Raw genomic sequence first — 288,358 nt, 5'->3', positions numbered from 1 at the left:
GCAACTTGCAGCAATTTCTTCTTGTCCTAACGCTAATTATCTGCAAGAAGAGGCTGATCCCCAGCTCAACACAACTTCTTTTCCAGTAGTTGTAGAGTTGTTTGTTGTATTCAACCATGCTTATATCATGTTCAGTACTTTGGCTAAACCTCAGACCAAGACTTTGTCATCCCAACATTAGCTAGTATGTTTCTCATGTGTTCATACACTTTTGTGGGATAGAAACTACAGTTCAAGAATTAGGCCTGGATTCTTCAAGTCCAATGTGTCTGTGTTAAATGACTAGCTAGTTTGTCTTGCCTTTCAGTAAAAGGAGAAGTTCAGGCACCATCAGATGGTATTTTAATTCTGATCTAAATCATTTAGATCTGAAATGTGATGGCACTCTGTCTAGTCCATAGGTACTGTCTGGAAAGAGAAAGAACCATCTTTGTCTTTGGGTATGGGTATCAGAGCACAGTAACATGGCCAGTGGGGCAGGGCCATGTCCCTGCAGTACTGAGCAAATCAAGCCTGCAAATGTTAGCCAGGTTTGACAAACAGTCTGTGTGTGAGGGTCCTAGGGGACACTGGTTAGGGCCATTAAGGCCTACTAGTGCCCTGAGAGGTGCCTTGAGAGGCATTTATATAAAACTATGTTCTCTCTTAATGCTTCTTTGAAGTGGCTCAAGTTGTGTCTTGAATCTTTCCTAAGCCTGTCCTTGAATAGTATTTATTACTTCATTTCTAATGGGTGAATTCTGTTGCACCACAGTTAATGTGTAAATTCTGATGAGATAAAAAGAACCTCAGCAAACACAATACTTAATGTGGCATATTCAACAGCAAACTTGTTTTCCCCGTCTCTCTAAAGCCAACATTGCAAACTCGGAGATCAAGATACAGATGATCCTTCAATAATCAGTGGAAAATCCATGTCCAAAAAAGCTGGAGCAGCTCTGGAATTTCACAAATGGAAGTCCATCATCTGTAATTAAAACTATAAAAATGCATATGATGTTAAAGCAAACTTGACTAATCTCAGAGTAAGGTCGCTTGAAGTGAATAAATGACTGCCTCTTGAATAATGATGTAAGAATATTCTTTATTCTTTAGAGGTGTAACTTGTCCACTAGTTTCTTTGTGAACAAGATATTTAATTAACATTTTTTAGTATTCACATTCATGTAGGATAGAAAAATCTTGTCACACAATATGCCTGACTGCTGGACATGTCTTTGTCTTGAGGGGTTGCTTTCCTCCTCGCCAGTGCAGGTTATCATCTGAAGGGAAAATAATTGTTCCCAGCTTATATGAAGACCATAAAAGGTGTTAAAGGAGTGGAAATGTTACTGTGATTTTGTTTTTTTTTTTTTTTTTTTAAGAAGACCAGTATATTTTGTGGAGAGGAGCCAGTAGTTACCATAGACCTTTCAGATGTAGAATTATTTAGACATAAATTGAGCAGAGAAATTATTTTTTTAGTGTCTGTTACACTACGTGAGTGGTTGAGGCTTCTGAGTAGAAGCATGCTGCTTCAATTTGTTAGCCTGTCTGCCTCAGTTTCAGGTAAGTATCCTATCTATGAGATCACTGAGTACTTAGAAAGGCATCACCTTCCTACTGGTGCTTTGTAAGATAGTCTGCTTTGGAACTACTTCAAATTTGCCTAGAAGTTTACCATGGAGTAGAGGGTTGGACTTACACCACCCAGAGTTCAGAAAAATGCCTAAATACATGATACAAAATTGTCTTACTCTTTCTTTCAACCTAAGAGTAATTAATAAGAATTAGAAGACAACCTGATGCAGAAAAGTAACAGAATCGGAAGATACTGTGGGCTAAGAAAATAGTTCAATTTACACAGGTAAAGACCCAAAACAAAACAAAACAAAAAAAATCATCAAAGCTAGACCTTTCTTATAGTATTTAGTTCAGATGGAAAGTAAAATCAGATTATATTAAAGTATTTCAAAATGGGAATAATAAAAGTAACAATCTGGTCCTAGAGTTTCTAATTTATAAAACTGAACACCTGCTCTTCTAAAGTTAGAGGTAGAATAAAGGGGTTGTTATTATAAATGTCTGTGTAAATAAACAGGTGATATGACTCCGTACTTGAGAACAGCATTGACCTCCAAATATTGTGATACTTTATTCTTGACTCTACCTTTGAGTGTGCAGAATTTTGAGGGAAAAGAGCACAAAGAAATTGTGCTGACTTAATCCCAGCATTCATACATGTGCAGAATGCATGTAGCTGATGATGTCTGTTTTATTTTGACAATAACTGACTCTTTTCAGAAAGGATGATGTGTCTATTTGCTCTTAGTGGGAAGAAGGTGTCAATGTTCTCAGAGTCACTGTAAAGCTTGGTGAAAGAAAACTTGTAAAGCATATGCAGATGAGCCTCTCTAAGAATTGCTATGAATTTCTATGATTCTATGAAATGATCAGGTTTGAACTTGTTCTTGCTTCGCATTTTTTTCCTTACCTATGGTAATTTGCAATGTGGAAATGCAAGAGAGTTATGATAGCCAGAGCTAAGAAATATCTGCAAAAGGTTTATACTGTCAGACACCATCAATTATTGCGATTAAAACCTGATGCAAAAATAATGCCTAGAATCCCCTGGCCGTTATATTTGTTATGTATACATCGCATTGCAAAATATCACTCATCCGCAGGCACTTAAGTGAATTTGCCCTTTGCCTAAATCTACAATATATAGTACACATATAAAGACAATGCTTCATAAAAATCCTCTTTGAAATATGGTGCATAAAATTGACACAAAACAAGAAAAAAGTCAATGCAACTGAAATATTTATGGTCATTTAGGACTATAACACAATTTTCATAATACTTTTTTCCTTGTACTTTTGTGTTAAATGCCAAAACTAGCCTAGAGTGAATGAATGAGAGAATTATGATATGGTATATAGCATTCATGTCACTTTTATTCTGTGTAATAAATTATGAAATACTCATTATCTGAATTGGTATCTGCTATCTGACCTGAAAACAAACATGTTCTTCTATAATCTTTATGCTACATGACCACAATTGTTCTCCATACTTGTCATATTTTCCTCCCTGGTGATTAAAAGCATCTAAAAATGGTATCTTGCACTGCCTCTTCTGCAACCACATTGATCAGCCTGAATTCCTAATTCCTTACTGTACAGAAATTGCTCCAAACCCATAAAAACTTCGTGGAAGATAATTTCCTCTAAAACAGCCATGTAGCTATTGGACTGTGAGTGGGGAGGTTAACTTCTGCCTATTACAAGCAGCCTATTACAACATCTAATCTGGCATCTTGCCTGGTTGGGGAGATATTGAGCTACCTGGATTACTTTCCTGAATATGCTGAGATGTTCAGACCACCTAGTTAGCTAGTTTAATAAAGTGGGTGTTTAGGGGAAAAAAGAGCTATGGGTTTTGAGAGCAAACACTTTTAGCAGTATAAACATAGAAATGCTATTGATGAAGAGGATGTACTTCCTATTAGAAGGAATTTTTCTTTAAGAAAATTATCATACATTATAATCACTTACATATGTATCAGATGACTACATGACTTCACCAATAAGAACTAGAAAGTATAAACCAGGTTGTTATGAGGATGATGATTAAGCATCTTCTCCGATAAATGAGACTGTGCACTACTACAAGTAACAGAGAAGATTTCCATGTGGCAGTGGAGGTCCTGTAATTGACAGTTGATACCTTCTGTAGTGTTTTGGATGTGATCTGTACTCAGATATTTGCTGAACAGCTCTGAGTAAGGCTAGAGAATGGAATTTTTATACACCATTCTTTTGATGGGTGTGTTCCCCAGGGGCAACAGCGATTTCTTGATTTATTTGTGTCTTTGGACTCAAGCTTGTTTTGCTATTGTTAAGAAACTGAACTGTTCTCTTAAGGACAAACTTGCATAAAGTATTCCACAAATTTTTTGGAGGTTACTGAACATAGACTTTTGATAATCATAGAATCATAGAATATCCTGAGTTGGAAGGGACCCATAAGGATCATTGAGTTGAACTCCTGGAATTATTTGAAACTCAGTGGTTTCACAAAGAGATGTTACGATGTTCCTGTGTTCAGCCTTGCAACACAGTGATGAAGTAGGACTCAAAGCCTCAGGGCATTCAAGACAGGAGTTAACATGAAATTCCTGCACAATTTTCCTCCATAAAGTAGAGCAGAGGAGTAATACACATACATTTCTAACACTATATCATGAGGCAGATGAATAGAACTATACCAGCTAGATATGTGGAAGCATAACCCAAATCTTTTCTAGTGGTGCTTTTAGACTGTTAGCCATGTTCTACATTGTAGAGTTCAAAATGAAGGACTACTGCTTGTTTTCTCAGGTATTGCACTTTAATAATGCAGTGTATGCCATCAACACATTGCCAGAAAGAAACATTACTTACATGAGGTTATACTGTTACTTCTGATAAAACACCGGATTCTCAAAATGCTGCATCAATGTTTTTGATTTTGATAGAATATACAAGACTTTCTACAAGGAGAAAAAAGCAGAGGTTCTTGATTGCCTGCGTTATTGATTTGATAACATGAGATGAATAAAAGAAAGGAAGTGCACTTCAGACCAAAATTATCATCATAAGCAATAGTATCTCTTGGCCTTTCTCTCTAACAATTTAAAACTTTATTAGCCTTTGTGTGTTAAAAGACAGCATTGCTGAAGTTTACTGCAAATACATGTACACTTTTCTACCTTAATATCATCAGAACAGACCCTTAGAAAGAACAGTGCACAGAAAATGGTGTCTGAAAGTTATTGGAAATTAGAGAAAAAGAGTGTAGGAAATCTCCCGTTTTTATGAACTTTAAAAAGGGAAGCTTTTATGATCCTAATACACTTACTCTGTAGCTTATTATCACTTAAACACAAGTACAATATTAAAATTAACTTACAAACCTCTCAACTTCCTCTGCTCACTTTTTATCTGAATTTATAGAAGTCTGTACATTTGAAGTGTTTTCAGTAATCACAGGGGACTAAGCCAATGCCAATTTGGAAAAGAAGTTCTCTTTTTAAGCTCATTTATTCTTTACCCCCTGCTTAGGGAAGGAACTCAGCTATAGCCCAGTCATCAACATCAGAGAGAATAGTAAAGGTAGTTGTCTAGATAATGCATTGGAAAGTAAGACAAAATATTTTTGCTTTTGCATCTTGGATGTATCTTCTTTCTCATTTGCTAGACAGGGAACAGATACACTGAGTGTCACTGAGTATGAGAAATAACACTTGATATTTTAGTCACATAGAAACCCGCATTTTCTTGGCTTTACAAAACATCTATTTGTAATTTTTAATAGAATGTTACATTTCTTCCCCAGGATTATGTATTTGAAAAGAAATTAAAAACAGCATTAAAAAACACACTTCAAAAAGCAGTAAAAGAATGATACTGCAAGTTATCATTGCTTTTAAGAACCGCACAAAGTTTTTCACCCTGTAAATTAAAAACAGAAAAAATAGCTCAATTTAGTTTGAGATTCTTGCTGAAGAGATCACTGAAAATATATTAAAAACCCACTTGAAATTATTGTCATCATGGCTATGTAAATCCATCACAAGGATGACCGAACCACGTAACTGTTAATTCAGTGAAAAAAAATGGAACCATAGCATGGAAAAGAGATAATAGGTACGTTACAGAAATATTATAGAGTGATTAAAGAATAACAGAGTTTGAATCTTAAAATGAATATAGTGGATTAAATGTTTCATTGCAACAGTGTTTTCAGATGGAAACCTATTTTGATCAAAGCTTTTGCAGAATAATATTAAAAACCCACTAGAGAGGTATTTCGAATCCTTTTAATGACCATTTGGTCTGGATCCTCTTTAGGGATCCCCTTTATCTAGATTCTCTTTTACTAGAAGAGACATATAGGTTTACAAGGTCATGCATAAACAGCTTCCTTATAAGGGAGGAAGTGACGTTACAGTCATGTCTGAAGTAGAGGCTAATTTTCTTGGGCTTTATCTTTCAGTAGTATTGTGGAACAAATTAGTACTAGAAAATAAAAATATCAAAGATAATGTAATAAAGTAAACTTTTATTGGAATGATACTAACAACTCTTTTGAGAACATGTATCTCATAGTTTTTATCTCACCTTAGTTTTAAGACACAGCTTTTTCAAGTCAGATATGTCCCAAAGTTGTGCCATTGCTTGGATGAACTGAAACATTAAAAAGCTACTTGTTCTGACCTCTTGTTGTACCCACAAGGAAACAGGATACTGCAACAAGGACAGTTGAGAAGTATGGAGCTGTCTAGCTTTTATTAATTAAAAAGCAAGCTAGCATAGAACAGGCTGCACTGTCCTTAGGATAAGTAGATCCTCTTTCTGTGACTATAATTGCGATCACAAAGGACAAGATCTAATTCAAATCTTCCTCTGAAACTAGTATCATATTTCCACTGGACAGACCAGTTCTCTACCCCTACCCTCGTGTGGCTCTTCTGCCATGTTGTCTGTTAGGTGAAATAACAGTGAAAACTTTGGCATATATTGAAGGTTTCCAAGCTTATAAGGAGGGCTGCTTTGAAAATAATAAACAAGAAATGTTTTCTAAAGTGTTCTCCTAGTGTTTGACAGTCAATTAGGATTCAGATAGAAACAATAAATTATGTAAATGTGTTAACCTAGTATAAAATTATGTTAGACTTTCCTGTTACGAACAGTCATTGAACTTTCAGTTTGCACTCTGTATTTAGTTGTAAAAGACAAAATAAAAGACAACAGGCTGACGAAGAAGGAGAAGCTGTATTCAGTATGGGATACCTTTGATGGGAAGTGACACTCATTGACTCCAAAAGGGCCTTCCAAACCTTAGTTCCAGAGATCAAAGGAAATTGAATTAAACTATAACTCGGGTGGAGAAATTATACAGAGAAAAATTGTTAGTGTTGAAATTTCTGTGACTTTACTAATACATTGGTACTAAAAAGATATATGACTAATGAAACCATTAAATGGTAATTTGCTGAGCTTCTATAAATTCGTTAAAAACAATAGCTTTGTAGTGACTCTATTGTAGCAGTATTTTGATGTAAATAAGAAAAGATGATAGCCAAGATGAATATCCATAACTAAATCAGGATTCTAAGTCTTGAGTTTACTTATGATCCTAATTTACTTCCACCTGCCCCTCCCAAAGCAAAGGTCATCTCTTTACTTTTAATTATAAGACTGAGAAAAAGACATGATGGTAAATGGAAAAAAGATTCCATGGTCTCTAGAGAGAAACAAAATTGTTACTAAGATGATCTTTAGAGAGAAATCCTAAAGGTTTTATAATCTGCTTGTCAGATTTTACTGCATGATAAGAGACCCATATTTATGTGCTCAGGCAGGTCTTCATGTAATGATCTGATTTATTCATCCATGCCAATACTGAGTATTATTTGTAAAAAAGAAAAAAATGTCTGTGTACAAAAGGAAAAGCCTGAATTTTTCAAATACTCATCTAACTGGCAGAGAAAAAAAAAAACACTTCCATAACTATAGATCAGACCTAAAGTTTTAGTGATTCTAATAGTTTCCCATTAGATGACATTCCAAGTTTATTAAGTCCCACCATCCATTCTGGATTTCTAACTGAAACATACATAGTAATTTTGCACCTCAAGGACTAAGGTGAATCTCAAAGTTTTAAAGGGTATAAAGAGAAGTATTTTCTCTCTTAATTAACTCTATTAACATTTTTGGATTTAATGTTCATGGAGCTGTAATGTTTCTCTGCATAACAGCCAAGCAAATCATTGGAATGGTAAAGAGCAGCTATGTTTGTGTTAAATTCAAATTGAACAAAACTGTAAAATGGCTTAAATAGTGCCTGGCATTAAACTAACACATTATGGATAATGTGCTTGGCCTAATGCCATCCTCTCTACTTGGATAGATGAACAAACACAAAAAGTTTCAGTAAATGATTTTTTTAAATGGTTTTAATGTTTATAAATAAATAAATAAATAAATAAACCCAGACTATGAAAGCTACGGTCCTACATGACTGATTGGGGAAAAAGAATAAAAATATGGGTCCCTTGTAGTTAGATAGACACTGTGCTGTTAGCATATGAGTTTTCAACCATCTACTGTAACTTTCTGAATAAGTAAACAGCCACAAATCCTATGGCTGAAATGTTCTCTCTTTGTTGCTTTTCTCAGCTAGGCTTCTTGCAGACCCAACAAAGACGGTAGAAAAGTCCTATAGTTCTCAATGCACTGTCTCAGATACTGGTTAAGTAAGGCACTATTATTTCCTGATTAAGTACATAGTCATTAAAGTCTTTGAGGTGTTAGATTGTGAGTTTAATTGCACAGTATAAATATAACTTTGTAAAAAACAGTGAATCAGAGATGTTTCATCAGTTTCCTAGACAAATCCTTGTCTTCCCTAAAGAATTGATCAATATTCCAAATTCATTCAATTTAATCAAACAATCTTCCACAAGAAAGAAAGTACATCTGATTATTTCTCAGTGTCTTTCTACCCCCTTTAACTCATCCTTTCTCTAAGTGCAGTCTGATTTTTCCTCCCTACCCTTTTTTTTACTTTTTTTTATTTTGAGACAACAAAAGAAGGCTGAGGATTCATTGTGAAGCTCTCTTTAGGGGAATCCCTCTGCAGCATTGCCTACCTCACTGCAATAATAATTTCTGTTTACCATTGTCATGGTTTATCCCCAGCTGGCAACTAATCACCGTGCATCTGCTCACTTACTCACTGCTGGCAGGGCGGGAGAGAGAATCAGAAGAGTGATGGTGAAAAAAACTCATGGGTTGAGATAAAAGTTTAATAGAAAATATAAAACCTTTTGTGCAAACAAAGCAAACCACTTCCCCTTGACAGGCAGGTGTTCCACCACCTTCAGAAAGCAGGAATCCATCATGAATAATGGTGACTTGGGAAGAAAACCACTAGATCTCCAAATGTCCTTCCCCTTCTTTCATCTTTTTCCAGCCTCTTTTATGCTGAGCATAATGTGATATAGTATGGATTATCCATTTGGTTAGCTGGGATCATCTGTTCTGGCTGTGTCCTCTCCCAGTTTCTTGTACACCCCCAGGCTGCTTACTAGTAGGGTGATTTGAGAAGCAGAATAGGCCTTTACTCTGTGTAAGTACTGCCTAACAATAACATCAATAACATCCCTGTGTTAACAACACTGGAGCTTCAGGTGTGGCTTCTGCTAGAAGCTGCTAGAAACTTCCACTAGGTTCAACAGACCAAATTCAGCCAGCTCCAAAACAGACACACTGCTGACCAAGGATGAGACAATCAGTGACAGTGGTAGTTCTTCTGTGATAACACATATAGGAAGGAAAGAAAAAAAAACAAAACCAAGTCACACCTGAGCAGCAGGTTGGGTGTGGTTTTGGTTGTGGGGTTTTTTTTTTGTGTGGATTTGATTTGGTTTGGTTTGGGTTGGGTTGGTTTTTTTTGTAGATGTGAAAAACTCTGCAAAACCAAAGTCAGTGAAGAAGTAAGGAGAGGTGGTGCTCCAGGTCTCAGAAAGGGGATTCTCCTGTAGTCTGTAGAGAAGACCATGGTGAAGCAGGCAGCCCATGAAGGCTGATGGGGAGTAGAAATGATGGGGACCATGCAGGAGCAGTCAGTTCCTGAAGGTCTACACTGTGTGGGAGAGATCCATGTTGGGTCAGTCCGTAAAGAAGTGCAGACTGTGCAGACTGTGGGAAGGATACACATTGAAAAAGTTGGTGAAGGATTGTCTGCCATGGGGTTGAGCCCACTCTGGAGCAGGGGCAGAGTGTGAGGAGTACTTCCTGGAGGAAGAAGGAGCAGCAGAGACAACGTGTGATGGACTGACCCCAATCCCTATTCTCCATCCCCCTGTGATGCTTATTGATGACCCCCGGAATGAGCTGTTATGTTACCTTTCTGAGGATGGAGGTGAGACTGACTGGCCAGTACAGTTTTCTGGATCCTTCTTCTTTGTTAAGACCAGATTGACACTGGGTCCAGTCTTCATACACCTGTCCTGTTCTCCATGACTTTTCAAAGACAGAGAACGTAAATGCAGTAACATGCAGATTGTGGGATGCTCCTCAAAGTCTGTTTAGAGTTCATGTATTCCAAGGGACTAAATTCTCATGTAATCTGCTGAGAGTGGTTAGTTAAGCTTGTAGAGCTAGAGGGCTTCTTGGATGTAACAGTTGCTTCAGAATGATCTGAAATAGCTTTGGAGGACTCTGGAGATGATAGTACTGGATAGTCTGGGCCTAAGCTAGGTTACAGTGCTGGGTCTTATGATATTTCACATGTAATTTTTCAATTTAATTTACCTTGGGTTTTCTTGCTATTGCATTGATCTTCATACTTTGATTTCATCTGTCAACACACCTAACACTCAGAAAGGTCTGATGCAGTCATCTAGTTGAAATTATCCAGCCAATCTTCCTTCTTAAGCTATGGAGAAACGTGGCATTTGTCTTAGAAATGTACTTTGAGATAGCTGAAGACCCCATTTGACATCTTTCTTACTTTTAACTCTAAAGGAAGTAAAACCCACTACCATACATTTAGCAGAGAGGTTCAAGTGAGATAAATCCCAGACGGTGGTTTTGTTGTTTTTGTGTTTGTTTATTGTAGTTTTTTCATCAGAGAAATAATTATTTAGATAGATATGTGGGAAAAAGATTTGGTTTCCCAGACAGGTCTTCGGGATAGTCTTTGTGACTTTTGTGGGGATGGGATCCAACACCCAGCCTTCCATATTTTCTGAATAAAAAATAATTCAGTAGTATCCTGTTATAAAATTAATTTGCTACTAACATTGTTACATAAATGTGTAAGTTGCAAATATACTACCGGTAATTACATAGCTTTTTTATAACTCAAGTCTATTATCACCTTCAATTGGATTCTGAAGCTGTTATTCTCTGTGAATTTCTAAATCTTTTAGATTCCAATGTCTTCATAGTATCTGTGGTAACATAAAAAGGCAGATTTACCAGTCATATTGTTTCACACAAGCATTTATGCTGGTTTTGGCTGGGATAGAGTTAATTTTTCATAGTAGCTAGTATGTTTTGAATTTATACTCAAAACAGTGTTGACAATGTACAGACATTTTACTTCTGAGCAGCTTCCCCCACCATACCACCAGCGAGTGGGCTGGGGATGCAGAAGGAGCTGGGAGGGCACACAGCTAGGACAGTGGATCCCAAAGGTCAAATAGATATTCCAGATAATGTGATGTCATTCTCAGCATATAAAGCTGGCAGAAAGACAAAGAGGGAGATGTTTGGAGTGATGGTGTTTGTCTTCCCTAGTCACTGTTACATGTGATGGAGCCCTGCTTTCCTAAAGATGGCTGAACACCTGCCTGCCCATCATGGGAAGTGGTGAACGAATTCCTGCTATTGCTCTGCTTGCATGTGCAGCTTTTGTTTGATGTGTTAAACTGTCTTTATATCAACCTATTAATTTTCTCACCTTTACAAGGCCTTCTCTCCTCCATCCCACAACTGGAGTAACTGAGTGACTGTATGGTACTTAGTCACCGGTTGTGGTTAAACCATGATAGCATTGAAGCTAGAGACTTAGAAAGATCTAAGACATTCTGCAGACATTCCCATCGCACCTTGTCTACTCAGTTGTTTACAACTTTCTGAAACTTTACAATTTTAGAGTCTTGACATGAGACTGATTTTTATTTTTTGCCTTTAAAGCTAAAAATAGAAGGACATTTCCCACTTTCAGTACTTCAACATTAAGCAGAACCCCAGAATTGTGAACACGTTCATCTTTAGGAGAGTTACAACAATGGATCACCTAAGTGATCTGAATCCCAGGTTGTCCACCACCAACAGGGATCCACTGTTGCACTTGTACACAGATATTCCATGTCAGATACATCCACAGAGAGTAGCTTGAAGCACCAGGATTAGATTCTTTTGTTCTACAAACAAAGGATCTTGATTGATTAAAGAAGCAAACATAGAGATTTCTTGTGCATTATTTTGTCTGTTGTTACCATCCACATAGTGTCAATAGTAAAGCAGGATGTTCCCTGGGTATTCATCCTCATGGGTTGTCTGACAGGGGGGGAAAGCAGAACAAAGCTCCCATGATTCAGGAGGAAATGATTAGTGACGTACTTGGACAATTAGATGCCCACAAGTCAATGGGGACAGATGGGATTTACCTGACAGTATTGAGAGAGCTGGCAGATGTGCTAGCCAAACCCCTTTTCATCATCTATCAGCAATCCTGGCAGACTGGGAAAGTTCCCTCAACTGGAGGCTGGAAGATGTTACATCATTATACAAGAAAGGTAAGAGGGAGAATCCAGGGAATACAGGCCTGTCATTGTGACCTCAGTCTCAGGGAAGATCATGGAGAGGGTCATCTTGGGAGCTATCATGCAGCACATGTGTGATGGCCAGGGGATCAGGCCTAGTCAACATGGGTTTACAAAAGGTAGATCCTGTCAAACTAACCTGATCACCTTCTATGACAAGGTGACCCGCTTAATGGACAAGAGGAAGGCTGTGGATGTGTCTACCTGGACTTCAGTAAAGCCTTGGACACGGTTTCTCACAGCATTCTGACTGAGAAACTGGCTGCCACTGGCCTGGACAGGTGGACCCTCAGCTGGGTTACAAACTGGCTGGATGGCCGGGTCCAAAGGGTGGTGGTGAATGGATCAAATCCAGCTGGAGGCCGGTCACGAGTGGCGTCCCCCAGGGCTCAGTCCTGGGTCCAGTTCTGTTCAACATCTTTATCAGTGACCTGGATGAAGGGATTGAATGTTCCCTCAGTAAATTTGCAGATGACACTAAACTAGGAGGAAGTGTTGATCTGCCTGAGGGTAGGGAGGCTCTTCAGAGGGATCTGAACAGACTGGACCGATGGACTGAGACCAACAGGATGAAGTTTGACAACGCAAAGTGCAGAGTGCTGCACATGGGACATAACAACCCCATAGACGGCTACAGGCCTGGGGCAGACTGGCTGGGGAGCTGTCAGGAAGAGAAGGACCTGGGGGTGTTGGTTGACACCAGGCTGAACATGAGCCAGCAGTGTGCCCAGGTGTCCAGGAAAGCCAATGGCATCCTGGCTTGTATCACAAATAGTGTGGCCAGTAGGTCTAGGCAGGGGATTGTGCCCCTGTGCTCGGCATTGGTGAGGCCACACCTTGAGTACTGTGTCCAGTTCTGGGCTCCTCACCATAAGAAGGACATTGATGTCCTTGAGTGAGTCCAGAGAAGGGCAACTAGGCTGGTGAAGGTGCTGGAGGGCAAATTCTATGAGGAAGGGCTTAGGGAGCTGGGGATGTTTAGCCTGGAGAAGAGGAGGCTGAGAGGAGACCTTATCACCACCTACAACTACCTGAAGGGAGGTTGTAGAGAAGTGGGTGATGGTCTTTTTAGCCAGGTGACAGGAGATGGGAGAAGGGAAAATGACATCAAGCTGCAACAGTGCAGTTTCAGATGTTAGGAAAAAAATTTTACTGAAAGAGGAAAAACAGGCTGCCCAGGAGGGGGTTGAGTCACCATCCCTGGATGTATATAAAAAAAAAGGGTAGATGAGGTACTTAGGGATATGGTTTAGCATAGGATGGGCACAGTTTGACTTGGTGATCTTAAATCTCTTCTCCAGCCTTGTAATTCTGTGATCCTCTGAATATTTCTGTGCAGGATCTGAGGCACTGACCATATAAACTTCATTGTCCCTGACAAAATAAATTGACCCCATGTCTTTTTTAAAATATATATATATTTCTTTCCTTGCTCATTTGAGGCTTGGAGATAATTTTCTCTCTGAAAAGTTTTTATTGTCATAAATTTTGAACATGTAACCACAAATGAAAAATTATATTAGCTTATACATTTAGCCCACCAAACTTTTGGCTCAGAAGTAACTTAGTATCCAGTGAGTAACTTGTCAGACTTTCTCCATAGTGAGTGTATGCCTATTTATCATTGTTGAAATGGGCTACGGGAGGTTGTTATCACTTCAAAGAGGTATATTGACAGTTTCCTACAGAACTGAAAAAGAATAATTTCACAGATGCACTTTTTTTCCCACCTACATGAGGATTTGTAAGGTGTATACTTATACTGAATCAGAAACTGTAACAAACTAGAATCTACTGCCACACCTTGTAGCCTGTTAAGATAGTTATAGGATATTCATGAACAGTGGTTAGAAATAATTTTATTACTAGATCATTATCAATGGTAATTTTAATACCAGAGTATTTACAAGCTAATTAAATACAGGAAGGGTAATCCAAGCAAAGAAATTGTAAGTACAGACTGCAAGACCTACAAAACATCCAAGTAAATTATCTGAATGGAATGACACTGGGCTTTCATTTAAACAATGACAATAGCTCTATCCCTCTCTTTTTAAGTCTCTGATCCCACAAGGAAGTGTTAATTGCACCATCCCTACAATGTTAGGAAGTATTGCCTTCCCATATTCACTTAATACTGTTTGAACTTGATTTTTATTTTTTATTATTTGTTAAGCTGAGCTCCACTTTCCTTCTGCAGAAAATTAGCTCAGCAGGCTCAGAGCAACCAAAATTCCATGATCCACAATCAGAAATGGATTTGTGATTCCTCTCTAATGATAGAGCTTAAGAATGTAGAATACCTAGTGACAGCTGCTATACGAAAATAATCAGCCTTCAGTCAGTGCGAATGATCTCACAGCAGGCTTCTATTATTCAATAGCAAATGTTTAGAATAAAAATTTTATTGCTGAAGAAAGGAAAAAGAATTAAGCAATAAATAGCTTGTCAGAAACCCCATAGCAAGTTTGATTAGGGTTACACTATTACAAACATACTCCAGAGACAGAGAATAGCATCTGGGACTTTTTCATCCAAGACTGGAGCACATTTCCATCCCTGTTGATTTCATTTTATTTTCTCTTTTCATAAATGCTCAATAATAGGAAATAAATTATTTATGAACATACAGACCTTAAATGCTGACCTGAAACTTGAATGTAACATTACAAATCAGCAATTTTACTACCCACAACTAACAAGCTCTTGTGGTTTTACTGAAAGTCATAGTTTTGCTATTATATCAACTGTTAGTTACTGCAATGGGTTCAACAGAGGCCATAATAATAAGCACATGGATACAACTGATGATGTAGAACTGGACATTTGCAAAACATAATTTTGCAGTAGGAATACAGGATAGTCACCTTAAACTAAAATAATAATCATAATAATAATAATAATTAATTTTAAGTGCCTGAAAAAGAGGTATTAAAATTAGCATTTTTTGTGGGATGCAGAGTATCTTTTATTATCCATTTGCTCAAGTAGCTAGCACAGCAAGAATGTGGAGAAGCTTTATACCTTTAGCAGGAATAAACTGATTGCCTTCTTTACTACTATTTCATACCATGATTGGGTTAACAGCAGTGGAAAATAATCAATTATTAAAAATAAGATTTTTCCCACTGTCTTTCAGCTCCCCTTAAATAAGCATTTAGGAGTATTAATTTAGACCCCGGTCCCTAATTATTATAGTTCCAGAACACATAGAGACCTCTTTTCTGTGCACTGAAGAGACTTACCACTCCTAAACAATAATATACATTTTGTAATAAAGCTATTGGTTGAAATGTTTTGCCCGGGAACTTCACTGAACTCTTTGGGAGAACTGAGAGTAGATGTGATCCAGCAGATTTCTCTGAAACATATTATATATTCATATAATCGTAGGAAAAAGCCTCTAAGATCATCTACTTCCAACTGTGCTGCCATGGGCAGGGACAGTCTGCTAGACCAGGTTGCCCATAGCCAATCAGCAGTTTTAAAAGTTAACCATGGCTCTGTGTTACAATGGCTCCATAATTAGGAATGATTGTAGATAGTCACTAGGTGGTTGCTAAGAAAAAGATCAAAGGGAATTGTTTAAAGGAACACCTGTAAACTAACTGTCCTGGAACACTAAGAATGTCTTACCAAGATGTCTCCACATGCAGAATTAACTTGGCATTGAAAATCAAAGATTGGACATCCCTTACATAGCTGTCTTCATTACAAAAATTAAAAAAAAACCACATCCACAGGTCAAGGAGGCCTTTGCCCAGGTGAAGACATTTCTCCCATGCAAGCACAGTCATTGAAGAAGATGATGCAGCTAGTATTATAATTACATGTAAATTACTAGCAGTATCTCTCCTGTGTGTCTGGGGGTTGGCTTACTGTGCACCCGGTAACAAATCCACTTTTCAGACAACAGTATGACACACATATGAGTATGTATTCAAATATTCTTCCACTAAACATACGGTGCTTTGGTTGGTTTTGGTTTGTTTGGGTTGGGTTTTTTTTTTCAGGAAAAAAAAGAAAATTCTTCACAATGGAGCATTTATTACAGCACATGCTATTTAGGAGTTTGTTCGCTGTATCACTAGCATTGTCATATGTCAGTAAAGTAACTTTGTTATGAAAACTTGCATAGGAATATTTTGTCATGATATTGTCTGTTCACTTAATTCCAGAGGAAGAACTGTAGTTGTGGTTAAACTCAGGGACCGCTTTTCAAGTAAGATGATGTTTACTGAATAACTATGTTGTCACTAGAAAATAATAATAATTAAATAAAGATAGTGGAAAAAGAGAGCTGGGTGCCTCACAACCTCTACACAATCCATTCCATAAACAATATCCAAACATGGATTTATTTCGGATGAGAACACAATTACTGTTACTGAGTCCTCAGGGCTGTTCAAATGACTTCACTGCTTATTTGTTTTGGTTTTGGTTTGGTTTTAGTTTGTTTGGGTTTTTTTTTTAGTTTTTAAAGAAAAAAATAACAGCTACTTTTTTGTCTGTAGCAGTTTTGTTCAAGTGGAGGGTATTTGGATGCCGCTCAGGAAAGACATGTCCCAGAGCATTTGGTTACAAAACACATTAGTACATCATTCTGTTCCTTATTTCACATGATGAGTTGCCTGAAGGAGGATAAATGGCTCATAAAGTTCTCAATGGTCTAAAAGCAGGACCATCTGTTGAAGTCATCAGTGACTTTGTGCCTGAGCTTCTTTGCTGGGAAACCTGCAACTCATCAGCTCTTCTTTAATCAGGTAGGCATCTCTGAAGTCAGAAGGAATGAGTAACAGATTCTCAAAGAACAGAGATCATGACAAGAACTTTCCCCAGTTTGAGATGATATCTGTATTTCAAGTCATTTCCATATGCAGATTTTCAGTTGTTCAGGTACCTGGCACTCTGACTGCTCCATGTCCATTCCTAGTGCTCAGAGAGATTTGTCTGAGTACTAAAAAGTGATAAAGATCCACTGGACCCTTATTTAGTTCTGATACTGCTAGTAAATTTGAATACTAGGAATCAGGTATGTGCTTCTAATGAGTTGTGTTCTGAATTGCGTTACCCTTGGGAAGAGAAAATGTGAAATGCTGGGGCAAAGGAACAGGTTAGGGTCTTGCTGGAAGCAAAGAACTCTGTTTACTTGGCCTTAGAAACAGCAGAAAGTGATGTTTTCTGATTGCATTTTAGCCATAGATACGTTTTCGTGTACAAGTAGATTAATATTTTTTAAGTTGAATTACAGACCTAAACTAATATTTAAACCCTTTAGGGTTTAGGGGAAAGTTCTGTGAATTGGATTTGAACAGACAATACTAGATGCTGTCTGTTTTCACTATTTACTGAGAAAACTATGGGGAAAGGAGTGTGAATTAAATATGCCTTCTCTGAGAGGTGGTTGAATTTGAATTGCAATATTGTATGGAACTCTGATTGGAATTGTCCTCAAAATGTAGGAAACTGATCCATTACCTTTGAAAGTTATGTCAGGAAACTGAAAGGAAAGAAGGACATTCTTGCAAAAGATCTCAGATGTTTCCCTAGTGGACAGATTGAATTATTGGGTTTTGATTTATTTTAAAATAATTAAAAATAATTTGCCTGACAGGATTTGAACATAGAAATCTTATTTTCTAAACCTCGGTGCTGGATACAAATGTAAGTGAAAACTGTTGCTGAATAATACATTTTGTCTCTTCATGTATTTGTCACATTTTTTTATGGCTTGCTAAAACACATGGCAAATCAGTTTGACTTTACACTTCACCTCTACATTACCTGTATTTCCTTTGCCTTGCAGCTATATTACATGAACCCCCATCAAATTGTTGTCACTGAAGTTTCAAAGGAGTCCTTAAAATGCAAAATTATAACACCCTTATGCACTGATGACATAATTCTTTTCACCTAAGTAAAAGATTTTGATATAAACGTAACACAAGTTGATACTGAAATTTAAAATTAGTTTGATTTTCACAAAATTCTAATTCAAAGCATTAATGGCAAATGTTAAATCTGATATGCTAAAGAAGAGTAAATCTTTTGCAAAAATAAGAGCAAATGAAAAAAAGACTAGACCCCAAATTTACCTGCATGTCCAGAATAAGAGCTCTTATTTTCTTGATACATGCTCATCTCAGTGTTTTATTAGATTATTATAGTCTTAGGCCCAAATCAAAGTCTATTAAAATCAGAGAGGAGAATCCATTAGCCATGAAGGACTGAAGTTTGTGTTTGGGGTTTTCTTTGGGTCTTTGTTTAATGTTTCTCTGGTTACTATGTACAAGTTCTGCCTGTAAAGAGTCAAAAAAGTGTCAAGAAATAGGTATATCTGTTTTCTGGTGTAACATGTGCTTCACTGTCTCTAATGAATAAATCTTAGGAAATTATTACAAAAAACTAAAATAACCTTGTGCTGCTTAGTATATTTTTCCTTCAATTTCCACTGCTTGAGAATAAGTTTTCTTGTGTTTCACAACAGCAGTGGTTTCTGTAATATTATTTCAAGGAAAATGCGTATTCTCTAAGCCTCTAAAGAAAAACTTGAAAGGCATCATAAATTCACTGTTTCATGATTAACACCCAGTGAGGGGAAAAAAGGATATTTGAATATCATTTAAAATTATCTCAAGATTTTATGTAGACTGTAATTACAGTTTCAACATGCTTCATTTATCAATACTGGATAAATATCTTAAAGACCCAAATGTATTGGTGAATGTCTTCTGGAATGTAAGGGAGATTTGATTTTTGAGTGTCCTGTTGTGTTTTGTGTATTAAAATGTGTTATCACAGTGAGAAGATTTGAGTATTTTTCTTTGAAGAAGAACAGATAACCTTTTTTAGCTTCTCCATGAAACTAAATAAGTAAACAGCTGTTGGTGAGCAAAATGTATGTGATCTGCTCAGCAACGGCAATTGTATTAGAAACCGCTGCATGCTGCCAGCTCACCTTGCGGGATTTCTTGGTTTGAATTAGCCATCCCTTACTGAGTGAGACTAAAAAAGTCAGAGGACAACTTACAGATGGTTAACAGATCTTACTGCCCAACTGGTAGGACTATCTTGGGAAAGAAAATGAGTTACAGAGAACCTGAAAGGTCAGTTGTTTGGGTTGGTGTGTTTTTTGGTTTTGGGTTTTTTTTTAAATCTGTTTCTTTCTTTCTTTTCTGTTGTGAAACAGAGAAATTATTGGTGAGTTTTTTGTCAGCTACTGTTTTTGTGATCGATTGGTTGTGATTGATTGGAAGCTTATTCCCTTTCAGATATTATCACGCATAAGCTTTATTGGAAGAGTTAATTGATTGCTGTATGCTGTATCTATCAAGTGTTCCTTTCACATAAAGGGAAAAGTCACTGACAATTTCAACTTTCGTTCTCTTCTCACTCAGTAACATCAAAGAATACTGAAGCATTAATACAGAATATTGCTCTGTATCTCTGTATCTTTGCTCCATGCGGAAGCATTTTCCTTCCATGTGGAGCAGCTTCTGTTAAAGACTTGATCAGCATTTCTTTTAGCATTTCAGTGCAAAGTGCAGAGATCTCCCTTGGGCAAGATTCTGGCACCCTAATCATCCAGGCAATCTCCTGTTAAGGACATGACAAGCTGCGGGGGTCGGGAGTGGGGGAAAGGATAGGCATAGTCATAGGTCACAGAGATACAGAGATGTGTACCCAGTCCTTGGAACACAGAAGCACTCCATAGTGTACTCTTGAAATGGCCACTATCTTATACAAAAATCACAGCCTGTTGAACATTTGCAGTGTACTAGCTCCTGACTGTCACTGAGGTTTGAGATGCCCATGAAGTTGCATGAGGCAGAGACACCCCTTAGAGGTACCTCAATCTCCTGTAACTAATATAGCAATAACAAACTGATGGGAAGTGACTTGTTTGGCATGCATCAATACCTCACCCATCTGTTATTTCAGGGCTCTTGTACGATAACTTCAGTGGGAAAATGGTGAGAAATAGTCAGAAGACTCCTCTTTAATAACCTCCTCTCAAATTTTAATTCACATCAGTATTATTCCGACTTCTTCCTATTCAGTACTATCCATGCAATATGGCAAACTTTCAAATCATCTCTTCTCTTTCATTATATATTATTCATTCCTCCCCAAGACATATTTTCTCTCCTCACTGCAGTGAACTAGCTTTCTCTTTCACACTTTCAACTTTCACTCTATACAGCTTGCCAGTTAAGTGGAGAGTCAAAAAGTCAGCATCTCTTGTTAGTCAGTGTTGTGTGGCGCTATTCCCTGCTGAATGACTCTGCAACTACCAGTCTTGATAGCTGTGATCCTTGGCTGATAAATATTTGACTGAGATGGAAAAGAAAGGGTGCAGTTAAGAGCTGCCTAGTGTGGTCCTGCTCTATGCTGAATGCTTGTAGACGTGCTAGTCTTGACAGCTGTGACCCTTGGCTGTTAAATGTTGAACCAAGATGTATCAACAGGGATACAATTGAGAGCTGCCCACTTGTTCTTAGTTCTGTTAGGACAGAGTTCATTTTCTTCTAGTAGCTGTGTAGTCTAGTGCTGTGCTTGGGAGTCAGGATGGGAGCAGTGCTGATAACAAACTGATGTTTTAGCTGTTGCCAAGCAGTCAAGGGCTTTTTAGTTGTTCATGTTGCCCTGCTAACAAGAAAGCAGGATGGCACCCAGGAAGTTGGGAGGGGACACAGACAGGACAAGTGACCCAAACTAGCCAAAGAGGGTATTTCATAACAATGACATCACACTCAGCATAATGAGAGGCTAGTGGGGGAGCAGCCCAAAATTCCAGTGAGTGTAGTTTAGGGATGATTCAGCTTTGGGGTGGCTCTGAGCTGTATGGTCTGAGTTGTGCAGTTCGGTGAGAAACTGCTTCATGTATAACCAGGTTGCGGTTTTTTGCCATCAGTCCTGTCATTGTTATTTCTCCCTCCCTTTGCTGTCCCAGTAATCTGTTCTTACATAAACCCATGAAGTCTTTCCATTTTTTTTTCTTCATTCCCCCATTCTCTGCCCCCACCCCCACCCCTGACCCTCACTCTGTGTGTGTCTGTGTGTGAATGAGCAAGTGGTGTGGTGCTCAGCTGCCAGCTGGGGTGAAACCACAAGAGCAGTACAACCAAGGTAGATGATACATTTTTTGGTTGAATTTTGACTATAGCATTGAACGCTCCTGTTAAGATCATGCTTCATATAGATGGCAGTGATCCTTGCAGTGATGTGCTGGAAGACCAGCAAGCATGTCAGGAACCAACAGAATAGAATGACGTTAGGAAAGAAAATTTTGGTCCTGGCTAGTATTTTACAAAATCCTAATTAAGAATTACTTTTGACAGTCTTGCAATTAAAAGATTATTCTGCAGCTGAGGAAATGTTGCAAATCTGAGCCCGTCAGTGAACCTGTAGGAAAGCCTAGCAGAGCCATTCTGGTAGAACAAATGCTTTCCAGAAACTGAACATTTTGTTCCATTTGAAGATTCATGTGAAGATTTTTGAAGTCACATGTCTGTGTGTAGGAAATTTGTTTCAAGAAAGAAAAAAGTGACTGTAAGTATCAGGACATTGAGAAGTGCCTGGGTGTGAGCTGGGGACACAGAACTTTTGAGTAGCTCTCCTAAAGATACAATATGAAGAAAAATGTTACAGTTCCATTGGCACAGTTCAAAGGATAGGCTAGAAGCTATACAGATTTTAGAACAGGGATAATTGTTCAAGGATTTATTTAGTGTGACTGTATCCTTTCCCCCCCACCCCTTAAGATGTTTCAGAATTGCTTGTTGGTTTAGGTGAATAAACTGGATTTGTTTCATATGAATTGGGTCTATTCCAAATGATTAAGCTTTGTAGCTGGTTGAGATGAGTGATATTCTGTGTTGCTACATTTTTGAAGAGCCAGTCCCCTGTAAAAAAGGAAAAAAAAAATCAATATTATTACAAGGATTGGAAAAGACATTGTTTTTTTCTTTATTGCAGAAGAGGATGTCGATGTAATTTCATAAAGTGAGATGATATCTTGAGGTACCGAGCTGGATGGTTGCTTGTTTATGATAGCTTTTTTTTCTCCCTCTTCCTAGCAACCAGGGAACAGAGTATTATCAGGCAAAGTGAAGTAGTCTCTACTCAATAAGAATTAATCGCCCTTTGCAATACAGAAACATGTTTTCTGAAATCTCTTTGCCTCTTATGTCCACTTATACCCTCACAGACACCTACAAGCCTCAGGGCACAAAGAGATGTGGATAAGGCTGTTTTAAGATTCCACTTTAAAATCAAGCTCTTGGGTATGATTCCCATTAATATTACTGTAAAACTGGAGTAAATCCAGAATAAAGCTGGTGCAAAATGAGTGCAGAATCTCATCCCTCTCTAGAATTTTATGCCTTTTTTTTCCCCAAGTTGTACGCCTTTCTTTTTACCTAATATTTTTTCTCTCTTTGCTTTCTTCAATTCAGCATTGTTTTCTTTTGAAGTTTAGACACTTATGGAAACAGTAGCTTGCTGCATTATATTCCAGGAAGCTGTGACAGCAAATGTTATTCCTATTTATTTTTTATAATTCCCATTTAAAATACATCTGAAAATAATAATAGTCAAGTTTTCAGATACTGCACTAGGATGGAGTTTTCTTAGATGTATTATGAAATCATGGATTTTTCTTTCCTAGATAAATTGGACCTTCTTTATTGTAATGAAGATACAAATTCACAGATGGAAATTGTATTCACTTTGTTTTAGCATCAAAGGGTACTTTTGCTCTTCCATCTTCACATAAATGGTACTACACCAGGAACAGTTTGCTAGTTTTGATAACTTTTGTATGTGCTATTCTTAGCAGTAAATTATTAGCCATTCTTTGGAGTACAGGACAGAGTCCTGTCATGTCCTTGGCTGAGGTAAAATGTCACATTGTACATAATATTCCTATCTGTCTGAAAAAAATCCCCAAAACAAGCCCACAACATTCTTCAGGCAAATAATCATTGTCTAGATACTTCTGATTCTGGATACTTAATGTGTTTTAGAACTAAGATTTTTGGACAGAATTTTACCTTTCTATACTGACTGGATTATGAAGGTCAGTTGCCCTTCTAAAAATATATACAAAAAAACAAGCCACAGACTTTCACTAGAGGATCAGTCATTGCTCAGCAGATACAACAAAATCTCTTTTCTTCTTGCGTCTGTCATTGCAGGAAGTATAACAACCATGAGGATAAATCCTAACTTCATCCATGCAAGATCTAAGGGTTGAAAATATAATTTTTAGCCCATTCTATTCGTTGGGGAAAGCAATTAAAACTACAAAATCTGGAAGTTCCTTTAAGACTGAAGAGGGAGGAAGTGTTCATACTGAGATCATCCAAAAACTAAAAAAGTACAGCTGCAACATGAAGTAAGAAAACAACCCACACTTTCTGTCTCACAAAATTATCTTCCCTGTTGTCACTGATGCAGTGAATATTTTCATCCTACCTTGCTCAATTACAGGTAATCTGGGAAATTTATGGAGAACTGTATTTCATTTAAGGAGTGTCAGAGAGGAAAACATCCAGAAAAATAGATCTTTTAAATCACAAGGAAAAAGTTGTGCTTCTGAGATCAGAAAACATCTATAAGTCTTATTTACAGATGATATATTACTTTGGACATGTCACATTGTCTTGAACATGCTTCTCCATGTGAGAAATGATGATGTGACTAATGCCAAAAGATGTGTAATGTCATAACTTGATGTGTCTGTCAGAAGAAATATTTCCAAGATATAGTCCCCAAAACCTTCAATCTAGCCCTTGCCTTGCAATAGTTTAAAGGACAACCTTCATTTTCAGAATTTTTAAATTTTGCATTAGTTAGTATTAGTAAATCCCAAGAGATTTTTTTTGTATGTTACCACAGGTCCTCCTGTCAAGAATCTATGGGGTAGTTATGTTTTGACATCTGGATTCTACTGCAGCAATGCTACTGACAAGATTCATATCTATGTCTTCTGCCAACAAGTAGCAGCCTCAGGTTGGAAAACATGAGAATTTGCTGTACAAAGTAAAGCATTCAGGTTGCCAGCTTCCATAAAACTTACCAGTCAGGTTAGAATTTTCAAAATGCTTCTTTGGACAGAGAACTTAAACATAACACAGAACAAAACAATCTAAGAGGGATTAAATTTATTGAGTTTCTGTGCTGAAAGTTCACTGGTGCATTTTAAATGATGGAAAAGGGCATGACAGTGAAACAGGTAAAAAATAATCATTATGGAAACTTCTATACTTGAACAGAACCATGTGTGATTCCAGTCCAGAAAGCCAACTGTATCCTGGGCTCCATCAAAAAAAGCATGGCCAACATGTTGAGGAAGAACTGTCTACCCCTTTACTCTGTACTGATAACACCCCATCTGTGGTACTGTATCCAGCTCTGGAGTCTTCAGTGAAGCAATAAAATGGACCTGTTGGATGAGTCCAGAGGAGGAACACAGAAATTATCAGAGGACTAAAGTACCTCCCCTGTAAGGAAAAGCTGAGAGACTTGGTAGTGTTTAGCCTGGAGAAGTTTCTGGGGAGATATTATTGCAGTACTTAAGGAGGGTTTGTAAGAAAGGTGGAGACAGACTTTTTAGTTGGCAGTGTTGCAGTAGGCTAGATAATGTCTTTTAACTAAAAGAGGATAAATTTAAACTAGATATAAAGAGAGATTTTTTTCAATGACAATAGTAGAACGCAGGAATAGGTGGTCCTGAGATGTGATAGATGCTTCACAGAATTGCAGAATCACAAGCTTGGAAAAAGATCTTTAAGACCATCAAGTCCAACCATTTCTGTCCTATGCTAAGCCATATCCCTAAGTGCCTGATCTACCCTTTTTGTTAAACACATTCATTCCTGGAAAAATTCAAGGTTAAGCTGTATGAGGCTCTGAGTAACCTGATATAGTTGAAGATGTACTTACTCATCGCAGGGAGTTTGGACGAGGTGACCTTAAAGGTCTCTTCCAATCCAAACTATTCTGTGATTCTATGATTGTGAGACCACATTTTCTAATAGGTTTCTTAACATAGTGAGGAAGGTTTGAAAACCGGTTCATTGGAGGATGGAGACCAAAACACACAGTAAAGTAGAATAAAGGATAAGGCAGAAACATGTATTGGCCAAGTAACAGGAGGCCTATCACATTCTTTTTTAGAAGCCTGTCTCATGCCTGTGTCACCCAGACATGTTGGGATGGAATTAAGGAAGATAAAGCTATGTGGGATTTAACATGGAAGAAGGGTATGGAAGACAAAAATAAAAGGAATTTGACATGTAAATTACATGGTAGAGACAATCATTAACTTTTTTGCCCAAGTCTTCATTAGACTAGGGCTGCTGCTGGGCTGCACTGGTGTCTGTATAGATTTGAAAATCTGGGGGAAAGACATATCACCCACAGTAGAGGAGACTCAAAGTTCAACTTAGTTAACCTGGATATAGAAAAGTACTTGAGACCAGATAGAATGGGTTGATGGAGCTGCCGTCAGTCAGACAGGGTTGAAGGAGCTACATTGTGCGCCTCTTCTGTGTAATTTGAAGAGGTTAGCTAACCCTGGTGATAGAAAAAAGGCAAACAATTTGCCCATATCCCAAATAGGCAAAGAATGGTTCAGGGAGCTATCGGTCGGTCAGTCTCATATCTGTCCCTGGGAAAAAATTTCCAGGTACATGAAGCATGGATTTACCAAGTTTAAATTATGCTGGAACAACCTGATTGCCTTTTCATTTTGAAGTGGCTAGCTCTATGGACAAGAGGAAGGCAGAGAAAGTGACTTACCTTGACATGAACAAGGCTTCTTATGCTCTGACAGACTATCTTCCCAGTTGGAGGGAGGAGATATGGACTACACTGATGAATTAGGATGTGGGTGAAAAATTGGCAGGGTTGTTGGTCTTAATGGGCAGGTGTCACTGATGAAAAGCTTTACTGACTGCTAGGTGTGAGTAACATTCCTCAGGGCTGCTGGTCAGAGAGTTCAACAGACTGGAGGACTGATAGGAAGCTTAGGAATTTCAATGTCAAATGTGAAGCCCTGTGCCAGGAACAGAAATAGCACCCTGCCTTAAGACATACTAGGCACTGACTTGTTAGACAGTAACTTAGATATTCATGCAGGTTTTGACAAGAGGTTCTCATTAAGAGAGGTGAGGAGGAGGAAAGAAGAGACAGTTCATCCTTCTGTAATATTTAAAAAAAAAAGCAAAAAGCAAAAAAAAAAAAAAAGCAATCAAAGCAAAGGATCAATATTCAAGACTTTTTTTTTTTTTGAGAAATAACCTGATTTGTGTCCACTGATGTTCGTAAGGTTGAAGACCATTTTACAGCAGGGACTTCTGAAATTCTTGACTCTTAGCTACTGCTATTCTAAGCAAAAAATATGGTGTGTTTCCAAATTGTTATTTGTCATCCACAAGCATATAGGTGACAAAGCAATTCCTGAAGACGTTTGCATGTCTAGAGGGTTTGGCAAATTTGAGGTTATTTGCTGCTCCAGTGGTTGATGTCAGGAGTGCTTTAGTACTACAGTCAGAATTTTGTGATCCTTAGCAGGATTGTTACCCATGCGAGCAAACAATTGTCCATTCATAAGCTTTGGCAATAAAGCCTAGAAAAGGATTGTTTCTTGGGTTTAAATTACTGACAAGAACCTTTAGCTGTTAGAACTCTAATTGTGCTATCAGTGTGAAGCATATTTTACTTCACATTATAAATAAAACAGAAAGTCATTCTAACCTATTGTAAGAAAGCTTTACAAGACTCTGTGGAAGTGAAACCCTAGTCTGTTAAATCTGCTCTTGTATTAACAGTTACAGTAAGAATCTTGCCTCTATCACTAAGGCAGTAAAGTTACATAAATATTTTAACAGGTATTTCTATTGTGGTGCTTGCAGAAATTACTCATTGAAATGCTTAAACTGAACATACAGGGACTCCATCAAACTAAAGGTAATGCATAGTGGTTTGAATCACAAGAACGGGAAACAATAAATATTTGGTATAGCTTTTCTGTGAGGTGGCAATACAGCTTTAAACAGTTTTTCACACTGGCTTGCTGAGATTTACTCATCAAAGAAATGCTTATCAGAATTTTATGCATAAGACTATAAATGTGAAAGGTGTTATAAGGCTCTGTCTTGTGGGAACAGTATGGAAAACTCATAGCATCACAGAATTAAATTCACTGTAATATAATTTGACGTGAGATTATTTTAATGCAGACTGGTTTTGACACATTTTCCTTTTTTAATTAAATATTTTTTAATCTTACTTTTATTTAGCAATTGTAAATTAACAGTTTCACCCCTTCTTATGTTATTTTCTTATGTTATTTTCTTATGGTTTAGTATTTGCTAGGTAAAAATCCCTACAAACTGACATCTTCAGGCTTTAAACATAAAGCAAAGCAGAAAGCATTAAAGCTTATTAACCTTTGTAGTTTTCTACCATGTGATTTCAAATTTACAAATAGTTCATTGTACAATTAATGGGCTAGGTAATCATTATAATTAGATAGAACAGGTAATCATTATCACTTGGTTTTCTGATTCCACCCTTTTCCCTGCTTCTCCCCGAAGGTCTTCAAAAAGCCTCTGCTACACTTCTGTTTCTTTTGTCCAAATTAACTTTACTGTACAAACAGAATTCCATATAAGTGCTTTTAAGGACCTCATTTGGGTAATTCAATAGCATTAAGTGATTGAAATAAGCTTAGTTATACTATCATGTCAATATATAACATGAAACTGTGACTTAACACCTCGTGTAGTCATATAACAAATATCAAATTATTCTGGGCTTGTTTAAATAAACATTTTTTTAAAAAGGGCATAATTTAAATTTTGTGAATGTGACATCTAATAGTGCAACATTCACTATTGCAGAGAAGAGATGGTGATACTAGATGCTATGCAGGAAGTCAGACAGAACAACAGATTCTGAGTGTCAGATCAGTATTTTCAATGTTCTTTACTGAGTGCCATAAATATTGTTCAGTTTTGTTTATATTGAAATTTCACAGGTTTCCCAACTTTACCTGGACATTTCTGATTGTAAATACTCATAAGAACTATTAAAGTATGAAATATTTTCTTTCCATTTAGTGTAATTCGATTCTGTTTTATACTTGACGTAAATGTTATCATAGTTTTATCTTAGGATGATATAAAATGGAAGAGTAAAAATTATTTAAAAAAATGTTGAAGTGTCAGGCTATACAGAGAAGATGATCTTTCTCAGAAATTCCTAAAGCAGGCAAAGTCAGAAAAAAAAGAACAATGACATGATTATCCAATACCCATATTACCACAGAAACTACTTTTGAAAGTAATGGGCAAAATAGGAAAAGTAGGAAACCTTTCAGTATGTTTACTACCTGGCAAGCCAGTATAAAAAAAATTATTTCTGCAATGTTTTAATAATATACCTCCGAATTTTTTGGATGGATGCAGAGTGTTCTGCATGGACTGCAGCACACTTGAAGTCTAGTGGACATGAACCAGGGTGTCCCGAGTTACTTGGAGCCAACACGAAAACATTGGTGAAGTATCAGTCAGTCTCATTGGCAAAGGCAGGGACTGAGAGAATGAAGAACCACCCACTGAAGGATAAGATTAGGTTAGAGACCATTTAAAGAAATCTGAAGTTGCACAAGTCCATGGGACCTGATGAGTTACGCCCTCAGATCCTGAGAGAAGTGGCAGATTTTCATCATATTCAAGAAGGTATGTCAGTCTGGTGGAGAAAAAAGGAAACAAACTGACTTGAAAAGGGGAAACATAACACCCATTTTGAAAAAGGGGAAAAAGCAAGACACATGGAACTACAGGCCATTGAGACTCACCTCTGTGCCCAGACAGATTATGGTGCAGGTACTTCTGGATAAGCAGTTCCTCCTGTCAACAATGGTAGGCATGCTGAAGGGAATGGATGCCATAAGAAGAACCTGGACAGTCTTGATAGGTGAGCCCATGCAAACTGCATGAAGTTCAGTGAGGCCAAGGTCTTACACATAGGTCAGGGCAGTCCCAAGCACAACTACAGTCTGGGCACAGAATGGATGGAGAACAGCCCTGAGAAGGACTTGGAGGTGGAAAAGCTCAACATGAACTGGCAGTGCATACAGCATTAAAACCAACAGGTCAAGGGAGGCAATTGTGCTCCTCTACTCAGGGGAGACCCCATCTACATTACTGTGTCCAGCTTTGGGGTCCTCAGGACAAGAAAGACATAGAGCTGTTGGAGCGAGTACAGAGTAGGTATACAGATGATCAGAAGGCTGGAGCACCTCTGGTATGGAGACAGGCTGAGAAAGTTGGGCTTGTTCACCTGGAGAAAAGATAGTTCCAGGGAAATTTATAGCACCCTTCAAGTAACTAACAAGAGTCCGTTTACAAGGGCATGTGGTAACTGGACAAGGGAGAATGACTTAAAACTAAAAGAAGGTAGATTTAGATGAGATACAAGGAAGAAATTTTTTACTGTGAGGGTGGTGAAGCTCTGGCACAAGTTGTCGAAGTTGTGGATGTCCTTGGATCTCTGGCAGTGTTCAAGGCTAGGTTGGGTGGGGCTTTCGGTAACCCGGGATAGTGGAGGAGTCACTGAAGAAGGATTGAAACTAGATGAACTTTAAGGTTCTTTCTGTTTTAGATTCGGCTAGGACAGGTTTACTTTTGCCCAGATGTTGAGTGGGGCACAGCCAGTACAGGTTTCCCAAAATAACTAAAGAGAGTATTCCATACTATATGACTTAATGCTCAGTATAAAAGGGGGCTAGTCTGGGAGCAGTGACTCAGCATCACGATGCACGGATAGAGGACTGTCCAGATTCAGGACAGGTATGAGCTGTTTGGTCTGATTCATGCTGTTCAGTGAGAAACTGCATAGTGTTTCATCGGTTTTGTAAATTCTGTTTTAAGCCCTGTTGTTGTTCTGTCCCTCTCCCTTTGTCATCCAAATAAATTGTCGTTATCTGAACCTATGAGGTCTGTCTTTGTCTTCCTGTTCTCCTCTCCATTTCATTGTTTAGAGAGGTGAATAAGCTTAGCAGTTGCTAAGCTGGTGATTAGCTGTTGCTGGGGCTGAACCATGACACTTCCAAGCCAAACCCTTCTATGATTCTATGATTTGTCACCTCTGAGTTAGGACTGTTTCTGAACTACTTTCTTTAAATACTAAAATCTATTTTGGAGAGACATGTCTTTCCCCTTCAAAAAAACCAAACTGAACCAAACCAAAACAAAAAAACCCAGCAAAATCCAACCAATGAAATAAGTTCTGAAGGAAAGTTAATCATCAGTTTGGCCCATGTGTTTTCATATCCAGATTGTAAGTTTTAATAAGAGTAATTGATAAGGCATTGGACTTTTTTAATGTACGAAAATATACAATGATTGTATAATAAAGCAGAAATAATTTTAGGATGCTTACTGATCAATTGCATTAAATAGATATGTGAAATTTGTTTAAGGTATATATGGAAAATTCTCAGCATTAAGTTTGCTGTAATAAAGGAACCCTGAAAAAAAATAAAATAGCTGGGTGTCAATAGACAACAAAAGCTGTTGCAATAAAATATGAGTTCCATCTAATCTTGCACCTTGGGAAGGGCAGTTCATTAGTGTTTGCACAGTTTTATGTAAAGGCTATTCATAATATTTGTATGCATGCATTCAAATTAGAATGGCTAGTAAAAGTGGATGGCTAGGAGGGTAAAAATAAACTTAAGACTAAAATAAGCCAAATCAAAAATGAGTAATTGAAACTTAATTTTCAGAAAAGGTAGATGATATTGAAACAATATGGAAGCATCTAAGGGTTCCAGACTTAGCTTGCCAGTGAAAAAACAATCAGTGCTCTGGTGAAATTCAAATTCATATTCAATTCCAAATTGGCTGTATTGCACAGAACTCAAGATAAATCTGTTAATAGGCAGTTTGAAAGCTCCAGTTAATCTTCCAGGAATTAAATGTAAGGTATAAGTTATTTTGTGGTTTCTTTTAAAACTTGAGTTCAGGATCTGATTGACATGATACATTGAAGATTTAAGTTGAATTACGAAACAAACAGAAGAATTTATTTTAAAAGCTGTATAATAATTAGTCCAAAAATACACCTGTCATTGCTTCTTATCAAAATACAGTAATACATCTACTTTCTTAAATAACTATTTAAAATAAATTGCAGAAAAAATCCACCAACATCTTATTTGGTGTCATTTTTTAGTACAAAATACAATAGAATAAAATTAGGAGGTAGTTATTAGAGTTCCGCAAAGATAGACTGAGTTTACCACCACAGGAAGGAAGGAATTAATCTGTGTTTAAGTGAAAAACCTGACAAGTAAAGGGAGTAGCATTTCCAGTGTAAAGAAAGGTAGACCTTCCATGATTTGCTATGAACCACTGAACAGCAGATTAATCTATGTCCATCTATCAGGAAGACTGATGATACTCTGCTGCTCATTAATACCTGATTCTTTTTCATCCAGAGAGTTGTCTTTGTGATGTGCATTTTATGGCTCTACAACCTTCCAAGGTTACTCTATGATAGATAATAATTTGCCAATTCTACTTCTATTACTTGAAGTAACAGTCATTCTACCCTAAAATTACAAATTGATATCTACCGGGATCTACTGGGGATACTTCTAGTTCATAGAAATGGACTGGGAGCAGGGGGTTCTTCCAAAGTCAACCTTAATTTGTTAATTTGGTAGCAGTGGACTCACCTATCTGGCAAACAGAAATGTGAAAAAAATGTCCATCAGAAAAACAATTTCTAAACAGTTGCAGAGGTTAAATAGAAAAAAATAAAAGAAAAAACACCCATTAAAAGTGAAGCCTTATTTATTATTATTGTGTTCAGTCTGTTGTAACAATATATTGTCTCTTTTTGACGTTATCTGGCTACATTATATAGCTAAACCAGCTTTTGACATAAGCATAATCATGAGCCACTGAAGTCATTAAAAAAAAAAAAAAAAAAAAGTAGTTCATTAGCCTCATTGGTGTTTCCAGGGAGAAGAATTATAAGATCATTGGAACAAAATATCTTGATAGCAGTATTGGTCAAAGTTTATGGTTGCCTTTCTCTGGGGTCAACTTTACATAGTGTACAGAAGATCAAGGGCTTTTAAGACTGGAAGGCAGCTGTTGTTATGACTTGTCAAACTCAAACATTATGCGCTATAGCTAGACTTGTTTTCCACAGAATTCTTTTATCTTTTGATTATTTTCCAGCGTTGCTATGCTAAAACCCTTCACACAGTTCTCCGACTGCAGTGTGAAATACTGTAAATTAATTCAGCATGCAAGTTACTTAATCAATTTTATTTTTAGCCAAATTATAACAATTTATTTTGGGTTCAAGTAGTAACCATGTTTTTTCTACGTGTCAGTATGAGTGGATTTTGAGACTAGGACAAGATTATTTTAGGGCTAGGGCTCTTATTTGCAACGTTTAGATCTAATGATTGCTTGCTTTCTACAATTTATCTAGTGTAGTTATTAAAAAGCTCTTAAAGTACTAATTTCATAATAGATATTAAGAGATTATGTCTTTAAATGTTCCACTTGACAAAATAATATCTTTCTATAGAAGTCTTAAGAACAGATTGTGAATAGTAGCTGGATTTTGAACCAGGTGTTTTGGGGTTATTTTAAGGGGAAAGGAGTTTGATTAATTGTGTTCAATCAATATAATGTGTTTTCTAATTGTGAAGTATTGCACAAAAATGCTAAATCCTTGTGACTAATGCTATAATAGAGTTACCGTTTTCATCAGTCATCCCCTAAAGTAAAATAGGACAATTTTTATCCACTTTACATCAGTTGCATTGTTCAGGTTTCGTTAACCAGTTCATTCTGAATTTATGCTTTAAGGCCTTTTTTTTTTTTCAACTCTCACTGAATCTTTATAAATCCCACAAAATTTTGCAATAAACATATATTCCTTAGAGTATACTGACTTTATATAAAATGAATAATGCAAAAAAATATAAGTCAATAAAAGCCTAAAATCACTGCTTGTGGCACTTATTCATTAATAATCTTCCTCTTCTTTTTTAATTTTTTTATTTTAGTATCCTTTTTTAAGAAACTGGAAACAATGACCTGTGATTTTTTGAGGTGATTTATCATACTATGTTTAGGATATCTTTTTATATAGATGTGTTTGTCAGAGTTATCAGTTTGCACTTAAGCATTTTGTAAGAATTTTGCTTCCATCTCCAGGAGATGCTAAAAGCAAATCATGTTTTAGTTTTACCAAAAGTGTGTTTTAAAGCAAAGCTAGACAACGGGCTTTGTAAGAAATTTTTTTTAAAAAAGAAAAAAAAAGCCATGGGATAAAGTCATATATGGCTATCATAAAGGTATTAACTAATAGTTAACTACCATTCTTACTTGAGTAGCATTTTTTACAAGATACATTTCATGTGATTTGTAGATTTGGCCACCAGAACAAGAAATCAATTACTCATGCAAACCTATTTTTTGGCATAGTTGAGAAATAGATGTGTTAACCTAGTAAAGCACTGAAATCCTGTGTAGTAGTTACAAAATTTTTCAGTTGCCCGCAGCTTTGTATTTGACATAAATTTATCTGTGATTAAACACAACTTTCCCTTGGTGTCACAGTGTTGTAATGTTCGGGATGAGTGGATTATGTTTCCTTTGTAGCATTCACTGCTGCTAGACCTAGCTACTTCTTTGTTAATTGTGTATGGGATTACTCTCCTGGCAGCCTGCATCATTATCAGCGTCTCTGTGAAAAAGCTATTGGTGCAATAAGGATTCTTCCCTAGAATATCAAACTCAAATATGCCAATCATTCTTAATTCAAAATCTCCCAGATTTGGGAGTTTTAATGAAATGAACATAGGTGAAGTTTGGTCTTTTTGTCTCACCATAGATTATCTAAAATATGATTTAAAAAAATGAAATAAAAATAAGGCTGATGTTCATTTCTAATTATTCTTACTGAGTTGAGAGGAATTTGAATGTTTTGTGTTTACTGTCCAGAGAAAACCAAAAACACTTGGAGCTTCATAAGTGAAGTTTATAGATGATTCTGGACTGAGGTTCAGCAAATACAGGTGCTTTGTCTCTGCAAAGGTTATCTTGACGAAGCTCATCTCTTCAGAGCAAAGGAGGATGTCGACTCTTTAAAGAAAATCTATGGCAACCTAAAGTCCACGAGGGAATCATAGCTTTAATTTGAAGCAGCTGGGTAGCCTAAAAAATCTATTTGATTTAACAAAGGACAGGAAAAATATGCTAATACTAAGGCATACGGCTTGACACCGGGTGTTGAAACCCTACAGCAGTTTATAAACCAAGCCTGCAAAAAAAAAAAATAAAATCAATGACTTAGCCCTAAGTGTTCAAATCAGTATATATGGGTCTTAGTCATATGATTCCTAACAGTCAATAGGATTTCCATATATCCCCAAACCATGCTTTGAAAATGCACTTCTTATCCAGAGCTGTCTGAAGCTGGTGAAAGAAAAAAAAAAAAAAGGAAAAGAAAAAAAATCCCTCCTGATTTCACTGTGCAGTGAATAGGCCACTTATGAGGGGCATATCTTTTCCAGACAACAACCCTAAACAATCCGTTACAGGACAGCCATACAGATATTTTACCAGGGAAAGAAAGATTAGAGGGTTTAAAAGTGAAAGTGGCAGGCGCTTTTCCTTGACATGAAGGGAAGTGTTTAGTTAGTTAAAAGGGTGTTTGCTACTTCAATGCAAAAGTTGTAATGAGGATATAAGAGTAACAAATGCAGCACATAAAGCAACTAAATCAAAAAGATTAATTGCAAAATTATAAGACACTTTTTTGTTTTCCATTAGACAAGAATGGGCACTAAGGATACCCATTTTTAAGGACACAGATTTCCTTTATGAAAGGAAGAAATTCAGTTGTCTGTTCTGACCATTTGTATTCTGGCAGTGTTTATTTATTACTGCTGTTATTCTGGGGGGTAGGGGAGGAAGTTTGTTTGTTTGTTTTGTTCATTTGCTTGATTGTTTTGTTTTAAACTTGAATTCTCTGTAAAAATATACCTTAAAAATTTGGATGGAGATACTCTATTTTTTTAGAAATTGAGTGGGTTTCAAGTCTAATTGCAGTATAACAGTTCTTTCACAGTTTAAGGGAAGATTCATTGGAAAAATTTATAAGAAGGTAGTGGGAAGGATGCCTGTAAACATTGTTCAGATATGCTCACATACCAAAAAGACTTTCTACACTTCTGTGTTATCCTATGTACATCATGACTGTGCTCAACTAAGATTCTGTAGCTTCTTAATTTGTAAATCAGGGTTAAAAAGAGGGGAAAAAGAAATAAAAAGCCTGCCCCATCACTAAACACCTAAACACATAATTTAGCACATCTGTCTGATTTATTTTTCATTCATGAATTGTTGCCCTACTAAATGCCACCAGGTTTGTTTGACAAATTAGATATAACATCAACACTGTATAGTTTATAATTTTCTCCCCCAGGATTTGTGACCCATGCAGATTTATTCCTATGACACAAAACAGCTACCGATTCAAATAAAACAGCAAAAATCAGTATGAAAGTTAAATACCTTCCCAGTGAGTGCCTGCGGTTAATATTGCATGAATTCTCATATAAAATTAAGAATTAACCACTACAGATGTATCAGGCTCCATCTGGAAAAGGTGCATTCACAGTCACTAGAACACCAAAAATAAGCCAGAATCTTAAGACATAGGTATATGTTTGGGTTTTTTTTAACTATAAATATTTGCACAAGAGTTCATCTCATGATCTCCTTTTTAATCCAAAATTAGTAAGAGGAACACTACCTTATGTTGCTGTTTCTAAAAGTGTCTTTTGGAACACTCCAATGCATGTGGCAACCAACCATGTCACATGTGCAAACACAAGACACTACCTCAAAACAAGCTCTGGGACTGTGCTTAACCACAGGCAAACAACCGCTTTCTCTCTCCACTGACCTGCATGTGTACTGCAGAACTGCAATGGTATACAGGACATAAAAGTATTGGAGTTTCCAGAGGAGGGCACAAGGATGGTGAAGGGTCTGAAGGACAAGACTTAAGAGGAGAGGTTGAAGTCCCTTGTTTTGTTCAGCTTGGTTTGTTCAGCTTGGCTTCCTGACAACAGGCAGTGAAAGGGCAGGTGCCAATCACCTCTTTTTGGTGACCAGGGATAGCACCTGAGGGAACGGCATGAAGCTGTGTCAGGGGAGGTTTAGGCTGGATATTAGGAAGAGGTTCTGTACTGAGAAGGTGGTCCGGCACTGTAACAGGCTCCCCAGGGAAGTGGTCACAGCATCAAGCTGGACTGAGTTCAAGAAGCATCTGGATGATGCAGGCAGTCCCATGCTCGGACTTGTCTGGCCCTGTGTGGAGCCAGGAGTTGGATTAAATGATCCTTATGGGTCCCTTCCAACTCAGGGCATTCTATAATTTTGTGATTCTATGGCAGAGGGAGTTCCTTCTTCCCGACTCTTCTGCACTATTCTATAGTGGATTTTATAGCTCCAGATTCTGTTTGAGAGTCTAGTATGAAAATTTAAGTAGCCCCAATGTCCTCTGATATTTCTCCCCCTTGCTTCATTTTCTTCATCTCTTCTGGAAGGAAAGGCCATGAAACTGTCTCACCTCCAAATGAAATTAGGTCTCTAAATCTGTGCGGTTATTGTTTATAATGGAAGCTGCCATAAAGAAAATAAGCTTGTTTGTCAAGGAGTGAAGGATGTTGCCACGATAGTTTACAAGTGCAGACTCAAGACTCTGCTAGGCTTTTAGTTTGTATTTATTAGGGATACAGATTTACAGGAGAAAGTAAAGATCTATTTCCACTAACATTTAGTACCAGTCGCCTCTCTTGGGCAATAACAGTCATTATTCGCTTTATGTACATACTGTTCTGGTTTGTTATGTAACATCTTTCTTCATTTGTACATTTTGAATCTAATTCTCTCTACAGTTCCCATAGTAATCTCTCAGCTTTCCACCTATAGAAGGATCAGTATTTTATTCTTTTTTTAAGCAGTTTTATTCCTTATCAAAGAATCACAGAATTGTAGGGGTTGGAAGGGACCTCCAGAGATCATCGGGTCCACCCCCCTGCCAGAGCAGCTCCCCAGCTCATATTACACAGATAGGCATCCAGATGAGTCTTGAATATCTCCAGAGAAGGAGACTCCACCACCTCCCTGGGCGGCCTGTCCCAGGGCTCTGTCACCCTCACTGTGAAAAAGTTCTTCCACATGTTGGTGCGGAACTTCCTATGCTTTAACTTGCAGCCATTGCCCCTTGTCCTGTCTCCACAGACCACTGAAAAGGGGCTGACCAATTCCCCCTGCATCCCATACTTAAGATTTATAAACATTAAAAAGGTCCCGCTTTAGTTTTCTTTTCTCTGGGCTGAACAGTCCCAGCTCACTCAGCCTTTCCTCATACAGGAGATGTTCCAGGCCCTTAACCATCTCCATAGCCCTTCTCTGGACTGTCTCAAGGAGATCCCTGTCTTTTTTATCCCAGGGAGCCCAGAACTGGGCACAATACTCCAGGTTGGGCCTGGCCAGGGCAGAGTAAAGGGGGAGGATTGCGTCCTTAGACCTGCTGGCCACAATCTTCCTGATGCACCCCAAGATCCCATTGGCTCTCTTAGCCACCAGGGCATACTGCTGGCTCATGGTCAACTTGTTATCAACCAAGACCCCCATTATTTCCTGTAGATGTGCTTCTCCAAGGAAATAAGTTTGTATTAGAAGTGACAATAATAGTGAATATCATCTTCTAGGTCCTGCAAAACATTTTGCCTTCCATTTCTGCTGTTTGCTTTTTTGGGTGGATAATCACAAGATGCTAGAACACCAAACAGTGTGTCATTAAGCAAGTACTTTGTAGTGATCATTTCCCTGTGTGCACTACTTAATTGCAATTCTGTAAACATAATGAAAGAGGCAAAATTATCTTTGCACACTGAAGGACGGGGGAGAATATATATGCCTGCAACCTTAATAGAGTTTTATAGGCTATGTGCATCTTAATTTAAGACCCAGTGGAAAGAACATGCATGGAATAAGCATAAAAGGGCATGGTAAGAGCATGCAAGTGGAAATTGGGAGGCAAAGATGGGAGGTATCCCTCCCGTAAGCTTTTCTGCATGTTCCTGTTTGGATCGTGTTCTGTAGACACCCGGGCAAGAATCTGATATACTGAAATACTAATTTGCGTCTAAGAAGGAGATGGGAGAGTAGCACATCGTGTTACTGATTTTTTCAGAGCTGTAGTAAGAATTTACTGCCCAAGTATTTGCTGAACGGCAATGTTGTCTTGTTGTCTTGTTTCTGCTTCCCACTACTAAAAATGATACATGGGGAGAACTGGAAGTGACAAGGGTGAATGTTGACCTGGACTTCAGTGGCTACTAATAGTTTGGGGTGTCATAATTTTTCATGGTTTTAGCCTGGGCTGAGACCTGAGTTTCTGAAGATCTTTCTGGAATAGCCACTTTATATTTGTAATTTTGCTTAATGAAAAGAAGGAAGGAACACATTTCCTTATGTTACTACTGAGATTCAAGAGTTGCTTTTTTCCTTCATGATGGGGGGAGGGGGGTAGTGGGAGTGAGGGTGGGATACTTGTTTTCAGCTGGTTAAGTACAATCCATTTATTCTGCTTGAATGCCAATCACTGAAGGATTTTTGCTGTGAGTATATATCACACTTTGCACCTTCTATCATCATGTTATTTAATGCGTGTTCTCTACACAAGGAAATGATGCTGAACGTGATGTCCACCTTATCACATCAGTATCATTCATATCCATGTCACCAGTGATAATAAAAAATCTAGGCTTCCTGACAACTCTATGCTATCTCAGGCAAATAGGGAATAAGGAGCAGGAGCCTGGTACTCAGAGCATTTAAGAACTGCAGTATCATTATGATTATCTGAAATGGTTATAGTGAGTTTAAATGTGCTATTTGATGCAATGCAGTGGAAAGGTGTGAATCTTAAGTCAGAGCTATACAAACCTAGTAGAATATAGTGTCAGGAGTGGTGATTATTTTTACAGAAGTTAAGGAAAAATCCAGTGTAAATGAAGTACAATTGCTGAGTGAAGTTTTGGAGGATTGCTGAAATGAAGATGAATATATGTTGCCAAGGTTAGGCTGCAGTCGGCTGAAGTATTATCCCATTCTGAAACCAGACGCATTTTCTTTCTGTTTCTGTTGGTCCATGGTAAGACACTATTACTACTTCTTCTAATGTTGCTAGCAATAGATGAAGCCTTCAGAAACCATCAGCAGGGACCTAGGGCCCATCTTTAGCTGACCAACTCAACAAATGGGTCACAACTGTGTTCTTGCAATTATTTCCAATCAATTTTATTTGTCTGCAGAGTAGCAAAGCTTCAGTAGGGCAAATAGAATCTGTCCTAGCAGCCAATATTGCATTGTTTAACATGTTCCCTTGCAAGATACAAGTTATGTGATTGAGTTCTTAAATTCTTTAAAGATATCTGTGGAGATGGAATGACACTTCTGATTCTTCTTTGCTTGCGCTTTTGATAGTGTAGAGTGCTGGCACCTTAAGATGAAGTTCCCTGTATCTCTCTTTTCCCTGAATTTCTTATGGGCTGAAAGTAAAGAGCTTCTTCTATGGTATAGGTAAAGTTATTTCAAAAAGGTTCAGAACTCCAATTGAAAAAAGGCTTTTTGAACAAAATCTGTTGTGGCTATAATGACATTGAAAAGACATAACAGCTTCTGGTCTGATATAGGTCTGATTAGACATGCTGCTTGGATGGACAAACAAAAATCTGGAGTTTTCATATTGCTTTGTTGTCCAGACCATGGTGATTCTGGGCATGATAAACACCACGGGAAACTGGCCATGGAAGAGTTTCTTTTCCTTTGCCCTGGGAATAAGTAGTGTTGGGTACCGATTTCCCAGCATATATGCAATAGCATTTAGAAGATTTGAATTATTAGCTATGAAGGATCTAAATCAACCCACTGTCTCCCATCTCCTCCCAGGTTTTCCTGGTTTTCTGTCTCCCTGTCTTAGATTCGTGGGTTTGTTGGCTTTTTGTTTTGTGGTTTTGTTTCTTTGGTTAGTTGGTGGGGGGTTTTTTGTTTGTTTTATTTCCCCTTCCTTTCTTCTTTGGTCCCTTTGTCTCTCACTTTGTTCTATCTCCTTCTGTGTCTTTCCCTTCACAAGTCAAACTGCTGATTCTTTCAACTAAAGTTGGAATTGTGGTATTTCTGAGATATGTTTTGGAGGCATTGCCACCATTCATACTGCAGCAAGCTAAGAAACACAGCTCTAACTCTAGTATCACTTTACCATGATGTTTCTTCTGCAAGTAGCTACCAAATTCCTTTGCAAATTCTAGTTTATTGCTTCTACTGTTGTGTTGATTAATAGGCATAAACGCAGACATGTATGCCCAACCAGAGTGGCAGTGAAACATTATAACAGTATTGCTACAGGGCACTCTTTTCAGCCTTTGAGGGATGTTATTTAAAATCAGGGCTTGTCATACATTATGTCAGGCCATATGCTCTGACTGCTGTGTGGATACTTCTCAGCACTGGTGCATAGCCTCCAGTGTAAGATGTAAAATGAAGCTCCAGTTTGAAATCTATACCTGTCATGTTCTCGTGTTTCGGGGTCCCCGAGCACTTCAGGTAATTCCAGAGACACCTGTTTGGAAGAAATCCTTAAAAACAGTTTCAGACTTTGAATGTACTATACAGACATGATTTATGGACATGTCTGACTCTTGTCTTTATTAGTTTTTAAGTACTTGAAGTAAACATGCTGTAAATTTTGAACTAACTGTGGACACCAAGATGCATTTTAAGAAGGACATGGTTGTGAGGTGTTAATACTTTGCTCTTGAAATAATAAGTGGTATGCATTGGTTTGGTTGGTCTCATCCAAGAACAAGACGGAAGGAAACTGAGAGCAAAATCCAGTTCCTCACAAGTTTAAAAGGCATCCAGATTTCTCAGAGTGTTCCTGACTGGCTTCCTGAAGTAGGTATCTTCAGTTTGAGGGTCATATTAAAATACAATACATCTTAAAAACTCCTGTCACAACGTCCTGCAGACATGCATTGCGAGAGTTAAAAAAATAATAAGAATTTTCTCTCCTAAAGATCAAAATGCTGTAAGTATTACTGCAGGACTTACAACCAATTTCTTCCCTTGGGGTAAAGGCTTTCACTGGGTTGATTTTTTACTGGGGTTTGGGCAGCTTTGGATGAACAATTTAGATCTCAAATCAGTGTAAATCTTAAAGCACAGTCACAATTGCTGATACTAAAACAAGCTAAGCAATATTTTTGGAAAGTAGAAAGGGTCTAGAGTGCACTCTAGTAAGGAGTGTGGAAAACCTGGTGATAAACCTTTAAATGGATGAATATTGTAAACAAAAGTGTGTTGGGTTTTGGGTTGGGTTTTTTTGGTATTTGATAACATCAGACACCTTACAGCCCTTTGCCATTCTTCTTTCAAGAAGAATTTAAAAAAATACCCACAAAAAACACCTATGATTTAAACCAATATTACAATTTTTTTAAAAATGCAAATATTGTTATTTTCCTTTTTCTGAAGAATATTAAAATATTTTTCTGGAATTATACCCCTATCAGCACTTCACACAGAACTGCTGGAGCTGGAGATCCCTACACATGGATCCATTTCTATGTTATCACTTTTCCCAGCTTTGTCTGCTTGTCCTTTGCAATTCATGAAAATCTAAAGGGTGTGGTCAGAAGAAAAAAAAAATAAACACACAACTGATTATTAGTTACCTCCAGAAATCTCATTGCACTTCACTGTCTTTCCCTGCTTTGTTCTTAGCTCTTTGAAGTGACACTAGACAGCAACGTTACTAATGACTATGCAGCCCAAAAGAGTGCATCTGGAGAGCAAATCAGGTGATACTATGAACCAAACATGCTCACCAAACATATTATTCAGGGCAGTCAACTAATTTTCTTCAAAAGCACTCTACTAGTCCAAACTGACATGTAAGTCTGAATTCACCTTTAAAAGACTTTCTTTAAAGATTTTCATTGTTGAACCCTATTAAGTCTGTGATATAAAACAAAGGAAAACACTAATTCAATTCAGATAGGATCAGAATAAATGCAATGCCATTCTTCCTATGAACTTCAGGATAAGTAAGGTAACATCAACCTACAAAATACCTAAATGTTTCTTCTTAGTTTGTGTGCTAGTATGGTAGTATGGTAAGAGAAACAAGTACCTTGGGTTGCATGGAAAACAAGAGCAAAAGACAAAATTATTATCAAATACAGAGGGACTGAATGCAAAGGAAGCAAAAAAGCACAAGACAGGAACTTCACATTGCTAAAATAAATAAGCTGAAGTAGAAAAATCATGTACATGATCCCTGGTAAATTCACATAAGTGTCATGTCCATTTTTTTAACAATTTGCCAACAGGAAAACTGTAAGCTTCATGGTATTTTACTGTCAAAACTGGATTGTGTAATGTTTATAAAAACATAATATCTGCAGGTTAGGAATTGGCTCTCCTCAAAAATGTGTCTCTCATGCATGTTTTGTCAGTTGATGGTTCTACACAATAAATTGTGCAGACCTATGATTTCATTAGCCTACAGGTGATCAGCCTGCCTCTCTCATTTCAGTCTTCTATCACTTAGGATTACTTATGAAATGAATACCATCTTAATAAGGAATTTTGTAAGGCCCTCATCCTACAAATACCTACATGAACGACTTGGATTATATCTCATTGTTAATAAATGAATCATGAAGGTATGCAGAAATATACCAACTGCAGGCTTCTTACTTCATTTCACCAAACATCTCAATTTAGCAAGTAAAACAGTTCTTTCTTCTTCTCTGCACAGTCCTCTCTAAGCATTTTGCTGGAATATGAGATCAGGAAATCCTTTTGGCTCAGATTAATGAAGCTCTGAAAGTTGATATGAGCACATCATCTTTAAAACTGGGGTTCTGAAAGTGTAACGATACTCTGAGCCTGAAAGGGTTCAGAATAATGTACAACTTCAAAGTGAACAAAATCTACGCCCCACTTGACAGCAAAATGAGAAAATAGAGTGGTGACTCAAGTACAACAGATCCTGGACCTATAAAATACTTTTGTAGCTTTAAAATGTTTTGGGTTTTTTGGTTTTAGGGGGTTTTGAGGTGGGGTTTTTGGTTTTAGTACTTGTTGTTGTTGAGGGTGTTTGATTGAGTCTTTGACTCACTTTACCTTTTAATTCATTCATAGAATTATAGAATCTTAGAATGGTATGGTTTAGAAGGGACGCCAAGGATCATAGTGCTCCAACCCCCCAGCCACAGGCAGGACCACAAACCTACAGGCCTGGATCTACACAAGGCTGCCCAGGGCCCCATCCAACCTGGCCTTGAACATCTCCAGGGACAAGGCATTCATTTCCTCTCTGGGCAGCCTGTTCCAGCACCTCACCACTCTCTCTGTAAAAATCTTCCCCCTAATATCCAATTTAAACCTTCCTTCCTTTAGCTTCAGTACGTTTCCCCTTGTCCTGCCAGTGTCTGCCCTTTTAAAAAATTTATTCCCATCCTGCTTGTATGCTCCCTTCAGGGACTGGGAGGCTGCAATGAGGTCCCCCCGCAGCCTTCTCTTCTCCAGACTGAACAAGCCCAGCTCCCCCAGCCTCTCTTCGTAGGGCAGGTGCTCAAGCCTTCTAATAATCTTCATGCCCCTCCTCTGAACCCTCTCCCACACTTCTACATCTTTTTTTGTATTGCAAGCCCCAGATCTGGACACAGTACTCTGATGGGGCCTTATGAGGGCAATCCCCTCCCTGTCCTTCTGGCCATCCCTCTTCTGATGGAGCCCAGGATACCATTGGCATTCTGAGTTGCAAGTGCACACTGCTGGCTCATGTTAGGTTTCTCACCCACCATGACACCCAGGTCCTTTTCAGCAGGGCTACTCTCTGAATACCAAAGGGAAAAATAACAGAAATCCAGAGAAGTGTTATTCTCATAATAATATTCAAATTTCACCATTGTAAGTACAGACTTACTTTAGTTTGGATAAAAATTAAAGATAAAAAAAAAAAATAAATATTCTGAAAAATTATAATTGTCAGCTGTATGATACCTGCTCAGAAAACCTCCTAGTTTCAACACATACTTGAGGACCCTCAATCACCTTTTCCCACACTAGAACATACATACATGCAAACACACACACAAGAACACTCACATCTCACATAATAATTCAGTCGAAGATTGAGACAACATCGGTGCAAAAATCCCCTGTGATTATGAATGATTTAGAAGAGGCAACATGATGCCAATTATTTTTCTGGAGGGATACTAACTCATCAGGCAGATCTCTGTCACTATTCATCAACTCAAAAAAAGTAAGTATATGGGAGAAGCCCAGGCAGTTTGAAGAACTATGCAGGTCAGACTTCACTTCCAGTTTTCCTGGATTACAATTATTCTTACTTCACATAAACCAAATCAAAAGATCATCAAAAAGAAAGAAAAACTTGATTTTTACTTCTGAAATCTAGGTTGCTGACTAATCCTGCCTAAAGACTGAGGAAAGTAACACAGAGAAGGCAAATTGAGTATCTTTCTACTACATGCTTCAGTGAATTCTGTGCCAACAAAATACAGGGTACTAAATGAAATAAAGATGCAGTTTCAGTCATGAACTGGATAAGATTCTGTGGATAGAACACTAGAAAGATTTGTGAAATAAATTTTATAATGACCATATATGATATCAGTCTAATATAATAGTATATTTAAAAAGAAAATATTAATAGCTGAGTATTTGCACATGAATGAAAAAAACCTGCAAGTTATAAGGAACTATTCATGTTGCCAGTGGTTTAGGAAAGAAAATGAAAGCTCATCTAAAAAATAAAATGGGGTAAGAAAACATCTATCTGATATTGTTGTCTTAGGTGCAACAGGATACGAGGGAATCACTATCTTGTAAAATGCATTGGTAAACAAATTGTGATTAATTGGACAGTCTTTGACAGTATCAGTCTTAATTGCTTGCCTTTAATTTGAGGTTTCCAAAGATTCAGAACTCTAGAAAATCAAATCTCCTTAAGTTCCAGTGGGTTGTCAATTAAATTTGACTGATTACACTCACCGTTATCCTATAAAGATAATCCACAATTAATTGCTATACTGTGCAAATTGCAGCAGGACAAGAATAGTTTACAGGCTTAGGGAAATGTATGGTAATGTGCACCCATGCTCTCCAGACACCTGAATCGCAATTTTAATATTCCCAATGTCCTTCCAATGTCAGACTTAGTGATTTTTATGAGACTCATTATAGTGCATTTCTGCTGCAATTGGAAGATTCTTTTGCATGGTTCATGGCTGATACCTGCCAGATGAATCGCTATTACATATACATGAGAAGAAAAAGAAATGCAGGATGGCAAATTCAGTACTCCAGATTTGCTTCAGGAATGTTTTCTTCAAGATTTTGAGGACTCGGGGACAGAACTTTCTCCGGAGGGCTTTCTCAACTCCAGGTGTGAGTTAGGCCATTAAAACTTCCTTTATTTAGAATAAATTCTATAGCATCTCATTGTGCGAATAGGCGTTACTGGAAGATTTAAATGAGATAATCCTGTCATTTTATCATAGAAATGAATGCTGACATAGAGCACAAATAGAAGAAAAAATACCTGCAAAACAACGGAGAGATTAGTATTCAGCATTCAGCAATTGTAAGGACATGCCACAGGTGCAGTGTTAGACAAAAATCCACTGGAGGTAACTACAGACACTAGAGAAATGGGTCAGAGGAGCTGGGGAGAAAGAAGATATTTAAAAAATAATACCAAAATTGTCGTCATCCTGTTTTTCAAAATAAAAAGACAAAGTTTATGTTGAAAAAATTCAGTGATGCCTGTGTAACTGTGAGTGGGGATGAATACAATATAAAATTTGTAATCAAACTTACTTTGACTGACTGGTGTGATTATATAAGACAGCTATTGCCAGTGACAATTTCTACACAATCAGATAAATTTATGTTCTTAATAGCAAATGAAAAAGTTGTCAAAAATAATTAAGAAATTGTTAAGCTATGTCACTAGTTACGAAGCAATTACCATAACTGCAAAGGAATACTATCTTTCTTACTTACCAATAAGTGTATTTTAAGTGTTCGTACTGTATCTCAAATCCATCTTTACAGTTAATTAATTCTTATCATGGTATTATTCTTTCCCTTTCTATTTCTTTTTTTGCTAACTTGTAACAGTTTTCTGAGGCAGTATTTCACAAAGAAATCTCACTTAATTCATAAAGAATTTAACTGTATTTAATGAGGTGCATGACAAATCTAGACACCATTTACTTCAGGCAAACTTGGAACTAAACTTCTTTCTACAAACCATAATATCTGTTCTTTTATGTAAAAAAAAAAAAGTAAATCATAGCTATGGTCTTTATCTTAAGAGAGAAGCTGATTTAATGAAGTGAGAATGTTCTCTTCAGGGTAGAGGATAATCTGGTTTTGGTGTAATCAAAAGGAGTGATATGTCATGAAAGAGGTTTCTTCTTCCACTGTTGTTTAAAAAAAAACCAAAACCAAAACCCAAACAAATCCACAACAAAACAGCTACAAACAAACAAACAAAACCCAGAAAAGGATAGAGAAGTAAATCTTCAGTTTTAAACTTACATCTTTTAACCTTACGTATTTTAACAGATTCTCCAATTACAGCCAATGATTGTCTTCAAGTTTGTGGAGCATATAAGGGGCTTAAATGCTGTAGTGACTATTGACAGCTAACAGGAAACATTTTTATTAAAGCCATGGTGTAGTGGTTTATCCTAGCCCATACCTGAGCACCACAAAGATGCTCACTCACCCCTCTCCTGCCAAGGGGATGGGGAGGAGAATGGAAAAATAACCCTTGTGGGTTGAAATAAAGACAGTTTAATAGGATTACAAATAAACAGAATAACAACAGCCATCGTAATGGTGGTGGTGGTGGTAGAAGTAGTGGTGACGTGCAAATGCTCACATGAGAGTTTGCTCACTTGCAAATGATTCCCAGTCCTATTCCCAGCAACGATCCTGTCTGGCTTCCTCCTTTACATGCGGAGTATGATGTTACATGGTCTGGCACTGGCCTGTCTGTGTCAACTGTTCTGGCTTGTGCTCTCCTAGCTTCTTGTGCATCTGGCATGGTATGAGGAGCTGAAAAGTTCTTGACTTACTAAAAGTACCCAGCGACAACTAAAAACTTCCAGTGTATTATCAACTTAAGGCTCATATGAAATCCAAAACACAACACTATAGCTGCTGCTACGAAGAAAGTTAACTCTATTTCAGCTGAAGCCATACTCATCTGATGGTTAAGATGCTGAGAGAGTTTTTTTTGGAAATACTGATCAAAGCGTGGGCCTTCAGTTAAGAGCACAAGTTACAGTACAGTTATTGAGAGGTATATGCTTTAGTAAGACTTTTAAAAAAGTGATCATAAAAGTTGTTTTTCACAAGGAAAAAGAAAGTATCAGTATGTTTTTCAGGAACTTACAAAAAAGTGAAAGTCATGTTACAACACACAAAGAAAATTATCTTTTCCAGGTCTGGTAAGAGAGAGGAGGCAGTTCATTCTATTACTGTTAGAATATGTGAGTCTTTAAAGTTATTTAGGTGAGAATGAAAATACAAACTTGAGGAGCTGAAAGATATTTCCATTGGAAAAAATATGTTTGGATTGATTTCAAATAGACCTACCTATTCGAGATACTTCTCCATCAAGTCAAGATGAACCAGGGAAAGCACTACCAGCAAGAGTTTGTTTTTTTTTTCTTTCATAAAGTGATTTTATTTCCAGATAGCTATAGCTGAAAGCACTAACAGCTTCTGTGAAGTTCCAGACTGTTTAGTCAGACCAGGTTAACGGGAATAGAAATGCAAAAATAAATTTTGTAAACACAGAGAAGTAGTGGGACTTAATTTGAATGTAAAATGAGCATGTGTCAGCAGTGTGCCTACATGGAAACTTGTTGATTATATGGTTCAGGAAGCATTTCACCAAACTTTCAAACTTCACAGGGCTTGTCCCATTTATGAGCTTTCTAAGTTAAAGTAAGACAAACATAAGGGGATTAAGTTTTCCTTAAACCCTCTAAGTCCTGTCTACAAACTTTACTGACTGTGGCCTGCACAGGTGACCCACAAACCGGAATTTCAAAAGTTGTGTTCTCCTTCTGAAGAGAAATCTGCCCTCCTAAGAGAAGAATATATTTGACTATAAAGTCTTTCTTGAAAACATTCATGGAAACATGAAATGTTTTATTGAGCTACATGCTTTATTGTTCTATTTATTTTCTTTAATAATGTAGTGTGACAAATAACAGGTTTAGATTTTTCTTTGTAATTACCCAAAGATTTGGTAATGATGTTATGTCACTGAAGAAGTGCTAATTTTAGGGGGGTTTGCCTCACTTCAGGATATATTTTTAGTAACTTTATAGGAATACAGTGAATACTTTGCTGTGCAGAGAGATCTCTGTGGATATCTATTTGAAGGGTGTACTTTTGATGATCTTATTATGCTTGAGACCTGTAAGAAAATCATCGCTTGTTGAGTTTAACTCCTCAAAGAGTTCAGTATTTTCATTTTCAGACCTGTTTCATGTCAGATAGCAGATCAAATTCAAGACTCTGTCTACCACTTTTTGGTGATTGTTTTTTTCCTTTTTTTTGACAGGGGTGACTTGTTTGTTTGTTTGGGGTTTTTTTTGAATTTTTTTGCTGATACACTGTTTGACACAAGTCACTGTTAAAATTCACATGCTTTAAATGAAGATTAGTTGTTTTCAAATGCCAGGACTTCTGGGATGCATGCATATATAAACATCTTCAAGGTCACAGTCAAAATAAAAGAAACATTTTTGTATCAGTCAAAATTGAATTAGTCTTCTTTTTTCAGTAGTCAATATGACAAGGGAGACATTAAAAAGAAGAGTAGGAAAATACTACAAGTCAAAATGTGGCATGATCCCTGTAGATTATTATTATTTGTCACTGACAGCATTCAAATAAAGATTAAAAAATAAACCAATTTTACATGTGTTATTGTTGATTGCCTGCGTTTATTATAACTATTCTAGGCTTGAAAGGTGCTGGTAATAGGTATAAATACATATTCTATCAAGCTTTGAAACAATGTGGCCAGATTTCAGACATACACTTAAAAACAGGAAATGGGGAAACTGTCCTTGGGAACGCAAGAAGCAAAGAAAAATAAGAAATTATCTATCAAGGAGGATCAATAGAATTATCTTTCTGGTGAAAAGAAGGAAGCATGAAAGAATAAGACACAGAAAGGCTGAGAACAATATTCTCTATATTGATCATGTTCATGTGATTCTCTAAATCACAATTTAAGAAGGTGGTAGAGGAGGGACCTTTAGAGGTCATCTAGTCCAACTCCCCTGCACTGAGCAGGGACATCTTCCCTAAATTAGGTTGCTTAAGAGCCCCATCAAGCCTGACCTTGAATGTGTCCAGGGATGGGGTCTCCACCACTTCTCTGAGCAACTTGTTCCAGTGATAATCCTCATATTGAAGATTTTTTTCCCTAATATCCAACCTAAATCTGCCTTTTTCTAGTTTAAAAGCACCACCCCTTGTACTGTTAGTACATGTAACTGTGAACAGTTCTTCCCCAGCTTTCTTACAGGCACTTTTCAGGTATTGGAAGGCTGCTACAAGGCCTATGAGCCTACCCCAGAGCATTCTTTTCCCCAAGCTGAACAAGCCCAACTCTCCCAGCCTGTTTTCATAGGAGAGATGCTCCAGCTCTTTGATCATTTTTGTGGCTCTCCTCTAGAGGTGGACCAACAGGTCCCTGTCCTTCTTGTGTTGAGGGCTCCAAAGCTGGACACAGTACTCCAGGTGGGGTCTCACCAGAGCAGAGTAGAGGAGCAGAATCACTTCCCTCAACATGCTGGCCATACTCCTTTTGATGCAGCCCAGGATGTGGTTGACCTTCTGAGCTGCAGATGCACATTGGTGGCTCATGTCCAGCTTATCCATGTGTACTCCCAAGTCCTTTTCCTCAGGGTTGTTTTCAGGCACATCATCTCTTAAGCTGTATGGATAACAGGGATTGTCTCAACCCAAGTGCAGGACCCTGCACTTAGCTTTGTTGAACCTCGTGGACTCACTTCTCCAGCTTGTCCAGGTCCCTCTGGATGGCATCCCATCCCTCTGTCACATTAACCTTACCACTCAGCTTGGTGTCATCAGTAAAATTGCTGAGAGTGCACTCAATCCTGTTGTTAATATCATTATTAAAGATATGAAACTGCGCCAGTCCCAGAAACAACCCCTGAGGAACTCTGCTTGTCACTGTCTTCCATCTGGACTTAAAGCCTTTGACCACCAACCTTTGGATGTGACCATCCAGCCAATTCCTCATCCACTGAACAGTCCACCTGTCAAATCTGTATCTTTCCAACTTTGAGAGAAGGATTCTGCTGGGGCCTGCATCAAAGGCCTTGCAGAAATCCAGATAGAGGACATCTGCAGCTCTTCCCCTGCCCACTGATGCAGTTACTCCATTGTAGAAAGCCACTGGGTTGGTCAGGCAGGACTTGCTCTTACTAAAGCCATGCTGGCTGTCTCATATCGCCTCTCCGTCCTCCATGAGCCTCAGCATAGCTTCCTAAATACTTCCATGAGCTTCCCAGGCCCAGAGGTGAAACTGACAGGTCACTAATTCCCAGGGTCCTCCTTCCTGCACTTTTTAAAGATGGTTGTGAAGTTTCCTCTCTTCCAGTCACTAGGGACTATGCCTGGCCACCATGACTTTTCAAATTTCATGGAGAGTGGCTTGGCAACTACATCAGCCAAGATGTATTTTCACTATTTCATAATAGTTGTAACAGGTTGGATATAAGTGTAATAAAGGATATTTTTGTTTCAAGATTTGTCTATCTGGAAGATTTTAAAGTAAGAATAAGCAAATATTTATGGAGTAGGGTAGGGTTGACAAAGACAACACCTTCAGAGCTCTTCTAACCCTCTTTTTACAGTATTTCATATATTTTTGCTTATAATTTTCCTTCCTGGCAAAAACACAGGAAGGTGAATGAATTTATGATAAACATATATTCATGCTCACAGAGAACATTTATGTGGAGTTAAGATGTTGAGATCTTTAAGATTTGCACATTCTGAATATCAGTGTTGCATTTGAAAGTATAAAAGTCTTATCTATAAATGTAATTAAAATTCAACAGAAATCCATAAATGACCTGCAATCATTAGTACTTCTTGACAGTAAGACCATAAATCATTTTTGAAACCTTATTGGAAACCCAGAGAAAATAGCTCTTCCCTTTGACAGAGTCTAGGACATGACCTTCAGTGTTTCTGTTCTATAAGAAGTTAGAGTAGTCACTTCTAAGAATTTTAAAATTAAGGCTATTTCAGTATTCTCAAGAATATGATAAGCTGCCTCTATTCCTCAAACCCTTGTGCAGTAGGTACATTATTAGTTGTGTTACTTGACCTGGGATAAGCAAAGGGAAGATGTTGCTCACAGCAAATCTCCCTTCTTTGACAAGACCACAATGTTTTTGTACTTTATAGACTCTGAAGTTGTTTCACATTTTATGTTAAAAGTAATTCTTGCATCTTTTTTTTTCTTTCATTTGCTTTTGACACTCAATGTACTAATAAAGCTTAGATTAACATTCATTGCAGCATACTGCAGGAGACAGTATGCTGTCTGACACTAGAGACAGAAATAAAAACTTATGAACAAAGAGCATACATGTCATTAGCTTGACCTGAAAAGCCATCTTAAGGCTGGACGTGGTCAAGTATCCCATCACTTATACTATGTGTGACACACTGAATCATCCTGCTGATGAGTAATTTGGAGAACAGAAAAAGGATGGGGTAGAAGTGGCACATAGGTGATGGAACCACTTGGTACTTGCAGTAGGAATCTGAATTCCAAAAATGTGAAGATGCTTCTGTAGTGTGTTGTCCACCCACTATTAGTATGATTCAGAGGTGCTTAGATTATTCAATAATTAATAAGGCAACTGAATTAAAGTAAAATTTAAGTTTAAAAATGTTTAAGTCCCCTAACAGTTATTTCATGATAATAGCTTTACTCATAATTTATCAGGTTTACCTAGTGTGCCAAATGCACTTTTTCTTGCAAGAATATTGGATCACTTCTCCAACGCTGTGCAGTGATTTCTCTATTAACACTCTTTTCTTGTCATAGTGGCACTTCGGCAATTCAGCAAGGTGGGCTTATGGGCCTTTTTATGAAGAATGATTTTACATTTCCTCTCTCTGCTGTGCCTAATATGTAAACATGAAGGACAAAAGAGTGGTCAGTGTTTCCATAATGGCATAGCTTCATCCATGTTCCATTATTATTAAAAGGTTCACATGCCTTTAAACCCATCACTTACTGGAGCACAAATCAGTCAAGATTTGCATTTTGCTTGCAATTCCAGTTTTTAAAGTCATGAGCTCCCTGCTTAATGACAAGAATATTTATCCAGGTTAATTGATAAAATCTCCTCAACATAAAGTGCTCTAGGAAACAATTTCAGAGCATTTACATGTTGTATTAACATCTCATTATTTTATTCAACAACCCCAGAGCAAGCAGGAATGTAGGATGAATAGAACATGTTTTATAATGACATTTTTTCTCTAGAAAAAGCTCATCTACTTCTAAAATACCTCTATATATGTTCTTTTGCTTAAGACCTAAGCATCCTTAAAGATTCAAGCACAGAGATATTCCAATATAAACTGTCAAAATATGAATTCAAACAAAGAAGTTACTAGGTTAGGAATACTGAATGATTTTTGTTGACTGCTGTATTTTAGATTGAATTTGAATAGCAAATTAAAAAAAAAACCACAAAAAAAATCAGCAGATTTTCTGTATGGTCATAAGCAATATGTAATCAGCAGTCGAGTAAGAAATTCTCAAATAAATGATTCATTATAGGCTAGTACCCCAAGCTTTTCCTCCACCTTTGCTGTTGCTCTTGTTTGCCCGAGGACAATTTTCTGTGAATTTGCATCATGATTATTGTGTCCTTAAACCAGTAAAAAAAAGACACATAAGAGAGGGTCAGAATTTGTTGTGTTACTCATTGTAAAACCTTTAATATCTCTGATTCAATAGTTGTATTTTGTATTGTTTCTCCCTGCCAGCCATAAAGAATTTACAGTGAGGATTTTTTCCCCTATATTATTCAGTGTTTCAACCTGATTTATTTATAATCTTCTCAGTATTAATTTTGTGGACACCAGACTGAAAGCAAAAACTCATATTTCTCTGCTCAGGTGGGAAAAGGAAAACTAAGTGATGTTATCCAAAATGGGAATAAAGATCCACAGCTAACTTGAATGAACTTAGGGTGGAGCAGGTTGTTTTTCAGTAGGAAGTTATGACAAAAATGAATTAGAGCAAGTCCTGTGTTATAAATGGGAATATAGTATCACCTTTCCAAACTCTGAACAAGTCTTTGTGAAATGTATGTTTGTCCAAGTGTTTGCATAATATAATAATTCTTATTAAAATGTTGCTATAATAAGCATGAATCTGTCTTTAGAACAACTACTTGAAAGTGTTAACCCTTAATCAACAGATAAAAATCTTAAATTCTAGTCTTTCACATGTAAAAGAAACCCAAAATACTGTCTCCATTTTTTTTTTTTAGATTTATTAAATGATGAGGAAGTATCTTTCCATTTAATTCTGTCTTATTTTTCTTCCTGGTCTAACATCATTCCCTCTCGTAGCCTCTTCTATTTCTTGTATTTCTTCCTCACTTTCCATCTCTAAAAGAAAGAAAAAAACAAAAACTTGCACGTTTCTCTGGCAAACACCAGTGGCTGGAAAACATCGGACTAATTCTTATCTATAATTTTCCCTAATATTTTTTGGAATTTTTTTCTTAGCTTGTCTTTTGGGTCACAACCACAATGACTAATTTTTCTGATGTTTCAATGTCAGCCAAATGCTACTGCCAATTATGGGGTTAACTGTTCCTGAGAAGGTTGCTGTGTTAATGGGAGATTATCAGGAAAACCCAGATGTTCTAAGGAGTGGTTTCAGTATCATTATAAGTTTTACCTAATATGTCACTGCTGAGCACTTGAGAATTATTTTAATGAAAATGGAATTCTAGTCACAACAGGGATTTACTGACCTACCTGTCTCTTTCTTCTGAAATCCAATATTTAGACATCACATTATTACTTTCAGAATTTCCTGTTTAAGTCATATTTTATGCACTGATGACCAAATCCTTTTGAATTCTGAGGCTTGCAATCAGGCATCAATACAGCTAACCAGCCCTGACAGTACAAAGCTTCTTGCAGCACAACTATTACAGGAATCTTGTAGGACGAGAGTAGCAGATCCTAATTCCAGAAGAGTTCTCAGAAGACAGTGTTTCTCCCTCTGATCTCTTCTTCTATGTGACTTAAAATAGCCTGTCATACTTTGCTTCTTCAGTGTTTTCACAGGATCTGTTGGTGTTAGTCTTGAGTACTGCTAAAGCAAGAGGTGGTGATATTAATAGTCCACAATATACTTTGTATTACTCTCTATTTATTTATTTTTTAATTATTCATTAGAAGTTCATCTCTACTGGCCAAAACATCAAGTGTCGATAAGTTCCTTAAGTGTAATTGTTTTGGTACTGTGTTCCATTTGATGTTTCCTAACTTTTCTATTAGGAGAGAAAATGGGTATTCATATTTTGTTCACCTTCTCTATTCTAATTATAATCCCAATTTCATACATATGTATCTCTTTAATCATGTATTTTGTTAGTCCTTCAAACTATCTTTCATACATGTGCTCTTTTCTTCATTTTCCTCTCCTTTCTAACTTTCTTTACATCATGTCATTAATCAGGCTATGATATTTCTTTCTTTACCTTTCAATTTTTAATGCTGTCATCATGTGTGATAACACGCCGCTGGACAGATGAAGGTATGTGGCTTCCAGGACAGTTTACAGAGGCTTTTTTGAAGCCTCTCCTTGCTTCAATTTCCCTGTCTCCTTAACAGTTCCAGTTGTCACGAAAGCTTCACACTTCTCAATGGAGAGCAAGTTTTTTTCTTTCCACCACTTCTTCAGTAGATGGTCTTTGGTCCCTCAAAATACTGCATGCCAGTTAGTTGGGCGAGTATCTTATTACATAGCACATTCTTAAAATATGCTAGATCTGTTCAGAAATCAATGAAATTCTGTGGTCTTTTGCTATAAGTTTTCACTGAATAATTCTGAGGAGAGGTTTTCACACTAGATGTCATTTACAAAATTTTTCTTTTTACTTCTTTATTTATTTGGGATGACCATGTTGGCTTGATAAATTGTTTGATTTTAGTATGCAATAGTTATAAAAAGTTGTTTTTCTTCTATGCTTACAATGCTATTTTCTGTATGACTAGATCTTTCCCACTCCCTTCAGTCCCAATCTCCTTCTGAAAGTCTGTGTGTTTGGAAAAAAAACATAACACAATGGCAAACAAACCTTTTTTCCAAAATATGTTTTTTATTTCTGAAAATAATTGATGCAAACTGAAATAAAAGGTGATTGATCTGGGGGAAAAAAAAACCACCTTAGAAAACTTCTTTTCAGTAAGCTTCACAAGGAACAGACACCCTTAAAAGTTGTTGCTTAGTTCACTTTGTATAGTATTAATTGCAAATCTAGCAAACTTCATGAACATAGGGTGAATTTTTAACTCCAAGGTGGCAAGGAGGCTGCCTGATCTGTTTTACCATTGTTTAAGAATCAAGCAAGTGCTACAGGGAATAACGAGCATCATAATTAATAAATGTGATCCATTTTCTTTTTCTGAGGGCTCTGCTCAATTTGATTCCAACGACACAGCAACACCCAGAGGTACCATGGCTCTTGAGCCTCACAAAACTGCTTCTGTCCAGGAAGAGAAACACAGAGAATGATACAGAGCTGGGAGGGGGCAGAGAGAGATTTTTATTGGAAGCTGTTAAAGTGGTTGCTATGAGACCTTCTCCAGCTAACACAGGCACAGCAGCGAGTGTGAGGCTGATAAATCGTACCTCTTGTGTTATACCTTTCCTTTCTGCTTGTTTTGGTTGTTGGTTTGTTTGTTTTTTTTTTAAAACACAGCCTTTATAGTTGTTTAGGATCAGAGAAAGCACCTTCCAGTTGCTTTTTCTTCTCTTTTGCTCCCTTCTTCTCTCTTGTGCAAGATGGAGCTAGAAAATGAAATTATCAGCTCCTCCAGCAATTCTTCAGCAGGATCCAGAGAGTACAAGGTGGTGATGCTAGGAGCAGGGGGAGTTGGCAAAAGCGGTAAGTTTGAGGAACAGCATTTTTGGGGCGAAGGGGTGGATTTGGCATGTAAACTTTACAGAACAAGAACATTGTTTAATGAGGGATTTCATTCCTCTTGCACATGGCTTGGTAAAAGATTGTAATTTGTGACTGGGGCAATGAGTCAGCTTTATTTTTTACAGGCTGATATGTTATGAGCTTTTTTAATTTGATATTTTTTATAAAAATAACCGTAGCTCCACTGTATATGGGGAGAGAAGCTGCCTGTTTGCTGCTGTTAGGTTAACAGCCAGTGGTCACATCACTCTAACTCTTAGTAAGGGGTGATGGTCTGCTGGACAGTGTGGATGTAACTTGTTGGCCTGTCAGTCCTTGTGCTTAGGCAAAAATTAAACTGACTACAAATTCAGCTGTACAGTGCAAAGTGAGGAGGATGCATACAGTTGCTTTGTTTTCTTCCCCACATCATCTTTTTACTTTTTTTCTGAGTGTCTTTGTAGCTCAGCTGGTGTGAGTCTCCTCTCCTGCCCGGACAGTTATAGAATGCACGTCTGAGTCTCACCCCAGACAATAAGGTAGATTTCCAGCATATTTTAATATCACTGTCCACTGCTGGCAAGATACACTAGTGTCTGACAATGATATCTCTTCAGAGGAGTCATTATTTTCACTGGACAATGTTTTCTTCTCCTCAGATATTATCACCTTTGATTTATTCTCACCGACACTAGCATACTCTCTTCTTAAATAGACTTTGCTTGAATGTGCAGAGGTTTTTTCAGAAGCCAGTATATTGAGCTGGCCACACAACAACCATTTGATTACATCTTTTGTAAAGTCAAAAGAAGAAGGAAAACAAACAAACAAACAAACAAATCCACAAAAAACCTAAACAACCTAACATAAAAAAAGAAAAAAAGGATAACATAATATGTCCAGCCAGGGTAGATTCCAAAGAAATTTTACTACAAATAAGCTTTAAACTGTAGTATTTGAGTAGATCAAACAAGTTTTATTTCCTATTCAAACAACAAGACAAGGTATAGATAAAATAATATATATGTATTGGCAGCAGGTATAATTTCATTTTGTATCCATAATCTTTGTTTTCTTGTTATGTTTGGCTTCAACTCAGTGAAAGCTATTTCCCATTAGTATTGCTTAACCAAGCAAACAATTCTTGCACAGATGTTATGCTATGATCAGTACATAAAATGGAGAAGAAGAAAATGTTTGTTATCTCAGAGTAACTTTCTGTAATTTCAAATTATCTTTTCCTTGGTAAAGCAGGAATCCAGGATGTGTTAGCTGGAACTTTCAGTAAAATGTCACTTTTTTTTTTTTTCTTTTCTCTCTGAGTGCATCCAAAAGATGCCAGCAATTTAAAAAAAATGAAAAAAAAAAAAAAAAAAAGAGTAGTGTAACTTTCAAGATTCATTAGCCAAACAAACAAAAAAAATTATAGCATAACAGGTCATATAAATATAAGTCATATTTTTAGCATAACAGAATTTTATACATACACTGAGGAATTGTAAGAGTTCTTATTTACTATTAGGCAGTGGTTTTAAAGCACAAGCACAAGTTTATCAGCTGATTATTTAATAAGAATAAAGCCTTCAAATCTGTGGATTACACAAGATATATCTCCAAAGGTGAGGACCACATAATTATTGAAGAAGAATTGAGTGTCTGTGTGGTCTAGAGAAATAAAAATAGGATGAAGTGTATAGTAATAATATTGAGATTAATGAAAATCTTCTGTTGTCTAAACAAAAGTGAAACTTTTTATTGAAAAAACAGCATCTGAGAGTTAAGAGTCTCTAGACTCTTAGAAAGTAGGTGGGAAGTTAATCATTTACTGGCTGTGAACTTCAAATGTAGAACAGGCATGAAATATCCAACAGATAGAATTCTGATAGAAAAAAGGGGAAAAAATGATGTCATTCCATAAATCATTAATTCATTCTGACTGTTGTATAGATAGGATCAATTAAGACTAGATTAAAAGCAGAAAAATACCTGAATGACTACTTTCATTCTCCAGGATGAGCACTGTTCTCCCCTCATGACCTAGATTCACTCTGTCCAGGAAAGCATACTTTAATTATAGAAAAAGGTTAGGATAGAATAAGGATGAGAGAATAAAAAGCAAAACAAAATAAAACAAACCAAAGTAACAAGAAAAATCAATTCCCAATTTAGAGTTTGACAGATAAATAACATATGGAATGCAGTTTTGATAATATCCTGTCATCTTTGCCCTTCTCTCTCATCCACTTTTTAAGTCATGATAAAAACAGTAACACCTAGAGTTAAGTTGCTGGGTGGGAAACCTCTTTAAGATTAAAGTTTTTCTATTCCTCATTTTGTTCAATATGAAATAATTCAAGTTTGGCAAGAATTTTCCTTAAGACCCAAGCTGCAGAATTGTTAGATTTATTTTTGCCTTGTGTTTCACTTATAAACATCCCTTGGGCATTTTGATCTGTTTCCTACCCTCTTCTCTCTTACTGTGCCACTTCATAGTATATGTATTGAGGTGTATGCAATGAAAATTGTATGCACCAGACAAGCTGCTCAGTATGGTGATTGTACATGTAGAAAGGGAGGAATGAGGAAAAGAACACTAGCAATGGATGGTCATTTGACCTTGGTGTTTACAGAATATTTGCTTTGTGTTGTCAGGCTTGCCTCTTCTTCTGTGCTCCAAGATGGTAGACAACCCAGGAAGGCAGCCTGGTTTTTTGTCTAGTTGGTATAGTAAAAAAAAATAACAAAAATTTGTAATAGAATGTAAGCCCAGCTCATCCAAATTCAGAGCAAGGATGTGTAAACTGTAAATAGTTTAAGAACTGGAAAGAATAGGAACAAAAAATAAAAAAAAGGATCTATGGCTCTGTTTCATAGGAGGAACAAATACCACCCTGAAACCCAGATTTCAGAACATACAGATAATACTGGTGTTTAATTAAAATGTACAAAGCTGTATGTAAATTTTCTTAGAAATTTATTTCTGTACAGTAATTAGGGAGTATAAGTTCCCTAGAATGAGCTAGCTCTTCTAAGACTTCTGAAAACAACTATTTTTGTCTTCAGACCAATATGCTAAGTTATTATTTTGTGTAGGTCGCGTCTGACGTCAAGAACAGCTATACACTCTGCTGCAAGCTTAAATTAAAATTGAGATAGTACCAAGAATTAAACTGAAGTTAAAGGAAAGAAATTTTTCTACTGACTCTCTTTTGATTATTGTCCATACCAAAATTATCCATTTCTAGTGATAGTTAAATTTCAATGAAAAAAGAAAAAAGGATTTTGATACTTGGTTTTCTCTAGTTTCATGACGTATCAGGTCCTCTGCACTGCTGAAACCTGTCTCAAGTTGCTTGATGTAGGGTTTAGTCCCTAAGAATAGTAGTGAGTTTGGAATAGGATTTGCTTACAGATTTTACCTCCTGCATTTGTACAGTGAACTTGCTACTCTCATGGTCCTAGTCTGATGCAGCCCAGACCCCTGGGTTTAACTCAATTTTTCCAGTGTTGCAAAATATATACAGAAAAGAGCTTTTAAATCCTGTGACCATGCATTGCTGACTTATATTTAACAAACCTATTGCACTAATAACGATAATTAACTTCAGTACATTCTGAAAAATGTTAGTAATAATTAACTAGGGAGTTGCATAGTGACAAACAAAAGAACAAACAGATCGATACACCTGTGCAGCTGGTATATATCTACTAGTATGTAGACTTCCTTCAAATGTTGATCAGACTGCACCATAATCTAACTTTACAAGCATCTCCTTGGCTGAATGAAAATGTTATTCTAAACTAAAGTTCATTTCTTTAAGGATGAAGATGATCTACTCTTATTCCTGTTAAATGGAACTACATGCTTATCCATAGAATGGGTGTATCATAGTGCAAAGTGAATTTCATGCTGCCTGTCCTGTTAAAACTTCATTTCAGATAAGAAAAGGAATTTTTAAGAAATTAAAAAAACCCTAATGAATTTTTTTTTGCTAGTAAGTGGGATTTCTTTTATCCTAGAGAAACTGGTTGCCAGTTGTGGCTAACAAAAAAATTTGGAGATTTTCAAATGTACCCAAGATTTTTTAATTTTATTTTTTTTTTTTTTAGTTTTAACATACAGGTTTGGGAAATATTTAGATATATAGTATTTACCAAAATTAAATCTTTATATATACATACATATATACATGGAAGAGAAGGAATTAAGAAAATATTCTTGTAAGGGTATTAGAGGATAAGTAGGAAGATATGTATTTCTCAGCCTGATCTGATTAGGGGAAGTGCATTTATCCAATTGATTTCCTTGATTTTTATTGTCAGTGGTGTACAATCCTTATTTCTACAGTTACAGGTTACTTATTAAATTAATTTCAAGATCACATGTACAAAATAATTTCCAAAATGTATGAAAAGAGCAATGAGATTTTGTGATATGGGAACTTCTGTACCAGGAATTACATCAAACCCCCAAGTTTCTTTTATTTATTTGATCATCTGCCTTTTTATTCGGATTAGTTTTACCTTTTACTCTGTCTAGATAAAGCAAATGCTGTGCCTACTGATTTCAAGCATACCTTCATAACGAGTCCCCAGTAAAAACAGAGATAGCACAATGGAATGTACATTGGAGAACTGATCCACACCAGCTCTTTGCTAATCCCTTGGAGATAAATTAGCATATGATCCAAGCTACACTGGAAAAAGGTGAAGAGCAAAGGTAGAGATTCCACTGGCTTCAAAGCAACTGAGGCTGGAAAGTACTGTTGATGCTGGTTTTGCACCGCCACAAAGCTCAGTGTTGTAGAACACTCATCATACTTTGATCTAACACTTTCCCTGTATATTTGGTTTTGGGTTTGGAGGGTTGGTTTTTTTTAAGGAGGTTAGTTTTGGCCTGTGGTTTGGTTTGGTTTGGTTTTGATTTGTTTGCTTGCTTTGGATTTTTTTTGCAACATACTCTGAGGTACAGCTGTGCTTCCCTTTGACACCTTGTAAATGGATCAAGTGAAAGTCTTCTAGTGTCTTCTGAGCCAAACCAATAGAATGAAGGGAGAGGTTTAAGTTGCTGCTTAGTATGAGTCAAGTTGAAAATAGTAGTATTCAAGTGTCTGGGCATGCTGTGGATTATATCTAAAGCAAACCAAACTCCTTCCCCATCATCCCATCCCCCTGCTTCCCTTCATACCCCCTGCAACGACAATATAAATAGAGGTTTTAGAGTTTATTTTGATGCTATTTCTCTTGCGACTGCATTAATGCCTTTTTTTTTTTTTAATTGTTTGTTTTTTTAAACCGGAGTGGAAACAGATTCACAATTGATGAAAACACAGTCCATCCCATTGAAAAGAAATTTTTATTCACTCATCATCCTCTGAAAAAAGGTAGTTTGGATTTTTAAGGCCTGGGAATTGCAGGAAATAATTAATTGTTTTAATTCAAATGAAGGAAAATAATAAAGGAAAGGATATGTATTTGTTGAGCAGGAAAAAAAACAACCCTCAAACTTTCTTTTTTTGTAGTAATTGTGAAAGCATAAATGTCTTGATCAGTCAAAATGAACTAAAAATTCTTTTGGTCACTTCATAATACTGACTGTAACCTGTGGTCAGCTGTGACCTGATGTGAAAGTGTCAGTGAAAGGCTGGGAAAAAAAGTAGAGAAGGCAGCCAAACAGTAACAGTGGTACAGCCCAAAGCACACAGCAGCACTTCTCGACAATTATGTATCCATGGAGAAAAAATCCTCACTGAACACTGTTAGCCACTGGCTAAATTTGTCACACTGGCGATACTGTAAACTGAATTATAGTCATAGTTCTAATACCTATAGAAACAGTTAACACCTTCTTTCTCTTCAATACATGGAGCATCTGAAACTTCACTTGTAGAAGCTTATTTCCATATTCAGAGCATGTGTATCTTTAATTCAAGTACCCCAGTATTTCCACATCATTTTCTGAATATGAATTCTAAATCTTACATGCTATTCTCTTAGTGCTCTTACCAGAAGATTACTTACTGGTTTTCTCTTGAGAGTCCTCCGAGAATACCGAATCTTTTGTTCAGGAACCATTCACAGAGATTACATCCAGAAAAACACCCATAGTAACCTCAAGTTACTTGCTCTTTCCCTGAATGCAGCCACCTGTGCTATTAAATCTCTAGAGATTACCTGAATTCTGCTTTTCCATATGCATTATCTTGTTTTGGAAGTATTTTACCATTGAAGCTGCTGATTCAAATATTTCTCAATCAGTTTACAATATTCTTTATTTATTTTTAGCATGTTTGTTATCCACTTGAAAGGATTAAGCACATTGCTTATTTATTAATTTTTCTTGACTATGGGCAGACCTTGTGGACAGAATTATTTGCCTTGGGGAAATGAGTTAAAGACGTTTTCATTATTTTGCCAGTTCACATGATTCAGTGGCTGGAGGGGTGGAGGATTCAATTATGCTTCCTGCATTTAATAGGGTGTTTTCTGCATGTGAGATACCAATTGGCTACTGAGAAAGCTGTCTGCAATTCTGGTTTATTCAGTACCAGAAGCCCTTTGATAAATAGCAGAGATTTCAGAGAAAACCAACAGAAATTATAAAAGGGCTGATGCCATATGATGTATGATGACAAATTACTATGACAGTATTCAAATAGCTCTGTTAAACAGTACTCCATGATTCTTTATTGGGCAACTTGCATATGTATACAGTGATTTAATGTAAATGGGACTGAACGCAGCTGTAAAGTGAATGGGTTTATCTTATCCAACTTCTCACATAATATCATCCCCTACACAAGATAAATTTTCACTTGGATAAGGCTAGAAAGTGTGCTGGGCCCTGTTTTTGGAACAGAGGACAGAGAATTTATGATATTTGAAGATAATAAATATCAAGAAAAGAATACAAGTTTTTTGATTGTTTGGGTTTTTTTTTTAAATAAGGAAGAAAGGGACCAAAATTTCCTAATTTAGGGCAACCAGTTGTGGCAAAAATTAGAATTAAAGCATATGTAATTGGAGATGTATGATATTTTCCAAGCCTGACTTCCTTTGGTCAGTAAGACCAGCATATATGCTTAAGAATTTTCTTAAAAGCAAGATAGAATAGATTATGGAATAATCTTTGACAGGACCAGGTTGGTGAAAGTTGCATTGGTTTATTGGTCTATGCTAATTTAAAATACCTTACAGGTTTTGAACATTAATGAGCAAATACACCTGAACACGGAAAGCATTTACAGTCTTCAAATCCTATTATTGAGCAGAAAGAATAGTGTCATCTTCAAAATTATGAAATGTGTTAAAAGTCATCAGGACTTGCTGCTGAATCTTTCTTTATGTTCAGACTGCTTAAGAGATTCTCAAGACTGGACTTGTTTGTAATATACAAAAAAAAAAAAGGCATTTATGCTGCCTCTCACAGACCTAAAGGGCATTCTTTACAGTGTGAGACTTCCTGCATAACTGAAAACACATGGAGGTGGCACCATAATGGTAACGGCCACCTAATGTATATTTTGGGTAGTGGTGAAGATGGAAGGTAAATAGATCTAACTCACCACTTGCACTTTGCTCTGCTGATAGAAATGGAATTTATGGATTCAGGACCTTCATGTAAACTTCTTCTGCATGAACACTGATGTGAAGTGATTAGAATTCATGGAATTTTATATAAATAATGGTGGCTTTTCATGGTGGTATCTATTGAAAGAGAGGTTCACTTATACTGTGAAGTTTTCAGTGAGATGTATGCTCATCTTGTCCCGTTCATGCTGCTTGCTTTTAAGAGAAAGGAAACCTTCTAGGCTTTTCCTCACCAACAAGAACTGAACCATCAAGGACCCTCCTGATTTCAACCACACACAAATCTGCCATTTGAAATGCCCAGATTGAAGTCTCAAATAAGGGAACAAGCACTGTTTCATGACAATGACTGGCCACTGTCGATATCTTTGCTGTAAACAATCTGTTGAGGCAGCCACAGGAACTGTTTCCCTTCCAAACCATCCCTGCTGCTGAGCTGAGCCATCTGCAGCATTTTTGGCACAAGTTATCTGCTAGAATTTGGATGAGATTAAATCCATTAAGGACACTCTTGAAAGCACATTTAGGAAAGATTCTTTTTTTTCCCTTCTGTCGCTGCTTCCATTTTTTTCCTTCCATACCTTCCATTTTATTTCCTTCCATTCCTCTGGTAATCCTCTTCCATTTTTAATTTGTTCATTGACTTTAATTAGTCTCTCTTTATGCCTGCAAACCTTTCTAATATTTTTTTTCCCTAGAAGCTAGAAGACTCATGATGCTCAGGCAACTCTATTGAATTAAATGTTACCAAAGCATTGTGCAGAGTCCCAGTTTCAGAGGTCTTGGTGTCTTGGGAAGATACTTTGTGCAAATTACAGTGATTTGCTAATGGCATCTCCCGCGCACTAACCAGATCCCAGTGGAGACACTGGCTAAAACGGCTTTGTTTCGAGTTGTGCGGAGAGGATTCAAAAGAGCACGTGTGCATTGTGTGTGTGTGTGTATCTCAGGAACTGCTAACTTGGGCTGTTGTTATTCTGGCCTCCAAGAGAGGTATGTTTTCAAGTCAGTTATCCAGTTGTTATACCTTTTAATTCAGATAAACCCCGAGAACTAAATTACTTATTTCAGGAGAAACGAAGTTGGAACCGCAAAATGTTATAAGTTTTGAAATTTAATTTCATAATCTTTTGTTAACTTAAGAAAAACTATAATGAGCCGAGAGACTGATGCATGTGGGTCTTTCGTTTACATTGACTACAGTTATTAGAAGAGCTATTTTCTTCCCTTGAAATCTCATTGAAGTACCGAGCAGTTTTGTAATTCTTGCCCATTTTCACATTTTTCACATGCACAAAATAAAGGAGCCCTGGCTAAAATTTGTATTACCTGTCAGATCCTATGATTCCTTTAGTAAATTAGCTAGTCTATTACCTGCATGGCAGCATATAGTATTATACTGAACTGTTGCCTGCTGAACAGGATCTGTAGCATCTTTACAGGAAAGCCTCTTTAGCAGTTTACAAAATATGTCCCAATGTATCAGACCTTTACTTGGAACGTTCAAAACCAGGTATTGCTAAATTTTTGATTATTTCAAATCATCAGAACTCTACCTTGCTAAGCTAAGCAGAATGCCAGGCAGAAGTTTCCCATTCTGTAAAATACTTTCTCGAACTTTCTTAAAGAAAAATGACGTTTCTTTCTCAGTTTGAATAAAAAGGAATCATTGGACATTTTCTACACAGTGAATATTCTTTCTTGGGTTGCCTGGCCACAGGGTCACTCATCACATACTGTACACCAGAGGTCTGCTTTGTACAATATTTACCGCTGCATATGGCCAAAGAATGTATTCCCAGGCCTCATGAGGTCTCCTTATGTTTGTAGATATGCTCTAGAGACACTTTATTACTCTAAGAAGAGCAGAGGAGAAAAAAGAGCAATCTATCACAGTTATCAAGTAGCCTTCATGAGCTCCAGAAATGTTTCCTATGGCTCTCTTTCACCTACTGCAGTTTCAGTGGATTTTATGGTGTCTATTAATAGCTGTAAATTTCATCACAGTGTCTCTCTAAGTGGATACTCTGTTTACTGATTTGTTTTTATAAAAGTGGAAGTCAAAATACTGATTTTTAAAATCAGTCCTCTGTGAAAGTTGACCAATGTACTTAAAAGTTATTAGATGTCTGATATTATATGCAAGTTTCCACTTTTTATTTCAGATAACATGATCTAAATGACAATTGGTTTTGATTTTGCGAGTAGAGAAGTGGTCATGAAAAAAGTAAAACAGAAGATACAAAAGAAAGAAAAAAACAATCAGTGTTACAGGGAAATGAACAGCTAAAAATAGAGCAGAAGAAACTAAAAGAAGAAACAGATGTATGGGAAAAATAGAGAGAAAACTGAAAGCTAGACAAAAATGAGTAACACTAATGGTAAGGGGTTAAAGAGAGGAAAAGTCAGAAAGTTCATGCTTCAAAACCATGTTCTCTTTTAATTGTGATTATCCTACTAGATGCTACTGGCCTGTGGTTATACTCCAAAATCTGCAGCTACTGGTGGCCATAAAATTATACGGCTGTTATGTCAAGTCAGTGGATCTTTCCCCTGTCTCTGTGACTTCTTATCCTATGTTTCTCACCCACTGGACTTCTAGAATAGGAACCTGGAAGAGCAACAGGACAGATCTCCTCAGCTCAACCCTTTTTTTCACAACTTTTCAGCTGCCGTAGAAGCTTTCTGCAGCCATGGACAAGGCTGTGCACATCTAACAGTAATATGAAAGCAAAGAGGTGCTTCTCCCCTGTGGTGTTCTTGTAATCATACAGAACTGAGAGAAGTTTGTGGTCCCCATCCTTAGCAATACCTAGCAGCTAGGAAAATCGATGGGATGCCCAGCATTTGTCAGTCTCTTCTCTACTCTTCAATGAATTAGGTCCATTTACTCACTAAAATCTCAAATAAAATAATGAATCACAGTGATAGTAGAGATATATATTTCATTCAGTACCAGTAAATAAAATTAAGTTCTGTTTTTCAACAATCTGGAAAAAAGTGAAGGTGCAAAGCAAAAATATATGTATTTCTACATTTTTTTCTTTGACACCCAGCTGTTACCTTCGCTGTCATTCCCTTGTTTTTGCTGCTCATCACACTTGCCTCTCAATAAACAATCACCTCCATATAATCAAATGTGGACAAATGGCAGTAGGAGGAAAAATCAAAACAAAATGCCAATGAGTATAAACAGATTTAATATATGCGTATTGTTGAAACATAGTCATCTAAGATTTATTTAAGTCTAAAGTAACACACATTTTCACTCTAAGGAAAATAGTTTTTAGTGCCAACATGTTATTCTAAGAAATATAGAAAGCTCTGCAAAACTCAGTGAGAAAACTGTTTCTACTGATTGACAGGAACAATATATATAAAGAATAAAATTATTTGGTGATTGAAAGCCTTTATTCCTCAGTGTCATTTATGTAAGAAGAACTATGTATCAAACTAGTTTGTGAAGCTGCATCATATAATTCTAAAGCTTCACTGTGCCTGCTGTATGATTATTAGTGTATTAAGTTTCAAGTATTAGCCAAACCAGTTTAATATGTTGGGATACTTTAGGGTGGTGTAATTCAAATATATTAACAACCTTGTAAATAAAGTGTATTTGTCTTAAGCAGGAAAAAATTCAGATTAAAATTTTTGTTCAGAGAAATTTTTAATTGTTCCCTTCCTGACTCTCAGTATCTCCAATGCAGTTGATAAAAATTGTAGTCAGTGAATACTTTACAGGGTCGGAACTCGTGGGAATATCTTTGGCACTGCTGATGTTAATTTAGTTACAATATATGGCAGGATGTGGAGTGGGAACAGATTAGATAGGCTGTAGTGGACATGATGGCTCAGGAAATGACCTAGGTAGACAGAATACTAGCTTGGACTGTGATGAAAATTCCTCATGGAATAAAAGGTTTCTCTGGTTCACAGTTCAAGTTCAATGCAATAGACAAATCCTGTGAATAATTCTTTTCAGGTTTAGTGTGTAATGCACTGCTAAAAAATCATTAAGAGGTTGGTGATAGAATTACTTGCTTCTGAGTTCTAATTCTTTCCTTTCTCTTATTTTTTCTGGCAGATTCTCCCTTAAAGCATATAGCAGAATTTGAGCATTGTGGGAAATATAAAATACTACCTGTTTATCTTAGTACAGTGTGTGGAAACCATGCTATCTTTCAAAGTTATTTTTATCTTTCTCATATACTTTAAGCGTATTTCCTAATAAGAAAATATTTTACCAGGAATATGAGAGTGTTGAAGAGTTTAGATTGAGAATCTATTGTGAAATAATTTTCTGTTCCCATTTTAAATTTCTAATTTATATTTCTAATTTATTTATATTTATTTCAGGAGGGTTGATATTTGATTAATTTCCTACTGTGGCACAGTGTTAAAAACTTATCTTCAGAACCATATCTAGCTTAACTGATAACCAAATATACATTTGTTTAATTTAGCACTGGGAAAACAGGATGGGGTGAGACTGATTTAGTCCATCAGCGTCTTCTGTGTCATATCTGTTCAGCTCAGTGATTACTGTCAGTATTGCAACATTTCAAAGAAGAGCTGAAGGTAAAGTAGAAATGCAATTTGTGTTCTGTGTTGCCTCACGTACCACAAAGAAAACTGGCAGCTTAGCGCAGACTCTTTGTATGACCTTAGCAGTAGAGCAGAAAGAATACAAGACTTTTTTTTTTTTTTTACAATGAGAATTCTATCCAAATGAATCCATCTTAATGTGGGAGACCACTGACACCAGAGTAGGTGGTAAGAGTAGGGAAACGGAAGAAATACGCAGTTGAAGAAATAAATCTGTGTTTTCTCTTGACTGTCTCTTCGAAATTAGCATAGAATGTTTTGAACCATGTTTTCTGTCCTACCCACTCAAATATCTGTGTTAAAATTATTAACACAACACATGGTTAAGTAGGATGAAGCACAGAGAGGAGAAGATACAGGAATTACTCCAGTAATTTCTCTAGTTTTGGGGAGGTCACAGAATCATAGAACATTAGCGGTCGGAAGAGATCTCTGAAGATCATCTAGTCCAACCCCACTGCCAGAACAGATTGTTCCAGAGTAGGTCACACAAGAACATGTAAAGGTTGCTTTTGAATGTTTCGGGAGAATGAGACTCCATAACGTCCCAGAACAGTTAGTTCCAGTGCTCTGTCACTCTCATTTTTTTCCTTATGGAACCTCCTGTGCTCCAGCTTGGCCCTTGTCCTATCATTGGACATCACTGAGAAGAGCCTGGCTCTGTCCTCCTGACACTCACCCTTTACATATTTATAGACATTGATAAGGTCACCCCTCAGTTTCCTCCACGCTACAGAGATCCAGCTCCCTCAGCCCTTTGTCATAAGGAAGATGTTCCACTCCCATAATCATCTTTGTGGCCCTGTGCTGGACTCTTGCAAGTAGTTCCTTGTTCTTTCTGAACTGAGGGGCCCAGAAATGGACATAACTTTCCAGATGTGGCTTTATCTGCTCCTGGATAGAACTCAATACATTCTATTCTTTTCTTACATGGAGTGCAACTCCACCACCTTGCCCTGTTGGCCTGTCTTTCCTAAAAAGAGCATAGTTATATGACCACATTCCAGTCATGTGAGCTGTCCTACCATGTCTCTGTAGATGCCACCAGGTCATAACACCTTGACCGCACACAGATTTCTAACTCCTCCTGTATCAGTATGTATCAAGTAGTCTTGTGTCCAGCCAATATTATAATGATAATTATAACGGAATTTGAAGGACAAAGAACCTGAAGTGTGCTTTGAGTCTGACACTTTATGGAAAAGAACAGCTAACAGGATAAACGTGCCTGGGTTACAAAAGTATCTAAACACCTACGCAGCCACTTGCTCACTCCCCTCTCCTACAAGAAAGAGAGAAAGGGACAGGTTTAGAAGACTTGTAGCTTAAGGTAACAGTTTAACACTTGAAGCAAACCTGCACTCACAGACAAATAAAAATTATGAATTTATTCCCTGCTTCCCATTCTAGCAGCTTTTTTGCCACTTCCTTAAAGCAAGGCCTCAGCACACATAATGGTTACTCAGGTTACAAGTGCCATAACCATGAATGTCTGCTCTTCCTCCTGCCATCTTTGCAGCACTTTAAAGTCTTTGCAGTCCAGCTCCCTCACATGTTCCTGGGGAACACTGCCATTGAATCCAGCTGAGTCTTATGATCAAGTGCTAAGGTACTTATGGACTTCTTGAAGGTTTTTCACTGAAGTGGAAGTTTATAGCATGCTACATTTTTGACATTGAAATGTGAGTGACATATTTACAGCATCATTAAGTCATCATTGACAAAACGTGGGTCAGTACCCCTACAGTTTGGTGCCATTGCTATTATATCGATAGCTCCAAGGATACATTAATCATTTTCAATCATCTTTCCAGGAAGCAATCTGTTGAATCCCATTCTGCAGGTCAGCACCAGACATTACTGCAGCAATCTTCCAAACCAGGACTTTAATTTTCAGTCTCAAGTTTGTCCATACAATATTTGGAAGTCACTCTGAAAAGACAAATTCCTTTTGAAGTCTAAGACTATTCTGTTGAGCTGTTCTATTATATCTCGGTAACTCTGAGCCAATATCAACCACATGCAGAAATCACAGCGCATTGCAACCGAGACAGTAGAACGGGTCAGCAGCAGTGTCCCAGGTAATTTTGGTACCATGCAGGATACACACTAGAGCAGAACAGCAGTGCTGCCTTCACACTGAAGCTCTCATAATATTTGTGATACTGGCCACAGTTCTCAGTGCCCAGGTGGTATTTTTCAAAGCATAGTAGTTTCTTGGCGTCATCAAGATACTTGGCAAGACTTTCAATCTGGCAGGAAACGGACAGTGATTCCCAAAGATTGTTAGCGCGCTCTTGTGAATCCCAGTAGTCAGTACTGAAGTATGCAGTGTGCAAGATCGACTGAAGTGCCAGCTTTAATAGGCAGATGAGGTTGTGTCCGTCTTTCTTTTGGTTAATTTGATAGACACAAGTTTTAAAAAATATAAAAATAAAAATTTAAACTTATTCTCTTTGCTATTTCATCTGACCTAATGTAGTAATTATGACTGTAGCTTGAGGCTACATATTTCTTGGCTGTTTCCCCAGTCACCATCTTGGTTCCTACATATTTTTAAAACTGCGTATCCATTTGTTAGTTTTTGGGCATTGAAAAGTCACAAAAAGTTTGAATGAACTGTAAGTCCTCAGACAGCCATAAATCTGCAGCTGTATTTTCATTTTCAGTTTTTAACTACATAAATCTGTGTGATTAATGATCTCATCATTTACTTATAAATAAAAAGAAATTTAAGCTGCATGATGTGTAGCCAGCAAATCACTGCTAGTGTTGTTGTGGGAGTTAATACATATGCTGGTAGAAGTCAGATAATGCAAGCATGCAAGAGTAGATGTAAATATTATTCTGGTCTACGATTCCTCTTCTCCTGCACTGGAAGATGGGGATATGCTGGTATTGATTGCCTGATGGCAAAAAACGTGCACTGGAAGAGAAAGTGTTAGCCTTTTATCTGATTTCCATATTTTATATGGTACATATACCCTGCTCTCTGCTTCTGTTTTCCATCTGTAAAATGAGACCTGAGATATTTGCCTTCCTTTGTACATAATAAGCTTTCTGACCTTCAAATGCAGAGTATTGTTTCAAGGCTGTTAAATGATACATCTCAGTAGATACTTAAGACACAAGGGTTCGTGATGTGCAGCATAGTTCTCTTCTCAGTACCAGGTGATCACATTCTTTGAACTTTATCCAGGGATTTCTTCAGAGCAAATGTCATCTCAACAAACAAATTAAGTCCTGATAAAGGCTAAGATAAATTCTGTACAGATGTTACAACTAGATGTAATGATTCAAGGAAAAAGAGTCTGTAGTACATTTTGGTAATCTAAGCAATCAGGGAAAACAGTGTATGCTCCCTGAAACAGAAAACTCTGAATTCCTACTGTCTAGAACTACTGAATTATTGAGCAGCTGGGGAGGTACAGCCAGCTTCTTCTTGGCCATGTTTTGGGTGGGCTCGAATATTCTTCTTCTTCTTTGAGAATTCCTGCCAAACTGAAATGCCAAAAGACAAATATCTGTTTATTTTAAAGAATTATAGACCTTAATATAAAAGATGTAATTAGGTGTTCAAGATTCCTGCAGCTCTGGGATTTCCCAGAAAGGAGCGTGCAGGAAACTCCATGGGAAGAAATTCTGTTAACACTGCTAAAATTCATTTTTACCTAATTTCAGTTTATAAGAATATTATCTGGGTCTTGATATGCAAGCTCTCTCTACAGTTACTGCGGTGAGGTGCAGAATCCTGAAGGTATTTAATGCCTTCCATGCTTGCGAGAAGCAATGTTGTCAAAGGATAGGTGTGATAGCCAAAATTCAAGTGTTGGTAGTGGTGGCTGAAAAGGAAGTGAAAAGTTCTTGACCACAATTGTGTTCAGTACAAGTTTCTAGTATTGCAGAATTTATCAGTTTCCTCTTTTTTTTATAAGAGATATGTGATGATTTTTTTTTTTTTACTTTGTTAAAGCTATCTCTAATTTCAGTGACAACAATGCTCCCATTTAAATTAAAAAATTATAGTCTGCTTGTCAGTGTTGTGCATGTCTTCAACAGACCACATCCACTGGTTATGTGGGACGTTTTCAGTCCTCAGTCTAAAAAGCTAGCTTCTTTTAGCTCATGCAGACTGATGAATTTAACTTTGGAGTTCTCTGTTCTAATACCACTGCTTGCCAATATAATACTTCAATGTGCCACAGGTAAACCTTCCAATTATTCTTTACTTTTATTGAAGCAAGGTATGTGTACATTTTTTTATTATTTTTTGGTTTTGTGTGGCAAACAGTAAGCAATTACTGTCCATCTGCAATCTTCTTTTCATCCATTTTCCCACTGTAGCAATTTAACTTTGACACATGACAAAACTGTGAATCGGTAATTATTTAGAGACTGTTAATTTTGTCTGTAATAGGTACCTTAGATTTTTGTAGAATACTTTACAAAATATATGTTATTGCAAATCTGATAAGGGAGAAGCATAATCACAGACTGCATGCCTATAAGAATTTTTTTTTTAAATCACATTGTATCTAAGTGTTCCAGAAATGTACGATTGAAGGCAGCTGACAGGATGCAAGGTTTGGCTTGGCTTGGCTTGGCTTGGCTTTGTTGTGCTTTCATTCAGGCAAAGAATTCTTACCAGGTAGGTACTTGATATTCATAGTTTCACTGAAGCAAGTTAAGTCAACAGTTTCAAAGTGGTATCACCACATTTAGAGTTTGGTGAAATATAAGTTAGTGTTTCATGCAGCAGACATATCTTCTGACATTGACATCACTTTGTCTGCCATGCCTCTCACTTTCACTGGCACTTGTTCTTGATTGATCTCTTGTTCTGTGCCACTTGATTCATCACGGTCAGTGATCCAAGGGCATGAAAAATTCATCCCAAGCTAACAAATACTTTGTAGTTTATGATATTTCTTTCCCTTTGGATTGAAGCCAGTTAATTCCTCCAGAAAGCAGAAAACACATGAAATATAGCAATTCTGGCATTTCTGTAGAGAGAGCAAGTACAATTCTGTGTCTCCATTCTCTCATGCAAGAATAAAGATTATGTATTACAAAGCTAATTATCTAAATAATGACAAAAGGTAATTCATCTAAGGGAGTGGGTTGTACAAATGGATGTATTTCTGCCCTGATAGTAAATAGCACTTAATACTATGTACTAAATGTCTGGAAAGATATATAGAACTATATCAACACCTATTTTCTTTTTAAGGAAAATCCACATTTTAAATTACTTATCTTAGTTGGATACATTCCAGCCTGTCTTGGTGTCACTGTACCTCTATTTAATAGGATACCTACTCATCTACATTAAAATCTGGTCTTCCACAAGCAGAATGGTTCTGTACTGTGCATTTCTCTCTAAACTTGTAGTTGAGATCAAGTTTTTTTTTCACCAGAGAACTGGGGTACTGCAATCACTGTAGAGAATCTGAAATGAAAACTGTGTAATCAGCCATTATTAGGTTCAAGAAATTAATATAGAGCTCCCAAATAGCAGGACAGAATCTTGTCCCCAAGATTATCTTTCCTCTGTCAGAATGGGAGTCCAATTTGCACATCATCAGCACTAGAAAATGTGGTATTTCATAAATGTTGGCTGATGTCTTTTATGTTATCTCCTGTAAGACATAGTGGCATCTGAAACAATCAAAGAGACAAATGAAGTGAGAACTTTGCATAAGAGACAGATGATACGTAATTTAAACTATCTAATGGCTGACTACAGTAATTGAGTTGAACAAATTACTTTCCTCAAAACAAGCAGTAGAGTCATCTGGTGCAATATGTGTAAATAGCTAGTGCACATGTGTCAGAGCTGAGCATGTGGTGCAAACTGTGGTGAGGGAACCCAAATCATGCACCTGCTTGTTCCTAGGCTCCCATTACTTCACCTCACTGTCCGTGCTTCTGTCTTAATATTTTCAGTGTAAACAGATAAATCTTGTCAGACCTTTTCTATTGTGTAAAGAAAAGCATTTCCTCTTTACATTTCAAAAGCTGTGTCATATTACAATTCTTGTGTCACTGCAGTGTAGGATACCTCTTGTCACGTACTTTTGCTTTGTACTTTTTGCCTCATACTATATCTCTAAAGCTTTCTAAGAATTAATGTTGTCTCCTTATTTTTTCACATATATATTTGTGCAGAATTGCTTCTGGTTTTTATTCACAAATACCAACGTTTCTATAAGTCTTATGAGAGTAATTTATTGGAAAATGACTGATCATTACATGTGCCTTCTGTGTGCTCAGGGGGGAGGAAGCAATGTTCTTAATGTGGCAGCTCTGGAGCTGGCATGAATTTACACAGTTCCATTAGTGACACTACATATCAATTCCAGTCCCAGCTGACCAATGCTGTGATGAGCATGAGCATTATCCCACTGCAATTTCACAGACTTTGACAGATTTTTGCAGGAAATCGTATTTAGTTAGATGTAAATGGATACTTCACCAGGTGGCTTGATTTTCAAAAGCAGAATGATATGATGTCATCCCTGTCTTTTTCTTACACGTTGTAGCTTCCAAAAAGGGATATCAGGCATACTAGTAAAATGGGTTATACATATTCAGATTTCTATGCTATGACCTATATTTGAACATCTGCCTGTATTTGAAGATATATTTTCTATACTTGTATTCTAAAAGATAGATGAGGACTGCCAAGAATTTCTTGATTCTGTTTGATGCACCCCAGGATGCAATTTGCCCTCTTCGTACTGGGACACACTACTGACTCATACTTAGCCTCTGGTCCACCATCACTCCCAAAACCTTTTCTACAGGACTGCTCTCAAGCCACTCCTCTCCCAATTTATACTTGTGTCCAGCCTTATTGCATCCTGGGTACAGAATCAGACCCTTTGTAAAATTTTGTGAAATTCATGATTGCCTGATGCTCTGATCTATCCAGATCCTTCCACAAGATCTCTCACCCACTGGGGATCATAGTCAAAGTGATATTCTTACAGTGTCAAGAGTTCAATCTCTATTTCTTCAGTCGGTGAGTGACAAGCAGCGACAACAGTGATCACTGAGGTAAGCTCAGGGGCTGTGTGAGAGATTGTGCTGTACAGAGCAGTTCCCTAGATCAGAGCACCCGTGCAGCTCCCTCGACCCGCAGCGAAAACCCAGAAGCTCACCAAAGCTCACCCTTCCCCTGATATCACGTGCACCCACTCCCACGTCCCCCAACCTTAAAAGGGATTAAGGAGGCAAGCAGGCAAGCAAGCAGGAGAGTTCAGACTAGACAGTCAGCCCACCTGCCGGTCAGAGGAAGTAGGGGAGCTCAGCCAACTGACAGGTGAAGGTCATTAATCTTTGGTAAGGTATTACATGATGGTGTCTACCTGGCACAGGGCCATGACCCCAACACCTTCCAATGTGGAGGTAGGAACCACAGCAGCATGTTGCAGTGCAGTGCAAGGAATGTCACAACATGCTTGCAGCAAAAGAGAGCTCTGATCATGGCTGTGTCCTGTGTGAGCTGATAAGGGACCTCCTCAGACAAGCAGCATACCTGCAAGATGAGGTAGATGTACTCAAAGATCAACTAGACAAGCTCATGATCATTAGGGAGGCTGAGATAGTGGTAGATCTGTGGAGCCAGGTTCTGTTCTCCCAGCCACAGAAATGTGAGTACCCATTAGATAGTGTCCAGGACCAGAGTGACTCTGTACCTTCCCCCAGGCAGGACAGTCTAAATGAAAGGGATGAATGGAAACAGGCATGTGGCAAGGGCAGTAGGAGCGTGCCTTCCATGCCTGTCCTTCCTCCCCAGGTTCCTCTGAGCAATAGATATGAGGCCTTACTACAAGGGGACCTGCCAGATAATGAGATGGCTGATGGGAAAATTACTCCTGAGGTTGTGTTCCCTGGGACAAGACCCCCTAAGCAAATCATCAAAACAGCCTCTGTTAGGAAGCAAAGATGGGTCATTGTCTTAGGTGATTCCCTTCTGGAGGGAACTAAGAGCCTGATCTGTAGGTTGGACTATTTACATAGGTAAGTCTGCTGCCTTAAGGAAGCTTCAATTAGAGACTTAACAAAGTGACTCCCAACCTTGGTCAGGCACATGGATTATTATCCATTTTAATTTTCCAAATCAGTAGTAATGAAATACATAAAAGAAAAATGAGGACTATTATAAAGGATTTGAGGGCCCTGGGACATGTGGTATGAGGATCTGGAGCACAGGTAATGTTTTCCTCCATCATTCATACTACAGGGAATGGGGAGGGATAGAATGAGAAGTGCCAGGAAATTCATACCTGGCTCAGAGCATGGTGTGAGAAAGAGAACTTCGGGTTCTTTGACATTGGGCTGGCTCGAACATCACCAGCCTTACTTTCTAGGGATGGGGAACACTGATGCCCAAGGGGCAGAAGGATACTGTCAAAGAAGCTGTCAAGACTCATTAATAGAGATTTAAACTAGAAAAGAAGGGGGAGGGGGACATGGCCAGGCTAGGTGGAAAAAAGCCTGGCTGTGGTGGTCGAGTTACTGAGGGATGGTGTGCTGGAAATGACGTCTGGTCAGTCACACTAGTTAATCCGGGAGATAGTATGATAATTCTGAGTAGAGATGTAATTACTACTGATGGGCTAGGTAACTTAACCAGCTGCCACTTGGGAAGCAAGGCTTCCCTTAGGAGCATACCAAAATCAGTAGACCATCTGAAGTGCCTCTACACCAACGCACACAGCATGGGCAGCAAACAAGAGGAATTAGAAGTCCTTGTAACTAAAGGAGACTGTGATGTGACTGCCATCACTGAAACGTGGTGGGATAATTCACATGACTGGAGTACTGCAATTGTTGGTTATAAACTATACAGGAGTGACAGGCTGGGTAGGAGAGGAGAGGTAGCGCTGTATGTCAGAGAATGCTTTGACAGCCTGGAGCTGGAGTATGGTGATGACAGGGTTGAGTGTCTATGGGTAAAAATCAGAGAAGTACGAAATCAGGGAGATAGAGTGATGGAAGTCTACTATAGACCACCTGACCAGGAGGAGGAAGCTGATGAGTTGTTTTTGAAACAACTGGGAGAAGTCTGGCAATCACTAGCCCTCATCCTTATTGGGGACTTCAACTTACCAGATGTCTCCTGAAGGTACAATACAGCAGGGAGGAAGCAGTCTAGCAGATTCCTGGAGTGTTTGGAAGACAACTTCCTGACCCAGCTGGTGAATGAACCCACCAGGGAAGGTGCCCTGCTGGAATTGCTGTTTGTAAACAGAGAAGGCCTAGTTGGGGATGTAAAGGTTGGAGGACTCCTGGGGCATAGTGATCATGAGCTGATAGAATTCTTAGTACTGGGAGAAATAAGAAAGGAAGACACCAGAACAAGCACTTTAGATTTCCATAGGGCTGACTTTGGACTGTTCAGGAAGCTGCTCGGTAAGATTACATGGGAGGCAGCCCTTGAGTGCAAGGGAGCCCAAGAGGGTTGGTTGCTCCTCAAGAAGGAAATCTTGGTGGCACAAGAACAGGCTGTCCCAGTCTGTCGGAAAAGGAGTTGGCAAGGAAGGAAGCCAGCTTGGATGAGTAGAGAGATCCAGGAAGATATTCGGGAAAAGAGGGGAAAATATGAGCTTTGGACGAAGTGGCAGGTGTCTTGGGATGACTATAGGAATGTAGTGAGGTCATGTAGGGAAAAAGTCAGAAGGGCTAAAGCTGAACTGGAACTCAGCCTGGCCAGTTCTGTAAAAGATAATAAAAAGTCCTTCTATAGGTATATTAACAGTAAGAGGAGGGTGAAGGAGAATCTCCAGCACTTATGGGATGCTGAGGGAACATTAGTGACAAGAGATGAGGACAAGGCTGAGGTCCTTAATTTCTTCTTTACCTCAGTCTACAATAGTAAAGATAGATATTCCCTGAGTACTCATCTTCAGGATCTGGCTGACAGAGAGGGGAAGAATAGCAAAATTCCCATGGTTAAGGAGGAAACGATTAGCAAATTACTTGGCCAGTTAGACACCCACAAGTCAATGGGGCCAGATGGGATCCACCCAAGGGTGCTGAGAGAACTGTCAGATGTGCTTGCAAACCCCTTTCCATCATTTATCATCAATCCTGGCAGACTGGGAAAGTTCCACTCAACTGGAGCCTGGCAGATGTTGCACCCATATATAAGAAGGGCCGGAAGGAGGATCTGGGGAGCTACAGGTCTGTCAGTCTGACCTCAGTCCCAGGGAAGATCATGGAGAGGGTCAACTTGGGAACTATCATGCAGCACATGTGTGATGGCCAGGGGATCAGGCCTAGCCAACATGGATTTACAAAAGGTAGATCCTGTCAAACTAACCTGATCACCTTCTATGACAAGGTGACCCGCTTAATGGACAAGGGGAAGGCTGTGGATGTGTCTACTTGGACTTCAGTAAAGCCTTGGACACGATTTCTCACAGCATTCTGAGTGAGAAACTGTCTGCCACTGGCCTAGACATGTGGACCTTCAGCTGGGTTATAAACTGGCTGGATGGCCGGGCCCAAAGGGTGGTGGTGAATGGATCAAATCCAGCTGGAGGCCGGTCACGAGTGGCGTCCCCCAGGGCTCAGTCCTGGGTCCAGTTCTGTTAAACATCTTTATCAGCGACCTGGATGAAGGGATTGAATGTTCCCTCAGTAAATTTTCAGATAACACTAATGTGAGCTAGAAGTGTTGATCTGCCTGAGGGTAGGGAGGCTTGTCAGAGGGATCTGAACAGACTGGCCTTATGGGCTGAGACCAATGGGATGAAGTTTAACAAGGCCAAGTGTAGAGTGCTGCACATGGGACACAACAACCCCATGCAGAGCTACAGGCTTGGGGGAGACTGGCTGGAGAGCTGTCAGGAAGAGAAGGACCTGGGGTGTTGGTTTACTGCAGGCTGAATATGAACCAGCAGTATGCTCAGGTGTCCAGGAAAGCCAATGGCATCCCAGCTTGTATCAAAAACAGTGTGGTCAGTAGGTCTAGGGAGGTAATTGTGCCCCTGTACTCGGCATTGGTAAGGCCACACCTCCAGTACTGTGTCCACTTCTGGGCTCCTCACCATAAGAAGGACGTTGATGTCCTTGAGCCTGTCCAGAGAAGGGCAACCAGGCTGGTGAAGGGGCTGAAGGGCAAATCCTATGAGGAACGGCTGAGGGAGCTGGGGCTGTTTAGCCTTGAGAAGAGGAGGCTGAGGGGAGACCTTATCACCACCTACAATTACCTGATTGGAGGTTGTAAAGAAGTGGGCGATGGTCTCTTCAGCCAGGGGATAAGAGATAGGATAAGGGGCAATGGCATGAAGCTGCACCAGGGCAGGTTTAGATTGGATATTAAAAAAAAAAATTACTGAAAGAGTTGTCAGGGCCTGGAACAGGCTGCACAGGTAGGTGGTTGAGTCACCTTCCCTGGATGTGTTTAAAAAAAGGGTAGATGAGGTACTCAAGGATATGGTTTAGCATAGGATGGGATTGGTTGGACTTGATGAGCTTCAGAGGTCGTTTCCAACCTTGTGATTCTGTGATTCTGTGATCTCTTTTTGACCCTTGTCGCTAGGTAAAACTACTTAGCTAAAAGGTCACCTGAATGAGGTAAATTGTACATGTTGTTAAGCAGAGCAAATATATGGGCTTCCAGAAGGCTCCAAAGAAGAGAAATGCAAACAAGCTGTTTGCCTTTTCAAGCCTCTGGACTTGAAGCAGATGAAGCCTGCTCTAAACCCTGTTCAATAGCACATTGATAGAGCTACAAAACATGTGGAGAACATTAGGGTCAAGCAGGTCCCTTTATGAGGTAGAGATTACTACTGTCAAGTCTCTTGAAATGTATAAAAATAAACAAAAGCCTAATCTGTGATAAATATTATACATTTCAAAACTGATGCACAGTTGCTCCAAAAAGAGCTCTTTGCAAAAATCAATTCAGTAATTGCAAAATGCATAAAAATACACTGTGCACCTGTCGTATCATTATCCACTTGAGAATATCAGACTTTCAAAGGAAGGCAAAAAGAAACAAACTGAGAGCAATTCCTTTAAAGCAATAATCTAAAGAATCAATAATATGACACTTCACATTAAAAAATAAATTGAAAAGGTGACTGTGCTCTTCTGAATATTCTGTGAGTGGCCAGATCAGTTTGACTGAATGTCTGAGAAGATATTTGGTTGCTTTTCTTTTTTGTTACATAAACTTGCGCTTAGTACCTTCAAACATCCAGTTTAAGGTAATTGCAAGATTTATGTCAACAGCCCTGTTAACAATATTAACAGAATTACTGAATCACAGACTGGATCGGAAGGGACCCCAAAGATCAACTAGTGCCATGCCATGCCCTGGGCAAGGACACACACTGCTATCCCAGGTTGCCAAAACCTCTATCCAACCTGGCCTTGAACCCTGCCAGGGATCTAGGGGCAGCCCCAGCTTCTCTGGGCAGCCTTTGCCAGGGCCTCACTACTCTCACAGGGAAGATTTTTTTTTCCTAATATCTAATCTAAATCTACCCTCTTGCAGGTTAAATCCATTATCCATTGTCCTCTCACTCCTTGCCCTTGCAAACAGTCCCTCTCCATCTTTCCTGTAAGCCCTTTCCAGCACTGGAAGTTTGTTATATGGTCTCCCTGGAGCCTTCTCTTTTCCAGGCTGAACAAATGCAACTCTCAAGTCATCAAGGAAGATGTGCTCCAACTCTCTGATCATCTGTGGCATCCTCTGCACTTACTCCCATAGACCCACGTTTTTCTTATCTCACTAGAGCAGAGTGGAGCTGTAGAAAATGGAGATATTATAGTGGGACTGATTAAAAGTTCAATGTAGTATTAGATTAAATATAGAAGATGTAGTATTCACAAAGGCTCTCACTTTTAATACTAAGGGGTAAGGAGGAGGGAGTAATTACTACTATCTGTCCATCAGAAGATCCTGCTTTTGATTTAAATACCACAACATACAGTCCACTTGAACTAGTCACTTAAGAGACTTCTATGCAGACACTGTCTTGGGGAAGAAGAGATGACCCATGTCCTATACTCAAATCAGTGGTTATCCTTGTGTCTGAACAGTGCCCTGGACAGCTAGCTCTAGTCTTAATACAGAAAAAACCAGTAATTAATTGAAGAATGTTCATGCTTCCTGGACTTCTTTTTCCTCAGGATTGCCTCTGTCAACCAAGTCTCTCCTAAACAGGCCAAAGCTTGCTGTCCAGAAATCCAACGTGGCAGTTTAGCTGACTCCATGCCCCACCCCACCCCTTTTTTACTACTCCAAGAAATGAAAACTCATTTTCACTATTGCTATGCCCAGGACAGCGTCCAGCTACCACATCACCCACAATTCCTTTTCTGTTCACAAACAACAAGTCCAATGGGAGCCTTCCCTAGTTGGAGCACAGACCAGCTGTGTCAGGAAGTTATTTTCTGCAAACTTGAGGATCCTTCTGGACTTTTCCTCTCTGCTGTATTGTATTTCCAGCAGACAGCTGGTAAGATGAAGTCTCCCATGAGAACAAGAGCAAGAGATCACGAGACTGCTATGAGTTGCTTTAAAAATATTTAATCCATCTCTTCCACTTGATTGACTGGTCTGTAACAACATCCCACCATGAAATTTGCCTTGTTGGCCTTCCCCTGATTCTTACTCATAAACACGCAACCCTGTTGTTACCACTGTTACGTTCTAAACAATCAAAACAGTCCTTAACTTACAAGGCCATCCCATTGCCTTTCTTTTCTTACCTATATCTTCTGAAGAATGAGTGGGTTGCTTTGGGTTTTTTTTAAATGGAAATAAAATCAAGCAAGATACATTTTGCTTGGCTAGCTGGTTACATCTGGTTTTCACAGTATTGTATGGAGTATTTGACAGCTGATTTTGACATGAATGCTTTGTCTTTATGTTGCAAGGTTAGGGACACATTAGCCAAACGATCATATATTTAATAAGTAATAATTTATAAAAATGGATTTTTGTTTCATATAAATAAAGTGGTCAGTGATATCTATTACTGCGCTCTCAGGACCAGCTTATCTTTGTTAAAAAAAAAATCTGCAATGGTTACTTTCAACTCATTTCAAGCTTCTGTTGGAGAAAAATCCTCTTTAACACTCAACGGAGAGTTAGGAGAAGACACTTCTCAAATTAACAGGCAAACCTACAGCTGAACTGAAACTACATTGTCAGTGACCATCCCCTGAAACCAAGGAAAAATGATAATTTCCTTTCTTAGGACTTATTCGTGCTTTTCATCCTAAGTTGGACATGTCAGGATTGCATCTTCTTCCTCTGGTTCAAGTTTATCAGAGATGAAAATGACTCCTGTAAAAATAACTTACAATTTGCTTTCCTACAAATCATTTGTCTTTTTCAGTAACATTTTGGTAATGTTGCAGAAGCTTTGGACAATCTCTTCATCAGATCAGCTTTAAAACTTTGATTTTTACTTATGGAAGTGGAAATATTTTCTAGAGGGAGGCAAGAGGGTGATATTGCACTTTTCACATGTTATTTTTTTCTTCTCATTGATAATTTAGCTTGCTGACAGGAATGTATTACCTTCTGCTTGGATAACCGGCACAGAGCTCATTAACCTTGTGACTAGATTCTGGGACCTTTTGGCCCGCAGTGTAACCACGGATGGTTGTAAGCTGCTGGTACTTGAAAGCAGCTTTACAGACTGTGTTGTTCAGTGCAGAAGACTTCAGTGATGTGCTTTCAGTATACAGATTTGTTGAAACAGTGCCTATGCAGCTTCTGTTGTCTTCAGCTGCCTGAATTACTCACATGCCTTTTTAATCATACTTTTCTTCTGAAAGACCTTAATTTTCTATATTGGAACAAAAATATGTGGCAGAAACTCTCTTTAACTGGAAGTATTTAAGTGCTGTTTTTACTTCTCCAGAGTATTTACTTCTCAGAATCTTTTTATAACTAAACTCAAAGTAATACAAATTTAGTTATAATAGAAATAATCACAATATTTGTAAGAGAGGCATATCTCTAAGACCCAATGGCAATGCTAGTGGAATAGATGACGTGATTTGCAATCAGTTGTCTAAAAATGAGTATGGATTATGCAATTCTACTGTTTTGAGCAGGATGTTGTACTGGGCTTCCTCCTGCAATATCTTCCAAACAGAATAATTATATGATTTTATAAATCTAAATATACCCTGGATACGGAAAGCAGGCCTGTATATTCCTTTGGGTACCTCCACCTTCTCCCACGTGGGGTCTCTCCATGGGCTGTACATGGGACCTCTGCTCCCTGTCATCTTCTATGGGCTGCAGGGGGACAGCCTGCTTCACCATGGTCTTCTCTATGGGCTGCAGAAGAATCTCTGCTCTGGCACCTGAAGCACCTCCTCCCCTGCTTTCTTCACTGCCCTTGGTGTTTGCAACATTTCTCACATCTCACTTCTTTCTCTGGACACAAAATCTGTAACAAGGTTTTTGCTGGTTGCTTTCGGGATTTTTGGTGGTGGTTTTGTTTGGTTTGTTTTTTTTTTCCCCTTAACTGTGCTACTTCAGAGGCACTACTGCTGCTGACTGAGTTGAATTTGGTCACTGGTAGGTCTGTCCTTGAGTCCTGCTATCAAAACCTTGTCATGAAAACCCAAAATCAAACAGACTGTAGTTTATATAAACTGTTTTAGCTGACTCAATTTGGAAAGATAAGTGTAAGTTTTAAGTTTCCTTATATTGCAGGTAAGTAAAAATATCTGCAGTTTCAATCACTCATAATTAATGATTTCTTTATTTTCTAGAAACCAACTTTTCTCAGGAATTTTATGATGTTTATTTATATATAATATAGTGATGCGTATCCTAAAGCAGAACTATCTGTGTGGTGGTTCAGCCACAAGCAGTGACTGAACACCACACCCACTTACTCCCACAGAAAAAACAGACATAGTCTCCTCGTGTTGGGATAAAGACAGCTTACTGACAAGAACCTCTGTGAAAGGAGAACAATTACACTCACACCCTGTGATAACACAGGGTACCTTACCAACCTGACAATTACAGCATGCTAACAACACACAAAGTAACCCAACACCATATCCACACATGAAATCCTCAACCAGCCCCTTTTATGGGTAAGTGATGTCAGGTGGTGTGGAAAACAACCTTGGCTAACTCATCTCACCTGGGCTGGGTGCCTGGGGAGGTTAACTATGGCCTAACCAGAACCAGGACAATCTGCCTCTTAATAATTTAAAGACTTGGCTATCTACAACTTTGCATGTATCTTCAGTTTGTGTAACTCAGCCTAGAGCTTGCCTTGTAAGGAAAATGGTCATGTAGTTTTTAATAAAATCAAAACCCAGAAGGATCAGAAAGGAATAATTTTGTAAAATTGTTGTTGCTTCCATGGGTTCATGAATCTTTCGCACCATTTTCTTCATTCTGAGATATTCTGAAGGAGAATAACTAATCCAGACTAATAATGTGTTAATACAGAGACAACCTCTAATTGCACAGTGAGACAAACATAAGCAGAAAATGCGAAGTAGATCAGCTCACAGAGTAGAGTTCCTCTCCAAGCACAGAGTAATGGGTTTGTTTATTTCACTCGGAAAGGGGAAATTCATCTATTCTTGGGTGAGAGGGAGGGAAGAAATCCCAACTACTTGCAGCACACAGATAAGCTCAGCTGTTCATAAGCACAGTGTAGACGCTGCCTACCCCTCCCAACAACCAACAACCTTCTCTCTTGTAACCTTCTCCCAAACATATAGCTAATCATTAGGAACAGTAGCCACAGTAAATGCTGCTGTGCACTTGGACTGTGTAGCTCTCATTTCTTAATTTACTTCTTGCACTTCACTGTTTATACATGTTGTGAGAGTTCCAGAGTGGCATATTTTCAGATTGAGCACTTATCCAAGACACATGCCATCTATCTTTGCATATGTTGAGCTGCTAATACACAAACAAAATCTTTCCTTATTTTGTTTTTCTTTTCATTACTCTGTCTTTCAGTTTTGTCTTTTCCTCAAAGTACAGCACACTGTGTTCACTATAATTCAGATAGCCCTGGATTCAATTGCATCAATAGCATGCACAATAAAACTGACAGTCAGACAAATGCTCACCCATCAGACATAACATGGTCAATGATTCTATATATGCCAATCGATTGGATCAATCTGATCACCTGTAAAATAGTCCTATATATCTTTTTTCCATTGAATGATGTGCTACATCATGACAGAGTAATGATTGAGGGTAAAATGAATCAGCATTGGCATATGTCATCTTGTATTGCTATTTTAAATATTGAAGATATTCATCAAAAGACTTGCCATGTTGTCATATATTTTGTCATGTATTTATTGCTGACGTTCTTAAAGACAAAGTTGAGACCGGAACAGAATTTGAACAGTCAGGTTTGTGACCTGATTGTGCCAGATTCACATCTGAACTGTGACAGACAAAACTGAGACTTGCTTAGTTCCTGCTGTATCCTATTCTATGTTATCCTATTCTTGGCTCATAGGATCCTTGAAGAAGAAAGCAGAAATTTTGCTATTTGTTTTTTAAAGTCCAGTCTAAAGAAGCCACCTTTTAGATTAGAAGTCATCTTCTTTCTTTCCTGGATTGAAAACCTCATTTATTTATTTATAATTAACATTTTATAAAGAGCATACATGTATTCACTTGCACACACTTGTTAAGTTAACAGGCTGAGATAAATACTCATCTCCTTATACTGTTCATGGAGCCCTCTGGAAAGCTATCACTGGTACTTGTACGAGCACAATCACACGTACATCTATTCTGCATGTGACCTGATTCATCTACCTTTTGGCATTAGAAGATTGCCATATGTTTCCTGAATTGTCAGCAATTCAGCAACAGTCCAGCCTTTCTGTTAAAATGCTAAGATGCTGGATAATGTTGAATAGCCAAATCATCACATTTGCAGAGAGCTGTGTACTCAGGAAGGTATTTCCTAATAGTGTTAGCCTTGTTCTCCAAGGGTACTGTTCTGATCAAGTGGCTAAAAGACAAAAAAAGGCCTTGATTTTTTAATTATTTTTTTCTAATCTGTGAGTTTGTACATCATGGCGTCTAATATTTGAAGGTGTTTTTGTACAAAAATTTTTACATACGCATGAAATAAATCTTGCAAACAGACATAATATGATTATGTTAGAAATAAAAACAAAATAACTTGCAGAAATAAAATTTCAGTGAGTTCTTCATTTTGAAATGTGTTTCGTTGCTGAAGTGAGCATAAATAAACTGAAGTAGGAAAAGCAATCGCTCTGTGGATCATGTACCTATCTTCTATAACTGCTTCAAGAGGCACAGTGTTATCTGATCTTACAGTGCCAAGTATTCTTTCTGAAATTACATCTTGTTATTTAATTCCTATGTTACACTGAACAAAATTACTTAATTCAGTAGTGGCAGCTAAGAAGGTATTTGTTATCTACAAAATAAGTGCACCTTAGCTGGAAATGTTGCATCAAAAATAAAAAAAAAAATAAAATGTTCACTGGGAAGACCTTTTTGAATACTTGATTCACCCTGAAAATGCTGGATTCTGATTTTTCACTATACATACCTTCAGATTTTGTCCAGTCCAGTATATAATGCTTTAAATATATATGTCAAAGCTACGTCTGTTTTGATCCTGTTTTCAGTATTTCCTGGTTTGGTCTGAAACTTTAATTCCAGGGTTTTGTTCTTCTTGTTCTTAAACCTGTTCTTTCCTCCACTTAATATCACTGTTTTTATCATAGCTGTTGCTGATTATTTTACATTGGAGTGTGTCATGGTTTTGCTGCAGCTGAGAGCTGGGCCCCATACAGCTGCTTGTTCTTCATAAGGGAGTGGGGCTGGGAGGGAAATTAAGGGATGTGGAAAGGGAGGGAGAAGAAAACCCAAGAAACCAATACTATACAGCTTGAGATAAGGATAGTTTACTGGGATAGCAGAAAGATAGATATAATAATAATGTCAGGACTTTATATCAAAATACACAAAACTGGTGATATACAATGCAGTTTCTCACCAAACTGCACAGCTCAGGCCGTACAGCCCAGAGCCATCCCAAAACCAGACTGTTCCCAGAACCACACATCTTGGAACTTCCTGTTCTGCCTCCCATCATCCGCCCTTTTATCCTGAGCATGGTGTAATTGGCATGGAATACTCACTTTGGCCAATTTGGGTCACTTGTCCTGCCTGTGTCCCCTCCATTCTTGCTAGTGGGGGAATACAAACAACTGAAAAGTCCCTGACTGCTTGGCAACAACTAGAAATATCAGTGTGTTATCAGCACTGCTCTCATCCTAACTCCCAAACATGACATTCCATCCACTGCTAGAAAGAAATTAAGTCTATCCTAGCTGAAACCACGACAGGGTGATTTCTAGGGAGGATTAGGGCTGTGTTGTGCACAAACTCTTGACTGAACAAAACCAGAAAAAAAAACCAAAAAATCACGTAAGCATTACACAATTTATAGTCAAGGTATAACAAACAGACAAAGGAGGAAAAAAGTCAACAAGGACACACCAAAGCTAAGCATAATATACAGAGGTGTTACTCTATCAGTCATTAACTGTAGATTTCAGAAAATTTCTTAGGCTGATCTTATGAGGATATTTAAAACATTAAGAATTGAAAGGACACAATATGTGGCTCTGCACAGGATTTTACTCAAGTGGAATTCATTTAAGTTTAAACATGTGCTGTGGTTTTGCATGGCAGGGTTCTGGTGGAAGAGTGGGGGTGCAGGGGTGGCTTCTGCAAGAAGCAGCTTCCCCCAGGCCCCACAGAGTAAACAACAGGCGGGCTCAAGGCAGGAGCTGTTGTTGACAAAGGCTGAGCCCATCAGGGATAGTCACAACACCTCTGGGAATCAAATTTATGAAGGAAAAAACACCAGCATCTGCTTTTTGCCACTAGAGAAGGGAGTGAGGTGTAAGAAACTGTGCAGACACCAAGGTCGGTGAAGAAGGGGGACAGGTTTCTCTGTGTGTGTTTGTAGGGTAATAAATTAGATTTTTTTTTCTTTTTAAATTCTGTCCTTCTCTCGACTCCCGAGCCTCTAAATATATATTTTTTCTCCCCTGTCCAGCTCAAAAGGGGAGTGATAGAGTGACTTTGGAGGGCATCTGGCCTCCAGCCAGCATGGAACTACCACATATGTAAAATGCAGACATTTACAACTAGTCAAGTCTAATTACCTTTACAACCAGTGGAAACAGTAGGAATTCCAAGATATGATCCCAGAAACCTATTTTATCACCTGTGCAGTCAAACCAAATGGGATCCTATGTAGGAACTGCTTTTTGCACTTGGCTATATATGGAGACCATGTGGAAAGCTCTGAGTGCTGTCTAGGATTACTCAAATAACCCCCCTCTCCCTTCTCTCATAGCTGGAAGAAGTCCAAAACAGTGGTACGAAATTGATCATGTTCACATGCAGCAAGATTTTTTACTTTTGGGTACATTGGCTCAGTATCCATGTACTTAAGTACATGGAGATGTGACTTAAGTTTGCTCAAGACTCAGACGGAGGTGTTGGTACTGAATTCAAAGAACAGTGATTCAAAAAAATAATACTAGGGAAACTGAAATATGGAGGGTAAGGGAAATGCACTGAATCTTTGCTAGCTTTGCTGCAGAAAAGGGTTCAACAGATATTGAAAACACAATGGGTGAAAGTTGTTTCTGTGTATAAGTTCCCATCATAAAAGTATTCTTTAGTACTATGTCTCCTTTTCATTTTTCCTTAAAAGAAGAAAAGAAAACTATCTGATGTCTGTAACTTACTTCTTTGAAATGAAAAGCAGCACTTCTAGTTCACACTCATTCAGGATTCATTAAAAGAATAAAATAAGTATATCTAGTATCTCTTTCTTTGAGAAAGGAGAATTGGCTGCAACTGATGAGGAGAAGGCTGAGGTACTGAATGAGTTCTTTGCCTCAGTCTTCTCTGGCAGCCAGGAGTCTCATAATTCTCAAATCCCAGAACCTTGCATCCCTAGAACTCAAAGTAGGAAATGGGGGAGTAAATCCCCCCCCGCCACTGTAAGAGCAGAGCAAGTCCGAGACCTCCTCATGAGACTGAATGTCTACAAGTCTATGGGGCCGGATGACATGCATCCCAGGGTCCTGAAGGAGCTGGCTGATGTGGTTTCTCAGCCGCTTGCCATCATATTTGAAAAGTCGTGGCTGTCAAGAGAGGTCCCTGGGGACTGGAAAAAAGGTCATGTCACTCCCATTTATAAAAAAGGGAGCAAGGAAGACCCAGGGAATTACAGGCCGGCGAGCCTCACCTCTGTGCCTGGGAAGATCATGGAACAGATCCTCCTGGACAACATGTTGGAGCACATGAAGGAAGAGCATGTGATCCGGGACAGCCAGCATGGCTTCACCAGGGGAAGGTTGTGCCTCACCAATCTGGTGACTTTCTATGATGGAGTGACAGCATCGGTAGATAAAGGGAAGGCGACCGATGTCATCTACCTGGACTTGTGCAAGGCCTTTGACACAGTCTCCCACCACATCCTTATCTCTAAATTGTAGAGAAGTGGATTTGATGGGTGGACCATCCAGTGGATAAGAAACTGGTTAACAGACCGTAGCCAAAGGGTGGTGGTCAATGGGTCTATGTCCAGGTGGAGGCCGGTGACAAGCGGTGTCCCCCAGGGGTCTGTCTTGGGACCAGTGCTCTTTAACATCTTTATCAATGACATCGATGATGGAATTGAGTGCACCCTCAGCAAGTTTGCGGATGACACCAAGCTGAGTGGTGTGGTCGACACCCTAGAAGGCAAGGAAGCCATCCAGAGGCTGGAAAGATGGGCCCAGGGGAACCTAATGAGGTTCAACACTGCCAAGTGTAAGGTGTTGCACTTGGGACGGAAGAATCCCAGACACAGATACAGACTGGGAGAAGAGCTCCTTGAGAGTAGCCCTGTTGAGAAGGACTTGGGGATTGTGGTGGATGAGAAACTTAACAAGAGACAGCAGTGTGCTCTTGCAGCTCTTAGGGCCAATGGTATCCTGGGCACCATTAGAAGAGGGGTGGCCAGCAGGGACAGGGAGGTGATTGTCCCTCTCTACTCTGCCCTCGTGAGGCCCCATCTGGAGTACTGTGTCCAGATCTGGGGCCCCCAATATGAGAAGGATGTGGAACTGTTGGAGAGGGTTCAGAGGAGGGCCACAAAGATGATTAGAGGGCTGGAGCACCTGCACTACAAAGAGAGGCTGAGGGAGCTGGGCTTGTTCAGCCTGGAGAAGAGAAGGCTGTGGGGGGACCTCATTGCAGCCTTCCAGTACCTGAATGGAGCTTATAAGCAGGAGGGGATTCAACTTTTTAAAAGAGCAGATAATGGCAGGACAAGGGGAAATGTACTAAAGCTAAAGGAGGGAAGGTTTAGATTAGATATTAGGGGGAAGTTTTTTACAGAAAGAGTGGTGAGGGGCTGGAACAGGCTGCCCAGAGAAGTACTAGACTCCCTGTCCCTGGAGATGTTCAAGGCCAGGTTGGATGGGGCCCTGGGCATCCTTGTGTAGATCCAGGCCTGGAGGTTGGTGGCCCTGCCTGTGGCAGGGGGGTTGGAGCTCTATGATCCTTGGGGTCCCTTCCAACCCAGACCATTCTATGATTCTATGATTCTATGATTCTAACAAGCATTTGTAGCTATCTTCTCCAGCATTAATGGTCATTAGCCAAGTGTCCAGTGTGAGAAAGTGAACAAGGACTAAACTGAACATTATATTCTGAAAAGTATTTGACAAAAGTTTACAGCTAGTATATCCTCTGGAGGTTTCAATAAGCTGTTCTATATGGCAGGTATGGCTAACCAGAAATGATGTGAGAAAATCCAGACAGGTATAAGAAAATCTCTTCTTCCCATCAGTCTTGTTTTATAGACTCATCAGACATTGCTAGAATATTTCCTAAACCAAACCAAACCATACTGAAACAAACAACAGCAACAAAACAAAACAACCAAACCCCACACCATACCCAGAAAAAAAGTAAAATATTTGCTGATGAATAAAACAAAAAAACGATCAGTGGGGTGAAACCCTTCCATTATTAAAACAAAGAGTTGGTGTTGTTCAGCCTGGAGAAGAATTTGTGGACATCTTATTGAGGCCTTTCAATTTTTAAAAGGAGATTATAAGAAAGATGGAGAGGTACATTTTAACTAGGGCCTATAATGGTAGGAGAAGGGATAATGGTTTCATATATAAAGAATAGATTTAAATTAGATCTAAGGAAGAAAATGTTTATGTTGAGTGTGGTGAGACACTGGAACAGGTTGTCCAGAGAATTTGTGGATGCCCCATCCCTGGCAGTGTTCAGGCTCAGGTTAGACAAAGCTTTGAGCAACCTGGTTTAGTTGAAGATTTTCAAGCTTAGATCAAGGTAGTTCAACTAGATGATCTATAAATGTCTCTTCCAGTCTGTACTATTATATGATGTTATGATTGTCTCCAACTTAATGGTACACAAACTATGAAACTACTGCACATCCATCATTGTTTATAGCAGTTACTACCTTGACACAGCACTCCAAGAGAATAAATCATGTTGACTTAGAATGCCTCTATTATTAAACAGTAACAAGCTACTCTGGCAAGTTCTTTAATTTCAGACAGCAAAAACATATGTTATTCTTATTTGCTGATATACGTATCTGTGTTGTGATGACTGAAGTGACCATTAAAATAAGACAGAAATAGAGAAACCTACCTGCATTCTGGGTCTGAAATGTAAGTGGTACACCACTGTCTCAAGGATAGTAAAGTGCTGAAATATGTCTAATTTAAATACAAAATGTAGTTTTCTTGAGGCTTCTTTTAAATTGTTTCCTGAAGAACTCATGAAGTATGACTTCAAAATATCTCTTAGATGAACAAATACCTGCCTGTGGGCTATTCAGAGGGTATTTCATGTCAGTAAATGATATTCTAACCCAAAAATTGCTTTCTTATCTATTGCATGAAATATTTAATTTTATTTAATTTTTATATTCTGCCAAAAATTTTACAGTTCTCTGGAAGGTGTCTCAATAAGCAGAAAAAGCTTGTTGTTTTCTAGTTCACTGGATTTTCATTATCCTCCAAGTAACATATTCTAATTCACAGTATTTAAGTATTTCATCAAGGATAGTTAGCTTTCTTCCTAGAACCTTAGTGCTGTGATTTGGATTTAGGATGAGAAACATGTTGCTTACATACTGATAGTTTAGTTGTTGCCAAGCAGTCAAGGACCTTTCAAAATCTCAAACTCCCCTGCAAATGAGAAGGTGACTGGCATCCAAGAAGCTGGTGGGGGACACAGCCCAGACAGCTGACCCAAACTGGCCAAATATTACATACCATGTGATGTCTTGCTCTGTATATCACTGGGTCAGGTGATGGGACAGCTCAGGTTCTTGCTAGCATTTACTTTGGTAACTAATTATACTGTTCATTGACTGATTATTATTATTATTATTATTAATCTTCCTTTTCTGTCCTATTGAACTCTCTCTATCTCAACCCACAAATTTTGCTTTTGTTTTTTTTTTTTGTTTGTTTGTTTATTTGTTTCATTTTTTTGTTCTCTCTCCCATCCTACTGCAGGGGGGTAGTGAATGAATGGCTGTGCGCTTGATTTAGCTTCCAGACAGGTTAAATCACAACAATAATCAACATATTTTCCATATAAATACTACAAGAAGTTAAAATATATATTTTATGTTTCTCAGTTGATCAGATAAAATAACATGTTTCAATTCCATTTATCATAAAATGCAGCTCCATACTATTTCATTTTCCGTAATGCTTTTCTTTAAATCATGTCTGACTATCAGGAAAGGTAATAAGTAGATAAAACTGATTTCATGTGAAATGCATGCTGTCCTTTTAAGAAAATACATACGCATTATGTAAACTACAATGAACTTACTGTGCTTGCTATTAGCATACAATTTGTCTATGTTCCACAGAATCCTAAAGGCAGATGTGTTTCTTTACCTGTGGTGTGTCATAAAGCATATTTTAATATCTGCAACCATCTGTATTCCCTTTAGGCACACAATATGGATTTTTGTAGTCATACAAAAGTTGAAGAAAGGCAAACTTAGCTATTTTTAGTCTTACACTAATGGACTCTCATTCTGTCCCCTTGAGCTAACCTAAGTAGCACAGGTTACACAAGCTTTTCAACCATTAGTGGTTCATATGCTGTGTTATGGAGGTGCAGAAATAAATTGCAGCTTTGGAATATGAAGTTATGTATGCATATGTGTGTGTGCATGTACACGTGTCTGTGTGTACAAGTGTGTGCATGACTTTGTATAAAATGCAAAGGTATGAAAAGGCTGAAAATCTGGACGATTCAAAGATAACACAAGACCATGTTAAATATGTCAAATCCACCATGTTGCTCATATGCCAAGGTTGACATGCCATAGAACGTGTCAGGTCTAGAGCAAAAATAAATTTGTAAGTACATGTGTCTTTATGTGTGAGTGGAGCTACATGCATATATTTATACATATATATGCATACTTAAATATAAGTACATATATGTATATATATATCTATGTGTATACATATGCAAGTGTGTGTGTGTATATGTACTTATTTGTGTGTCCAACTACCTTTTGAACTATATGCCCTTTTCAGAGCTACCTTTGCAAAGTGACCAGAGCAGTGAATTAAACTTTCATTCATGATAATCACCATTTTTCTGTCTATGGCTAACGTTTCTGTGTGCGATGAAAACTGGGCAGGTAGAAGTATGATTTATTGTTGGATGATGCCACTAGGTACTTATTCAGTATTCATCATTTTAGATTTTTGCAGCATCTAGTGCAAATTCAACCGTATGATTAATGCTAAAGAACTTCAGATAACAAACGGAATGCTAAGTTTTTCCTACATTTCTCAAATATATAAAAAGGGTAGACCTAAGAAAACCAATACTTATTTTCTATGAGTTAATAATATGTAATGTTCCATCCACAAGGTTATTTTAACAGAACTTAAAATAAGTGATGGTTCTTCATTTGACATCAGGAGACACTCAGACTTTTGTCACCATAATGTTCCATGACAACTGCTAGGAAGTGTGGAATCATGTTACGAGATAAGCAACCTTAGCATTCTCCTGCTAACAGTCTTCCTCATGTGTCTGGAAATTTATTTCATGTTGCTTAAGCATTATGTTAAAACAAAAATTACTCTTCTAAGGAATAATGGGATGGTGTTTATTCCTAGGTAAGGAGGTGAAATTCAGCTCCTTGCAGGTGTCCATGACAGTTAATCTGTGAGTTTTTCAAGGCATTAAACAATATTTAAGTAATACAGTCAGCCTCACCTCTGTTCCCGGAAAGGTAATGGAACAGCTTGTTCTGGATGCCATCTCCAAGCAATTGGAAGAGAAGAAGGTCATGAGGAGCAGTCAGCATGGATTCACCAAGGGGAAATCGTGCTAAACCAGTCTCATAGCCTTCTACGATCTCATGACAGGCTGGGTAGATGGAGGGAGAGCAGTGGATGTCATCTACCTTGACTTCAGCAAGGCCTTTGATGCTGTCTCCCATGACATTCAGATAGCAAAGCTGAGAGAGCATGGGATAGATGAGTGGACAGTGAGGTGGGTTGAGAACTGGCTGTCGGACCGAGCCCAGAGGGTTGTGATTCGTGGAGCAGAATCTGACTGGAGACTGGTGACTAGTGGTGTTCCCCAAGGCTCGGTGCTGGGTCCAGTCCTGTTTAATATCTTCATTGACGACCTTGATGAGGGAATAGCAACCACCCTCAGCAATTGCCGATGATACAAAGCTGGGAGGAGTGGCTGACATGCAGGAACACTGCGCTGCCATCCAGAGAGACCTGGACAGGCTGGAGAGCTGGGCAGGGAGAAACCGGATGAAGTTCAACAAAAGCAAGTGTACAGTCTTGCACCTGGGAAGGAACAACCATTTGTATCAGTACAGGCTGGGGGATGGCATGTTGGAGAAGAGGTCAGTGGAGAAGGACCTGGGGGGTCCTGGTTGATGACAGGTTGGACATGAGCCAGCAGTGTGCCCTGGTGGCTAAAAGAGCCAATGGGATCCTGGGGTGCATCCAGAGGAGTATAGCCAGCTGGTCAAAGGAGGTGATCCTCCTCCTCTACTCTGCCCTGGTCAGGCCCCACCTGGAGTATTGTGTCCAGTTCTGGGCTCCCTGGTATAAAAAAGAAAGGGATCTCCTGGAGAGAGTCCAGAGAAGGGCTACGAAGATGATCAAGGGCCTGGAGCATCTCCCCTATGAGGAAAGGCTGAGTGAACTGGGACTGTTCAGCCTAGAGAAAAGAAGACTAAGGGGGGACCTAATTAAAGTTTATAATTATCTGAAACAGGGAATGCAGGGGGAATCAGCCAGCCCCTTTTCAGTGGTCTGTGGAGACAGGACAAGGGGCAATGGCTGCAAGTTGGAGCACAGGAAGTTCCGCACCAACATGCGGAAAAACTTTTTCACAGTGAGGGTGAGGGAGCCCTGGGACAGGCTGCCCAGGGGGTGTGAAGTCTCCTTCTCTGGAGATGTTCAAGACCTGCCTGGACACCTATCTGAGTGGTATGTCCTAGGGAGCTGCTTTGGCAGGGGGGTTGGACCCGGTGATCTCTTGAGGTCCCTTCCAACCCCTACAATTCTATGATTCTATGATTCTATGATTTTTGAACTACAGGGGAATTGTGCTGAGATAATTTAAGAAAACGAGTTACTAAATTTTGAGTTAATTTGATCCATAGAAGAAGCTTTAATAGAATTTTGAACAACTAGTTTGGGTTAAGATAAGGATTAGTGTAGGAGACACAAAAGGTTAGGATTTCTTCATGGGTTTCATAAGCCATAAATCAGAGTATATTACAAGGTGTCATATAGTGTATCTTCAGCATAGGTCTCATAATGAGAGACATGAAGTTTACTAGTTGAGCTCAGTCGGTAAATTTCCAGAAATGGACCAGCCATTGGTCCTAGGCCAGATGGTGATCCTCAATTATTATCAGTGTTTTGAGCTTCAGGAAGTTGCTGTAATGTTTGTTCTGCTCAGAAGGATCATGCAAATAAATTTCTGCTATTGTCTGTACGCTGCTACATCTATTCTAAAGGTGAGGTTGCCTGTTGAAGCTTTTTCAATGCCTGGAAGTTGCAGGGAACTACGACATTTATGATACTCATTCTGCTTAACTTAGGAACAAACATGTGCCTTCTCAAGCATGTGCACCCGTGTAGAAATGAATATTCAGTTTAGGGCTGTGTGTGTAACCCAATGATCACTTAAACTGACCCGTTCTCTCCAGTGAAAGGCAGATAGAGATCAGAAGATAGAAACAAAAGTTAGAAGTCCTTCAACTCTAAGACTGAACACAGATTATTTTAAACAGTCAGAGAAAAGAACTGTAAAGACTTCGTAGATCTGAACCACCTAATCCACCGAAATAAGGCCTGAATGTTTGCATTTGTATGTAAGAAATTCTTAATGTCTTTGAACTTTCTATTGTTTTATGTAACCAGACATCAAAACTCATGGTGGATTTCCCCCTTATGAAACATCAGCTTCGAACTGCTATGCTGTACCTATTACTCTGTCCATACAGGGTTTGGTTAATTTTTCTGTTATTTATAGCTGGTAAATTTTATTCCAGATGTAATTTAGGAAAAGGTATGGTGGCAGCAGAGATACCCCCATCTAGATAAATAATCAGCTGTAGCTTTATATACAATTGCTTCAGCATCCCAATGACCTTAGAGTGTTTAGTAGAGATTTTAGTCAGATCCGTCCCAGCTGAATTCAGGAGTTTTATCATTAGCGCCACGGAGAGCAGAATCATTCTCTGCCAGAAATAACTCCAAAACTCCTGACAGCTATTGTCTACCCTGCTGCTTATTAAGGACACATGCCTTTGCTTGCTGCTCCTAAATGATTTTCTATCTGAATAATAGCAGCTTGAGTGTTTTAGAAAAAAAATTACTGTATATGATAACAAGAAAGTGTGCTGGTCTATTAAGAACGAAAATCCTGGAGGTAAAGGTGACAGCTTTACGACACTAGCCCTTGCCTTATTTGCAGTAACTCATTTTGTATATAGTGTTTCATATTGGTGAAGCCAAGGGCTAGAGCTGTTTGTTATTTACGTCAACCCATAAGGGGGATGGTAGTATCCAAGAGGGCAGAAAATAGGCCTGTTGATTAGAACAGTAAATTAGGAGAAGACGGAGAGACAGAGAAAAATATCCGGGTTCCATAGACATGCATAAACATTTCATGTTGTTTGCTACTTGTTACTTGGCTTCCCAATAAGCTCTGCTCCAGAAGTCTTTAAACTAATAAAAAAGCTTTCCTTCTCATACCACTCCCTGGGTTATTTATCTCTCTTTGGTTAGTCAGAGCTCCTGTTTGTCTGACCTCTCTTAGAGCAACAAAAGAAAAGTTGTTTTGTTCAGGGTCCTCAAACTGCCAAAAAAGCAAAACTATCCTCCGTGCAGCTGTGCAAGCATTTCTTTCTGACATAGGTGAAAAAGAAACTTACATTCTATGAGGTACACTTAGTTTCTTCCTTATATCATAGATGATTTAGCTCTTCAGCTAATGTTCTGAAGGACCAATGGTCCCCGTGAACCAATTCAGAGACCGCTATAGCAGTCTTCCTGAGGTGTAACTTCATGTCTTGATTGGGGATTTTGTGAAATTCTATTGTGTTTCATAACATACTTTTATCGAGTTTCTTCCAGCTATACTAAAAAAAACTAAAAAACCTGACAGTTTTATTTATGCCATGGTATTAACCATTTATCAAGATGATACATAAGGTTGGTAGTATATTTCAATATGTAGTTTTTTTAAAAGATTTTCTCTAAATATAAATGTATTTAGTATATATATTAAAATACAAATGTATATTAAATAGATTTTACTCTTTACTTTCTCAATATACTCATTTTTATAGCAGTTTCTCTAAATATCTCTATCAAGAATAATTTTGTTTTTCTTTGACTTGATTTAATTTGATTTTATTTGACTTTCAACAGAGTGCATTTTTGCTAATTCAAAATTATAATAACAGAACTCACTGAATCACATATTTGTTGAATTTTGCAAATTAGCAGATTATATCCAATTTTGACAATTTGCATGAGCCTCACTACCTTAAAATAAAGGAGGTGTTCCAATTTTGGCTTTAAAAACATATATGATTAGAGGTAGCAATGAGCATGCATTACAAAATACATACATTTTGATATACATATACAGCTGGTAACTAGAATTTTTTTTAATACTCTTCTACTTTTTTCTTTTCTTCCCATTATTTCTTTTTTATTGATTTTTTTCTCTCTGTTTTCCAGATGTAAAACTTTAAAAATATAAAGATCTTAAATGAATTAATTATTCAAATTTTGTATAAGGGTAAGGATATTGAAAATAAGATAAATTCACCTACACACCCAGTGGCTTTAATGCATTCAGGATTTCACACATCATAATTTGCATATATCCAAGTGCAGACCAGATGTATGAAAATAATTTAAAAAAAAACCAAACAATATGGTTGGGGTTTTTGGTAAAATTTGCTTTTCATATAGATCTTTCTAAAGCACAAATTTCAGGTTGCAGTGAAGAATGATATCACTGTATCCACTTTACACTTGAAAAAAATACAGAGTGGAATTAATAAACCTAAAGTCATTCCTAAGACCAGTAGCCTCCTCAGCTCTTGCCTGATGAAGCATCTAATGGATTTGATCACTGATTAGCAACTGGAAAGTGAGGTTGTTTTGTAGGTAATTTTTATAGTTTCTCCCTATGTTCATCATAGCCTAATTTCAGCATATACTTAGAGGATAGACTGGTGGGCCAATGAAACTTCCAGATGCACCTCTAGAGCTCAGATGTGAAACTTGAGTGCAACACATTGGTCCAGATGTGAGCTCTAGTTTAGGCAATGTCTAAAACATTAAATACTACCAGTAGAAAAGTATGCACTGGCAAAAGTCACTTTATAACTGTTGAGTTTCTTATAGTGTTTTGCCTACTCATTGCTGGAGATAAGGTGTTGTGCTAGACAGGCCTTTGGACTGAAAGTACACAAAGCTTCTATGAATGTATTTGAGATGTTGGTTGATGGCAATGCTCAAACAGGACTTTAAAACCTAGAATAAAAGTTGTCATGTTCAGAATTTGCTCTTCCTTTCTTAAATTCATCCAAATTTTGGATTCTTTCAGTAAGACAACTTCCTAGAGTTATCTGTTTTCTAGACATGAGTGTTTATTAAATTTTATTTCTTTGCTAAACAAGACTTTTCTCCACTAAAAACATTTTACAAAAAATAAACAAATAATGTGTTTACAGGTTAACTTTTATTTTTCCATTGAAAAAGTCATCAACATTTTGAGGTGTGAAAATGTATTTTCAACAAAGCAAAATTATAGGCAGCGAATGTATTCATTTACAAAATATAAAGGCAAAGAACTGTAAAATCACTCACTGGTATCAGAAATTTATATCCAAATCATTTCAAAGAAAAGTTTGATAATCATTTTAGTGGAGTCATAATTTCAACCATTAGAATTTATTTTTTAAAGTATTTAATTACTCCTATTCAAGAACACTGTGGAAAGAGAGTTGTGAAAGTTTAAAAAAAACTTTTTAAAAAGTTTTTAAAAAAAAAATGGAAAAGCTCTTCTTGGTCTTGGTTCATGTCCTTTGAAAGATTTATGGAAGGATCTCTCAAAGGAAAGGTCCCAAGCCCTACCATGCATGTTATCTGTCACAGTCCACAACCAGATAGACTTATTTGGCAGAGGTTAAATCCCCTTAGGTTCCAACTGACCTCAGATACCTCAGGGTGGCTGGTGGTGGCTGGGCTTAATTCCTCAGTGAGGTTCTATTAGTTTTATCATTACCAGGTCTTCACAATTCTAGGGAACAGAATTAAGACTCAAAATAGAGTCCGGTAACTTTATTTGGCCCACAACAAGCATGCAAGAGAATGGGTGAAAAAAGAGAAAAGAGTGAAAAAAGGGAGAGATTGCAATAGCTACCACCACAGATCTGCAGTGTCCCATCCATTTGATGTCTTCAGGTCTGGTGGGGGAACAAAGACCTTTCTTTGCTGGTCTTGATGTTTTACAGTGCTATCTCATTCCATAGTCATAAGTCCTTGGCATAGCCACACCTTCCACCTGGTGGTGGGACACATGCCCATTGCCATCTCCAGAGGGTCCCTGAAACTTTGAGGGGGGTTGAGCCCCGTCATACTTTGTCCTTTAGTTGATCCTTGTTCTGGGCACATGCACAGAGGACTTAGGATACATGCTTCAAGATAAGCCAGTTTGAGATAAACAAGAATTATATACATTCCTGATGTGTGGAATTCAGTTTGTTGTGTGGGTGTCATGGGGATAAGGTTTTATGCTGATTGAGAGAGAGGAAAGAAGGGGTATGGTTACAGGGGTTGAGAAAGAGAGAAGACAGAGATGGGTATATAGTTCTGTCGTCAGTTGTTAAGGTATATCTCTAGTCCCTTATGTCATCTAAAACTGAAATAGAACTCTACTGAAGGAGAAACTACAAATGAAAAAAATAGTTTGATGATGAAATGGACAGGGATTTATCACTCTGCGCTTAGGTGAGTGCTGCAGCAAACTTATGCTTAAAGCACATTTTACAGTGAGTTGGACAGGGATGGATACTAGCAATAAAATTCTTTTTAGGGTTACAGAGTGATCTCATACTTGGATGTTATAGAGCAGGTCTAACATCCAGATCTTTTTTTTCTTTGGCTTTCTTCATTTTGATTGCCTCCTTTTATTTTCCAGTTATAAATACTTGCCATTGAGCCAAAGACTTTGCTGACTAAAATGCTGATGACAAATGAGTCATTCTGTCACATCTATATCACTGCATGTACCTTCAAAAAAGACCTGATTCTCCTCTTTTCTTGTAACTAAGCTGACTCATTTCTGAATCAGCATAACGCAATGTCATCAAGCTGTTGAGATATGGAGTACTTGAATACCATCTTCTTCACTGAGCCCCTAAAAGTCCTCCAAAATCCTTTTTAACATACATGAGGAAACAGTTGTTATAACCTAAATCTGTGTGTTGCTTTGGGGTTTAGGTAATCATAAGCTTATTAGGATCTTGAAAAAGTTCCTCTGCTGTTTCCCAGTCAGTACCCAAATCCTTATTTTCAGGGAACTGAGTTATGATGCTATTGTTCCACCATAACAAAATTTCAGTATTATAATTACAGCAAGGACTGGGAAAAATAATATATCCCAGACCTGTGATGGAGAATATGAAGTACAGCTACCAACCCTAGGGCAAAACTGTAATTTTTTTTTAAGGAGATCTGATTATGGAACAAATGTCTAGAGTAATTAGGAAAATCCAGAAATGGCTAAATACCTACATATATTTTATGGCCTGAATAAGGAGATCTTTTTGGTTTTAAAGATGGTGTTTTTTTCACAATTCAAACAACAGTTTTTGCTCATATAGTCCCATTCCAAGATATTTCCCAATTAACCTCCAGAAATCATTAGAAGAAATTTACCCAATCTGTGGTATTTGCTGGCCTGCTTTGTGGAGGTGGGGAGGAGTCCTAGGGGATTGTTTTGTTTTACTTGCTGATGGTTTTACGTGGAAAGGTCTGGGGTCACCAAGTGCGACTTATGTCACCCATCAAGCTAAGGTGATACATAGCACCATAAACCCCTGAGACAGTTAAGTTCACACCAGAATAAATGACAAGAGCATCAAGGACAGAAAGTGCATTATGAATTACATGAAAGTAACTTTACCTCAGAAGGATGAACGGCTGAGACTCAGTCTGTCCTGGTGGCCTAAGTATTCTGAAGCTCATTCCTCTGTCATGAGCCATCGCCCTCCAGCTGTAGGAAAGTATCATCATGAACAATTTCTACATTGCTAGTATTGATAGCTTTAACTTTTCATCTTCAGAAGGAGGTACAAAACTGAATAGGCTGATGTAGATTTTCTCTGTGAAAATACAATCAGCCCTCTAGAACTTTTGTATCTGTTTTGTAGCTTTCTGACCTTTTCAACATCAGGCTAATGCTATAATAAATCACTTCCTTTAGTGCCAGAAGTGCTACCTTTCACCCCCAAACCTGCCAAGCAACTGTACCTGCTGTCAATATATCACCATAATGTAGCATGTACATGTTTCAAGCAATACAAAGGTGTTTTTCAAAGACATGAACTTCTAATTGGATTTGCACTGTGAGAAGGTGAAGATGATGGAAGGACACGGAGTTGGTTTTAATTTTTCATACTTATACTTTGTAGACTTTTTGCCTCCACTGTACTCGTCTGTGGTGTAAGGTGTTTGATCTCTCTGCCTTCTTTTATACAAATAACTTCATGTTGAATGGACTGGTTAAATGATTTCTTACAAATTTCACAGTTTTACTAGCTTGATTTTAGAGGAACAGTTAAGGAATGCATTCATAACCAGATCTTATGTGGCAACCCTGTAAATCTCATAATTCTCAGTCTACATTTCTTGGCAGCTGTGGAAACCAAGGCAAAAAAGGAGCTGGTGATAATCAAAGAATAAAGAGCCAATAAGAGAGTGTAAAACTAGAAACACCTCTCCCCAGATTCATATGGTCACATAACCCTTCTTCAGTAGTTTTACAGTCATTATTAAATCTTTGTGAAATAAAAGTAATAGAGAGCCCAGGGCAAGTACTGTTCTCAGACACAGCTCATTATCTCATGTTTTTTGTCTCCAAATTTCATATTGTTTGCTGGATCTAGAAGCTCCCTTCTTCCCAATCACCTTGAGTATCTGAACACCTAAACAGGTGTTTAGTATTTTTATTGCTTTCTATGTTCTTAAATTGTCAAAACAAAAGTTTAGAACTGTAGGATGTTTGGACTGGATATTAGGAAAAAAAAATCTTTAGTAAAGAATGGTCAAACACTGGAACAGACTGCCTAGGGAAGTGGTGGATTCACCATCTCTGGAGGTGTTAAAAAACATAGCATTTCAGGATATGGTTTGGTGATTATGGTACTGTTGCATTGACAGATGGATTTGATGACCTTAGGGGTCTTTTTCAATATTAATGATTCTCTGATTCTATGTTTTCTTGGGAAATATTAGTTTTCAAGCTCAGCATAAGTGTTAGCATGACTAGCTTAATATAAGTTGCAAAATTTGCTGAAACCTTAGGACTCTGGCTGTGAACTTTTACCAGGATATGATGAACTTTTGCCTAGTTAAGTAAAAAAAGGCCCCAAAACCCATTCAAGCCAGAGGATAAGGAAGGTACTATCAAGTAAAAGTGACAACTTTAGAGATAAGAACCAGCCAGGCAGACACAAGGACTCCATAAAGAAAGAATGGGAAGACCCCTGACACTAATACTACTGTTTTTCTGAACACTTGCAGGGTGGTGTGTGGGTGTGGGTGTGTGAAGCTTAGATTGTAAGGATATAATTGACCAGTAATATATTTGTTTGTAGTCCTTCTGCAGGGGCACCTAACTCAAGATGTTATAACTACTGTGCCGCTCAAGTATATTTATCTTATAAAGATAAGAGACTTCAAATCTGAAACTCTGATGAGGAAAACGTAGGATGGAGAAACTTCCTTAACAGTGTCTAAAATTTGCAGAGTTCAGATCTTAACAGCTGAATATTCAGGACTTCTCAAGTGTTTAATCTCTAAACAATACTGAGAGTCCTCTGTGAAACACATACAACAGCTGTCACCAGGAAGCGAATGGTCCAGGGTCTCACAGAGGACCTAGCAAGGCAGCACTCATGGCTCGGAGACACCAAAATTTACCACACAAAATCTGCAGGCTTTCAAAATCTGAAAGTGCAAACCAGTAGCTTCTATCCTGTGTGCATTTATGATATTGCAGCTGAAATTCATATTGTAAAATGTAGGGGTATCGAATAGGAGTGGTAAATCTAGAAGTTGATTTACAATGTAAAAGTATTACCCCACAATTTATTTCCTTTTTTATTTTTACCCCAGTCTTATTTCAACACTTCCTTTTCAATGCTTTTAACTGTGATTTTCATTTTTCCTGCATAGCTATGTTCGAAGTGGTGCTGGCAGCAAAACAGAGCTACTTCCCCAGCCAAAGGTCTTGTTATCCTCAGTTCTGGGCTTTCTCAAACATTCGATTTGCTTTTTGGGTAATGGGTCATAATTATCAAACTTGTGGTATTGTGTGGGCACACATATGTGCACAGAGGGGAGTAAACAACTGAAAAGCCTCACACTTCCTCAATCTTACAGCAACTCTTCTATTAGAGTAGATAAGGGATTAAGTACTTGTGTTGGTATAAGTGCTAATGTGTTAGATTTGACTTCATTGTGAACTGTTGACTAATTAGCTGAGAGAGAAACATCTCTGAGATCTGACAAGGAAAATATGTTCAGTTCAAAGTCATGTTGGTAGTGAAGAACACTTTTCAACTCAATGCAAATTATGAGATATTTATCTCGACTGAGACAAGTAACTCCACTAAGATGAATACCAATTTAAGTGTATCAATAGGAAATAAATTAAGGACATCACTGTAGGAATAATCAAAAGTATCAATTTGATCAATTCAAATTTTTGTTGGGATTTTAGCAATGTCCTAATAGTTTTCTGATCTACCAGATCAAACTTCAGAAATGTTTCTATCTTTCTTAGCGTATTTCTTTGAAATATGATTTGAACACTATTTTTATCACTAGAAAAAACATGAATGTTGAAAGAAAGGATTAGAGAATTTCTGAGCAAAATGCAGTATCTTAAATTTTGGATTAGTTTATGTTTTACATTGAAAGAGAAAACTAATATATTAAAGCCTAGTAAATAGGAATTTTGAAAAAGATAACAAAAATTACCAACAATTATATATAAAATCATAAAAAATATAGCAGAAGTGTTACTATAGATAACTCTTTATGTAAAATTTAACATTAAAGTTAATAAAACAGTTCTTTACTTTGAATAATTTCAATACCACCAATCCAGAACAATACATTTGCCATTATGTGTTTTAGATTCCTCTCCTAAATTTCATCCCAGACAATTTTCTCTCCATAAGTTTTTTTTCATTTGAATTAAAGTTCATTCAGTAGTGGGAAACAAGATTATTATTCTAATTCTAACACCTTCAAAATCAGGTCTGAATTTTTTAGAGAAACACAGGTTCAGATCATCAAGTCCTGAACCTTGTTATGGGAGTTGAGTGCCAGCAATATCTGCAAATCTGGAAGTTATCTTCTACAAGATTTTAATTGATACATTGAAATGTTAACATCCATAAAGAAAAAAAAACACAAAAACAAACAAACAAAGTAACACAACCACAACAAACCAAATGACAAAAGAGCTGGACTGTGTTTTAACCCCATATAAGACTTCTGTGATGGGTTAAATGGAAGACTTGTATCTTCCTGTTTGATGTGTCACCAATTTGATAGACCACAGGTTTAAAGTACTAAAAAGTTGGTAGCGCATTACAGAACAGCAACTATTCTCCTACTCATGAGAAAATATAGCTTCTGTCACTGCCAATTCATCACTGTTTGACGTATGGGGTATAATTTCACATGGAAGGTATCACAGGAGCTAACCACTAGTTTATGTTAGGAAACCTGCAAACAATGTCAATTTACCACTACCTGAAACAGCAGTAAACCAAGTCAGAGCATCTCAAGTTATCATTACATGGAAACATGTCAGCAGTTTAAAAAAGGGAGAGAAATAAATGTGGATGCTGAGAGGTTTCTTTCCATGGAATGAAATGGCTTTATCTCTCCTTGAAAATCGTTTTTATACTGAGCTAATCGTGCTTGAGACTGGTAGCTGCAAGCCAGAGCCCACTTATATAAAGATTTTTTTTTTTTTTCTGCACTTCCTTGTAAAATTAGATTAATCCATCGACTTAAATTGAAACATGCCTGCTTGTAAAGGTGTGAGTTCATCTCTATTGTTCTCTGAAATAATATGCAAAAAAGTGAGTCTTTCTTGCTTTATTCAAGGTATTCTGTTTTAAAAATTCCATTATACTGGATTCTGGTTTAAAACCTTTTTATGTCATTATATTTTGAATTGCTCACTAATGGAAGTCTTAAGTTACTGTTGGATTTTCTAGCTGGAGCACAGTAGATGACACATTATGTTTTCTCATAAATTTTAACTTGATGGAACAAACAAAGTGAGAAAATACGCTAATAGCAGCATTTGCCACAAATAGTTTCCATTTATTAATGCATCTTGTCAAGACACGTAAGCTAAGCAGGGTAGAGAACGTTCAGTATTTTTGTGGGAAACCTTTTTGGTAGGAGTCAGGGATACACTATGGAGGAAATGGAACATAAGTGGTAGTGATCTGCCTTGTCATTATCATTAACTCGTATCACATTATGATGATGTGTCTCATATAGGGAATTAATGCCAGCCTCATCTTCTTCCCTGTTTCCTTAAACACTGAACAGTATTTTTAATAAGAGATTCATGATAGAGTGCATTCCACCTTCCTACATTACACTAGGAACTAAGTCTGGATTGTTAGTCAGAACTTTTTAGTACAGCCATTTTTCACTAGAATATGCTGAATCAGAAGACATGGAACTTCACTGCAGTGAGAGCACTTTTGCTGAATTTTTCCTGAAAGTTTGTCAAGTCCAAGATGAATTTTTGTGCAATTTCTCTTTCAGTCCTTCAGCCTCTGCTGAAGAGATGTGACCAATATCTGTCTTAGTTCCACCAATCACTTTGAAGAGAAATAGTGAGAACTCATATCTTTACATTTGTGAGAAAGAGCAGCTTGAGACATACTCTGAGATTAGTGATTCTTATTTATTCATTCAAGTTGGATTCCAAATAAAGCATTTTCTTAATTTTTTTTTCTTCCCCTTTTTTCTGTCTTTTCTCTCTGAGGGACTGATTCTTCTCATCTACTTCCTAATGTTTTTTGGTTTATGCTGGGGCACATATTGCCATAACATAAAAACTTCTGAATCAAGTCTTTTTATTTCCTTCTGATGCATGAGGAGAAATTATATAACTGTGAAAACTCTCCAAAAGAAATTGTTTTCTGTCTATGTCACCAGCAACTCCAGTATATCTTAGCTATAGTTTGTTCTTACTGTACAATGACAGAGGGTTCAAAAACAAGCAAACTTTTCTCTTGTTCTGCAGCCTGAACAGCAGAACTAGGTCTCTTATTTCAATCACTGTAATTACTCTTTTTATTATTATTTATTTTGCTTTGTTTATCTCTTAATATTTATTTTCACATATTGCCCTAGTAGTTTTGTGAGCTACAGTTTTTAACAAGGAAATAAGGGGTCTATGTGAGATTTCTCTGACGAGAGAGAAAGACCGTGACAATCCTGGAAAGAAAGCTTGTATTCACAGAGGGGAAATGCAATGCAAGAGAGCAAGATTCAGAACTGACAGAACAACAGAAGATGGGCAGACCTTGGAGGGGGTGGAAATAGTTTTTCTAGGGACCAGAGAAGCCTGTGCAGTTCTTTTTGAAACTAGTCTTTAATCAAGACCAAGTCAACACAAGTTAATAGAAGGATCCATCTGTAGCAACTCGATGGACAAGGAGGAGTTTTCAGTTTCTGTATGTGTTCTGGGGGTTTGTGTATTTGGTTTTCATTCCAATGAAACAGATTGAATTTCAAAGAACTAATGGCTTTCAAGACTCTTCCCTTCTCCTCCTAACTACTCTTTACTGTGTGCTGTGGTTTTGCATGGCAGGGTTCTAAGGGAGGGTGGAGCTGCAGGAGTGGCTTCTGCAAGAAGCAGCTAGAAGATTCCCCCAGGCCCAATGGAATACATACCACCTGGGCCCAAGGCCAGGCCAGCTGCTGACGAAGGCCGAGCCCATCATCAATAGTCATGAGCCTCTATCAATCACATTTAAAAAAAAAAACAAAAAAAAAACCAACCAACCAAAAAAAAAACCCAAGCAGCCACTTTTTTTCCATCAGAGAAGGGAATGAGAAGATGTAAAAAACTGTGTAGACACCAGGGTCAGTAAAGAAGGTGGGGGAGAAGGTACTGCAAGCATCAGAGAGAGAGAGAGAGAGATTCCCCTGCAGCCCATGGAAGACGATGGGGAGCAGAAACCCCAATCTGTAGGCTGTGGAGAGGCCACACACTGGAGTGGGTGGAGACATATGGAAGACACTGTGACCCACATTGGAGCAAGCTTCTAGCAGGACCTGCAGACTAACCCATGATTGAGCAGGTTTGCTGTAGGGGACTTATGGTTCAATGGGTAACCAGGCTGGAGCAGTCTGGGATGAAGAGTCTGCACCCAATGGAAATGACCCACACTGGGGCAATTGGTGAAGAGCTGAATCCCCGCGGGAAAGGACTGACATTGGAAAAGTTGGTGTATCCCATGGATGGGACCCCATGGTGGAGCATGGGAAGAGCGTGAGGAATATCCCCCTACTGATCACAGAATCACAGAATTTTAGGGGTTGGAAGTGACCTCTGGAGATCATCTAGTCCAACCTCCCCCACCAGAGCAGGCTCAGATTAGGTCAGAGAAGAACATGTCCATGTCACTTTTAAATGTCTCCAGAGAAGGAGACTCACCAACTTCTCTGGGCAACCTTTCCATTGCTCTGTCACCCTCACAGTGATTTTTTTTTTTCCTTATGTTCACGTGGAACCTCCTGCACTCCAACTTATCCTCATTGTCCCTTGTCCTATCATTTGACATCACTGAGAAGAGCTACTAACCACACCTCTTCTAATGTACCCCAGGATGCCATGGGCCTTTTGACCATGAGGGCACATTGCAGGCTCATGGTTATCCTGCTGTCCACCAGGACCCCCAGGTCCCTCTCACCTATGCTGCTCTCCAACAGGCCAGTCCCCAACCTATACTGGTACGTGGAGTTGTTCTTCACCTCTACAAGACTCTACACTTGTCCTTGCTATATTTCATTACATTTTCCCCCACCCAACTCTCCAGCCTATCCAAGCCTTGCTGAATGGCAGCACACCCTTCTGGTGTGTCAGCCACTCCTCCCAGTTTTATGTTAACAGTAAGCTTGCTGATGGTGTGCTCTGTTCCCTCATCCAGGTTTTTGTTGAATATATTCAATAGTACTGGTCCCAGTACCAACCCCTGAGTGACTCCACTAGATAGAAGCCTAAAGCTAGACTCTGTCCCATTGGCAAAAACTCTCCAACTTCTTTCCTTCAACCAGTTCACATTCAACCTAGACTAAGAAGGAAAACACCTCGTGAGGAATTGATCAAAACCCCCATCTCCTTCTCACTCTGGGACACCTGGGGGGAAAGAAGGGAGAGAAATCATGATTAAAGTTAAGCTCACAAAGGAGGGAAGGATAAGGTTGGTGTTTTAAGATTTGGTTGTACTTCCCATTGTCCGACTCTGTTTTCTCTGTGTGTGTAGTGTAGTGTAATAAAATATATGATTTTGGGTTTTTTTATTCTGTGCTGAGGCTGTTTTCCCCATGACACTAATTGCAGAGTGATCTCTCTCTGTCCTTATCTGGATTCCTAAACTTCTCAATATATATTTCCTCCCCTGTTCACTTGAAAATGTTAGTGATAGAGCAACTTTGGTGGACATCTGGCCTCCAGCCAGGGTGAAACAACCACACTGTGGATTTCAGCTTTGAAAGGTGAACAGAAGACATACTAGTTTAGCAAAGAATTATAAAAAGTAGAGCTGTATCAGCAGCTTAGCATATGCAATAGATTGTTGTAGAGCAAGCTTCTGTATTTTTCTAGTGTGCCAGAATGAATTTAACAGCAAAATAGAATTTATCTTGCCTTCATTTCACAATGTTCATAAATAATACATTGTAACACCTAAAAGATTAATAATTATAGCTTACAGGCTTTGTAGCATTCCTTCCTGAAATGGTGTGGTAACACTCACACTATTTCATACAGGGTATAACAATGTAAAAATGGTTGTACTAAGTAAGAACAAGGTGCCTTTTGGCTGTTATCCTAGTTATCCTATAGCCTGCAGCGGTTGTTTTGGGAAGAATATATGGACAAAATAAAAGATATTAATAAATATCCTCAAAAATCTTCACATCTTCTAGCAGATAAAGATGAGTGTCTTTCTGAGGGGTGAGGTACTTGAGTTTATTAGAAGTAGGTTTAAAAAAAAACACTCCCCCACATTTTAAATCAAGGAATACACTTCACTATTTACCATATCATGGGAGAATCATACAGTTAACTATACAAATATGTATGTTCTTCCTAGATAATTTTGCGTTGTTCCTCTACATACCTTTCCCGTTCTCTTAAAGTTTCATAAAACTCTCTAGTACTCTGCATTAAACATCACTCTTCTCGTCCATCTTTTTGACTGAAAGATATATTCATCATACACCATCTGGTAGACATAACTTTCAGCCACCATGGATGTTCAGTGCTCAGATCTAACACAACACATGCCTCAACGATCTGAAATTGTTAATCCCATTGATTTCAGTGTAAGGCAGGTCATTCATACACTCTTCCAGATAAGGGGTTTGGTTTCCATCTAAACAAGTTAGCTAGGTGTCATCATGGAAGGCTGATGGTTGGAATGATCTTCTCTCCACTGACACATTGCAATCTCTCTTAGCTTTGACACTGCAGCTGTTGTTTAGTTCTTTATGTTCAGGCTGATGGGAAGCATTTGAATGTAACAACATGATTTCATCATTCTGGCTCCTTTCGTTCTGGTTCAGGTGACTAGTGCTGTCAGTTATTTATTCTAAGTTGCAGTGCGATCTAAATGCAGTGTGTAGATATGAATAAAACAGGAAATATACTGTATACCCAAATCACATAGAGCTTTGTGACCTGGAAACTGTTGTCTGATAGAATGTCTGCTATCTCATCAGATTTCTTAGTAAGAGGTAAGAAAATAAGTAACAGTGCAGTACCTCAGCAGTGCAGCACATTTTGTTCAGAACACCAAAGACTGCTGATGTGCTGGCATTGACTGCACTAATTGTGTATGAAACTCTCTTGGGTTCTTGTTTGGTTTTTTTCCCCCTACACAAGTATATCACAAACATATGGTCATTTAAGATATTCCAGGTTCTTACAAAGCAATGTTTTCCATATGGAAACTTCTCCCTGGAAAGCAAGAGGATCTTTATAAAATGTTTGAGATCTAAAGTACATGGTATTTTAGGAAAGAAAATATTTATTTCCACCACTGGTATTTGTTAAAGACTTTATTATAAAAGAAATCTATACTGAAATATCATACATTAAATTAGCATTTTCCCCACCTGAAATTGAGGATACAAGGGAAAATTCTCCAAAAGAATTTTCTGTGTCACCGATTCAAGGCAATCATTTCACTTAGGAAGCACCTTAACATCCAAAGGGGCTTCTTGCTGCTTCCATCCATATTTGAATTCTGTTTCAGAAAATCCATCATCTGGTGGATAGAAATATTATTTAATTCATAGTCTAAATTTGTTCATAGCTAGTGTCTCACTTTTGTTTTACAGCTAAATTTCCCCTTAGCTTTATTGGATTTTATTTTTCTTGATTTTCTTTTACATTGATTTGGCAAACTTGCAGAAAGTGAACATACATGAAACATTCCTGAGACTGGATTTTTTTTCTCTAATTGCCCTCCTGCCCCTCTCCAATAAATTTCACCATTATTGGTGTCTCCATCCATTCAAAGTTGCTGTGAGTGCTAATGCAACTACAAGGATTTGGAAAAACTACTGTCTTCCCCTCCTGTTATTCATAATGTGTATGTTTGCACATCGCTAATAAATAGCCTATTTGATAAGATTTAATGGGCAGAAGAATAATTGCAAATAAGTTTTTACTTGACAAGACAATCTAAAAAATCATGAATGAGGTCTGAAAGAGTTATAAAGGATGTTTGTCGCTTTTCCAAGTCAGTGAAACAGAAGTCCACATTTTGATTTTCAGGCATGAAACAATCATACATTTGGGGTCTTGTGTGTTTGAAACCACCAGAACTATTGAGTATTTCAGGGATAAAATACTAGGGATAAAATACTTGTCCAGTCCCTGAAATAGTTGAACTTCAATACTTGTACCATTTGTACATATTTAGTTATATAAAAACATTTATTTAGAAAAACCCTACAACAAACAGGTATGTTCAACATTCCCAGTACATGTTTTTAGAAAGGTATTTAATTTTACAGAACTATTGGAGTTGGAAAGGACCTCAAAGTTCATGTAGTTCCAACTACCCTGCCATGGTCGGGGACACTCTCCACTCAACCAGGTTGCTGTAAGCCCCACCCGACCTGGCCTTGAACACCATCTCTTCATCTGTCCCTTCCCTTCAGTGTGTCAATGACAGTACACAATTTGGTGTCATCAGCAAAGTTGTTGAGGGTACATTTGATCTCAAAGTCCATGTCTCCAAGAAAGATGTTAAATATTGCTTGTCCCAGTACCAACCCCTGAGGAATGTCACTTCACCACTGGGTCTCCATTTGGACAATTAGCCATTAACCACAACTCTTTAAGTGTTAACATTCAGCCAATTCCTTATCCACTGAGTGGTCCACCTGTCAAATCCATTTCTCTTCAATTTAAAGACAAGGACATTGTGGAGGTCAATGGCAAATGCTTTGCATAAGTGAGGGAAAATGACATCCGTTGCACTTTCCTAACCCAACAAAGTTGTAATCCCAAGATAGAAGGCCATGAAATATGTCAGGGACGATGTGGCATTAGTGAAGCCATGTTTGCTTCACCAATCACCTCCTAATTTTCCATGTGCCTGATCACAGTTTCAAAAAGGACCTACTCCATGATCTTGCCAGGCACAGAGATGAGACTGAGCAGCCTGTAATTCCCTGGGTCTTCTTTTTTTCAAAATGGAGATTATCTTTTTTACAGGCAGTGGAAACATTAATGGACTGCTTTGCCTTCTCAAATATGATGGAGAGTGGCTTACACACTTCATACCCTAGGATCCTCAGGATCCATGGATGAATCTTGTCAGGTTCCATGGGCCTGAGGTGCCTGAGATGGTCTTGAACCTGAACTTCTTCTACACAGTTCTTCATTCTCCCAGTCCCTGCCTTTCCCTTCTGTGACCCAGGCAGTGTGACTAGGAGCCCTTGCTAGTGAAGAGTGAGGCAAGAAATTATTTTAGCTCCTCAGCCTTCTAAATAACCTGGGTAATCAGTTATTCTGTTTCATTACAGAGGGGAAACACATTTTCCTTCATCTTTCCTTTTTTTTTTTTCTTGATTATAACATTTCTTTTTTTCTTGATTCACCTGGCCAGATTTATCTTTGTCAGGGCTGTAACTTTCCTAACCTGATTCCTGGCTGGTCAGACAGTTTCTTTGTTTTCCTTTCAGGCTACCTGCCTATGCATCTACCCTCTGTAGGTTTCCTATTTATGTTTGAATTTGCTTCCTTTTTGTGTTTGAGTTTGCCTAGAAGACAAGGATGTAAGCTTGTAGCATGTTTGTCACTTTTTCTTTTCTGAGACAGTATTTTCCTACAGTACATACTTGGTTAATATGATCTGCTGTTTTAGACTCTATAGCTTTCTTGTCACCTTCTCTATGCTAGTAATACACAAGTGATTTCTTCTGTCATGAACTTCATGAATGAAACTGTAAATCCACTTACTTTACCATATTATACAGTTTTTAAGCCCAACTTCTATGCTGGTATCTTTGAAACTTCAATATTTATAATAATAAAAGTTAAAGATCCACTTTAATAGTCAAGTAAATCAACCATATGGAATCACAGATCTCTGAGTTGTGAGTAAGGCGATCATTTTGTTAGCCTATTTAAAGTGTAGGACTTTGAGGATGAGGGTAAAGATCCTTTTGGAAATAGATTAATGTATGATCATACACAGTACCCAGGGAAGTGAATATGTTGAAGTTCTTGGGGAATAAAGAGGGAGAGGAAGTTCAGGATGTGATCAGGGATACCTTAAAGACTACTGTGTAACCTCCTAACATATTCTCCAGACATGAAAAATAGGCATGGGACTGCCTGCAAAGTTGTTGGTAGAAGTAAAATTTGGAACAAATTAGAAAGACAGTGGGATTCCACTCCACCAGCTATCAAAACCACATAGGTTTTGCACTTTTTTTGTTGGCCTGTGGGCCCACAAATACATATATATTTCAAATGTTTGATACTTTCTTTACATAAAATTCAATATTGATGCCCTGATCAAAGAATACTTTAGAATAAATGACATAACATCAGCTTTTTTCTAAGCATAGCATTTCTTACTTTGAGGAAAATGAAATATTATTAGAAAGAGAGTGGAAATTATATAAAGGTTTCTATAAACACATTAGTAATTAAAAATAAGGACAACCTCTGTCCTCTAGTAGATGAAACTGAGAACAGTTTCATAGTGACAGAGGACGAGGTAAAGGCTGAGGTGATGAATGCGGCCTTTGCTTCAGCCTTTTACAGCAAGACCAGTTGTTCCCTGAGTACTCAGCCCCCTGAGCCAGAAGACAGAAATGGGGAGCATAATACAGCCCCTGTAATCCAATGCGAAATCATGAGGAATTTGCTTCAGCACCTATGGGGCCAGATGAGGATATTAAGGGGCCCGAGGGTACTATGGGAGTTTGCAGAAGTGCTCACCTGGCCACTTTCCATCAAGTACAAGCAGTCCTGGCTGACTGGGGACATCCCAGTTGACTGAAGATTAGCAAATGTGACACCCATCCACAAGAAGGGCAAGAAGGAGGATACAGAAAACTACAGGCCTGTCAGTCTGACCTTGGTGCCTGGAAAGATTATGGAGCAAATCATCCTGAGTGGCATTATGATGCACATGCAGGAAAAGCAAACGATCAGGTTCAATCAGCACAGGTTCATGAAAGGCAGGTCCTTCTTGACCAACCTGATCTCCTTCTATAAAAAGATGATCCACTTAGTGGATGAGGGTAAAGCTGTGGATGTTGGCTAACTGGATTTTAGCAAAGATTTTGACACTATTTCCATCAGTATTCTCCTTGATAAACTGGCTGCTCTTGACTTGAATGGATGGCCAGGTACACTGTATGGTGGTGAAAAGTCAAATCCAAATGACGCTCAGTCACCAGGGATGTTCTTCAGTTCCTCAGGGCTCTGTGATGGCTCAGTTGTCTTTAATACCTTTATTTATGAACTGGATGAGGTGATCAAGTGCACCCATAGTAAGTTCACACATGACACTAAGGCAGGAGTATTGATCTGCTCAAGGGTAGAAACGCCCTACAGGGAGGATCTGGATAAACTGGATTGATGGGCCAAGGCCAATGGCATGAGGTTCAACAAAGCCAAGTACTGGGCCTTGTATTTGGCTCATAATGACCCCAAGCAGTGCTACAACTTTGGGAAAGAGTGGCTGGAAAACCTCAGCAGAGAAGGACCTGGGGGTGTTGTTTGACACCTGGCTGAATATGAGCCAACACTGTGCCCAGGTGACCAAGAAGACCAACACCATCTGGCTTGTGTTAAGAATGGTGTGATGTGTAGGAGTAGAGAAGTCATTATCCCCCTGTAGTCAGCACTGGTGAGGCCCCACCTTGAGTACTCCCTTCAGTTTTGGGCCCCTCACCACAGAAAGGACATTGAGGTGCTGCAGCATGTCCAGGCAACCAGCCAACATATTTTAGTGCAAGTTTAGGTATCATGTATATATTTCTTGATAATTAATGAATATTGGGTAAGCATAATTGGGAACAACTGAAAAAATAATGCAGAATCTGGATTGCTTTTTTATTTTGAAAGCATAAGAGAATTTAAAGTTACATACTCATGTGTATCAAGCTTAAATTTATTCAGCTGAGGCAATCTACACTTCCTTAGCCACAGATGGATTTAAAGAAGATACTATTAATCTAAAACAATGATCCTTTTATTTATTGTAGTTACCATGTGATGTACATGTCCCATTTAAATGGAATGATCTTCACAGTGTTATAAAATATTCATTAAAACTTTTCAGGCAACTTGGAATGCAAAATGTTTCACAATATCTGCTATGGATTAAAACCTATGTGGTTTTTTTTTTTTTTTTACCATCTTTTAACTGTCTCTGCTCTTACATGTATATGTATTTATTCAAATATCATTCTTATCCATTTATTCTGTTTTAATATCCTGCTTTAAAGCCACAATTTACTACAGTGCTTTGTGTGTGGCATAAATTAGACTTAAACCTCCATAATTTATAGATCTGTAAAAATTTGGAACAGCATTATTCAGATTTCCAAAGGAAAATGGTCACAATAATATCTGATGTTGGCTTGGATTTGTTAGCGATAAGTGTTAATGTATATGGAAAAGAGGATAATGGATAAGGAAAAAAAGAAGATTCCAAGAAGAATACTTACATAAAACAGCATGGAATACCAATACCATTTTTCTATTAGTTTTCAAATTAATATACTCTGGAAAGTGACTTTGGAGCCTATGTCAGTATCAGTGAAGAAGCCAGTATATTCCAGTTGTCCTGCTGGGAAGTTCAGATAGTCGGTTATAAGCCGATCTTGTTCAACAGGGCCAAGTGCAAGGTTGTGGTGGTTCAGACCCAAACACCAGCTGAGCACCACATGCGACTCACTCCCTCACTCCCACAGGAGAAACAGACAGAGCCTTCTTGAGTTAGGATAAAGACATTTCACAAAAGCGCTATTAAAGGGGAATAACAGCCAATTACACTCATGCCGGGTGATAACAGAGTACCTTACCAACCTAACCATTACAGAGTGCTGCATGGCACAAGGACTGGCGCCAGGACTGGACTGAAGGCACCCTACAGTGCCCCTTCCCACCCAGCCCCTTTAATGAAAGAGTGATGTCAAGTGGTGTGGAAACAGCCCAGGCTAACTCAGATCACCTGTGCAGGATGCTTGGGGAGGTTAACTGGCCTGGCCAGAACCAGGACAAAGGTCTTTCAAATGCATTGGGACAATCCCAAACACAGCTAAGGGCTGGGTGGATAATGGATTGCAAGTAGTCTTGGGAAGGACTTGGAGGTGTTGGTTGATGAAAAGCTCAACATGAGCCAGTAATGTACAGTTGCAGCCCAGAAAGCCGACCATGCATTGGCTCCCTGGTACAAAAAAGACAGGCATCTCCTGGAAAGAGTTCAGTGGAGGGACACAAAGATGATTAAGGGTCTGGAGCATCTCCCCTATGAGAAAAGGCTGAGTGAACAGGGGTTTTTCAGCTGTGAGAAAAGACTGAGAGGGGATATGATTGATGTTTATAAATATCTAAAGTGTAGGAGACAGAGGGAAATGGCCAACCTCTTTTCAGTGGTCTGTGGGGACATGACAAGGGGTAATGGCCTCAAGTTAGACCACAGGAAGTTCCATAGCAATATGCAGAAAAGCTTTATGGTGAGGGTGACAGAGCACTGGAACAGGCTGCCCAGGGGAGGTTGTGGAGTCTCCTTCTCTGGAGATATTCAAGACCTATCTGGACACCTACATTTGTGACCTGCTTTGGCATGGGGGTTGGGCTTGATGATCTCTGGAGGTGCCTACAATTCTGTGATTCTGTGACATCCTGTGCTGCATCAAAAGCAGCATGACCAGCAGGTCAAGGGAGGAGATTCTGCCCTCCCACTCTGCTCTTGTGAAATCATACCTGAAGTACTGTGTCCAGCTCTGGGGTCCCCAGTATAAGAATAACATGAAGCTGTTGGAGGAAGTCCAGAGCAGACCACAATGATGATCAGAGGGCTAGAGAAATTTCTATGAAGACAGTCTGAGAGATATGGGGAATTTCAACCTGTAGAAGACTGTGGGGAGATCTTATTGCAGATTCCTGTACCAAGACTTAATAGCTTGAAGATGAAGGAGGAGAGATTTAGATGAGGTATTAGGAATAAATTCTTTCCTGTGAGAGAGGTTGAAAAGAGTAGAAAACAAAAAATGTAACAGAGGGTGTTAATCACCATGGAAGAGGTGACAAGTACTAAAGGTGTCAAAGAGGTCTCTTACCTAGTGATTAGGAGGAATCTTTGATTAAGCGCTGTCATAGAAGTGTTTTGTGGGACAAAATGTGTGTAAAAGGAAACTTCTAGTCACTATTTCTCTATATAGCATACTCCAAAAGGTTTTAATTTCATTATGCAGAGTGCTTCACTGAAAACCTTTTCGAATTCTGTATGTCTGCAGATCCTATTTATATATAGCCTATTGATATAAAGCAAACCAGCTCATGTAGATCTCTGGATTGAGACTAAGATCATATATATATTTACACAAGTCATTATTGTTACAGTTGACATTGCAAGACACAACTTCCTCTACAGAGCTCCGCCTAAAGCACTGTGCACAGCCTAGCTTCCTATGAAAGTTTTGATGATGTGTATTCACACACATTGCCTGGGAGTTATAAATTGTACACATCCCTGTGGCTAACATATTGCATGTCACAGTTGAAAGTCAGTATGATGCTTCCAAATTATTTCAGTCATCTTAGATCCTGTGGATTTAATGAGGATATAAATGACGTATTGATTTGTGGCTGTCTCAGGAGAGAGGAAAAATGTTTACCATGAGTTCTGGGTGTCCTCTGAGAATTTCCATTTCAGTTGTAACAACAGATTTTGTGACGCAGGCATAGTTCCAAAAGGAAAGAAAATGAGATCAGCCACAGAGTTAGAGAGTAGTGTGCTTGGCAAGAAAAAAGCATCAGGTAGTGAAACAAATTTAATTCATTTGTGGTACAGTTCCTCAGAAAGCTCAAAATGTGTAGGCATAAACCATATGAACAGCATCTCTGCTAGCTGCCTCTGCTTCTCAGAGCAAACTAGACACATCCCATTAAGCATCAATTTATTCTTTATAAAACACTAACAGTTATCAGACGGAGGTGCCTAAAAATCTGTCTTGACCAAGAAACCAGGTGTCCTGGAAAGGAAAGTGTCCAAACATACACAGTACTTAAAAGTAATGCATCTGACAACAGATAATATAGAAGACACAAGTGTCACCGCATGTAGATTTATTCCCCAATAATATGTATAGACTGAGTGTTTTTTACACAGTTACCCTGTCTAAGTTACTATGAATTTATAATGCTGCTTCTTAACATTTATATTTGTCTATACTGAAGATGCAATAATTTATTAACATGGTAATAAATGTTTAATACTCCTTGTCTGTATCATTTTGTAAAACTATCTTCTTAACTCCCTGATTCTTGAAAATATAAGGAAGGCAAACATTAAACTAAGGCAATGGTGCTTTAAAAATGGGTGTGTATTTATGCATAGAATTTTTAAATTGTTCCATTTCTTGTTCATAACCTCTGTTGTTGAAGGTAACTGAGATGTTCAAGACACAGAGCAGAATCTCATGTTTGGTTTGATGTGTTGTGACTGATAGGTTTTTCTAAAGAAATTGTCAAATAACAACACTAGAGGATTTCTAATGCATCCTTTAAAAAAAGTATTAAAAATAATGAACTTGGCTTAAAAATAAAGAATTATCTTTTTAAAAGAAAACTTTTAGGGTTTTGGGGTTTTTTCCACTTCTATTTAAATGGAATTCACCTATTTCACTTTTGAAGGTCTTTCCTTCAGAGCTCTCTCAGTTGAGTAGGTTCCTTTACTTTTCAAATGACCCAAGTTTCAAACTTCTGAGGAATGACATTAAAGGTAACATAACTTCCCATGTTGTTCTGACAACTAACGATATTACTGTAACCACCCAAACCTATTTTCATGGTTATTAAAGTCTATGAACTTTAGACGCCATGTGGAAAAGTAATAGTTGAGTGCTTCTGGCTTTCTACATAAATTGGAATTTCACTTCCAGAGCACCACCTCTTCCAAATAATGAGAAGCAATTTTCCTGAAAACCGATACAACTTTCTTAAAATTTCTGAAAGTGAGTGATATTCAGCCTTGTTCAGAAGAAAACATGCGCTATGTGGTTAACAGAAACATTTGTTTGATGCATCAAGTTTGAGGAGCTGGGTATACCTAAAATGCACCAGAAATCCAATAAGGTGCTGTCTTTAATGGTAATATGTAACATCATTAAAACTTTTATGAATGTCTTTTAAATTATATTTTACTTTTTCTTCATGTAAATTTTTATTTATAGACACTATCAGGTTAACAGTATTTAACAAGTGTTAAAACATTTAGCATTTTAATACAGCAATTGACAAAAAGAAGTTTAAAAGGGAAGAAATTAGGACAGATAAGTTTAATTGTTTTTTTTTTTTTTTTCATTTAACGGTTTCTAGTTATCACTGTAATGCCAATGTACTCTTTCAGGTCTAGACATAAAACTGATTCCTGACTCACTTTCTAAGATGATATATGGATAAGTGAATTATCTTCATATTCTTTTCCCTGTTGCCATTTAAAGTCACTAGTATCATTCTTTTTTCTTCTGTCTTTCTTCTCTCCAGCCATGACAATGCAATTCATAAGCCATCGGTTCCCTGACTATCATGATCCAACTATAGGTGAGTAGAGATTATCTCTTCATACCTTTCAATCTCTACCTATTCAAGATTGTCATATAGGACAGTGATATGCTGCTTCCAAATAGCACTTAGATAGAAACAAGATTTGTAAAAGTTAGACAAAACTTTAATGTTCTCATGAGAATTAAATTGTGCCACAGTTGTACCATAGTTATTTCTTACTTAACGCTTTGTACAACAGACTTACACCTTTATGCTCTGTAACTATTGGTGGCTGTGAAATTATAATCATAGAAGTAAAAAAAAAAAAACCCTTTTAAGATAGAAAGTAATCTTTCAAAATACTGAAATATTAAAAAATATTTTGGTGTGTGTTTTAATAGTTTTGTTATTTTAGTACTCTCTTCTAATTTTAAACTCTTGGTCAATATTCTCTAGAAAAATAAGTGTATATTGAATTTAGTATTCTGGAGTTGTACTCTGGGATCACATATTTTGCTAACTTCATTGGGTTTACTTGATTATAAACTTAAGTAATCATAAGTATTCACATGTATCTGCAATACACTGAAAATCATCATCTTTAGATGCTGACTATTGCTTGACTATCTGGAAGGAGTACGATGAGACAGTGAGCTGGAAGAGATCCTGGATCAATAATGGTTGATTGAACTGAATTTTTATTTCTAAAATAATTTTAAAAATCTGTGGAAGAGAAAAAAGTTTCATTAAAATGTTTGAAAAGTTTATCCCACTTCTAAACTAAAAACAAATTTGGAAGATATTTACAGAGTATAAACCCAAGTAATTTAATGCCTTGAACAGCCCTGGATTCCTTGTTTTATTTGGTATCATATGTGCATATCCTGCTGGAGACCCAGTGGACATCAATCTGAATATGAGCCAGCAATGTACCCTTGCAGCAAAGAAGGCTCATTGTATCCTGAGTTACATTAGAAGGAGTGTTGACAGAAGGTTGAAGAAGGTGATTCTTCCACCTTATCCAGTACTGTTGAGGCTCCCCATTGAGGGTCCTCTCTGATTGAGGGCTCACCCAGTACAGGAGAGCATTGTCATAGGTTGCTCAGAGAGGTTGTGGAATCTTCATTAACGGAGGTGCTCATAACTGCACAGACATTGGCTGGGCAGCTTGTTCTAGGGAACCCTGCTAGAGCAGGGGTTTTGGATCAAGCTACGTCCTAGGACCAAACTTGGACTTCTAGGGGTCCTTGAAAACCTCAAATATTTTATGAGTCTATAGTGTCAAGAATGGTTGCCAAAAGACCTGGATTTTTCTTGCTGTTGAGCATCTTTGGAACTCTACTATAGTTACAAATATGAATATGAATTAATGTAGTAAAAATTGTTTCACATCTAGGTATAAATCAGCAGAACTGAATGTTTATTTGTTTAAAGTAGATTTATTAGTTAATTTTTCTCATACCAAAAAGCCATTGACTTTGTAGGGACAATTCATGTGTAATATGGCAGAATCTAAGTCTGATAATTGTGAGGCACTAAAAATATTAACACTTACAAAGGTTGGTTTGGGGAAATTATAACAAACAACAACAAAACCAAACCAAACAAGTGTTTTTTGTTATAGTTGAAATTTGCAAATATTTCAAATATAGATGTTTAACCTCTACAAGTTTATTGCATTTTAAAGCAGAGCAGCTATCAGTAGTGTGTCTTTTAATTCATTATTTATCTAGTATTCCACATCTCCTGGACATTAACTTCTGGTAAAATGTGATATTTTATTGATGGAAAAAAAAAGGTGTACAAACTATTCATAATGCTAGTAATTTTATCACCATTAGAAATATTACAAAATAAAAAATGAGACATGTAAACTTGAAAGAAGGAAAAACTACTGTGGAATTGTTACAAATTAATTTTTTGCAGACAGGAAAAAATAATAATTAGATCTAATTGGAAAATAGATGCGATAGTAGTTACTGACACCATTAAGTTATGTACATACACCCATCTTTATTATTAACTATCTACCTGCCATCTGTATTTATCCATATATTGTATCTTGTCATAATCTTAACTTATTGGTCTCTAGACACTGCCATGGTATGAATAATAGATAATTATAAAGAGAAGGAGAGCTTATGATGCATTTTAAGTACACACTGCAGGAATATCTAAAGGATCTAATAAGAAAGAAGGTCTATTTGAGTAAGCAACAGCTTCCACACAGTAAAACCAACATTCTGTGTAGAAGAGAGAAAGAGATAGAGAATGGAGAAATGAAATACTGAATTTCAACTCAGTTGACTAGAGACAGAACAAAAACTACAACTGAATTTTATCTGTTCTACACTTCTGTCTCTCAGAATGTGCTGAGTACATCCTATGGAAGTCTTACTTCTATTCACGTGCATGTACTAAGCAGCAGAGTAGTTTTGAGATAAGTATGTACGCTTCATCTCAGGTAAATCTGTGGTATGATCCCTCAGAATTGGACATAACCTCCCCCTCCAAAATTAGAAGTAATTATTTGTTATCTGACCTACAACAACAAATACATTTAAGTAGTTCAATACATTATAGAAGTTTATACTGATGAGATCGCTTTTATCACTTTTGAGCCCTTATCTCAAATCACAGAATTAATCTCATGGGGCTTTTTGTACATTGGCTGATAGTCATACTTGAATTATTTCATAACAGTCTAAAAAAAAACCCCAACAACTTAGGTGGCACAGAATGAGCATTTCCCGGGCCAAGACTATGCTCATGACAGGAGTTGTCAGAGGAGACCTGAAAGGTTGCAAGGAGCTAGCCACAAACAGATGCTATGTGTCAGGAGGAAGTTATCGTGTTGGAGCAGAACAGTGATCTGTCTAGTCAGAGTTTTGTTTCTCACAGTAACTCAGCAGCAAATGATGAGGAAAGAAAAAAACAGGGCACATATGAAATGTAACTTGACTGTGGCAGAGTAGCAAAGCAGAAAATTGAATATATCTTTTCAGCTTTGTCTGATGTTACTGATCTCCCCAAATATCAATATATAGCATTTCTTTTGTGTCATATATTTTAGGCTTCTTTCATTCACAGAAATTTGTATCCTGTTTATAGAACTCATGAACTGTCCTGAACTTCTATAGGTATACTGGCCTCAGATTTTAGTGTACTTCGTAAAAAATAATGCAATCTGCCTGCCTGTGGTTTTATTTGGGGTGCATTTAAAAGAACAACAGTCTCCATATGTGTCTCTGAAAGAGCAATATTCTCTGGAAGTAATAATAAAAGTCTTTGGTGTGTTCAAAGAATGGATTTTCAGTAGTAACCAATCTGCTGTCTACTACTCTCATGTTGAGCTTTAAGATAAGGCCTATTGTTTCTTTTTTATATATATGGACATAAGAATCTAATAAATGACTACATATTTTTCCAACTTTCCTTGCACTAGTAACTCCATTCTGTATGTTTTCTGTGGCAGCGGTGACCGCAATACATCACTGCGCAAATGCATCCATGATTTAAGTAGCTAGTACTGAAAGGAAGGATAGTGTACTACTTGTCTTTGAGTAGACTTTTTCTAAGAGCTGTCCTAATAAAAATGGAGGTTAGGGGGCTTTGTAAACAACATAACTGCCTTTTCAATCCGAGAAGTGTATTGCTTTCAATTTTGCAGGAAAGTCTTCAGTATCTCTTAGGGCTACTAAATTTTGAGAATAACTTTGTCCATTTTAACTTTTTATTACCCACCTTAAATGTTGATATTTTTCAATTCCATAGATCCTTTTGAGATATATTTGCATCTAAGTAAAGAATGCAGGAGACAAGAAATCATTTCCAAAGCATGTGAGCATAGAACTGACATAACTTTGTTGATACTGTAGTTGAAAAACCGAGCCAAACAACATTCAGTCCATAAAAAGGATCCATGCAAAAATCTTGTATTGTCAGTTAGGAACACAAAAAAAAAAAACAACCAAAAAACTGAAACAAAGAATCTACAAAGCTTTTTGCTTTGACTTAAAATAACAAAGAGGTTTCCATATTTTTTTCATAAAAGCCCAAATTTTTGCAGTTCTAAGACATGTTCTGAAGTTTGATTCTTTTGCTATAAAGAAGACATGTTGTGTCTTGACCTATACCTTGTTCCATAGAACAAGCGTGCATTTGGACAATTGACTACTGAAGAGTTTTAGAAGATTTTTTTTCCCTCATTTTATTTTTATTTTGTATTTCTAGTGAGCTTTAAGGAAAGTCTAAATGTGAGAATATGTTTCTCTTTGTCCAATGTGAGGGTACAGTGAAAGTTCCTTACTGTTACTGACCAGAGGACAAAGAGGAGTCCTTTTACTTTAGTATGTTGCCAAAAATTCTTCCCTTTCCCACTTCTGTTTTCCTCCAATAGCAGAGTTCAGAATTATTTCTAAATATTGTGCAGTAATAATCATGTAGCTTTAAAAACAGTCATTCTTTTTCCTTTTTTTGGTGACAGTGCCTAGGAACATTTCTATTTTCCCCTATCATTCCTTTCCACTGGGGTTCAACATTATGTTACTAATGCTTTAGAGGTTTCTTTTTCTATCGTAATTCATATTTCTAGCAGTATGGTAGAAATATTCAGATCTAATATAATGGTTCTTTCTACTTAAAAATTTTATTCTGTTATCTGCTAACATTTTTGAAATATTACAGGGGATCTTGATCTTAGAAATCTGCCATTGCTGTGAGGTGATGCAGAAATTTTGTTAAAAGGATATTTCAATTGCTACATGGTGTGATGGATGTGCTTGTGGATCTGAATTTCATACACAGATATATTTAAAATGCGCTAATTTTGATCATAAAAGAGCTATGAAAATAGATTTAGAATTATTTACTTGGGGGTTTTCCTGTCTTTACAATATGTATAAGGAGTAGCTATACTTTTTAAGAATTTGCTGGATGTGGTGAATAGTCAAAAATTTTTTTTAAATCCAAGACTTTTTAAATACCAGTATGAAATTATTTGAGGGAAGAGGCTGTTTTTTTGTTCTGGGTGTTCTTTTAGTTTGGTGGTGGTTGATTTTTTTCGTGGGCTTGTTTGTTTGTTTTATTAGCTGGTTTTGGTCTTTTTTCTTTTTTGGTTTTTTTTTGTGTGTGTTGGGGGTTTTGGGGAGTGGGGGTGTGCATTTATTGTTTGGTTGGTTTTTTGTTTGTTTTTTTTTTTTTTTTTCCTGATAGGAATTTATTTAGAGAAGTCCTCAGTACAGTGTGGATCAGACGTTCAGTGTCAACATAAATGATTGCAATAAATGACCACTTCTGATATTTGGAACTGTTTTATTTTAGCTGGCTGCCTTTAGTTTGGAAAAGCTGATAAAATCTGATGAAACTCCAACTGCAGACATTATATAAAGATATAAATAAATATGCATACAGATAAATACATAAATACATGTGTCAGTATTTGTTCAAAATATCAAGTAAACATCAATTAAAAAGTTAAATGCTGCCTAAAGTGCTAATATTAATGCTGTCACTTTGAGTTTAATGCCACTTCAAGATAAAGCAGGAATAATGACTGTATTTAAGGCTTGCTACAAACATTTCAGTTTTTAATTTTGAGACAGAAACATTATTTTTGTAGGTAAGTGGGGACAGGAAAGAGGAAATTCTAACATTAGACTGTATGTAGGCAAAATTTCAGGAGATAACACCTCATACAAATGAAATTATTTCAGCATACATTTAATATTTAATTGTAGTCAACAATGGGAACAATTTCCAAGTGGCAGTGGATGTGATCATTTTCTGGAACAAAGGGATAAGAGCAATTTACACTCTGTACAGTCTTTGGCAATATCACAGAGAGTTAATGCAAGTAGAGTGGCAGGAAAGGAAGCATGACATAGAGTAGCAAACTGGACAGCCTCCAAGATGCTCATTAGCCATGTGACTAATCTTAAAATGAATACATAATGCAAACGAGATGCGAAAGCGGCTTCCTGTTTTGGTGAGATATCACTGCATGAGTTTGTGTCAAATGAGCAGTTGAGGACATTAAGGCTGTGTCAATGTCACACTTTAATTGAAATGGGTGTGGGTTGGGAGGCACTTTAGCATTAAGCACGTGAATTTCCATGAGGTTTCCTAACGAAGAAATGTATTCACCAATGCATCAAATAAAACACATTTGCGCTCATATTTAATAAGGCGGTAGAAATGTGTGAGTGAATTTGAGAAAAAATATAAAATTCACCTGGAAATATTCTAAGGCTTCATAATATGTACCAAAAAAAATTATGTGTGGTAAAAAAAATATTATATCTCATTTCAAGGTACAAACATGAAGTTAGTAATGACAGAGTGAAAGAAGACGCAGGTAGGACACATCTACTAGATTAAGAGAGGGACATCTTGCTACAAGAGTACTGTTCAAATATATTTTAGGGTATAAAAGGTTTCTAGATCATTTCTACTATTATCTAAGACATGCATATGTGTATACGCCATACTTAATTTCACTCACATTCTCATTTTTCTATGCAAGGTAAAACTTTTCAATTGGACTGAACAAGCCACAACTGGTTTTGAGCTCCAAAATAACCACTTTTCAAAAAATTAATATGATTGATAGCTAAATTGTCACCACTGCCTTTCATTCATCATTCTCTATACATTTATTAGCCTTATCTGAGACAGGATAAACAACTCATATAAAATGATCTAGGAGCTGTGCAATTTGTCTCAAAAGACCAAGGGTATTCAGACTGATTGTGTAGACATAGCTAAATTGCCTATGGTTGTGTTCCCTATTCTTCATCATTTAAAATGAGAAATGGATAAATATATAAGAACACTGGTTTCTGTGTTTGAACCATAATCCTAAACTTATGCTTTATTACTAGTTTTCATTTTTCTACCTGTTGGTATTTTCTGCATCATATGTCACATTAAGAGTTTAGGAATTAAACATTTCGACTTGCATACATAAAAAAGAGCAGAGCTTATGCCTACTATAGTAGGACTAAGTGTCATATTCAGACACCTAAATTCTACACATGAACTGTGTATCTAGGTTCTGTTTTTGTGGGTTTCTGCAAGATTTAGGAATAGAGATTTAAATCTTTGCTCATTTCCCTTACTTCAAGAACCATTTAACTTCAACAGCCATTTGAGAAGTTCTACAGTATCCTGCTTGGGTTCAAGTTCCTAATCAGGAAGGCTGTTGGTCTCCTACAGGTCTTGTGTCATCATCACCTATGGACCACCACAGCCCTTCCAGTCCAGTAAAGGAAAGCCAGACATGATTCCTGAGAGCACGTCAAATAGCAAGAGTCATGTGTGGATATCCGAATAAAGTCTATACTTCCATTAAGTCTAAGGGGGTTTAGATACCTACTTGGTAGTATTTCTAGAGTTGGCAGTTTCCCTCTAAGAGCAGATTAATGAGATGGATCATCTGTCAACATTTCAGTCTGAGCTATATCCTCTAACTTTGATGCATTCTCAGGTCAAGATGAGCTTTGATTCTTTACCCCTTCCTTCAGTATTTTCCTCATTAATGGAACAGTGTGGTCCCATTCAAAAAATGCTATTATTCAGATGCATGATCTCCAGCTCCACTGTTAAATTTTCTTTCTTGATAAGCCAATTATCCAGTCCTAAATGGTCTCCAGACTTCATGTCAGGAAAAACCAAAGCAACCAATTACGTTTCTCTGTCCATGTTCAAGATGAATCACATCTAAAATTCTGGGCACATATTTAATGTCTGCTACTGCTTTGTCACTTTCATATTTTCTTACAAATGCAACCCATCACACAATTATTTGAGGGCTATTTACACCAGGTGACAGCTCACTGTCAGCATTTTCAGACACTCATGAAATAATGCTTAATCTAGTAATTTTCCTTTGCTAATATCTCTGTTATAAACAAAGCAGACAGGCAAATGCAGTTGGCATCTTTCTAGGGAATAGGTGGCCCAGAGACCCATTCTTACAGTTGTCATTTAACACTTGCTTAAAGGTTGGAAGTTAATCAGAACACCTGGATGAGTATTTATGCTTACAGTTTAGTCTTGAAATGTAGTTCTCTGTCTGTGTCCATCACTCATGCCCTTAGAAAATGTCACACAGCAGCTATGTCAGCAGATTCTCTTCAGCCACAGTGGTGTCAGACAGTAGCTACATCTATGTTTCTGCACAGCACACAGTGAGGTCTCAGGGAAAGAAATAGTGGGTAGAGGAAACCCAGTGTAGAGCTATGTAATTTCTTTACCTTAAATTGCAAACAAGGAGTGGTGCATGAAATACCACAGGAACAGACTTTTCAGCCCTGCAACAGGTTGTGGTTTTGTGAGATAGGATGCAACAGATCTAACCATTAATTTGTGTGGAAAAAGAGGACGTGCCACTCTTCATCTCTGCCTTTCACCCAGCCTTATGTGCTTTCTGGTACTCATTGTACAGTTTTTCAGGCTGATTCAAGAGTAGTCCAGAAGACAAAAATAAAAAAGTCACCCCAAAAAAGAATCGTTTTCTACCAGGTTAGTGAGTTTAACTACTTTAGTAAGAACAATACAGCAAGAACAGCAAGTGCAGAACTACCTGTAGAGAAATGGGAGTATAAGTGAGGATGAAAGAGGAGAAAAGAGTTCATTTTATTTCTGTAACAGGCAAGATATAAAAACTAAGTCAATCATCTTATGGAGAGTCGCTCGGACATCAGTCCATGAATGATAATTCCTTCCTATATGAACCTCTGTTCTCAAAGTCAGTAGAGATGTGTCAAAACGTGTCAAAAACGTAGATGGATTAAAAAATCATTTATATAAATTATTAGAGGCGGGGACAGGGTAATCATCAAGGGCTGCTTAGATTCTCCTTTCAGCTAAGAAGGGCTCTTGAGGTATGAGCAGGTGGAACCTGAAAAAATATGCCAAACTAAAATCCTTGTGGGATTCCCTGGACTACTGGTCACTCTCCAAAAGAGGAAAATGGATTGGATGAACTGCGATCTTCTATGTCTATATTTTTACCTGATCTAAATTACCTTAATTGATAGTCTGTCCAGTGATGTAACTTCTCTTTCTCTTTTGTTTCAGAAAGCAAGCACACACATGACCAACTCCCTTTCTCAAACATCTGTTTACCATGTCTGGAACAGGAGAGAAACTGTTTCTCATCTGTGTTGCCATGAATGACCTGTGCTGCATATTCACATGCAAAAAAAGAGCCAAAAAGTACCAATAACCCTTAAGTGTCAATGGCTTATACTTATTATTTTCCATCTTCTGTTATCTCTTTTTGGAGTAGAAGTAAGATATACTTCTGCCTTAGCCATCTCCACTGAATAAAATGTCAGTGGAAAATCAAAGCACTGAATATAACACTTCTATTCCTCTTAGAAATATTTGAGCTCAATTCTATATCTGCAAAACATAAACCAAACAAATATATATATATATGTAAGTGTGAAATTATGGTTACTATTCATAAGCATTAGCCAGATTAAAATTTAGGAAGGAAAGATAAAGCCTCTTTCATAACTGTGACAATATCAAAATATTTCTGAGGTATATTTATTTAATAATAGTAATATTATTAAATGATAATAAGCAATTTTATTAAAATTATTTCATAATGCTATCTACTGTATTAGAATTTAGGAAGAGTCAGCCAAGAATTAGGCTATTTTATTTTTTCTATATCAGCTTCATATAGGCAGAAGACCTCTAACTCATCAACTGGCGTGTTTGATTTGACCCAATCTGACAATCCTCCCCTTGCTGTGATACATGAAGTCTCTAATTGATCCATCTAGAAAACTGAAGTGGCAAAAGGAGTTGAAGAGTGCTTGTTCTCAGATCTGAGATCTTCAAGGATTTCCTTCAGGCCCATAGTGATTCTTCAAGAACTGACCTATCATACAGAATTCGAACTACTGCTGCTTATTAGGTTCTTAGCTACTGTAGGGGGTTTAGTAGTGTTTCATATACAAAATGTCATTGGATTGAGACTCTCTAACCATATGGGGCATCCAGATCCTAGTCTACATATCCTGACTGGATTTACATGTGAGCGAAGTATCCATCTGGCTGGTTATGTTAAGGCAGGAAAATTTATATGTTTATCCAGAACTGCAAACCACAGAGAAGTCACCAGCAGGTTGTGGTTTCTAATATATATCACAAATGTACTGAAATTCTAGAGCATGATTCATCTCAACCTAACAGCTGTACCTCAAGTTAGATAAATAATGACCTTGAATGTCACATACAAAAAAGAAAAGCAAGGGGGTTAGGGCTAAAGCATTTACCTATTTACTGTATATTGTGACCTATTAATTTTTTATTTTATTTTTTTTTAATTTCTAAATTGGAAAAGATACTCAGGCTATAGTTGCCTAGAGGTGGATGATTTATCACACTCAATTCAAAAAACTTCATCACGGGACAAATGTCTCCATTAACCTTTCCTTCATGGAAGCCGGCAGCCATCTACACCTAATCCAAGGAACAATCCATGCTAATAGCCACGCAGATGTAGTCAACTTGTTAATTACTCCCCCTGAAATGACAAGAAGTGAATTCATAGCTGTCAAATCCTCCCACTCAGTAGCACAATCACGGACTTGAAAGAGTAGTGAAATTGCTACCTGCTATTCTTGTTCCCTAAGAAAAGGGTACTTGGACTCCTGTTAATTATCCTGTTTTGATTAAACAGGAGTACTTTGTTCACTTTGTTCATGTACATCTTTGAAGTAAATGACATTTTTCTGGAAGCAGAGAAAGTAATGATATGCCTTTATTAAATATTAGTAGCATTATACATATATCGCAAGTGGTTTCTAACAGAAAAGCAAGTGCAACAGCAAAGGTTTGCAGGAGTTATCTGCAAAAATGCTAACATTTGTAAGAAATCATATTTTCTTTTCAAGAGCTCATTCTGAGTAAAATATTTATCACTCAAATAATCTTATTCAGATGGGTGGGACACTTCATAAGCAAAATTTGGCCTGTTTGAAGGACAGTGGTACAAGATCTGAAGAAATACCATGTGAGTTTTCTGGGCAGTAAGTCATATCATTTATAGTTGCATAAATTTAGTCACATCTATGCATGTTTGCAGGTAACATCAGAAATGGTGAATTTTTGATAACAGCATTTGCATCATGAATTAGAATTATTGAACTGGGACAAATTATTCAGATAGGCTTTGTCAGTCTTTTATCCAAAGCTCTGTTGTATCCCAGCCTCTGTGCAGGAGGCCATCATTTATAGAAGATGACTATTGTATATCCAGGAAAATCCTACATTTCAAAAGGTGTTATAATGTAAGAATATAATCAGTTTCTCCATTCATACCTGTGTGGGAAAGAAGGAAATGTGGCACAGTTTTTCTAAAGTTCGTCTTGGCCATATGAATTGCAGTTCGAACTTGATCAGAACTCACATTGATTCTGTTCTTCATGGGCTTTTATGAACATGCATTAATAATTACATTTTCAGGAGAAAATGAATATCTACAACTAGAAAATAAAACATTGCAAATATTGAAAATTGAATAGCCTATTTTTCTATAGCAGAAGACATTTTCATTGGATATTTTTTGGTTTCATTTTCAGTCTGTTCCTGATTCTGATTTTTTTCAGGACTATGTAAGGAGGTTTACACATTGCAAGTGTTCCACATCACAGGGATTAATTTATGATGCTCTCTTTTTTGCACATTCAGATAGTCTCAGTCTTGTGTATCATTCTGTGTTGGTATACATAGGCACGTACATACCAATGCAAAAGCACTTAAAACCACATAAATATGTGCAGATGTCTCAGCTCCCCATGATGAAGCACCTTTTGGGAATGGATAAATATCTGTACTTCGTGTAGAATGATCTGTTGGCTTCCTGTATGAGAATATTGAATTGGAACTGAAGTAAAGGAATCATGATGCATCCAAGTTAACAGTGTGAAAGTACTCACTGTATAGAGCGGAAGTAGCTTTGAAGAAGGTGTTTCTTGTAGTCAGTGTTATAAATGATGATTGGCTTTGATTTCTGTGGAGCTCTTACTACCATGAATGCAGATTGAACACGCTATGTTGCATACACTATCATAATTTATTTGTATAATACAAAATCTTTGATTTCTGATGACAAAGATCTGGCTGTGTGCAAGGTGCTGTACCACCAAAGAAAGTAGCAATGACTTTGCTTTTCTGGCCATGTAGGTCTCATATTTTTCACAGTCTTTGCCTGAAAGTCAATATCTAAGTTCTAATTTTCTGTTGTACATCGTGCTTTGTCTCCTTTCTGATGCGTACATGTAGATGAAAACCTCTCCCATGCAACACTGCAACATTTTCTCTCTTCTTGAAAGCTACTGTCTCCTTTTCCAGCTGTTTTTTTAGTAAACATCATGATAATGAGGACCCAAAGGGAGCAGACAAACCAGATTTAACTGACGCAAAGTTCAATTCGCTCAGATTTCTGTTCACACAAAACCTTTTAGAGCACAGATAATGCTGCTTTTTTTTTTTTTTTTTTTTTTTGTGCCTACAACAGACTAAGTGAGATTAAATTGCTTTTTCTTTCCCTGCTTTTCAGCAGGGAATATAAGTAATGAAACTCCAAGCTGACATTGAAGAAGAGGTGCTTGTAAATATCTATAGGTACAACTAAAAAAAAAAAAAGAAAAAAGAAGACAGAGCAATGGATAACCCATTTCCCAATTTGGAAGGCACTGAGTACATTTCAGGTCACTGAGAAAGCTGCTGCCTAAGTACCCAATGCTGAAAATCAATCAGGCTCTTTCAGCAGCTATGGGCTATCAGCCTTGCCCTGCACAGGTCTGAAAAATTGGGCAGCCCAAAAAGAGGGAGGAACTTTAAGAGCAGCTGTTTTCAGACAGACATAGAGCAACATAAAAGGAGGAGCACTGTGGTGAGGTGAGAACCAAAGAGAACACCCATTAGGCTAGGGGAGCTTTTAGTTTAGTTTGTGTAACTGGGCACAGAGTGGTCAATGGCAGTCAGAGCCTGAGTTAGGAAAGGAGTAAAATGAGAGTATGGCAATGGAGATGGCTCAGTTTAAAAACTACTATTAATAAATAGTCAAAAACTATTAATAATAAACAGTCAGACTACATGGGAATTACTGTGCCTAACCACAAATCTTTATTATACTGCAACAATTCTGGGTGCTCAACAGGTAATTTAGTCCCTCTCCCCCCTCCAGATATGTAGGCACCCCTTTTCACTGATGGCAGCAGGGCTTTATTTAAGGATCAGGCACAGTCTAGTTATGCTTCTGCTTTCCATTGAAGATACTAGCACTGCTTATATCAGGAGTTATGAGGTGTTCTGCTCATTTTCAGGCTTAAAGAATTGAAGTATCTTATATTTCTATTTGCTTATTTACTCCTTGAAATAGTGAATTATTTTATAAACACTCAAGGAGCTGATTTATGTGCCACTGGAAACGTGGGAGCCTCTAAAAGAGACAACGAAGTTTAGTTAAGAACATGTCAGAAGGCTGAACAAAGGCTAAACAAGGGAAACAAAGAATTGCATCTTCCATTGAAATTAATATGGAGAGTTGGAAAGTCCAGCAGTAATATACATTTGAATTTAGCAAGGCCATTTGAAAACAACATTACAAAATCTTCTCTGAAGATGTATGTGGCCAAGACCTTGGTTTAATATCTTATCTGAAAATATGTTTATGGTAATTTGAATGCTAAAATGAAAACTAAGAGATAGAAAGTGCTGTGTTTTTCATCATGCAACTGAATGTATAATGAATAAATGTATGAATTCCTTTTACAATAAGCACTTAACATGACTAATGCTTTGTTTTTTCTCAGATTATTTTAATTTTCTCAAGGCCCACACTGTAGTCTTTTTTATAAGAACAAGGGTAGCAGAGAGTTACTATCTGCATCAAATGCTGCAAATCTTACCTGCTTCTCTTTCACAGAAACAGAAGAGCTGCTCAGAGAGTGTGGTTACTGAACAAAGCATTACTGTCTGTGGGTTTCGAAAGGCAGCGGTCATTTTTTTGTCTCTGTTCTGCAACCCATCATCAAGTGTCTTCTGCCTGGAACAATGCTATCTGCTCTACAGTCACTTGTGTTGTCAGGAGCAGGCAGCTTGTGCTCTTAACACAAAGTGAGCAAAACCTGAGAGATCTGACAAAGACCTGACAAAGCTAAGTAAGTGCCAGCATAATGGCAAAAGCTGCTCAATGCTGAGAAATAAAAAGCAGCAGCAGTGGAAAGAATAATCTGAAGTATTCTTAATTGCTGGTATCATGTAGAATTATGTAACACTAGGCAGAACTGGAAATGGGATACTTAAGTATCCTAGCTACTAGTCTAGTGCTAATTTTCTTAACTTGCCTTAATTTAAAGGATACTGCTATCTCTGTAAGTATTTACCGACTACAAGGCAATCAAATCTGTCAGTTCTAGTATTTCAAGCTATTCATTGCTTATCATGTGTGCATAGCTCATAGAAAGGCAACCTCTGTGACTCGGTGTCCTTGTCTGCAAAATGCTGATAGCAATGCTCACCCAAATTATAAAACACTCAGACTCCAAGAAAATAATTATATTCTAAAGGGAAATTGTAAGACCAATGTATTTTGATGGGCAATTCCTATGACATGCATTTTTTATCTCACATAGGAGTTTATATGTAGTAGTAGGTACAGTGGTATAAGTCCCTGTTCATCCAACCTCCTTTTGTTTTAAAATTTCTTGTTGTAAACAAAAACAGCACTTGTCAAGTCAAAGACTCACAATCATCCTACATTCAGGAGCATCTCTGGTATAAAATGCATGTGTGATAGACAATTTAAGCACACCAAAACCTGGTTCTCCTGCTGTCCTTTTGACACCCAGGGAGAAAAGGAAGAAGAATTCCAGGTGGGCCTCACTGAGCTTGGACTTCCTTCTGCTGGTTCGGTAGCTCCTTAGCCAAGTAAAATATCTTGTGGCTCTTTTATAACTGTGAGAATCTGTTTGGCTTTAACTGCAATTGGTAGTATGTAAAACAGGGAAGAAGAGAGACTTTTAAGAAGGAATATAAGCAGAATTAACAAACGAAAGGAAGAAGCAGCTGACCTATATTTCAGGGACTGGAACATGTTTGTAATGTAGATGAAAAGCCCAATCCAACTCCCCTTTAAATCATACACCATCTGAATCTATTTGTCATGAAGCGGTTACCTGCTCATAGCTGAAAAAGAGCTTTGATATATTTTTTATGAATCTAGCTTCTCCAATGCTAAGATGACTGATCACAACACAACCTTGCATTAATTATTGTACCTCTGCTTCCAGAATGATGTCCTATGAAAAAATGAAAGCTGAAAAAAGAGGATATATTCATTTAAAAAAAAATAAATAAAACCCCACCAAAACCCCAAAATACTAGGTACCAAAAGGCCTAAGGAGATTTTTCTTCTTTTCTTTCATAGCACTGCAAAGGACAATCAAACAATAAAGAAAAAAAATATTATAACATGCCCTTTGAAAAAAAAAATTCTTCATTTAAATGGCATACATAGTAAAGGAGGAAAGAAATAATAATGAAAAAGAAGGTGCCATTCAGAAAACTGTTGGAGTTCTTTTTTTTTTACTCTCTGGAAAATGATAGAGAGTCTGTAATAATTCAAAATAGAACGATTTTCAAGCTGAAATTTTTATCACTTTCTCATTTTTTAGTATTTATGGAAAATAATTATTAAAGGAGAACATCTATTAAAAACCAAAGATTTTATTTTTTAAATTAATACTTTACTAGATATTAACCATTCACTTATTATACAGATCATAATGATGCAGGGGTATTTATATAATTTTCCTCCTTGGTACCTACAAAATGCTAATTCTTGCAGTCTGTATTCAAATCACTGCACTATCTGACAGCAATATCAATAAACTCCATCCACAATTGCTTCTTACAATACCTTATCTTTCTGCTGCATTTCACCTAAAGGAAAAACTGGGATTTTACAGTTTAGCTGCACAGAAAGAGACTAGTACTAAACTCAATGTTAAAAATATAGTTATTATCTAATGTCTAATTATTATTCTTGTCTCTTTTTCATACCTTATCTTAATACTTCACTGAAATGGCAGCCAGAGTTTAGTCTTTTAATAAATGTCAGTCCTTAGAGCTATAATGTGATATCCACCTATATGTGTCCTAGAATCTCCCAATTAACTTTAAAGACATGATGTTAGTATTATAAATTCATTAGGTGAAAGAAAATAAAATATTGTAAATAGTTCAAATATTCCAGACAACATTTGTAATACTATGAATAAGACAGTGAGTTTGCTACTGCTCCTCATGAAGTCTTTTCTGCTTTGCTTTATATGCTCTCAGATGCTATTTCAGTGGAATGTCTTTACTTCTGCTTTTCTCTCTTCACATGTAAACATGTTCCTCTAAGATCTCAGTGCTTTTTTACTTCACGTGCCCGTAATGTGTCCTGGACTAAAAAGACTGACCACATAATAGACCATTCTGAAACCCTTTAGGAAGTATGCAAAGACTCCAGGCTTTCTTCTTAGTGTTAGAGCTACTAATACAACAAAAATATGTTAACTGGGTTCAACACACAGACACATCCAACTCCTGAGTTGTCGGAGGTTGTTTCTTTTAAGGTTAATGCCTTTGCCTCATAATCCAAACCCAAAAAGTTGTTTATCTATGTAACCCCTCACCCAGCTCTAGTTCCATTAGTTCCTGTGATGAAAACAACGTTTAAAAGTATTAATTGTAGACCAAATCTAAATGGTACAGTTCTTCCACTGTTAAGTTTGTCTTCTTGGTCCACATGACATGAGATGAGAAACATGGTTTTAAATTTACCTCCTACACTGGAAACAAATATGGTTGTAGTAGTTCAGTTGTTGTGGGTTGACCCTGACTGAAGGCTAGGTACCCACCAAAGCTCTGTCATGGGTTGAGATAAGGACAGGGAGAGATCACTCACCAATTAATACCACAGGCAAAACAGACTGAATTAAGAAAAACAAACAAACAACTAATTTATTACCAAGAAAACAGAGTAGATTAATGAGAAATAAAAGCAAATCTTAAAACACATCTCCTCACCCATCCCTTCTTTCCGGGTTCAACTTCACTCCTGTACTCTTCATTTCTTCCTTCCCAGCTGCAGAAGGAGACAGGGCATGAGGGTTGTGGTCAGTACAGGTCTCTGCTGCTCCTTCCTCCTTAGAGGAGGATGTCTCACACTCTGCCCCTGGTCCAGCGTTGCATCGCTCCCATGGTAGCCAGTCCTCCATATACTTCTACAACATGAGTCCTTCCCATGAGGCAGTTCGTCTACCTCAGCCTGCCCCCTGTGCCTGGAGCACTTTCTGACACTCCTGCACTAACCCTGGTGTCTGCAAAGTTTTTTGCATCTTCTCACTCCCTACCCTGGCTGTAAAAAATGCTGTTTGTCTTTTTCCCCTTCTTAACTATGTTATCCTGGAGGTGCTATCACCATTGCTGATGTGCTCAGTCTTGGCCAGAGGTAGGTCCATCTTGGAGCTGTTTGGTTTTCGCTCAATCAGACAAGATTCTGGCAGCTTCTCATAGAAACCACCTCTGTAGCCCCACCCCGACTACTAAAACCTTGCCATGCAGACCCAATAAACTAGTAGGTAAGTAAATACATAGAGCGAATGTAAAGAGCATAGCTCACAAATCTGGTTGTGCTTGATCGTAAAGAAGCTCCTAAGTCATAAATAGGTGCTATGTTCTGATCTCTCTTACTAGTGTGCCAGTTCAAGGTAACACATCCTTTAATAAGTGTGGACTTTAGGAATTACTCTTAAATAAGTGCCATAAGAAAAGTAGGCATTAAATGTCCCATCTATTTTCCATTCAGATACAGATTTGACAATACCACTATCTATCACACCAATTGAGGATATTTTAAAGATTTTATAAATTATATGCTTTATCCTTCTTTTTGCTTGTATTTCCATATTACAAATGTAAGTAGTATCTTCTTCCCATTTTATCTCTACATTTCATAGTGCAAAGGCAGATCCTAAAAATAAATAAAGAAAGAAAATTTTAAAAAATCTTCCAAATACAGGTGCTTAGAAAACTATCTAGATTCATGTGCTTAGGCAATGTTCAACAAAATAACTTTCATTACCACCAACAGAATACGTTAGCTTCTTAGTAATGAAAACAGGGAAGTGATTTTGACACATATTTGTGGAGTGTTTAAAGGTCATTATTTTGAGAAAACAAATTATATACAATAATAAATTAGTTGGCACATCTCATGTTATCTTTTCAAAATAAAATATTACAAACATAGCCTTACTCTAGTTTTTAATAGTTAAAATTTTATGGATTACAGTGGCACAGTGCATCTGGAATAAATCAGCAGGGTATTAGACACAGACATCTTAAATTTACTTACTGAAAGCTGTGACATGCTCAGATGCCAGTGGGTCTTCTAGTTATAACTTACTTCTAATTCATTTCCTTCACAAATAAGACAAGATTTATCTGGGTTCCAGCTTCATTTTTGTTCAAGTCGAATTTCAGGATGTACATGTCCCTGCATTGACTGTTTTAAAGCTCCTGCATTAACACTCACATTGGTCTAAGTGAAGAGAGAAGTAGGACAAGCACATTGTCTTTAGAGTATCCAGCTGCGGAGCCAAGAGTGCAAGTTAACTTCATGCAAGTCATATGTTAGTCATGTCTGCATGAATGTAATGAAAAGGACCTGGGGGTTGACATTAGCCTGAACATGAGCTAGAAGTGTGCCCAGGTGGTTAAGAAGTAAAGTGGCATCCTTGCCTATATCACAAATAGTGTAGTCAGAAGGACCAGGGAGGTGTACTCAGTTCTGGTGAGGTCACACCTTGCATACTGGGTTCAGGTTTGGGTCCCTCACTACATGAAAGCCATGAAGGCCCTGGAGTGAGTCCAGAGGAGGACAACGAGGCTGGTGAAGGAGCTGGAACACAAGTCTAGTGAGGAGTGGCTGAAGGAACTGGGACTGTTGTATCTGGAGGAGTCTCAGGTGAGACTTCATTGCTGTCTACAAATACCTGAAAGGGAGCTGTGGTGAGCAGGGTTCAGGCTCCTCTCACAGATAACTAGACATAGAACAAGAGGGAATGGCTGCAACGTGGTACCAGGAGAGGTTCAAGCTAGAAATTAGGAGAAGTTTCTTCTCAGAAAGAGAAGGCATTGGAATGGGTTGTGCAGGGTGGTGCTGGAGTTACTGACCCTCGAGGTGTTTAAGAAAAGGTTGGAAGAGGTACTTAGGGACATGGTTTAGTTAGTAATATAGGTGGTAGGGGGACATTTGTACTAGATTATATAGAGGTTTTTTTGAACCTTAATGATTCTATGATTCTATGATAATGCAAATGGGCACCCACCTGAATAGCTATATATTAATACTACTTTATAGTATTTATAACAGTATATGAATGAAATAACATATTTTACATTATTCTCTTTTTTTTTCCACTTGTAGCTAAGAAAAAAATTCAAAAAAATAATTTCTACTGCACTTGTCATTCCAATGGCATAATAGATTACTTAAACTGTAAATGATATGTATGGCCCCTCTTTGGCATGGAGCTTCTTATTCAGCAGTACCGAGAAAGATGTATTGACTGAAACACATTCCGGCTGATAATACTCTGGCACTCCACAAGGCAATGTATCATAGAATTACTTAAGCCTCTGAGTCATTCTAATATCGATGGGATCAGGTATTTGTTTAAAGTAAGGCATGAGCCTAAGTATTTTGCTGAACTGAAGCATAAAAGAAGCAGAGTCACAGAAATTGCTGTCTGTGAGTATGTCATTAAAGATAGCTTGCCAATGACTGCGCTGTAGAGGGCCAAGTTCAGGATGTTTTGGTTTTTTTTTTTTTTTCTGTTGTGTAGGTAGAAAGCATGTATTACCATGATTTTGTGAAGTGTCATATGATAAAAAATAAAATAAATAAATATAAGGACCAAAATTGGAATGTCCTGAGAATTCCAACTATGTACAATATAATACCAATAGTATCTCAATAGTTACTGAGAGCTTATTCCTGAGGGTCTCTACAGCCAGAGCGTGCAGGATTCAGTCTCTGGATAGTGCCAGGCATATGCTTACTATGGTAAATGACACTTCTCAGATACATTAAATGCACTTGCTTCACGCTTCACCACACACCTAAAGCATAACATCAGTTACCAAAACCACTCAGGCTGCTATACATTATGGTTTAATTAAACAACATAGATAATTTTCAAGACTCTTTCAAGTCGAAATATGGGCTGATACCTAAGCTCTGTTTAACCTTAGGAATAAAGTGCAGTTGTTAGGAGGGAAATGAAATTGAAATGTGAGGAAAATAATTTATGCAAATAGGAGTTCACCTTTTTTTGCTTTTCTCCTTCCACATTTAGGTTGACTAAATCATGAGCTAAGGGCGCAGTCCACCAAAAGCAGTTTTATTCCTCCTCCATCTCCTGCCATGATGAGTGTGAGGACTCTGCTTACAGAATTTATTTTTTAAAATCCATTTGCATTCTCTCCAGAGATATACGGAGGTCTAGTTAATTGCTCTGACATATCTGAGCCAGAGGCCCCTCCAACTGCAGGAAGACTTTCCCAGTAATTTAGACAATCTTTAGCTTGAAACTATTTGCAGGAAAAGCTCTGTGGAACTGTGTGGTAAGTAAAAAGCACTCTGCTGCACAGCACCAGTACAACACCTCTGAAACTTTGTGATTTAAACACTACCTGTGGTCTGTGTTACCCTTTTAAAGAGAGGCAAATTTACCTATTTAATATTTTACAGTAGTGCAATAGAAAAGACTAGGTGACTACCTGTTGCTAATACTTTGCAGTAATGGTAGGACTGGGGAGAAAAAGAAAAACCAGTCTTGTTGGCTTGAAAGAAAACAAAGTTAGGTAAGACGGAACAGCTTTTGAAAAGCCTAATCTGAACTTGCAGAACTGTTTAATTTTCCATTCTTTGAGCCACTCCTATGCTTAGTCATTCTATACTGTGTTTTTCAGAGGACGCCTACAAAACTCAAGTTCGAATTGATGATGAACCAGCCTATTTGGACATTCTAGACACTGCTGGACAGGTGAGTAGTTTCCCTCTGTGAACCATTCAATCAGAGGTAAACCCAAACATTTTAAGATATTTAACCTCAAATATATGTCACAGAGCTACATACAAGGTTCCCTACTCAAACATAAAGGGACCAGTGACAGAATCACATTGAGGAATTAAGAAAGATTAAAGGAGTGATTCAGTTCTATTCTCTAACTTTAAAATCTGACCAGAAGATATGAACAGATTGAATTAAGTAGAAGATAAAACTCAGTTTGTTTCTTTTTCTCTTCTATGCAGTAATGTCCGTTAGAGTCATGGAATGAATAAAGGTTGTTTGCTTGTCTTTTGTGTTTACCATCCCTGATTTTCTATATATTACAGGAAACTTCTGATCTACTTGTACACCTGTGATTTCTTACCATTATTTTCCTCCTCATATTACATTTAAACATCAAATACTGACCCAAAAGGAAAAGATCTTAATGGCAAAGGTAACAGACATCAAATACTGACCCAAAAGGAAAAGATCTTAATGGCAAAGGTAACAGACACACACTGTACTTATAATGAGTGTGCACACATGTGAACATCTGTCAGGGAATTAAGTTTCACAGGCAGTAAGGCAAAATAAGGGGTTAAATGAAATAATTTCTTCTACCTGACTCAGTTCATCCCCTTTGCATCTCAAAATGCTCTTTATTCTTTAATCAAAATGTTGCTGCTGGTTGATCTTTTCCTGAGGAATGTGTCAAGCTCTATTTGAAGGTTTTGATAGCTTCAGGATGTGCACCTTCCACAGGAATGAGTCAGACAACAAGGACAGTAGATCCTTAAAACAAACAAGTAAACTAAAAAGATTTAAGAAGTATAAACCTGAGAACCCTGACCTCAGCTTCCCAAATGTCTGAATGCACTTTAGCTGGGTACTGCGAATGGTGGGAAAGGCAGCCTGCTGCCAACAATTTGAATACCATCCAGTTATATAAGTTGAATGTAGTTCAGGGGGGTTGTGGCATGAGCTTTACATGTGAAAGAAATATAGGCCAGTTTCAAAGTGTATGCAACCCAGTTTCAGGAATCAAAAGATGCCCTGAATTATTCTTCTTCCTTGACCCAAAATCATACAGTCTCAGCAGTTAACCAGTGACTTGCTGCTGCGTCTCCTGTGCAAGTGTTTGATTCACCACAAAATTTAAGCTAAATTTCAAGGCATGTCTCCAAAGCTGTGAATTTAATTGACCTAGAATTTTTTTATTATAAAAAACCCAAAGAAGTTCCTTACACATAATAGACCTAGCATAGCTTCAGCAAGTAATTGGCTGAAGGAAAGATGGTGCATCACAGTTGCTACCCAGTATTTCTGAAAATAACTTTACTTCTGTTGGAGAAGAGGAAGCAACATTTTTGCTCACTCAGGTAGTCTGAGCTTAGCAACCTCAGCCCTATGTTGTCATTACTATACACTCACTAGGGGAATTATATCTCCAGTGGATTAGTCTTCACAAACTTTAGTGATAGGAAATTTGGTTTATCCCTTATTATTGTTGTTCACCACTTCTACTTCATTCTACCCCCAAATTAATGTTTTTCCTCTTTTTGCTAAAAAGTAAAATATTTTCTTACCCAGAACTGAAGAGAAATGATAATTCACAGTTTATATGTCCAGCTTTCTGTTAATGGAGAGAGTAAAAAAAAAATTATACAGGATTTCTTCATCTTCATAGGTGTATTCCTGATTTGCTCTAAGGGCTTTGAGAGAGTGAAGGAGTTAAATTCTGCAAACCATAAAAGAAAGAAAAGTAAACACAGAGCTCCTTGCACTGTGGTTCCACTAACAGACCTCTGCAGACATGATGAGATACCTGATCCCAAATTAGCATCAGTAATGCAAATGTTATTTATATAGAGGAAATAAGGCAACTTAAAATCAAAGCAAAGAAGGATGAATGAAACAAGAGTGGATAGTATGTCTTTAGTTTGAGCTGAGGAGTAGTATGTTTCAAAAAACATGAGAATTAATTTCCTTGACTTTGTGGGGTTTTTTTTCATTCATTTTTGTTACCAGAAACAAAAATGTTTTTGCAGTTGATTTAAAAAAAAAAAAAAGATAGAATCATGTATTGAGTGGTTTCTTCTCTTCCTAAGGCCCCACCAAAATAAAAGCCTCTATTTTTTTCTGTTTTTTTTTAATTTTATTTTTGATTAGAAAAAGAAGTTTTTTGAAACATTTTTTCATTTTCTGTCAGCTTCTTAAAAAAACTCAACAAAACAAACAACCAAACCCCACAACTTCAGTGTGATCTTCAATGTCTTTGAATTGCTTTTAGATTCAGAAAAAATGAGAAAATATCCCTCTATGCATTCACCTTCTAAGCAGATGAAAATATGTTTTTCCATCAAAACAAAGCTCATATTTCCCAGTCATATTTATGTTTTAGGAAAAATTCCCCACAAAACTATAAATTATTGACATGCTTTTTTTAATTTTTGATCATATAATAAAGCTACAACATAACTATTTTAATTGGGTGGATTTATTGCTAATATTATGAGTTTTAGCAAAAACTGACAATTCTGAGGTAAGAAAAGAAATAAGAATAAAGCAAACAGTGAAAACTAATGAGGTTAGTGGTGAAGCAAGACTGCAGCATTTTAAGTTTTGTTTCAAGAAGGAACCAAAATATACATAATACTATAGGTCCATGACATTTGATGTCCATGTAATGATATGTGAAAGGTTTTGGACCTTCTGCAACAGAGCAACACCACAGATTGTAGTGCCTGGGCATAGCAATTTCACCTCCAGATCCAAGTTGAATTGATATGGGAAGACCTCTGCTTTAAATCTCTCTGTTCTCACAGTGCAGACGGACATCACTGAAACATGTCCCAGTGTTGCTGTGTTAGGAAGGTCTTCCCACTTTCTTACACCCTTATTTTTCAGAAACTGTCCATTCTAAGCACTCTGGGTTTAGCTGCTTGTCTTTGCAGATGTCTTTGAATTTGTTGCCTCTCTATCTGCACTAACATCTCCAGAATAAATCAAGACCTAATTCAACTCCCCTTGAAGTCAACAGCTAAAATTGCCTCTTTCCTCACAGAGGGCTTAATGTTTTTCTCACTGAAATTCAAAGCAAAATCCTACTGTGACTTTGGTGACTCATGGTGAAAATCCAAAGCAGAGAGTTATGCTGGTGATGGTGTGCTCTGATGGTACCTAGGTGTGTTTTATGTTAAATCAGAGACTGTGTTACAGCTTCTAAATCATGTAGAGGGAGATCTCATTTCTCTCTGGGTGTCCTCGCAGTCATAAATACTTCATCACCAACTTTGAATAATTACATTAATCACTTCAGAAGATCAAAGAGCTAAAATTGTAATTCTTCCCTGTTTGGGAAACAGAAAAAGTCAATAAAGGAACTGTGCAAAGGTAATGCTTTTTCTTGCTGTTCTAGAGAATATTTCACCAATTATGCTTCTCTTTTCCCTGCTATACTTGTGCATTAATTGAACATTTCAACACTGACCAAATATTGTGCTTTATTAATAATTAATATAATTCTCTATTGTCAAGACCAGAGTAAAAAAAACCTGGTTTCATACCTGAACCTGAATGCAAGTATTTTCTATTTCAACTGATAGACACAGTTTGGGGAACCAAAACCAAAGATGGTGCTTCAGAAATATATTTCTGGTTCCCAACCAGAACCAGAAAGGAAGTTAAAAACCATTCAGCTTCAGAAGTTAAAAACCATTCAGCATCAAAAACACAAACGTGAATAAACTGTTAGTATTGCTCATCTAGTTATTGATCTTACTCTTCTCATGTGTATGTATAGACACAGGCAGCCCACAAAGTGGTGGAGTCTCCATGCCTGGAGGTATTTAAAAGATGTTGTATATGTGGTGTTAAAGGACATGGTTCAGTTGCAGATGGCAGTTGAGGGTAATGGTTGAACTTGATCATCTAAAGGGTTCCTTCCAACCAAGACAATTCTATAATTCCCTGATTCTAAGGTTATATAATTCAACACTGCTAAATACAGCACATTGCTCCTCTCAGAAAGCAGACTGATGTTCCATGAACTCAGGATGTATATTTTTTACATAATCAGTTGTCCTCTAGTGCTCTTCCAATATTGTATTTCCACTGAAGGTGCCATGAGAGGCACATTTTTAATGTATGTAGGTCCTGTGAAGTAGCTATGCTTTACTGAACTCAATGCCTCTGCATTTCAGCATTTGCTACACTTGTCATCGGGGTAGCCTGTCTTTGCTGACCACAATCAACTTCAGACAGAATAAGGTTACGTTTACCTCAGAGAATTTCAAGAGTAGGTATTGCTGATGTAGCTGCTCACAGCTGAATTGTCATAAACAGCACTTACTTGAGCAGTTCCTACCATAAGGCTTGAAAATGTGGCATGCATAATGGAGGAAAGGAACCAAAAAAAAATATGTTGGGTTTCTTTTTTTTCAGTGGCACAATGAATCTAGAATACTTGTATCCTCATCCTCCTATTTGCTGCTAGATTAAGGTATCAATGATGCCTTTGACTCTTCTTTTTCCAGAAGTTCGCTTAAACCAAAAGTTCGGGATTTGGTGCATCTACATTCCAATTTTTAAAACTGACAAAACAAACAAACAAACAAATAAAAACAATCTGATACTAAATGTTATATTGAGTTTTAGGAGGAATTATATTTAGTTAGCTTTTAGCCCTATAGACTAGCTGCAATTTGGCATGTGGAGTAAATAATAAAACCTTATCAAAAATCTGCAGGTGCAGACTATTATCACTAAAGATAGACTGATCTTCCTTGTTCAACCATGTTCATGGGACATTTTTTGAGTAACTCTCTTCTGAAATTCACCTTTGTGCCTCTCTCTATCTTTTTAGCTTGGGAAAGGTGTTAGAGGGGAGCCAGTCCTGGGATTTCCCTTTTCTTATCCAATGTGTCATAAACCTCATGTGCTTCAACTTATATTTGATTTAAACTATTTCACTTCCAGGAAAGTTATGGTTGCAATGAAACGACATTCAACCTCAAGTCCATTATTCTGTGTTCAGTTCCCTTCACAATTATTATCAGAGACTGACAACCCCCAACTGCTCCAAACCGCGCACAAAAAGCCTCCACACAGAGCTATAGAAGAAGCCTTCTGTTCACTCATTTACACTTTCTCACTGTCTCTTCTAACTTAAAAATATGTTGCTACTTCTGGAGCCCAGTTTGAATTCGTCCTTGTAGAGCATATACAGTAGTTATCACTCCTGCTGTATTTATAAGCTGTTGACTGACACAGGAGATTTCATTCTTGCCACAGCCTTCCTCCTGATGACACATTACCCAACCTCTGTTGGGTAATTAAAAGGGCATCATACAGAATTCCCTTCCCTGAAAAACAATCTGAGATGACCCTACGTAGAACAGGTAAACTTATTTCCAGACAAGCAGATATCCAGCAGGGAAATATCCAGAAAAATGGATTTCAGTAGTTGTCGACCAGACAGTACATTTCAAGATTATTGCACCAATTTCTTCTTGTTAAAACGTGAGCTTTTAATGATAAACTTAGTACACCAGTATATTTCCCAGGTGTGAGTCACAGACTAGAAAAATTGGCCTTAAAATGTGATGGCATGCCATTTCAGGGAGATTTTCCTTTGTCTGGAGTGGTGTGCACATGAATTCATTTCCAGGCAGACACTTTTCAACCTGACAACAACAGTGCGTTCTGTAGTGAAATCCATCTCTCAAATTGCTAGCAAATCACGGGACATGTTTATCCTGCCAACCTCCAGGACTATGATTTTTGTCCCCTGCTTCAATCTTTGAAGAGGAACCGTATTACTCCCAAGAGCTCTTCAGATAAACACTTTCTCAGACTAAACATTATAGTCCGATGACTCACTCAGGCTGTTAAGTGAGATCCTTCTGCTTATTATCTAAACATGCTGCTCTAATCCTAAATCAATGGAAGTCGAATTTCAAACTACACTTCTGCAGCTTATCTCAAGGAAATGTAAAATGCCTTTTCGGCAGTAATTATATTTTAATGGGCCTTTACAGCATGTTCTTTTAAAGGGAAAATAATTTTAGTGCACTTTCTGCTAGGTACTACAGTGAGTAAATGAAATCCATTTTATTTTTAAAGCATAGTGGTAGTGAACTAAGTAGCAGCCATTAACACAGTGTATTAGGTGAAGAACACTAGTTTTATTTTCCTTATGTTGTTGTTTCACGGGATGATGACACACTCAGAAAGTCAAACCATATCACTGAAAATGCAGTGGATTCTCAGGACCACCTCTCAAGATGTTCTGTACAGCTTGAGGCACAGGAGAAGTAAAATCTCTCCCATGACCAAGTAATCTTATTTGGGAATGAACAGATTTTGAAGAAATATTTATTTGGCAGAGACATTGAGTGAAAAAAATGGTTCCAGTAAATCATAGATGAAATTGTAGATCTGACTCACATTTCCTTCAGATTATGGCCAGTCTGTGCTTTGGCTTCAGTGGGAAAAGATCTAGGCATATACTGTCAAAAAAGTGTACATTAGTTTAGCAAGAACAGGCAACTAGCAACTAAGATTCCCAACTTCCTTTCCCATCCCTGTCAATGAATGAATCATGGTGCAATAAAGGATGAATCAGTTTGTATTTCTAGGTCTGCATTTATCTTTCTGACAAACAGGTTCAATAAAATGTTGTAGGGAGCAGGCATTTAGGGTGAACATCAGGGTTTATTGAGTCTAGCAATACTTATTTCCTGCCACTTGCTACCATTCCACTTCCGTAAAGTCAATGTTAATAGTTCCATATAGCAGGTGGAGGAATACTTTCCAATGTTGTCTGATTTTTTTTTTTTCAATATTTTTTTCCCCTTGAAAGTCTTTCTCTCCTGCTGCTCTTTGTCTTTCTTTAACTAAGAACTTAAAAAAAATAGAATACTGTTATACTGATGAATGATTTGTCTTCTTTTTAAAGTAAAATAACAACATTAGAAAGATAAAATACTTCATTGCAGCTTATGATAAAGCTAGCAACATGTCTTCTTCCTCTTTCCAGATGTTTCCTTGTAATATTTCCTTGTTTTGACTTGTGTGTGTGTTTGTCTGTTCTTATGTTCATTGTATAGAAAACACCTTTGTGCTTTATATAACAAAAATAAACTTCATTCAGGTCCTCCACAAGACTGTGATTATGTAAATTTACCTTTTTGTCTAAATTTACAAACCTTATCGTATACTTGTTCTTTCCACAATTAAATGGTACTCAAGCTCTTTGAGGCTACTTCCAGAATAACATTGAACATGTTTTAAGTGTGTCCTGATTTCCTTACATATCTGTGACTGTCCTAATCTAATCTCACCAGGATTTCCATTTTACTGAGGTTTGTTTAACAAAAGCTACTTGTTACTAAGCAGCTTTACACAGGCGGGCAGCTCCAGTTGGCAGAAAGGAGTTTTCTACCTGTACCAATTTTTACTAAATTCATATCAAAAAAGGTATTTCCCAGAGTGTAAACCTGGTTGATGTGCTGAGAAAACAAATGTGTAACAGCACCTCCTGTTGTTGCCATTTTTCAAGGGCATGTAATGGTAGGACAAGAGGTAATGGCTATAAACTGGAAGAGGGTAGATTTAGATTGGCTATTAGGAAGTTTTTCACTGTTGAGGTCGGTGAAACACTGACACAGGTTACCTAGGGAAGTGGTTGCTGCCCCCTCACTGTAAGTGGCTAGGTTGGATGGGTCTTTGAGCAATCTGGTCTAGTGGGAGGTGTCCCTGCCCATGGAAGGAGTTTGGAACTAGATGATTTCTAACATCCCTTCCAACCAAAACCATACTATGATTCTGTGACTGTATGATTTGATCTTACAAGAGAAGGCTCTTTTGCAAACTGCAGTGTAATGATTCTCAGAATAAGTGCATTATCCTAAAAAAATCATAAATTTCAAAACTTATTTGTCTTTTATGCTATTGGGTAGCTGCTGGATACTCTACCAATATCAGTGGTATTGTATCTAGATAAAACCAAAAGAAAACAGCAAAAATTTACATAGTCTAATCTGAATTATCCAAATCTTTGAATTGTAAAACGGCATGAGATATCTGGCAGGAAGAGACTTCCTAAAGATGTTGTTTTCATTTCACACTAGCAGGAGGGGGCTGGAAAAGCCTAAAACCAAAAGAGATCTTTTGCAGCTGATGTTCAAATAGTTTTTTGCCCCAGAACATGGAAAGAGCATCTGCCCCCTACAAATTAAAATAAAAAGCAAATAATAAGTAAACCTCAGTATTTTTTTTTTTATTCCATTGCCTGTCACTTATCATCTATCAAAATCTTTAAAATAGGAAGAGAAAAGATAAGGGAATTCCAAGCCATAGTTAATGAAACTATGGAGCATTTTTGTTTTAATATTGGATATATTTAAGATACATACTTTACTTTCTTCTACAGAAGCAAGCTTGCATAACTTGCCTAGATTTTTTTGCCTGCTTTTATTTTGTGCCTAATGGCTGAGAAGAATAAATTGTTGCCACGGGAGTTCCATGTCATTATCAGAGCAGCAGGATGCTGTGAAACAAACCATGCCAGGGACCAATCTTTCCTTTAAAAATACAAAACCCAAAAGCTTAGCAGTAGCTGCATCTGCTCTACTTGAGTAAGAAAACATATCTTCTCTGATTTACAGTGGGGTACCTGATGAACACCTTGAAGCAAGCTGAAGAAGTCATACTCCAATAACTTTCAGATTTGCAGATGTGCTGTGCCCTCATTTAAGACAGTCTTGGCAAATCTCAGAAGCAACTCAGCATCTTTCAGACTCTATTGATCTAATCTAGATAGCCCATGACTACAGTTTTGGATGTCTCTCTTTGTCCTCACAGGTTTTTTCTCAATAAATGAAAATTATACCTCTATCTTTTAGGCAGGGACAGAGGCTATGGATCTAAATTTGGAATTTGGTGTTATTTCCTCCGCCAGAAGTGGATTAGCTTCAATTAAACTATTCCTGTTTACTTTAAAGCCTGGATGTTGTAGTAATGTACCTAGGTCAGTTATGTTGAATGTATGAAGTGATGATCAACTCCACTAAATGTTAGACATTTTTTTGAATTATTAGACAAAAATTGGTCCCACTGAGCATGACATAGTGCAGGATAGCTCCATTTCATGTGGAGGCACCTTAGGGGTGGTTTGTGATCTTCCCACAGTTGAGGTGATGCATGTTCTTGTTCTTTCAGCTAAGGCTTTCTTCCCGCAAGTCCCCAGAAGGTCACTGGGAGTGACATTACACAACTCTATAGATGCCAACCCAGTTACTATCTCTGTGCACCTAACGTTACACAGTCCTTTTGTGTCACAGAGTCACGCCAGATTTTAATATTGTAAGCAGTAAAAAATCAGTACAGCTATAGTATTGCTATTTTGCATGCTTATTGACGATGATTTATGCAATCCCCAGGGAGCACATCCCTCAGATAAACACCGAGCTAAATTTCAGTGGCAGAAATGAGCACAGAATTGATTAAATGCTACAAAAGTCTAAAAGCTTGTTTGCCCCCTCTCCTTCCACCCTCCTTTTCAAATTCTTAGCTCAAATTATACCTGCGGTGAAGAGTAGAACACAGGGGAGGGGAGAGAAATACCTGTGTTGTGGAATTTTTAAGGTAAGCACACGTGTTATGGAAGTCATTGTGAGAGAATATATATGCAAGCCAGAATATCATTTGCAGTCATTTATCAGAGCGATGCAGTGTCTGACTCCATAGCCTCCTGCTTCACTTCTGCAAGGCTGCACAAGCCTCACCGGGGAAGATGGCAAGTCTGTAATCCCTATGCAAGCTGACAAGAGCTTGTTTGAATCCCTGGCGAGCCCTTGCTTGCAGCTGCAGTCATTACCTCTTCACTAGTGGGTTGTTGTCTTTTTTTTTTTTCCCTCTGCTGTTTACTAAAATGTAATTATCGAGCTATTAATTCTTTCCCTTTACCATTTATGATGCATTTGTGATAAAAGGTGAAAATTGGCTTTATTCTTTCTTGCATACCAATGAAGAGGGGGAAAAGTATTATACAGTGCATGATAAAACGAATGCAGTTGGGGGTTTTAGAGGTAGTTAACAAGGAAGATTGCTTCAGTGCCTGCGTTTAGGAGAAAATTACTAAGGTGTTTATCCCTAAGAGAGAAACCATTAGCATTAATATGAAAGAAAAAGACAGTTCTCTGAGTTAGGGAGTGTAGCACCGAGGCATTTTCACTGGCATTGTGGGGAAATGATACAGTGATTTCATCCATATTTTGGGGTGAATGAAAAGTAGATATGATCTCCTAGGCGATGGACTGCATACTTTCATTATTGCATACGACAAGCCATCTTTGGAAGAGCAAGATTAATAAAGTTAACAAAAGCACAGTTGCAGCAAACTGGCAAATATATTATCACCTAAAAGCAGGAGGGCAATTAGAGTGGGAACATCGGGAACATCGTGCAAAGAAGCTAGGAGGGAGGGTCTGAGTTCCACAACAGGTTATTTCGTAGTTCCTTAGTGAGAAAGAAGAGTTGTTGTGGGATGCAGTTTTGGTGCTTTTGTGGGGTTTTTTTGTTTGTTTGTTTGTTTGTTTTAATTCTGAGTTACTTTATTGGAAGTTGTCCTTATGTGTCTTTTTTTTTTTAATTTTTCTTTAATTTTGTTTTTCCTACCAGGCCTAAGTGGTTCCATACTACTTTACAAGGCAGCCATGATGCAGAACACTATGTGAATACAGAAAAGCATATAAAAAAAAAATGTTCTGCTGTTAGCAAATGGGATAGTTCAATAGTGATCTGTCAGCATCCAGGGTGTGAAGGGACATCTATACCTGCCTTTCATGATGTGACCATGAGCAATGCCAGATATGATGGGAAGAAATATCATTGCTGAAAAAGGAAAGTGAACTTGAATTTTTAAGCCCACATTTGGGAAATGACATGAGTTCACAAATGATAGAAGTGGATTATGTCATACAGTAATTTAAAGAAGTCAGTAATCAAACTAATCTCACAAACGAGATTTTCAGAAGAGGTGAAAATGTAGTCATACCAATACTAAGTCTCAGACTCTGCTGAAGGAATATGAGACTAATGTCCTTATGAATTAACCTGATAGAGTAATTTAGATTAAGATATTAATGACTTTACTTTTAATTAATTTTTTTTTTTTTATTCAGGACTTTGGAGGTTCATAAAGTCTGTCCAGTAGTCAGAGATTCAAGATTTATTGACCATTGTGAAGTAATCCATCTCTGTCCATGCAAATACATGTTGATCCAAGGTCTGGTGTAATACCAGCTCCTCTCTGGCACTGGAGACCTGTTATAGAGGAACAGGTTCATGCGAAGAACCTAAGTGTAGGGCAAGGGTAGAACTTTTAAAAACATTTCAGACAAAATTTTGCAAGTATTAGGAATGTAAGACTATGTTTACATTTCATGTTCAGTGTGAATCTAATATAATCTAATCAGTCTGGATCATCTTCTTGGTCACCAGCTACTTGGGTGAGCTGATCTCCTCCACCTCCACTGTATACACTGATACCAAGAAACTCTGGAAATTAACAGCTAAGCAGTAATGCTGCTGTTTATCACAAAACTCAAAATTATACTTGGGTCTTCCAGCAAAGACAACCTGTCATGAATATTGTCCTTCTTCCCACTTGTTTCCCATTTCAGGTAAATAAATTAGCTTAACCAGGGGGAGGAGTAACCAGATAAATAAGCAGTGATTCAAAATCTTGGTTTAGCTGGTTTTCTTCTAAATTACAGATTAATTTGGACATCTGCCTCAGCTTTTTACAACTATCTTCCCAGAGCTAAGAAAAGACTACTGATTTTGTACAGTGTGAAGTTCATAATACTGCCTTGGAAGGCTGTCAGATTAAGTTCAGAAAGACATTATTCTGCTGGAAACACAGACTGCATCTTTTGTTATCTTTATAGTGTTCCCATCATCGGTGATGTGCATTTTGTCCCCAGTACAAATTCACAGAAGGAAAGGGAAATTGCTGTTTTATAACAGAAGCAAGGATTCCTTCCTGTAATTATAAGGCGTGAGACACTGACTGATCATTAATCAAGGGACTGATTATAATAATAATCCACTTCCACTGCAGGCTTATGGGCTAATTCTCATTTATACTAATCCCATTTTGAACTGCTCCTAGATCATTACTAGAGCAGGAAAAAGGGTCGTGAGAGAGGGGTTTGATATACAACCAGAACAGTATAGAGACAATGAATAGAAGAATCAATCCCTATCCTCCTGTATTTAATCCAGAGCCCCTGCATTTTCCTTGGTCTGTGTCTGAGCTGTTAATTCAGCTCCTTCCCTTCCTCCCAGTGATGCAGCAGATGGTTTAGGCTGGCACAGGTGGCTGAGTACCACCTGCTGCAAACTTTTCTATTATCTTTTGCTATGTAACTCCTTTTTGGTTTTACTGTTTGTAAAGGATGACTGGAAATAGGAGGGAAGCAAGAAGAGAGTGTGAAGTTATTCTGATATAGTTCAGTGCTTGCTTGTTTTCCATTCTGTCACTGGTAGGACATGCTGAAATCCTGTGAGCAAAGGCATCAGGCTGGGAACTTTGGCTTCTGTGATGGAAAAAGCGTGTCTGTTTATTGTCTCCAAATGGAACTTAACCCATGCTGGGGGATAGCATTTCCTACTTCTGAGTGCTGTGAAGAGAAAAAAAATATTTACTCTTGGCTTTAGGCACTAGATATTACTTCCTCTTCACCATTCAAACTCCAATAGAAATAGAGAAGCCTTGTAGAAACTAAAATAAAAACTAAAAATAAAGAGGAGGAATAATTTTGGTGACCAAATGCGTGAAGGATATGACGGAACAGGGGCTGTGGTTTATATTCTGGTCCTCAGTGTCTGGGATTGGTATTTAGTCTTTGTTGAGGTAGTGAAATAAGTAAAAAGGGAACTCATCCTTTATACCTGAAACATTTCACTGAGGATGGGTTGAACTACTCTCTGGATTTGATCATCTTGTTCTCCAAAGTGTAGAGAGAAACTTGAAGACTAATGTAGAAAAGGTGACAGAACCAGATGAAGTCCCTTCATTGGCATCTAGATTAATAGCGGTATTATCACGGTTACGAGATATAATATATCCACACAAATTCCTATCCAGATGCTTTCTCATTTGAAATGCAACTGCTTCGGGTTTCTTCCTGCTTTATTTTACAAATAAATTTTTACAATCTTCTTGTTTTTAAACCCCATCCCCCCCCCCCATCCCCCCCCCCCCCAAAAAAAAAAGGCCTAAAAAATATGTGAGAGTAAAATAATTATCACAACATTGCACATAAGTGTACTTCCCTTGGGTAAATCTCTTTCAGGGAGTATAAAAATAAAAGAAGGTCAAAAGAAACTTTATGGCAAGCAATGCCTGGTGAATGATATGTAATCCCAAGGAAATCAACTGTGATGTTTATGTGTGCAAGAAAATTTATTGACAGAGAGATATGGGAGAGCTTTTCTTTGGCTTTAAAAAAAAAAATGCTGCAAAAAAAATATTTTGGACCATATTGGCAAAAACATTCCTGAGATAGAAGAACTTCTTCACTTTTTGTGGTCAAAAATTCTGATAATTTTTAAGTGAATTATACGTTTTCATGTATTTCTTTTAAGTTATGTGTTCTTTATTTTTGATTCTCTCACCATTTGAAAGATTTGCCCTTACACACTGAGTTTCTTATGACCTTTTTGTTCATTTCATCCTTGTTTGTTCATTGCCATAGACGAACAATATCCTGACTGTTTCCAAGAATATACACAAAGCCCCCCTCCTCCAGCATTCACTAGAAATGTAAAAAAAAAAAAAAACCCAACCCTTCATAATAAGAATGACCCCTGTGGTAATCAGGGAGACAGCTTTGATTAAGAACATCTGTTAGCAGATTCCTGGTTCTAAAGTCAAGCAGAACGTAAGATGAGAAGATATAGAAAGTGGCATTTCTCAAACTGTGAGGTTGGCCTCCCTGGGGAGACTCTGACCTCTTCCAGAGATACAAGCCAAGATCATAAAAAAAGAACAGACTTCAAAATGTGTGGAGTGTGTGTGTAGTTTGAAAAACATGACACCTTTGTTTCTGAGGTGCTGAATCTTTAAATTTCTAAGCACTACACTTCTGAGGAGTGTGGAGAAGGACTGCACTTCTAAATATTACACTGTGTTTCCTCCTCAAACACATCACCACACAATGGGAGAGAAGGGACACACATAGTGACCCAATGCTCATCACCTGCCTCTATTCTTTTTTCTTCTCTCTGCGCCTTTTTTTCTCCTATCCATGCCGAGCTGTCTATCAGCTATGGTAACACAGGAGGCTGGGAGAATTGGATGCAGTTTTGAGATCTGACAGTGTAAAATGGTGATGTGGAAGAGGTTACATCTTAATAATTTCCATTCTGCATTGGATAAAACCTTTCCTAACCAAGCATTCTTTTTTCCAGCGTTGTTCACGAGGAAATTGGAAATAGGGAATAACCAGGCTTAGCTTCAGTAAACTTTGTAATATATCTTCCTAAATTCTTTCAGTCAGTGAGGTATGGTTGTCCTGAGGAGAACATTAAATCCAGACCGTTATTTTTGATAGCCACCTATAAATTAATCCTTCATAAGGATCAAGTAGACTGCTGCTCGATGCCTTTGTTTCCCTTTCTGGATCTATTTAGTTACTGATGTTATTTGAAAGGATTATATTCTCTAATGGAAAAAGAATGCATAAAACCCCTGTTTATATTTATTTGAAAACGATATGGATTCTTAAACTAAGTAAAAATATTTCTCTTCATAAAGAACTTTTTCTTGCTTGTTTTGAAAAATAGGATAAAAGAATATAAATCAAGATGACAGAGAGAAACCAGGAGATGAGTATTTTCTTCTTTTCTGAGCTGTTCTTTAAAAGCTAATAATAAAAGCAAGAATTTACAGAAGGATGAAATGTGGACAAAGGGCAGTATAACAAGGGTTACTATGGAAGCATTTCTTGGTCATGTATGGATTAGATTATGAAAGCCAAAGAGTTTCTGGAGTTGAAAACTTTGAGAGATGTATAATGTAATGAGGTCAATTTCTACAGGTAAGCTGACAACCAGAGTAAAAAAAATGTGGGCTACTACTGAAATGTGTGAGTGACCTAGTGATGAGGAACACTGAAAAGACTAACACACTTACAATTTAATCGCAGCTTCTATGGGCAAGACGTGTTCTTAGGTCTTACATGGTCTTTATGCCTCACAGGAAAGTTAGAGGAAGATATATACTGCCCTTAGTAGAGTGGCATAGGGAATAGACAAACTAATTAAGTTAGGTATGTGGAATTTGATACAACAGGATGGGATCTGAGCATGTTGAGGGAGATGCACTACATCATTCTGAGGCCCATTCTGTTGTCTTTGAAAAAGTCGAGTGAGATGCCTGATAAAAGGCATGTGACATCTCTTTAGAAGTAACATAATTGGAGAGATTTTCTGGCTGACTTACTTCAACAACAGGTACACATGCATAATCATATGAGGATTAGTATCAGGTTTATTTATGCATTAAATTATAATTAAAAAAAAGAAAAGAAAAAAGTTCTGTAGCCTTCTTTCAACATTTAGGAAAGTTTTATTTTGTTTCTTTCCAGACATGATGTTTGTTCTCAAGTACAACATCTCTCCCAAGAATGCTGATTTTATTTCAAAAGATTTCTTACCACACTTTTCAGTTAAGTCTTAGTCATAATACACAAGAGAGTATTAGAGACTGATGTCAAACTGCAAAGTGCTATAAGCATGACAAATCTTCACTTTAATTCTCAAAATTTATTTCCTTTTGAGGAGGTGTGATTTCCTTCTGTCTCTTCCCTTTGGCATTTACTGACTTTGGAATGTTCCATATTTTCCCCTTATTGAGCAGCAAATGGCATTTAGTACCATTCCTGAATATTTTTTTAAAAAAAAACCACTTTTACAGCAGGAAACAATTGAAGAAGATATTAGTGTGCCAGCTGCGCAGACACACTGTTGCTTATCTTATAAGAGAGCAAGGCAAAATATAAAAATAAAACCACTGAAAAATCTGTAAAATCTTCAGGTCTATTTCACATACCTCTGAACATCCACAAAACCCAGAGAGCTTGGATTTTGTTTCTTTTTACTGCGGAGATACATTTAAACTGTTAAATCTGGAATAGGACTTGAACTAAAAAAATGAGCAGAGATTTAGTTATAACTTAGTGCTTTGTTTTGTGTATATGTATATTATGAATACCTTATTGTAAGGGTTGCAAAATGTTTATTGGAAATTGTTTTTCTTCTTTTTCTTAGTATATATTACGATGGTGTTCTCAGTGAGCAGAAAACAAAATACTTTTTTTTTAAAATCCAAGAAAAGGCTTATTTATCTTTAACCTTGGAGTTCTTGACTTTGTAATGAACAATCACACCAAGGGGAAAAAGCTCAGAAGTGAAAGTCAAGATGACAACAGTAAGAATGGAAATGACTAACTGAGCTAACAACAGAAAAACAAGTGGATGTCCCCAATCCAGTTTGCATAGAATAATTAATGCCTCTGAAAATAAATCACTGTAAACATGACACTAAAGAATTTTGTCTGTTTAGCATAATAGATTTGAAGTAATAGCATCATAATAAAAAATTGTAGAAGCAAATTCATTCGTATTCTTAAAATCATAATTATGCCCAGGCATGAAGCAGAATGCATAGGTAAATGACTGTGAGTCAAGAATAGCAATGTCAGAAAGCTGAGCGCTTTGTCCCTTTGGAATGATTCAGTGTGTAAAATTAGGAACCCCAAGTGCCCAGGCATTCCTGGGGAGTGATCCTAGGAGTCCTCATGCTGCAGAAAGTGACTTACTCTGAGTAACTGAAACAGGGACATATGACCTAGCTCCTCTTAGTTTGCCATAAATGGCTATATATGAGCAAACAAAGTTCCAAGCTCTTCCTAGAGGTGGGTCTACTCACTTAACAGAGCTCATTCTTTGTAAAAGGCTGTGCAGAATAATCATAGTGTTACAGTATTTGATGCATGAAATAATTTTTCACTTGGGCTGGGATTTAGGTTCCATATCAAATTATCTAGTTTTAGGTGTCTACATGGGAGCTGGAGGCACCATTCTGTTGTTTAAACGTTCAGCTCACTCTAAACCCAACAATAGATAAACAAAAAATAAATAACAAGATAACTAAAGAGATAACTATTTTTCATCAATAGAAGCAACCTGTAGTCCATTAATTGCATTGACTATCTTACCATTACCTGTAACAGGAACTTAGATAGCCCACATCTTCACATAGACAGCTAAATTCAGGAGGCTTAATCCACAAGTTTAACTCCAAGTTAATTTTCCATTGCCTGTTCAGCCTGAAGAGATCCTAGCCTTGTTCAGCTCCTCCTACAGACTACCCTCACAATCATGGTGCAAAACAGTTCTAGGTGACTGGTGCAAAGAGAAGAAAATCAATGTCACAGTGGAGTGGATAGACACTACTGTTCTAGCAGGAATGCCTGGGATCTGAGGGTCAGTAAGAGACAGGGAATATGTGTCTGTGTTTAGTCATTAACACATCCTTGGGAGAATTTGGATATGGCCTTGAATTAATTATTAATCCAGTGGCTATCTAACTTAGATGGCAGACAACCTGGGACCAGAGACCTTGTCTGCAGTCATTGTGTCAGCTGAAACAGCAGAGTGTAGAATGCTTTTGTCTGACACGTTCTTTGTTTCTCCTCACTGCTGCTCTGCTTCTTACACATCCAGATTCAGTAGAATGGGACAGAATATGGCCTGATCCACCCTGTGCTGCAGCTCCATAGTTAATAAACTCTCCTGGGATGCAGGTAGTGATAGTTTAGAGATTTTGAAATTCTGAGTAAGTCTCAAAGCAGAATCCTATCCTTAAATTGCCTATTAGTCTGCTATTTTGGAGCTCAGTCTATGAACTTTTTCCTGTAGCAGGTGAAATATTTTGAATGATATATACGAAAGCCCTTGGGTAAAAGATACATCATGAATAAATGATAACGGTCAACACTAAAGTCTATTCACAGGAAGTATTATCAATCAACATGAGTGACTATTGAGAGAGATTTAAGGCTAAGACTTTTAAAAGAGCATAAGCAATACATTTCCCTTCAATTTCCAGCAACAACTGAGGGTATATAAGTAACCTAAACTGTTTTAAAAATCCTAACCTAAATTATTAACACAGTGAAAAATACAGGACCTGATATTGCATCCTGCTGCTCATAGAAGTTGTCCAATGTTGATGTGTGTATTCCTTGCTTTATCAGACCTTCCTGCATCTTAATATCTCTGGAGAACTGATTCTGTCAGGAGGATTCTGATCCTGACCGACTGTTGCCATGGCATTGGGTTATTCTGGGCTATGATCAAGAAGAGCAAACAAACTTGAAAAAGAAACTGGCTTTAAAATATATTCTCAAGCTACAGTGTCTGAGACTAGTTTTTAAAAACAAAATCTTGATTTTTGTACAATGCAGCACGTGTTAAATTCTTTTATTTAAAAAAGTACTGATAACTAGAAGTGTGGCTGTGACAATAAGAGCATACACAACTAGAGAAAAATTCAGGAGCAGAAAATTGTGTCATTTCTCACACTATTTGAAATTGTTCGTTTTCACTTAATGTAAGTTTCCCACACTGAACTGAAACTCCCAGCTTCTCTGAGAGCATTTGAAAGGGAAAAAGTTTTTGTAGATTGTATTCCTGCTTTACCGGCACTATTCCAAAACTGGTGGGAGTCAATGAATGTCTTTTTGATATTACTCAGGTTTTGAATTGAATGCATAATAAGGAGTTTGTACTTGTCTCCCACCCCTAGAGAGTAATATAGCTTTTCTTTTACACCTGTTTGTATTCATTCAATTGTAAATCATTTATCTGTACCAAAAAGCATTGCAGAAGGTTCTAGAAATACATGACACTGCTTTCTGTATGCAGGCACTGGCAGAATAAGTTCATATTTATAAATGACAGAGGTCCTGTGATGGGGTAGGAAAAAAAAAGGCTCCTAGGAGAAATCTTGGTGTATTCTCCAGGATGATGATGATGACCCTAGAAGGACGCACAGGTTTCAGGAAACAGGAGTTAAAACTGTAAAACAAGCAGTGTGGAATTGTGTAAGCAATGGGGGAAGTTTCCACCAAGTTCATTACTTAGAAAGGGATAATTTTGTTTGCCGGATTACTGAGCATGTTCTTCCTATTCCACAGGCAGAATTCACAGCCATGAGGGACCAATACATGCGAGGCGGAGAAGGCTTCATTATCTGCTATTCCATCACAGACCGCCAATCGTTTCAAGAAGCGGCTGAGTTTAAGGAACTTATTTATCGTGTCCGGCACACCTATGACATCCCCTTGGTGCTGGTGGGAAACAAAATAGATCTTGAAGAATTCAGACAGGTAGGCAACTTCTCTGCTGCTGTTTTTGTCTTGGTTTTCCTTGGCTACCTCAGGGAGTTCTATAGCATATGCTGAACAGCACTACTGAGAATTATTAGCACAAGATGAGTTTTAATCAAAGAACAACACACTAGAATTGGTGATAAATAAGAGGTTTAGCAGTACTTTTCATTCCTATGTTATGGATCTTAGAGATGTCTTTGCCAATCACATCCAAATGTCCTTCATTTTTCCTTGGAAAGGAATCCAGCTGTTTCAATTGGAAGCTATATATAAAGTCCCACATAGATTCAGTCTGGATCTTAATGGAAAAAATAACCGGTTTATTTGGAAATTACCAACCATTAAATACAATTGGTTTTGGGGGGATGTTTGGGATTTTATTTCCATAATTGTACTAGATTTAATTAAAGGTTTCTCCATCTGAGACTGAAAAAAAAATCTAGTTAAAATAGATAAATGGATAGGATTATATTTGCCTGGAAAGTTGGTGACTATGTCACTAGTGTTTAGGTAAGATGAGGACATGCAAGACTTGAATTTGCCTTGATCTATATGCAAGATTTGAGCCACCAGCACCCAGAGAGCAGATTTCTTTGACTATGAGGGCACTGATTGTGGCTCTCAAAGTCTTTAGCAGTCTTTGCTCACACTTTTCCTTTTCCTTCCTCTCCTCCTCCTGGCTGTTTGTGTTGATGTGCGTGTGTGCAAGAGAGTGAGTTACAGAGACCATCCCAGAAACCTAGAAGTGGCTTTGTTGTAACTTGGTACTGAATGGAAAATTATCCTAAACAGAAACTTTGAAAAGGGAAGGGAAAAAAAAAAAGAAAATAATTTTCTATGTGGAAATCTTAAGAGGCTCTTCATACGTACTGCAATGCCTTTCAAATGACTGACTTCTTTGCAGACATATATAACAGTTAAATAAAATGGTGTTTTTCAGTTCATTAACATCTGTGCTCCCACGATCCTGTCTACTCTTTTCCACTTATCCTGTCACTCTCCTCCCTATTTCTTTGTCTTCTTTCTCCTACCTGAAGTAAATTCTAGGCAATGTTAAGCCTGAAATTAATCCTGAAGACCTAATGATGTACACTTAAAGCTTCACATCTGTTTCCAGATCATTGGCTTTCTCCCTAAATCAGATTGTGACAAAAACTTAATGGTGACAAACCAGCTGCAGTTTAACACGTAACTTGAGGTTTCGAACAGCAATGCCATGTGCAACATGGAGTACAATCTGCAGCTTCTGGGGTACTTTTGTATATATGTGGGAGGTATGTGGATTTGGTCATCCTGCTGGGAGAACAGGACATGAGATCTGACCCCAGCATATGGGATATGATTGTTTACCTACAGCTACATGTAGATGAGGTTTTCAGGAATACTCTGTCCATTAAGTGATGAGTAGACCCCCTTCCAGGGATGTTTGGTACTACCTCTTTCTGATCTTATGGGGTTTTTTTTAATATTTTAATCACTGACCATGCATATAGAAATAGATACCTGATTAAAAAGTTTTATGTGCTACTTGATGATCTTGTTGAGCCTCTCAAATAGGAAAAGTAATATTCATAAATATCTCCTGCATAAGGGAGTAGTGTCCACATTTCAGGAATTTATTTTTAATGTTGGACTAGCTCTACTCCAAGGCCATTTTCTCCATGATTATTTGGTTCTGAAGTGTGGAAGTACTCCTGGAGTATATCTTTCACTAAATGTGATCCATAGTTCAGGTCATATTGTCAGAGATGACTCCACAATTCAAAGCAAAGTATAGTTAAGTGGAGGTGATTAGGAGACACTGCTTAGAGTGCCTCTCTGACCTAAACTAAAGGACTAGTGTGTGGGAGGTCATCTCTGTGTTGAGTTTTAAGTGCATGGTAACGGCCTTTGCCAGCTCATTATTTCACAACTGGGACATGAGCTTGTGCTGTATGTTTAACAAACACTGAAATAAGTTATATCTGTGCTTACTTGTTAGGTTAAGCAGTATCTAAGTAACTTGAACTATGGGAAGGTAGATTGAAAGGAACCTTTTCAAGGTCATGTACTGTAGTTACAGCTTCATTAAAAGCATGTGGATGGTCAAGTGGTCAAGTGGTAGCCAGCTAACTCTGCAGTGCCAGGCAGCAATGAGCTGACAAAGCACATCATTAACATATCAATGAAGACAGTGGGATGGACAAGCATACTAAATTCAAACAACTGAGAAATAGTAGGTGTCAGAATGCAACTAACCAGATTGGAATTTGTCCAGGGCACCAGAGCTAATACTGTTACTTTGTTTAACAACATTTTTCTCCTATGAAATTCATTAAAGCTACTGTAATGTTATTCATAGTATTTGGAAACATCACATTAAGTTCAACATTCCTGGGCATCATTTCCATTTAATGACAATTCTGCAACAATCAGACAGGCTGTAGTAGCTCCATCAGGCAAAGCTCTAGTTTGAAATGCAATCCCCTACACAATGCAATTAATGATGTATGTCACTTGCCTCAAATCCATCAACAGGACTACAAGAATAAAACTAATCTGCAATTAAAATTTTGTGTTAGGAGGAACACTACTGAAAAACAAAACCAACCGTTTATTTTTGCATAATGCTTTTATTTTCTGATGGCTTCGGTGAAATTATTGTCGTCTTTAAGTATGCCTGTCATTTTTAGTATCTTAAATGGATTTGTCTGTACTCCTTAAAACAAGTTATAATTACATTAATCAGCCTAAAGAATAGGCACTCTCATTTATTTTTTTTTTTCTGGGACAGTGTGGGGGACCAACTGTGTAACAACTGTGGGGAAAAATATATAATTACTTATCCTCTTGATGTACATATCCAATCTAGTCCCAAGGCCCCCTCTAACCTATATTGCCTTCCACCCATTTGTACTGCAGCTGCAGTTAAGACATTCATCTGTGTTCTTGGATTTTTAGCCATAACTCTAAGAAATATTTAAGCATTATATGTAGCTTTTTGATATGAAAAATAAAATACTAAGTGTTTTAGATAAAATTTTAATCCTTAGTATTTTCTAACTCAAAAGTCATTAGATCAGTAAAGATAGGCTGTATGTCTTTTAATGTGATTAGAATTTCAGAAGCATTTAGGACTTTATAGTGCGAAAGATACTTTCACTTCAGGTAAGCTTTGTCATTTTGCTCCAGATAAGTGTTGATTATATTACTAAAAAATATCTAATTAAACATATTACTCTCTAAAACATTCAACAAACAACTTATCCTTTTTCGAGCTCATAATAAGCTAATGCTAAATACAAGATTTAATTTAAATATTCAATATTTATCATAAAATCACTAGGTTGGAGAAGACCTTTAAGATCATCGAGTCCACCGTTCCTGTCCTGTGCTAAACCACATCTCTAAGTACCTCATCTATGCTTTTTTTAAACACATCCAGGGATGGTGACACAGCCACCTCCCTGGGTAGCCTGTTCCAGGCCCTCACAACTCTTTCAGTGAAGAATTTTCTCCTAACATCTGATCTGACCCTGCCCTGGAGCAGCTTGAGGACATTTCCCCTTGTCCTATCACCTGTCACCTAGCTAGAGACCATTGCCCACCTCTCCACAACCTCCCGTCCGGTAGTTGTAGGTGGTGATAAGGTCTCCCCTCAGCCTCCTCTTCTCTAGGCTAAACATCCCCAGCTCCCTCAGCCACTCCTCATATGATTGCCTTCCAGCCTTTCCCCAGCCTGGTTGCCCTTCTCTGGACATGCTCAAGGACCTCAATGTCCTTATTATGGTGAGGAGCCCAGAACTAGACTCAGCACTCAAGATGCAGCCTCACCAATGCCAAATACAGGGGCACAATCCCCTCCCCAGAGCTCCTAGCCACACTATTTCTGACACAAGCCAGGATGCCATTGGCCTTCTTGGCTGCCCGGGCACACTGCTGGCTCATGTTCAGCCTGCAGTCAACCAACACTCCCACGTCTTTCTCTGCCTGACAGCTCTCCAGCCAGTCTCCTCCAAGCCTGTAGCGCTGCATGGGGTTAGGTTGTGTCCCATTTGCAGCACTCTGCACTTGGCCTTGTTAAACCTCATCCCATTGTCTCAGCCCATCGGTCCAGACTGTTCAGGTCTTTTTGAAGAGCCTCCCTACCGTCAAGCTGATCAACACTTCCTCCCAGCTCAATGTTGTCTGCAAATGAACTGAGGGAGCATTCAATCCCTTCATCAAGGTCATTGATAAAGATTTTGAACAGAACTGGACCCAAAACTGAGCCCTGGGGAACAGCATTTGTTACCAGCCTCCAGCTGGATTTGGCTCCATTTACCACCACTCTTTGGGCTTGGCCATCCAGACAGTTTTTAACCCAGAAGAAAGTGTACCAGTCCGGGACAATGGTAGACAGTTTTGTCAATCAGAAACTGTGAAAAATGGTGTCGAAGGCTTTACTAAACTCCAAGCAGACCACATCCACAGCCTTTACTGAGAGCTGCCCTGAGGAAAAGGTCTTGTGAATTTTGATTGATGAAAAGCTCAACATTACCCTGCAATGTGAGCTTGCAGCCCAGAAAGCCAACAGTGTCTTAGGCTGCATAAAAACAAATGTGACAATCAGGTCAAGGGAGGGGATTTTGCCACTTTACTCGCTCTGGTGAGACCCCACCTCCAGTTCTTCATACGGCTCTGGGCCCAACATATGAAAAACATGGATCTGTGGAAGCAAGTACAGAGGAGGCCACAAAGTTGATCAGAGGGTTGGAGTACATCTCCTGTGAAGACAGGCTGAGAGAGTTTTGCTTGTTCAGCCTGAAGAACAGAAGGCTCTAAGGAGACCTGAAAGAGCCTACAGGAAAGATGAAGAGTGATTCTTTATCCAGAAGTGTAGTAATAGGAAACGGTTTTAAACTACAAGAAGGTAGTTTTAGATTAGATATTAGAAAGAAATTCTTCCCTGGGATCCTTGGCAGTGTTGAAGACCAGGTTGGATGGGGCTTTGGGCAACCTAGGATAGTGGACTGTATTTCTGGGAGTTGGAACAAGATGATCTTTAAAATCTCTTCTAAAATAAAAGATGGTTTTCTGTGATATTTTTTTATAATGAAAAATGTATTTTATATATGGCACTGGTGAAAGGTTGTTTTTTAAAAAAAGTATTCACAAGGCTTTGCCTACTATATCATTGTAATATATTACATGCAGCAATTCAGAGAACAACTAACTATATAATGTCCTTTGAACAATCCCAGAATCACAGAATGTGCAAGGTTATCTAGTTCAACTCCCCTGCAGTAAGCAGGGACATCTTTAACTATATCTGGTTGCTCTGCAATGTGACATAGCTCTAAGCTGGAAGGAGTAGATTCTTTCTAGCTGTTTGGAATCTTTAGTGTGGATGTGAGAACTCTGAAAATTATACCTCTAGAAATTGCATAGCCTTCATGGAACAGCTTCTCCTACATGCTTTTCTTGAGACCTGAGCAAGAAGCTGCGGGCTCAGCTGAGTACATTGATAACATACTGATGTCCACTGAATTCAAGGAATCTCATGCTTCATTCTGCTCCTGAACTCTTTGGGAAATGTGTTATCAAAGTTGCTAGTTTACCAGTCATATTATCCTGAATTGTTTACCCTTCTACACAAGTTGTTTTACTGGCTTCAAGCACAAAGCTGAGCAGGAGCAGTGCTTTTGAAGCACTTCCTTGCTTTTCTCTCCCTCTAGAGCCTTTTCTTTCAGTAGGAAATACAAAATCAATATGAAACCTATCTTTAACATCAAACAGTATCTTACTTGGAGTGCAAATTAATTACAGTGGCTTCATTGTATTTTCTTTCTAAGGTTTTACTATACAATGAGATAATTCTCAAGCCAGGCTCAATACGTTCTCATGATCTGAACCAGCTGCCCTCAGAACATTCTCACTTCAATAAAGGTTTTACTCTGGAATTTGTTCAAGATGAGCTGCCTGGTTATCAGATACTGTGAGCATCAACTTTTAGTTTTATTTTGACAGTTGCTCTATTTTCATGCTGACTTCTAAAACACTGAAATATCAAATATCAGTTGAGTCTGAGACAGCTAACGTGTTGTGGTTTTTTGGTGTGTTTTGGGGTTTAAAAAAATAACACACAAAACCTTGGGCTTTTTTTGTTTTATTTTATATGAATAACTGTTTGTTGTATTTCAACATTGTCAGCCTATACTTTCTGGTGCCTGGCTGAGGCATTCAAAATAGTTACAGAATATGACATTATGCTTTATTTAATTTTCCAGTGCATGATTATGAAGCACTATTTACTAAACACTCTCTTACTCATATCAGTCACAAAATTGCAGTATTCTAGAATTCTTACTTTACCTTCAGGCTGAATTCTTTTGCTTTCGGTAATTAAAACTGTTCTCAAATTTGTAAATGTCCTCAAACACCAACAGTTGCATTTTATCGTAAAGAGAATTGGGTGGAAGAGTCTGTCTGCTGGACTCTTTGTTTCCCATTTATCAGTTCAGTGCCCTACACAAAGAGTGAAAGGTTTCATCGTTTCTTCTCAACTTTCTGACTGCAAATGAAGGGAAATGTGTTTTGCTGCTATAATACATATTTGAATTAACATTGGAGTAAAAGAACTGGTCAGATGGTCTCTGAGATCCACGTAGAAAAATAGCCATTATCGGATATCATAGAATAATGTAATTGTTTAGGTTGGAAAAAAACCCTGCCAACTTTCAGATGATAAAGACCCATTGTTAACCCAGCACTGCCAACTCCTCCACTAAACCATGTCCTCAAAGACCACATCTTCACATCTTTTACGTACCTCCAGGGTTGAAGTGTATTATAAAATGGGATGAATCTGCTTATGAAGATCACAGAGAGAGGCATGGTCAGTTAGCTTCTTAGACTTTATGCAGCAATACTTGGGTGAGACGAAGATTAAAACGAAGTTGTTTGTGACATTCTTTCAGTTGAGAATGTAAACTTACTGATTCATTATGTTATTACTGATGCTGCGAACTACAGAGTAGACTAGTATGCTCAGCTTGCCTTCACTTTTTGAAAGAATAAGATTGAACAAATAATGATTCTTAGACGGTGTTCCCTTCTAAACATTGTCGTGAGCTGATCATACAGTATCTCAATAAATAATGACGACAAAAAACATCCTTAACATAAAGAAACCACAGAAGAATATTGCACAGAAGAAAAAATATTTTTTTAAGTATTAATTTTAATATTGTAATTTTAAAATTATTAATTCATTCATGCATCCTGATGACATCTTGGCTATTCGTTTTCCATCGAACCTCCACGCAGTTCCATTTTTGTAGCATGAATACTTGCTGCAGATGAATTACACTTGTACAGATCTGCTTTTGTCACGAACATTTCCATGCCTACATACTGCCTTTCCCACATTACGTCACTTCATATTCTTCCTTTGTTCTTTAAGTTCTGAATAATGTAACCCATTTTTGATGTTTTGATGGAACTGTGACAGTTGTCTGAATATTTGAAACTAAAACCACTGAAGTTGTCATGATTTTTTTGTTCATTTTTTAAATCTTAGATAACTATAAAAGCTTTGATAATCACTTTCTTACATTATCAAAATACATATCTAGATTTTGACATTTTTCTCTACAACTCTAATTTCTATTTATTTTTAATTGATTTTGATTTTTCAACATTTCTTTCATAGTTTTTACTGTCCCAAGAAGCCTTTTTTATATTATTTAACAAAAATCTTACACTGTAAGCCTGTACATGTCCCTCCCAACCCATAAAATATAAAAATAATTTAATAGAAAATTTTGTACTTTTCTGTGCCAATACAATTGAAGTAATTTTGGCAGCTGTACTCTGTTGGAAGGAATTTCTATTATTATTAACTGTCTCTAGGAAATCTTCATTTATATGTACCTTGCCTCTTTGTCATTACAGTACTTCTATATTTCCACAAAAAAATCCAAACGAAAAAATTCACAGCTTCAGGATGCAGTAAATGCAATCAGACACATAGAAAATTTTATTGAAAATGTTGGCACATTTCTTGATTCAGAATTGTGTTAACTCTAGTGAACCATCTAGTAAACCCTGTAATCCCTTCTACCCAGGTCAGAAGACATTTGAGGGGGACTAAGTTGTAGATAAAACGCTGCTCTTTGAGAGATGAAACAACAGAGAAACAATGGCTGAACTGCAGATACTTCTATAGTAGAAAACCTGGATACGTAGAGACAAAAATAGAGGCAACTAATTGCTTGTAGCCAGAGCAGGACAATACAGGACATGTAGTAATGTGTATACACTAGGGATAGTGCTGCAAGGCTGAATCGTAGCTAGGGATATTAAAAACCCCAAATACTTCATATAGTTTTAAAAGGTTCCCAGTACTTTTTACCTCTACCCACCTTATCTTCACCCGCCACCTTAGAGATCATTGTCTTCTCTGCATACCAATTCATGACTTGGTGTGGCCATGTTTGACTCCAGCGGGAGAACACCTTGGAGGAGAGGTATGAAGCTACAGATGCTACTACTCTTTCACCTCTTGTCTTGATGAAGATTTCTCCTTGAGGTGAACATGGGCTATGACATTTGTCTGGTCTGCAAATTGGGATATTTGCTTTTGTGAAGACTTTCATGTTGTGAAGACTTTCTTTTGGCAGCTATGTAAGCTGGATGTTTCTTAACTAAAGCAAACAAGTGTAAACTATCCACTCAAGCCTACTGTAGAATGGCCTTGTGTAGGCATCCTTGTGAGTTAGTTCAGGATGCTGTTGCATTCTTCAGTCCCTCTCAGAGGGAAACACATTGGTTACACAGTGACCACACAAAGAGGTACAGCTTGCAAAGAAAGCAATACTGCCATCTTTTATTCAGTGAATAGGGATTAGTTAGTATTCTGTTATGGTGATTCCACACTGGCTCGAGGCCAGACACCCACCAAAGTCAGCCTATCACTCCCATTTTTTGTGGGACAGGGAAGAAAATAGATATTGAGAGACTTAGGAGTTGAGATAAGGACTGGGAGAGATCATTCCACAATCAGCATCACAGGCAGAACAGACTCAACAAAGAATTAAAAAATCCCAAACTTCTAATTTATTACACTACACACACACACACACACACACACACACACATAGAAATCAGAGTAGGTTGAGAAGTAAAACCAAACCTAAAACACCACCTCCCTCACCCCTCCCTACTTCATGGGCTCTACTTTGTTCATGATTTCTCTCCCTTCCCTCCCCCTAGGTGTTACAGGGGGAGATGGGGACAGGGTTTTAGTCAAATCATCACCAGTTGTTTTATTTCTTAGCTGGGAGGAATTCCTCACACTATTTCTATGCTCCATTAACTTCTCCAACATGAGTCCTTTCTAACTGGGCTTCAGCTCTTCACTAGCTGCCCCAGTGTGGGTCACTTCTGTGAGGTACAGTCATAAATCATACAATGTTTCTCAGTCTCACCTGCTCCACCATGGGTTTCTCCAGGGGCTGCAGGGGCCTCTTTCTCTCCAGTGCCTGGAGTGCCTCCTCCCCACCCTTCCACAGCCATGGTGCCTGCACAGTTTCTCACAACTTCTTACTCCCTTCTCTGGGGGCAAAAAGCCGCTGCTAGTGTTTTTTTTTCTCCTAACTGTGATTCCCAGATGCGCTGAGACCACTGCTGGTGTTTGCTCTGTGGGGACTGGGGGAAGCTTCTCACTGCTTCTTGAAGAAGTCACCCTTGCAGCCCCTCCCCGCTCCACCAGAACCTTCCCACATAAAACCACAACATTTGTATAGAGTTCTGTCCCGGGAAGCAGACTTTATGAGGAAGCTAATTATCCCTCGCTTCCTATATTTCATTTTTTGACAGAAGAGAAAGACATAAGGAAGAGGCTGTGTGTGACTCTACTTCCTGCCGTGCTCCAGGAGTAGTATTTCAAATTGCAGAATTCAGATTTGTTAATTTTCAGTTTAACTGATGGAATCGTCATTGTCCTGTCTGTGAATCTTCCTTTTCACATTGTGCACAAGCCAGGCATCAGACTGTTCTTAATCCAGAAATGGAAGAAGCATGAACATACCACATCAGGCAGTAACAATTCAGACAGTTTTGCCTCTCCATCATCCATGCCTGAAGCAGTATGACCTCCTATTATCTCAAGATTTATCTTTTCATTTTCTACACATAGGCACATGTATGTGAAAGAGCATGGCATGTGAGGGGAAGGTATCTTTTTATATATGTGCTGCTATTTTTACATGAGCAAAATAAAAATTCAGCCTAAGTCATATATTATTCACTACGGTTCCAGGTCAGGAAACTATTTAAGCATATGCTTAGTTAGAGTGGAGCTCATTCATGTTCCTATGCATGTTTATTTCTGCTGATCAGGACCCCAGACCCAGTCTGGGAGTCTGAGTAAGGTATCTTGTTTATTTGAAATTAATTGGTATTGGACTTGTTACAGTTTAATATCTTCACTTTGTCCTGATGGGTGTTCTTTCAAAAAGAAAAAAAAGGATGGGTATCCCTGCTGTAATTGCCACATTTATTTCCTCTGTTGCTCAGGGAACGTTGTTTCCCTCTGTTTCCATCTATGTTATTTTTACCACCTACCGTAATCCAAAAAGATTAATAAGGAGCAAAAGAATATGTCTTATCAATTTTCTTAAGATTATCTGGTACAAGAGCTGGCACAAATGTGCAGGGTTTTGTGTGCGGTTCTGCGTGTCTGCATGTTTTAACATTGTAATCTAACAGCAGCAATGTGCTAAGTATAGGATATTCATCAGCGCCACAGGCCACCCTTTGGGAATTCCTGTCATATATACTTAGTCATTTCAATTTTTGAATTTGCTTTACATTCCCTCTCATGAGGTGGGCAGGACAGTCTTTCCATTTAATGATGTTTGTCATTACCAGAACTATGGGACAATTCTTCCATTCTTTTCCTACCTGTGACTCATGTAATCTCATCTTTCATTATTATTAAAAAAGTAACATTTGTTACTCAGCACAGCCAATTTCCATGGGTCAGGATTTACTGGAATTTTAAACTTGAGGAACACATGAGATGATAGATACATTTTGTTGATTCTCCTCCACCCCCTTCCTCTGAAATCTGATTATTATTATCCCAGATCTGCTTGCTCCTAGCCCACTGAAATTACAGACCAAACCTAGTCACCTTCATAGTAAAGTGTCAAACTTTGTAGCAATTGTTTCAAATCTCACACAAGTTGTTGTTGCAGAGTCCTGGTCTATTTTCCACTGAAGTCAAACACAAAGCCTATGCTGACTACAGGTGATCTGACATTTTTACTTCATGAATTTTGAACTGATGCAGGAATGTAGGCTTCAGGTAACATTCTCAATCTCTTTTGTTCTCTTTCTTAGCATAAAAGAAACATATTTTACCTATTTCATTAAAAAAACCTATACTTTTTTTTCAAATAAGTTAGTTATATCTGTTTTAAATTGGGAAGGTAATGAAGTATTTGGTGGAGTCAGAAAAGAAGGTGGGAGAGCAGGAGGTCAGAAGAAGCAGTAGGTACAATCTTTTACCCATTAAGCAGACTTAATGGCATCTTGCTTGATTTGGGTATAGACTTGTGTTGCTACTTTCCAGATGCACTCTACTAAAATAAAAATACTGCTTGTGGAGAAGTTGCACTTCCTTTTATTCATGTTTTTATTCCCAGCTGAAGTGTGTGAGTTGATTTCACGCATGTTTGCCGGGGCAAAATGATCCTATGATAGGTTATGTCACTTCAACTTTTCAGGATTGTAATGTTTCCAAAACCAGAAGGATGTCAGAACTTGAGAATATTTAGATTTTATTGTGAAGATCTGCAATTGTGATAATCCTTGAGATCTGCCAAAGAAAAATAAAAGAGGTGATAGACAGGTCAGCAATGATTTTGATTGGTGAAACTGAAGCCTGAAATTCCTTTGTGAAATATCAGGCTGCAAAGAAAACTTTTCTTGAGACATTAAAGTATTTAATGTTACTGTACCTCTTAAGGCTCTTTGCTCTTGCTAAGGTTTTGTACCTCATTTGGTAAAGATTTGAGCTTGTGAGGAGGAAGTAGAAGTTGGGGAGGGCTCATAAGTGTTGGTTCATTAAATCCTGGTTTTCCTGCTTGAAAGCATAAGCATCAGTCCTTTGCATTTATTGGGAGGGATCTGGTACCAAAGAATTGTGTGTAAGGATAATCCCTAAATGAAAAATATCCATGTAATTCATCAAAAATCAGTATATTTTTACCTTGTAACCATGGAACCTGGAACATGAAGACATGGCTAGGTTGGACAATGGTAGTTGTGCCCTTGTGCTGTCTTCTGAAAATCTTCCTTGGCATTTTTTAGTAATAGGGATGAAAATATTTAAAGGTAGTAAGGACTGAATTTTCTCCTGTACAATGCTCTGCCTATCGGAGATGCAATTAGTTTTTCCATAATGTGCTAGAGAAACTCCACTGTTTGAACTAGTGTTCTGTGGACAGAAGGAAGGCTTCATTCACAGGGCTGTCAACCTGGCACCATTTCTATCCTTTAAATTTAACACAAAATATACCCCCAAAATACCGCTTTTAGCAATTTTAGAGCCATGACATGTAAAAATAACTTAATATTTGTCTTGATTGCCTGACATTTTCAATATGGAACATCTGTAAAAGAGAAATTGCATTTTATGGAGCACAGGTAAAAAAGTCCCTAAGGGAAAGAGAAGATAATTAATGAAAAAATAATAATAAAAAAATAGAATAATTCTGATAGATTTTTTTTATTCCCCTTGTGCACTTAAGTTAAAGGCTTACTGTTACTACAAACTTACAAACTTACACAGCATTATAGGATTTTTTTATAATTGGCAAATTAACTTTGTGACTAGAAAATCTGCTGTTTTCTGGAAATGTGTATCATTAAAGCAAGTAAGGTTGGAATGGCTATTTTCCTTCTGAAACTAAAACCAGAAAGAAATAGCAGAAAGTTTCACAGTGTTAATATCTCTGGCAGAATTTAGTTGTGTAAAGAAACACCAGTGATGTTTAGAGAGATAATCAACATAGCACAGCAACAAAGAAAATATCCCATGCTACCTGAAACTAAGTAGTTACTCAGAAACTCCGTAATGACATTATCTGATAAAATGCATTCAGCATTCTGCTTCTTTAATGTATGGTTTTATTTATCTAGATAGTGATTGAAAATAGGTGGCTAATTTAGGATATCTCATTTTTTTTCCATACTGATGATCACCAGTGCCTATATTTCTTTGTTCCCCTATTTATGTTTCCCATTGAAAATCTCTTATGTCTGAATAAAGTTAGTAATGTTCCCTATCTGTGGTTTTATCTTGATAAATAATGTACCTCAATGAAAAGATTTTGTGATATTTATATTCTGAACAACAGAGGATAGAGTGAGAATGATGAGGTGCCCAAACTGAAAAATGGCATTATGACATTGAATTTCGTTCATTATTTATATCAGAATAAGAGTGACGGTTATAGAAGATCTTCAGTTTGAACATAAAGTTCCCAAAATTTTGAACTGAGACTTTCAGGTTTAAGGGTTTCTCTAGTAGGCTGTCTAAATTCAGTACTTGGGCAGCTTATAAAAATGCTTGACATGAGAGGTATAAGAACTACCTGATAATAGGAATGGTAACAAATCATCAGGAACAGATGGTATTCACCCAAGAGTTCTGAAAGAATTCAAGTACAAAGTTGCTGAACTATTAACTGTGTTTAAAATGGGATCAGCACCAGGGAAGTGGAAGATGGTAAGTTCAGAACAGTGCAGGGAGCTACAGAGCAGTAAATTGCAGTTTTGCGGAGAAAATTGATAGCTACTATAAGAAAGAACAGAAATAACAAGCACATGAATGAATATATTTTTACAAGCAAAATTCATCATGACTTTTGCAGAGATTACTCATGCCTGACAAGTCTTTAAGTGTTCTTTAGTTAAGCCAACAAATATACAGGGTTGTTATTTATTTCATTATATATATATGTATACATATTTCCAAAAAAGATTTATGTGAATAACATAAATAGAATTGAAGGCAGGCATGCCACATGTTAATAAGTGTCAGAAGGAGAAGAGGCAGGAATAAATATTCAACAATGAACAGAGATTGTTCCTGTAATTCCTTGTAGATACAGATATTCCTCTTTTATCTATTAGTAACTGAGCAATAAGATTAAACTTTTTCAAAGATACTTAATTATTTTCGGTTTAAAAATGACAGTTGACTATGATGAGGTTTGAGTAATTCTCAACATATTAAAAGCCTGAATGATAAGATGAAATTCAATGCTGAAGTCAGAAAGTAGTCAAGGGACAGACATGGCAATAAATAACATGGTAAATGTCTGTGAAAAAGGTATCACCACCAAAACCAAAAGAAAATTCACCTTAGAATTACTGCTGACTGATTTCTGTCAGCTAAGTGCTTTATAAAAGCAAAAAAGAAACCAAAACAAACTGCAGTTTTAGAAAGGTAATAAAGATCAGAGCAGAATAAAATAAATACTACATGTCATTAAGTAAACAAATTATAATGCTTTCCTACACAGGGCGTAACTTATCTATGGAACTCATTGCTGCAAGAATTACAAACAGAAAAGGTATTTTTTGGATGGATTTAAAAAGCAATTCAGTCAGCCATCCAAGGGCTACTAAGGAAAAGCGTCACATTTCTAGCTCAGGAAGTGCCTGAGCCTTAGACTCTCAGAAGCTGCGAGGATATGGTGGAAGAAGTATCACCTGTGCAAGGTCCATTTTCATGTCCTGTCCCTGAGCGCGTTGCTGCTCTTGGTGATAGTGTGGGGGATGAGACAGAACTGTTGGCTGATTTATGTAGTGCCACTGCTCTTCTGATGCAACGTGTATGAAAAAATGAACCGTAGCCGCTAATCTTGATGGGGGAAACACTGACATGAAAACATTAATTTACATCAATATTTACATGCACTCATGTACATTAATATGTACAGCATTATTAACATAGTTTTTATATTGAGTAATCACTCATACTATGATCATATGATTATTATATAATCATTGATATTATATGGTAATTACTGCTGTCTGGTACTTGTTTTCCGCTGGGACTCTTTATTTTTTTATCTTTGATTCTTTTTCTAAGGTTCTCTATTTTCCAAGCAAATGTTAGCTTGAAGCAGAATCACTGGATAAAGATGTTCTGTCTGCACTATGAATCAGCCCAGAACAAAGGTCCCAAGAGTCCTTTCTTTTCAAAAGTCCATGCATCTTTCAATATTATATTCTCTTTATGTGCAGGGAGATTCTTAACAGTGGTCACACTTGCTAAAATAGTGTCCTGAAAGGAAAATCAAAGAATCATCATGTGCTGGCAGCTAATTTAATTAAAAATAAAGGATTCTGGAAACTTTTCTTACATGTTCTCTAATTTAATGTATGTTAAATATGCACATAAGACAGGAGTCACAGGAGAATCACAAAAGGTGTCAGAGATAAGAGTCCAGGAATCCTGACTTCCACTCATTAGATGAAAATACCAGATAATGTTTTCTCCCTTGTGCATGATTATATGCTTTGTGTCATTTCACAGCAGAAAATAACAAGTAGTAAGGGGTGGAGAGATTCACTGATGCATCTGAGGAGGCAAGCTCCAAAGCCTAAGGCTGACATTGTCTTTCAAAACAATTTTGGCTGTGAGTATTTGCAAACAGATGTCAAACTGGGGAAAAAACTGATCAGCAGTGCCACTAATTTGATGTCCTCAATGCTTCACTAGCTGGATGATTTCCCATTCTGGACTACTGGCCCATTAAACCTGTCTTTTATTGCATAGTCATAAACCTGAATGACAGAAAATAAATAATTAAGACTAGTCAAATAGAAGGCAGAAGATCTACGTGACCCCATTTGTCTAAGATAGTGAGGGACAAATTGGAATCTAAGGGCCAATAGAAGGAAACATAAAAAAAAGTGTTTGTTTTCTGTAGCACAGAGCTGAGATGCTTATAGCAACACAGGGAAAACGCTAGGTGCATAGACAGAGCAGTTATCCAAATTATCTGACATGCCAGCACAGAAAAAATATGAAGCATACTTCCTGTGCTCTAAGATTTATATTCACCTTTCTCCCAAGAAGTGGAGACTGGATAAGACTGGCTTCAAAGATGGATACTTAGTCATGGGACATTCTTAAAATATTAGAGTTTGCAAAAATCCTTGATTTTAGTTACATGTCAATGTAACTGAGGTGATTTGAACTTTTGGATCCAACATTATTGAACTGAAAACCTTGAAAGTTCAAGCTCACACTCCCCACAACTTGCAGTACTTGGGCATCATGCACTGTTAGAAGTAAGTGAAGAACAACGTCTTTCTATGCTTTGCCTTTAATTTCAATAAACTGTATAGTATCTTTTTTTTTTTTTTTCTATTGTTACTTCCTAGAGGTCCTTCCTTCTCCAAAGAAGGGCCATAAAGGCCTTTCCTCTTGCTTTAGTATGTTTAACAATCACACACAAAGTAGCCTCCACAAGACAGAGGTTTTTAGTAGTGCTCCTTCACTCAGGAAGAATACTTAATAGTCAGTAGAATGGAGTCTTCAGTATCATAATGCATAGTTGACTGCATGTAGTTATAAAACTAAAATATACACACATTTTATTGCCTTTGAGCTGCACCTTAGACTACAGAGACATATTAGAGATGATTGGCAGATTTCACTATGTTCTCTTGTCCCAAAGCTGCAAATACCACTGCTGCATTCAATTGTTAGGAAGAGTCTTATGATTTGAGACTTTATCTGGGTTTGTAATGTGTTTAATTTAAAAACAGGCCACTACTGCTGAATAGATATTAATATTTCAGGTAATATTGAGATGTTCATTCTACTCTGACTACTAATTTCGTTATGCAAGCTTTTTTCCAACTATTTGCCATTCTGTAAACTTTTTATCAGGTAGACTCCAGTTACATATTGCAACATTTTTTTCTTATTCAAATCCAATATGAATTTCTGAAGTTGCTAGTCATGCTAAATAATTGCAGATATTCACAAGATGTACTGTCATGTACTATATTGTACCATAATGTTCTATATCTCACTATTTTTTACTTTAGCCTCTTGAAATAAAGGCTGGAAATCTGGATCAAGATTGATGACTTGGGCCGAAGAAATAAATCTAATCTAGTAGTCCTGAATTTTAATGAGCTGGAATTTAATACTGTTTCTGAGTCTGTGTAGTCTAAGATCAGAGCCTGACTTTCATTAAATCTTTCAGTGGTATCTATAGCAGAACGATCTCCTGGTCAATATAAATTAGGTACCTATGAACTGTCAGAAGTAATAAAATTGTTTATAACGTTGGCTCTTTCTCCAGTCATCTCAAGGAGTGAATTTTCTTCCTTTGAATGCAGCAATATTTTGGATCCCACATGAGAACGGCATCTAGTGATCCCATTTTCTGAGTCCATACATTCTGAAAGAACTCAGGAATTTATACAACTTGGTTAAACAAAAGTCATTAGACATGACATTCATACAACTCCAGAAGGCCTACTTTCTTAAGAAAGCCTTTCTCCCAAGTATTTAGTTGTTGGCAAGGTTTTTCTGGAGGGTTTTCTTTACTTCATTTTCTTAATTACTGCCCAAAGAGAAAATATCCCTAATAGAACATTCATTTTAGATTGATTATGTTAGACCCTGTTATCCAGCTTTTGCCTGACTTGTCTTCTGCTCAGCTGTGCAGGTAGTATGGCTTTTTCCACGTCTGCTCTACAGATTTTTTTTTGTGGCCTGCATTCTAATTATTTTTTTTAAGAGTTGGTAAATAACTGTAGGTATTTCGCTGGAAAAGATATACTTAAAAATGCCTTCAGCAAAAATGGACTATTAATTGGGAAACAGATAAAACTTGTCTGTAATTTCTGTTAACAAGTTTCTAGTTCTTCCTTTCATTTTTCCCTTTAATTCTTTTTCTTTGAGCTTTCTCTTGTGTATGCTTCACAGAAGCATCATTAACAGGCAAAGGCTGGAGAAAAAAAAATTGGATGATTTCTTTTTAATAGAAAAGAAGATTAATTTGTTGTGCTGTACACAAAATAACAATTTAATGATAATTAGGGGTATATAAATAGCTTTCAATGAGAAAGATTAATGCACTTTTGATAACCATTATAGCAAAATATTGAGGGCAAAATGCTAATATACTGGCATCACTGATTTTATGAACTCATTTTATTTCAATTCCTGCTGTCATACAATACAGTATCTTTGAATGTTGCAGCAGCATATATAAATATAATTTTCTACACAAAATAGAATGGTTAAGGATATGCAATGAAAAACGTCTGAACAATTATGTAAATTGTTGTGATTCTTGGAAAGCAGAGTCTAACTAAGCATTTAAGTTTTACTGTGATATTTTTATTATTATTATTTCACCTTTAATGGAGGCTATTTTGTGTGTGGGTGAACCAGAAGATTATGTTGCTGCTAGAAAGAATGTTAACATAATTTTTGGTACACTGCGGTAATAAAACAAGTGTAATGAGCCATAGTGGTGTGCAATATCAGGTCAATGTGAGAATTAAGCTGCAAGTAATTATAATACTAAGATTGGTTGTATTCTAATTATCCTATGGCTAATAGTAGAGAGACAATTGGCTGAAACTAAAATTATTCGGGCTGGAGTAGTTTTAATATAGAAGAATATTAGCTGTTACATTGCCATTGTTTTTTCCAGGAAACAATATAGTAATTTGTTTTACAGTAAAAAAACCATACCCATCAAAGCAGTTAGGTTTTGCCTCTAAATTGAAATGAAAAGTGTTGGTAGATTGTGAGAAGCAATGACAAAAAAACCCAGGCATTTATTCCAGGTTTTGTGGTGTAACTAATACTAAACAAATTTGTACTCAACATATCTTGTAATGCAAGAACATGACTGAAAAAATGATCCCCATGAAACTAGTAATTACCAGAGAGATACATGGATAGATATAGTTAAATTCTGAGCACAAATTGGACACCAGTCCTGACTGTAAAGTTCATGCACAAGCTGTTTACATGCAAGCTTATTCTCAGCTGGGAACGTTAGCAAACTTTCCAGGCATGCTGAAAGATGGTGGGGGGAGAGTTGGGGTTTGTTTCATCAGCACATAAACTTCAAAGTAAAAGGCACTCTCAGAAGTTTTCTCTCCTTGTGTAGGATTCCCCTCATCTGACTAACCTAAAAAAAGCTACAATTCAGCTTCTAAATTGAATGTCTAAATGTCTAAATCCCATTCTCTCATGGTTCCAGAGGAAGAACTGATATTTTTTGCAATCCTTTAGTCCTTTTGAAAAAATTTTCCTTTGGATACAGTAAATGCCTAGCTGACACTGACTGTTTCTTCCTCGTATTATAAAACATGTGTCACTGGTTCATCCTCAGTGACCTCTAGACACTGTATGTTATACATTTGCCTGTAAGGAATATAACACATTTAAGAGGAAGCAAAAAGGTCAGACACTTGGTTCACCCAAGGAAGGATGAAGGAATTAGTAGGAAGCCTCCTTCATATCTCTCTTTCGAGGAGAACCTCTGGATGACACCAAGCTGTAAGTGCCTTACATTTGGCATCCAAATTCAGAGAACCATATCTGCAAAGTATACCAGATGCTGGTTTTCCTTCTGCGTTTTAATTTTGAAAACAAAGAAAACAGACAATATAGGGCAAATTAAATAAAATAAAGTATATATGGATCTCAAGTATATCCTGGGGGATATTGGCTATGGAGGAGGTCTGATATATGAAAGCATTATATCTTCTGCAAACCATATAGGTTTAGTAAGTGAAGCAATTTGGGTAGAGGGAAATTTTGCCCAAAGGAAATGTTTCCTAAAGGCACCATTCTGCACAGGTCCCTCCACCATCCCCAGGAGCAAGTAACAGAGCCTGTCTTCATAGTTTAATTCTTGTTTTGACTAAGCATGTATATTTATCTCAGATATAACTTTCATAATGAATAACATTCTCCAATAGTTTTAATCAACAGCGGGAATTTTCAGTAAATTCATCCCTCTTTCTCATTGTAATTTATCAGTGAACAAGCTTTTCCTTGCATGAATCTCTTTATTATTCAAAATCTCCATAAAGATAAGAATGGTGTTTATTTTAGAGATTGTTCATCAATTTTGCTCCAAGACTATTACAAAGAATACTGGCGCATCATAATTTGCAATTTATGCTGCTTAATGGGTTGCATCACTCACAAGTTTCTGGTTTGGTTTCTTGTTTATTTCCCCATTTAGAGACACATAATTAGGAGCTAAAGCAGAAGCAGACATGCATGTCCCCATTGCTGGGACCTAGGGAGATACTGTCCTGTGAGTCTCCTGTCCATCATAGTTTAGCCCCAGCTGGCAGCTATGTACCACGCAGCTGCTCACTCAGCCCCCACCCCAGCACAATGGGGGAGAGAATCGGAAGTGAGAAAACTTGTGGGTTGAGTTAAAAACAGTTTAGCAGGCAAAATAAAAAATCAAAAAGGAATATTATGATGATGATAACAATAATAACAATAGTAATAATAATAAAAATATACAAAACTAGTGATAAGCAGGCACCACCCGAAGTTGATGTCACACAAAGTCCCCAGCTGCCACGACTCTCAGCCCACGCCCATTTATAAACAGAAAATGACACCCTATGGTATGAACATCCCTTTTGGTCAGGTTGGACTAGCTGTCCTGGCTGTGTCCCCTCCCAGCTTCTTATGTGACTCCCACCTTCTCCTTAGCAAGACAGTATGAGAAGCTGGAAAGTCCTTGACTGCTTGTCAATAGCTAAAAACATCAGCATGTCATCAACATTGTTCTCATCCTAAATCTCAAGTACAGCACTGCCCCACATTCTAGAAAGAAAATTAACTCTATTCCTGCCAAAAGCAGGACACTGTCTTGCAGTAGAGATTATCAGCAAATTCCTCTCATTTTCTAAACTGATGAGATCCAGGTTATAAGTTTTATACAAGGAAGGAAAGTATTAACCAAGGATAACATGTTGTTATTGAAGTAAAAGGCAGATCAGTACATAAACCAGTGACTTCAGTGTAATAAAAAACAGCACTTGGCTAGTTACAGGTGTGACTTCTAAAGACCAACATGGTCTGGTTGCTCTGCAAGGGCAGGGGAGCCTGGATCTGCACATCCTAACAAGGCTGTGGCTTTGCCAACAGTGTGTTGGCTAGTCCCATAGAACCCAAGAGAGGTGAGCTGAGCATACCCAGATATGGGGACCAGAGCTGGTGCTGGCTGAGTCCAGTTTCCCAGATGGATAGAAGCCACAATGTCAAGGCCAGTATCAGGTCTGGTGACAGCAACCAGCATCAGTTGCAGTTCAAGGATCATCAGGCAAGTTGTTTAGAGATGAGGGCATTTGATGTGTGAAATTATCTAACAGGGAACCATGTATCATAAGTTTCCCAAATTACAGGTAAAATCATATTCAAAACAGTCTTTTAAGTTGTCCAGCTCTTTGAGGAGTAGCAATAGAACTTGTTAGCATCTTAGCATACTTGCATTCAATTAATGTAGATTTCTACAGGTGTGTGGGTGAGGAAATGCCTTGGAGCACTTTGTAACCAGCAGGTTTGCAGTCAGGTTTCATAAATTCAGGGTACTGAAGCCACAATAAGGATCTTAGATATCTGAAGTGAAATCCTCTTTCTCCCCTCAGTTTTCAAACTTACTTAATACGCAGAATATGAATCAGCCAAGTCATTACATTAAACTATAATAAGAGGTCATCTAGACTGCGTGCTTGGGGACCCTGGGTTGGATAATAAGCAGGCCTGTGGAAGGCAGACATTTGTTCTGTGGTTATCCTTTGCACATTTTTTAGTGTTTTTCATTGCTTCCCTTTTAGTTTCAATTAACACCTATATTTGAACTAAAATCTTTGCAAAGAAGCTGTAACTTCTCTTGTATATAGAGATGTTTTTATTTTCATTCTGTATCATACACTGAGACAGTGATACTGTAACTTCTCTGGAGCCATGCAAAAACATTCAAAAGGCATTTTTTCTCCTATTTTTTTTTCTGTTTCCATCACAGATCTGTCTTGTTGGTTAACACAATACAGATAGCATCTTTACTTATATTTTAAAGACAGTTATTGAGATCTATGTGTCTTTGGTTCAACATTATGTAGATTCTGGGGTTTTTTAGGATGGTAGAAATGGAATTTTGAAGCTGATCTGGATTAATAACAAATAACCCTGGATATGCAATTCCATTGCTTTGCAATTACCTTATAAGAGTCCATTAGACTTGTAGGCACATCCTGTTTAACAGCCTCAGAGGAGTATAAGCCTTCATTCCAGAAGGACCATCACTTTTCATATTGTTTAAGAAGGAAAACTAAGGAATAAAAATATAAATTCTGCAGTCTATATTACAGATTAAGGGCTTCTAAATCAAGCAAAACTAGTATTTTGTCACATAAAATTCAATTTGGATTAGTGAAATTAGAGAGTTTCTATTAAGAAACTGGTAACAGACCCATTTGGTTTTATTACAGACATAGAAGGCCTTCAGTTGTTTGCCAGAAGAGATCTGGGTGTGAGTCTACTGTATAGATTTCTCTTCTCTCCCCCACAACCTCTGTTTGGTATGCATTCTGTATAGGTGATAACCTGTAAGGCTGTGATCAGATGCAGTAATGTAGTTGCATATGCATATTTAAACAATGGGTTTTCTACCATTCATTAAATTATTATTAGCAAGGATTTCCTCTCTCTTCTTCTGAATGCTAGCAAATTAATGCAAGATGTCTGTGTGGTTTCAAAGGAGTGTAGATAATTTTTCTTGGTTACAAGATAATCAGAGAAAAGCTCTTGTCTGGGAATTGTATAGTTTTGTAAATATGACACCATATTTAATGTCCTATTAACATCTGTATTTAGGTTCCAGGTGAATTGTTTTCTTCCCTGACTGCATGCATCTGGCACCATACAAAAGGAAGTCGAGGTCTTCCCAAGTAAACATATCTGCTATATTGTGCTCACAGGGTCAGGTCTTAAATTCACATCCATTAACATCACTAGAGTTGGGACTAATCTCTCTTAGCACTGGAAATCTAAAATGTAGAGCTCTACAGCAGGATGAGCAGCATCCTAAAAAGGATCTCTGAATGAACCATATGTGAGAACGTTGATTTCTTTTCACTGATAAAGAGAAAATGGAGCCAAGATGACTAGCTCAGATGTAAGATTATTATGGTTTATAGCAGCTGAAAGTCTCATCTATCTTAACTATTCTTAAAAGACAGGACATGTCCATATAAAATCCCAGTGAAAATTAAATTCACAGCAGTCCATCTGTCAGAGTCTCCAGGTAGAAACTGCTGTATTATTCCTTGCCAGGTTTTGTGTTTGTATTTTTGGACTGTGTTTGTGGTACGTTTAAACAAAGCAATTGTAAGAACGCAGTACAATAGGTATATAATCAAGAGCATCTATAATAGACAGAGATAAATTAGGGAGACTGAATGGTATACAGAAACAATCTGCTAAATAGGATCAGAAATAATAACACAATAAAGGGGAAATCCTTTGTGGCTAATTTCCTACCAGGTGCACTTATGTTTTAAGAAGGACAGTGATGAAAATACTATTCACTAATTGTTTCCTCCAGAACATTCTTGCAGAACCAATCAATGTCTGGAGACATAACTAGTTTTTAGGGAAAAATTCCACAGATGTGGACACTCATAGTAATAGCAGTACATGTTTATATCAAGGCTAACATTTGGGAGTCACAAGAACTTCATAAATACTGTGAAAAATTTCAAAACCACCTTAAGGAAGCTGTATAATAGAACTAAGAAATCTTGTAGGTCAAGAACAAAAAACAGCTACCTGTTTCTCTTAATATTTAAAACGACCCTTGAACCGTCTGAAGTTTGCATGGACTTCTAATTAGAAGATTTTGGTCAGTGTAATCTTCCCTTACAAGAAACAGATTTTGTTCTTTGAACTGTTTGTGATACTGTGAAAGTAAAAAGTATGTTGTTTTTATTTTTTTTAATTGTGTCCAAATTGAAATTGAATAAATTATTTAACATTACCTCAAATAGATGCATTTTTAAAAGATTACATAAAACCAAAAGTTTAAATCAAATGAGATATTCTGGCAAAAGTGAAAACTGTTTTGCAGAACCTCCAAAAAAGTTAAAGCTGTGGATATGTCAGTGTTGTATCAACCTCACACTCATTGTCTTTGTTGCTGGTAGTCCTCATAGGGTTACCGTATGAAATATGGATGATCTGTGTGTTGGGTCTTTTTCCACTTTGTTCAGAAGAAGACCTCAAAATCTCTCAGTTTTCACAGGGGCAAAATGGTCACAGGGCTTGATCTATTGCCTGGACATACTTTAAGACTTGAGATGAGCCTCCGAATTACTATTTTAAGAATCTAGCTATACAAAGTCTACAGTAATCATAGGGAATGGATTATTCCATAATAATTTATTTAATTTATTAAGCTGTGTAATTTCACTCCTTTCCAAATACATATTTATATGACTCTTACTGATGTATTGTCTGAGTGTTTTCCTGTATTACAATAAGCAAAATGTTCACCATCTGTCAATGTGGCTCATTCCCAACACAGGAGGAGTGATATATGATCGTCTAAGTGTTTTGTTTTGACAATACTTTGTTCTATTTGAGTTTTTAAATGCAATCTGATGCATATCTGTCTTAGAAAAAGTTGTTTAAGGAAAAATAATCTTGATCTTGGAGTGAAACTTGAGATTTCAGGTTTAGATACTTTAAAAAAGTTATTCTTAGATTTGGTTTCAAGAAAGCTTTGGAAAAAATCTTTGTTGTTGCTGAAGAGAAACTTAATGGTGGATTAAAAGTCCTTATTACATTTGAGAAGTAAAGTTATCAACTGTAGTCCTTATTCAGGTGCTTCATACAATGTTTCACATATTACAATTCTGGGTCATTTAACATATCGAGTATAATGTCAGAGAATGTGAATGTCTCTAAAAAGGTGGTCATGTGCTAGAAACCAGGTCTAATGTAATCCTTGAACAAGAAAGATGCATACTTATCAGACCATAATGTTTGATGACTTCATGCCGAAGTTTACTGCACCTTAAGCATGAAGTGGGAACATGAGTTTCAGCTATAAAAACCTGTCTCTAATTTTCCCAATGAGCATTGTGCATGGCCCATCAGAAATCACATGGGTTTGTTTAACAGGTAGTCTGATCTTTTAAATTTAGTGTATGTGATGAGCCATGAAGATTTTGAAAGGCAACTGTTACAGATGACTGTACACTCAGTGGACCATTACTTAAGTCTTGAATAGACAAAACCCTAGGTATTTACCTAGAGTTATTCCTGAATATCTAGTTAGGTTAGTGTTCAGAAATGCAATGCATGACATCATCAGTGAAAGCAAAATAAACAATGCTTCTCCATCTATACAATCTCTAGGCTTTCTTACCTAACATACAGATTTACAATGTTTCTTAGAACTACCTTCTTTCTGACAGAGCTTAACAATGAACCTTGCTGGATAAAAGACATGTGGAAAGGTTGGGATTTCTGCAGGTTCAAAAGGTGAGTGTCAGAGGTGTGGGCCTGGGAAGGAAAGGGAGACATGACCATTAAAAAAATAAAAAAGACTATTCAGAAATGAGATGCTACTCTGTAACTGATGAAAAGAGGCCAAGAAGCACATAGGTGGCAAGCCACAAAACCCCCTTTGTCAGATATGTTAAAGTCATCAAAGTAAATAGTAAAAAAATACTAATCCTAGATAAATTAAAAGAGAATGTGAAAGGAAAAAATGGAATCGAGCGTTCAGACAGGCTGTGGCTGATGTCATACACTGTTTAATTGTGGCTCCAAAGTTAAACAAAGACCTTAGATATCTTTTAAAAGGAGATTTTCTTGAAAATTAGCAATGGCAAGAGGTGATGGCATGGAAAGGAAAGCTGCCAAAGTCAGGGTTAGAACTAAATTTTAAAATATCTGTAAGTCACAATTAGACAATGTACATCTTAGAATTCAGGATGAAATGGAAGCTGGAATTGAGGGTCTAGTTCAAAGGGCATTTTAGTAAATAACTTAAAATGAATGTTTATTGGATGATCAAAGAATAACAAACATGGTGTGTGTGCTTAAGGAAAGATACCAGGGAGAATTTTCTGTACACTTGAAGATTAATAGCCTGACTTCTATTAGTATATCTAAAAAAGAAAAATATTTGAGAGATAAATTCTCGAAATGGATTGACAAAAGCTACACTATTTGAAGATCTAGAAAATCTTGGCTTCATTTTTTTTCTCTTTTGTAAAACAAAATGTAGTAGTGATTCTACGTATTAATGATGGAAGGTTTCTCTTCTGGTTTTTGTTGTTTGGTTTATTTTTTTGTTTCTTTTTTGCATAAACCCCAATTATATTACAATATTAAACTGGTTGCACCAGGAGTCCATTAAAGATTTAGCTACCTTCTGTGGTGAACATTAAGAAGTAATCACTCAAATTCTATTGGAACAGTTAAAAGAAATTAAAATGTATAGGAAAGTCATTATGTATCATGAGCTAATTTTCTAATGAAAGCTTAGCAAGTGATAGATTGTTTAAGCTTCTCAATGGTTTTAGTTTTATGCTCAATAATTCAGAAATGAGAGTGGGTTATGTTGATTTATAATTTGTTACTGTTAGTTTTTCTCAGAAAATGCCATAGTACAGTATTCAGCCTCATTTTATGTTCTTTCTTTCACATTGTATTCTTCAGTCTTGAATCTGAAAGAAAAATACTAAGTCCTCTCCAAAACTAACCTTGCTCCAAACACAACTGAGTTTTCTGTTCAAATCACCTGACAAAAGTAAAAGAGGTTTTTTTTTCCCCTTTCCAATTGTTTCAGGAACTTAATTTTGCAAATGTCTGTGACTACTTTTATTCCAGAATGAGTAATTACTATACAGTTCTCAAATTTTTATTAGTGGTGTTTAGTTCCTTAAAATTGAATTTTTACAACTGCATAGATTGGTGTTACACAGAGTAATAGAATAGTTGGGGCTGGAAAGAACCTCTGGAGGTCACCTAGTCCAATTCCCATCATAAAGCAGGATCTGTAGCAAGTTGCTTTTTGCTTTTTTCTTTGTTTTGTTTTGTTTTGTTTTTAATAAAGGATTATTGGGACGACTCTGATGTGGGAAATACAGAAAATCTATATTTAAGGTTCAGCTTAGTCTCACCAGTTTTTACCAGTAGATCTCACGTTTCAGGATCATCTAGGAGAGTCTCATATGCCTGAATTAATTTTGGTTAAAAATACAAAATTTATATATGCAAAAATCTACATAAATTGAAGCTCTGTAGAGTCATGATTAAACCTGTGACAGTATCCAGGCCATGTTATCTCATTATCCCTATTTCTTCCATGCCACATTTAATAACATAAATCTGTAGGGGCTTTTGTTTGCATACTCATAATTTGCACAAGAAGGGCCTTCCTTCAAGACCTCTGGGAGATCAAGACCATGTCATACAGTTTTGACATTGTGATTTCCTTCTTCTTTCATTAAAGTTTTAATTTTCACAAATGAATAGAATCTCATGATGGTTTAAGTGCTTTTAATATATTCAGCCCTCAGTTGGGTACTCTCTGTTTTTAAATGTCAAGTATAATTTCTTTTCTTATCAATCAGGGATATAGATAAAGTTTCATTTTAAAGCCGTGCTCTTCTCCTCCTCAATTAGCTCATAGTTATTGGCATTTCTTTTAAAAGAAACTTTTTTTTTCTAAACACTCATGGTCCTTTACGTAAAGTTACATAGTCTTAAAGTTACAGTCTTAAGATTATCTGCTGTTCATGGCCTCTGTGAATATTGTTAGTTCATTTATGGAATGGTGTTTCTTGAATGTAGTGGCTATGTGCACTATATTCTGAAACAGTTGGCAAAGGCCTCTAAGAGCGTATAAACTCAAGCTGGCACAACCAGGGACTTGGTGCGACACTGGGATGAGTTAGTCACCTGGGTTTGGGAAGGCATGTTGATCAGTTAGGAATGAATGAGATAACAAAATCAGGCAGAAACCATGGGGTTGCAACTCCACTGTTTCTTTTTTTTTTTTTAAATGGTAAATATGTTCCAGGATCCATTGCATAAGGTAGATATTTCCATGGAACAGTGTTGCTAATATTACTACATAACTGAAATCAAATTAGCACATTATCATCTCCCCCTGATCTAAAACCTTTTCTATGTCTTGCTCATTTTATAACCAAATTTTTCCTATACTATGTAACAGGACTCTGTTATTAGTTGAAGGTGACTATGGTAAATATAGCTAGCTAATGAAGGGACAATTTAGGAACCTCAGTTGCGTGATGCACATCCAGTGTTTTACAGAATACCCATTTCACATTGTAAATGTGCTTTTTGAGTATCTTTTTGTCTGGAATTGTTTACATGTTCCATCCAGACAGACCTGTGCGGTCAAGTGTAAGGCGAAACGTCCTTGAGAGATATGAAAGAACATTCTTGTAAGAAGTAGCTGCATTTACTGACAATCTCCTGTCCTTTGACCCAGAGCATACCACCCTGCTCTTTCTCACTCTTCACCATATGTGGATAACCTTTGGCAACACAAGAAAACATACCAGTGCAAAAAAACCCCACCCTGTAACACTGGATTCCCTCCTCAGAAAGCAGGCAGTAACAGCATTCCCACTGCTACATTTCTGAGCAACTGTTCTTTGTGTGAATAGGCTGGAGATTTAGCTTTCTGGATAATGGCACAGGTTAGTTTTGCTGAAAACTTCAGGAAGATTCCAACTATTCGTGCATTTGAAAAAAAGAACAGTGGAAAAGAACAGAAAAAAAATTGTAATAAAGAGCTTTTCCTTCTCGTAGGAATATAATCAGCACACAGAGTGCAAAAGAAATTCCAATTACTAACTCAATGATAAGAGTAGAAAGACTTGAATAATTAAATTATTATTGTATACAAGGGTTTCATTGGGATTTGTAATTCACAATACCTTTTTTGAAATTTTTAGATTCCTGAAGTGGAAAAAGCAAAAATTGAAAAGAAAATTGAAAATCCCATTAACCGCTCCTGCTAGCCATGCACCTACACAGGCACATGGCTAGATCCCTTTGCAACTGCAGATGTTTTAATACAAAGGACATCTATAGAGAATGACTGCCAGAAAAAACACATTTGGGTTGCGAAGAAGCATTGTCTATTCATGTGGTATAGGCTGGGGAATCAGTGAAAAGCTCAGAGATCATTTTGAAAGCTATCTAACCCTATAACAAATGTTCCCTTGACTCTTAATAGTTCATCTGGGACCATGTACTGCCAATATGTTTATTTGATAGTTTGCTGTCCATTACAATGTACAGGTATGGTTGGAATATTTCCATTTGAGAGATTGGAGGGGTTTTTTACATTCACTGAGGCTTCAACTAACTTTTTTTTTTAACTGTTAATTTCCTTTTACAATATTGATACTTAAAAAATTGTACATCAAAAAGTGAAAATAACTCTATTTTTAGTACTTTGATAAATTGGATTTTCCATGAACAGCTTCTATGAAAAATGTTTCTTTTGAAATTTATTTGGAAACAAAACCATCTATTCTGACCAGCTATAGTTATGACTGAACCATGCTATTTTAAGCACTGTAAATATTATAAACTTGACAGAACACTCATCAAAGTAAATGAAAGGAATTCTACTAGCTTTCATCATACTCTCTGTCTGGTAGTAAACAGCTTCACAGTCAACCTCAAAAATATTACAACAATCAGTTAATTATACCATGGTCATGTATGTTGTTTCTCTCTCCGGCTGATCTGTGAAACCTGTTTTGATTAGCAGCCTTTTCCGCTACCCATGGTTAAGACTCAAATCTATAATGTCCTTTCAAAGGGCTTTAATATATGTAGGGTTTTCTAATCAACACATTTTGGTTCATCGACTGCTACAGTAACTGGGAACATTTCCTTGGTGTACAGTGAGAGTCAGGTGAGATCTCACACATCTTGTTATGCTGACAGCTGTCTATAATAATAGGTATAATACCTTTCTCTATTTGGAAATCTAGAGAAAGAAAAAAAAGGGTTAAAAATTAAATTATAGTACAGGTCATAAAAAATATTTTTTAAAAAATAAAATAGGATTGCTCACATAGAGATTGCTGAAATTTATGATCCCACAGGAAAAAAAAAAAAAAAAAGACAATGCTTCAGTGCCCAACATGAAACAGGATGATGGCACCGTTTAAATTTTAAGGGAAAGCCCTTTGCCACAGACAAATCATCCTTGCAAGTGGACTTGTCCTCCAGGATTCCAAAAGGCCAGAAACTTGTAAACAAAGAGGTGGGTAAACAGCAAACTTATAGCAGCCATTCACTACGTTATAGCACTGAAACACAGTGTCCTGAGGCAGCAGGAGGAAATTTCAGTGGTCATGCTATACTGACACAAAAAAATGAAGGGCCTGATTCTTTCCTCAGGAAGTCTTGGGAGCACTTTCTCTGACTTTAATGGCATAACTACAGATGGAGGACAATTATGTAAAGAGGAAAATCAAATTCCAAGCCTGTCACCTTGACAACTTTCATCATCACTTATTTTCTTTAAAAGTACAGAAACAAATGTCTCTTTTTACAAAAAATCAAATGAGCTGCTCAAAGCAACTAAAGACTCCCACCAAAGTTTCAGCTGAAACCTTCATATGGAAGAAAAACAACCATTATTTTATAGCTTTACAAAAATGAGAGCTTGGGTGATTGAGTTTTATGACTTGAGTTTACTTCTTTCAGTTATAACACTAATTAAATTTGGAGAAGGACATTGATTATATAATGCCACCCAACCACCAGTTCTTAATGATGCAAAACAGGAGTCTTGGAACTAAATTGTGTTTTCAAAACTCACTGTACTCACGGGGTCTGTATATCCCTACCATGTCAGTCTCAATTTCTGCCGGTCAAGGCCAACAATAGTGTTGTTTTGTTATTGTAATATCAAGGAAAGACGGGAGAGAAAAACAAAGGGAACTATTCCTGCTGTATTTAGAGGAAGAGACTGCAGGGGGACTTTGGTGAAGAAAAACAGTAAAGTATTAATGGGTGGGGGAAAAAATAGTGTTCAGAGAACTTCTGATATATTGATTAAATGATTAGAGACATTATACTCTAATTTATATCACCTTGCCTGTTCAATTGCCACAGGTGATTTATTCTTTCCACATCCTTCTCTCACATTTTCAAAAGAATATATAGTAACTCTTCTTTCATCTGCATGTAAATAACGTTAGGAGGGTTAAAATTACATACCCATCTTATCATATCACATGTGATAAGAGCCTTGGGTACTAAAATCTTTGGGCTTGAGTTGAGACCAGCAGGTGATATTGGAGGACTGTTTCAATATTAAACGTTGGATAGATTGGCAGTTCTCCAGTATGTTCATTCAGCATGGGTTTATTTCCACCAGGATGTTTTCAATTCGGCATATTTTGTAAAAAAAAAACATAGTTCTCAGTCATTGAATTGTTTTTGCGCATGCTAAGGAAGAGCTACTAGTTCTTTAGTTTGAAAATAACAGCTGCAAGAATAGTCCTACTTCTGAGGAGGGAAAGGAGGAGTGGAGATCTACCACAGAGATCAGGATTAATTAAAAAAAAAAATATGGCAGTAGAGGAGTAAAATTTACATATAATAAATATGTTCCTTTCTCCTCTTGTCCTGTTCAGAACTATTTCTTTTTTCTTAGGAGAGAGAAGTTATAATGGTACACATCATCTTGCTTTGAAATACAAAATAAAGAAGCCTTGCTAAGGAAAAGTCACTGTAAAATTGTGCTTTGCTTTTGAATAGAATATTGTTTTCAGTGACTGATATTTATACTTTTGTTATCTTCATTTATCTAGACAAGATTGCCTAAAAACCAAAAAAAAATTATAGAACTACACTTATAACTTGTCAAAAGACATTATTGTAGTTTAACAGCATGTCTTTGTTTCCTTTATGAAGAATTAAAAAACCCAAAAAGCAAGGATTAATATATTTCCAAATCATAATTAATTCCTTAATTGAAGAAGGCACGATTTTTAGCTTGTGCTTGCCTAGGTCATATTAATTATTAAACAAATAGTAATTAATTAATAAATAAATCTTTCAACAAGAGAGAAGGAAAAATATCACATTAATAAATCTAACACCTAAAAATGAAAAAAAAAATCAATTTTTTAAAACCTGTTTTCAGTTGCTCAGCCAGTCTGTTAAAAAACAATTTTCAACAATTTTGTTGACATGAGAGGGACCCATTCGTGGTTTGATAAACAGTTTGACTGTTGCTGAAAATATGAAAGAACATCTGAAATATGTTTTGTTTATAAGATGACATTTTGAGTTAATGCAGCTTGGAAAGTTGCCTGAAGAGAAATATATATACAATGATGTTATGTGTACGTATAATGTAAAGTATATAGATATGCAATTTTACATTAATTCCTTCTTAGGAGCAGCTGAGGGAGCTGGGGATGTTTGGCCTTGAGAAGAGGAGTCTGAGGGGAGACCATATCACTGCCTACACTGACCTGACAGGAGGGTGCAGAGAGGTGGGCGATGGTCTCTTCAGCCAAGAAACAGGAGATGGGACAAGGGGAAATGGCCTCAAGCTGCCCCAGGACAGCATCAGATGAGATGTTAGGAAAAAAAATTCCTCTGAAAGAGTTGTCAGGGCCTGGAACAGGCTGCCCAGGGAGGGGTTTGAGTCCCTGCCCATGGGTGTGTTTAACAGACCGGTAGGTGAGGTACTTAGGGATATGGTTTAGCATAGGACAGGAATGGTTGGACTCAATGATCTTAAAGGTCTCCTCCAACCTTGTGATTCTGTGATTATTTTTAAGTACTGGTAGATGAATGAGAAAAGCAAATGTTATAACAGGGATACCATATGTACCTCTGGCAGATGAGAATTACAGAGATAACTTGTACACCAGAAACAGTTTCATCTCTTTTTGATACATCGTTAAAAGCACTAATTACACTTGCTTAATTAGACTGTGCTTAGAACCATATTGATACAGCCATACTGTTTTCTGTTCTGGGTGCTTCTGCATTATGAGGTATGTGTCTTTTTTTTTAAGTAGTGCCAGCCTATTTTCCAAATGACAGAGCCAAGATGATGTGGCCTTTTGAGGCAGACCATGCTTCTCCATCCTTTGATCTCTGACAGTGCCCACCAGCTGAGCAGTGCCCACCTCTCCCAACAGGCAGGTCAGGAAAACAGATACTGACCTTTTTTTCAGGACATACTCTAATCCTCAAGCAGCTTCTTGACTAAAAGCTTCTTGAGCCATAGGTGAAATGTTAAATACTCCTCAGTGAATTTTTCTCCTAGTAATTTATTCAATTTATTTTCTTTTTGGCTAATGTAATCCTTTTAACTTTTGAGGTTCAGTTCTGCAACATAAGTATCTTGGTTTTCTTTGTTGTTTTCTGTTTTCCTTCTGAGAGAGAAAAATTGTTCTACATTGTCCTTGTTCCCACCACTCATTTTTTTATAAATATTTGTCACTAACAATTTCAAAGCACTGATGCACTAACATGAAATAAGTTTAACTGTGCAAACAACAAATGCAAAGGTAGTTTTGGTCCTAGAAGTCATATCTTACCTTAGCAATGGATTGGGCTCTTCAGATATGTCTTTTTAGATGTATTTAAGTATGAAATTACAAATAATGTAATATTAATCATTGTAAACCTGTGATGAAGTGTAAGCAGAGGTTGAAATAGTGACTCACTCTAGGGTATATGTCCTTTTTTTTTTCCCTGAATATTCCAGTCTGTTCCTGGGATTGATTCCTCTTCTTTTTCCAGCTTTCTGTTTCACATCACAGCTGTTGGTTGAACCATCTGCTTCCAAGCACATTTTTCAGGTGTTTCCCACCTTCATTTTTCTTTATCACTCACTTTAATAAATATTTACTTTTTTTTTTCTCCTTATTGCTGTTTCTGCCATAAGTTTTTTTTTTTTTTCCTGCTATTTCATCTATATTTCTTCCTCTACCATCATTTCCCACCCCCCCCCCCCCCTTAGTTCTGTATTCCTTTGCAACTAAGGACATTCCTGTGTTTCTGAGAGGCCAAGGAGGTATATTGGGTTTGTATGGCAAGGTTTTGGTAGCAGGAAGGATGCGGGGATTGCTTCTGTGAGAAGCTACTAGGAGTTTCCCAGTGTTGGATAGAGCCAGTGCCAGCCAGCTTCAAGATGCACCCAGCACTGGCCAAGGTCAAACCAATCAGAAACAGTGGTAGCACTTCTGGGATAACATAATTAAGAAGGAAAACAAACAAACAAACAAAAATCTAGCAGTAGCTTTTGCAGCCAAAGAAAGGAATGAGAAATGTAAGAAACTGCAGACACCAAGGTCAGTGCAGGAAGGGGAGGAAATGCTCCAGGCACTGGAGGAGATAGTCCTTTTTAACCCATGAAGAAGACCATGGTGAATCATGTTGGCCCCTGCAGCCCATAGAGGGTGATGGGAAGTAGAGATTCCATGGTGGAGCAGGTGGAGACATCTGAAGGAGGCTGTGACCTACTGGGAAGCCCCCTTCAGAGCAAGTTCCTAAAAGAACACACATTGGAGAAATTCATGGACTATCCCCTATGAGATGGACCCTACCCTTAAGCAGGAAAAGAGTATAAGGAATCCTGACCCTGAAGAAGAGGGAGTGACAGAGACAATGTGTGATGAACTGAGCCCAGCCCCCATCCCCATCATCCTGTGCTGCTGAGTAGAAGAAGGTAGACAAACTGGGAGTGAAGTTAAGTGGAGGAAGAAGAGACAGGTGGGGGCAGGTGTTTTAAGATTAGGTTTTATTTCTCATTACTCTCTTTTGCTTGGTAATAAATTAAAGATTGTTTTTTTCAAAGTTAAGTCTCTTTTGCATTTGAGATCTCCCCCTGTCCTTATCTCAACCTGCAAGCCTTTCATTATATCTGCTCTCCCTTGTCCACTTAAGGAGGGCTGTGGGGGTACCTGGCCTCTAACTGAAGTCAACCCACTACTGGAGACTGTTCTGGAACTCTGAAAACTCCAATGCTCACTCCAATGCTCTGAGTAGTGGAAGTCTTTTTACTCTCTTTTCCTTCAGAAGTTTCTTATACATATCATAGTGGATACAAATCAGTTCCATTCTTTCCTGAAAAAGGTCTAGCCAGAAAATAGATCTTGCTACTAACACATTACAAGAGAACAGAATAACATATATTGTGAGAGAAAATGATCTTCAGTGTAAGAGAATCTCACATTCATCCCAAATAACAGGATACTAGTCCATTTACTTGCAAACTCATTTTACCTCGAATCTGTAAACACGTTCCCATATAACAATGGAAGGCATTTATTCCAATCCTCCAAGGAGATAGAAATGCTACTGGCTACTTGTATTACTGGTGTTTTAATGCAATATGTGTCACAAAAGGTTACCTTTTCATTTCATATTGTCCTTCATATTATGTCATGATTCATCACATAATATGCTATCAACAGACATAGTAGCAAATGACAAGCTGATGTGGTATGAGAAGATGGGCAGAGGTCACTTTGATACTACATGATGTAGTTTTCCAGCGTGTGTCAGTCATGACATAGTCTTAATACTTTTAAGCCTTCTGCTTTCATGTATTTTTATGTAGTTGAACCACCTCTCCACCCCCATTTTTTTGTCATATGATATGTACGATTTCGCTCTATTCTCCTGGGCTGTCTAAGATATTTGGCTTCTCATTTATGATGGTCAAGGTGCAAAAGCCTCTGTATTCATTTGCGACCTATCACGAGAGTCTTTGAATACTGGATACAGCGGAGGTTTCAGAATCAGTTTTGTTTCAACAATATCCTGCATGGCTTCTTGAAAATGTATGGAAAATGTGCATTACTTGTATCTATTGACTTCCAGGTTTTGATCCCATCATCCACCAAAGAAGTAAAAGTGATTAAACTTAGGATCTGATATAGGAACTTAGATAATGGCAGCATCTTTTTGAAGATTGGACTAATTAATTCCCATAGTTTTCTTATTACCTTGTAATTCATCATTAAATGTAACTGTATTGTTTCTTTAAAAGGGAAACGGCTATGAAGCAGTGGTTCAATTGTGCATCTAAATTTAATGTAACTCTGGACTGATCTTCTGTTCCATGAAAATATGCATGAGATAGCTAGACACTTTCAAATATTTATTTTAATTCATTTGTAGTTACTGCTCTCTAGTCACAGTGCTAGAGAAGTGCTTCAGAGAAAAGAAGGTAAATGAAATCAGGGACTACCACTGATGCCTGTGTCCCAGGAGAGACATCTGATTTCAGTTGTGTGATTGTTACAAGAATGGGTTAATTCTGGGCTAGTTTTTCTCCTTCTAGTTACAATCTATGTCAAGTGAAGAGATGAATTTGTCCCGTTTTCACTTCTCATTACATGGTTTGTCATGAAAAGTGACTTATCACGGGATTTTATTGCCTGATATATTTGGTGAATTATGACAGTGTGCAGAGGACATTTAACCTCTTTCAATATTGTGTGGCTTGATTGACTGACTGTTCCTGGGCATGGAAGGTGGTACATGGGAATTCAGTGCATTACTCTCCACATAAAAAGTCAAAAACTTTTCAACAGACCCAACAAAGTTGGGTCTTTTTAAGTGCACATCATGATCAGGCAACCTTGCAAAATTAAAGGAATACTAATGCTTCAAGCTGTGTTTGCAGAAGTGCTTAGCATAGTTAGAACACTTGGCCTGAACAAGCAATTGCTTTTACCTTGCCTGAGTTCTGACCCCCAGTGATGCATTTGGTCCTTGGTGTTGAAAATGGTAACAGGTATTATTCCTGGGGAGAAACAATGTCATTTGATAATTTTCTAGTAAGGTCATCTGTCAAGAAGACCATCACTTTCTACTTTTCAGCTGTTATTAGGATACTTTCCAGAACATTATCTAATTACAATAACTAGGAAGGAGGAAGACCAGAAAGCTGCTAAAACAGAAATCTTCCCTTATCCTTCATCTTCAGCTAGAATGTTTTATATAGAGTGAAGAGTGGGAAAAGGATTGTTTTTACTTTATAGATGTTCAAGGAGTACATGTTTCCTTATGTCACACATTACATATATTGCCATATTACAGATAATCACTTCTCTGTGATACTACCATGGCCATTGCATTATGTCTCTCAACTTAATACACTAATGAGGCATAAATATCTATTACCTGTTGCTAATATCCAAATTACTGGACAGCAGGGAGAACTGCAGTCCCGATATAAATGAAGTCACTGTGAAGATGCAGTCACAGAAACGTAACAGAAGCACACTGCACCAGCTGGCGCCAGCAGAGGAGATCAAAGCCATGCTGGCACCTTAGTAAACCCCCATCTGGAACTCCAGTATTTTTTTAGAATCTACCAGTGCTTGGAGGTTGGTAGATATCTTCACCTGGCTTTGAAAGTCCACATGAAGGGCATGCAGGGCCTCCTTGCCTGTCTGAGGAACTGCAAAGGGCTTCAGCTGCTATTTGAATACAGAATGTGAAATACAGGCTGAAGTAAATATATAGTAGAATATATATCTATATGTAAGACAGATATATATAATATATATACACACATATAATATATATATACGTACACACATATATGCACACATAATGTAATTGCAATTAACAAAAATATTAGAATCCATGCTCTAATCTAATACCAGGGAATGAACAGGGGAGTTCAGTGCTGGAAGCACGAATTTCCAGTGACAAAGAACACAGCTATATCAAGAAAGAATATTCCCCAAGGTCTGTTTTCTGGTTCTGAGGTCAACTACCTTGGTTCATGAAAATCTGTTTTGGTTAATCAAAGAGGCCTTTATTGGAAGAATGGGCAGGTCTTGTCCATCAGAAGAACTCAGCTAACGCACTACAGAAATTTTTCAGGCACTAGGAGGATTTTTTACCTTTCAGATGAGTAGAAAACAAAGAGGAATATTTCCTTAAAAAGTGTCAGGTTCTTTGATGAGCTACTGATAGGACATCAAATGTGTGTATTGGTCTCACAGAAACCTTTTTCAGTTCTTAACTGGAGAGAGTAAACTGAACAGATAAAGTATCTGAAGATGCTTATGGGAGCAGTCCCATTGGCTTTCCAGGACTAAATTCTGTTTTAGTGATTAGATGTTGCAGAATTGAGGTCCATAAACTGGTCAATCGCTTTCATGAATATGGTTGTTTCAAGGAGAGCCACCAATAATTAGTCACGCAGCCCTACCCAAGAAAGCACATCATTATCTCTTTAATCAATCCCAAACAATGGAATAGCACAGGCAGTAGGTTTAATGTGTTTTAATCAAAGGCCACAATCATCTAAATCTAATGTTATAAAGATACCATCAGTCACCAAACATACTGCCTGCCAATTGTGCACTGTGCAGAGGTACAAACAAATCATGCGTAAAGGCTATTAACATATTTATCATGGAATGAGGTCTAAAACCAGATTTATGTCTAGCCAAAACATTATTCCTTACAATACAATCCATTAGCTGTGCATAAACATGTTCAAGCAATTTAGGTAATGTGGGTAATGGTGGAACAGACGATATCACTACCCCAGGGTAAAATGATTCAGAGCCTGGTGTCATTCTGAGCTCCATGTCCAGATGTAAACTGACTATTTGTAATAGCAAATTAATCATGGGAAATAAAAAGGATGGGGGGGGGACAGCAATAAAAGGTGTCATATTCTGAAATCCTTATTCATCCATTCTGATCAATAATATTAAACCACTCTAGTGCTTATTGAAAAATGTGTAGAAAATTATGGGAGGAGGAAGGTAACTTTGTTTTGCTTTGTTTGATGTTAAGACATTGTAACTCTTATTCCAGACAACTTATTCAGGCAACTGATTTTGTTGAAGTTCTTGGAACCACCCTGATGGGTCAGCACTCACCAAATTGTAGAAGAAATAAGTTACTGATATCACTAACAAATCATAGTAATATGCTCTGGATGTACAGAGGGATAAGATCTAAAAGCAGTATTAGCAATAGTTGTGTGATTTGATTAATGCTAGTGTTTGTGGTTAGAATAGGCAAAATTCTTGTAAAAAAGGAACTTTTGAGACAATCAGGAAGTTGCACATTCTGTTCATTTAAAGAGGTGTATGTACTTTCAAAACGTCTAAGCACCTTTCAGGACAGTTTACATGGACTGGTTTTAGCAAGATCAGACAGACTGCTATAATTCTACAGTAGTAGGTCTGCTCTCTTTCTCATTGTAGGAAAAGGCTTCCTAATCCAATTTTAATTACCAAAATCATAGTCTTTTTTATGTAAATAAGGCACAACTGGCAGGTGGATCCTGGCCAGGATCACAAGGAATAGTTAAACATTGCCTGTATAAAAATTCATGTATTGTCTGCAGAAACCATGTCCCAGCAATAATTTTCATCAGTGCTGTTTGCGTGCAGGAGGAGTAGTGTATATGTGTGAAGCTGCAGTAAATGTGTTTTACTTCACATAGCTGACTGACTGCTGTCTCTTAGTGAATGTAAATTACACTGCAAAAATTACAAATTAGGAATATTTTCTGAAATGTAAATCACAGAACCACAGAACTGTAGGGGCTGGAAGAGACCTCAAGAGATCATCAAGAGACCTCAAGAGATCATCAAGTCCAGCTCCCAAAGTACAACCCTGAAGGACTGCTTGTAACTGATTTCCTCGTAGTGATTGGAGAATAATACTAAATTATTTTTTTGCAACTGGATCTTTATCAAGGGATAAATTCAAAATTGCTCAGATTCAGTGAAAGAGGTTGTTTCTCCCCTTCAACAGGAATTTTCTTGCACTTTGGTTTTGACCCCTGAAACTTTGTATCTGCCATCAATGGGAGGTTGAGTACCCCAACAAAGGTTTTAAGCTTAGGGTCTTGTTTCTCTTTTTTCTCTTGTCCAGGCAAAGAAACAATATTTTGATCTAATTCTGATCTCAAACAGCTAAGTGGAACATGTTCATTTTCACAAGAACTATGCAAGATATGTAGGGGTTCTTCAGGAATGTTGGCAATCCATAAACGAACAAAATGGAATTGCACTGGAACTGATTAAGCATCTGTGGTGTAACCAAGTCATTTAACTAAGCATTAGCAGAAGAAATATTTAAAACCAATGCTGATTTAGCATATTGTTGAAACCACTCAAATCCCAAAGTTTAGCTTTCCAAAGTCAAAAAGTACTATGCTTCCACCCCACACCAATTGGACAATTGCATGCCAGACTGTAATGTTTATTGATCACCATTCTTTTATCACTTTCCATTGACCATTTGTGTCCGTAGTTACGCATAAGGACTATTGATTGGGAAGTAATTACCCTCTAATGTAGGTCAGCTAAGGTCACTGGTACAAACTTGCCCTTCTTGATTTTTGTTAATTTAGTTTATTGGTATTTTGCTTTTCTCATTTTCAGTTTTGGAATTGATTTCCTTTTTTGTGCCTTTTTACATGCCATGCAATATTTAAATTGTTTACCCGCTGTGAAGAACTTCAACTGTATCAGTTGTCTGAGCATTATTTATTTCTACTGTTTCTATATGCTAGTCTTCAAGAATATGATAACCATTATTCTGGGTAAGACCTAAAGTGGAAATAATGAGCGTAAAACATGTGACATGATCAGAAAGAATGTTGGTTTGTTGTTTTTTTTTTTTTCCCTTTCGGGCACTAGTAGACAGTTATTTCAGTTTTCACCTCCTCTTCAGAATGCATAATGAACTGACCCCCTTGTAGAAGCTACCGGAGTGTGAGTAGGGTAGAAGTATATATGAAAACATGGGTTAGAACTTTAATTCTGGTTTGATAGTCCCAACAGCTAAGCTAGCACAGGGAATGGGAATACTAATTTACTACTCAAGTGTAGGTCCATAATGAATTATTGCACTCTGCAGGCAAATAAACACAGATGAAACTGTGAGATGGGCCTACTGTTTGCTATACTTGTCCTCCATGTCTGAAACTAAATCTTGACTTGTTCCAGGGAGAGGTCCTATCTTTCACTTCACTTTCACAGAACTTAGCACACCAGGGGTCTGGTACTCACTGAGTTTGTCTTTGAGATGATGCAGTCACAGAAGTTGTGATAAGCAGTAATGTATTTTTTGCACTCATCAGTTTGCAACAAATGTGAGTGACATTCAAACAGACAATCTTGGTGGCAGTAAAGCTAAACAGCTAGTATTTTCCTTTATTATAGACTACTGTGTTTAAGTCAGTTTTCGTGCTGGCACATACAAAAGACACTTGCATGTCATGGCACATGCATTATCACAGAATTACAGAATCTCAGAACAACAGGGGTGGTATGGGACCCTGAGATCATCTAGTCCAACCCCCTGCTACAACTAAAGCTTACCTAGAGCAGGTAAGCTATTCATAGAAGGGAACCTCAGAGCCTCTCTGGGCAGCCAGTCCCGATACTCTGTCACCCTCAGAGTGAAGAAGATTTTCGTCATGTTCAGAGGAAGCTTCCTGTGTTTCATTTTGTGCCTGTTGCCCCTTGTCCTGTCACTGGGCACCACTGAGAAGAGTCTGACCCCATCCTCTTGACATATGCTCTTTAGGTATTTATAAACATGGATGAGATCCACTCTCAGTCTTCTTTTGTCTTCAACCTGAAACACTATCCAAAACTACTTGAATCCCAGCAAATTGGGCTTTTTTATTCTGCATAAATTATATACTTTCCTTTTCTCTGCATTGTTTTTTTTTCTACCTTTATGATATAAATATGATCACATAACATATGAAGCAAATGTGTCTTCTTCTCCAGGCCATTGATAGTAATAATATTGGTGGCTTAGTGAGTTGTCCTTGACTTAATGTCCTAGCTAAGCAGTTAGGACATGTTTGTAGGAACATTGAGTTCATGTCTGTAAATTAGGAAGCCAATTCTAAAATTATCCATTGTAAAAGGTATTTGCCATGATGGAAAATGAAGCAAATAATTTTATTAGTAAGTATACTTTGACTTAAAATGCCATAAGTGATGCAAAGTCATAAAGTTTGCAGAAAATGTGTTAAATACTTGAGTCATTTCTAAGCATAAAATGAGTTTTACAAAGTGTTTAATTCATTTCAGGCTTCACAGACTTCACAACTACTGGCCTTCCTGCTTTGTCTTTGGTAGCCTGAACTGTTGTTCACACTGACCTTTACATTGGCTCATTGTCCATGCTTGACATGGGTCAAGCAGACAAAAGCTGCTTTCTTCTTGTCAGTCAAACCAAGTTCTTCCTAATTTGTGCTTTAATGCTGCGTCACGCTTTTTGAGAATCTTTTAGACATGACAAATCATATGAGAATGCCGTGCTTGAGAAAGGTCAAAGTGTCATATTGTCTTATAAAAGCTGTGAAAATCACGGCAGGTATTCCCTGCTGCCACTATGTTCAAAACAAATCATGATGCAACAGAGGTCCACGTAGCTCAGTCATTCTAGCCTAAAGATTAAACTGTGCCATTTGATTTGCGCTATGATTTTCCTGTTTTAAGACAGCTTTGCCATAAAACAGCTATGCATGAGGAGCCGCTTTCCTGATCCTCTGGGACAGGAGCTATAGAGCCAGACACAGACAAACAATTTTAGCTAGTAAAGTGCAATCAGACTCTCCAAGAGTAGATTAATGTGAAATTTTTTCCCACAACTACATGTTATCCATACCAGAACTGGTGTTAACCTTGTTATTTCAAGGAAAGAAAAGAATGAGTGTAAGACTCTTTTTACTAGCCCTCTGAATTCTCCATGTCTGCTTTTATGTAACAGTCTCCAGTGAAAACAAACCAAAACATGTCTATGGGATACTTTGCAGAAGACAAAATGATTTCTGGTGTTAAATTGATGGGCCAGAGATAGCACAGCAGCGTGGGGTGGTAGAACCAGAAATTTCTTTTTGGCCAATAATCAGATCCTGCTACTGTAGTTTTAGAACTTAATGAGCTCCAATGAAAGTAATAATATTAGTCCTCAAAAGAAAAGAAGAAAAAAATTAAAAGAAATATGAGTAGAAACTTTAGAAACCCAGGTGAAAAAAAAGTACAAAGAGGGTATAGATGAATGACTACATGCTAACACAGCTACTCAAGAGAGAAAATGTCTTCTATAAAATAAACCAGGTTTCATCACACTGAAAATGTCTTCCAGTTACATGCTTATATATGATGTCAGCTGACATCCTATCTTTAACAGTTTTTGAAAGGAGCTTAGAATCAGCCAATGTGGCTGCAGTCAGCAGTTAGTAACTTCTCTTAGGATTAGGACTGAGCTACAAAGTGGAATGTGTCTCTGCTCTCTAAGTGATTTTGAAAAAAAAACAGTATATGACGCTGGCCAACTGTTTGGACATTTGCAAAATTAGTTAAATTATCAAACACATCTGTCATATCAAAAAAGCAAGTTTAAAATGTTCAATATGGGATTAATTCTACTACACTTAAGAAGGTTAAAAATAAGTTTCTAAACAAGTTTGGTGCTTGCAGACCCAGTACACAGAGATAAACACATTTACAGAAGAATACAAACATTCCAAAAGCAGAAATTTAAGGCAGGTGGTGCATGTGGGACAGAAGTATCTACCTCTTCGTTTGAGTATAAAAGGAAGCTAAAGAACAAATTGAGATTTTTTTCCTAACGTCAGTGTGGTTTGACTTCAAAAAAGTCATTCAATTTGCAGTGTATTTTTAAACTATTCACCCCCTTCCACCCCTTTTTCCCAGCTGAACAGATTTTGCCACTTTTTCACGTTGTGTCTCATTGCAAGTGTGAAACGGACCCTTGTTTCTTTTAGGATGTTCTATCAGCCTAACATAATCCCACTTCCAAAAATCTAGATCTTGCTTAGCAAATATATGTACTCAGACTTACCTATGAGTTTCGTATAGGTAAGTGATAAAGAGTCTTGTAACTCCTGTTTAGCCAAAACTGCCTTTGGTTTCAAGCACTTTTAGAAATGAAGCATCAGACCATATATTGGCTCCACTAAGTTCTGCTCGGATGAAAAGCACAGAATCAAGAATCACAGAATCATAGAATGGTTATGGTTGGAAAACACCTTCAAGATCAAACATCTATCAAGCCCTGGTAGGTCCAACACTAGAACATGTCACCAAGTACAACATCTGCTCTTCTTTTAAATACCTCCCGGGATGGTGACTCCATCACCTCCCTGGAGAGCCTGTTCCAATATCTAACAACCCTTTCAGTAAAGAAATATTTCCTAACATCCAACCTAAACTTCCCCTGATGCAATTTAAGACCATTTTGCCTTGTCCTGTCACTAGCATATCTTACCTGGTCTCTCGCTATAATTTTTCTTCAGGTTGTGTTTACTGATGGAATAAGGACAGCTAGAGGACTCTTACATGACCAGCTCATTCAGCAATATTAAGTGAACTTTGTTTTATGTTCAGACAGTTTAGCAATGATGCCTTTTATATGACTAATTTATGTCAAACATGTCAAGAGTGTTTTTTTTTCAGAGGTACTTCATCCAGTATGGCACCAGCTCACAGCCGTTCAATACACAGCTGCATACCTAAGTGAGGTATTAAACGTATGTATCAGGTCTGCGTCATTCCTACTAAGAAAATCCACTGGAAACAAAAACATAGAAGTGCCTCAATGTACAAAGTAGATTTTCTTGAGAACTTGATGTAACTTCCTGTCTTTCAGCAGTTTTATTTTATGGTACAGTAACATATAACTTACAATTTTTGTCCCATTCAGGCATCAAGAAGACAAAACCTAGTGAGAATCTTTGATGTACCATGAAAAGAACGTGTGCCAATTTATAAGATAACTGTCATACGGCACTTATAATGTTGTGGTCATTGTCATGAGGTCCAGTGTTGAAGTCTAATAAAGTCTTTTGACTCATCTGTGAATTATTTTACGTGGAACGTCTGGGGTTTTTTAGTCATGGTTAATATTTGCAAGAATACTGAAGTGACATAAATGCTTAAGCACCATTTGTATTTAAAAAAAAAAAAAGGCATACAGTCAGATTCAGTCTCCAAGATCAGATTTTTTTTCAAAGGGTAGGAGTTATTAAAAGTATACAAAAAATGCATACGCAAGCTTAAAGATATTTTTTAAAATATAGGATCATTTTAGGAGCTTAATTCACACTCAGATGTCTATCTCTGCTCATCCACAATGGAAGTATCATTTCCATAACACCCAGGTAATAGACACCGGGGGTGAAGAGGAAGAAGCTATTCCAATGCCTTCATAAAACACTGTAGGACTTTACTGTCAGTGTAGTCCTAGGTAACAAAATATGTAATAAAACCAAGCCATTGAAAATAGCCTGAGGAATACTAGGTCAGTTTGTAGTGCAATGCCTCTGAGACTTCCCAGATGTTTGAAGTACCACATCATTCTCCAAAATCATCTGCTCTTTTAGCTGCTTCTCTATTGAATGCAGACTGGGAAACTTCAACCCTGGCTTCAAATTATGCCTCTGCTACTTTTCTCTTTAGGTCATTGAATTCAACTAATACAGCATTAGAGTAAGTTGCTTCTAAATTAAATAAAATATTTGTCTTTAGTGTGACTTTGGCTGCTACAATATTGAACAGAACACATGATTTTAGATTATGTATTATGCACTGTCACAACTTCTTGACGTAGGAAATATTTTAGATGCAAAAGAATTAAAATGAGACTGACATTATCGTGTGTTTGTGAGCCATGATAGGTATCATTAATCCTATTTACCTACATTAGATTCAGACACTAAATTAGAAACCTGATATTCTGAAATTGGTAATTTTTCATTTTAGACAGTGTATCAGGCAAAAAATAAATCCTTCGGGGGAGAATTCCAACTCCCTCTGAAGCTGTTTTCGTAATGTATTCATCTGCTGTAGAGGTAAGAGTCACTAAAAAAAAAAAAAAAAGTAGTTTAAAAATTTCCATATAGTTTTCTTCCATTCTTTGTCAAATTTTCTAAGTCCAATGAAACATTACTCTTGTTCACTTTTCTCCTAGAAATGGCATCCAGACAATTAAACTGATGAGAAAAGATTGGTTTTTTACATTCTGGAAAGTGACAGGAGGAGAATGGGAGACTTCTCTCGGAATATTTTGGTCCGTTTCTTCATTTGGCATTAAAAACTTTTCATACATTCTGTATATTTTTACAAAGTTCCAAAAGACTCTTACTTAGGCAGAAAGATATTTAAAACCAGTATCTATAGACTGAATATTCAGTTGAGAAACATTTTGAAGAGAAAATAATGGTAAGACTGAAAAATGATCAGTGTCGTCCTTGACAAAACTCATCAGTGGTCCTGCAGTTTCTGTTCGAGGGTTATCAATCTGGCTGCTTTTGGAAATAAGATTTGAAGAAAATGCAAACTAAGAAATTTAATTTGATCTCTTAAGCCCTTAACTTTCCATTAGAAATACTGCTATCTCCCATCCTTTCCCTATATGTGTAAAACTATTCTGGAGAAAATAAAAAGGAGGGAAAATGAGCCTCGATGAAACACTGAAAAGTTTTGGAAAAAAAAAAAGAAAAAAAGACAAAATATTTTCACTTTTAAAAAATACAATACTTATTTAATGGTAAAGGCTACTTCACACTTCTAGCCTTCTTGGAGGAGATTGATCAGGCTACATCTCCCGTCATGACACTGGTACATCACAACGTTTCACTGAGAAACAGGAATTTCCTTAATGTTTCTATAGCACAAAGCAAGTAGAGCTCACTTACTCCTTTCTCAGATGACAAATAGTCTCACATAAGAAGTAGGTTTCAAACTAGTCTGTGACTCTGGTATTCAAAGTGGAGCACTTGAGTTTCTAAGTGCACATGTAGGAAGGATAAAGCAATTTAATATTGTTGTAGATGAGCAGCAAATTACAACCCCTGAAAGCAAAGAAGAAATAGGAGGAAAGATGGTATGATTTAGATGTGTTATGATACTTCCTAAGGCTACTACTGGCTAAATGCTTCTCGTACATCAACTCTTGCTTTCGGCTGTATATGAAGTCAAAACAAGTGGATACTGAAAGCTGAATTCATGGGGAGAAATCCTATCCCCACTGAAGTCAGTGAAAAGAGTCCCACTGGCCTAAATTGAACCTATATTTCACACCTGGCATTTGCACAGTGTGATGGCAAGTAGTTCTTCTGCTTAAAATAACACAGACAGACTAATGAAACAAGGGTGTATCTTATTCTTAAAAATGGCAACAGTGTAGTTATGTCATCTTCTTAAGGATTTTTTTTTAAATTTCCTGTGTAGCTTTCTCACTTATTAAAAAAATAAAAAAGATTTAGAGTAGAGTTAGCAAGAGGTTAGCCTCAGAAAGTAATTTAATATGAATATGATTATTAAAAACCCAGTGCTTCAAATGAATTTTTTCAGATTAATAAATCTGCAAAGATATAAAATTATCAGATTTATAACTATGTATTAGTAGATCTGAAATGTCAGTTATTATCTCCGTGCTTAATGCTTAGATTGTTACATAATTTTATGCAGCTTCTAGAATGGGTTCAAAAGGAAGAGAAAAAAGAATTTTCTAGCCACCATTTCAATTAGATTTCTGGACCAGAGAATAACATTCAAGGTTACATTTTCTTTGATTAACGTAATCTGAAATAAGATATCCTAGTGTTAGTAATTGGCAATGTAAATAGTTTCATTTACAAGAGTAATTTCTTGTTTAATGGAAATTCAGGAACTGGGTACATTGGAAATAATTTACAATGAAAAGACTGTTTCAGCAGGAGTTTTAGTCATTGTAGTGTACATTCTTTTAATAAATAAACTGAAAACACTGTGTTGTCCATAAAAGAAAAGAAATCCTAAAGGACACACATTAAGGAAAAGTACTTTATGGGTAACAAAATCTTGACCTGATGATGCTAGGCTGTGAGAACAGAACCACAGGCAGGGCATTTTTATTTTTTTTTTTGCTACTGAATGGATCATGGGGTTAGTAATTACTGGAGATACAGTCCTCTTCATACAGCATGAAAATTGGGAGCCTACCACTTATTGCTAGAGATCCTATGACACTGAGAATGAGCAGGAAAAAAAAAAAAAACGACTCTGCTGTACTCATTAATTTGTAATTTACAAAATTTGGCAACTGACTTCATTGCAGCCCTGAATTTATCCTATACTTGACATAACACTTTCTTTTAAACCTTGTTTCCTTTAGTGAAAAAAAATTCTCATTCAATACCTGTCCTCCTTTGGTCTAAAATTTAGTGCAGGGGGAATATAGCCCTTGTGTAGAAAATGCATTAATTCCTGTGTGTAAATTTATTAGATAAGCAGAAAGTGATTCCACAAACCATGAAAATGTTCTTTGCTGAAAGCTATTTTGTCCCATAGCAACACCAGTTTTCAAAATGAGTAACAGAGAATATGCAGCTGCTTTACCCCATAGTCCATAAAGACTTGGGATATTCTGTGATGGAAAATGCCTGAAATGTGATTCTGGAAACCCTTCCCACCACACATACACACAAAGGAATAAAGTTACCTTTAGGTAAGGATATTTATTTTGAAGAAAAAGCAAAATAACAAGCACCACACAGGGGATAAAAAAATGAGCCTTAGGACCAATCTCTGGAAGAAAATTGTATCCATAGTGTTGTTGCAGTTAGCAAAATCAGCTGTGGAGCTAGCAGGAACTCACATTTAGCTAAGAAAACAGCATGTGTCAATGATGGATATAAAAAGCCTAACTCTCACTTTACCTTGTGCCAGTTACTCTTTTCTCTAACGGCATAATATTAGCAGGGTTAGGAAAACTTAAATCTCAGTGTTGAATGCTATAAAATGCCTTCACTACCTGAGGCAAACTACATAGAAGCTTTTCTGTAGCTGTACAGAACACACCAGCTAACTTTGCCCCTAATTCAGGCACCATTTTAGATCACTGAGCAGCCAGATAATGAAGCCACAAGTCTGGGGTTTGGTCTCAACAGTTGGATATATCCAGCTCATGCACAGTTAATTTTACATCTTTAATAATAACACTAGAGAAAACCTCTCTTCCAATCACGTCTCCCAATCACTTCCCAGGTATGTCTAGAGCTATTTTTCTCCTCTTTATACCACATCTTTTTTATTTTAATGCTTTAATGGCCTCCAAGATCTCTGGAAAATGTTTTATATTCTAGGACAGAATATCACTACTCTGAATGTAATAAGTGAAAGTTCATACCTGAACCTTCAAATCTCACAGTTGTGCCATAAACATGTGGCTGGATGGCTGAGCTAAAAGAAGTGTAGTGAACAGGTTCAAATCCAGTTGGGGGCCACTCAGAACTGGTGTTCTCCGGGGCTCAGTACAGAGGCCATTTCTCTTTAACATCTTTATCAATGATTTGGACAAAGGGATCAGGTGTAGCCTCAGTAAAATTACAGATGACACTAAGTTGGGCTGGAGATTTGATTTCCTTGAGGTTAGGAAGGCCCTACGGGTTGTATTAGTGGACTGAAGCCTACTGTATGAGATGCAACAAGTCTCAGTGTTGGGTAGCTACCTGGTGGAGAAAGACTTGGGGTGTTGGTTGACAGACAGCTAAATGTGAGACAGCAGTGTCTGCGGGTGCCCAAGATGTGCAACAGCATCTTGGCTTGTATGAGAAATGGTGTATTCAGCAGGACCAGGGCAGAGATTGTCTCCTGTTCTCAGCACTGGTGAGGTTGTAACTTGAGTGCTGTGTTCAGGTTTTGGGCCCCTTGTTACAAGAAGGAGTTTGAGGTGCTGGAGCATGTCCAGAGAAGGGCAGTAAAGAGGTGAAGGGTCTAGAGTACAAGTCTGTTGGGGGGCAGCTGAGAGACATGGCGTAGTTAAGCCTGGAAAAGACAAGGCTCAGGGGAAACCTCACAGGTCTCCACAAGTACCTGAGAGTGTAGCCAGCTGGGTGTTGGTCCCTTTTTCCAAGTAACAAGAAGAAATGGCCTTAAGTCACACCAGGGGGGGCTTAGATTGATATTAGGAAAAAATTCTTCACTGAAAGGGTTGTCAATCACTGGAGCAGGCTGCCCAGAGGGAAATCAACCAGCCCTGGAGGTATTTAAAACATGCATAGATGTGCTGCTTGGGGACATGGTTTAATGGTTGTTAGGTTTATGGTTGGACTAGATTATCTTAAAAGTATTTTCCAATCTAAATGATTCCATGATTTTTTTTATATACTGGATGTCTTTTGGTTTTTAGCTTGCTTTACAGTCTATCAAAATATTTAAATTAATCTTTTGAATATATTAATATATCAATGAGTCTCATATGTAAAAAAAATAATTTGAAATAGGACAAAAAATAATCTCTCAAAACTTTCAGTATTTCATTCACTAAACATGTAAGAGTCTTCAAAATACACAAGATTCTCTCCTGAAATAAGTATACTGCTTACTAGAGAAAAAGCAGCATTTAGAATGGCAAAAAAATGTAAAAATGTAAAATTTAAGAAAAAAATCATTAGTAGCACATCTGGAAAGTGCACAAGAAAACTGTTTATGACTATGATTTAACCTAGCTTTTCAGTGCAGCAAAAGTTGTGTCATTTGGATAGAGCATTTCTACTTCTCAACAGAGATTTAAAAAGACCCCTAGCAAAAACAGAAGTAATATTAAATGGGTACTAATATTGCAATTGGACAATAGGCTCCTGTTAATCTTCCCTAAAAAGCAGATGAAACATAACTCCTCACATAAAGCTAATTCTGTGGTTTCCTGGTTCCTGTGGGCTGTACTACCAGATGGTATCAGCAGCATCCCTTCAACTTTGGCTAAGAGTCAGCTTTTCATTTCAATTTGTCTCTTTTTAATTTCAACCATGGGCACTATATACAGTAACTGCTCAAGTTAGTCAAATAATTACTGCAAAATACCATTTGTGGTGAAATTTAATGTCTACCTACTGAACAACAACTTGCAGATAACATTTTTTTTTTTAATGCAGCCAGATAAGCAACAATTCAAATGAACTTTCTTTATAAGATACCCAAGGCAGACCCATGCAGTGTCATGGGTTCAGTGTTTATATTTGCTAACCGTTTCAGTCTCTTTCACTGTGATGCCTTTCAAGGGCCTTTCCACATTAATCATGGGCTCAAATAGCAATGATACAATTGTTAGATCCTTGTCTGAGCCTGGGTCTTAGCAAGAAAAATTTGGAGCTGGCACAGTGTCTCCACATCGACAGAGATGATTGTATAGGATATATATGTCTCCCCCAAAGAAACATAACTTTCCACAGCCTGGGCCATAATTTACTCAACTCTGAAGACCAATCTGCCCGTACTCAAAAGCAGAAACCATATCTCTCTTGATGGTGTTGGTGAGTCTGCAGGCCATATTCCCTTTCCTAGCTTGATCTCTGTTGAAGGAAGGCAAACAGGAGTCAAAACTAATGGAGTGACATTTTGCTGGGCAAGTATTCTTTCTTCATGCAAAATAAGGAACACTGCCCTTTCTGCTTTTTATGGATGATGGGAGAGAGGATCAGACTAGAGAACCCCATTGTGTGCAACCTCACAAGTGGTAGGGATGTAATGTTAAAAGAAGACTGGTTGTAGACTAGTACAGGCATTATTAAAATGAAGTCAAGTATGCTTAGTAAAAATTTAGAATGTCTAACTCAAACTGTATTGCTGAATTCTATAACAAGATTGCACAGATAGATGGGCAGAATCAAGACTGCATGGAAAATAATATATATAATTTAATATAATAATGACTGAGAATAAACATTTTATTACTGCTAATTTTTACATAAGAAGCTTCTTCATAAAATTCTTTGCATTATAAATATAAAATAAAATAAAATTGATGTTGAGAGACTGTGTGAAAGTTGTCCATAAGCTTAGTGGGATAGATGAATATGTGCTATAACTTAAGGATAATAAATTTGTGTCTTTCAATTTTTTTGTATTGATCTCATCTTGAAATCCTTAACCTTATTATGTACTACCTGTATTCACACTTATTTTTATTCCCACTGATGAGATTCGAATCTGTCATAGTTACTCTTAAAATTCTTTTTATCTACAAATAATGACTGTTAGCAAATGAAAAGGTCCATGTTTCCAGTATCACAGACACACTTTGTTTGCTAAAAAGAAACAAAGTTAATCTTAAATGACAAAGAAAACTCTAGATTTTTGGCTTTTACTATTTTTCATTAGAACTGTAACAGTGTATTAGTAAAATTCTGCTTCTAGGCTTATGATAAACATAAAGCTATTCAGACCTTTTATATGGTGAGAGTATACCATCTCAATTTTAAATTACAGTGAAGTGTCCAGTGAGATTAAAATAATAGCATTTTCCTTGTTAATGTATCAGCATGAATTCAGTTCTTTTTGACAATCTGTGTAAATATTCCCTATGGCACCTCTTAGGACCTTTTAAGAAAGAGAACATTGGTGATCATTAAAAAAAAAACAAAACAAAACAAAACAGAACACCTACAACCTTCCTTTATTAATTTTAAAGTCCTTAGTAATGTAACTCTGTCCTTGTCTTGATGACATTCATCAAATATTTACCAAATGTGTCCTTCCATGTCATCTTAGTATGTGACTGATAAAACATTAAAAAGCTGTCAACAGTGGTATATTTGTAAGTTTGACTGCAAAATCATTACATTGCCTATAAAAGTTGCCATCATGCACTAAACCATTCCTACAATGGGAAAAAAAAAAGTAAGATAGAGAGAGAAGGTCCCTGTGGTATTTTCTGGACAGATATTCTGGACAGTTGAGTTAAAATTTTGATATCAAAAGTGCCAAGTCTCCTCTTCAAACACCAAAATAACAGGGTGTTTCTGGCGAATGCTGCATAAAAGGTTTGTTTGCATTTGCTTTAGTACTTTAATGATGAGGGTCAGATAAAAGTATCTCGATATTAAGTTACATAACACAATACTTAAACATCTTCTTAATATTACAGAATATTAGGAGTATCTCCTTGATATTGTTTATTTGCTTTGTGGAATCACAACTATAGTTGTTATCTATGCATCCATTAGGAGGATGAGGAAAAGAGAACTGGTTAGTCCAGAATTACAACAGGTGATGGGCAATGATGGACAGCTGTGGCAAGGGATGATCAATTTAAAGCAAGCAGATACATAAGAATAGAAATAATAAGTGAAAGGGAGAATCCAAGGGAAATAAAAAAAAGATAACAGCAAGAATAAAGATTCTAGCATTAAAGTCTATTAGAATATAAAATTATCTGCTGTAGGCAATGATGGATATTCTATTTTTTGACTCACTGCACACTAGATGGGATAAGGTATTCATAAACAGACAATAGTAAGAAAAAAAAAAAATCCTGTTCTTACAGGCAGAAAGACAACAAAATAACCTTAACAAGGCTTTCCAATTTTGTAATTTCCTTGGTACTGTTTATATGACTTAGTGGCAGATACTGCCGAACAGTCTGTCTGTCTGAGATTTTTAATAGGTTGTTTTAATAAGCCTTGCTTGTGATTTGTGTTTCTGATACGAACAGCAATTATCCAGCCAAGTAATAGACTCTAATGAACATGTCTTTCCTAGATTACTTTAGAAGTTCATCAGAGAAGCCTGAGAGCATTGTAAAACTAAAATCTGCTTTTTTTTCCCTGCCAAGACACATTTGATTGTTCCACTAAGTGCTTTCTACTTGAGTAATTGAGAGCTGAAAAATAAAAATAAATGGGGGGGGGGAGAGGGGAAAGTGTGAGGAGGAAATATGTGTATGTGTGTGAACATGAAATACATGGTACTTTTAATTGCCACTTTTTAAATTTTGGTATGATATAGAACAAAAAATAATGAATTTGCTTCTGCATACAGTGTGACCCAAATCTGTGCATCAGTATGTGGGGTTTTTTTTTTCATCACAAGTTTCATGTCGAAGTATATCTTCCTTGTCTACCAGAGGGAGTTTTCTTTAGAAGAAATAAAGGTGAAAGGGAAGAGGGAGATATTCCTTCCAAGATGAAAGAAATTCATCTTTATTATGAAATTCAGCAGACACATTCCATAGGTCTATTTTTATGGGATATATTTTACCTCTTTTTTTTGGCTGATCTAACAGTCTTCAGGGAAGGGTGAAAATGCAGAGGCTTCCCTTTGTACCCTCTGACTCCTTAACATGGTCTTTACTTATGTTTGGCTGCTGAGGAATGTTCAGATCATCTATATTCAGGTGGAGTGTTCACTGGTCTGTTATGGTAGTCAAGGATTATAGGGGATGTCAATTTGAACCATTGAAGCTGAGAAGACATTTGAACACCCTTCTTAAACCTAGACATTTGAACCTATATTTGAAAATCACAAAGTTAGGTGGAGTAGTAATTAATAACAAGGTCAAGGCATGGACTTTTTAAGACTGGACACTTTGTGAAACAGTCTTATTCAAGTATGAATTGTGGGTCCTAAATAAAAAGCTGTGGAAGATCTACCTGCAAAGAGGATCAGAGAGGAAAATATTTGGGAAAAGTATTTCGGGGGGGGGGGAGGGGAGGGGAAAGGAGAAAAAAAAAAGACCTAAACAAGGCTATGAACTCTATGAACTTTGTGTTGATGCAGTGCCCCATCAAGGACTGACACTATATAGTCAAGAAAGGAAAAGTGCGGTGATGATTTACCTCTGCTTGCATCTGTCATATAACTTAGAGGGATATAAGACTAGGAAGAATTTTTAGAAAACTTTACTGGCAAAAAAACAAAGTGCTACACATTCTCTTCTTGAACTGTTTGGGACATTTATCTTAAAATGGATTGAAACAAATCCTAGAAGGGTTTATTTCTCTCTGTGGGTTCACAGGCAGTCTTCTGAGACTAATTGTGATGTTTTGGTCCACACTGAAGAGATTAACATTTGATCAGAAGAATCCTACTGCAAGTGACAGTTCATGAATGACATGGAAACAAGTCTTACTTTAAACTGTGAGATGAGAGTTTATTTTATAGTGCAGTTAATGTGGTCTTTGGGAGTGCAGCAACCTCATGATTTCAACTGCTCAAAGCTGACCTTTAATCTCACAACAAAATAATACTGCAAATTATTTTACTGGAGTAAAATTTAAAAGCAGTTTCAAATATTTTCATAAGGTTTTTTTAATGAGATTATTTATAGAACACTGATTTGATTGTTTCATTTGGTATGTCTTTTTCTCTCACAATATATCCTATAAGAAAGGAGATGAAATGTAATAGTGGGAATTGATGCTATTCATTAGAAATATTTTTTTTTCAACTTATCTCAAAGTTTCCAAACAGATTTTCTTTACGGCAGACTACTTGATAGAAATGTGGTCAGAATTTAATACTGGTTCAGTCGCACGTGCTGCTTGTATTAAAGTATGGTCTGAACTCCAGTGGAGATTGAGATGTGATGAAGAAAATAATATTTAGAAAAAGGAATTGCAGCTTTAGGTTTTAAAAGCTTTTACAGTGGTGATTGCTATTGATGAGCAAGCTTTTTAAAACAAAAAAACCCCAAACAAAACCCAGGAATTTTAATTTTTGCTTTCCTACAAATAGTCAACAGAAAAGTAGGTAACAAGGTACAGTTGACCATTCTGGCATTGCTCAAATAAAAATCACTTATAACTTGTGTCAAACTGGTTTCCATGTTGTCATGGTTTAGCCCTGGCTGGAGGCCAGACGCCCACCAAATTCAGTCTATTACTCCCCTTCTTAGTTGGAGAGAGGAGAAATTATATATTAAGAGGCTCAGGAGTCAAAATAAGGGCAGGGAGAGATCACTCTGTCAATGACGTGGGCAAAACAGACTCAACACAAAGTGAAGAAGAGAAAAACTACTCTACTTTATTACACTACACTACAACTACAAAGAACAGCGAAGAAACTGGAGTTGAGAGCACGAACAGATCTTAAAACAAACGTAAACAGATCTTAAAACACTTTTCCCCCACCATTCCCTTCTTAGCAGACTTTAGTCAGGGTTATGCTCCCTTCTTGCCCCCCGCTCGCAGTGCAGGGTGGGCAGGGACTGGGGAAGATGGGGTTCTAGGTAGCACCTTCCCCCCATCCCTCCATTCTAAGCAGACTTCCCTTTAGCCATGATCTTGCTCCCTTCTTCCCCCTGTTTGCAGTACAGGGGCGCAGGGACTGGGAGAAAATGGGGTTCTCGGTTACTTCTTTATAAGCTGTTTTCCTTTTCCAGATCTTAAGATACCTCTAACCTCCCCCCCTGCTCCCTTGTTAGCAGACTTCACTCTAGTCATGATTTCACTCCCTTATTCTCCCCGATCGCAGCACAGGGGGGCAGGGACTGGGAGATGGGGCTTCGGTCAGTCCCTTGCAAGTTGGTTTCCTTCTTAACCTGGGCGTGTGTGGGGGGGCATTCATTCCACACCCTCCCCCTGCTGCACTGTAGGCTCTCACCCACAGGAGACAGTCCTCCAAAAACTTCTCCAACTTGAATCCTTTCCTCAGGGCTTTATCGATTCACAAGCTGCCCTGGAGTGGGTCACCACTATGGCGAGCAGTCATAAATCACAATGTCTCAGTCCCAGTCCTCTGTAGGGTCACCAGCCTCCCCCAAGCAAACCTGTTCCAGTGCAAATCTCTCTCTCACTCATCTCTGTGTTTCTGTTTCTCTCCATGGCTGCATGTGCTGGCAGGGGTTTCTTCTAACGTAGGGTCACAGCATCTTCTCTATGTCTCTATTTCTCCTAATGGCTGCAGCGGCTTGTTCCAACATAGGGTCACAGCGTCTTCTCTATGTCTCCACCTGCTGGATCCAGCGTGGAGCCCCTCCACGGGCTGCTTGTGGGGTCTCGGCCTTTTCCATGGGTTTCTCCAGGGGCTGCAGGGGCATCTTTCTCCCCAGCACCTGGGCCGCCTCGTCCCCCGCCCATCTCTGGCCTTGGTGTCTGTACAGCTCATTACATCTTCTCACTCCCTTCTCCGGTGGCAAAATCAGCTGCTTCTGGGTTGTTTTCTTCTATATGTGATTCTCAGAGGTGCTTCACTATCTCTCAGGCCATGTCTTTGGCCTTGAATTGCTCATTTTTTATAGTTTAGGCTGGCAGAAAACTCTAACTGCTGTTTAAAGAAACTGTCTCAGCAGCACAGCCTCACAAAACTGCAACACATGTAAAAATTACTAATTCTGTCTTCTGTGATTGAGAAGAAATATGGATAGCATCTGCAAAAACTTCATCTCAGAGAGAGACTTGAGTAGCAGATCCCTAGCTAAGGGCCCCCAAAACTCTTCCTACTAGAACTCAGTTTCTTTCCTGTGAGTTAGAAATTACACTCCCTGAATTCAAAGTATGTAATTGCTGAGATAAACAATTCAAGAACAAACCTTACCTTGCAAATTGATGGCTGTAGATTGCTGGTGTACAATGACAAATGATGACTCTGCTCAGAATGTGTTTGCAAGCAGAGAAATAAAGGAAGGACAACATGCATCAACCACTTAAATTGCATTGAATAATGTGATTGGTTGTAGTCAATAGTAAGTAGAAATGTGAGAAAAAGAACCAGTGTTCACAGAGTGGAAACAGTAGGACAATATATGACAAAGGTCTGTAAGGTTTGGGAGTGTATGTGGAGAGAAAAAAATCTGAAGTGCTTCTGGAATTAAAAAAAAAGAACAGCAAAAAGTATACAACAGAAGTGATGGAAGGGAGGTAACAGATTTTAATTTTAATGAGAGACTTCTTGGGATGTTTCTTAATCTGCATCTGAAATATCACAGGCCCAAGTGCCTGAGTCCAGTAGAAGGGGTATATTAGAAGAGATATGGTACTGTGATGGTTTGACCCTGGCTGGAGACCAGATACCCATCAAAGCTGCACTGTCACTTCCCTTTTCAGCTGGACAGGGGAGAAAATACATATTGAGAGGCTCAGGAGTCAAGATAAGGACAGGGAGAGATTACTCTGAAATCAGCGTCACGGTCAGAACAGACTCAACACAGATTAACGGAAAGAAAACTAATTTATGACACTGTCCTGCACCCCCAGTGACACCAAAGTCGGGTAATGAGAAGTGTGACCAGATCTTAAAACACCTCCCAACACCCCTCACTTCTTAGCACACTTCACTTTAGTCAGGATTTCGTTCCATTCTTCCCCCATTATAGCACAGGGAATGTCAGGGACTGGGGGAATGGGTGTTTCAATCAGTTCCTCACGAGTTGTTTACCTTCCTAGCTGGGATGGGAGTGCCTGCCTCACACCCCTGTCCCACCCATGGGAGACAGTCCTCCAGGAATTTCTCCAACGTGAGTCCTTCCCACAGTGCTTCAGCTCTTCACCAGCTGCCCCAGCGTGGGTCACTGCTATGGGGCACAGTCCTGAATCACAGAATGTCTCCCAATTTCTCAGGCCCAGACTGCTCCAGCCTGGTCCCCCACAGATTCACAGCCCCTGCCAGCAAACCTGCTCCAGAGTGAATGTCTCTCGCACTCATCTCTGTGTCTTTGTCTCTTTCCATCGGCTGCAAGTGCTGGCAGGTGCTTCCTCTAACACAGGTCACAGTATCTCCTGTATGTCTCCACCTGCTTCAGCGTAGGGCCTCTCCATAGGCTGCAGGTAGGGTCTCAGTCTTTTTCCATGGGCTGCAGGGGCACACAGGCTCCACCATGGGTTTCTCCAGGGGCTGCAGGGGAATCTTTCTCTGCAGTACCTGGGGCGCCTCCTCCTCGCTTTCCCTGGCCTTGGTGCCTGCACAGTTTCTTACATCTTCTCACTCCCTTCTCTGGGAGAAAAAAAAGTGGCTGCTTCCATTTTTAATTCTCCTCACTGTGTTTCCCAGAAGCGCTGTGACCATTGATGATGGTCTCGGCCTTGGTCAGTGCCGGGTCCGGCCTTGAGCCAGCTGGTGTTTGCTCTGTGGGGCCTGGGGGAAGCTTCTGGCTGCTTCTTGCTGAAACCACCCCTGCAGCCCCTCCTTCTCCGCCAGAACCCAGCCATGCAAAGCTACAACAGGTGACCAAAAAAAAAAAAAAGCATGTTTGGACTTGAAATTCAGTCCTGGAATGAGATAATTTATGTTAGAACCTCCCATCACCGAGCATCTCCCCCCAAAGTATAAAACCAGAAATGCCACCATAGTGCTAGGTTGACCAGTGATAGCAGCAGTTTAAAACAGTGAAGAGAAAATATACAGAGAGGGAAATTAAATGAAAGATTAGAGACTTAGCAGCTAAACGTTTACTTTAGGTGCATACTTTATTGTCCAAAATATACTTTTACCTTTTCTTTTGTAAAAGGAGAATATTTTATTCTCTTTTGATTTATTCTATGAACTACACTTTTCACAACATTCTAAAAATAATTGAGAGATTCTTAGTTGTCCTTTTTCTCTAAATCTAGTTTGTATAATACCAGATATTTTATAAGCACTTAAAAGTATTAAACAATAGTGATTTTACACAATGAGACTTAAAAGAGTTCTTGTGATATCCTGAAAATTTTGCTTTGCTTCCTGGAAAACAAATGACAGGAAAAGTGCTGTTGCTAACGAACAGTGCTGCAGAGTGCTCTGCTAATGTAAATCCCTCATTTATGTAAAATAAAAGGGTGAAGAGAGATTTAGTGAGTGAAGTCAAAAGTCATACATAAGAGAAAACAGGTTTCAGAATTGACCTGAGCAGGATAAATTGTGGCATTACTCATGGAATCCACACAGTGAAATCGATTATCTAAGAGAGAAGCAGTAACAAAGATATTCTTATTGAATAAACTTTGTGTGTTCATCTCAGTATTTTTTCACTCGATGGCAACAAAGAGAACAGGAAAGCTTATGCAGTAGACATTTGAAAATGTCTTGTGTGCACTTAGTACAGCATTTTCTTAACCTCATTCCTTCACTTTCTGTTTCATTCCTTGGGGTATCATTTGGTGTCAATTCTCAAGGGAAGTGGTCATTCCTTTACTTCAGATGTGCAGTGGCATGCACAGGGTAGAAAAAAATCAAGCAAAATGTGTAACTGGACATGAATGTTAAATGTTAAGTTCCACATCATGAACAGTCACGTCCACATAAAAACTTTGAAACAGGAAACTTAATTTCAGAGACAACATTTTCTAAGATACTCTTGTCCTGTTATTTCAGTTGAGATCGCTGGGCCTGAGATGTTGATGAAAATCAAAATATAGCTCTTCAGCCTCTTACCTTCTGTAATTTGTGTGGTTTTGTGACTGACATGTTTAACTCACTGTTTATATCTGAACCACTGTTTTGTTTTATACAGGCAAATTAAACTGGATGTGTCAAAGCCATATATCTCTGTAATCTCTGTAGAAATGAACTGAGATTCATGACACTTGCTACTGCAGTAAATTAACAAGATTAACGGGAGATTTCTTCTTACCTTGTGAATCCACAAAATCCATCTCTTTGTTCACACTAGATTAATTTTCCTCTTTGCAAGTGGCCTTTTCTTAATTTTACATTCTTCAAAGATTATGAGTAATACCAGACTGTAAATTTCTGATGCACCACTTTAGTGCGATACCCTCTGGGATTTTGTTTTCAAGATTTAAAGAGTATCTTCATCCAAATACGTACCAGTCTCTGGTTCTGCATACAATTATCTTATCAGATGCAAAGCAGATTTATATCATGAAAAAAGCCTCCACACAAATAAAGCTTAGAACATGGGAACCACTGTAGACCAGAAGGCTTGAATCTTATTGAGACTGTGGAAAAAGCCATTTTTATTCTCTGTGTCCAAATACAACTGAAGCAAGTTAATCTCTGATGGAGTAAAACTGGCATTATGCAGAAGTTTGTCCTTTGCAATGACTTACTACTCAGGGTATGTGGAAATTATTGTTCTAAACACAGCAGTACAATGAGCTACTATAAAATGAGTTTGTTTTTGAATAGATGACTAAGTTATTACAAAGAAATTTTATCTTATTCATAGAATCGTAGAATCCCACATGTAGTCTGCTTGAGAATGAGAAGGACATAGAGCTCAAAGCAGAGTCACCTGGAGCAGGTTGCTCCAAGAATGGAGACTTCACAACTTCTCTGGGCAATTTGTTCCAATGCCTGACCACCCCTACAGTAAAAATGCTTCATCTTAAGTAGAGCTGATTCAAATCCTGTAAAAATAAATAATAGGTTCTATTGCAGACAAAGGTGGGAGAAAGCTAGTTTTTCAATGGTATTTTTTTGAGGCAACAACCTTAATAACTTGACTCCATCAGTCCAGAGAATGCTGTAGTTCCAATTTATTTTAAAACTGTACAATAAAGGTGATGGGATAAAAAAATATTATTTCTAGATCTAAATCCCATGCCAAATGCTTATAGTAAAAACAGATTGGAAACTCATTCAATTTAGGTTCTATACTGTTTTTTGATATGAGATGACCCATGTGATAAAGTAACTGAAGTTAATAACTGTGCTGATACACGTAAAAACTATGGAAGTGTGTGATACAATCATAAATATGTGCAGATCAATAGAAAATTAACTCCAAAGGACCAAGAAAGAAGTATTTGTGCTGTTATATGGATGTAGAAGAGAATGACCATAAAAGTTCATCCCACAAATAAGTAGAACAGAAATGGAAGCTGGAATAAAAATTTAAAACTGCTTCATTAAAAACCAGAATCAAGTAAAACCATTAAGTACTTTTGTAATAAACTCTAGTCTAGTATATTCTGTTCCAGGGCAAGCTTATTTCATATATTATTTTAAAGACTTCCACTATATAAATAGCTCAAGAAGTATAATAGCTTTTTTACACAAATATGTCAAGGTCTTTTTCCGTTTTCTTAGAAACTAGATATTAGATGAAATAAATGAAAAGGAAGGATTTGACCTGTAAAGCAAAATCATATCGTTATAATATGAATTTCTAGATTGAGAAGAGATAAAGACATGAAAATATTTACAGAGTATAGAATCAATAAAAGGAAACTTCAAAAAAAAATTTCTATTTTCTTGCCTTCCCATTAATATACTTAGGTATGTTCCAGAAATCAGACTAGAATTTCCTTTTTCAGATAATGAGCTGAGAAATACATAGCCACGTTTGATTTTGTCTACACTATTTTTTTCTAATGATTCCAAGCTTGTTATTTCTCAGTGCTGAACCTGTCACTTTCTAACAAAAATGAAAATACCTACTCAGAAAATTTTCAGCTATTTAAGAAAATGAAATGTTTTCACATAAATGAAGGCTGAAACTTCTTTTAATCTATGATCAGTCATTCTTCAAAGTCCACAGAAAACAATCAGTATATATCATCTGATATTTGGGAATTATAGTAGTAATTTGAAGGATGAATAAAAAAATGTAAATACTATAATGTTATGACTAGCTATTTTCATAAGTGTCCATAAAGGTATAAAGATGAACTTCAGCCTAGATTAGGTATTTTTTTAGGTAATTCATTTGGCTTCCTCACAACTAGATGGGAAGAGAAAGTCCTCCAAAAAAAGCTCAGATGTTAATTAAACTGACTGCTGCCTGTTGTACTATTTACTGTAGAGGAAACGAGGTGATTACAGCTTTAAGTTATCTAAGTGCTTAAAGCTAATAGGTTGATAACAAATATTTGTTTTAAGTAACTATTCTAAATATTCTAATTATAAAAAGGATATTCTCAATTTTAGGTCCCTATATCAAATTTGATCTTCTGTACCTCAAAAGTTCAGATTGTGGCCAACTGTAATGCACATGAAAGCCCTCTCATATGTAAGAAAAACACAGCACTCTAAATGTAACAAAAAAACCCAAAATGTGCAGAAAGAGAGAAGAAAATAAATCAATGTCATGAATTAAAATTAAAACACTTGAATTTTTCATTCTGAGAGTCATCTGTAAACCTGTGGAGAAAAGAATGATATCAAGTGTGCTCAACATGGATTCACCAAGGTGAAATCATGCCTGACCTATCTGATCGGCTTCTATGACGGCATTACTGGCAGCATGCATGAGGGGTGAGTAGTGGCTTCCAAGACTGGGGAGCAAAAGGATAAAGTCTGGAGAAAGGAAGTTTCTTTCTTTTTGTTGAGAAAGATCATCTAGAGATCATTTGGACAAACTCCACATCCAAAAATACATGCACCTTGATGGGATGCATCCATGAGTGCTCAGGCAGCTCACAGATGTTATTGCTACTCCACTATCCATTCAGGTTTAAAATGTCATGGAGAGCAAGCCTGGTGCCTGAGAACTTGAGTAAAGCCAATGTTAATCTGGTCTTCAAAAAGGGCAGGAAAGACAACCCATGAAAGTACAGGCCAGTCAGTCTCACCTCTATCCCTGGAAAGGTGGTAAAACAGCTCATTTAAGGTCCTGAACCTGTGTTGGGGTAATCCTTGTAATCAATACATGCGGGGAGATGATGTGATGGAGGGCAGCCCTGCAGAGAAGGACTTGGGGGTGCTGGTGGAAAAGAACCTCCATGTGAGATGGCAATGCTTACTAGCAGCCCAGAAGGCCAACCATATCATGGGCTGCATCAAAAGGAGAGTAGCCAGCGGGCAGAGGAAGGTGATTCTGCCCCTCTACTCCACTCTCATGAGACCCCACCTGGAGTACTGTGCCCAGCTCTGGAGTCCCCAACATAAGATGGAATGTTTGACCAGATTCAGAGAAGGGCCACAAAGGTAATTAGAGAGCTGGAGTACCTCTCCTATGAAGATAGGCTGAGACACTTGAACGTGTTGGAGACTTGGAGAAGGCTCCAGGGAGACCTTATTCAGAGAATTATTAAGGTTGGAAAAGACCTCTAAGATCATCCAATCATCTAGTCCAATTGTGTCATCCTCCCCTGCCCCCAACACACCCACACACATACCTACATTACGTACTAAACCATATCCCTCATCCAACCTGTCTGTAAGTACCTGGAGTGATGGTTTGCCCACGTCCCTGGGCAAGCTGTTCCAATGCCTAACCACTCTTTCTGAGAAGAAATGGTAAATGGTATTGCAGCCTTCCAGTACCTAAAGGGGCTAAAGGAAAGCTGATTCTATGATTCTAGGGGCCACCTGTAAGCATGTGGAGTAGCTTGTGGTTATTAGGAGTGGTCAACATGGACTCACCAAGGGGAAATAATGCATTTCCAATCTTATAGCATTCAATGATGGCATGAGTGGCCGAATGCATGGGGAGAGAGAAGTGGTTCTTGTCTACTTTCACTTCAGCAAGCCTTTTCACACTGTCTCCCATAACATCCTCATAAGGAAGCTTGGGAAGTGTTGGTTGCATGAGTGGACAGTGAGGTAGGTTGAGAACTGGCTGAATGACCAAGACCAGAGGGTTGTGATAAGCAGCACAGGATCCAATGGGAGGCCTGCAGTCAGTGGTGTGCCCCACTGCTGGGACTGCTCTTGTTCAGTAGACTCATGGACAATCTGGATGAAAGGCCAGAGTGTACACTCAGCAGGTTTGCTGGCGATGAAAAGCTTCTGGGAGGAGTGGCTGACATGCCAGAAGGGGCTGTTGCCATTCAATGAGACCTGGAAAGGCTGAAGAGTTGAGCAGAGAGGAACCAAATGAAATTCAAGAATGGCGAGCATAGGGTCCTGCACCTGGGGAGTAATATCCCCAGGGATCAGTTTCGGTTAGGTGCTGACTTGCTGGGAAGCAGCTCTGCAGAGAAGGACCTGGGAATGCTGGTGGACAGCGAGTTAACCATGAGCCATCAATGTGTCCTTGTGGCCAAGAAGGCCAGTGGTGTCCTGGGGTGCATTAAGAAGAGCCTGGCCAGCTGGTCAAAGGAGTTTATGCTCCCTGCTCCTCTTTGCCCTGGTGAGGCCACATCTGAAGTTCTGTGGCCAGTTCTAGGCTCCCAAGTTCAAAAAATTAAAGGAACTGCTGGAAAGAGCTACAAAGGTGGTGAGGGGACTGTAACATCTCTCATATGAGGCAAGGCTGAGAAACCTGGGTCTGTTTAGCCAGAAGGGAAGACTGGGAGGGGATCTTATCTACATATATCTATAGGGTGGATGTCAAGAGAATAGGACTAGACTATTTTCAATGGTGCTCAGTGACAGGACAGGGGCAACAGGCAGAATTTGGAATACAAGAAGTGTGTTCCAAGAAGGAAATTCTTCACTCTGAGAAGAGTGGAACAGGTTTCACAGGGAATTTATGCCCTCTCCTTCTCTACTAATATGCAAAGCTCACCTGGCTGCGATCCTGTGTAACTTTTAAATGCTACTGTTTTAGAGTGTGGGTTGAATTAGATGATCTCCAGAGGTCCCCTCTAAACCCTTACCATCCTGTGGTTCTGTGAAATACCAGGTTTAGGTTTCAAAAATCATCATTGCCTTCTTTTTTTCTTTTTTTTTTTTTTTACCATCTAAGTATTTTTTACATGGTTAAAATTACAGGTAATGAAAACTACATGAACTCTTAATTTCTAGCAAAGCTGTAGCTATATTTGCTCTTTTTTTTTGTCTCCTCTCTCCTGTTCTGGAGTCTTGAAGACAATAGATAATATTTTATTTGTTCACTGTTATCCTGCAGAGAAGAGATTTTGTATAATAGCATTACACCCCAAACTGGTCCCAACTCTATAATAAGAGTCTAATTTGCTGTTGTGCCTTCAGGTTACAAAGCTTTCTTGTAAGGGTAAATTGTCAAGATCATCTTGTGCTTTGGGCAACTCAAGTTATATTCAGCATGGCTTGAAAATTACTGCTAAACAATATAGAATAAACACTATTTTTTTATATATATTCTACTTCAATATTATGGAACCAATCAACAGATACAAACCACAACCTCCAAAGTTTCAGCAAGCTTCAAACTGAATTGTTTTACTTTTTTACAAATTCACTTTTTCACAAATTCACTTTTTCATTGTATTGCTTTGCAGGGCTTTTTTGTCCCTCCTTTCCTCTTCCTCTCCAAAATAAAAGGGAAATGGTTATGAAAGTTTTGTGTTCATGCATGCTTGAGAAATGCCAGCAGAATACATTTTGGTACTAAAGACATGTTTGCAGAATTCTTAGAGAATATCTAATTCTGTTTCAGACTTCTAATGCCTGCATCATTGTTCATATAATCCAAAACAGAGCCTAAATTTACATCTTTATTGATATCCTTCATCTGTTTCATTTATTTTAATGACTTTCTTCACTATTTCTCATCATTTAGCTAATAAAAAATCTTGAATAATTTGATTAGGTATCTTGAATAAAGTTCTCATTCTGGTTCAATATATCTCTTAGAAATGAAAGTAGGGATGGATGCGTAAAAAATCCTTCAATCTGGAGAAAAGGAAATCTAACCTTGAGGAAAATTTTTAATATTTCTTCCCAAACACTGTGCAAACCCTGAGGGACTAGGTAAGCATCACTTACTCACTGATAATGCACTGAGATGGGAGGCAGTTTCATGGCACACGGAGTAATCTGGGGTGGCTTCTGCATATACAGAAGCATTCAGAAATCTTTAGGCTACAAATGTGTCTGCTTTGTACCATTCAGCGCTGCCAATACACATCCCCTGACTCATCTCTGAATAACATTCTTGGCTACCTAGTACAAGATTCTAATGCAATGATTGAAATCGCAGTCATTCAATGAACTTGAGCTTTAGGCTGACATTTCCCCATCCACCGTCATTTTATCTGTTACTAGCAAAGCACCTTCTGAATCATGGTATTGCTGCAGCATATGTCTTCCTAGGAGAAACCATCAAGTGGCCATATTTTCACAATGTATCATTTATAAATTGCTTGACAGTATTTCTCCCATTATTATTTATCATGTTTTATCCCTCATAAAGTGGAAAAAAAGGTTGATTTTCTGGTTAACAAGGTCTAATAAGAAGATGTCTCTTGATAAATGATAGGATATGAATCAGGGTGTATCACACATCGTGAAACATTTTCCATAGTAAAAGTTCAACAAATAATAATTCTATCAGCTTTATTGGATATTGGTTGTTACTAGAGTTGCTCAGACTCATAAGTTAAATGAATCTCTTAGAGCAGTCATTAAATCCATTATAGCTGTAAAATGCTCATCTCTCAGCCTTCAGCACCTGTTTTTATCTAAGAATGTAAGGATAACGCAGAAATACATTGTAAGAAGGCAATATCAAGCATGGGAAATGGCTGATATAATGTACCGGAGGAGTAAAGGAAAAATGCTGTAGACTTAAAGCAGGGATATGCTATATAATTGCAAATACCAGGAATAAAACTTCCTTGGCAGAAACAAAGACCATAGTAGTATCTACAGTTAAGTTCACAAAACTGACTACTTCTGTGCTTTTAACTTGAGCAAATTCATAATAGCAACGACAGTACTAATAATAGCAACAACCATACTAGTCTTAGTCTCCTGAGTGGGAGACACTCTTGGGAACTGCTCAAAGACCTCTGCCTGTACTGAGTTTGCACATAACTGTGTATGATCCCAGTGTCTGCAGCTCCACTTTGTCCTCTTTGCCCTGACAGCAGTATAATAAAAAATAAAAGAAAATCTACCATAACCTTCCAAGGCATTTCATGGAACACATCACATTTGGTCAGCGATTCATACTATTTGTAATGAAATGATTGAGGCTGGGAGGTAGCTTGTCTCCCAGACTCCTCACAAACAAGGAAGGCATCTCCAGACGGTGGTTTGACACTGTGTCAACTAGTTACAGCAAGATCCTAGACCAAGCAAGTCCATACCATAGGTAAGCATTTCTGAGATACCACTTTATTAGGTACAGCTTATATCAGGTAAGTATAACTACATGGGATCCAAGATCTGTTCTGACATTTATAGTTAGAGCCAAGGAGTAGGCTCAAGCACTAATCCATAGTGACTTGTGATGCTTAATAGCCAGCATTCTTGCTTGGAAATACTAACCCGTGTGAAGTAGCAACTCTCAGTATGATGTCCACAGGTGATTTGGAAGTAGGTAAGGCCACAGGATATTTTTGCTAGGCAATATAAACAAGGGAACCTTTCCTAGGGATATAAAGAAAGTTTAGCTATAAAAGTTTGGGACTAGTGAATTTTATTTATTGTGATAGATTTAGAGTGGATAAGTCATTTCTTAAAGAAACTCCAATCTACATTGGAGTAAAGGACATTCTCCATAAATCTATAAATGGTCAATACAGTTTCCTCCATGCCTCAGGGACTGTGTGACATTATTAGTCTCTGGATGTAGTGTCTGTGGTCATGCATTAACAATAAAGAATTGCCATTCTTGTAATTTTATGTTGTTGTTTGTTTTGTTTTGTTTTTTTTTTTTTTAATGGGGATAATCTCCACTACAAGCCATGCCTTGAAGTCCTATCCATTGGCTCACTAATCAGCCTTAGAGGTAGAGAGTTTACAGGTAGTTTTTAAACCAGGAATTACTCCAAGTATAATTGCTGGGAAAAAGCAAATTCTATGCACTGTTTTTACCTTTCAGCTATTTTTCCACACCCATACAGTAGGGCACAATTTTGGAAGTAGACTAAAGACAGTGTAGACATCAGGAGCAATCTGTATATTATGTATATATAGCAAAAAAGAATGAAAAACCTCACCAAACAACATGTGATTTAATGCACCCTGTTTAATGGGAGGTTTCCAAGATCTACTCTGACAGTTGACTGCTACTGCAGAAAAGATGCTGGCTTTGGTGGTGATATCCTTATCCTTTGCTATCCTTATTTGTGCTACATAGTTACTTAGGGAATATGTCCAAGACCAGTCTAACGCTTCAGCTCTCATAACAAAAATCAGACACATGCTCAAGAAAAGTCTTAAAGGCTATATGCCAGCATAGTGGCTGAGGAAAAAGAGATCTTGATCTCAGGCATCAGTGTTTATAGAACACGTTAAGAAACAAATTTAAAGCAAAAGGGAAGCAGGAGGGGGAATCCACATGGAGTCGGGACAACTGCTTTTTATTCTCTGCTCTCTTTTAGAATTTTTCTGTGAGTTAAGCAAAACATTTTATCACTTTGTGCCCTTATCTTAGCTCATCTTTCTTTTCCTTGGCCTTTGTAGACTGAGCCCACTGATGTCTAGGCTGTGTCTGATTATGGAGTATGAAATCTAGTCCAAGACTGGCTTCAGTCTTCAGACACTGTGGTAATAAAAGATCTACCCTTTATCGCATTGTGATTTGCTTTAGAATCAAGTTGATTTCAGACCAATTGTCCAGTACTACAATGTCCCTGTTGCTTGGGTTTTTTTCACGACTAAATAGTTTCTGTATCAAACTGTTATTGAACATGAATGGGTCAAAAAAAGATTGTTCTTTTCATGTCTTAAAATATATAGCATCCCAAAGATAAGGCCTGCAGGAGGCACATTGTAATGAGAAACTTAAAGAGATCAGTCTTTTTGCCTTGTTAAAAAGAAGGTTGAGAGGTGACTTGATCACAGACTTTAAATACCCCAGGGGATAATAGAGATAGGGGCAAAATCTATGCTAATTTTTATTGCAGCCAGCATTGAAAGCGGCAATGATTGGGAGCTAAATTCAATCATATTTATAGCACATTTGTATTTGAAAGGAGGGTCTGCATTTTTAACAGTCCAGCATGCAACCACAGAAGCTGCTTCTTCTCTTGTTTCTGTCCCAACAAGGTCGGATACTTCCTTTTCCATCTAATTTTTAAGTCAAGGTACTGCGACTAAAGAAACTCCGTATCCTCTGCTGTTCTAGAGGAAGTCTGATCAGTTACTTGTACATAAAAGTCCCTAAGTATTATATATTATTATATCTACACATATGTGCATTTGCAACTGTGCTAATGGCAAAAATACTGGCATCTCTTGCCAACTCTATTTCTTTACCTTTGAATAGAGTCACCCATAATAAAAGAATAAAATAAAACAAAACAAAATAAAATAAAATAAAATAAAATAAAATAAAATAAAATAAAAGAAGTGTGATTTGTGGTTTATGAGTCCAAAACTGCACAGTGTGGCAATGGGAAGAGCTCGTTATTGGTGACATTATTGTTATTGCTGCAAGCAGAGTCCTAGAGGTCAAAATTGTCAACGTTTGCCTTGGTGGGACAAACGTCTTTGCTTTTAGCGAGTTATCTGTATGCTTTAGGAAGCAGATCTACTGACTGTGAAGGAACTTGTTCTAACTAGTTATATAAAATGGATGATTGTGATTTTCTTTCCGTGACAAAGCAGCAGCTTGCTCTATATAAGCATAATGGTTCATAAAATGCCTTTTGATGACTGCCTTATTTGATAACCACAATTACTTACAATGGGAAATGGAGGGCGACATGTTTCTGTGTTAAAAGAACTCACCAGCTCCAGAAATTATCTACTTTACCTCTAAAATATTCTACTTTTCTTTCCCTTCTTCATCTCCATGCTTCTAAATACCTGAAAAGAGGGGGGGGGAAGAGGAGATGGAGAATAGCAAGTGGAAGCACTCTTCTTCAGAAAGTATCATAATGCCTTTACAAAATAAAAGTAAAATATGGTAAAGGTTAAATCTTTTCTAATAAAAAGCCTGATATTGCTACATAATTGTCTCTATTTTTTTTTTTTTTTCAACAATATACATGACATCATATGGGACTGGCCAGATGCAAGTGAGAGTCTTTTTGACCTTTGGTTGATTAGGTTTTCTTTGCATGACTGATGACTGTCATTGATTTTACAGTGTCTCTGATGATGATGTATATGTGATATGTGGCTTGATTTTTCAAAAGCAATTTTTACTAGCGTCGGTCTAAGTATTACAGGTCATTAATACAACTGCAGTGGGAATAAATTTAAGTCACAAATATATCCAAGTAAGGTAGATGTTGAGAATTTTTTTTTTAAATTTTCTTTTCTTTGGTTTTTTTTTGTTTTTTTTTTTTTTGTTTTTTTTTTAGGGAATACTTAGAAATCATCTCTTATTCGAAAAGACTGTAGAACCCAATCTTTGAAAATTAGGACCAGTTAAAAATTCCCCAATCATAAGCATAACGTTGGAGATAGATACTCAAAGTAGGTAGTAAACAGAAAGTTTTGGAAAGATATGGAAAGAAAAGGAAAGGTAAGGCTATCAAAACATAGGTTAAGTTTTATTTCAGTAATGAACAGGAATTGAAATGATTTACTCATAGCACTGACTTCACCTCGCATAATTTTGAGGGAAACTACGTTATTCAGAGGCCATCATATTCTGAGGGATGGCTAGACTTGATAATTATTTTAACAACCTGCTGCTTTCTAGCACAAAATGGAAGAAATTATATTACTGAGACTACATTAGGCAGCCTGGTCAGTCAGTACATTTATGAATCTCTGAGCACCAGGGAAGAGTGTCATATAGTGAGAACTGCCAACCAGTTTATATCATCCAGCTAATTACTTAATTTTCAAACATCTTTCAAAAGATGTGAGTACATTCAAACCTCAGGGAAGTACTGAAACTCAAAAAAAACCATCTGCACTCAAGAGTAGTTTGGAGCAATGCTGTGAAAGCATCCTATCATAAAATCTTGCCAGTACAATTCAGTCCTGACCTCATTAGAATGACTAGCTCCTTCCAGCAAAAGCTGCCCAAGTCTGCCAAATTCTGCCAGTACATGGTGGTTTCATTGTAGAGACTCAGATGAGATGCCAAGCTTATTCCTGTGTGTGACCCATGTGAAATGAGTTTTGAATGATAATAACATATTCCAATAACCACCTTAGTATATGGTAGGAGAAAAAGGATATTGACCTCATAGACTGAATAAAGAAATGGGGTATCTGTTCTTAAATCTATATGTAAACAGTTATGACATCTTACTGTGCTTTTGTGTTGTGATTCTACTTGAAGGTGGAATATTCAATGGAATGTAGCTTATTGATTATTTTTAGGATGACAGTATAGATAGAAATATATTTCCTTCTACCTATTGCTCTTTATACGAGTATGCTTTGGATACTTATCACTGGATTTGACAGGTATTAAAAGATTATACCATATAACAACTTGATAGAAAACATAATTGGATATCTGCAGAGAGCTTTGAACTTGAAAGGAGACATGCTATATAGCATATTCTATGTGGTATATAAAAGTATTATACAATAAAAATTATGACATTGGGAGGGCTGAAGCACCTCTCCTATGAATACAGGCTGGGGAGTTGGGCTTGTTCAGCCTGGTGAAAAGAAGGGTCTCAGGAGAGCTTATTGCAGCCTTCTGGTATTTAAAGGAGCTAAAGGAAAGATAGAGAGGGACTGGGAGTGACAGGACAAGAAATTCTCCTCTATAAGAGTGGTAATGCCCTTGAACAGGGTGCCCAGAGAACCTGTGGATGCCTCTGGGTCCCTGTCAGTGTTCAAGGCCAGGTTGGATGGAGTTTTGGGAAGCCTGGGCTAGTGGGGTTTGGAACTAGACACAATGGGTTTGGTCACTTCCAAACCAAAGATCCTATCATTCTATGATAAAAATTTTAAATTTGCTCATATATTCTCTCTTCTCTCTTCAAGTAAAACAACGGTAAACAAATTTTCCGCACCTTGTTAAAAAAATAACCAAAACCAAAACCCAAAACCAAAAGGCCAAAAAAACAAAAAGGCATCTGCACACCAGGGTTGTATCTCACCTCTTAGAAAAAAAAAAAAAAAAATATAGCCAAATAGTTGCCCAAATTGGGCTGATACTGTGGCAAAACCATAAAAACACCCAGTATCTTTATGTTACTTAAAAAAATAATTTTTGGATTTATCTCTCAGATTTTTCTACCATTTTTTATTTCATTTGTTGTATAATGGAATTCAGTCTATTCTCTTGAGAATGACATTACAACTGTGTTGCCAGAGGCAAACAAACAATGTACAGATGCTTAAGGGAGAAAAAAAAAAAGAGGCTAGTATTTTAGTGATTTAAAAAAAAAAAAATGACAGGAGCTGTGTTCAGTGTTGTTGTGGGGTTTTTTCTGTATTAAAAGAGTAGTTCTCCCATATATGGGGCAGTTTTTAAATGCATAGATTTTATTTCCACTGGTTTTAGTGTTGAGGAATGTGAGTAGTTTCTGACAGATTGCCCTGAGCGTATATCTGATCTTTCCAACTGCTGCCTCTACGGTTCACTGAGAGGAGATCAGAAGGCCTGAGGTTGGCAGGTGGCAATGCAAAGCACACAAACGAATGGGTTGTCTTTCACTCCTTTTCTGGGTTCTTTTTTCCTTTTTTTTTTTCTCTTTCCCCTCCTTATCGCTGGCTTCCAACAGTTTGGCCTGTACAAATCCCCATCTGCTCTATCCTCGTCTCAAAAAAATGGCACTTATAATCAAGCCTGTGGAGTTAATTCATATAGAAACCTCAAGGTTTTGGATTATTGGAATTATAACTGTGCCGCTGACCAGCATGGGTTGTGAACCAGAGCCCCCCAACAGTGCCAGGGGCTGCACAAAGGGCTGTTCATGGAGTGGGGTGTCTGGAACAGCACAGCTTCATGGCACCTTGCCATGGAGCGTTTAGTGTCTGTCAGCGTGGTATTTTCACATGGAAAGTGGTGCTATTAGACTTATTTCCATCTAATGTAGCTGGGAAATCATAATCACACATTAATAAAAATAGGGACAACCATCTAGCATTTCATAAATCAGCCTTTTCTCAACTGTGCTGTGTATAACCATAACAGATGGGTTAGTTGAGATGGGCCAACAGATCTGGGTGGTTTACTGGCAAAAAAATTATGACAGCTAGATTGCACACATATACAACCACACACACAAGCTTAAATTTAAGCAACATTTTAGAAAGGCTTTGGTTCTGACCTCACCAGTTGGAACTGGATTACTCCCTAAGAATATTAGGTATTACCCTTCAATTTGCTGATCTTTAACATTTTCATTAATGACTTAAGCATAAAAAAGCAGGAGTGTACTGACACAATTTGCTGATTACACAAAGTGAGAGCATTTTCTATCTAGAAGAGACAGGATTATTGTAGAGGAAAAGCTGTGTGACCCAGAGGAGTGATAGAAGTTGAATTAAATGTAATTGTAAAAAGTGCAAGGCCATGCCCTTAAGGACTAATAGCAAAACTGTTTGCTATAACACATCAGCTGGAAGGCAGGAGAGAAAGTCTTAGATATATCAGTCACTTACAGGGTGATTATAAACCACAAACCTCATGCAACTGTGCATAAAATAAATGTCACTTCAAGAGGTATTCCGAGTGATAAGTTTATCAGTGGTATGGAAGCATTGAAGGTATTATAAAAGATACAAGGAAAATCTCGGTTAAGATTAGCTGCGGTTGCTCGTGGATTATGATGGCAAATTCAAATTGGAACAGGCCCAGACAATGCATATCAGGCTGGTCCTATCAGAGGAAATTAAAGACAGCTTAATTTCTTTAGCCTAGGTAAATGAAAACAGAGAGGTGATAAAAGTACTGTGCTTGTGTTGATAAGAAGGAAAGGGGCATAAAGCCTTGTGAGGAAGAAGCATTTAAAATAAAGAACAATGAGGGGAAAACATCTAATGGGTATTTAGTGGCAAGGAAGACATTCTGCCCAGAAGTTAGGTGATCATTACTGATCATCTCATGACAGTACAGTGGGTCCATGAGAGCCATTCAGTGGGAATGAAATAGGGCACAAGCTCCTCTTCTCTTCTGTTTCAGAATAGCATATAAAGAGTCATTGCTGGAAACACTGAAGGACTGAAATAATGACAAGGAGCTCTTAAATACCTGTGTCATTCTTCTGAGCATACTACACAGGTACGAGGGTACCTATTTCTCTACACTGTGTGAATAACTGATTTCAATAAGTTAAAATCAGAGCAATTGTCCCTAATCAACTTTAACTGGAACTTTGCAGCTTCTAATTTAGGCCCAGTAAAAGCTTCTTTTTAAAGCTTCAAGTTTGTCTATATTTTCTTTTTTTCCAGTTATATCAATTTATTTGCCAGCTAAAGCTGGAAAAGTAGTGTTTACAAGGGCATGTACAGATAGAGTTCTTGAATCATGAAATGCTTGACATTGGAAGGGACCTCAAAGATCATCTAATTCTAACCCCCCTGACACAGGCAGGGACACCCTCTACCAGACCAAGTTGCCCAAAGCCCCATCCAACCTGGCCTTCAACACTGCCAGGGATGGGGCTTCCACAACCTCTCTGGACAACCTGTACCAGTGCCCCAACACCCTCAAAGTAAACAATTTCTTCCTAACATCTAACCTAAAACTGTCCTTTTTAATCTTGAAGCCATTGCTCCTTGTCCTATCACTGCACTCCCTGGTGAACAGTCTCTCTCCCACTTTCCTGTAGGACCTCTGTAAGTATTGGTAAACCATAATTAAGTTTTCCTGCAGCCTTCTCTTCTCCAGGCCAAACAAGCCAACTCATGCAGCCCTTCTTCATAGGAGAGGTGCTCCAGCCCCCAGTTATCTTCATGGCCCTCCTCTGGTCTTGCTCTATACTGGTGACACCAGAGCTGGCGCAGTACTCCAGGAGTAATGGCATGAAGCTGAAGAAGACTAGATTTAGAGGAGATATGAGTAAGAAATTCTTCCTTGGGAGGGTGGTGAGGCACTGGCACAGGTTGCCCAGAGAAGCTGTGGATGCTCCTGGATCCCTGGTAGTGTTCAAGGCCAGGTTGGATGGGGCTTTGGGCAACCTGGGCTAGTGGGGGGTGGCCATGCATATGACAGCAGGGTTGGAAACAGACAGTCTTTGAGGTTCTTTCCAACAGAAAGTATTCTGTGATTTTAGGATAAAATATTGCATCACCATTGCTTTCTGCACTGTAGAAATGAGTATTCAAACAGTGTTCTAAATATAGCTTTTCGTATAACCATGACCACCAGACATAGTCGGTTAAAAAATGTAGAAAAAAAATAAGTTCTATAATTATAGTTTTACTTTCAAATGTCTTCCCTTCAACAAGTATTTTTTTATTCTTTATTGTTCTTGCTCTTTTTGTTGTCTTCTGATTTTTGAAGGGCTTTCTGAAAACATGTATAACACCTGAAAACATTGCTCTAGAGCTATTATGCAGAATGAAATATTTAGCATATTTCCCTGGAATCCCTGAATTTGGCATCAAAAATAGCTTTAAATTTCAGCATGCTAATGTTTTATCTATGGCTATGTACTAATCCAGCTCAAACTTTTCCAGCCCATCCAGGAGCCAGGTTTGCTTTTTAAAAGTGGAATGCCACTAAGATATGTCTCATGGTTGCCTGTTAACAGTGCACTCAGTCTGATGACATGCAGCTCAGAAAAATTCTGGTTTGGTTGTACCCAAGAAAATTGAAAGGACAGAGATCCTTATGTAAGGCAAGAGAACTATTGCAACTGATGGGCAGTTAAACATTTGTATTTCTATAAGAAACCTGATTGATTTCAGAGGACTACATGACTTATAAATGCACAAAACATTAGTAACAGAAAAAGTGAGTCAACATCAGGCACTTAATCCCTAGAAGACCAAAGAAATTGAAAACTGTTAAATCCTATTGTGGATGAGCTGTAGTGTAATTTTCATTTAAGCTCCATACTCTTTGTATGGCTACAGCTTTTTTGCAATCTGCATTCTGTGCCACCATCAGATTATGGGGTGCAAAGTTCAGTATATGTTCCAGAATGAAAGCAGTATTGAACTGTGGATGCAGATCAAAATACTTCATCTTTCACAAGACATCAGAAGAAAGTAACTATTGTCATAAATGTCAAATGTGCATAGGAAGACAATAGCAAACCACCTTTTTCATAGGTAGATCTCAGTGTCCAAACCCATGTAGGAAAAAGTGCAGTCGTTCTGGATGTCTTGGATCATGTAAATCCATCTGTAACCTAAGATGTTCCCTTCTTTCTTTGTATTTATTTTTTATTCTGAGGTTTGATACCTGTTGGTGCCCAGGAGCAGTGAGCCTGGATTTACCGAGGGCAAATCATACCTGACAGGCAGACTGAGTTCTGTTATGTTTACCTTGACTCTAATGACACTTTCAACTCAGTTTCTCATTGTGTACTTGTAGAAAAACAAGTGAGATATAGTTAGGATAGATAGACTAAAATGTGCATGGGAATTAGCTGGAGCTAAAAGCTCCAAGATTTTTGATGAGAAATACAACATCCATCTAGCAGTGATCACTAGTGGCATTCCACAGAGGCCAACTATGAGACGTTATTTTGAATATCTTTATTTAAAATTCAGTGCTAGGCTGGAAGGTACCTAAGGAATTGCATGACTGATACACTGACTGTTAGGGTATATACACAGAGAGGACATTACTGGATTGGAGAAATGGTCTGACAGTAAGTGCATGAAGTTCAGCAAAAGCAAATGCTAAGCCTGTGCATGGGATGGAAAACACTGTATAGCAGTAACACTTGGGCACCACTGGAGAAAAAAAGCACCTTTGTGCAAGACATGGAAGTCCCAGCGGATGAGTTGACCATTTAAGAGCAATGCGCCCCTACAATGAGTTGTATTATTAAAAGTGTAGCCAAGAGGTCCGAGGATGACTTCCTTGGAGCTTTATTTATAACTTGTGGGCATACGTCTGAAGTATTGTGTCTGGTTTGAGCTTCAGAGTATAAGAAATAAATTGATGTGCTGGAGTGAGTTCAGCAGAAATTGCCAAGGTGGTCTTGGGCATAGAGCATAAAAAGTGACAGGACCGGTTGAGAAATCTGAGCTTGTGACTTTGTTCAGCCTGATAAATTGGAGGGAATCTTGAGACAATAAAGTGAAGAAAAAAACAGATTTTTGAGGCGCACAGTGAAAGGATGAGATGAAATAAAATAAATAAAAAAAAAAGCAGCACAAGAAAATCAAATTAATTAAATTATTTCGACCATGAGAGTGATTTAACAGTGGACCAAGCACCCAGAGAGTCTGTGACATTTCTTTCCTTGGAGGTGTTCAAAACTTGACCGAACATGACATGAGTAATCTGCTCAGGGTGGACCCATTATGAGGAGGAGTTTGGAATATGTGACCTGCAGACATCTCTTTTGTCCCAAACCATGCTACGATTCTCTGATTTTTACACATCTTTAAGCAGAAAATATTTAATTCTGTCTTGAAAAAATTGTGTCAGCCATAGCAACAGTCTTGTCTCTCTGAACAGACATCTGCATTTCTTTTGCCACATCTTTTTATTTTCTCAAAGCTATTGTACCTATCTTCTTGTTAACATTCCTTCCATTGAGTACAACAAAACTTTACCACAGGCAGTTGTCGTTTTCTAAACCATTTAATAACACTCATTTTATTTCTAAGGGTAAAAAAATAATGGGGTGATAACATGTCCTGAATTGCTAGTGACAGTAACTGCTAAGGCTTCAAGCACTTACTGTTTTTCACCAGCTGTTGCTTTTAGTACCAGCAATTTTATTCCCCCAAATCCCAGCTTATTTATGTATTTAAGAAAAAAAGCCATGCCATTAGGAAATTGTGAGCAAGCTTCCTGAGAGAAATCAAATGAGTTATTATCTGTCTTTGTCATTGTTATACCTGTGTAGCTGGGTAAAGATGTTACATTTCCACTTTGTAGTCTGAACCATGCTGTTGCTCATCCAGGCGTTCATGGGAATCTGCACCAGTGCCAGATTTACCTACCAGTCACCCTGCTTATCAGTGAATAAAATATTGTTAATATTTCACTGTCCAGAGAAGATTAGTCCTGAGAAACTGTATCTTTCTTCCCCCAGCCCTTAATATTCCTGATGTTTTAAGGTATTTATTTCCCATATAGTATTGATATTTATGATAACTTAAGTGTTATCTGTTTCTTGTCCTTCATTTTCAATTTTTGCTATCAGGGAGGATGGAGAAGCAGCAGTTCACCCAGTTATGACCCACCTGGTTATGACCCACTATGCTAGGTTATGGCTCACCATTTTTCCTCCAAGAATTTCTGGAAAACCTTCAGAAGTGTCAGGAGGACAGCCTGGCTTGTGGCATCTACACCACACTCATTTTCTTTTCAGATTTTCAGTGTCATATCCAGAGTCTGGGAAGACTGAAGATTTGAACTAGATGGCTGACTGAAACATGGGAAATTAAAAAATGTCAGAAAAAAATACTAATCTCAGAGGGGATGATGCTAAATGCCTCCCAGTACCAAAGGGACCTTTTTGATCAGTTTTTGTCAGTATCCACATCCAAGCTATGCTGTAAGGCCAATGCTTTCTGCAAGCTATATTGGAGAGCCTTGATCTGATCACAGCAGCATTTGCTCTGTGTGTCTGTGTTTATGCATGTAGATGCACGTTCACCGATGCCACTAGGTAAATTGATCTAAAGCTTGATCATTTGAAGATTGAAGTCTATTGCACTGTATAAGAATACAATCTTATCACCTGTAATTCCAATTTGGTCTCCCAGGGTGTATTAATACAGCATCTTTTACACATCAAAAGAATATCTGCATAATTGGATGGATACATCATGGATAGAGGAGGTTAAATAGATGATACTAGCAAAGATTTTCTGCTTTTCTGTTTGTTAAGAGTCTGCTTTCTCATTCTGCCCCTGAGCTAGCATAATAAAGATATAATCTGTCTTCCTCCTCTCTGCCTTGCTTCCATCTTCACTCTTCTGATTCTCCCTTGTCTTTTCACGATGTCTTTTCCTTTGTTCCAATAAACATGAACTAGCACCCCGGCCAACACTTTTAACTTCAGTTAAAAATTAAGTGTCTACAAAAAAATCCTACCAATTAATCTTCAAGCACCATCATCCTGTAAGTTTCTGTTAGCAAAGTATCCATGGTGTTTTGGGATGTATACAAGAAAGTTTGGGGCTATATTCAACAAATTTAAGATTCTGCCAGCAGTTAGCTGTTACTTTGCTTACTGTAAGGTGCTCAGTTTTCTGATAAAAGCCTACAGGCAGTAAATACAGAAGGGTTATCCAATGAAACTGCTTGCTGAACAGGAGTTTGCCAACAGGACAAGCTAACTGCAGATGTATGAACAAGTTACCAGGGAAACTATTCAAGTGAATGTTTTTAGCCTATAGCAAAAGTGAGGTAATTTGAGTGAGGTTAGCAGGCAATAAGAGAGCTTGTTATGTCTAATTAGCTAAATGTATTCTTACGGTTCTTCCTACCCACTGGCCATTTAAGATTTTTAATTTTTCTCCCTCAGCACATTCATTTCTCATTGTTATCCCCTTCATATGCTGTTCTTCAGACTCAATATTTTATTATGCATTGTCCATGCTGGCAGATTGTATCACATAATGGAGTTAAGTGGATGCTCCTTATGCAGCTGTCATTCCCATTTTAAGGTTCCTATGTCATAGGCCTCTCTCTTTCAATATTCTTGTGACCAAGAAAAGATTCTTTGCTCACCCATGAGCTTTCCTTTCAGCACGTAAGAAAGGAGCTGAAAAGAAAGACTCCAGTGAAGGGCCCGTGACTTTTCTTCAGTCAATTCATATTCTGCAAAAGTGTAATATTTTCCTTGAACCAATATTGACATGGAGACGATCAATGTCATTAGTTTAATAAAGGTACTGTGCAAGTATTTCCCTTAATGAGATTGTTTGACAAACCTTCCCAATAAACTTCAAAATTACTAAAGTCTCAAAATTAATTACATGTTCCAGGAAACAAAACAAAACAAACACAACCACAGCAGCTCACCATCCCCATTTCCCAATATAATATACCTCTCTTGTTGTAACATTTTCTTTGGAAAGCAACCCAAGTGAGAAGTGGAAAGATGAAACATCTTCCTGTAATTTTTGCATAAGGCACTTTGATACCTCATACATTTATAAGAGTTGCTTGCTTCAGCAAACAACATCAGAAAAAAATTATTAAATTATTCCACTGGAGCCTAAATCCCCATAAATCCATTAGAAATTCTTCCTCTGACTTCCTTCTGCCAAATACCTAGTTCAGTACAGGGACAATATCCCTGAATCCCAGCAGATGACAATTGCATAGGTTTGGGGAAAGGAGGAAGAGGTGCGATTTTCCTTTTCACTTCCCTGAATTTATCATTCTGTTCACTGTCTGGGACCTTTGTCTGGGAGTATGTTTAGAGATGAAAACTGTACACCAGAATACATGTGTATTGCACTCCGTGTAGCATGAAACAGTATGTGGCATCAAGACACACAAGATTATTTGCTGTATTTGTAAGAGAGATTTTTTATGACATTTGTGTTGACAACTCATCCCCAGCTTAAGTATAAGGGGAATTTTCTGAGCTTAATTTCACAAAAATGTTCATATATCTAAAAATAAAACTTTTAATAGAGCACAAGCTTTGGAAACCTTGGCTTAAAGATTATTTTAGTGATGTAAATCACCATTATTTTTGTTTGGTTGTGCATGGGGTTTTTGCTTCTTTTACAGTTCTTCTCGATTACCTTATGTACAAACGCATACAAAAAAATGTACAAAAGTTTCTGCTCCTTGTCTTCTATTTAACTCCATATTTTATTCTGATCTTCAAATTTCTTGTACCATATTTCCCAATCTTTGTCAGACAACTGTGGAAAATAGCACAGAGAAAGCAGCATCCTACTCCTTCCTCACTGACTCCAGCTCTGTTTTCTTCTCCTGTCAGTGGATTGTTTTCAAAACAAAATATTTCTGTTAGGGGCTGTGTTATTCCATCCTCAACATAATATAATGACAGAGAGATTTGCATAGGTTACCAGGTGTTAAGTGGATTTACTCAGTATCCAGAGGGCTTAGTGCCTGAGTCCTAATAAAGAACTGATTTCAAGTGACTAGTGGAATTTTAATGTCTAACAGATAAAGAAAAATAGCCTACACCAGTCTATACATGGGTGAAAACATGGTATCTGGCTGTACAAAGCAATAGGAATTTCTTTCAGTGTTAAAAGAACAGTTTAATGGTACTAACTTTCTAGTTGCTAAAAAAAAAAAAAGATAAGATAAAAGTCTAAAAGGTACAACTATAGTTTATTTTACATGTAGAGTTTTTATTAACCATCTGGTTTTAGCAGAAGATAATTGATATTTTTTTTGGTTGCTAGCAAAAATATTGAAAATATTTTGCTTTCTTATGAACTTAAAACTGCAATTCCTTTATTTTTTTTTTTCCCTACAAAAGAACTGCTTGTCTTGTGACTATTCCAAGCTGAACTGATGTAGAAATGTCTGCTTTCTGCAACCATCTCATGGCCATCTATGTCTTCAGCTGAGTGTTGCAATCAAAGTACCTTTAAAGATGATGGACAATTTAGAAAATTGTCAGATCTCTGAAAAAATGCCTTGAGCAATTGACCTGTACTTGTTCATCTTGAAGACTGATGCTAAGGATTTAACACTTCCACATTCTCTTCAAATTAGACCCAGAGCTATTGCTGACTGATGCATGATCATATGGCTTTGAGTATTCAATTCAGTCAGATCCTGAGGCCATCTCTCTAGAAACATTTCCTGGTATAAAGATGCTTTAACCCACTCATCAGTCTTGCTTTTGACAAGATAAAGCCAAAAGAGTAGAGTCTGTTGTAGAGAAGAACAACTTCAGGGTCTAATCTATGGACAGCACCCTGATTCACAGCGATTTTTGCAAGAAATGAGGGCTTGATTTAATTATTTAGAGCTACCTCTGTGAAACAATGACATAACATTATCACAAGTTGGATTCAAGAGACCTAGGAGTCTCATGTGTTTTGCCTGTTTTGCAACTAGGCAACTGCATAGAGAATGCCTCTCTTTATTCAAAACGTTTCCCCAAAGAAGGAATGAAAATACTTGGAGGTACAGCTTCTATGTTACATGGATATTGTGGATTCAAAGTGTAGGGGAAAAAAATCCGAAAGGGAAAGAAAGACTAGACAGAAATCAGCAGTCTTCATCACAAAAGGTGCTTAAAAACTCAAGAAATTATGCAAGAATGAATTAGCATTTTATCTAGAATTTTTTTTATATGAAAAACCGTGAGAATAGTGCAATTAATGAAATAATAGTAGTTTGGAGTTTTATATAAGAATGTAGAAATGACCATAGCAGGTGAGACAAAATATCAGTTTGATCTAACAGTGGTAAATAGTGAAGACCATAAGAAAAAGTGTTTAGTGGTGTTTTATCAGATCTCTTTCCCAGCCCTCACCAGTTTGAAGTTCCATCAGATCAGATGAGAAAATTATTCTTCTTGGTGTAAAACAGAGAGTTTAACCTGTATTTTGTGTCCCACCTTACAGACTAACCAGGTGAGAAGTGCATAGTTTGGGACAGATGAATCTCTTTGGGTTGGCCTAGTTTTTTGGGTTTTTTTTGTTTTTGTTTTTGGTTGTTTTTTTTTTTTTTTTTTAAATAAAACTAGTACACAGTCTTCATTTAAAAATGAGCAAATTGGTTCTACAATCCCACACCCTCAATCCTCCATCCCTTAAAAATAAACCACAGAGCTCATTGCAGAAGACTCAGACAGTTCTATTATTCTCTGCTTCATTTTCTTTCCAGTACAAATGCAAAGCGGACAGGTTATGAGGGAAAGAGAAAGAATATCTAAACATCTGTAATGTAAGTGCCTTCAGAGGCTGGAATAGCTGAAGATGTAGTACTGTGCCCTGTGATATTTTCATTCAATTCAGTCTGTCAGGGCATAAGTTCACACAGCAAGATCGTATCTTCTCCTTGGCCCTGTCTCCTAATCCTGCTCACTCCCATGGCTATTCATGCTAGACCCCATTCTGATCACCAATAATTCTCAAGTATGAAGCCAGCAAAAAGTACCAGGCAGTGGGAAGACAGGAAGGAAAACATGTAAAGCTCTTAAAAGACTCCAGCTTTCAAGTAACTCTGTAAGGGAGAAAGAGGGATAGAACTAATTGCAATGCCCTCACAATAATGAAAAATTGTATGGCAGCTTTTATCTCATCGAGCTTTGTAATCTAGACAGCCAGCAAAGCTGAGCCGGTGGATCTGCCTGCCATGAAGTTTGAGGTTTGTTCAGCTAATTACTGCTGAAGACTTCCAAATGGATTTAAGAGTAATAGTGTTGACATGAAATTCTCCTCTTGTGTTTCTGCAACATGTTTCACTTAATGTCCAGGCTGCTGAAAAGAGGTGTCTGCTTCCCAGGGACTGATTTGGAAAATAAGGTGCACGAATTTGGTTGAATGAAAAATGCAGATTTTTGTCAGCAGAAACTAGTTGTGAATTCTAGTAGAATCTTGGCCAAACCAAATTGGTAGCTGCAGTGTATATGTTTGCAAATGTGATCATACATAAAAGCTATGTTTACATTTGAAGAGGGAAAAGTTTTAACATCATATTTTTTAAACAATAATTCAGTTTAATTTAAAATTCTGAAACAAAATCGTAATGTTTGTGTTGAGCTAGATGGAAACCGGAAATTTTAGGACCAAGGATTTTTCTTTTACTTTTGCATTTATTGTTGGCTTTTTAGGCCTGGAAAATTGTCGCATTGAAGAGGAAACACTGGTTACTCACAAAGACTTCAACATTTCTTTCAGCATTAATTGATTTCCACTTGACCTTATTTTTTCCCCTCCTTCCAGGGATGTCATTGCTCAGTAGCAAAACTATGATAGGCAGTTTATAAATGTAAATATGTGAAAAAATAGAAGAAGGGTAAAAGGGCTTGCAATATTTTTTCTTTTAAAAAAAATTCCGTAACAAATATTATGTGAACAAATAACAACAATGCTGCCTGTCTTCAAAAGACAGAAAGATTGATTTTTCTGTTTCATTGGGTTCTGCTCAGGTTTTCAACCCCAACCACTGCTGGAATATCCAAGTATTTGAGCTTTGACCTTAACAATAACATTTCACACTTGGAAAGATCTTTATAGCAGCCCATAGAAAGTCTCTGCCACCATGTCTGTTGATACAACACTTGTCCAAGGGAAAAAATGAATAACTGTCAAAAAAGGCATAGGTATAATAGATCTGGGTTTGGGTTAGTGTTTTGGATTGTGTGGTTCTCAAAACAGGACCTGACAGCTTGCAGTGAAAGCCTTTGTCTCTAGGAAAGGGAAATGTCAGTGTATGAATGCTCAGCTCAGTTTTCACTGGACCTAATTCCGCTCGCAGAATACAGAGTTTGCCCCTATCAGGATTACTGGGTGGGTTCCTGATGCTTTGAAGCGCTGGGTGGTGAGAGACCACCTAATTTCTTCCCAGGACCTCAGACATAGAGTGATGAACTGAGACTACTCAAAACTGGTCAGGCATTTTTGTTGTTCATCATTAATGAGAAATCTTGAACGTGTTGTCTGGGAGTGTGATTGGCATAAACTCAGTGATTGGTGCTGGGTTTAATAAAATTATCATTCCTGTCAGATAGCACCCATTTTTTTGTTTTTTAGCTTTTTGTTTTCTGGGATGTCATTCACATGTGATTTCTTTTTTTTTTCTCTTGTGAAATTTGTTTATTGGAGCTTGAGAAAATTGTTAATTCCTTTGATCTCTCTCACTTTTTTCTGTGGCATATTATAGGCTTGTGTCTGTAACAAAATCTTACTTTGTTCTGATATGTTGAGGGAATGGACTGTGACAGGAAGGGGCATGTTTTTGTGGATTCTTCTGGCTTGCCTGCCTGTCTCTAAACTGCTATCCAGGTGTTAATATCCAACTTGTCATCTGTTTGCTTGTTTTCTGCAATGGGGTCTGTTGCAACACAGAAAATATATCCCCAGAGATGAAGGAAAGGGACATGGATCTTTCCTATACATCATTCAGAGTACTCTTGTCTTTCCCTGCTTTTCACATTATTTGCTGTAGTATAAACGAAAGTGCTCATGATGATGTCTTCAACCCTATGTTCTCAAACAGTTATCTTTTGTTTACAGCTTACATAATTGCTGCCTGTCAAAAATACAGAGCCTGAGCAAAAACCACTGAAATTCCTCCTATTAGCTGACTGGGTTTTAGATGAGCTCTGTGTTGAGCAACACGTCCACTTCTGTCTCTGATTAGGGATCAAGTTCTCATGTGTCCAGCCAAAACCATTCACAGAACAAAAGTTTTCTGATTATAATTATCAATCCCTTTGCAAAGTTAATGAGGACTGACAGGGTGGAAGTTTGTAAGAAAAATTTAGGTGAATCCTTGAAACTCATAACACTCTAGACCTATGCAAGGCAACCTGGAGGTTACAGTCATGGGGAAAGGTGCAAAAGATATCTCAAGTCAGTCATGCTATTGCAGAGATGAGATGCACAAGTGGAAATGCATTGCTTTCCTGGGTGAAAGCCACCACTGGATCACTCAGACTGGTGCTACTGACTGCTAATGTGTTCTCCGTTAATGAAATCTATGTTGGGATTCCTCTGTTGCTGCCTTGACCAAGGGAGAGACAAAGCTGAATAAAAAATAGTGTCATCCTGATGGAGACTTTCCAGCTAATGACAGTCCAAAAGCAGAGGTAGATTATTGATCTGTTTAGTTTCTTTGCACTTCTCAGATCCAGATATTTTTATGTTCTGCCTATGGGGACCAATGATTGCCAGGGCCTCCCCACCCACCATCCAGCCCGGGTGGCTTTGTGCTCTCCTTTTGGTTGTGCAGAAACTGACCTTTGTGGGGAACTGGCTGTCTTAAAGATGGCAGCTCATCCATCACGGCTTTCACAGTCTGTCAACGTTGCATTTAATCTCGCTTGTAATTTTCCAAGGGAGGTTTGCAAAAGCCACAAACAGAATCTTAATGCTATGAAATGCGGTTTGTAGCCAGTGAATGTTTCCTGTCTGTATGAAGCAATGCTCTGTTCCAGCTGCCCTGAACTATCCAGAGATGAAAAACTCCTAAATACAAAGTCCTCACGCTGCCGTAACTGGCACATTTTCCCTTTCAACTCACATGCTCCCAAATGGACGCCCTGAGCCATGAATTTTGCAAGGCAGATATGAAATGGTTTTTTTGTAGGGACTAACACAATGTGTTCATGAGGCTTCACTGACAATTAATGGACTTGTCCTGGAAGATCTTGCTCTTTGGTTACACTGCAAGATTCAGTGTCCTGCTTCTCTTAAGACCTGATTCACCTCCAGCAAGACAATAACAGTTTTTGAGGCTTGTATCAGAATCAGGAAGCTTCTGCCAGCTCTCAAATTTTCATTTTTCATTTTCTTCACTACACTGGTCTACCACCTTCATTCCCTTCTTAAGGTTTACCAACAAAGAAACGAGCTAAATCGGAATCAATATAACCAGAATTATACTCTGGGAAACAAGACCAAATTCAATCACAGAGGTTTACTCTAAAGATGAGATATAAAGCCATGCTTCCCAGATATATATTCAATAGAACGACCTCACTCCCTGACCTGTCTGTCCGTGTCATGCTGACAGATCATATCTTCCACTGATGCAGACCCGACGAAGCTGCAATTTGTCAACAAGTCCCTGAGCTGTGCAGATCTGGGATGGATTTCTATGATATAGTTTCTCTTCCGACAATAAGATGGGAACAAGGTAAAGCCCTGGAATTATGTGGGCGTCAGTGACCTCATCAAGGGCTTTATCCCTTGTTTCTCATTCCATGGCTGTTTAGCCTCTTGACCGAATTATGAACTGAAAGAAAAGTGTCTATTTTTCCTCTAGACATTTCTTGTTATTTACAATTTCTTCAGTAAACAGATTAATTAAATTACTATAGCTATATTTTCATTGATGCTGGAAGCAGTAGTGGTAATTATGACAGAATCAGATTTCAAAGAAGCTTGTTTTCAGCCTTGAAGCTGAAAAACTTCAACTAAACGTCCTGAAATTGTTTATGCCAGGTGTCCTTCTAATGCTGAATTAATTCATAAAATGTTATCACAGCAATTAATCAGTTCCTGAGGGTGAGATTTAAGAAAAATACCATACTTTGAAATGAACTATTGCCATTAATAACTTTAATGATGTCTCTGTAATTTGGCAGGAAACTGGAGTCCAAAACCAAACATTTTCTGCTTTTTGTAGAAACCCAGCCAAATTTAGCCAAATTACAAGCTTCTAGGCACATAGAGACTGAGAAGAAGTTTTTCTGTACAACTTATTTCTCTTGAGTATTCTTCAGTTCTCACAGCTCTTAGCAGTCTTGTTTCATTACAGAGCATAGCATGTCTTCCCTGCAGTGCTTCTTCCTTGCAGGTGGGAGAAAACACAGTTTTGATCCTAAAAAAGAAAGACACACACACACACACAAAAGTGGAACAAAGGAGGAATTAGACGAGCAAAGATCAGAGAGTCACAGATCAAAGGAAAGGGCATTATTTTAAATATTTGATTACTGCTGTGTTTCCACCCCAATAACATTTATCGGTTTAGTATTCTTAATGATAATGATGTTCCAATTTATGTGTTTTTTTTTTTTTTTCCTTTAAGGTAATGAACATGTAAAATCTTCAATGAAATTGCAGCTCTGTGTAATCATTTGCTCAGAACTACAGCGTTTTTAACAAAATAAATAGTAATAAAAAAAAAAAATCCTCCTACAACTCAGAGGCATAGGAAGCAAAAATATTATAAAAACCAAAATAGACCAAAACAGTATTCTATCCAGATAATCAGTTTCTCAATGGTGCCCAATAGACATATTGAATCACTCGTTTTGTTTACACAGCTGCCCAGAGAAAAACAAGGACCATATTGCTACCCATCTCCTTTTGCTAAAGGTTGGCAATTATAGCAGTTGGAAAGTGGTAACTATCTTTCATTGTGTCAGTGAATATTATTCAGGTTGGCACACAACCTCCGTGCTTCCCATTACAATATCCTTAATTAAAATAAGATTATACCTGTAACATAGAAGAGTGATCTTACTAATGTTACAAAGTTCGTGACTCAATGTAAAGATGATGGGGAGGAATTCTGTGGTTTGTGTTGATTCCACGCTGGAATGAACTGATTCTTTGTTGCATAGAATCATAGAATCATAGAATGTGTAAGGTTGGAAGGGACCTTTAAAAATCATCTAGTCCACCCCCCCTGCATTAAGCAGGGACATCTTTGCTAGATCAGGTCGCTCAGAGCCCCATCAAGCCTGACTTTGGATACCTCCAGAGATGGGGGCCTCCACTACCTCCCTGGGTAACCTGTTCCAGTATTCTACTACCCTCACATTGGGTATTTTTTTTTCCTAATATCCAAAATAAATATCCCTTTTCTAGTTAAAAATCATTACCACATGTCCTATTGCTACATGCCCTCGTGAACAGTTCTTCCACAGTTTTCTTATAGTTCTTCCACAGCTATCTTCATCTAAAATCCCATTTCACACTGTGTCTGGCTTTAGAGATATGTATTAAAAAATTCATGGTGACTTCATAACTTTAGCATAAAGGACATTTTCCTCATGATATGTATAAAGAAGTTTGTTTTTATCCTGAAATACAAGGGAATGTTCTCCTAAGAAATATATATGGCACTTCGGGTGCATGAAAGTGGAAATGAGAAAAAAAAAACCCACAAACAACAAGCTAAGATTAGTCCTGTGGTGGAAGGTTGCAATTGAAAGTTTTCATAGGCTATTGTGCAGCCTTTCACAAGGTTGTCTTAAAGTACTTATTTGCCTTTTTCTCCACGTAGTTCAAAAATTACTTGAATATAATAGAAAATTATTGAATATATAATAGAAATTAAAACAAAGGCTGGAATTTCTGACCTAGAATTTGAACATACACCATAAGTTTCATAGTATCATAGAATGGTTCACATTGGATGAGATTTGAAGGCCCTCTAGTTCCAACAACCCTGTCATGGGCAGGTACACCCTCCACTAGACGAGGTTGCCCAAAGCCCCATCCAACCTGACCTTGAACACTTTCAGGAAGGGACCTCGAAAGGTCACCTAGTCCAACCCGCCTGCCAGAGCAGGATCACCTAGACTACACAGGAACATGTCCAGGCAGATTTTGAATGCCCCCAGAGATGGAGACTCCACAACCTCTCTGGGCAGTCTGTCTCAGTGCTCCGTCACCCTCACAGTAAAAAAGTTTCTCATTATATTCGCATGGAACTTCCTCTGCTCCAGATTACACTTGTTGCCCCTTGTCCTAGCACTGACCATCACCGAGAAGAGCCTGGTTCCATCCTCCTTCATATATTTATAAACATTAATAAGGTCACCCCTTCATTCTCCTCCAGGCTAGAGGCCCAGCCCCCTCTGCCTTTCCTCATAAGGAAGGTGTTCCACTCCCTTAATCATGTTGGTGTCCCTGTGCTGGACTCTTTCAAGGAATTCTATGAGCTTCTTGAACTGAAGAGCCCAGAACTGTACCCAATATGCCAGGTGTGGTCTCACCAGGGCAGACTAGAGGGAGAGAAGGACCTCTGTTGACCTACTAACCACACCCCTTCTACTACACTGCAGGATGCCATGGGCCTTTTTAGCCACAAGGGCACATTGCTGGCTTGTGGTCACCCTGCTGTCACCCAGGACCCTCAGGTCTCACTCTCTGCTCTCCAACAGGCCAGCCCCCAACCTATATGGGTACCTGGGGTTGTTCTTCCCCAGATGCAGGACCCCACACTTGCTCTTGTTAATCTCACTAAATTTCTCCCTGCCCAACTCTCCAGCCTAAGTCTTGCTGGATGGCAGCACGGCCCTCTGATGTGTCAGCCACCCCTCCCAGTTTTGTATTGTCAGCAGACTTGATGACTGTGCACTCTATTCACTCATCCAGGTCATCAACAAATATATTGAATAGTACAGGTCCCAGTACTGAGCCCTGAGGGACACCACTAGATACAGGCCTCCAGCTAGATTCTGTCCCATTGATCAAAACTTGGTGGCTTCTTCCCTTCAACCAGCTCTCAATCCAGCTCACTACTTGACCGTCCACCAAGGATGCTGTGGAAGACAGTGTGAAATGCTTTTCTGACATCAAGGTAGACCACATCTACTGCCCTACTAAAGTCAATTATATAAATTTACATACAGTTAATTCTTCTAGTTTTATGGTCAGCTATGGAAAAGAAATTACAGTCTGCTGGCTGGAAAATGAGCTTAATATTCAGGAACTCATAGGATTTGGTCCTTGTTTGGCTGTAGACTTGCTCCTGGATGGGCTCCCAGAGTGCAATAATTACCTTAGAGTGGTAGGCAGCGGTATTCCTTATGAATTTAAGCTGTAAACTACATATTAATCAGCATATTGAGCACATTTCCATTTATTAGGCTCACAAGTCACATGTCAAGAGGTAGTCAATATGGAAATTTCAGGAAGAATTTCCCGGTTTCAAAATTTAGGTAAATTAAAAAAGATCTCCCTTGGTTCCCTCTAGATTCATGGTGATTTCCCCCCCTTGCATTTCCTCAAAATACAAAGACAAATTTCCTCCGTGTTTTCTGAGAACAGTAAATACATGAAGCTACTTAGGGAAGATGATCTGAAAAACAAATAGATTTTGGTTCTTCATACAGCTCAGACATGAGCTAAGTGACAGGATTACAGGCCTGCCAAGACCAAAACACTTAAAGGCATGCTCAGAAATTAATGTGACTGAAAAATCTTAAGGTATGAAAGCTGGTGCGCTTGAAGAGTCGAGTTGCCTCCAGGATTAGGCTAATGCTGAACAGGGATTTTCTAGGACCTTAATTCTGTGTAAGTCCTTTTGGCCATCCGTTACAGTCTGTGGAATAAAGGTACCAGCACTATCAAAATGTACAGGATTACTGCACTAAAGAGAGGAAATGCATTGAAAAATGGATGCATCAGAATTAGGTAAATAGTCTACCCGAGCACATGAATATTGTTAGTAGAGCCTGTTCAAACATCTCACGAATTCAGTCTTACCCTTTCACTCTTGAATATTCTCTGTTGGGCGATATTAGAATATTTGCCTGTACAGCTTAAGGTCAGGGATTTGCAGTATCTAAAAAGTCAGACTACATATACTGCAGTGTTTGCATGCTGATACGTGCTCTGTGCATTAGACAATATTTATGGACTTTTATTTTTCTTTTAGGTCTCAACTGAAGAAGGGATGAGTTTAGCCAGAGAATACTCCTGCTCCTTTTATGAGACTTCAGCTGCCCTCCGATTCTACATTGATGATGTCTTTCATGGACTAGTGAGGGAAATCCGAAGGAAAGAGTCCTCACTGCCTGTGGTAGAGAAGAAGATGAAGAGGAAGGATAGTCTGTGGCGGAAACTGAAAGGGTCACTGAAGAAAAAAAAAGAAAGTACAACCTGATGGCAATTCCCTATGAGCCACCCATCAGGAGCTGACCACAGTGACCTGTAACAGTTCAAAAATGCAGCATTGACACAGCATCTTCCAGACCAGGTCCTGGAGTTCCTTTCCTTCAGCCCTCATGCAGAAGTAGCTCCTTTAAGGCCCACTTCATGGTTGCCCTGCGGCTCCTCTGTATTATAGATAAAGTCACTTAGCATACCCACTTATCCCTTCTCTGCAAATCTGAGTGGAGAAAATACTGTGCTTCTTCCTATGGTCCCTGGCTGGTCTTCAAATGCTAGGAGTTAAGCCAGCAACCAAATCAGCTTCCACCACCTCTAGGACAAGTGATGCACTTATTGCCTCCTCTCTGCATGCATGGATCATTTCACCATCCCAGAAAAGAATAAAATTGATTCCAATGGACATTTTGACTGTTTAAGGACTTTTAAGATTTGACCTTCAGCTTTGCATTCAAATGTAGGTTTAGGGTTAGACTGTGCTCAGCCCATGTACATGTGTCTGTGTGCAAATGTGTGAACCAGGTCCAAAGGGAATGCTGGAGACTCCTGATTTTGACTGTGTAGAGCCCTATCCTTATGGTGTTCTTTCCATTTAACAGGAAGAGTTGGCAAGCATAACACAAATAATGCACCAACTGCCTGGTGGCTGCAGGGCTACAGCTCTGCCTCCTCTACTCGTTACTCAACATGACTGACTGGCAGAGGTGCAGTGTCCTACAGACAAGCAGTGCATTAGAAACATGAAATAGCTTGGGTTGGAAGGGACCTCCCAAGATTGTCTAATCCAATCCCACTGCAGTGAGCAAGGACATCTTCAACTAGATCAGCTTGCTCAGATATCCATCGAACCTGACCATCAATGTCCCTAGGGGTGGGGCATCTACCACATCTTTGGGCAACTTGTTCCAATGTTTTATCATTAGCCACACACCTATTCTCTATCAAGGAGATCACAAAGGCACTGTCTGTCTAATGTTTCACAGAACCCTCCCTAGAAAAGTGCAGCTCTATCCCAGCATGTAACAATATCTGTGATGTAACATTCAGTCCTCAACCTACTAGAGATTTGCATCAGGTCAGTCACCGTCTTTCACAGTCATTGACCATCCAAGTGAATCATTTGATTGATTATTTGGACAGGTCTTTTAAATATTCCTTTTTAAAGCTGGCATGAACTACAGAAGAGTCTCATTGACTTTTTTTTTTTTTTTTTTACCCCACAGACTTCCTTTATTATTGACATTATTTATAAATTTTATGATTAAGACATGTATACATTTTGCCAAAAAAATAAAGGTTGTGATTTCCATGAAACCATACTAGTAGTCAGTGTCATTTATGCCTGTCCTGAAGTGATAATTAAAATAATTAGAAAAATACGTATGTTTGTCAGTAAATTTCCATTTTTTTACTTTTCTTCTTTAATTGTTTTGAAGGGTTTAAACTAATATTTTGGATGATCTGGGTGCAGTTGATTTGTTGTGCTCTGTCAGATTTGAAAAGGTTATGGCTTCATAAATAATTTCAGTGCACTAAAATACAGTGTTTTGTTGTCCACTTTCCTTCCTTTCAAGAAAATACAGTGATATTTTCTGAATTGTCAACAATTCTCCATCAATAGTACTACTATAGTGTATATAGTTAGATAATACGTGACTATATTTCTATTTTGGAAACATTATTTCAGAGAAATAAAAACCACATGCACACATTTAAGGTGAATTTTCTCTTACCTCCCACAACTGAAGTCTGCATTTATACTACTATAATTACTATTACAATTTTACCACAGAGATTTTAGGTCAAGCATCCTAGAGACAAAGATATATGCTTGTCCAAAGAGTTTATGAGCTAAGAATTGGTGGAGAAACATCAGGAGGCTGCACTGAACAGATGGCAGCTATGAGACAATAAATAACAAGGGGAAACATCTGTGTCTATTCCAATATGGCACACTGCATAGAGGGGAACGAAGCAGTTATTCCACATGTAAGAGACCATATGAATTAGTATCCCAAGAAACACTGAGAGATGCTCATTGGTCTGTTTCAGTCAGACACCTAAGGTCTGAGTCAACTGAAAACCATTTGATGATGGTTGTTATATCAATTCACCCACCCTACTGAGGGACATATCAACACTGTCTTGGCTCTGTAGTTTTAGGTGTACCTTGTTTCAGGTCATTTTGCAATATGGAAAAGTTTGAAGAAGAGGCATAGATAGAGTAGAAGATTAAGCCTTAAATGGATTCATGTATTAATCAATCCCATTCTCTGACATTAAGGTCATCTGTCACGAAGCAACATTTTTCCATACTATTAAACTCTCATAGTGTTACCACACACCAACTGATGTTGGAAGCAGTCCCTGAACAATGCTAGGCTTTGTACCATACTCAGCAGCTGGTTACAAAAGTGCTAGCCTGTCACGGTCTGAAATCAAGATAGGAATCATTTTAGCAATTTAACAATATAGATGGGCTCAGGTGTTTCCCTGTGTAAATTCAAATTACCAGCACAGACGTGGCTTATACAGTCATATTTTTACATGTACCAAGCTCATGAAATCTCCAGATTCTCAGTGCCTCCACAACCAGCCCATAAATGCAACATTTTGAAAGGTACTTTTTACTAGATTAGTCTCTTCAAGAAGAATGAGGCACTATACATTCTGAGGATCTTCTGCTACAGTTTCCTTGAGCAATATCAGGCATCTGAATATGTATTTATATCACTCTGATCATATAAAATAAGCAGTCATCGAGTCATTGAGAGTCCTTCTTTGGTTAATAAAGAGACAGAGAGGTTCCTCTGGTTGGTGATTTGTTGCATCTAGCTTTCATGGTTACTACAGTATGACTTAATCCCTGAAATGGTTAAGTATATGTCACTCCATAAAGAGCATCTCGGTCTCCAACCCTAACATTTTTATGGCTAAATTCAGGTATGATAAACTTCATCTTTTTGATTTATTGGCCCAATATCTATGGAAGAGAATGATGCAGTAAATGCTTGGCATTGAATCTGGTCTGTGAAACACCTGACCACTCTTTATTTTTAAAATGGGAAAGTCATTCTGATTTACCATCACCCAATTACTCAATAATCTATAATACTTAACCTCAGTTAATTGAGCAGAGCTGATGGAGGTTAGAATCAGTGAGGATAACATAAGTCATAACTGAACAAGAGGCTGGGTGCAGCTGTTTTGCCTAATTAATCATTATGATTCCATCACAGAATATTGTATTCAGCTGTCAAACCTAGCTGACAGAATTAAAAAAAACCAAACCCACAGCAGCTCTATGTCTAAGACTTTTCCATCTCTGACTAGTCTCTTATCTAATCATGTTTGGTAGATTTGAAGGAGGAAATGGGTTCAATTTATTTTTCTGTGTTGCCTACAGTCCCAGTAAGTTGGCAGCTATAACTTACTTCACTGTCAGACTGTGTTACAGTTGGACAGTAATTCAGCTTCCTCCAGGATTATAATTAAAGCCAGCTAGTAAATAAAATACAATAACACTTTGCAAAAGCATCCATGATGTCTTTGCAAATGCATAATATATGGCAGTTAATTACCTTTCTTCCCAGTTATGGCAGATCACATGTGTAGTTGAGAAGTAACCCAGAGAAGGCTGTAAGTCAAGGTGGAATACTGTAATGCTTTTTTTTTTTTTTTCATTTTTCCTGGGTTCTGCAAACTTAAACAGAGAAACTTTGTGTGTTCCTTCAGACTGTCAGTTCATGAACTATGTTAACGGTCTTTAAAAAAGACTGAAAATAATTTTTTACACAGCAATATATATATATATATATAAAGATTGGGTTGCAGGAATGATAGCTAGAGTGAAAAGAGTAATTCTCCCTATTGTGTTCACAAGAGATATTATATAGTGCATATACACTATATACTGTGATGGTTCAACCTTGACCAGTGGCTGAGCACCACACGCTGCTTGCTCACTCATGAAAGAGAAAGAGCCTCTGTGGGTTGGGATAAAGACAGTTTACTGACAAAATCATTGTGAAAGGAGAACAATAACAGCCCAAACTAAATTTCACTTACACCACCTGGTGATAACAGAGTACTGCATGATTCAAGAACCACCCCAGCCGCACTCAGACTGCCCTAAAGACACCCAGCAGTGCCCCTCCCAAGCAGCCCCTTTTATGGGCAAGTGATGTCAGATAGGATGGAAAACAACCTGGGATAACTTAGATCACCTGTGCTGCCTGCTTGGGGAGGTTAACTCGGGCCTGGACGGAACCAGGACACATATATACATAAAATACAAACAGAATAATAAATATTTTGAAAAAGGGAAAAAAGAAAGTAAGACCAGGGAACTCGGGGCTGGTCAGTCTCATCTCTGTGCCTGGCAAGATCATGGAGCAGGTCCTTCTGGAAACTGTGCTTGGACACACGGAAAATAAGGAGGTGATTGCTGACAGCCAACATGGATTCATTAAGGGCAAATCATGCTTGACAAATATGGAGGCATTCTACAATGGTTTTACAGTGTTGGTGGACTTGTGCAAACCATTTGACACTGTTCCACAAGACATCCTTGTCTGTAAATTGACAAGACATGAATTTGATGTATTGACCACTTAGTGGATAAGGAACTGGCTGGATTGTTGCACTTAGAGTTGTAGTTGATGGCTTTTCTGGCAACAATAGATAGTGTAATTGAGTGTGGATGATACTAAGCTGTGTGGCACAGTTGACACGCTGGATGGAATGGATGCCATCCAGAGGGACCTTGACAGGTTTGAGAGGTGGGCACATGCAAACTGTATGAAGTTCATGAAGAATGAGCTCCTACACATGAGTAGGGGAAATCCCAAGCACAGATACAGGCTGGACAGAGAATGGATTGAGAGCAGCCCTGAGGAGGACTTGAGGGTCTGGCTGATGTAAAATTCAACATGAGCCAGCAGTGAGTGCTTGCAGCCCAGAAAGCCAACCATGTTCTGGGCTGCATCAAAACAAGCATGACCAGCATGTTGAGGGAGGGGATTCTCCCCCTCTACTCTGCTCTGCTCTGTTGAGACCTCTCCTGGAGTGCTGCATCCAGCTCTGGGGTATCCAGTACAAAAATGATGTGGACCTGTTGGAACAAGCCTAGCAAAAGATGAGCCTCAGGAAAGTTTACTGTCTTGTAGTGATGACTTACACTCCACAACTGTGTCAACATCTGACAAGTTGATTGTTACTCTCTGTGGACCAGACTGCGCTATTTGTGATAAGCAAAATAGCTGCCAATGGGCCTTCTGGATGAAATAATAAACAAAGGTTTTTGACCTACTACAGTCAGCTCAGAAGGTGATACTGATATAATGATGTCAACTCTTAAAAAATAAACTGAAGAATATTTATTTCAAACAAATAACATAAATACCACAAATACCACAAAGTTTATAGTTAGCTATGGGAATGCACCAGTGTTTGCCTGAATTCATATTAGGTATTGAAAGATGGATGTCAAACATATGTAATTATGCTAATATAATTCAATTAAGTATACTTAGAGTAGTTAGCCATATTTAGACATCTCCCTCAGGGACTGTTATTTACACAAGTGTGCATCATGTGTACTGCTCATTGTATATGACTAGAAAAAGTACCTGAAAATTATCAGAGAAAAGGTAAAATTACAGAGTGTGACTTTAATGTAGTTTTAGAATCTCTGTTCTCATCAAATTGAATGGCATTTGAACAGAATACCATCTTAGACCACTTCTAATCAGCATTCTTTTAAGCACTGTTTCTAGTTTGATCGGGCCTTTCAAGCATATGGAGGTCCCCTGGATCTCTGCCTGGCAACATGATTTGTAACAGGGATGGCATTGTCTCACTGATGCTGTGAAAGTCACCCCAAGCAGCATTGCCCTGCACCTCTAGCCTGATTTATCACTCCCTGATGCTCCTGGTTCTAAGCCTCCTCAATTTGAGCTCTCCAATTTTGTTACATCGTGCTGAATTATGAGGTTGTTTTGTGATGAGGACAAATGTCCACTCAAGAGCACCAAACTCATTTCATGATCTGAACTTTTCCCCCAAGAGGTAATAAAGACAGGAACATCCAAAGCCATTGTATCACCTCCTGTATATCTTCTGTCAATAGATAATTAATGTGACAATGAGATTTTCACATTCTCGCATTTTGTCATGCATCATTTTTTACAGAGCTTTAGACTTACAACTGTTTCAACAACTATATGACCAAGCTCAAAAGCTGTTACTTTTCATGGCTGCTGCTGAAACAGAATTTCAGTTAAATAACAATCTTAGGAGGGTAAAATAAAGCAAATGTTTTACATTGATATTACATTGCCTTCATTTACTTAAAAGAAAACAATACCATTTTACCCTTATGGTTAAAGTATAATTAATAGGAAAATAATGCTGTTTATTTCAGATGTATGAAATTCAGTGCACATAGAGTTTATACTGTTGTTGCATTCTGCAAACAAGATAGTTTAGAATTCTTGATCCTGGAAATAGTAAGTTAGGGTAGACGTTGTAGATTCAAGATCCATTTCACAAACGGTGGTTGTGACTTCATTCAACTCATTCCAGCATCGCAGCCTGACAAAGACTGCTAGGTGCTGCCTTCCATTAGTTTTCCTGCAACCCCAAAACCATAAAAACTAATGTCTCTGTCTTGAACTACACCCAAATACACTAATTCTTTTTCACTTTTATTTCACTTGTTCTATTGCAATGCTCTCAGCCATGTAAAAGATGCTCTCAGGTGCTTTTAACAAACTGAAGACACTGAATCTTCTGCCTTCTTCATAAACTTATCATTAGTTGGTTGTTCATACTGAGAAAAATTAGGAATATTTATAAAGATAAAGCTGTGTGAAGTCACTCAGCTTTCTGAATGAGAAGCTGACAGTTCCTGCAAACTGCCTTTGCCTCTACTGCTAGACACTGCTGACTAATCACAGATGCCTCTTTATCTAGGACATTGAGTGAATAAGCTTGAACACTTAAGGTATTCAGTCAGTGCAAGTGGGCAGCTCTTCTGCAGGCGATAGAAAATCTTACAGTTGATTCACATCCATCTCCAGAAAAGAATTACACGTTATCGCATGATGATGTATACTTCAATCACACAGAGGATGATGAGGTTTCTGTCCCTGAAAACTTACAAAGCCATAACCCAAAGCAAAAGGCAATTTAAGGAAGTCCGAATAAACAGACTATTTGTAATGGGAAGGATAGGGGGAGGCGGAAGAGGAGAATACAGTATGAGTAAATTTATGAAAATCAAGAGAACTTGTAATGCTTTACACCATTCTCCACTCTGGGTGTATCTTAATGACTTCTAGAAAGGGAATAAAAGCGTCTGTAATGAGAAAAGGTACAAGACAAGCTCCGGAGATGTGGCTCAAGTGCACAAACTATGGGAGCTTAATGGAGGATATTAAGACAACATGGGTGATACTAAAAGCAACAGAAAGTGATGATAATTTGCTTCATCCCATAGATGATGCAATTTTGATTGGCCTAGAAAATGAAAGGAAGAGATCAAAAAATTTACAATGGCTGTGAATATGCGAGACAGATTGAGAACACATTATATTAAAAAACCTCCAAAACATGGCACAGAATGCAAAATTAAACAAGTAGTTCAAAAAGGTAAAGTGAAAGGTTGCACACATGGGTGGGTGCAATTCCAAACACAAATGCAGGTTGTGAAGAGAATGGATTGAGAGCAGCCCTAAGGAGAAGGACGTGGGGGTTTGGTTGATGTAAAACTCAACATGAGCTAGCAATGAGTGCTTGCAGCCCAGAAAGCCAACTGTGGAATGGGAGGGGATTGTAGACATCTGTTCTGTTCTGGTGAGACTTCCACAGAGTACTACATTCATCTCTGGGGTCTGAAGGACAAGAAAGACATGGAGCTGTTGGTGTGAGTCCAGAGGTAGCCCCAGGAAGATGATCAGAGGGATGGAGCACCTCTCCTATGAAGGCAGGCGGAGAGAGTTCAGCCTGAAGAAGAGAAAACTCCAGGGAGATATTATTGAAGCCTGCCAGTACCTGAAGAGCTTACAGGAAAGATAGTGAGGGACTGTTATCAGGAGTATAGTTACATGACAGGGGATAATGGGTTTGAAATATAAGAGGATAGATTTAGGTTAGATATTTAGGAAGAAATTCTCTATGAGGGTCATGAGGTCCTGGCACAGGTTGTCCAGCAAACATGTGGCTACCCCTGGATCCCTGACAGTGTTCAAGAGCAGGCTGGATGGGGCTTTGGGCAACCTGATCTAATAGAAGGTGTCCTTGCCTGTAGCAAGGAGGTTGGAACTAGACAATCCCTTCTGATACAAACCATTATATGATAATACCAAGCCCCAGAGAAGTCAATGGGAAGTTTAGATTTCTCTCCGTGCAGTATGCATCAGTTTTTTAATGGGATTCTGACTACAGGTGACTATGGAATAAGTAGCCCCTTCATTGAAGCTTTTCTGAGTATTTATGAGAACAAATCTCTCTGTGGTGTCTGCTGTCTACCCGTAATGTTTATGCTTCAGAAGCTGAAAGCAGCTGGTTTCAACTGAACATTTTGGGGAAAAAGTAGGATGCTCAGCTCAGTATTTTGGAAGGATTGTAGCAAAACTCTCATTTATATGCCTCATACCTAACATAAATGATGGTATGATAGCTCCCTGCTGAAGATTTTAAATGGTACTTCAAATACGTGGTTTCATCTGGGAGAGCAGCTACCAGTTTGCAACCAGTGCATGCAGATCATTCGCTGCTGGCTTTTTCCCTCCCACTGTTCTCAGACCAGATGTTAATGAAAAATGTAGGAACCTGTTTCTGCTCTCCTCTTTAGTTAATAAGGTGTTCACCAAATACTCGTAAGTCTTTATCTAGCAAAACTGGATGAGATCCAAGTTATCAGAGAATACAGCAGGGATGTCTTTAAGCAGGCAGATGTTCAAAGGAGTACTTTGAAGTGTTCTTCGACCTGTGTGGAGTTGATTACCATGATGTGGATGAAAGATGAGAAGAAAAATAGATGAAACCACAAAGCCTATGAGAATATGCTATACCTGCCAACAATAAACTTCAGAAAGACTTAAGCACAGAAGCTGTAAAATATTGCTGCGATAAAACTTCTGAGCCTGGATAGACCTCCAGAGCCTGACGAGAAATTTGAGAACAGTCAGTATCATATCAGTTCTGTCACCTGACAGAGACTTTTCAATCCACTTGCCACTGAGTGATAAAATTCCTTACAGGGAATCACTGTGATTCAAATAGACAGGAGAGGAAAAAACATACTGTGACACAAAGGACCTTCACTTTTAATGGATAAGGAGGTCTGACTGATTTGCAGACTGCTTGCATTGTGTCAGATTTTGTAAATCATGAAAAGTTCTGAAGACCACTGTTAAAGTCCCTCAGTATACAATGGCAGTGTATGTTTCAATAATACACATAATGTCTGGAATGATGTTCCAACTTTTTCTGAAGCAGACCATCCTCTTTGGACAACATCTTCTACATACCATTTAGAAACTGCAGCCCTAGATACTCATACACTGCCATATGGTTCACCAGTAGAGTTTGGTTGGTTCTGGGTGCTAAACCTCAGGCTTTGCCTTACAAACCTTCTGTTGGACCAGAAGTCATCTGTGTATCTCATTTACAAGGCAAAGGCAAACAGAGCTGGAGCCTGGAGAAGAATTCCTCGTTTCATCTATTGCAGCCCTTTGGCCGGTGTCTGGTCCTTTTCCCTGGGTCAGCCATGATCAGGAGCAGAAGCACCATCACTGCTGGGAAGGCATCTGAAGGCAGATGTGCTTCCCCAACTGTCTCTAAGCTGTGCTGATCAAACAGCTGGGGAGCGACAGCTCTTCTTGACAATTTTTTTCCTTCCAAAAATATCACAATGTCACCATCTATCTGGCAGTCTGTATCTGAAGTAGAGTAAAAAAAAAAAACAAACAAGACCAACCAACCAATACAAACAAAAAAGGTTTTTTTTCTTCATATCTTTGAGTCCCCAGAGGAAAATAAGAGAGACTCTTCTCTTGATAGTATTACTGATAGTACTCAGCATACATTTTCCATCTGTCTCTTTGGTATCTTTCAGTTACACTTTCCCTAAACACAAATGAGAATACCCTTGCTTTCCCTGTAGAGAAAGCAGGAAAATTAACTTAAATTAAATGTATAACTTTAAACTGGCCATATTTAACTAAAAGAAGTACTAACGGTTTGTAAGTGCATCAGATTGTTCTTGTAATAATACATGTTGAGGATTATTGGCACTTGGTGCATTACTTGTACATGACTTATCTTAGAGATTTCTAATCTAAGTAAGAAAAGTGGGCTAGAGAGACAAGTCTGCTGGGACAGCTTTGGGTATCTACATTAATCAGTAATTGTAGAAAGAAAGAAATAGAAGTTGACGAGTTGGCTAACTTCCAATGGTGAGACAAATTTCATGGTAGGCAAGGCTTCCAAGGAAGGCCTGGTAGAGGCCTTTACATTTAGGTCACCTATATTTAGACAAGATAAAGTACTATGTCTTGTCCTACTAAGAAGCATCCCAGCTTAATAGATCATTTCTTTCTCCAGCTTTCATATTTCTACAGGGGACTGCTGTGCTCCTGACTACAAAACTATGCCTGGATTTGAAAGTAGTATAAATAATATTTACCAAGAAATAAAATGCACTTATCTTGATAAAATTATAAGTTGAAAAGGATAGAGATCTACATAATTCTAATCAATTAATAGTTTGTTGTTGGGGCTTTTTTTTTTGGGGGGGGGGGTTGGTTATTCAATGACTTGGGTAACATGACTAATGTTTACAATTTATCCCTCTTTGTATTGGAGGAATTGTGCTCAGTAGATTCTTGGCTTGATATAGCTCTTCTTGCTTTATCTTATTTAAAGGTTTAGAATAGAGAAGAATGTATGTTTTATACTGCAGCCAGTCAGATACCTGCTTGCTGCTGAGGCCAACACAGAATACCAAGAAGGAGGATTTAAACATTCAGATGTTGCTTATGCTCTCTCAGATATCATTCATCAGAAACTTTCTGGGTCAGAAGTTATATCTGTGAATTCAGTTACACTCAACTGAATCTCTTTCATCAATTTGTTCTGAAAAAACATTTTTGGCCTGGTAAATTTCTGCATCCACAACATCCTAGAGAAGTTGCATGAAACTTTACTACAAAACCTTGAGAAACATGATATATTTCCCTGGACTGTAGGCACAAAGACTCCTTGGACAGGTATTCCTGACAATATGGGACACAAACACAACCCCACCATAAGATGTTTTTTTCACTGTGAATTACTTTCATGGTATGATTCCTGAGGCAGGCTAATGTCTGAACATGGGCAGGACATTGCTTCAGGTGAGTTGGGTTTTCCCTATAGGAATGTGGAGTCTGTTCACATCCTCCACACTTATGAGATATGTTACATATCATCTTAAAGAGATGTCCATCTTCAACACGTGCCCTGTAGATATTCATAAAAAAGTGATAAGCTCCCCTCACATTCCTCTATTGTCCAGGATAAACAGCCGCAGCTCCCTCAGGCTTTCCTCATACAAGAGATGCTCCAGTCTCCTCATTACCCTTGCAGCCCTCTGCTGGACTTTATCCAGTACTTCCCTGTCTTTTTTGAACTTGGGAGCCTAGAACTGGCCACAGAACTTCAGATGTGGCCTCACCAGGGCAAAGAGGAGCAGGGAGCATAAACTCCTTTGACCAGCTGGCCAGGCTCTTCTTAACGTACCCCAGGACACCACTGGCCTCCTTGGCCACAAGGACACATTGATGGCTCATGGTTAACTTGCTGTCCACCAGCATTCCCAAGTCCTTCTCTGCAGAGCTGCTTCCCAGCAAGTCAGCACCTAACCGAAACTGGTGCCTGGGGATATTTCTCCCCAGGTACAGGACCCTATGCTCACTCTTCTTGAATTTCATTTGATTCCTCTCTGATCAACTCTTCAGCCTTTCCAGGTCTCACTGAATGGCAACAGCCCCTTCTGGCATGTCAGCCACTCCTCCCAGTGGTTTTTAATTGGCAGCACACCTGCTGAGGGTACACTGTCCTTTCATCCAGATTGTCCATGAGTCTATTGAACAAGAGCAGTCCCAGCAGTGGGGCACACCACTGACTGCAGGCCTCCCATTGGACCCTGTGCTGCTTATCACAACCCTCTGGTCTTGGTCACTCAGCTGGTTCTCAACCTACCTCACTGTCCACTCATGCAACCAACACTTCCCAAGCTTCCTTATGAGGATGTTATGGGAGACAGTGTGAAAAGGCTTGCTGAAGTCAAAGTAGACAAGAGCCACTTTTCTCCTCCCATACACTCAGCCACTCATGCCATCATTGTATGCTATCAGATTGGAAATGTATTATTTCCCCTTGGTGAGTCCACGTTGACCACGCCTGAAAACCTTCTCCTTCATGTGCTTAGAGGTGGCCTCCCAGTATGAGCTGGTCCACTAGCCCAACTCTCTCAGCATCTCTTTATAGGAGAGGTAGTGCACCCCTCTAATCACCTTCATGACCCTCATCTGATTCTGGTCAAACATTCCATGTCCTTTTGTTGGAGACTTCAGAACTGGACTCAGTACCCTGGGTGGGGTCTTGGAGAGTGTAGTAGAGGGGCAGAATCACCTCCCTCTACCCGCTGGTCACACTCCTTTTGATGCAGCCCATGATATGGTTGGCCTTCTCTGCTACAAGTGCACATTGTTGGCTTATGTCGATCTTTTCATCTACCATAACCAAGTCCTTCTCTGCAGGGCTGCTCTCTATCACATTGTCTCCCTGCCTGTATTGATGGCAAGGATTGATCCAACACAGGTTCAGGACCTTGGATGACCTGTTCCACCACCTTTCCAGGGATGGAGGTGAGACTGACTGGCCTGTAGTTTCCTGGGTCGTCTTTCCTGCCCTTTGTGAAGACCAGATTAACATTGGCTTTCCTCCAGTTATCAGGTACTAGTCTTGCTCTCCATGACATTTTAAACCTGAATGGAGAGCAGAGTAGCAATAACATCTGCGAGCTGCTTGAGAACTCATGGATGCATCCCAATGAGGTGCATGTATTTCTGGATGTAGAGTTTGCCTGAATGATATCTAGCATGATCATTCTCCAGACTTCATCATATTGTTCCTCAGTCTGGGAGGCCTTAGCAGTAAAGACTGAAGCAAAGAAGACATTCAGTATCTCTGCCTTCTTTACATCTTCTAACACCAAGGCAGCCACCTCATTCAGCAATGGACCCACATTTTCCCTAGTCTTCCATTTCTCCTAGTCTCTCTCACAGGAGACAATCCTCCATTAATTTCTGCAGTGTGAGTCCTTTCCCAAGGGCTGCAGCTCTTCACACGCTTCCCCAGAGTGGCTTCCATGGGGTGCAGACCTTCAGGTCCAGACTACTCCAGCCTCATCCCCCATGTGGTCACAATTTCCCACAGCAGACCTGCTCCAGTGTGGGTCACTCTGTCTATGGGCTGCAAGTCCTGCCAGAAGCTTGCTCCTGTGACAGCTTCCCTTCATGTATCTTCACCTGCTCCAGTGTGGGGTCCTCCACAGGCTGCAAGTGGAATCTTTACTCCACCATCCTCTTCTATGGGCTGCAGGGGGACAAACTGCCTCACTATGGTCTTCTCCATGGGCTGCAGGGGAATATCTCTTCCAGTGCCTGGAGTGCCTCTTCCCCCTCGTTCTTCATTGACCTTGGTGTCTGCAAAGTTTGTCACATCTTCTCCCTCTTCTTGCAGAAACCACCGCTGAAGCACCCCTGTCTCATTACCAAATCCTTGCCACACAAACCCAAAACAAACTCACAAAAGCACAACAATACCAGAATACAGCAACAAGTTGGTTGGTATTTTTATTATTTTTTAAACTATAATTTTTCAAATAAATAGAATAAAACTATAAAATTCAGGTTTATTCAACTCATGATCATTTAGGAGCCTTTTCAATTAGGAAATGTTTTGTGAAAAAAGTTTTGGGATTGGTTGTTGTTTTTTTTTTAAAGATAGTAAATTGTTTTCTTGAAGACTTCCCATGTTTGTACTCAGTTTAGTGAGGCTTTACTTCTGTTTAAACATAGCCCTAAGTCACATTTTTCCTGCTATTTGATGTATACAAATTTAAGAACATAATTTCTATAAGTAAGGTACAAAAATTACATACTTGTCAGGTTATTTATATATAATATTAACACAATAACTAGAAGTCTGTAATTTCTTGACAGAAAATATTAATTCTGCGTATGAAAAGACATGAAAAAAACACTTCAGGTTTTCTGTAGTAAACACTGAAGGGTTGTTTTATTATTCCCTGGAAGGTAATTTTCATGGAAAATTTGAAAAAAAACCCCAAACCACCTGAACATCAGAATTCATAAGGTTTGAAAAAAACTTCTCCTTTGTTTCTCTCTCTTTTATTTTTCCCTTTTAAAAACATTTTTTTAAAAATTGAGGCTGTTGATAGGTGCCAAGAAATCAGTGGGATCAGTGTTCATATTTATAAGGGCTTTGTCTGGACAGTCCTAGTTTATGGCAGTGACATTCCCCATGTTCCTACATGACCAGGTGTGGCTTAAAGCAATGGTATTGCCACTTGCTTTGTGCAGAGCTAGCACTCAGTGACCCCTTTTGTGAACTGGTACACATCAGCAAAACCTGTGGAGCAGAAATGTCACTCTGCAAAACAGGAGCAGTAAAATGATGAACTTCCTGCCAGTTTAGCACTCAAAATCTGACAGCACAAGGATGGCAGAACTGCAGCAGTTTTAAGTGGATTGTCTCCAACCATCTTAGAAATGCAGCCTTAGGCCCTATGTAATTCTGTACTTGGAAGACACTAAAGAAATTGCAAAGGACATGTTTTGCTAATAATTGTATCTTCTAATTCATCTTGTTAGAAATTTAACCTACAATGCGGATAAATGACAAAATAAAAAAAAATGTTGGAAATTCATTACAAAATTATTTGTCCATCTTTGATATTACGTATCTTAGATTTTGACATTATTTTCCAGGAGGACAGCATTGCTATTGTTTCACACCACCTTTCAACTGTCAAATATGGAGCAAAATTGACTTTATAATGGATTTTTCTGTGCTATAGGTGTACTTTCAACTTCATACACTGAAAGCAAAAAGAAATGATAAAGTGAAAATTACCCCAAATGCGTTTATCTTTACATAATTTTTGTTCAAAACATGTGTGGGAACATTCAAATTCCTCAAGTTTTAATAAAATATGAAAATATTTGTAGAAGCCTTAGACAAGTTTGATTGAGTCCACTGCAACATTATTTCCAGAAAATGGGTGTACTTCTGCACCAAATCAGAGAAGGTCTCAACCATACTGTAATGTTGTCTGTGAGAGAACATTATGCTTTTTAAGAACTGAAAAGAAAAGACTTGAACAGACTGGACCAATGGGCTGAGACCAGTGGCATGAGGTTTAATAATGCCAAGTGTAGAGTCCTGATCATGGGACATAACATCACCATGCAGCGCTACAGGCTTGGGGGAGACTGGCTGGAGAGCTGTCAGGCAGAGGAGGACCTGGGGGCGTTGGCTGACTGAAGACTGAACATGAGCCAGCAGTGTGCTCAGGCAGCCAGGAAGGCCAAAGGCTTGTGTCAGAAATAGTGTGGCCAGTAGGTCTGGGGAGGGGATTGTGCCCCTGTACTGGGCATTGGGGAGGCTGCACCTCAAGTGCTGGGTCCAGTTCTGGGCTCCTCTCCATAAGAAGGACATTGAGGTCCTTGAGTGTGTCCAGAGAAGGACAACCAGGCTGGAGGGCAAATCCTATGAAGAGTGGCTGAGGGAGCTGGGGGTGTTCAGCCTGGAGAAGAGGAGGCTGAGGGGAGACCTTATCACCACATACAAATACCTGAAAGGAGGTTGTAGAGAGGTGAGTGATGGTCTCTTCAGCCAGGCAACAGGAGATGGGACAAGGGAAAGTGTCCTTAAGCTGTACCAGGGCAGTTTCAGAATAGATATTAGAGAAAAAAAAATACTGAAAGAGCTGTCAGGGACTGGAACAGGCTGGCCAGGGAGGGGATTGAGTTACCAACCCTGGATGTGTTTAAAAGATGGGTAGATGAGGTACTTAGCTATATAGTTTAGTATAGGACAGGAACAGTTGGACTTGATGATCTTAAAGGTCTTTTCCAAAATTGTAATTCTGTAACTCTGTGATCTATAGAAATATTTTTTGTTCCTGCATGAAAATGTCTGTGGAGGTCTGATAGCAATTTTTTGTGCTTGTAGTTGGGGTTCATTTTCTGCATTAATTGTTAGCATCGGTAGTATTGCTATGGGATATGAAAACATAAATTAACATATAAGGTTTGGATTAAAATTTTACAACCATATTTGATATGATTTTATGAAATATTTCCATTGTATCACCAAAGCAATGTTAAAAATTACTTCAATCACTTTATGCTTATTTTTCACAATATCCTTTATATCCTACTTACAAAAGAATGAATTGTTAAAATAAATCAAACCAAAGCCTCAAAGAAACAAACAAAACAAAACAAACAAAAACCCCAAACAATAACAATCACAAAAAGCTAAGTATGTGTGGGCACACAGTTACTACAAGTTCTGCCAGCTGATGGAAGTAAATAACGTAGGAAAAGCAATCATGCACACCCACATCCATTAATACCTCACATCAGATCTGTCCTCAGCAGATATAATGGAAGGCTGAAGAACAAGCTAGAAAAGGCTTTACTTCCATTCTTCTAAATCAGGTGCACAAAGTGGGTTTCCCAATTCTTTAATCAAAGTGTAAGCAGTGTTGGGAGATGAAGAGTGTGATTTAAAGGCCAGAACGGATAAATAATTGAGCAAGGCAGAAGAAAGCAGTGTCCAAGGGGAGTGTATGAGATCCTGCTTATTTCATGATTTAGTGGTCCACTTAAAACTTTGAGTTAAAAACCTGTCTTAGGGTGGTGTAGTCTTCTTTACCTAAAAGTGTTTATTCTTTTTCGGTATGTATGGAGAAAAGCAGACTAGGATTGTAAGTGAAGCTCAGTCTGAATTCAGGATTCAGGAGCTCTGAGGCAGAGAGTTTATCTATCCATAAGCCCAAAATTAATGGTCTGAAGTAGCTCCATGGGCTCACTTAGAAGTCCGGGCATACACTGATTTAAGACGTCTACAAAAGTTATTGAAGTGGAACACGTGACAAAGAAGTCAGGCAAGGATTTTGGTGTGGGATTTTAGATTGCTAAATTTCACATTTGAAGAAAGACATTTTTGCAGTCCCTTTTGTGACCCTTGATTTGGAGCATTTTACTTCTATTGTACCATTTCTGACAAATTTTCAAAACACGTTATCTGGATGAGAGATACTCTCTAAAGAGAAATTTCATTGTGTTCTCCAGAGAGAACACAACAAAGAGAACACAATAAACTATTAGATCTGCAGATGAAGACTGAAAGTTCTTTGTAAGGATGCTGCTGCCTACTCTAAAACGGCTGCATTTTTAACAGGTCTCCGCTGCAATTAAGAGACTGACCATTACTAACTGTTACATAAAACCATTATCTCACTGGAGCAGTAGAAATAATGTTGCCAAGGTGATTCTGTTTTCTGTGATATTCTAAACATATGGTGAGGAAAAAACACTGTAATACAAAGGCTTAAATCTTGCTGAGCACGAAGGCTACACTTCATCTCTCAACTGAGAAACGGGGACTTTCATTAGTATGATAATTTTGGGTAAAAGGGCCAAAACCGGTTGTTTTTTCAACAGACTTTAAAATTAAAATTCTTGAACAGACTGGAATATCTTAGCACAGCAGCAGGTTCTTATGAAGATATTGTTAGTTAACATATTTGCATTACTGTATGTTTCAGGGTTGGGTTTTTTTTCAAATAAATTTCCAATGTTATGTTGGATTCAGATCAAATCATCCAGGCAAGCTTCCAGAGTGGGCTGTTTCCCAAAGAACAATAATTTCATTAGTATACTTCTTGCAGCTCAGCCAACATGTTAAACCAAGCGCTTGGTCGTAGAAGATGTTAGCTAAATATTTTGTGCTCCTATAATAAGGGTTTGATAAGTGGTTTAACTCTGTTTTCACTAAAGTAAATAGGCGATTTCCTCTTGACATCAGCATGAAAGGAAGCAAGACAAGTGCTTTATGTGGCTGCACTTTGCAAAGATCTCCTATAATGGCATATTTTGAAGTTATTGTCAATTTTTCAACTGTCTTTGAAGTGACAGAGATTGGCCACAAGTGAACAGTGGACTGGGGTGACACAGCTGTAGAGGCATAAAGAAATTGCCTATGAGATTCACAGGTTTCATTTCTGGGAGCAGAAAAAGAGCGAGTATGTTAATGAAAGTAAGCATAGGAAATCGATTACATAAGGAAGAATCACCAAGATCTTGGAATGTTTACACAGCCTGCTGCAGCATGGGGCATTGCTGTCTGGGTGTGTCTCATCTCAGCATTGTGCCTGTAAAGGACACCATTTCTTTCTAAATTTATCAGGTCTTTCTAGTTTTTCATGTCATTTACCCTCTTCTGCCTAAAATATGAGTAAACCCTCAGCAAGAGCATCACGACTATGCTGATATTACAAAGCTGGGCGGAGTGGCTGACACGCAGGAACACTGTGCTGCCATCCAGCGAGGCCTGGACAGGCTGGAGAGCTGGGCAGGGAGAAACCAGATGAGATTCAACAAAAGCAAGTGTAAAGCCTTGTACATGGGAAGTAATAACCACTTGTATCAGTACAGGCTGGGGATGACCTGCTGGAGAGGAGCTCTGCTGAGAAGGACATGGGGGCCCTGGTGGATGACAAGTTGGCCATGAGCCAGCAGTGTGCCCTGGTGGCTAAGAGAGCCAATGGGATCCTGGAGGTCATCAAGAGGAGTGTGGCCAGCAGGTCAAAGGAAGTGATGCTCCCCCTCTACTCTGCCCTGGTCAGGCCCCACCTGGAGTATTGTGTCCAGTTCTGGGCTCCCTGGTACAAAAATACAAGGATCTCCTGGTGAGAGCCTAGTGGAGGGCTACAAAGATGATTAAAGGCCAGGAGCATCTCCCCTACAAGGAAAGGCTGAATGAACTGGGGCCGTTCAGCCTTAAGAAAAGAAGACTGAGAGGGTATCTGATCAGTGTTTATAAATATTTGAAGTGTGGGACACAGTGGGAAATGGCCAGCCTCTTCTAAGTGTCTGTGAGGACAGGACAAGGGGCGATGGCTTCAAGTTGGAGCACAGGAAGCTCTGCACCAATATGTGGAAGAACTTTATCACAGTGAGGGTGTCAGATCCATGGGACAGGCTGTCCAAGGGGTTATGGATTCTCCTCTGGAGATACTCAAGACCTGTCTGGATGTTGACCTGTGTGACCTGTCCTAGGGACCCTGCTTTGGCAGGGGTGTTGGACCTGATGATCTCTGGAGGTCCCTTCCAACCCCTACCATTCTGTGATTCTGTGATTCTGTGACTTCATGGCTATCAATTGCAGTCTTATCATTAGTTCCTAAACTTCTTAATGTAGTTGTAATTATTTCTTTACCTGTATTTTTGGGAGGATGATGGTGGTAACCAAACACAATTTAGAAATCCTTCTTCCATCCACATCAAAAAACTAAGGAACTGTTTCAGTATGGTCTTCTGGATGATGGTCTTCAGTTGTGGACCCATCTCTCTGCTGGACTTCTGTTATGGCAAGCATCTAAATGTGAGAATATGCAAGAGAGTTTTGGAAGGGAGAGAGCTGAGTTTCAGCTTTTTTTTTTGCTTTATTTTTTCATGGAAAACAGCCTTTCACAAATGATCTATGTGGTTTATAATCCTTAGTCGTTAAATATCTGCTGCTAAATCTACCTTCACATATTGTCAGATCTGGGAGCAGGAAGGTAAAATACTAATGATCTTAAGTCATAGATGCTACACCACAAGCAGTGCAATAAATCTTTTCTAAATAGTTTTATCATCTTGCTACATGCAGCAGTTCTGCACATTTTCTGATAAATTATTATAGAAAATTGGCATCCATTTGAAAATTCTGAGTGTGAATACGATTTATTAGAGCAAAACATCATCATAATTAACAATAAATCGGAAAATGCAGAGAAAATTCAGCTTCCTCATCACCTTATCCAAGCAGACTATGATGTTGTAATCCAAACCCATATTTTATTCTCTTCAATGCTGATACAAATAATTATATGGAATCAGATCTCTTAAGACTTAAAAATTTCAACTTCATTTTGTTGGGTCCAAAATGTTCAATAACCTTGATTAAATGCCAGCAAGGGATCTGAGTCTGAGACATCACATAATAAAGCTGACTCAAATATTAGTTCTGCACAATCCTGGCTCACTTTACACCACCTTTGGGAATGATTTAAACTATTACTACCCAGTGATTTCAACAGTGTTGCTAAAACCACTCTGCTACCATATTCCCAACACTGGATCTCTAGAATTGTGGAGAATGTGCAAAAGTTCCTAATTTACATTTTATTTTCAGGAGGGAAGTCCAGATTCCTTCACACTGAGTTTATATTCTCAGTGTGTCTGGTCATAAACCATGATAGCTATTTTTTTTTTCCCATTGGCAAACATAGGCTTCAAAGGAGGAGAAGGAAATGCAATCATATTTCCCATGAAGGATTGTAATGGTAATGTCAGGAATGTCAAAATCTTTCTTGATTTCCTAGCACCTGGGTTTATTTTTCCTATCCTCCTATTTTGCTCTTTTTGATTAAAGCTATCAAAGCCAGTCAAAAGCAAGCAATCAAGACAAATAAATGTTAGATTAAGTTTAAAATACTTTAATATGCTGTGTCTTTGTATCAGGAATTGAGATGGGCTGGGAAGTATTCATAGGCACTGGAACATGGTATTTTATGCTGCCAATCTGGCAAATTTACCAGCTTGTGTCAAACAGCACCTTCCCTAAATAATTCTTGAGTATCATTAGATGACAGAAACTAGAGCAGGGGAAGGACTTTTTCTGAGAACAATTAACCTGAAGCTCCCCTCTTTATGAAGTTTGAACCATTTCCTGGCAAAGACCTGGGGCGTTTGGTTACTGTTGACATCTCTGTCCTGGAATGTTCCCATGCATACCGAATTTACTGGCATTGCATTCACCTCACTTTCCTTTATTCTGAATCCTTCTTAACTTCAGTTCTTTTTCTGTATCTGCATTTTGTCATATAGAAAAATAATGTCTTGATCTTCTAAGGAAACAAAGGCATGTCAATTTACAAAGCAAAACAAAACAACTATTTTTGAGGAAGGATCAGAACAAAGGTCTTGTAGTTTTACTTTCTGGTATTATTTGGTGTTTATAATTAATTTCTTAACTACTTCCATTCCAAAATAGAATGTGTTAATTATTTTTTTCTCACATACTGATAATTTTTAGGACTACTCTTCATGTTCTTCTTTTGTTGTCAGTGAAAATCAAAACTCACATTGTAGACTGAACCTCAGCCAGAATGTAGCAGGATGCCTCTTCTCTATGCCCATCTATTCTAATGAATCTTTTTAGAATTTCATTTATGTAAGATTCCAACTCTTTTGTCAAATACTGTTAAAATTTTTCAAATTGATTAATGAGTTATTAGAGCAGCAAGTAAATCAACAAACATGTATACATGGGCACTCATGTAGACCTGTACTGTTTTTCTTAGGGAATCCAGACAGTAACAGCTCCTCTTACTATTCTCATTATCTAGTTTATTCAGTCTTTTCTTCTGAAATTATAATACCATGGATTTCATTAACTAGTAAATAAAAAAAAATCTTGCTGATGAAATATGAGGTCCTCTTTTAATCGTTGGAACATAAATTAAAGATAAAAAATAAAAAAAAAAAAACAGTAAAACGACCTCACCCGGTCATATATTTTCATTTAGAGGTCCACAGCTGAAGCCCACAAACATCTTTGACTTCTGGTCCTGGATAGCATTAGTTAAAAAGTTTAATGATGCAGAATATATTGTAGTGACCAAATAACTTAATGATGCTGTCAAACTGTTAATATCCTATCACAGCTCTGTATAGATATTAGTTATGCTTTGGGAGTGCTGTAGAGTCACTTCAGCATTTTTCTGGTGCCCTCCTATTGTGATGAAATCATATGTTAGATGTCAATATCAGATGATGCACTAACGTTTCAATTTGAGATTAAAATTTCAGAAGTTTCTTGGGATCATCATACACAAAAAGCAGCGGTAGTAAATTAATAAGAGTTAGATCTCCATCACCGCTTGGATTTATATATACTATAGCTCTGGAAACCCAAGGATTGTAAAGTATTTTACAAACATTAATTAATCACATCTTACTGCAACAGCTCTGTGAAACAAGTATGAATTATTAACCTTAGGTTTACACATGGGTGAGCAGGCACTTTATTTTCTCCCCTCCATAGAAATTTATATGTATGTTCCAGAATATTCTGAATAATCTGAAAGGCTTCTAACTGTATGCTCTCTCTCCCTCTCTTCTTTTGCCTTGGTTTGTTTGCCCTCCCAGTAGTTCTTTATGCAAAGAATGAGTATCCACATTTGCCGTAAGATGTCTGTGTTGATTATTCCTGGAGAGCTGCTGCTCCACATGAGAGAGAGAATCCCTTCCCATCACTGCTGCAACTCAGTAATTGGCTTACTCTATCTTGCAGTTGTACATACAGGCCCTGTTCCTTCCATCATTCACAGTTATACATCTCTGATAGAGTTTAACTGGGGAGGTGCTTGTCTCTCCCTGCCTATGGGCTAATTATGTAAGATAGAAATCAGTCTATGAAATAATTTTTAAAGGTACAAAGGAAGTAAACCATAAAGAGGAAAAGCAAACAATGAAATTCCAACTCCAAAGCTAACACATCTCTTCTTCTACAGGAAATGCAAAGTAAGTTTTGGCAGTGTTTCTGGGTTGTTAAGAGGGCTTTTTAATTTTGGGAGGAGCTAGAAAGCTCTTAGCATTAAAAGGCTGAGAAGTGCTGCTCAAGATGTTATAATTTTTAGCTTCTGACCTATTTCAGTCTAGGTGAGCAACCCAGAAAAAGTAAAGTTTCTTCTACTTTTCCTAATTTTTTTTAAGGGGAAAGTTAGTTATTTTCTTCATTTAGAAAAATAAGTATGCCCACTGAAAGGAATCTGCTTTTTGTTAATTGCTTAGATGGTTAATAGTTCTCTAGTTGCAGACCCATGCATATATACCATCACTGTCAGAGGGAACTTTGGCCAAATCCTTCATGGTCATTTTGCTATGGCAAAGTCCAGATGGAGAGGACTGACAAGCATTGTGCTGCAAAGATCTGCATTAGGTTCAGTGTTGTTTAATATCTCCATCAACAACACAGACAGTGGGATCAAGTGCAGCCTCATGTAGTAGACTACACTAAGCTGAGTGGTGCAGTTGACAAACATGAGGGACAGGATGCCATCCAGAGGAACCTGAACCAGCTGGAGTGGTGGGCCCATGTAAACTGCATAAGCTCAAGAAGGACAAGTGGAAGATCCTGCGCATGGGTTGGGACAATCCTTATTAATAATACCATCTGGGAAATAATGTGATAGACAACAGCTCTGCAAAGCCTTGGGGATATTGATGGACAACAAGCTGGAAATGAGCCAACAATGTCACTTGCAGCCCAGAAAGCCAAACACATCCTCAGTTGTGAAAAGAAGTGTGGCTAACAGGTTAAGGGAGGTGATTCTTCCCACCTACTCTGCTCTTGTGAGAATACATCTGGAATACTGTGTCCAACTCTGGAGCCCTCAGTACAAGAAAGACATGGACCTCTTAGAGCGGGTCCAGAAGAGCACCATGAGGATGATCAGAGGGCTGGAGCACCTGTCCTACAAAGACAGGCCGAAAGAGTTGGACTTGTTCTTGGCATTTCAGTACCAGAAGGAGACTTTCAGGAAAGCTTAGAAGGAGCTGTTTGCAAGGGCATGAAGCAATAGGACAAGGGGCAATGATTTTAAGCTAGAGCAGGGTAGGTTTAGATAAGACATTAGGAAGAAGTTTTTCACTTTGAGGGTAGTGAGATACTGGGACAAGTTGCTTAGGAGGACCCATCCCCAGAGACATTCAAGGTCAGGCTACATGAAACTTTGAGCAATCTGATCTAGTGAAGATTTTCCTGCTTAATATGGGGGGGTGGGCTAGATGACCTTTAAAAGTCCCTTCCGACCTAACACAGTCTGTGATTCTATGATTCTGTAACAGGTAAGTGATTTTCAAAACAATGACTTTTTTTGAGATTATGTCAATAGAAAATTTTGAATTCATGTTTCTGACATCACATAAGAAGAAATAGGCCAAACAAGAGGGAAAGATGGGAAGGGCTGGATCAAGTCTTATTTATGCTGAGTCAAGACCTTGGTCAGGTATATCCTAGCTGGGGACTGCATATGGTGTGTCCAAGTATCTTTTGGCCTGCAAGTGCCACTTTTAAACCAAGGAAGAAAAGTGTCCTGATTCATTGGACACTCAGCTAGTCCATCAGTTTGCAGCTGTAGGAAAGTTACTACCTACACCTTCTCTGTCAGCCTAAGACATCTGTGATGTGCAGATCGTTTGTTCTGCAAGTCTGACATTTCCCAGATGTGTCAGGATAACTGAGAATGTGCAGAGCTGTTTTTCACACACACTGTGCATATGTCCCAGATTTCTGCATATCTGGCAGCCTTATCAAAGAAATTTTTCCTCACAGGAAGAATCTAGCCAAATAGCACAATCTCTATTTATGGCCAATCAGGATTTTCAGGTAGAGAAAAAAAGCAACTTAAAAAAACCGACCGAGGCACGAGATTGTTCTACTAAAGCATTCACACTCCTGCTCCTTATCTGGTCTTCCTCTATCAGGGATCATAAACACATCTGGACCTCACCAGTAAACAACACTATTTAGGAAGGCATGCTCCTGTGCTCCTTTCTCCTCTGCCTTAAACTTCGCACAGACTGGATAAACAAATGCCTCGTATTTCATTTTTTACCTGGACATATTATAAAAAGGATAATCTTAAAAAGGAGAGGAGTCACTCTATGCTTCATCCCAGATGTGGATGAGCTGAGTTGTTCTGGGACTAATTATTTATATGTCCAGGACAAACAAATCAGAGATGCCAAACTGTGCAAAACCCAAGTAGATGTGCTCGTACCATCTAGTGATGCCAGCTGCCAGTGGGTATTAATCATTGAAATGATGCACAAGATGCCGACCAAGGCACCTTCGGGTACTGACGAAAAAGACTGATATTTTTGACTGACTTCCATCTGTTCTTTTAAACTGACTTAGAGGTTAAAATTTGGAAGAATTTCCTTCAGACTTGCTTAGTAAAGGCTGGTTTCACTGAGATTTAATGGTGGCTTTTTGTACCAATGCATCAATAAACCTTCTGACATGTTGGTATGCTTCCTTGCTTTGTGCTATCCAAAGTCCTACCATGTCTCCACTTCATCAGTTTCTGTACTGGGTCGAATCTGAGCAATTTTCTAACCCCAGTGGGATGGTCACAATGAAGAGCGCTGCCTGTTTGATTATGCGTTGTTTGGCACACACACTGCTCCAGTGTTAAACAATTCTAGAAAATATGCGCTATAGACTTGACATTTATTGTATCTCAGCGTGCGGCTGTCTGTGGTTTTGATGGTTTTCAAACAATGGTATGTGAGCCAGATTGCATGAATAGCCTTGTGTTGTTGAACAGCAGTAATGAGGATGTCAGTTGAGAGTTTTAAATGAGGTTTTCCTAGTCATTTAAAGGATTTATGTATGTATCTGGTCATTTGTCAACTTCGTATTACGTGAGAAGAGTGACCCATATTTTCGTATGAATGGAATATACTGGCGTGTTCAAGCTGGATGGGAAGGGAAAGCAGTGCTGAGTCCCAGCCATGCTCTCCTTAAAGTTCGTGTTGCAAACAAAATAAGAAATTAACATAGATGCACTTATGGGTAAGGGAATAGCTTTAACTAAAATTACTTGGTTCCCATCCACAATTATCTAAATTTCATGCACTCTGTGCTCCACTGCTGCTGCTGTAGTAACTATAAAAGAGTAAAACTCCCCATGTAGCATCTAATCATATATAGCACAAGTCACACTGATGCATATTTACAAGTGCAGTAACTGCTGAGTCCAAAATACAAGCAGCGCTTTGCCTTTGGAAAGGACGTTTGTTTTGAGGTTTTTATTTATTCAGCCAAATGAGATGTTGCTGCGTGCAAAATACTGCAGATAGTCACGAGCCAAAGACATGTTCGTTAAAGGTTTCATACTGTCTCACACCTGCAGCTGGTAAAACTGAGCCAGAGCCCAACAACAAGAAAAATCCAGGATCAGAAAGGGGGAAGAAGCAGTAAGGAGAGGGATAGATGGCATTAATTTGTCTTTAACCACTTGATTCTCCAAACACACTGTAGCATGAAACAGGTTTCAGTCAACATCTTCTGGATTAGCCACAGAAGAAGAAAAATTTCCCAGACCATATTATCTGGTTTTGCTTGTAAACAGGGTTTTAATGTAGGTTACTTGTTCATCCTCTAAGCAGTTTCCACAGTCAAATACCATGTCCTTCCTCACACAAACCAGAAAGAATGAGAGGAAGTTGTCTAAATTCCCTATTAAGGAGGGTTTGTGAGGCTCAAACTTCAGGATGCCATTTGAGAGTTTGCACACACCAGAGGGAACAAGATCAGTTCCATGACTTTTGGCCCTCTGAGTGAATGATGACTGATCCCTGAAATGTTATTTTTTTCTTACTCTAATACCTGGGTTTTCACCATGATCAGGTAAAAGATACATGGGCAGAGTTACAGTAAAAAACAAAGAGGGAAAGAAAAGGGAGCATCAGAAAGCACCATTACCACGTAAAACATTTTATTTATTTTCTTTTATCTCTCTTCAGGGGAAGAAGCAGGGACGGAGGAAAGGGAGGTGTTTTGATAAAGAAAAGCTGTATTTCAAAATTTCTTTTAAGATTTTACAGAATAGCAACCTATAAAAGAGGTTTTTATTTTCTTCTCATTCTAAGAAAAATACATAAATGCACATTTCCAACATGATCTAGTTATTTTTGCCAACTTTTGATGCAAAACCAAAGCACGGAGTGATTATATTTCTAGTCAAATGTCATGGCGAGGATTTCTTTCTTAGCAGATGCTCTGTCAGAAAAGATTGTAAAGACCTTCACTGTGGCCAGGAGAATACATCAGACAACCTTCTGATGGCTTTGTCCTTGTTTGTCTCTCTTTCTTGATATAAAAAATGGGGTCAGTCTGGCATGTGGATCTCTGAAATGTCTCCAGTATATTTCCCCACCTGCAGGTATCATGCGGTCAGGAGACCGAAGTTGTATTTATCACTATTTCTGGAAACTTGCATTATCCACTTTAAATATTTTAGGAATGATCTCACTGGAATTTGAATATCATAGTGAAGTGACTTTCTCCTTAAATATTAATAAAAAAGAAAGCTTAAGGAATCAACGTTGCATAAAAATCACAAGCTATGTAAAAGGGCTTCTTTATTAATGTGGGCTAGTACTCCTGTGGCTGACGTAACCCCACATCTAGAAAACATGAAAGTAGCACCCATAGAAGCAATCTCTCAGCAAACAACCTGGTAACAAAAAGACTGATTCTGTAGCCACATCACAAACTTGGTTTTAATTGGATTCGATCTTGCTTAAAACAGGGATTTTGTTTTATTTTTTATAGGTAGCATCACATTTATAATAGTAAGGTCTTCTTGGGCTTGATTTCTCCCACCACGCTGGTGTAAACCAAGTTAAAGCCAGTCCCTTTATGTAAAGTTTGTCCATTTTGTTCTGGGTTCAGTAAGTGGAAATTAATGAGCTGGATATAAATGAAGCAAGTATTAAAAACATATCTGAGAAAAAAAAAAAAGTTAATTGACCTGAAATACTTTCTTTTCTGTTCTAGAAAACAGTGCATGCTGTTTGGAAGAGTTGTGTGGAAATGTATTTCCCATCCAATGATTTTATTTATTTTTTCCCCCCTCTCTGGTCTGCCTCAGGATTTGTTTCAAGAACTGCCAAATTTGCTATGAAAAATGAGGTTGAGAGACCTGAGTCTACCCACAGCAGCTAATAGCCTAACCATCATCTGCTGTGTCAGAGAGCTATTTTACATTTCTTTTCTGCCTCTTACAGATCAAAGCCTTGAACCTTCTGATGTACACTATCAACTCGTAAATGCGCACTGCAGAAGAAAAAGGTTTCTTACTCTCCCAGTCGTAACGCTCCCAGTTTGTACAAACAGTTAAATACTAATTAGAGATGGAAATTAAACCCAGATATCCATGTGAGATACCATTTGAAAACAACTTATTCTGAGGTGACACTCAGCATATCTTAGCTCAATTCCATTTGGGACCCAAAATTTCAAACTGGGTAGCTTATTTCAAACTGGCTTTACAGCCCGTAGTCCTGACCTTCCTGGAGGGATGGGTTGTGTGTGTGTGTGTGTGTGTGTGCATATGAACAAATCTCCAGAAAGTGTTTTCTCATAACTTAGATATGCATGTTTTACCCATTTTGACTCAATTAAAACTGACCTTGTTCTGTTGATTCAGATGCCCCAAGGTTACACTCCTGGAGATTCAGCTCCAATGATGTTCAGCTGATGAGAGCCATCCGCCTCAACTCTCTGAGGTTCAGCACAAAAAGGAAAATATAACATGGGGTGTCAGGAGGCAGGAATCCAGAGGATAGCCCTTTGAAAATGTACATTTTCATAAGCAAACCGAGTCATTCCTACATGGCTGTTTAATTTTTGCATGAGCCTTTTCATAGGCACAGGTTAGAGAACATATTGTGTACTGAGAGGCTTTTACGAAGTCACATTTCCATCTGGAGCCATAAAAAGGCGCTCCTAATCTAGCACAGAGGATATGACATGGAACAAACGGTACTTTAGTGCATTTTTTTATTGGGAATCAACCTGGCCCTTTTATTCTGTTTTTGTTTTCCTAAACCAAAAAGCAGCAGCGGTGGAAAAGGCGGCATCTCCCAGCACGTGGGGGCTGCTAATCTTAACCTCCTTCTGCGCAAAACACGTCTTAAATTGACTTAATTATTTAATATCCCCTCGCTGACACAGGCTAGTAAAAAGATCAGCATGTTAATGCTCCTTTCTAGCACTTTCTTTCCAAAAGCCTTTAAGAAACTCATGAATATTTAATGCCCCTCAGTCAGTGCCGAGGAGATGGCACCATTAACAGTGAAACTAAATGCCAGTAGTTGTGTGTGCATCCCAGAGCTGCCCAAATCCTCGCAGCAAAACCTCCCCGAATAGCTCTGCCCTCGCAGTTCAGCCTTTATGGCCAGGCACTAAAGGACCAGGTTTTCCTCCACCTCTCTTTTCCTCTTTCCACCCCCCCCCCCCCTTCCTTTTTTTCCCCATCAGAGAAGGAAATGGATCACTTAATGGAAGAATCGACCCATGGCCGTCTGTATTATTTTTAAGTCTGACATCTGTTCGAAACCGTGTAAATGGGCCCATGTTAATGCATAAGTATAAAAAGTATTCAGACTTAAACACAGGGAAATTATATTCACTCGCCAGGGAACAGAAAATCTAGCTTATTTATTTTTTCCCCTCCTATGTTAATTAGGAAAAAAAAACCACTATCTTTTTTTCTTGGCACTCTGTATGGATTTGCTGAAGTAGGAGTGGCAGATTTTTTTATATGTCTGTGGTTAATGCACACTGTAATGCATGTGCTTTAAATTTTACTTTTCTTGTCTGTCGCTTAAAGTGAAATAAGCAGAATAATCCACCATACCCACAGGCTTAAGAGGATCAATGTTTGCTGTAAAGTGTAAGTGTTCACATTATGTTCTGTAACAAAATGCCTATCATTATTGGGGTTTTTTTTGATGGAAATATATATTTTTTTCCATTGAAAATATCCATGATGGAAAAAAAATTATTTTTCAACCCAACTTGCCTTATTTCAGATAAACAACTAGTAATCTGAATGAAGACTGAAGGTGACTAATTTAATAAGATTTTGTATTCTTGAAATGGTGGGTTTGTTTTTTCCTGTCTTCCTATGCCTCTGCAGGGAGTCTGTGTGGAAGTACATCCTCAAGGAAACACCATGCCTAATCTACTCTTATTTACCTCACTTCTCTAAAAGGGTAAAATAATGAAAATAATTATTATTTGATAAGGCAGCCTGGACCATAAATGTGACATAAACAGAAGGAATTCAGAACACTTGGAAAAAATAAGATAGCAGTAATTTCAAATATCTCACTAAATCCATTATTTTTAAAAACTTAATCCTAAACCTAATTGAAGATGAATCAACATTATTGTGAGTTTCCTTATTTTTCATTAAAATACTAAAGGGTTTTTAATCCATAAATGTAGATATTAATTATAAAACTTTTATTAAAATGACAGATTGTTGTTTTTATCTTTCCTTTCAATTCTAAATAATCCTCACAGAATACAGGACCCAGGTGAGTTACTTTTTCTCAAGCAAATAGCAAAGACTAATGTTTGCAAAAAGGTTACTCGAAAAATGTAAAAAGAGAAGCTGCCATTTAATGAAGTCCACATGAACACTTTTCTGGTGCTGCTTTTGGCTTTAACAGACATATAATAATATAATAATATATTGAGAGACCTCTAATACCATCCAATAGAGAAAAAATTCTGTAAAAAAATAATCTCCAATGTTCAGTAATTTTTGAAATGTTTCCCAAGAGCTTAAGATATGGTTTGATTGTCCATCACCAGCCTATGGCTACTGATACGGAGGGAAGTTAATGTTGAACCTGCCCTCATCACCAGGAACATGTGCAATGTGCATCACTCAAAATCTGATGTGGTGTTACATCTATCCAGCGGGAATGGTTATGCATCCTGTTTGTGTGAAACAAGCTTTTGTCATGCACACCGGAGTTAATTCAATTCCGCTGCCTCTTCAGAGTGCTAAGGACAGCACAGTGGAGAGCATTATTTAAGATAGGATTGCAGCGTGGTTAGGTCCCAAAGCCATGATGCTGGGGAGTGGATGCTTTGCAACTATTTAGAAGACAACATTTAATTGACTTGCTATGTTGCATAAAGCAGTTTTCCATCTGCAACAGTCACAGTACCATCAAGTGATGTGGTGAGATTAAACAAACTGAAGACTGTGAGAAGTTTAGATACAGCATTGCACGTGAAGTTAAAATAGCTCATTAGTTTCCTCCTTTTCAAGAAACAAAAGTAACATGTAATAAAATAGATGTTCAGCAAATAAAACCAGGGCATAATTAAAGAATGTCTATTATGAACTGAAGACCAGATCCAAAAGGACATAATTCTAGAAGATTTTATATATATATATATCCAACAGCCTTGTGCAGCTGACAGTGCTTCTGTAATCCATGTGAACAGGACTACTGGCAGTACCTCCTAGGTCCTGGGGGATGCTTTTGATCTAACAAGGCATTGCCATTATTAGAAAGGCTATGGTGTAACTACAGCATCATTGCATTCTGTCAATTTAGTTTTGCATGAACCACTTGGCTCGTGACACTCTAAATTTAATACTATGCTACAGATAAACTAGAAACAGAATAAATATTGTAAGAACAAAGCTGTCACAGAAACACACTCCGAGTGTTTCGACCCCATTCAAAGGCCCTTCACTATAATTGTCTCTGACAGAAGGCTCCTGTACTGTAAGTACTTTAGTTGCCAATGACCTTAAACATGATTATCATTAGCCTTCTTGTAATACCGCATCTCCCTTGAACTCAAATTACTGTGCTTCTCAGATGGTTTTGTAAAGAGAGTTCAGTGTTGTAGTTAGCATAATTCAAGCTGTTTTAATCAATGCTGTGTCCTTTGTAAATAAAGCTGCATTCTGAAATACATGCTGTAATAATTACATCCATAATTTGTTATATTTATTGAAATCATTTTGACTATAGTAATTTGAATTACTATTTCAAACAATCGGTAAGGAAATAAGCAGGTAATAATTTATGCTGATACATATATTAGTGTCAAGTCTAAAGTTGGGGTTTGTTTAAGACAAACATTTGAATAATTAAACTGTGTTTCAGAGAAGGGAAAGCTGCCTTGACTTGAGAGTGAAAGACTTATGATTTCTACACCCTTTTAAATCTCAAAGTAAAATAAAAATGTGTCTTTTTCTTGTCTCCACTGAAAGTACCCAAATTTGATGGCTTGGCAATGGATGGTCAGCACACAGAGAAAGAGCAGAGATCCCTTCAGCCATAGGATGGTTCTATGGAAATTATGGCAGCCTAATTACTGTGAGAAACCTCTCATGGTAAAAATGAGTGAGTAAAAATCCTCTTTAAATATATTTTACAATTTTGCAATTACAAGACACAGAGGCACTAAAACTAATGAGAGAGACAAGCAGGGATTGCCATTGTACTTGTGTTGGTTGGGGATGGGGTAGAGTTAATATTTTCATAGTAAGTAGTATGAGGTTGTATTTTTATTTTTTTCTGAAAACAGTGTGGATAAAATAGGGATTTTTTTTTTTCCACTGTGCATTGCTCACAGAAAGCCAAGGCTTTTTCTGACTCTCACCCCACCCCATCAAAAAAAGGCTGGGGATGCACAAGGAGTTGGGACAGGACACATCTAGGACAGGTGACTCAACTGACCAAAGAGATATTCCATAAAATATGACATCATGCTTATCATATAAATCTGGGGGATGGAGGAGAAAGAGGGGGATGTTTGGAATGATGACATTTGTCTTCTCAAGTCACCACCATGCATGATGGAGCCTTGTGTTTCTGGAGGTGGCTAAACACCTGCCTGCCCATGGGAAATGGGTAATGTATCCATTGTTTTGCTTTGCTTGTACGTGTAGTTTTTTCACAGAATCACGAAGTTGGAAAAGACCTTTAAGATCATTGAGTCCAACCGTTCCTGTCCTATGCTAAACCATATCCCTAAGTACCTCATCTATCCTTTTTAAACACATCCAGGGATTGTGACTCAACCCTCTCCCTGGGCAGTCTGTTCTACATCCTGACAATCCTATCAGGCAAAAGAGATTTTCTTAAGCTATTAAACTGCCTTTATCTCAAGCCATGAGTTTTCTCACTTTCACTTCTTTAATTCTGTCCCCCATTTCACTGGGAAGGTGCTTTGTTCCTGGCTGAGGCAAAACCACAACAGCCATGGGCCCCATTTTCCAGCAGCCTTCTCATATACTCCCCTTCATAATCCAACCCACTCCTAAATGGGATATATTTCCTGTCATTGTTATCCTGAACAGGTGATTCCTGAATCTCATTGGTTTTATTGCTAGAAACATTCTAATTTTCAGGTAAACATATTTATTGATTTATATTTATTTTCTGGTCACCATTGTCCTTTTGCATAAATCTTTCTTCTCATTTCCAGATATCATGGATGGTACATTTTTAAGGCTATATTTAAGATCAGTAGGAATTTTATTAAACTATTTACTTAGATAATTAATTGTTACTAATGAATCGAATAACATTTACTGATAAACTATGTTTACTCTTGAAAAAATATATAACATCTAAAGCTTAGACTTGTGTTACTAGAAACTAATTCTGCAGTAAATTTACCGCTGTTTTGCTAAACTTAGTCATATATTGTTAATTTGATTTATTTTATACTACAGACATTTATAAAAATAGTTAAAAAAAACAAACCCTGAGCATAAAACCCCAGATACTGAGTAGCCAGCTCCTTATCCATCATGCAATTATAATATTAATCCCTTTCTTCTCAAATATCACTGGCATTTCCTATGTGCACCATATCAAATGTTTTACTGAAGTCCAAACAAATGAGATCTAACATATTCCCTGGAGGAAATCAATTATCTTCTCGTTGAAAGATACCCAGCCAGTTCAGATTGGTTCAAATCTGAGTTAAACATTATAACAAGGCTTCTTTTGTATGCCCTTATTTGTTATATCTCTGAGGGCAAGCTACCATGTTGTAAAATTTTCTTGGATACAGTACTGTGTATTCTGTGTAAGGCATAGCTTCTCTGTATCAGTAAGACATTTGATTTGTCTTAATTATTCTGAGGAATATATGCAA

At 37.9% G+C, this 288,358-nt stretch overlaps 1 protein-coding gene across 1 annotated transcript; it reads left to right on the top strand.

Annotated features, from left to right (window-relative positions):
* Positions 1 to 56,719: 56,719 nt before the first annotated feature.
* On the top strand, positions 56,720 to 254,213 carry RIT2 (Ras like without CAAX 2; the record flags this gene model as incomplete). The annotated part of the gene is made up of 5 exons (XM_084278323.1): positions 56,720 to 56,822; positions 121,477 to 121,533; positions 142,534 to 142,607; positions 161,891 to 162,082; positions 253,986 to 254,213. The coding sequence occupies 5 exons, from the start codon at positions 56,720 to 56,722 to the stop codon at positions 254,211 to 254,213; spliced, it is 654 nt and encodes a 217-aa protein (XP_084134449.1).
* Between the last annotated feature and the right edge of the window lie 34,145 nt (positions 254,214 to 288,358).

Source organism: Gallinula chloropus (genome assembly GCF_964237585.1).
Source record: "Gallinula chloropus genome assembly, chromosome: Z".
Classification (NCBI taxonomy): Eukaryota; Metazoa; Chordata; class Aves; order Gruiformes; family Rallidae; genus Gallinula; species Gallinula chloropus.
Note: the sequence above shows the minus strand (reverse complement) of the source record. Positions and strands in the feature narration are given on the sequence as shown.